The sequence below is a fragment of the Caretta caretta genome, chromosome 1 (genome assembly GCF_965140235.1).
Source record: "Caretta caretta isolate rCarCar2 chromosome 1, rCarCar1.hap1, whole genome shotgun sequence".
Lineage (NCBI taxonomy): Eukaryota > Metazoa > Chordata > Testudines > Cheloniidae > Caretta > Caretta caretta.
In genome coordinates this window covers 97378653-97611411 of record NC_134206.1, presented here as the reverse complement: position 1 = coordinate 97611411, position 232759 = coordinate 97378653, and the positions used below count along the sequence as shown (strand labels likewise).

The 232759-nt window shown below is 43.3% G+C and overlaps 2 protein-coding genes and 1 long non-coding RNA gene across 10 annotated transcripts; 1 reads left to right on the top strand and 2 right to left on the bottom strand.

Moving 5' to 3' along the window:
* Positions 1–21362: 21362 nt before the first annotated feature.
* DZIP1 (DAZ interacting zinc finger protein 1) lies at positions 21363–107622 on the top strand. 6 transcript variants are annotated; one of them, XM_048853407.2, is made up of 19 exons: positions 21363–21603; positions 36196–36819; positions 41582–41666; positions 43922–44049; positions 53180–53341; positions 54142–54279; positions 55782–55844; positions 59025–59165; positions 63055–63103; positions 65632–65688; positions 79320–79379; positions 83257–83402; positions 89483–89681; positions 90046–90175; positions 90414–90467; positions 91428–91624; positions 94921–95051; positions 106507–106684; positions 107473–107622. In XM_048853407.2, exons 2-19 carry the CDS (start codon positions 36358–36360, stop codon positions 107553–107555), a joined length of 2463 nt encoding a protein of 820 aa, XP_048709364.2. In that variant the 5' UTR covers positions 21363–21603; positions 36196–36357; the 3' UTR covers positions 107556–107622. The 6 variants fall into 6 exon arrangements, with proteins under 6 accessions (XP_048709364.2, XP_048709374.2, XP_048709349.2 ...); XM_048853417.2 differs by having other exon boundaries at positions 21364–21603; positions 43925–44049; XM_048853392.2 differs by having other exon boundaries at positions 21364–21603; positions 65623–65688.
* A 3951-nt stretch (positions 107623–111573) lies between these two features.
* CLDN10 (claudin 10) lies at positions 111574–231854 on the bottom strand. Of its 3 annotated transcripts, XM_048853455.2 has the most exons (6): positions 231567–231854; positions 228147–228311; positions 131222–131383; positions 129951–130032; positions 113049–113156; positions 111574–111963 (listed from the first exon to the last, which is right to left on the bottom strand). In XM_048853455.2, exons 1-6 carry the CDS (start codon positions 231793–231795, stop codon positions 111837–111839), a joined length of 873 nt encoding a protein of 290 aa, XP_048709412.1. In that variant the 5' UTR covers positions 231796–231854; the 3' UTR covers positions 111574–111836. The 3 variants fall into 3 exon arrangements, with proteins under 3 accessions (XP_048709412.1, XP_048709432.1, XP_048709423.1); XM_048853475.2 differs by lacking the exon at positions 231567–231854 and having other exon boundaries at positions 228147–228536; XM_048853466.2 differs by lacking the exons at positions 228147–228311; positions 231567–231854 and adding an exon at positions 145649–146020.
* On the bottom strand, positions 153049–159863 carry LOC142072488 (uncharacterized). The gene is made up of 2 exons (XR_012668877.1): positions 159684–159863; positions 153049–153907 (listed from the first exon to the last, which is right to left on the bottom strand). It is a non-coding gene; the product is annotated as an uncharacterized LOC142072488 (long non-coding RNA).
* Positions 231855–232759: the final 905 nt, after the last annotated feature.

Sequence of the window (232759 nt, the reverse complement as noted above, 5' to 3'; positions counted from 1 at the left end):
ATTTGGGTCCTCAGGACAGAGAGCCATGGGAATGCCATTACCAGCTAAAGCAGTATTCCCAGCCCCAAACTCGGAAATCATGAGCCACACACACACACACCACTCCAACTTTCTTTTATAAAAGATATATTGGATTTTTTTTTTTGGGTCTATCTCGTGATTATGAACCCAACCCCATCCCCAAAGTGTGTGTATGTGGGGGGGAGAATTACTGTTGCCATTTGCCAACTCTCCCAATGTATTCAGGTGATTTGGCCCTGCTTCAGGAGCTCTCACTGTCTGATGGTGCAGAGCTTCCCACTTCTCACCAAACCCCCAAATTCTAATTAATTAATTCTGTATCTGCCATCTGTCCATCCCCCACCCCATCAATTAATTATGCAGCCCAAACTAATTAATTATTTACTTCCTGTGACCTCATTAATTCTGCTCCCTCAGCCTCCCCCCCAGATCAATTATGCCCTCCAATCCCCAAATCAATTAATTATGTACTTCCTCTCAGCCTCAGTTCTGCTCCTCTTGCAGCTCTAGGGATTTTGTAACACACACATCCCAGGCCCAGAGAGGCAGCTACAACAGGGTCCCCCTTTTTAGGCTGGTGGGGGTCAACTCCAGGGGTTCTTCTCCCCTTTCTGAGCCTGGAGTTGCAGGGATAGAGAAGGGAGTGGAGCACAATGACCCATTTTGCACATCCCTGAGTTGTGGTGTTAAGGATTTTTGCCATTTTGGGTTTTTTGTTGTTGTCTTTCACCCTCTAAATTTGGTTTACCTTATTGTATTATAGTTTAGCACCCTCTCAGAGGTGCTTGTCTTCAGTTGAATAAGGCTTGAACTATCCTGCGTGGTAACAAGGCAGAGGCAGGAAAGTTTGAAGGAAAAGGGTGAGAAAGGGTCACATGACCATGAGGTAATCTGTCTGGCAACAGGAGATATATACAAGATATATATGCTGACTGCTGTCCGCTCAGAAGGCAGCCTAGATTCAGTCAGGCGATCGTCAAGAGGAAATGTCAACCACTTACCTGTTCCATTGGTGAAGGTGTACCTGTTCCATCCCATCGAATGGTCCTAATCTCTGGTGACATGGTCCTTGAGGACCCAATCCTGATTCCCTTGAATGAGAGGAAATGTGAGCTGGCTCCATCCAGTCTACAGCCCTTTACAGCAACGAACTGAGTAACGTTGAAACTTTATTTAAGTCCATTTTGGTTCTAGTTGAGTCTAGGCTTCAACCCTACTTTTATTCTGTAAACCACTGAGCTATTTTTTCTGTTTGCATTTACCACTCTGTCTATCCTTTATCCTGCTCAGTTAATAAGTCCCTCTTGGTTCATCCCTTTAAGAGAGGGGTTTTGTTGTTGTTTGTTTGTTTTAATTTCCTGTTGCGAGTAATAGGTGATAGACCCTAATTCAGGGGCTTGGGCTTATTTTCTAGGGGGGGGTTCTTATTAAAATATCTTCCCTACTTTCTTCTGGTAACAACGGAGCTCTTTCTGTTCCCTTGTGTCTCCCCTCCTGTGAGAATGGTGTCAATTGCTTCCTCTCCTCAGCCCTCCCTAAAATGCCTTTGGGTTCCTGTCTGGGACCATGGGTCTAGAACCTGGGTCTACAGGGTTCTTAGATGCTCATAAATACCAAACTGCTACCTGGTAACAGTTGCTAGGATAAAAGCTGAAACCCAATAGTGGACTTCAGTCCTGGAACCTGACTGGCAGGATGCGGGGGATCCTGATTGGTCCACAGCTCCTATATAAACCCAGCACAGGAACAGAAAGCTGTCTGTGCAACTAGTATTCACACTGTTGTGGACTGTGTGCCTTCTGCACTCACTCCCATGGCTTGATTTCCTGGTATCCTGACTCTGGTTATCAATCTGTGGATCTGCTCTCAGGTTTGTCTCCTGCCTCTGATCTTTTGGTAACCTGATCCTGCCTGCCTCCTGACACTGGACTCTTGGTTTTCCCTCTGGACTGTCTCGGACTCTGACCTCCTGGTTTGTGACCTGGCCTGACTCCCAGCTCCTGCTTTGACCACTAGTCTGACTGCCTATGTCTTGCTTGTGACAGCTCCTGCGGGGAGTTGGGAGAGCTCTGTCTTCCTCCTGCAGCAGCTCTGATTGGCTGTTTTTCCCTAGAAGGCAGGTGAGTGGGGAAAGTAGCTAATCAGATGGTGTTTTTTCCCCCCAGGCAGGATTGAAATTTGGGAGAGGCCTGGACTTCTGGAGTGGTTCCAGCTCCAGATAAAATCCTGTTACTTGCAAGCAACTTGTGAGAGTTGGCAACACCGTATTTCTGCTGAGGTTTTTTTTAATTTTCTGTCTTCATGGGTATTTGCAACCGTTCACTTTTTAGTATTATCTGCATTAAGTAGTGAGAGCTGTTCAAAGTTGATTCTTTTTCTCCTCTGAGATGTATTTGCCAATCCCAATTATAATACCACATGCGAGGGTCTCTCTGTTGTGATTCAGCTGTTGCTGAAATCTCTCTTACCCACTGTTAGCCCTCAGCCAAACTAAAAACGCCAACCCTTCTGGGGTATATTAAAGCCCAAACAAAACATCACTGAGATTTACACTAGTTCCAATACTAGTACCACACAGCAGGAAGGCTAGATATTTCAAATACAATATACATGTCAAGTTCTGAGCTACAAAGGAATGTGTACATTATACAGGTTACTCACTCTGTATGAGCCACGGAATCTTGTGCATTGCAATTTTTTTTCTTCAGCAAGAGGAATACAAACATCAAGGTCTAGTTAGATCTTCTTGTTAAGAAGAAACAGAAAAGCCACTTTTATGATCAGCCACTAACTCTTTCTGCTAGTATGCTCTATATCAGCATCATAGCTAGGGGTCCTAGGCACTACAGTAACACCGATAATCTAGACTTCTCCCTCCAGGAGGTTACTCACCCTTTCTCTTCTGCCTCATTCTAGACTTCATGCTTAGGGTTGCCAACTCTGACTGAAACTATACCGGGAGAATTTCCCACCCCCACCCTCCCCCAGCATGATGTAATGTCAACTGTACTGTACTTATTAAAATCTCCTGGATTGCTTTCAGTAGTCACCAGGAGATTGAACCCAATTCCAGTAGACTTCCAGCCAATCTGGGAGGTTGGCAACACTAGTCTGGAATAACTAAGGTTCAACCTGTAAAAGTTTAAAGTATGAAACATGGAGTAGGGGGGATCTGGAAACAGGTATTCAATAGGAGGGTGAAACAAGACAGAAAAAATCTCAGGAATCAATAGTATTTGCCCATTGGGGTTCACTCGTATTGCTCTTCCTGTTCTAAATTTCTGTAATTCCCTGTCATTCTTGCAGATGTCAGGAAGAATACCAGCCATGGCACAGGGACCCTCCCAAGTAGGGCTGGTGTCTTCTGAAAATTGCTGCTATTGACCCTCCCCCCCCCCCCCACCACCACCACCAAAATGACTCTTCATTTCCAGAATTCCCAATCAGAGGTGGGTGGGTCATGTGGGGCCATGCCCACCACCTCAGATTTCTGCCTGGAGACACATGACTCCTATCCAGAGTGCAGGACAGAGGTTGGGGCAGAGGCAACACATGGGCAGAGCATGCAGGGTCACTTCATTCTCTTCCCCCACCCCTCCTGATTTCTGCCTGAGTGGTAACAGGTCAGGCCATGGCTCCCTGTCCTGGGGAGGAGAAGAGACCCACAAGGAGGTACTGACTGATGGGCTGGTGCTGCGTCCCAGGTCTGCGCTCGCCACCGTGACAGGGAACATAACTGCCCCTCCACCTTGAGTGTGAGGCTGCAGGTACTCCCTCCAACACCCTCCCAATAACCCCTCCCAATATATGAACACCTTCCAGCACCCACTACTTTGTTTCAATAACTAGGTTGGGTTAGCTTTTAAGAGAAGACACCTGACTTCCCCTCCCCCCTCCCCCCCCAGCTCCAGGGTGCAGGGCAGAGGTTGGGGGCTAGCTGCTGGTGAGACTTGCTGCCAACTTCTCCCCTCCTCACACAGGCCTGGGCTTGGCAAAACCACTGCAGAACTTCCCCGTGGTGGGCAGGGCACCAGACTCTGATGCCAGGGTCCCTCACTTTGCTGCAGAGCAGATGGCGTTTGCACCTGCTCTTGGCAGCATCCATAGTGCTTCTCCCCTGCTCTCTTCCCCCCAGCACACAGCTGGCTCTTGCCCTCAGTATTACAATACAATATTCTTTTGTATTACTACAGTGCATATCTGAAACGTCCAAAATATACAGCTTTGAAAATTACTGTTTTTATTGCCAGAAAACACTGGCCCTGCTACTCCCAGGAAATACAGGCTTCATAACAAATCTTGCTTTCAGATTTTGCTGACTTAGTCCCTGGAAGCAAAACACTTCTAATGGACCTATCGCTAATACCTAGGTATGAAATCCCAAATTAAAACTCTCAAGTCTTCTGCAAGATACTTCTGAAAAATAAATAGAAATTGCCTCCCTCTCTGGCACATCTGAGAGTGAGGGAATACCCAGCAGCTGAGCTTTATTGTTGACTCCGTAAGGTCAGCTGACTTTAACTGAAAACAAGCCTTGAAAAGACACTTGGGCCTTAGAAAAAGAGGATCTAGTTACAGAGAAGTCTAAAGCAGGCCCAGTGCTGGGGGAAAGGGGGAGAAGGGGCATTTCCCCTCAAATTATTGTACAAAGGTATCCAATGTTAAGTAGTGTAGTCTTCATCCTTTCTATAAATTATAAATCACAGCAAAATATTGACACATTACTCAAAGTTTACTTTTCAAAAAATTCTTAAAATCCAGGATTTTTCTGAGGGTTTAACTAGCCCTTGGACTCCTGGGAGGTTTTGTTTACTTACTAGTGACATCCAGAGGGCCTCAAACTATCCACTTGCTCCCCTCTTTCCTAGTAATGGGATTGTAGAACTGGAATCTTCTCTTCAAACTGAAGTTTTGCTTTTTGCACTTGTTTGTGAACTGTATGATGGGGAAAAAGAGCTGGGAGTGTATTGGACTCACTCTGATAACAAAAAGAAAAGGAGTACTTGTGGCACCTTAGAGACTAACCAATTTATTTGAGCATAAGCTTTTGTGAGCTACAGCTCAATGCTCAAATAAATTGGTTAGTCTCTAAGGTGCCACAAGTACTCCTTTTCTTTTTGCGAGTACAGACTAACACGGCTGTTACTCTGAAATCTGATAACAAATAAGCCCTGAGAAACTGAGTCATAGTAGAATTTTTCTAGTGTAAACTGAGTAGCAGTAATTTCCTGAAGTAGAAAAAAATATACTGTAGTTTCTCTCTCCATGCAAGTGAGGGAGAGACTGAAAGAATGAAGTAACTAAAGGTGTTAAAATTGAAAAGGGGAGGGGCATTAATCCAACTGAGAATCTGACTGGACTCTTTTTAATATGTCTTGTGGTGCATGTCTGGCTCAGAACTGCAACAGGAGTTGTTTATTATTACAAGTCACACCTAAAATTATATAAATGAAAGACTACAGTCTATTTTTCAATTTGCTCACGTGCATTCAGTGCAGACACGGCCCAAGATGATTCAATGTTCTCCATTTAACGTAAGAAAAAAATCTTTTATGAGAAAGATAACATCCTCTTTTCCACAGAATGTACAAATAACTTTTATTCAACCCTTTTCAATGTACAAAAACACCCTCCCCCACTACTAGCAAGATAAATTTCCCAAGCCCTAAAAAATTCTCCCAGTCTACACAAGCGCACACCCCAAAACCGCACACAACACTGTTCACTAGCTGAGAATATCCTTCATAAACCTCATAAATAATTTATACATGCAACACACTGATTTTTACCTCGCTGGAGCTAAATTGTCTTGCTCAACACACATTTGTTTCCTCAGTTCTTAGCCGCAAGGCTCATAGCTTTCCTTACAACCATTCATTCCCCTAATAAAATTAACTTCACTACCCTCAACCACACAATCAGTTACTCCACTTCTCTCTTCTGCATTATTGTTGTTAAAATAGTACAAGTGTTCAACACTTCAAGATATTCAAAGAGTGTAGAAAAACCTACAACACCAGCTACCTCAAATTTAACGTACCAGTAATGCTTTTATACTGCCACTAGAGGTCGCCAAATCCACACGATCTAATGAGCTCAGATAAGTAAGTGATGATGACTTTTTTTTTTCTAAAATTACTAAACTGAGGAATGTAACTGTAGTGCTGGGGTGAACTTTAATGCCACTTAATGGGCAGAGTATATTTTAAATGCACTTCTGTAAAGTAGTAAAAGAACAAGGATATTAGAGATTGGGAAATGAGAAGAATGAAGGGCCTGGGGGTCAGAGCTGAGAACTAGAGATCTGAGGTACCTCTGTGGTCACAGCTTATTTACAGAAGCTTTCTGGAAGGCAATGGCCTCCACTTGGCCAAATCACAGCACCAGGTGGTGTATCTGACCCTGCCAGCTCCACCACAGGAATAGTCTCTCAATGAAAGTAATGTATTCCAACTGTTAATGTAATCCAGTGGTCAGTGTTATGCATCTCCCTCTAAGCCTGAGTAACAGAGGATGTGAGTCTGTTATATCTCCCACCTGTAGAGCCTAACTCTTTAACACAAGCTATGGAGATTTATGCTTTTAGTTCTGGACTTCCCCCTTTTGCTACCTGCTGTTAGCCAAGATCAGGGTGTAACATTAAGAGCATTCCATCTTCAGAGTTCTCTGTGCTCCCACACTTTTCTTTATGCCTGCCCCCATGTGCTCTTCTTTTTTATACTGCATTTCAGCTAACAGAGACAAGATTTCAAAAGTGACCAGTGAGAGAACCCGTGTATTGGAACTTAAGAACACTCACTTTCTAAAAATCAGACACCTTCAAGGTGTATCAAGTAGGGCACCCCAAAATTGAAGCACTAAAAATTTCTACTTGCTTTTGAAAATCTTGGCCCTTGTGTTGTGTGCTCATACCAATACTATCTAATGATAGGATATCATGTTAACAAATATCTGTTAAACTTCTGAGTATGCCTAATGAACCAAAATATTTCCAGAAACCTAAATGGAGTGAGTGAGCTTCATGCCTATGCAGTTAGTAGACATGTGTTGTCTCCCCTCCTGTCAAACTGGACTCCTCAGGACTTTGCTAAATACTATTGATGTGAGAAATTATATCCAATGAAAGTGGAGTAGTTACTTTCTCCAAATTCACAGGAAATTCAAATTTTTAGTAAAAGTCATGGACCAGTCACGGGCAGTAAAGAAAAATTAATGGTTCATGACCGGTCCATGACTCTTACTATATACCCCTTACTAAAACTTGGCCCGGGAGTGCTATGGTGGGGGCGGCCCAGGACCCCCATGGGTGCTCTGGGGTGGGGGCAGGCCCCTGCCGGTGCTGGAGGAAGGGGATTGGTGGGGCTCGGAGGCTCTGCATGGTGGGTCCCCGCAGCTCCGGTCAGGAGGGCTCCGCGTGCTGCTCCTGACACAAGTGCTAGCTCCACAGGCATCGCTCCCATTGACCGGGAACCACAGCCAATGGGAGCTTTGGGGACAGTGCCTGCAGGCGCAGGCAGTATGTGGAGCCCCTCCGCCTAGGAGCTGCAGGGACATGTCAGTGGGAGCCGGGGACCCTCCCCAGGTAAGCACCCCCTCTGCACCTCAACCCCCAGCCCTGAGCCCCCTCCCACATCCAAACTGCTGCTGCTGGCCCATGTGCTGCTCCACTTCAGAAGTCACAGACAGTCACAGAATCCGTGACACACGCAGACTTACCTATAAGTGACCAAGACTGCAAACCTGTAGCTTCCTCCATTTGGGCAGAACCCTCTGTCTGCTTGTTTATCAGGGCCTGAATTACAAACTGCTAAGGAAGGTTGACTAAATCTTAGCTCAAGCCAAATAGACATTTTCAGATCCAGTGAAATTAGGGAAATGCAGATATGGGCTCTAAACGGCTCAGTACAGAATGAGTTGCTACTTCATGTGTCGTCTAGGTGTTTATCCCAAACGTTTAGAGGCCCTAACATTTTAAGAGAAACATTTTTAAAGTACCTAATTCATTAGATTACATGCACTATCCTCTGGCATCTGGAGATGTGGTATACCCCAGACATCCAAATTTACTTGGAGAATTGTACCTATCATGCAGTCTGGAGTGGCTCATGACCATGAGTACCATCCTCAGGGAAGACCCACAAAAAAAGAAGGCAGACACTTCTAACTGGCTATGTTCTATAATTAGATTTCACCAACCCAGTAACAAATGTGAACTCCTGGATCACTGTATTAGTCTTACCATGGAGTCAGACAGTCCCTTTGGGCATTCCAATCTATCTGGTCACCCAGGCCAGCTGGACTTAGTGATTGAATGGTCACTTGCTCCAAAAAATCACACACTATTCAGGTTGTTTCCAGTCACTTGTCCCAGATCAATTGGTACCCTAAATCTCACACCAAAGACAATATTGGTAGCCAGTTCTATAGTTAACTAAGGATTTATTAACTTCGCTAATGTTAATGTAATAAATGTGTTATTTACAGGTTAAAGCATCTGACATATCAGCACCAATGAGTTAGTTTATGGTTCCAAAAGGAGACAAATGTAGTAATCTGTCCACTGAATGTCTTTTAGTGGTAACCCAGGTTGACCCTGGGGATCTCTGCTTTTGTTTCTTAGCTCCAGCCCTTGTAAGAGTTGGAACAGCAAAGAAATCCCCATTTCTTCTTGTGAGTATCTTTATGTGCCCATCCCCCAGAGTTCAAACTCTGGGGATGAGCACTCTGCACCAACTTCTTCATGGGTGGATGGGGAAATCAATGAAGTTTTCATCCTACGATGGCCCATTTAGTCTTGATAGTCCTCTTTGGGCAGGGAACACCTTTCTACCTGGTTCACAAGTTCAGAGCAGGTATTTTTACAGTTATAAAACAACTTTCATATTACCTTTATAGCATGGGATACAGACATTACAAGTCAGATTATGCATGCAGCAATTTACAAGCATTTTATAGTCTAAACACGTTCTTAGAAGTCTAACACTTATATTGAACAATACTAATATATAGGTGAACTGGTCTGGTTTCCAGCTATGAATTTGTCAATACTCAGCTGACACACCTATAGCTTTGGCAAGAGCTGGCACCTAGCCTACCAGTGTCACTGTACCCATCAGACAGGTTTCCAAGTAGCAGCCATGTTAGTCTGTATTTGCAAAAAGAAAAGGAGCACTTGTGGCACATTAGAGACCAACAAATCCAATGAAGTGAGCTGTAGCTCGCAAAAGCTTATGCTCGAATAAATTTGTTGGTCTCTGAGGTGCCACAAGTACTACTTTTCTTTTTGTACCTATAAGGTTTCTTGAACGTAAACAGCTATACTACTGTCAATCTTGCTTCTGCCCATAATCAGTCTTCACCTGTAACCCCAGAAAGCCAGTGCTTCCAAGCAAAGTTTCCAGGTCTTTCTAATCCTGCTCCAAAACTTGACCTAGCAATTCTCTGGCCCCAGATTCCAGAGCAGACCACGGCCTATGGTTCCAATCCTTCTGAGGCCTGGGCCCTACAATTCCTAACTCACCCTACAGGCCTACCACCTTTATCACCAACCCTTTATACTTCCAGTTCCACCTTGACATAGGTGCAGGAAAACTAGAGTGGATGAGAAAAGTAGGCTGCCATCACTTATATTGGCTGTTTATAAAATATGATACAGATGAGGAATCAATTTTCTATATTCCCACTGAGCTAGACTCCTCACACTTGATGCACACTGATTATGAGGCACTGAGTACATGTAAAGTTCCAAATGTTAACACTAACCTCTGCATTTTAGATCAACAAAATTTGAGTCTTACTTGATTTCAACCGCTCAAATACCCCCTTTTGAACTAGCATAGTGAAATGTGTTCATTCATTAGGGTCTTTCACCATATCTGCCTGGAAACCTCAGGTGCTGCTTAACAACAAGGGAGAAGGAATTTGTGTGGCTTAAATTAAGGAGACAGATGGTATTTGAGAAGCTCTGGCAGACAAAGTAGGGCAGTAACGGTTTCATGTTGGTCAGGGAGTTAACTGTAACAAGGTAGGAGCTCACAAGAAAAAAGGGGCACAGGGGAGTCCAGGAGGTCACAGTTCTGTTTAGCAAATTTTAGCCAAAAAACATGACGGTGTGGCAGTGCACAATAGGAGCCAGTGTTAGTAACATCCACTCAAAGGACAAATAGTAGTCAATGACACAGTACACATGGGCTGCTGATATTTCTTTTGTAATGCTTCCAAGGAGTATCCAGGGTTGTGAAGCCCCCTTGACTGCCCCTGCGCCAGCAGCTTCCTGGGAGCCAGGTAGGGAGCCTACCAGCCCCACCGAACCACCAGGACTTTTAATGGCCCGGTCAGCAGTGCTGACCAGAGTCGAAAACTGGATGCCTGGCAGCCCTAGGCAACACAAGCATTGCCTTCCAGGCCCCTGCTGGGCTTGCTGTCTCTGTACAGGTAGTGATAGGCACATACCACTCCCTGAGTCTTCTGAACATTCCCTGCAGTGTCCAGCCCCCCAATCCACTTGAACATTCTCCGAATTACTGGGCCTGCTGCTCACAAAGGAATAGTACACACCAGCTTGTAGGAGTCAACTGAGGATCACCACTTCAGTTAACACCACAGCACTTAAATATATTTTAGTGAAAACAAGAATAAGTTTCTAATCAAAGAACAGATTCTGGTGATAGCTTAGACTCTAGAAAGCATGTTATGATTTTGTTTTATATGCAACCCTATGTTTCTAACATTCTTCCTCACTAACAGTTGAACGTCCTCTCTAAAGAGGTTTATCTCACCTAAAGATGTCTCCAGTGTTTTCAACCAGGCCCGGTTGAGATCTTTTTCATGAAGCTAACTCACTATCCTCCAACCTCCTCAGTTAAGGCTGACAGTAGTAGAGTAGCCTTTGAAGTGTGTCCTGAGATATGGTTGTCCTCTCCTGCTATTTTCCTCTTTCTTTCTGAATTCCCTGCCAGTTCTTCATTCACAATGGGTCACCACTCACCAGTTTAAGTCAAATGTTAATGAGACAATATTCAGTTTACATCTAAACAGATAGATGGAGAGATATCTCTTACCTGAAAGAACCTGTTTTTCACCTTTGCTGGGGACCAGTCCATACACACAGACTGTGACAGACTAACAACTTCCTGGACAAACTTTACTGAATTAAGTTTAACATTGCTGGGGTTCATTGTATTAAAATGCAATTATGTATGTGTTATGGTATTGTATGTATATACTTTCTCTGAAGATATTAGGAACTTCAAAGGAATTTTGGGGGCAATACCTGGAGAAAACAAGTGACCCACTTCAAATTCACCCTTTTGAAGCTATGCCCTGGGAAGGAAAACCCATTGTCTACTTGCTCCTGGAAACTTCAGATCAAAGACCCCCCCTGGACTGTATAGAAGGGTGGACTAAACATGTTAGTGTGCTAAGTCTAAATTGAGGCTGTGATTAACTTGAACCACCCCAAGGGGATTCCTTGTGGACACAAGGACTGCTCTTCCAGAATCCATGTTAGGATTGGGGTGAACTCTGGTAAGCTTATTAGCATGCATATGGATTTTTTTGTTAATGTTTTTTCCTGTATTTTTTACCTTAAGAATAACAAAGGCTTATATAGAAAGAGGTGAATAGTACTTATAATCAGAACAATTACACCTGTTAGCCAACTCTGAAAGGAAAGCAAGTAGGTGTCCTTAGGCCCCCTGTCTGTGCTGGGAATAACTCAGTGAAGGCAGGGAACTGTGCAGCCTGGAAATACCCTGGTCTGAAAGGAGACACATGCAGGTCTTCACCCAGCAAGGCGACAGCTGGAGAACTGGAAGCCTGAGTGTGGGTGCTCTTGCTGGACCACTAAGAGGAAATGCAGGAGCAGTTGCCCTGAACTGTGACACAGACTTTAAGAACATTTTCAGTGTATACATACATACATACATACATACATTTCACAATGATATTGATGACCTGTGAGACACGCTTTTATGAGACCTCACGTTCTTTAGTGAACTAGAATGCACATACTGAGTCAGGAGATCCCTGTAACACTCATGCATCCCCTCAGTGCCCCTTGCCCGTTGGTTACAAAGAGGTTCCTGGGTCACATCTTCAAGGAACATTCCTGCATTTTGCTGGATCTCTCACTGTAGTCAATGCTCTCCATTTCCAGGGCCAAATCCTACTCATCAGTGGGGCTGTGCCAGTGTAATGGAAAGCAGACTTGGCCCTCTAGGTTTATCATGCCCCTTTCTCTCTCTAGACATGCATTGCATGTTTGAGTTCTGATTGATGCCAAGTGGAAGAGCTCCCTCATGGGTACAAAGATAATTGGAGACCGTTGATGATATTGTATCAACTTCCTGGTGGTTCCATTTTTACTTGTGCTGACCAGTAAAATTGCTACTTGCACCCACTCTTTCCCCAAGACATTAAGTGGGCTTACCTATCACCAGAACAGTCCTGAATGTCCTGAAATTAGAGAGGTTGTTTGAATTTACAGAGGGTGGGGTTGGAAAATATCTATACTGGGAATGCTGCATGTACAGTAGCACTTCAGTTGTGATCGGGCACCAGAAGAGACCAAAAGAGACAGAAATAAAAAAAAGTTCAGTACTGTGGTAAATGTAAACTACTAAAAAGAGAGATTTGACAAGCTAAGGAAACTGTTTTCTGTGCTTGTTTCATGTCAATTAAGATGATTAAAAGAAGCCCTCTTCTTCTGCATAGTAAAGTTTCAAAGCTATATTAAGTGAATGTTCAGTTGTAAACTTTTGAAAGAACAGCAATAACATTTTGTTCAGAATTACAAACATTTCAGAGTTATGAACTTCGGAATGGAGGTTGTTCATAACTCTGAGATTCTAATGTACCTAGCTGACCACTAGGGAGTACAGAGAAGTTCAGGAGGAGGAGGGTTTGTTACCTGGGGTTCTTTCAACCCAAAGCTCTTGGTAACTTTTACTCTGCAAGGTGGTGTCAGGAAATAAATCAGGGGAGACACAGCCATCTGACCAATAGATGGCTGGCACAAACAAGACAACACAAGAGTGCTTTCACTTAAAGCTAAACTTTACTTAGTCTCACGTACTTACACACACGTCCACAACAGGTTCGTAAAACACCCCCAACCTTTGATAATTACCAAAGCTGAGCGTGGCTCTTGAGTGGCACAGCGGCAGCCTGTCTGCCACTGGGGAACACAAGGTGCATCCAGAGGGAGAGTCCAGTCCTGAAGAGTCCCCCCACCTCAAACTTTCCCCCCTTTATTTATACATTAGTAATAGAATGACATGTCCCCTAAAGAAAACTTGTCAAGGAAGCAGTTTCAATGGTAAAGTAAGAGGCTTTCTTCTGCTTATTGATTAACCAGGTGTGGGTTTTTCCAGAGTTTGCAGCCTTGAGGCCCCAATAGACGTTCCTGGGGCACATCCTGCTCTTCTAAAATGCATGTATTAGCAACTTCAACACAATTCTTATCAGGAAGGACAGGGGTCAAGCTGCCCTCTCTGTGGCAGCCAACCCTCCCACCCCCCCCTTCTGCCTTGGTTAAACTGAGACTGCTGAATGGCCAATTTACAGCCTGCTGACTTGGCTGCTTTTAGCAATAAGCCATAGTGGTTTCAGGCACTTTACTGATTTGCCAAAGTCTCCCCGTACAGGTTTAGGGAAATTCCTGTGCAGCTGAGCCCCCATCAATGGAAAGGGGATCATGCTTTCAAAAGCCTGGTATCCTATTGTGAGGCTCTTTAGAAAAGCACTGCCAAAAAAAAAAAAAAAGTGCCACATCTGTTGCCAGGAACACATCACCATACAGTGTCAAGCCTTCATTATTTTATCCTAAAATCTTGGTTTTAATTGATAACACCTTAAGTCCCATCTATACTCCTCTTCACATCTTGTGGGAGAGAAGTGTAATTTCTCTTCTGACTGTTTAGAGGTATTCACATCAATCCAGTGTAATGAGAGATTTTGCATTTAGCTGTTTTGAAAAACCTTGCAGCATTTTGATAGAGGAAAATTGCAAAGAGAGTTTAATTATCGTAAAAATTTCACACCTCCCCATTGATACAATTAAGGTGGTGACAGTATCAGGACACTTTGACTTGCATAAAACAGCGGTTAGTTTTAAGAATAAGATGTTAGATAAATAGTAATTAGTGATAGTTTAAAGGTAGAAATCCAAAATGACGGATGCAATAATCCTCTATGAAAGACACAGGATTAGTGTATGGAAAGTTCCAGCAACTATTGGGGAGTGACTCAGCATTTCTCCCAAGAGGGCATCGGGGAAGGAGCTCTGACCAATATGGTGTCGGGGGAGGAGCATAGCTATCTAAAAATAAGTATGACATAATGGGGAGGAACTAGACAAAAATAGCAATCATGCTAATATCTGGAAACTGATTGGTTAAGCCAGGCTAATAAATTACGTTAAACAACCAGTGGGTCCACTGGACGATTGAGGTGCTAAAGGAGCACTCAAGGACGATAAGGCCATTGCAGAGAAACTAAATGAATTCTTTGCATTGGTCTTCACGGCTGATGATGTGACGGAGATTCCCAAACCTGAGCCATTATTTTTAGGTGACAGATCTGAGGAACTGTCCTAGATTGAGCTATCATTAGAGGAGGTTTTGGAACAAATTGATAAATTAAACAGCAATAAATCACCAGGCCCAGATGGTATTCACCCAAGAATTCTGAAGGAACTCAGATGTGAAATTACAGAACTACTAATTGTAGTTTGTAACTATCATTTAAATCAGCTTCTGAACCAGATGACTGGAGGATAGCTAATGTGATGCCAATTTTTAAACAGGTCTCCAGAGGTGATCCCAGCAATTAAAGGCATGTAAGCCTGACTTCAGTACCGGGCAAACTGGTTGAAACTATAATAAAGAACAATATTGTAAGACATATATGAACATAATTTGTTGAGGAAGAGTCAACATGGTTTTAGTAAAGGGAAATCATGCCTCACCAATCTACTAGAATTCTTTGAGGGGGTCAACAAGCATGTGGACCAAGGGGATCCAGTGGATATAGTGTACTTAGATTTTCAGAAAGCCTTTGACAAAGTGCCTCACCAAAGGTTCTTACGCAAAGTAAGCTGCCATGGGATAAGAGGGAAGGTGCTCTCATGGATTGGTAACTGGTTAAAATATAGGAAACAAAGGGTAGGTATAAACAGTCAGTTTTCAGAATGGAGAGAGGTAAATAGTGGTATCCCTCAGGGGTCTGTTCTGGGAATAGTCCTATTCACCATATTAATAAATGATCTGGAAAAAAGGGTAAACAGTGAGGTGGCAAAATTTGCAGATGATACAAAATTACTAAAGATAGTTAAGACCCTGGCAGACTGTGAAGAGCTACAAAAGGCTCTCTCAAAACTGGGTGACTGGGCAACAAAGTGGCAGATGAAATATAATGTTGATGCATGCAAAGTAATGCACACTAGAAAGCATAATCTCAACTATACATATAAAATGGAGTCTAAATTAGCTGTTACCACTCAAGAAAGAGATCTTGGAGTCATTGTGGATAATTCTCTGAAAACATCCACTCAATGTGCCGTGGCAGACAAAAAAGTGAACAGAATGTTGGGAGTCAATAGAAAAGGGATAAATAATAGTCAGAAAATATCATACTGCCTCTATATAAATCCATGGTACTCCCACTTCTTGAATACTGTGTGAAGATGTGGTTGCCCCATCTCAAAAAAGATATATTGGAATTGGAAAAGGTTCAGAAAAGGGCAACAAAAATTATTAGGGGTATGGAACGGCTTCTGTATGAGAAGAGATTAATAAGACTGGGACTTTTCAGCTTGGAAAAGAGACGGCTAAGGGGAGATATGATTGACGTCTATAAAATTATGGAAGTCTTGTTTACTACTTCTCATAACTCAAGAACTAGGGGTCACCAGATGAAATTAATAGGCAGCAGGTTTAAAACAAAAGGAAATATTTATTCACACAACGCAGTCAACCTGTGGAACTGCTCAAAAATTATTAGGAGTATGGAAAATTATTAGGGGTATGGAACGGCTTCTGTATGAGAAGAGATTAATAAGACTGTGACTTTTCAGCTTGGAAAAGAGATGGCTAAGGGGAGATATGATTGACGTCTATAAAATTATGGAAGTCTTGTTTACTACTTCTCATAACTCAAGAACTAGGGGTCACCAGATGAAATTAATAGGCAGCAGGTTTACAACAAAAGGAAATATTTATTCACACAACGCAGTCAACCTGTGGAACTCCTTGCCAGACAATGTTGTGAAGGCCAAGAGCATAACAGCGTTCAAAAAAGAACTAGATAAATTAATGGAGGATAGGTTCATCAATGGCTATTAGCCAGGATGGGCAGGAATGGTGTCCCTAGCTTCTGTTTGCCAGAGGCTGGGAATGAGCGACAGGAGATGGATCACTTGATGATTACCTGTTCTGTTCATTGCCTCTGGGGCACCTGGCACTGGCCACTGTCGGATACTGGGCTAGATGGACCTTTGGTCTGACCCAGTAGGGCCATTCTTATGTAATGAACAGACCTTGAGAGAGCTACCAGCATATAAGGTCAACAGCTACCAGGCTGAGTGCACTGGGTTTGAGGCTTTGTGGAAGAACCAAAGCTACCTGAGAAGAACAGAAAATTCCAAAAAGCAGCTACCTGGAAAAGCAGCAGTAGCAGCAGAACTCTAAAGGTCACCACAACAACAGCTTTCATAGCAGCGCAATCAGCAGTCCCTGCCAGCAGCAACAGCCAGCAGCAAATGACACTACACCCGCAGCCTGAAGCAGCAGCAGCAGCAGTTAGGAAAATCGTGGCCTTGACAATCACTATCCTTAACATCATTACTGACAGATCAGAAGGACCATTAAGACGAAACAGAGGGAACTTGGGTACGAGTGTAAGTCTGATTTTTCCATCTATTGTTAAGGAGTGTGTGGGTCTGTCTGTAAATAAAGCTGGATGCCTGTGTTCTGAGTGAAATCTCCCCTACCCATCCTGCGACCACAGGATGTTAAGTTTAAATGTTAGATGTTAAATATTAATATATTAAACCATTAACTACTAAATGTTAGTATTAAGTAAGTAATTATCTCTAAAACAATAATATTGTAATGATTTATAAAGGTAATGTATATTACATTGTATTAAGCATGTTATTGAATTACAACATTTAGGCTAGAGCCTTGGTGTATATAGAGCCTCATACATGCATGTATATATTGTGACAAAGTCCCTCCTCTACCTTGGTGGGTCTTGCGTTTATTGGCAGATTTGCTCACCTTGGAGCTTCACGGCAGCCCTCAGTTTGGCCATTTTTGTGAACCCACAGTCCAGGTCAACTCCTTCTGTGTCTGACCAGGAGTTGGAAGGTTTGGGGGGCTGGGGGAGGGGGCGAATCTGGGCCCGCCCTCTACTCTGGGTTCCAGCCCAGGGCCCTGTGGAATGCAGCTGTCTAGAGTGCCTCCTGGAACAGCTGTGCGACAGCTACAACTACCTGAGCTACTTCCCCATGGCCTCCTCCCAACACCTTCTTTATCCTCATCATAGGACCTTCCTCCTGGTGTCTGATAATGCTTGTACTCCTCAGTCCTCCAACAGTTCGCATTCTCACTCTCAGCTCCTAATGCCTCTTACTCCCAGCTCCTCACACACACACCACAAACTGAAGTGAGCTCCTTTTTAAGCCCAGGTGCCCTGATTAGCCTACCTTAATTGATTCTAGCAGCTTCTTGATTGGCTGCAGGTGTTCTAATCAGCCTGTCTGTCTTAATTGTCTCCAGAAGGTTCCTGATTGTTCTGAAACCTTCCCTGTTACCTTACCCAGGGAAAAAGGACCTACTTAACCTGGGGCTAATATATCTGCCTCTGTTAATCTCCTGTAGCCATCTGGCCCGACCCTGTCACAATATATACACATCTATTACATTGTAACTGTTACATGATCTACATATTCCATGTCTTTTATTTTGCTGCCCCACCTCATTCCTAGATATAATTCTATTGTATTTTATAATGTTTTATGTATTCTTTCTTGCTTTTATTAAAAATACTGTGATTACTTATCTTTTTAAAATAAATAATGCTTATGTTTTTGAAGACTTTCTGCTTGTGTGTGTGTGAGTCCCTGAGCAGAAGGCTGTGTCCCAATGTTCCCTCTAATTTTTTCCATCCTTGCACAGAATAAATTTTATGTGCACTGAAGTATGAGTGGATGTGTGCCACCAGTAGAAACAAAAAGCCTAGATATAATTTTTTTTAAGTTACCATAGGTATAATTACTCCAGCCAAGATAGGTTAGGCATTTTAGAACTCACTATTCAAAGAATTAAATTTAAGTGTAAGAAAAATAAAAATTATGAAATGCATAGATCAGTCAAACTAAAATAACACACTTTGAAAGAAGAAAATTACAGAGAATATATGTGCATTGCAGGAAGTACCAAGTAGTACCAACAGCCATAATACAAGTATGTGCTGGAAGGTGAGTGTGAAAGATTGTGTGTGACACACAGATTGTGTGTGTGCTGGCTGTTGGGGAATTTTCTGAGACAGGCCGAGCACTGTCCCTTTAAGGCACTCACTGAAAGCTCTCCTGCTCCTGAGCCCTGTCTCCCCTCCCCCACTCTGCAGAGCTGGGGTACAAAGGCAGGGTGGAGGGGGAGACAGTGGGTGTGTGTGTGTGTGTGTGTGTGTGTGTGAGAGAGAGAGAGAGAGCGCGTGTGCGCGAGCTGGCTTCTGGGGAAGTCTCAGACACTATGCGCTGTCTCTAAGGCACTCACTCACCGCCTGGAAGGCTCAATCAGACCTCAGACGGCAGCGGCTCTCTTCTGCTGAGTCCTGAGTCCTGTCTCCTCTCCCCTGCTCTGTGGAGATAGGGTACAGGGGTGGGGGGAGTGGGACACCCTGACATCAGCACCCCTTTTCCCGCACACACTCTGCACAGCCAGCAGGAGGGTCCCGGGAACAACTTCTGGGGCAACGTGGCTGCAAAGCAGCGAGGGAAGGGGAAACTGAATACACGCTGCTGGATGTGTGCGGCTCTGCTAATCAAGCGCACAGCACTTGAATTGCTACTGGGTAACCAGGCAGCTTAGAGGGAACACAGCTGTATTGGTGTCCTTTCAGGGGTTAGCAAGACTAGCTTGCTCTGGGGAGCCCTCTGCAGGTTGAAGACAAGCCCCCTGGTAACACCCTGGCAGTTCCTTTAGGGCGGGCCATAACCTTGTTACCCTTTTATTAAATTAGAAGCGCTACTGTAGGCTAATTAATTGGTGTCTATAATTTATGGTAACACCAGGATCAAAGAGTGAAATTGAACTCAAAGCATTTGAATATTTACAGTAGATATGCAGTTTGGCATAAATACAATACAGAGTTTAAGGACTGTGAGTAAGACATGAACTCCACTTTTACTTATTCCCTTGATGATGTAATAGCTAAACAAAGTCTACTAAATCAGTTGAGACTCCCTGCTTTGCTTTCTTGAGAATACAGCAGCTTCTATGGCTTAAGTTAATTTAATATGAACTAAATTGGTCAGACAGCTCAGACAAAAATCTCTGTGTGCGCCTTCCTTTGGGTCAAAATAAATTCAAAGGTGTGTTGAACTCAACTGATGTAAAAAGAAAAGGAGTACTTGTGGCACCTTAGAGACTAACCAATTTATTTGAGCATGAGCTTTCGTGAGCTACAGCTCACTTCATCAGATGTTTACCGTGGAAACTGCAGCAGACTTTATATACACACAGAAATCATGAAACAATACCTCCTCCCACCCCACTGTCCTGCTGGTAATAGCTTATCTAAAGTGATCAACAGGTGGGCCATTTTAAGCTATTACCAGCAGGACAGTGGGGTGGGAGGAGGTATTGTTTCATGATTTCTGTGTGTATATAAAGTCTGCTGCAGTTTCCACGGTAAACATCTGATGAAGTGAGCTGTAGCTCACGAAAGCTCATGCTCAAATAAATTGGTTAGTCTCTAAGGTGCCACAAGTACTCCTTTTCTTTTTGCGAATACAGACTAACAGGGCTGTTCCTCTGAAACCTGTCAACTGATGTAGAAGACCAGTCACCAAACTATTGAGAGAGGTGCTTAGTTACACATCTAATAAACATCTTTTGGCGCTGGTAGGCCCAGTTCCTTAAATAAAATCCTTGTTGATTTCAGTGGGAGTTAAGCACCTAAATATCCTTGAGAGTCTGGGCTCTTTAGTGCCTTTCCTCAAATTTTGTTAGAAACAGCTACTGATTAACTACTCATTTTACCACCAGCAAGGAAAATCTTTACTATTCAGGTAACAAAGCATCTTTTAAGAATAAGGATTGTGGAATTATAGCAGAGATACAAATATCCATTCATTATTAAAGGAGCTAAAAGTCATCTACTATTGACTCCCATCTCAACAGAATGATCTAATTTGCCTTGGTCTGTCCTGAATCTTATAATGCAAAAGACCAGCATGAGTATGTACTAGTGAGACATTACTCAAAGAGGGTAGAGGCGTGGGCAACCTTTTTTCTCCCTCCCCTTTTTGTCCTTTAATAGTGTTAGAAGGAATCCTATGGGTCAGAGTGAACGAGTTGTAAAAGGACTTGTAAATTTCAGCCACCATAGGCTTGGCGGTTAACGGGGCAATTGGGGCACTGCTGAACAAGGGCCAATTTAAGGTTGCACAGGCACACCTCCAAAATGGAGGCTTAGCCTCCCCTAGCCTCTTATACCCACCACCCAAGCAGATCATTCTGGATTCCAAAGCAGCTGCAACCCTTCCCAGCTTGAAATCACCCACAAACTCTGTAAGTGTACTCTCCATGCCATTAAGCATTTGTAGTCATTTGTTGAGTGTCAAGAAAAATATCTTAAACTACAGCTTTTTTTAACAGCGTCTCCTAATTCATAAAACCTTGATCTGTCCCCTTCCGCCCTCGAGTTTGAGGAAAATCAGCAGTCCGCTTTGGGCTAAGTTCCAGAAACCAAACACAACTCTGTGAGACCGCGAAGGCGCGCTGAAAATTAGCGGTTTGGCGAGGAATCTCTGCCGTAACCTTAACGGGGGTGCCACAACCCTCACCCTACGAAGTGAGCTGGGGCACTGAGGGCGCTGGAGACTGAAAGGTGGTGGAGTCGTGCGGGAGGTCGCGGCTGGCGGAGCCACAACGTCTTCGCTCCTTGATATTCAGCCTGTGGTCCCGCTGCCCCCCTCCCGGGGCGGGCTTGCTCCCGCTGCCGCCTCCTCTGCCCTCCCTGACCCATCTCCGCATTCTCCCGGCATCTGAGAGCGGAGGCGTGTCTGCGCCTGAGAGCCTGGGGATAGGCGGGAAGGAAGACGGGAGCGGGGAGGAGGGGGAGCTGCCAGCCCCTCTATGACATGGAGCAGGAGCCGCCGCGGAGGCGGCGGGCAGGCGGTGCTCTGGAGCCGCTGGAGGCGGGCGGGGAGCAGCAGCAGCGCTGTCACCCCCGCGGCCCGCTCCCCTCTCCTGGCGTAGCCGGAGTCGCGCTGCCGGGCTGCAGCTACAGCGGAGCCGGCGGGCGGAGGAGGCGCTGCCCGGGGACCCTGCTGTGTGGCGGCCGCCGCCTGAGGTGAGAGCAGCGAGGCAGGGGCTGGGGTGCCGCCCTCCGTCTTCTCTCTCCTGTTGCGCGCGAGTACGGGTCTGCCCGCAGCTGTAACCAGCCTTTGGGCCGGGCCCGCAAGTGGCGCCCCCGCTGGGCTGGTTTGGGAGCTCTCGGTCCCGCCGGGCGTCCATCGCAGCCAGCGGGGCTTCTCCAGCCTCGCCTCTGCTGGGGCCCCACATTGGGGAGGGCGAGATCGGGCTTCGCAGAGCCCCTGGCTTCGCTGATGGAGGGAGCCCGGTGCAGGAACCTCTCCAGCCAGGCCCAGCTAGACTCGTCTCTCCGCCTCCTCTCCCGAGTCACCCTGCCGCCTGCCTCACGTTGGCTTGGCTCGGCTCCGACTAGCGGGGCGGGTTGTGAATAACTCTCAGGGTTTTATTGGTCATTTAGCCTAAAGCAAGTATTTTGGAATGAGCAGCAGCGCACTACCATGGGGCTCTGATCCGGATTGGGCCTTTGGGTACCACTGCAATGTAAACAAATTTTTGGAGGCACCAGTCAGTGCTACAGTTCAGTTTAAATTTTGCACTTAAAGCAGGTTCCCAACCTCTTTGTTGTGGATTAAAAAATACATTATATTCTTCCAAAACTACTCTTTGGGTGCAAGTGTCAATGTTCAGAGTACTTATAAGGAAATCTGTTAATTTGTTTAGGAACTAAAATTTAAAATGAGTCCTTTTAGAAATGTAGTGCCCAGTGTCACGTTGTTGTTGCTTCCACTGATCTCAGTGACAGAATAGCACAGACTTTTCCCCCAGTTCTGATTGAGTTCCCCACAGTTTCCTTTCAGCAGCTAACTCCCCCCACTTTCTGAACATGTGTAAGAAAGCTCACCCTGGAAAGGTCCCATAGCTACTTCTAATGTCTCCTTTAGTGCCTGTGTTCAAAGTTGCACTGCTTTAAATTTAAAACAGATTTAGGCCATGTCTACACTACAAACATTGACCGTTGCACGTTATGTCAGTGTACAGGCACCAAAGTTTGTATATCACTCGTGCATGTGCAGGCACGGGCGGTGTGTAATGGAGGCTGGGGGAGGCTAAGCCTCCTCAGACCTCATGCCTCGGGGGTGCGGGAGAGTGGCTAACGTGACCAGATGTCCTGATTTTATAGTGACAGTCCCGATATTTGGGGCTTTTTCTTATATAGGTGCCAATTACCCCCCACGCCCTGTCCCAATTTTTCACACTTGCTATCTGGTCACTCTAAGAGTGGCGCATTATCTCAGCCAGTTAGGGGCCCCCAGAAAAGGCCCCTCCCCTCACCACAGCCACGGGTTGCAGGGCTGTGGCAGGGGCACAGAGCTTTTCTGGTCTCGGGGCTGCAGTGGGGGTGTGTGGAAAGGAGTGGGGGTGGAGGCTTGGGGGAAAGAGTTGGAGTGGGGGCTAGGGCCATGGACAGAAGGGGTGGAACTGGGGAGCCCAGAGCCCCACCGCTGCAGCCTCTGGCTGGGGAGGAGGGGCTCCAGGCTCGGAGCTCCGGCCAGGGCCAAGAGCTCCGCTGGCATGCCAGCTGGGTCCCCAATCGAACTCTCAGCCCCAGCCGGGGCGGTGGGAGGTGGTTGAGAGCAGCAAGCAGGGGCAGGGCCTCGGGGCTAGCCTCCCCAAAGGGAAGCTTCACCTGCTGCTTATGTATGCGTACATGCTGCTTGCATTGGCAATGAGAATATTCACCAGGAGCGCTTGTGTAGATGTAAAGTGCACGCATCGCTGTTAGGTGTCCCAGTATGCCAGCTGCTGCCATCCTACACAGTGCCTTCTGGGATATTTCTGCAGTGTTTTGTGGGATAGTACTGCTTTGTCCAGGGATCTCTGGGAGCTAGGGGTCAAGTTCCAGCATGCAACTTTCTCCATCCCATAATGTCATCCATATCCATAATTTTTCATAGAATCATAGAATATCAGGGTTGGAAGGGACCTCAGGAGGTCATCTAGTCCAACCCCCTGCTCAAAGCAGGACCAATCCCCAACTAAATCATCCCAGCCAGGGCTTTGTCAAGCCTGACCTTAAAAACTTCTAAGGAAGGAGATTCCACCACCTCCCTAGGTAATGCATTCCAGTGTTTCACCACCCTCCTAGTGAAAAAGTTTTTCCTAATATCCAACCTAAATCTCCCCCACTGCAACTTGAGAACATTACTCCTTGTTCTGTCATCTGCTATCACTGAGAATAGTCTAGATCCATCCTCTTCGGAACCCCCTTTCAGGTAGTTGAAAGCAGCTATCAAATCCTCCCTCATTCTTCTCTTCTGCAGACTAAACAATCCCAGTTCCCTCAGCCTCTCCTCATAAGTCATGTGTTCCAGTCCCCTAATCATTTTTGTTGCCCTCCGCTGGACTCTTTCCAATTTTTCCACATCCTTCTTGTAGTGTGAGGCCCAAAACTGGACACAGTACTCCAGATGAGGCCTCACCAATGTCGAATAGAGGGAAACGATCACATCCCTCAGTCTGATGGCAATGCCCCTGTTATACATCCCAAAATGCCATTAGCCTTCTTGGCAACAAGGGCACACTGTAGACTCATATCCAGCTTCTCGTCCACTGTAACCCCTAGGTCCTTTTCTGCCGAACTGCTGCCTAGCCATTCGGTCCCTAGTCTGTAGCGGTGCATGGGATTCTTCCTTCCTAAGTGCAGCACTCTGCACTTGTCCTTGTTGAACCTCATCAGATTTCTTTTGGCCCAATCCTCTAATTTGTCTAGGGCCCTCTGTATCCTATCCCTACCCTCCAGCATAGCTACCTCTCCTCCCAGTTTAGTGTCATCTGCAAACTTGCTGAGGGTGCAATCCACACCATCCTCCAGATCGTTAATGAAGATATTGAACAAAACCGGCCCCAGGACCGACCCTTGGGGCACTCCACTTGATACCGGCTGCCAACTAATCATGGAGCCATTGATCACTACCCGTTGAGCCCGACAATCTAGCCAACTTTCTATCAACCTTATAGTTCATTCATCCAGCCCATACTTCTTTAAGTTGCTGGCAAGAATACTGTGGGAGACCGTGTCAAAAGCTTTGCTAAAGTCAAGGAACGTCCACTGCTTTCCCCTCATCCACAGAGCCAGTTTTCTCGTCATAGAAGGCAATTAGATTAGTCAGGCATGACTTGCCCTTGGTGAATCCATGCTGACTGTTCCTGATCACTTTCCTCTCCTCTAAGTGCTTCAGAATTGACTCCTTGAGGACCTGCTCCATGATTTTTCCAGGGACTGAGGTGAGGCTGACTGGCCTTTAGTTCCCAGGATCCTCCTCCTTCCCTTTTTTAAAGATGGGCACTACATTAGCCTTTTTCCAGTCGTCCGGGACTTCCCCCGATCGCCATGAGTTTTCAAAGATAATGGCCAATGGCTCTGCAATCACATCCGCCCACTCCTTTAGCACTCTCGGATGCAGCGCATCTGGCCCCATGGACTTGTGCTCGTCCAGCTTTTCTAAATAGTCCCGAACCACTTCTTTCTCCACAGAGGGCTGGTCACCTCCTCCCCAGGCTGTGCTGCCCAGTGCAGTAGTCTGGGAGCTGACTTTGTTCGTGAAGACAGAGGCAAAAAAAGCATTGCGTACATTAGCTTTTTCCACATCCTCTGTCACTAGGTTGCCTCCCTCATTCAGTCAGGGGCCCACACTTTTCTTGACTTTCTTCTTGTTGCTAATATACCTGAAGTAACCCTTCTTGTTACTCTTAACATCTCTTGCTAGCTGCACCTCCAGGTGTGATTTGGCCTTCCTGATTTCACTCCTGCATGCCCAAGCAATATTTTTATTCTCCTCCCTGGTCATTTGTCCAATCTTCCACTTCTTGTAAGCTTCTTTTTTGTATTTAAGAGCAGCAAAGGATTTCACTGTTAAGCCAAGCTGGTCGCCTGCCATATTTACTATTCTTTCTACACATCGGGATGGTTTGTCCCTGTAACCTCAATAAGGATTCTTTAAAATACAGCCAGCTCTTCTGGACTCCTTTCCCCCTCATGTTATTCTCCCAGGGGATCCTGCCCATCAGTTCCCTGAGGAAGTCAAAGTCTGCTTTTCTGAAGTCCAGGGTCCGTATTCTGCTGCTCTCCTTTCTTCCCCGTGTCAGGATCCTGAACTCGACCATCTCATGGTCACTGCCTCCCAGGTTCCCATCCACTCTAGTTTCCCCTACTAATTTTTCCCGGTTTGTGAGCAGCAGGTCAAGAAGAGCTCTGCCCCTAGTTGGTTCCTCCAGCACTTGCACCAGGAAATTGTCCCCTACATTTTCCAAAAACTTCCTGGATTGTCTGTGCACCGCTGTATTGCTCTCCCAGCAGATATCAGGGTGATTGAAGTTTCCCATGAGAACCAGGGCCTGTGATCTAGTAACTTCCGTGAGTTGCCGGAAGAAAGCCTCGTCCACCTCATCCCCCTGGTCTGGTGGTCTATAGCAGACTCCCACCACGACATCACCCTTGTTGCTCACACTTCTAAACTTAATCCAGAGACACTCAGGTTTTTCTGCAGTTTCATACTTGAGCTCTGAGCAGTCATACTGCTCCCTTACATAGAATGCAACTCCCTCACCTTTTCTGCCCTGCCTGTCCTTCCTGAACAGTTTATATCCATTCATGACAGTATTCCAGTCATGTGAGTTATCCCACCAAGTCTCTGTTATTCCAATAACATCATAATTCCTTGACTGTGCCAGGACTTCCAGGTCTCCCTGCTTGTTTCCCAGGCTTCTTGCAATTGTGTATAGGCACTTGAGATAACTCGTTGATCGTCCCTCTTTCTCAGTATGAGGCAGGAGCCCTGCCCTCTCGCACGCTCCTGCTCGTGCTTCCTCCCAGTATCCCACTTCCCACTTACCTCAGGGCTTTGGTCTCCTTCCCCTAGTGACCCTAGTTTAAAGCCCTCCTCACTAGGTTAGCCAGCCTGTTTGCGAAGATGCTCTTCCCTCTCTTTGTTAGGTGGAGACCGTCTCTGCCTAGCACTCTTCCTTCTTGGAGCACCACCCCATGGTCAAAGAATCCAAAGCCTTCTCTCCAACACCACCTGCGTAGCCATTCGTTGACTTCCATGATTCAACGGTCTCTACCCAGGCCTTTTTCTTCCACGGGGAGGGTGGACGAGAACACCACTTGCGCCTCAAACTCCTTTATCCTTCTTCCCAGAGCCACGTACTCTGCAGCGATCTGCTCAAGGTCATTCTTGGCAGTATCATTGGTGCCCACGTGGAGAAGCAGGAAGGGGTAGCGATCTGAGGGCTTGATGAGTCTCGGCAGTCTCTCCGTCACATCGTGAATCCTAGCTCCTGGCAAGCAGCAGACTTCTCGGTTTTTCCGGTCGGGGCGGCAGGTAGATGACTCAGTCCCCCTGAGGAGAAAGTCCCCGACCACCACCACCCGCCTCCTTCTCTTGGGACGGTGGTCGTGGAACCCCCAACCCTAGGACAGTGCATCTCATGCCTTCCAATCGGCGGAGTCTCCTTCTGTTCCCTTCCCTCAGATGTATCATCTAGTTCACTCTCCGCATTAATACCTGTGGAGAGAACATGAAAACGGTTACTTATCTGTATCTGCATTGCTGGTACATGGATGCTTCCCTTTCTTCTTCTGGAGGTCACATGCTGCCAAATTTCTTCACCATCCTCCTGTCCCCGCAGTGCAGCCTGCTCTGAATCTGCAGAACGTTGTGTCCGTAGAAGCATATCCTGACGTCTGTCCAGGAAATCTTCAGTTTCTCTTATGCAACGCAGGGTCGATACCTGTTGCTCCAGACCTTGAACCTTCTCTTCCAATATGAAGACCAGCATGCACTTTGTACAGACAAAGTCGCTTCTGTCCTGTGGAAGAAAGACAAACATGGCACATCCAGTGCAGGTCACAACAGCTGAACACTCCCCATCCATATTACCTTCCTTCTACGAGCTTCCTCAGGAGTTGTAGTAAGTACTCTTTAAAATAATCCCACAAACCTGCATGGCACTCCTTGGTCTCTGCCATCTCTGACAGAAGTATGGAGTCCGCAGAGCTGTGCGTTTGTAACCTTTGGGTGGACTAGAGTTCATGTCATTGCCCTTCTCCAGTGCCTAAAAAAACCCCAATTCCCATAGAAAAGTAGCTGGAGACCCAGAATTCAATCTCTAAGGATTTTCAACAAGGATCGCAGAGGGCTAACCTCCCCACATTCATATCCCGAAAGAAACTAAAGAAATGAATTTAATTAACTAACAACTTTATAAAAACTTACGATAAAGAAACAGATAACAACAATTTAATTTTTACAACATAACATGGCTATTTTATAATCCACATAGATTATTTTCACAGTTCTACATAAATAAAGAAAACAAATTAAAATCAACAGTTCAGTCCCCACAGAAACACAGTGAGAAGAAGAAGAAGAGCTCCGAAAAGCTTAGGTTGAGTTCACCTGAGTCTCAGAGTCTTTGATCACCAATCTATACAGTTTGCTGAGTCTAAAACATCATCTTCCCTCCATTTGCTTATAGGAATCTTCATGGGATCCATGCGGACTCTTCCTCTGTTAAAATCACTGTTAGCTAGTCAGCTAACTGATTAACCAACCACTCAGTTAAGTGTACAGATTTTAAAAAAACAAACCAACCTGTTACAAGAAAATACAAAACTGAGAATAGCAAAATATAAATGACTCGTTCTCGATTACTACATTTAAAGAAAAGTTGGTGAGTCATACTAGTTGAGACAATTTAACTAAAACAGTTTGGCTAAAATAAAAAAAAACATTCAAAGTATACAGTTAAAATAGAAGAAATTATTTTTCCCTCCCAATTTCTCCTTTGTGTAATTAACATTACCCATGCTTACATGTTAGAGGGTTAACAATATCACTAACCTGCTGCAAAATGCTTCAGGGTTAGAGGAAACAGCTTGCTTTCTGCTCCTGGGCTCAGCTTCTCCCAACTCACACAGGGCACATGGCCTTTTGTAAAGCAGCTACCCTGACTTCTTGTCCTCATGGAGTCTGACCCCAGCAACAGGGAACCTATTGGAGCATACCCCAAACTACCACAACCACACGCAAAATCCAGATGCTTCTGGATGTGGAGGGCTAGAAACAATGAAGTCCCCAGACACAATTCTCTTCTACCTCCACATGGGCCTCTTAAAGAGGTATCTCCCTATTAGGCACATGGGTTACACGCTATTCTCATAAACATTGAAAATACAGGATGCAAGGTTCTCCTGGATTTCCTGTACCCTCAGGACCCACAACAACTGGGGACATGAGGATTTCTTTGAGGACAGTTTGCTGAGGGACATAGCGAAAATAATTCAAGGTTGTTGGTGGCCTTCATGGAACACTGGTTGTGGATCTGAGAAACAAAAGCTGACTGCTGATATTGCATCGTAATGCTGGTGGGGCAATCAGCAATGGCTGCAGAACTTTTGGATGCAGAAGGCCACATTCCTGGATCAGTGTGCCAAGCTTGCAGCAACCCTCCAGCACATGGACACCAGAATGAGAGCTACATTGCCAGTGGAGAAGCAAGTGGTGATTGCACTCTGGAAGCTTGCAATACAAGATTGCAATTGGTGGGTGGGAAATAATTTTGGATTTGGAAAATCCACAATGAGGACTGATGTTGTACAAGTTTGTAGGTCCGTTAATTGTATCCTGCTACAAAGGACAGTGACACTCAACAATGTGCAACAGTGGGGTTCCTGAACTGGTAGGATGATAGAGACATACATATCCCTATTTTGACACCAACCCACCTTGCCACAGAGTACATCAACAGAAAGGGTTATTTTTCTATGGTTATACAACTGTTGGCAGATCTCTGGGGATGCTTCACTAATATGAAAATCTCAGTCTTTAAGAACTCATATCTTTAAGAACACGGGACTGTTCAGAAACCTGCTGGCTTTCCTGACCAAAGAATTACCATTGGCTATACTGAAATGCCGATACTGTTTCTAGGGGGGACAGCCTGCACTTTGCTCCCTTGGCTCATGAAGCTATTCATTGGCCACGGCAAGGTGCAGCTAACAGCTCAGCAGGTGCAGAATGACTGTTGAACGTGCTATTGGCAGATTGAAGAGATGCTGGCAGTGCTTGCTTTAGTCACTAGATTGATTCTCAGTAAGAAAAATATCCCAATGGTTATAGCTTCCTGTTTTGTCCTGCATATCTGTGAGGCAAAGGGAAAAAGCTGATGCCAGATATAGGCTGAAGGTGGAATGGCTGTCTGCTGACTCTGAATAGCCAAACACAAGAACTATTACAAGAGCTCAACATAGAGCTATGCAATTGAGGGAGGCTTTGACAGAGCATTTTAATGGCCAGCCACAGTAGTGTTCTCTGTGCCTGGAGCTCTGGATGTTGCTAAGAACTGTATAGTGCTTACTGTACATTTATAAATATGACTGGGTGTTTTCCTGAAGCTATGAATTATGTGGTGTTTGGTGCGTATTTATAAGTAGTTTGCTTTGCATATCACTATGCATTCTACAATATTTGTTGTGATGCAAGAAAGATGATTTGATAATCCAAAATTAGAACTTTATTGAATGGGGAGGTGGGGGAACAGCATAGAAAATCAGTGTGCAAAAAACCCCACAGGTGATGCTATCCACATTTTTAACATAACTTATTGGGCTGAAAATTTACTATTAAAAAGGAAGTAAACATGTATGTCCACTTCAGTGCACAAATGTAGACAGTTGTGGCTACACATACATGAACCGTAGTCCTCACAGGTCAGTGTATGTGAAGCTGTGGTTTTCCTTGCTGTCCCCAGCTTGGAGTAGCAAGGGTAACAATGTGCCATATAATGCCACATGGTATGTTGGAGCATGGGGGCAGCGACCACGGAGTTCTTCAAGGACTGAAATAGGTGGAGAGTCCAAGATTTTTAAACCTGTGGGTCCATCACAGTCTGCAGCATTTGGGTTTGCAGCCTGAGAAGACTCATTATGTCCTGGTGGGACTTCTGGGTCCGTCTTCTCTGTCTTTTTTCCATGGTATCAGTAATATTGGCCCTCCAAGCCCTTTGTTCACAGTCTGTTGCAGCACTGGCTTGCAGGATCTTGCAGAACATGTCCTCTTTCATCTTTCTCCTCCTCATCAGGGTCAGGAATTCTGCAGATGGGGAGAGGGCTCCCCTTAAGGCCGCCCTGCCAGAAGCTGCTGATAAAAACAGACACATGTACTCCAGGATTTACAATCACAAGGGAAAGATAAATTTCAAAACTCCCTTCCGTTACTCCCAAAAACACTTTTAATAAGAAATGCTTATTAACACTTCAGCTTTAGAACACCTCTGCATAGCACTGCTCTCCAGCCCCAGCCACGATGAATACAGCCCACCAAGGGCAAGGTGGGAAGGATTTTCTGTTCCACGAAGCTATAAAATTTCAGTCCCTATTCCATGGGTATGAGTATAGAGCAATGGCACTGAATATTGGCACTATTTTCCACAGGTTCTGGTGATCTTAGCTGATATCTCACTCCTCAGGGTAACAAAGGCACAGAGAGCACAGTTGCTGACGTTCTGAACCCGCCCAGGCCTGTATGCCATTAGCCTGTTTACTGCAATGGTGCTAGCCAAACTCATCACAGAGTGGCATAAGAAAGTGCCCTATCGTGGAAGAAGAAATAAGGCAGCCATCTCTAGAAATCTTCCGGAGAAGATTGTGGAGTATCTCCCTGAAAGTTTCATCAAGATCTCTCTGGTGGATAAAAGGAACATCCCTATGCACATGAAGTGCTCTACATCCCTCCCTCCCCAGCCTAACCAACAGGGGAATGAAAATCAGATGCAACTCTGCTCTGTTTGTTGTACCCCTACCTCTTCTCCTACAAATAAAACAATGAAAAGTCGATATCTTTCTCTTGTTAACAGACTGAGTGTCATCTTTAAATTTAAACATGTATGCATTTTGCCTTATACACTTACGCAAGTTCCCTTCCCCTTGATCAGGCTCATCTGCATTTTACCTGGTGGGACTGGTTAGATTGTGGCACGGTCTCAAACAGGTACCAGCTCGTGGCATGGCTGGAGTCACCCACTGCATCTTCCCTCCTACTCCTCCTTGGTGTTCACTGCAGAGGTCTCTGTCTCAGGTTCCTCAAAGGTATCCACAGTGGTCTGCTGGGTGCTAGTGGGATCTCCACATAGTATGGCATGCAATTCCTTGTAGAAGTGTCAGGACTGCAGCGCAGTACTGGATCTATTGTGCTCCCCTTGATCCCAGCCCAGAGCACCCTCCTGTACCTCAAACCCCTTCATCCCCAGCCCCACCCCAGAGCCCACACCCCCAACGAGAGCCCTCACCCCCCCCACACACACACTCCAACCCCAATTTTGTGAGCATTCATGGCCTGCCATACAATTTCTATTCCCAGATGTGGCCCTCGGGCCAAAAAGTTTGCCCACCCCTGCTCTATACCATTTGGGGAGGTGGTTTTACTGCATCGCTGGAGTTGGCTGAAGACAAATTTGAGTGTAGATACATGCAGGAATAGGTCAACGCAGGGCAACTTACGTCAGTCTAAGTTTGTAGCATAGACCAGGCCTTATTTAAACCAGTTCAAAACCCTGTGTGAACACTCCTAAACTTGGTTTAATATTGATTGAACAAATGAAGCACTTACATAAACTATCTGGTTTACCTGAATTGGTTTAAAAAAAATCACACCTTTAATTAAACCTGTGCAACTTTGAATAAAAACAAGACCCTAATCTCGTGTGTGCACACATGTGCTCTCTCTGTCCTTCTGTATGGCAGTAGATGTGCATTTTATGTGTATGGGAGTAGATTTTGGTTGTATATGTCCTATATGGGGATGAATTATACAAGGGTGTATATTGGAAATGGGAGATGTGAAACGTATGACTAGTGGGTGAGGTGTACTGGAAGGGGTTGTGTGATGTTCATAGGAAATGGCTGGAGGGGAAGAAATGTAGGATGTGTTTGTGGGTTGAATGCTATGTGGAATGTGTATAGGATACAGGGGTGACTGTGAGGATGAGGAGAGTGTACAGTGGGGTGTGTATACAATATGAGTTGTGTAGGAGTGTCTGGGGAGGGGGTGATATGGAATGTGTTTGGAAATGACTGGAAGAATGAGAAGCTGAGGTGTATATGGGAGGGGTTGTGTATGCAGGGGTGCAAGGTGTTCGGGGGTGAGGAAGGATGGTGTGGGGGGGGACAAAGTGTTTAGGGATAGAGTGGTGAGGATGGGGTGAGGTGTTTGGGGATGGAAGAGTGAGGCAGTGAGGGGTATGGGGATGAGGAGGTGTTTGAAGATGGGAGGATAAGGAGTATAGGGGTGAGGTGGTTACGGATGGGTGAGTGAGGTGGTGAGGTGTTTGGGGACGAGGGGAGTGAGGCGGTGCAGTGTGTATGGATGAGGGAGTGAGGCGGTGTGAACAAGGGTAGGGGTCAGGTGGGTGCGGGTGGGAAGGTGTTTGGGATGGGGGAATGAGGAAGTGAAGGGGGGTCTGGTGGGTGCGGGTGGGAAGGTGTTTGGGATGGGGGAATGAGGAAGTGAAGGGGGGGTGAGGCCGCAGGGGTGGGAAGGTGTTTGGGATGGGGGATGAGGAAGCGAAGGGGGGGTCAGGTGGGTGGGGGTGGGAAGGTGTTTGGGAAGGGGAATGAGGAAGCGAAGGGGGGGTCAGGTGGGGGGGTGGGAAGGTGTTTGGGAAGGGGAATGAGGAAGCGAAGGTGGGGTCAGGTGGGGGGGTGGGAAGGTGTTTGGGATGGGGGAATGAGGAAGTGAAGGGGGGGTGAGGCCGCAGGGGTGGGAAGGTGTTTGGGATGGGGGATGAGGAAGTGAAGGGGGGGTCAGGTGGGTGGGGGTGGGAAGGTGTTTGGGAAGGGGGATGAGGAAGTGAAGGGGGGGTCAGGTGGGTGGGGGTGGGAAGGTGTTTGGGAAGGGGGATGAGGAAGTGAAGGGGGGGTCAGGTGGGTGGGGGTGGGAAGGTGTTTGGGAAGGGGGATGAGGAAGTGAAGGGGGGTCTGGTGGGTGCGGGTGGGAAGGTGTTTGGGATGGGGGAATGAGGAAGTGAAGGGGGGTCTGGTGGGTGCGGGTGGGAAGGTGTTTGGGATGGGGGAATGAGGAAGTGAAGGGGGGGTGAGGCCGCAGGGGTGGGAAGGTGTTTGGGATGGGGGAATGAGGAAGTGAAGGGGGGGTCAGGTGGGTGGGGGTGGGAAGGTGTTTGGGATGGGGGATGAGGAAGTGAAGGGGGGGTCAGGTGGGTGGGGGTGGGAAGGTGTTTGGGAAGGGGGATGAGGAAGCGAAGGGGGGTCAGGTGGGTGCGGGTGGGAAGGTGTTTGGGAAGGGGAATGAGGAAGCGAAGGGGGGGTCAGGTGGGGGGGTGGGAAGGTGTTTGGGATGGGGGATGAGGAAGTGAAGGGGGGTCAGGTGGGTGGGGGTGGGAAGGTGTTTGGGAAGGGGGATGAGGAAGCGAAGGGGGGGTCAGGTGGGGGGGTGGGAAGGTGTTTGGGATGGGGGATGAGGAAGTGAAGGGGGGGTCAGGTGGGTGGGGGTGGGAAGGTGTTTGGGATGGGGGAATGAGGAAGTGAAGGGGGGGGGTGAGGCCGCAGGGGTGGGAAGGTGTTTGGGAAGGGGGATGAGGAAGTGAAGGGGGGGTTAGGTGGGTGGGGGTGGGAAGGTGTTTGGGATGGGGGATGAGGAAGTGAAGGGGGGGTCAGGTGGGTGGGGGTGGGAAGGTGTTTGGGAAGGGGAATGAGGAAGCGAAGGGGGGGTCAGGTGGGGGGGTGGGAAGGTGTTTGGGATGGGAGATGAAGAAGTGAAGGGGGGGTCAGGTGGGTGGGGGTGGGAAGGTGTTTGGGAAGGGGGATGAGGAAGCGAAGGGGGGTCAGGTGGGTGCGGGTGGGAAGGTGTTTGGGAAGGGGAATGAGGAAGCGAAGGGGGGGTCAGGTGGGGGGGTGGGAAGGTGTTTGGGATGGGGGATGAGGAAGTGAAGGGGGGTCAGGTGGGTGGGGGTGGGAAGGTGTTTGGGAAGGGGGATGAGGAAGCGAAGGGGGGGTCAGGTGGGGGGGTGGGAAGGTGTTTGGGATGGGGGATGAGGAAGTGAAGGGGGGGTCAGGTGGGTGGGGGTGGGAAGGTGTTTGGGATGGGGGAATGAGGAAGTGAAGGGGGGGGGTGAGGCCGCAGGGGTGGGAAGGTGTTTGGGAAGGGGGATGAGGAAGTGAAGGGGGGGTTAGGTGGGTGGGGGTGGGAAGGTGTTTGGGATGGGGGATGAGGAAGTGAAGGGGGGGTCAGGTGGGTGGGGGTGGGAAGGTGTTTGGGAAGGGGAATGAGGAAGCGAAGGGGGGGTCAGGTGGGGGGGTGGGAAGGTGTTTGGGATGGGAGATGAAGAAGTGAAGGGGGGGTCAGGTGGGTGGGGGTGGGAAGGTGTTTGGGAAGGGGGATGAGGAAGCGAAGGGGGGTCAGGTGGGTGCGGGTGGGAAGGTGTTTGGGAAGGGGAATGAGGAAGCGAAGGGGGGGTCAGGTGGGGGGGTGGGAAGGTGTTTGGGATGGGGGATGAGGAAGTGAAGGGGGGTCAGGTGGGTGGGGGTGGGAAGGTGTTTGGGAAGGGGGATGAGGAAGCGAAGGCGGGGTCAGGTGGGGGGGTGGGAAGGTGTTTGGGATGGGGGATGAGGAAGTGAAGGGGGGGTCAGGTGGGTGGGGGTGGGAAGGTGTTTGGGATGGGGGATGAGGAAGTGAAGGGGGGGTTAGGTGGGTGGGGGTGGGAAGGTGTTTGGGATGGGGGATGAGGAAGTGAAGGGGGGGTCAGGTGGGGGGGTGGGAAGGTGTTTGGGAAGGGGGATGAGGAAGCGAAGGGGGGGTCAGGTGGGGGGGTGGGAAGGTGTTTGGGATGGGGGAATGAGGAAGTGAAGGGGGGGTGAGGCCGCAGGGGTGGGAAGGTGTTTGGGATGGGGGAATGAGGAAGTGAAGGGGGGGGTGAGGCCGCAGGGGTGGGAAGGTGTTTGGGATGGGGGATGAGGAAGTGAAGGGGGGGTCAGGTGGGTGGGGGTGGGAAGGTGTTTGGGATGGGGGATGAGGAAGTGAAGGGGGGGTCAGGTGGGTGGGGGTGGGAAGGTGTTTGGGAAGGGGGATGAGGAAGCGAAGGGGGGTCAGGTGGGTGCGGGTGGGAAGGTGTTTGGGAAGGGGAATGAGGAAGCGAAGGGGGGGTCAGGTGGGGGGGTGGGAAGGTGTTTGGGATGGGGGATGAGGAAGTGAAGGGGGGTCAGGTGGGTGGGGGTGGGAAGGTGTTTGGGAAGGGGGATGAGGAAGCGAAGGGGGGTCAGGTGGGTGGGGGTGGGAAGGTGTTTGGGAAGGGGGATGAGGAAGCGAAGGGGGGTCAGGTGGGTGCGGGTGGGAAGGTGTTTGGGAAGGGGAATGAGGAAGCGAAGGGGGGGTCAGGTGGGGGGGTGGGAAGGTGTTTGGGATGGGGGATGAGGAAGTGAAGGGGGGTCAGGTGGGTGGGGGTGGGAAGGTGTTTGGGATGGGGGAATGAGGAAGGGAAGGGGAATGAGGAAGTGAAGTGTGTGTGGATGGGGGGCGGGGAAGGTACCAGGCGTCTCACTCTCGCTCTCTCCCCGCAGCTGCCATAGCAACGCGGCAGACGCCGAGCGGCCGGGGCGGGGGCTCCGGGCTCCGCGGCCCGGCGCACGGTCGGAGCCTGAGGCCGGGGCCGGACGCCTGGTGGCAGGACTCGGGGCCCCGCGCCCAGCGGTGCCTCCCGCTCCCCCTGCAGCCCGGCCGGGATGGGCAGCGCCGCCGCGTCGGGCCCCCTACCCGCCTTCCAGTTCCGGCCGCGGCGCGGGAGCCCGGACTGGCGCCGGCTGAGCGCCGTGGACGTGGAGCGGGTGGCGGGCGAGCTGGACGTGGCGGCCCTGCAGGAGCACCTGGGCCACGTCACTTTCTGCAGCGCCGAGCGGCTGCGCTGCCCGCACTGCCAGGGCCCCGCCGACCCGCTGCTGCTCAAGCTGGTGCGCCTGGCGCAGCTCTCCATCGAGTACCTGCTGCACTGCCAGCAGCACCTGGGCGCCCAGCTGCGGGGCCGCGAGCAGGCGCTGCGGGCGGCCGACGCCCAGCTCGGTGAGGTGGGCAAGGAGGCGGCCCGGCGCGCCCAGGAGATGAAGCTGCTGAAGGAGGAGTGCAGGCAGCGGAAGAAGATGATCAGCACCCAGCAGATGATGCTGGAGGCTAGAGCCAGCTATCACCAGGTGAGACCCGCTTCTAGCCGCGGCTCGTGCTCACCCCCTCCCGCGGTGCAACCGCAGGGCGGCCAGGGACCTTCCTTACCTTGGGGATATGCTCTCCCTCCCCTCGCCCCGTCCTTTCCCTATCAAGTTTCAGAGTGGTAGCCCGTGTTCATCTGTATCAGCAAAAAGAAGGAGGAGTCCTTGTGGCACCTCTGCTCAAATAAATTTGTTAGTCTCTAAGGTGCCACAAGTACTCCTTGTTCTTTGTCCCCATCAAAATACCCCAGAGGCTGCGGTTTCATTCCCAGCACTGTGGGGCCAGAATCTCATACAGCTTTAGAGAGGAGGCGTTTGATTTCCAGCTCATCCTATTTACCAATGAGCTTTTTTCAGGCTTGTGTTCATTTCACCATCCTGTGTGATATCCCTAAAGGGACTCTGAAGCAAATGATTAGGTAAGGTGGAAGGCAGACAAGGGAGAATAGGGCACATTAAGTCTTAGAAAGATTAACAGTTTAAGGGTGTATCAGCTTTCTCATTTTTTTTCCCAGCAACTATTTTGGGACTTTATAATTGCCTTAAAAGGTGTTCTGAAATTTAAAGACTATACTGGGCTTAAACTTGGCAAACATGATCTTGGGCCAACTTTGTGTGTTTGTGTGTGTGTATTTAAAGTTGATTTAACTCTACTGAAAGATGCTCTAGCCTGACACTCCTGAAAGTCAAAGTTCTGTTTATCCAAATAATAGGTACAGCATAGGTAGGAGCAATGCAAGCTTTCCCATGCTGTACCAGCAACGTGTTTCAACCCTGATTAGAGGAAACATCAGCATGTCAGTGGGCTAGGAAAAGTTTTGTTTCTCTAAGATGTCTTGACTAAGGAAAAATTCCATCTTACATTCAGTGCTCCAGTAGGAAGATATATATTTTTTGTCCAAAATTCTGTATTTTTAAAAACAAATTATGCTATTTGTTGTATGTTTCCCTCACTTAGGCCCCGGTCTTGTAATGGTATCCATGTGGGCAGAATTCATTAGGACACAGTGCAAATGCAGGGTCCTTGTGGATTCAGCTGCAGGATCAGGGCCTTAAGGAGAAGCTGCTGATGTGATTTGCATTTCAAAAGCTCTAGATTTCTTGTTTGACCAGAGTATCTGACCTGGGTTGAAAATGGAAACAGAGTGAGCCCTTGCATCAGTTGAATTGTAAACTCAACTGAATGTCAAGTAATCCCCTTATTGTATTTGAGAGCACAAATATGTGCATTCTCTTCAAAATACACTTAGGCCCTATCTGGCTGAGTGGAGCCAGAAGAAGAATCAAGCAAAATACTGGGCTTGGAGTATAGTTCATCTTCCTTCTTCTGTTCAGTGGCATTTGTCTCATTTTCCATTTAAGGTCATATAAAATAAAAAGTTCTTTCTCCCCCTTTTATGCTTTGGAGTAAATTATTATCTCTAAGAATTAGACAGATTTAGTGAGGGGTGAGTTCAGAAAATGATATTGAATAATATCTGTAAAATGGTGTGAGCATTTTGGGTCTGAACTTGGAGGACTCCATGTTATCCGTTTCTAGTATTTGTAAGTGCAGGCTGTCTCATAGCCAACAATTACATATCACTTGTCTGTATTAAACATTTGGCTGTCCTGGAGTGCCAAACAATAGGGTTTTTGCTAGTCTTGCGCAGTGGGTAGTTCAGGTTCCATGCCCGTTAAAGCTTTGGCCCCTTTATGAGCAAGGCTGTAAACAGTCACTTGCCTTTCTTAATGCATGTGCACTTTATTTTCAATGTGATGCACAGTAATTGAGTTTTGAGTTTTAAGTTTAATGTCTTTAATACACCTTCAGAACAAGTGAAAACTGTAAAAATAGGAACTGTCAAATGGAATTGCTGTTAAGGTGTGATCATTTTAAGGCTCAAAAACTCAAACAATGTCTTTCTTCATGAAGGAATGTCAGCTTTCTACTATATTTGAATTTCTCATATTGTGATGATTTGCACAAGGTCTTAATGTTACATAAAAGCTTTTTTGTATTTAATACTATGAAAAATAGTTAGAGGAATATTGTCACCAGTAATAGGCACATAGTATAAACATTCCATGTGTTAATTGTTGAATAAGAGCTTGCTTCTACTACATGAGTTTAGTGCTTGAATGGATAATAGTATTTCACAGCCAATTTAATACCATAAATCATGCGCAATCTGTTACAGTGTAAGATCCCCGATGGTTCTTTGCTTTGCTGCCATACTATACCTTCTCTATCTAGGTTTTATGTCAGTACTTCCTTGCATGTATCCAACAAAATGTAACTTAATTATTAATGGTTTTAGTGGTGGTTGCAAGACATGTATATTTAATATCACACTAGCCATCAGTAGTAGAATTTTAAATTCTAGATGAGACCTGGGAATTTGGCTATAATGAACAGATTTTAAATCTGCTGTGCAAGTTTGAAATTGTCTTTTACATTCATATCACATCAGTGTGACTGACTGACTTAAGTGTGCAGTTGTGGCTCCCTCAAGCAGATTTGTATGTTTTAAAACATATACGATAGCCAAGGATAGTTAGCCATCAGACCTTATGAAGAAATGAGGGGTTTTGATTCACAACCTGGTCAATCACTTTCAACAGCTGTACATTTTGTTCATGTACTCTTAAAATGAGCAAAATGTACTTTAAGGATGAATTAAAAAGCTTTAAAATATACCAACAGGATCCAAATTTGATAAAATTCATATCTACATTTATAAAAGATGAGTGTAAACGAATGTGTTAAATACACACCATTAGAGGCAGGACAAATCATAAAGAATGTGTAAATGTTCTGTAGTATATTTTGTATAAAAAAAACGAAGTATGTAATTCGGCACCTTACTACCTCCTCTGCTGTTATATTTGTCCTGAAAGGTTGGGTGGGAGGCAGATTCTTTAAGGTTTGTGCTATATGAATCAGTGAGTTTTTGCTGTATTTTGTTATTACTTTGGATCCTAATAAACGTTGCTTTTATTTATCTGCAACTGTCCCCCTTTCTTGCTCCAGCTCCTCCTCCCTATTATTCTCTCCAGCATGATTCCCCCCACAACTCTACTTTTCCTTATCTCATTCCCTTTCTAAGTGTCCTGAAAAGCAGTAATGCTAAAAATGTCTAAGGATAGTAGGTTTCTTCAAATTTCATCAGAGTTTTCAGTATAATATGGGAAGGAAACAAAAAGTCAATGCAATTTTGGGCTGCAAACGTATTCTGGGATAGGAGCTAATAAATATTTACATAGCTCTGGCACCATCACACCTGGAATTGCTTTTACTTTCTGGGAATTTCATTAATTCAGAGGAGGGTGAATGAGCTACAGAAGACCTTTGAGGGCTGGGGAGATTGATTTATGAGAAAAGGCTAGGGCCCTGATCCTGCATTAGAATCTGCTAAAGTCAATGGAACTCCGCATTAGTGGAACCTGATGCAGGATCAGAGCCATAATAGAGATATGCCTTGACTGTCTCGTGATTAGGGTAGGGTTGCCAGGTGTCCAGTTTTTGACAGGAAAGTCCAGTTACTGCAGGCTGGGGAGGCAGGGAGGCGCTGGATGATTACCCATGCCAGTCCCTATTCAGTCAGGGCCGCCTCCTATCTGCATTGGGCAACTGCAACTCCCAGCCTGGCTCCACTGGTGAGTCCCTTCCGACCTGGGCAAAGGGGAAAAGCAGTGAGTGACGGGGGGAGAGAGGAAGAGAAGTGAATGGGGTGCGGTGTCTTGGGGGCGGGGGTGAAGAGGTGGGGCAGGAGTAGGGTCTGGGGCGGGGGAAGAGGGCAGAGTGGGGGATGTTCTGGCACTCTTGCTGGAGTGTCCAGTTTTAAAACATTATAAAGTTGGCAACCATAGATTAAGGGGTGGGATGTGTCCCGATAACAATATGCAGAATGGAAGAATTTTAGCATAGTAAAAGAAGGTATTCATATATAATAATTTATCAAAAGTAGGGATGGAATCCCCATTTCTTGGCACATTTAAAACTAGACTCTACAAAGCACAAGTAATCTTACACTACCACATTGCCTGGATGACCTATGGTATTTTATGATTCAACCTCCCACTCCCCCCATCCCAACATGGATATATAGTTCAAAGTGTGCACTGTTAAATGCCAAATTTCTCCGTTCAGCTATTGTTGAGTTATATATATTGGAAGGAGAGAAAGTGTGGCAATACAATTTCACAATGGGAAAGTACATGTATTTTTCTTTTCAGTTTTTGTAATCCAAAATAGTGGCATGGATATTCCTCATATTTCACGTTTTTTAAAACCAAACTTGGAGCATTTCAGCCCAAATGGAGATTTTATTTTAAAGTTAAGAGTGAGTGATAATAAGGATAATAATTTAAACTTGTTTTCCACTCTAATTATAACATTAATTAGAAAGTGTGTTTGTGTCTTTTCTCACAATATTCTCAATCATCGCCTTGTCTTGACTAGAATGCCAGACATTCTCAAGTGTCTATGACCTTATCACTTTCTAGTGGCTTAATCTTACAGAAGATATGATTCCTAACATTACTACTCAAGCTTGAATATTTCATCGGTTATCACCAGCATGCTATGTCATTTAAATTGAATAATGTTGGAATTCAAATCAGTATCACAGTGTTGCCATGTACAAGAATGGGCTACTGTACAGAGAAATGTAATAGGCTAATTCAAAAAATGTTAACTGTTATAATTAAAAAAAACAGCACTTAATGTTGTTACCTAAGACAAATATCTATCTGTATTTTGTAGTGTCAGTTTTGTGATAAGGCTTTTATGAACTATTCCTTTCTACAAAGTCATATGCAACGACGCCATAAGGAAGAGTCTCACACTGGTGAGTACTTTCACACTATCAGGAAAGTTAAGGTGATATAGAAATATGTAAAATATATTCAGGATATGCAATTTGGATTTTGTGTGACCCAGAAGGAAGCCATTTGACTTATAAGCCCCAGAGTGAGTTTGTACATTTGACAGACAGATCACGTAAACTGACCAAATGTGATATGGCAGTTATTTCACTGAAAGATTATAAACATGGAATAGCATGCTGCCATGTTTAGAATCATTTTTCAAACTGAGTTCCTGCTGAATACCTTTGCCAGTGGCAGAATTCAGAGCAATGGCTTCCTCTGAGTATTTGAAAACTGTGAAAATGTGGGTGGTATTGCCACTGAACAGGATGTACCATGGAAAAGTACATTTTATAAAAAAAGTTTTGTTATCATTATAGGATCCACTCCACTTCCAGTGAAGTTAGCAAGAGTTGGATCAGGCCCACAATAAATTAATAGTGATAGTACAATGTGATAGTTATAGGGAAACTTATGAATTTGTTTAGATTAGATAGGTGAAACTTCTGTTCCCAGAATTTCATTTTAAGGGTCACTGTTAAAAAATTGTTTAAAATGTACACTCAAAAATGTATCCATCTTTAATCTTGACATGCCACTTTATCAATCTATCTAGGTTTTTATAAGTTTGCCCATCACTGCAGTATCTGAGTACATAGCAGAACAATGGGAGTAACTGTGAATGTGTCTACACAGCAATTAAAAACCCACAGCTGGCTAAGGAGCTCAGTCTAAGGGGATGTTTAATTGCGGTGTAGATGTTCAGGTTTGGGCTGGAGATCGGGCTCTAGGACCCTATGCGGGGGAAGGATCCTAGAGCCCAGATTCCAGCCTGAGCCTGAACATCTATACTACAATTAAACAGCCCCTTAGCCCAAGCCCCACAAGCCCAAGCCAGCTGGCACAGCTGTGGGTGTCTTATTGCAGTGTAGACATACCCTAAGTGTTCAAAGAGTTGGAGCACTCCCCTCACACAGTAATTCTTCTTGCTAATACAGAATGAATCCAGCTCAATTGGCTGCCATTCCTCCCATTACCCTCCTTTTCCAAGCACATCATAGCTGCTTTCCTCTACCAGTTTACCAACATATCTTTCAGTTCCTTCAACTACTGCTATTTTATTGGCCTCTCAGGCTAGTGTTCAAACCCTGTCTCCATCCTATATCATTCCCCCTAGCCCATTTCTCTTGCTCCCTGCTGCTCTTGCTTCCTGACCACCGCTATCCAGCTGCTCCTGCTCCATTGCCAACCTCTCTGGCTCACCATCCCCCACTTTCGTTCCCTAACACCTTTCCCATTGCTAAAGAACACCAGCTCCCAGCAACAATGAATCACACACATGGTGAGAAAAATATATTGGGGTAAAACAAGCAAAAATATGAAGAATGTCTTTCACACTATAAATATTCTTCAGTTGACACAAAGCAGAAGAGGCAAAGAAGAAAATCCCTAAATTCATCATTTATGCTGACAAGAATAAAAATGTAGCAGTACTCTGTACATGCAAATTCCTCTGAAGCAACCTGACAAAGTCTCTTTACCATACACCTCTAACCATGTATACTGAATTGCTAACTCATGCATATTTAATGTTGTGAGTCACAAGACCAAAGGCCACATGCCTTGAACAATTTGAAGTGCAGGTATCCTGATATAATTCCACTTCCTGATCTGCAGTATTGTTTTTAAGAAAATTATTTTACAATAATCTACCAAATAAAGTAGTGTAACAACGATTATTATACTGGATTGCTGAGTTTAGCACCCTGGTTGAATAATCAAAGTTGTATCTCTATATGGACTGATAAAGAAATTGACTAATTAACATCCTTTAATGAATCTTGCAGAATTATATATTTGGGAGTCATGCCTTTCATTCCTCCTTTGACCTTCTGCCCCTTACATTCCTATAAAACATGTTGAAATTAGATTATCTATGTCAAATTAGTTCATTTTTAATATTAAATATTTCATAAGCTTATTTCACATGCTATATTTTCAATAAGACAATGGCTGTCAACCTATGGCCCATGGATCTTATTCTAGTAGTCCAGAGAATGTATTATTTTGAGAAGCAATCTATGAGGAATTGTGATATTGGGAGGAAAGATGATCTGTGAGAGTAGTGGTTCACAGAATGAAAAGGTTGGAGAAGCATAGAAGAAAGACATCTGTAGGAAAAATCTCATTTCCCAAAAATATAATTAACATTTTGCAAATGTATATTTCTTTCAAGCAGAACAAAAGAAGAAAGCAAAGACAGATAAATTACAGGATGAGATCGATAAGTTGAAGGAGCAGTTACAGCTCACCAAGTCCCTCCTAGAAGCTGAACAACAAGCTCACATGGCCAGATTTTCTAAGGTAGTATATATTAAGTATTAGCAACATCCTACAGGAATCAGTATTCTGGACTGTGTTCACTGATCATGTAGCTTGCAAATGAGGTTAACAGAACTAAATGAAAACTTAAATAAGATTTTTCTGTTTAGCAGCATTGTTCCTGTGCCACATCAGCATCACCTCCTGCAATTTTAAAAGCCCTATTTGTTACCTTCCACTGTCCCTTCTTGAATGTATTTTGGAACCAATATGAAAGGCACTGCTACTGTTAGCACCTGTCAGTCATCAGAATGGCAAAAAGCTCTCATTGGAGCAGATAGAATGCAGAATATTATAATACTATTTATTATTTAAAATATCATATAGTGCCTAGACACTGTGGTGATTGGGCACTTGCTAGATACAGCTCTGTAAGTTTAATTGATGGTTTATAAACAGTAAGATGTTCTTTGCCATGAGAACTTCAATCTAACATAGGCAAGACATGAGTTAACAGTTTAAAGCAGGGAGAGTAAGAAGAGGGTAATGGTGAGAAAATGCAAGGAATATCACTTCAACTTGTATGTTAGCCTTTGAACTCTAGGTAAGCAGCCAGCCAAAGGCTTTCAGTAACCTTGAAGCAGTAGGTAGCCTCAGCCATTGTGGAGGGTTGACAAGAGATGAAGCAAAAGTGGAAAGTGAAAAAATTTAAAAGCAGTAATATTGCTTTAGTGGGTAGTTACATGCAAGGGCTTTATTTTATTACTGTTGTTATTAATGTGAATTGCAATAGGATCTACAAGCGGGGAAGAGAGAATAGGTGTAACAAAGAAATAAAGAAATATTGTGGTTATACAGTTAAGCTACTGCACAAGTTGATAATTTCTGATTGTTCCAAATCATCTTGCAATTTTTGCTTCTTTTCAAATAAAATCAGCTATCCTGTCAATATCACAAGAGGGGTGAGTTTTTAGGATGGATTTTAAGGAGGAGAGGATAGAGGCCTAACAGATAACTTCAAGGAGTGCATTCTATGAATAAGGGGCAGTGTGGAGTTGGTTCTTAAATAAGACAGACTTAGTTAAAGACCAATCTTGATCTAAATTTTATAAATGTAATTTAGTTTTAATATTGCATTGTAAATTGTCCCACTTTTCCTACTATTTTGGTAACTTTCTTCTGCATAGCATGGTTATAAAGTTCCCTTTACTTCTGCTGCTGACCTCACAGTAGAAACCATTGTTTCGTACAAGAGGCTATGCAAAGGAAACAAGGGGAGAGCAGCCCTTGATGCTGAAAAAAGTTTAATGCAAATAGAAGAATCAACCAATGATACTGCCAAGAATGACCTTGAGCAGATCGCTGCAGACTACGCGGCTCTGGGAAGAAGGATAAAGGAGTTCGAGGCGCAAGTGGTGTTCTCGTCCATCCTCCCCATGGAAGGAAAAGGCCTGGGTAGAGACCATCGAATCGTGGAAGTCAACGAACGGCTACTCAGGTGGTGTCGGAGAGAAGGCTTTGGATTCTTTGACCATGGGATGGTGCTCCAAGAAGGAGGAGTGCTAGGTAGAGACGGGCTCCACCTAACAAAGAGAGGGAAAAGCATCTTTGCAAGCAGGCTGGCTAACCTAGTGAGGAGGGCTTTAAAGTAGGTTCACCGGGGGAAGGAGACCAAAGCCCTGAGGTAAGTGGGATACCGGGAGGAAGCAGGAGCGCGCGAGAGGGCAGGGCTCCTGCCTCATACTGAGAAAGAGGGACGATCTACGAGTTATCTTAAGTGCCTATACACAAATGCAAGAAGCCTGGGAAACAAGCAGGGAGACCTGGAAGTCCTGGCACAGTCAAGGAATTATGATGTTATTGGAATAACAGAGACTTGGTGGGATAACTCACATGACTGGAATACTGTCATGAATGGATATAAACTGTTCAGGAAGGACAGGCAGGGCAGAAAAGGTGAGGGAGTTGCATTCTATGTAAGGGAGCAGTATGACTGCTCAGAGCTCAAGTATGAAACTGCAGAAAAACCTGAGTGTCTCTGGATTAAGTTTAGAAGTGTGAGCAACAAGGGTGATGTCGTGGTGGGAGTCTGCTATAGACCACCAGACCAGGGGGATGAGGTGGACGAGGCTTTCTTCCGGCAACTCACGGAAGTTACTAGATCACAGGCCCTGGTTCTCATGGGAAACTTCAATCACCCTGATATCTGCTGGGAGAGCAATACAGCGGTGCACAGACAATCCCCAGGAAGTTTTTGGAAAGCGTAGGGGGCAATTTCCTGGTGCAAGTGCTGGAGGAACCAACTAGGGGCGGAGCTCTTCTTGACCTGCTGCTCACAAACCGGGAAGAATTAGTGGGGGAAGCTAAAGTGGATGGGAATCTGGGAGGCAGTGACCATGAGATGGTCAAGTTCAGGATCCTGACACAGGGAAGAAAGGGGAGCAGCAGAATACGGACCCTGGACTTCAGAAAAGCAGACTTTGACTTCCTCAGGGAACTGATGGGCAGGATCCCCTGGGAGAATAACATGAGGGGGAAAGGAGTCCAGAAGAGCTGGCTGTATTTTAAAGAATCCTTATTGAGGTTACAGGGACAAACAATCCCGATGTGTAGAAAGAATAGTAAATATGGCAGGCGACCAGCTTGGCTTCACAGCGAAATCCTTGCTGATCTTAAACACAAAAAAGAAGCTTACAAGAAGTGGAAGATTGGACAAATGACCAGAGAGGAGAATAAAAATATTGCTTGGGCATGCAGGAGTGAAATCAGGAAGGCCAAATCACACCTGGAGGTGCAGCTAGCAAGAGATGTTAAGAGTAACAAGAAGGGTTTCTTCAGGTATGTTACCAACAAGAAGAAAGTCAAGGAAAGTGTGGGCCCCTTACTGAATGAGGGAGGCAACCTAGTGACAGAGGATGTGGAAAAAACTAATGTACTCAATGCTTTTTTTGCCTCTGTCTTCACGAACAAGGTCAGCTCCCAGACTACTGCACTGGGCAGCACAGCCTGGGGAGGAGGTGACCAGCCCTCTGTGAAGAAAGAAGTGGTTCGGGACTATTTAGAAAAGCTGGACGAGCACAAGTCCATGGGGCCGGATGCGCTGCATCCGAGAGTGCTAAAGGAGTTGGTGGATGTGATTGCAGAGCCATTGGCCATTATCTTTGAAAATTCATGGCAATCGGGGGAAGTCCCAGACGACTGGAAAAAGGCTAATGTAGTGCCCATCTTTAAAAAAGGGGAGGAGGATCCTGGGAACTACAGGCCAGTCAGCCTCACCTGAGTCCCGGAAAAATCATGGAGCAGGTCCTCAAGGAGTCAATTCTGCTGAATATGTACCCAGGCTTTCAGGCTGGATTGTGTTCAGGCTGCTATCCCAAGCTGCTGCCGGTTGTACTCCTGCCATCCTGCTATTTTTAGGTGCGAGCCTGAGCAGAGCTAACATGTACATCTAACTGAGCTGGGAATTAAATCTCTCAGCTGCTGAGTAGACATACCCTTTGGCATGTCTACACTACCACTTTTGTCGGTATAGCTTATGTCGCTCAGGGGTGTGAAAAACACACCAGAGCAAGATAAGTTACTCCAATAGAAATGCTGGTGTGAACAGTGCTATGTCGGCAAGAGAGCTCTCTCCCATCAGCATAGAGCAGCTACATGAGCGATCTTACAGCAGCTCAGCTGTATCTGTATAGATGTGCTGCTGTAAGCTCTCTAGCGTAGACATGGCCTTAGTCAGATTCCCTTATAGGAAACTGCAAGATTGTGATCAGAAGGGGAAAGAGAATGGTTCATTTACTGGCAATGAGTAAAAAAGTCAAGGAGAACCAAATATAGGTAACATTAAATTGTAAATAAGGCTTTTTAAATGTAGCTTTAAAAATCAGACTAAATTTGGTCTTTATCTTATTATTAGAATGAAATTTTAAAATATTCAGCTTTAAAGCAGCCTTGATGTGAAACCCTTTTCCCGAGAGAAGTTGCTGCCCAGCTTTTGATATGAATCACCTCCACACAACTTCTTATCTGTACTGGACTGGGTTTGTAAGGTCAGATACTCTTGGAAGTGAGAGGCTATTTCTCAGTCTTGCAGTCATCAGCATGACTGTGAGGAGCTATAGTACAGTAACTCAAAGCCTGTTATCTTTAAATAAATAAATAAAGCATTATGAAAAGCTTGCTTTGGAACATGGTTCTGATTCCCATCAATGTGAATCTTTGATCCTAGATTGCTGAAGAACATTTCTTATGTCAGCATAATGGACCTGAACTAACATGGGCATATGCTAGATATGCTAGCCAGTCTGTCCATATTTGATAGTTCAAGTGCTTGAACAGATGGCTCATGCAGCTAAAGCATTGTCTGCCTTATGGCACAGAACACACAGCAATAGTCCATCCTAGTAGTCCGTCACAGACATCTTGATGCACCCAAAACAGATCCTTTGAAACTATATGAGTCTTAGCTAGGGAGCTGCCTGAGAAGTTCTGAAATTCATGCTTACACTGGCATGAGCCTCTCTCTAGCTCTTTCCCCTGACAATGTTCAGGCTGTCATGGGATGACTTGGGGAGGGAAGTATAGAGACAGGGATGTGGAGGGGCTGGCTGAATACATCCTGCCACTGTGACTGATCCCCATTGTCACCCCAGATATCCCTCTCTTCAGAAGGGGTAACTCTTTCTTATCCTACCAGATGAACCATCATTTTCTTACAGAACTAAATAACCTTACAATAAAAGGGGGAGACCTTTGAAGCCTGCTGCTGGCCTCACTTGCCCTCTGTCCCTATTGTAGTAGGAAGAGAACCTGAGACATAACCCCTTGTCATAAGGCCAGAGGCTTGATATGAGGCCTGAGGGGAAACAGGAGGAATTTGGGGCATTATTGGTGGAAAAAATAGAATGAAGGGGGGGAAATTTACATTTTTTCTTAGGCCCTTTAAATCCTTACTATTGCCTGTTTTTTTTTCCCCGTGAAGGGGACTGTGCTTATATTTCTAAAAATTTAAGCCTACAATTTATCCACAAACTGACAACAGTGTGGAAGGAAAATGGAGGCCAAATAAATTTATGTTGCTAGACTACTAGCAATTATACTAACTCTGATTATGTCTTTGCCTTCGTTGTCCACTTGCAATTGGACTCCTTCAGCAGAGGTTGCCAAATGTCCACCAAAGACTAACAACTTTTAGTCATGACTACTGTTTGCAGAGTCAAGCAAGTGGCTTCAGACTCAGTACTAATTTCCTGAGTCACCCATTTTCCAGTTGTTAATTTGTATATTTATATTTTGCAATTGCATAATTCCTGACATTGTTGGTACTAAATTTATTAATTTATTACTTTTTAAATATAGTACACACATACATCATGAATTTGCAGGTGTAAATTTACCACATAATTTCCTCATGAATTTAAGCTTTCATTTTTTTAAATTAAATTTCTAGCCCTATGGTTGCAGTGAGAATTTTTAAATGAGACTGTGTAAGCATGTTAGGGATACCTGCCTGAGTCTGCAGACAGCCTGAAACAATAGCTCTAGAGACATGAGAATTGCCCCATTTAGCTCTGAAATCCAATGACAATCGTTTAAAATGTCATTGTTGTTAACCATTTCTTCCTATAATGTGCTTATCTTGCAACCCCAAACTATCTGCTATGCCTTCCCAAGTGCCAAAAGCCCCGTCTGTCTTTTACTTAAGCATTCAGGTTCCCCTGAGAACTTCTAGAATGTAGTTTTCTATGTTTGGTATAAAATTCTGCAGTGTACAAAAAAACCGAAAATGTAAGGGGCAGCAATAAAATACCAATTTTTAATACCAAATTAAATAGCACCAGTGATACTGATTGGATAGTCTGATTTGTTTTATTTTAAATTAATAGTAATCCATTAAAAAAATTACTTGAAGCTGCAGTAAAGTTTCCAGTCTGTCATATCAGAATACTTCAGAAACAACAGTTGTGGGTTTTCCTGTATAATTAGGTCAATCCTATTACAAGGTATGTGGGACCTTAATTTAATGATGCTCCCAATATGCATTTAATAACATGTCATTTCTATAGATAAATATTTTAACTTAACCATTAGAAAATCCACTATTCAGCTATTCAGTTCCCTATTTATACCTTTGAAACAAGGACAGTTAGAGTAATACTGAGAAAGCAAAGTTGCATTTGATATGTAAGGCACAAGGATAGTGAGTAGAATAACAGAACATATCTGATTTGTTGAATTATTTTACCCACCTCAGTAAAATTCACCCAACTATACTAACAGAGTAACTAGAAACTTTCCGGTGGAAGGAAGCTACTTCATAAAAAGCAATAAAAATGGCCTAAAATAAGCTTTATCCCCTGAAGGTGGCAGTATAGTTTTCATGGTGCTGGGTGTGTGTCCTCTCTTTCGTCACTCTGCCAGGTGACAACCAATCCAGAATGAAAATTTTTGTCTCCATCCCTGATTCCATCTGTAGGCTCACAAGAATTTGCCCAGGTATCATGCCCCTGCTGGGTAGCTGCAGCTGGCATCTTTTCTGTGAAGTGATATCTTAATTTCTGGGCCTTAGATGGCACCAGAGTTCCCATGGAGCAGAAGAAGCAATATGAAAGCCTAAAAATACCATGGAGGAAAGGGAAGAAATCCCCTTCCTGCTCAGCTCCAGCACTGCCCTAATAGTGAGGCTGTTCTGCTCAGAGTGTGCTGCCCCTCCCCCCACTTCCATGTGGAGTTCTGACAAGCCATATTGAGTGGGAACAGAAGTAACTCTGAACTAGGGGCCTGCATCCCACTCCAGTAGCCGCCCTACAGACACCAGTGGAGTGAGAGGGTCTGCCCAGCACAATCCAGATCTTATGAAAGAAGAGAACCTTATTTCTGAGGAGGAGTTCCAGGATATCAGCAGCATGGAGGTAGGGGACTTCCAGTCCTTCTCAGGGCTTTCCCCACATTAATCATATCTAACAACTGCCTCAAGATGAATGCACCAGCCTTGAAACTGTCCTTGTTAGTACAGAAGAACAGAGAACATCATGGTATGTACAGTACCAGAAGAACACACCTTTCTCATTATGATGTATTTCTGCCATTTCTACTATCTTTGCCGTCATTGCGTTGATATCCCCTAGAAGCATGTGTTGGAGGGCATTTGGCGACTAACAACACTCAGCCCAGTAGTCTGTTTCATATACAGTAAGCACTGAAAAGCTACCAAACAGTGATTGCTTTTTTGGTCACTATTCTCCTAGTACAGTGTTAAAAGTAATGACTTTAAGTTGAAAATCTGTATAAGCCATTATCAAACCCGAGATTTCAAATTCCCCCTTCCTTACAATCTGTATATATGAGTCACAACTATATTTACTGATAGCCAGAATTACCCTGTTTAGCCCAATTGTTTTGTATATTTATTTCAAAATTTTTATTTTTCTCACTTAAAGTTGTGAGGGCACCTTGTGCGAGCTTTTGCTGTAAAAATGTGAATTTCATAGGACTCCACATCAAGGGAATGATGATTACTCACTGCCATTATTTTTGCTCTTATTTTGCTGGTTCTGATGGATTGATTACATGTTTTTCTCTGGTAGTGTGATTCATTAATATTGGGTTATAGTTTGCTTGATAACATAGTAACAGTTGAACCCACAGAGTCATAGAATCACAGAATTCTGGAAGGGACCTCAAGAGGTCATCTAGTCCAGTCCCCTGCATTTATGGCAGGACTAAGTATTAAATAGATCATCCGTGGCATGTGTTTGTCTAACCCGCTCTTAAAAATCTCCAGTGATGGAGATTCCACAACCTCCATAGGCAATTTATTCCAGTGCTTAACCACCCTGACAGTTAGGAAGTTTTTCCTAATGTCCAATCCAAACCTCCTTTGCTGCAATTTAAGCCCACTGCTTCTTGTCCTATCCTCAGAGGTTAAGGAGAACAATTTTTTCCCTCTTCCTTGTAACAACCTTTTATGTACTTGAAAACTGGTATCATGTCCCCTCTGTCTTCTCTTCTCCAGACTAAATAAACCCATTTTTTTCAATCTTCCCTCATAGATCATGTTTTCTAGACCTTTAATAATTTTTGTTGCTCTTCTCTGGACTTTCTCCAGTTTGTCCACATCTTTCCTGGAATGTGATGCCCAGAACTGGACACAGTACTCTACTCTGGGCTGATTAGGCCTCAACTAGAGTGGAAGAATTCCTTCTCGTATGTGGATACAACACTCCTACTAATACATCCCAGAATGATGTTTGCTTTTTTTGCAACCATGTTACTTTGTTGACTCATATTTACCTTACTTTAAGGTCAGAAGGGACCACCAAATTATCTAGTCTGACCTCCTGTATATCACAGGCTACCAGTATCAGCCAGTACCCATATAATAACCCCACCAACTGAAATTAGACCAACTCACTAGAGACCATGGGAGACTAAACTATTATGTGCTATGGGCAGAGAATAGGAGGGGCCAAGGTGCACCAGTGCAAGAGGCCCATGCAGTGACAGGGAATTGACCAAGTGAGATATACCCTGACAACACCAGCAAGTAACTTGCACTCCATGCTGCAGGGGAATGTGAAAACCCCACAAGGTTCCTGCCAGTCGGAACTGGGGGAAAATTCCTTCCCAACCCCACATATCATGATCAGTTAGACTCTGAGCGTGTAAGCAAGAACCAGCCAGATAATATGAATATGTTTTTACAAGTCTGTAAAATACGCAAATTGGTAAGGCTTTGTAGCCTTAAACTTTTGCGGTTGTTTTTGTTTTTTTAACTTGTATTAATTTCAATATATTAGAAGGAAATGGGCCTTAGTTTTTTGGCAGAACTTCCCATTGACTTATTCAGACAAGAGTTAAGGACAGCATAAGTGATAAATGCAAAGCAAAAGCTTACAGGTTGAGACTTAAGAGAGGAATGTGATGCAGTCTTTAGGCAAAATTCTTTACGCAAGTGCCTGTAGGAGCTGCAGTTGTTTATTTAGAGAAGGGAAAAAATACTCGTTCAAATAATTGGTTTCACTCAGAAGTTCTGCTTAAAAATTGATGTCACAATATTGTAACTATTTGATTCATATAACTTAGCTATTACATTTGCCAGTTTTAATGTTTCATTCTTTTGTATGTGAGAACAGAGTGAGAGCATTCTTAGGGTAACATTTTAAAATAATTTCAGGAATATGAACATCAAAGATCAAAAGAAGAAGAAATTCTGCAATCTTTTCATAAATGGAAAGAGGAAGAAAAAGAGAAATTGGCTGATGAAATAGAGAAAGTAAAAGAGATGTTTATGAAGGAGTTTAAAGAATTAGCTGCAAAGAATACTGTATTAGAAAATGTAAGTGATTTAAATATGGAATTTCTGTTAATATTGTCTGTAATGAACTGATCTTGGTTTATTATTTGAAACATATCATAATAATACCTAGCTCTTATATAATGCTTTCCATTAGCAAATCGCAAAGCTCTTTACAAAGGGGGGCAGTATCATGATGTTAACATTATAAGAGCTGTATAAAATTTAAAAAATATTTAGTTAATTAATTAATGGTTATATTCTGGTATTGTCTCCTTAATTCCAAAATATTTTCAGTTATTTTCTGAATTGCACTCATTTGTATGAGGGAATCCTGCCTACAAGTTACATGTTTATTTACTCTTTTCTTAGTCCTGAACCACTGAGTTCTTGTTTTGCAATTGGTTAGTATTTTATCATTACTGTCTGGCGGCACCTACCAAGTGTAGGTGATTATGAGTGACATAGATGAGGAGTAATAGCCTCCGTAGCAAGGTCCTAAGAGAGTAGAACTGCCTGGGGTGTTGTCACAAAGATAGAAAGTTGCATTTCCAAGTTTTCTGACTATGGATACAGCTGTGAGTGTCCAGGCACATCAGAAAAGCAATGTGCATGAATTTAGTAGAATTGCTTTTATTTTGTTGGTGCTAGTTCCTAACCTGCATCCTTGTAATCACAGTAAAACTGATGTTTTACTGCTTAGAAACATTTGTGGGGAGAGTCTGATGCATACACCAACTCTTAAACCAGTTGTAATTTAAACCAAATTGCATATTAAACTGCAGTCCTATAATATTTTCTTGAATATATGCTGGGTTTTTAACAGATATTTTTCCTCTTAGCAATTGTTAGAATTACAGAAGTCCAATATGCAGCTGAAATCCAACTTAGGCACTTTAAAAGACAGCCATGAATTTACAGAAGAGAGAACTCAGAATGATCAGGATTATCAGAATATGATGCAACTTCTTGAAAAACAGGTAGTACTCTGATGTAAAGATGAACATACAATATAGTGATCACTACTGCTAGTCTTTGTGTTTGTACTTCTGTAAATAAGAATGTAAAATTCAGAGTAAATTTCCTGTAATTCTCATTTGCTAAAGTATTTTTTTCTTTTCTGATTCACTGCTATCTACTAAATATCATTAGTAATTTCTGTAATGGAAATTATTCCCAGTGTGACTTGCTGAAGAAGGATTTAGACACATTGACCTGGAATGCTCACCTATGCCATATATGTTCTGGGTGGAGTTCATTGGCAGAAGGAATCATTTGCGCCACCTTCATCCTGGTGTTGCTTTGGAAAAATACATTTAAAAATTGAACAAATGATAAGAAACTCTGAGATGTTAGAAACTTTTAGTAATGGGTTGTTCTCTCCCCGCCTCCCCTTTCTTTTAATCGAAGACAATTCATGGTGGAATTTGTTCAGTTCTTCCCACAAAGGGAAGTGTACTCCATCTTTAACAAGTTAAGGTGTTTTATTTCTTTGGCACTATAAACAACGCTCCATTAACCAGTGTTTGAACTTATGTTATTTAGAAAACAGACTACTCATATGTTTGTTATTAGCGAAATGAAATATATCATGGTAACTTTATATTTTGTCAACTGAGAGACAGTACTTACATGTCCAGGATCCTATGAATACATAATTTCCAGTATGATGAATAACAAATAACAGGTTTCAGAGTAACAGCCGTGTTAGTCTGTATTCGCAAATCCAGGTTTTCTCGCCCTCCACCCCCCCACACAGGTTCGCTCTCCTGCTGGTGATGGCCCATCCAGGGTGACAGCTCTTTGCACAATGTGCATGATGGTCAGGTTGGGCCATTTCCTGCACAGGTCCGGGTTCTCTCGCCCCCTCACCCCCCTCCCAAAAACCACACACACAAACTGTTTGTGTGTGTGGTTTTTGGGGGTGGGGGTGGGGGGGTGGGAGAGCCTGGATTTGTGCAGGAGATGGCCCAACTTGATTGTCATGCACATTGTGTGGAGAGTTGTCACTTTGGATGGGCTATCACCTGCAGGAGAGTGAATTTGTGTGGGGGGGTGGAGGGTGAGAAAACCTGGATTTGTGCTGGAAATGGCCCAACCTGATGATCACTTTAGATAAGCTATTACCAGCAGGACAGTGGGGTGGGAGGAGGTATTGTTTCATATTCTCTGTGTGTATATAAAGTCTGCTGCAGTTTCCACGGTATGCATCCGATGAAGTGAGCTGTAGCTCATGAAAGCTCATGCTCAAATAAATTGGTTAGTCTCTAAGGTGCCACAAGTACTCCTTTTCTTTTAACAAATAACAATTACACTCAAACATATGAGACACTTCAATTACTGTTTAAGTCATAAGGAAGGGGTTACTGAAATGCTCCAGTATTAATAATCTTTTATGCTGTTATAATGTAATTCAGCTTCATGATTAACCAATTTTTAATACAAACAAAATCTTTTCAGTGAACATTTACTTTCATTGTAGGAGGGTAAGTGGACTTCCAGAATACAAGCCCTTCATCAAGAACATGAAAAAGAAAGGTGCCAGGTAAGATTGCATAGCAATGTATTTATACCAACAACCTATTTTTAAGCCAGTGAAATAAAAGCAAGCACCACACTCTGACAATGCTACTAATACAGTTTTCAACAACTGGCAGATTAGAAATCATAGATAATCAGAATTTATGTTCAGAATACATTCTTTTAGTATATAGAATTATTTATTATTTCTCTATTTCTTTTACGGTAGTGCCCAGAGATAGCAGTCAGGATCAGGGTCCTGTTGTTAAAGAACCTGTGGAAACACAGAGACTGAGTCCATGGCCTGAAGAGTTTAACGTTTTTTCAGCTATGTGCAGAATGTGCTATATAGTATTTTTGCATACTAGGTAGTTAATATAATGTACAAAATAAAATGGCAATGTACAGCTCTCATTTATCCTGATGGGCCAATGGGGGCGGATTTCCAACCTTTTCCAGCCGTGAATCTCAAATTCCTCCCTGCATCCTCCCCTTCTTTCCCCCATTGGGTCTCTCTAGTCCTGAATCCTTTGAGCTTTTCTTGTTCCAGGAAAAACATTATAAGGGAATTTGATTTCTGCATTAATTCTCATATTTTACTTTTTCTTTCTCTTCTTCAGTCTTTATCATTTTTTCTTCTAGTTATTTTTTCCTCTCCTTCCTGCTCTAATTTTCTGTCTTTCCTTCCTCCTCCTCCCTTCATGTCTCATTTGACAACATAGCCATGATCCGGAACTGTCCAGATCAAAAATGGGAAGATCAGGGGCTGCATGGCTATTACTACTTCACCCCCAGCAAGCAAGCAGCAGGGAAGAGTCATGCAACATCCTGAAAAGGGATATAGTAAATTACTTACACACACACACTGGGTACAAGAGTAGGGGACAGGTGAAATTGTGTGTATTCCTTATGGGGTTTGTCACTGCATTCTGTCCCATACTCATTGCCCATTTTTGTGTTCATTGCCCAGATTCCCATCTATTCTTTCTAAAATAGCATTATTTGCTACCATGGGTAACTGTAAATAATTTTCTTTATCTAGTCCTATACATTTCCCTGTAGGTCTTACTTTCAGACCATGTCCATAATGTATACGCACATCCCTTACTGCATTCTGTGCTTTTTAATACTCTGTGTAAATGAAAAATGTTATAGGCCCTGATTTAGAAAAAAAGTCTCGTATTCAGGAAAGCACCGCAACACATGTATGAGCCCCGTTGAAATCACACATGCTTAAATACTTTCTTGAATTAGGGTGTGACAGAGTGCTCAAACCCTTCACTGGGGCTAGGGAGGCTGAGTGTTCTAAAGTAGCCCTGACCCTCCTCCCCTGCCAGTCATGCATGATAGGAATGGGGAGCTTTAAAAAGAGGGTGCTGTAGTCAAGCAGGGGGAAGTCCAGAGAAGGGAGTGGCTAGAGTAGAGTAGAAGGGGGCACCCTAGAGAAACTCATTTCCACAGGGCCATGAGGAGAAGGATTTGAACCAAAACCTTGCTTGTGTAAACAACATAATAAAATATTTTATGTAGGACTGTCAAGATTAAAAAAATTAATTGTGATTAATTGCATGATTAATCGCACTGTTAAACAATAATAGAATACCATTTCTTTAAATATTTTGGATGTTTTCTACATTTTCAAATATATTGATTTCAATTACAACACAGAATACAAAGTGTACAATGCTCACTTTATTTTTGATCACAAGTATTTGCACTGTAAAAAAATAAAAGAAACAGTATTTTTCAGTTCACCTAATACAAGTACTGTAGTGCAATCTCTTTTTCATGAAAGTTGAACTTACAAATGTAAAATTATGTACAAAAAAACTGGCATTCAAAAACAAAACTTGAGCCTGCAGGTCCACTCAGTCCCACTTCTTGTTCAGCCAATCACTCGGACAAAAAAGTTTGTTTACATTTGCAGGAGATAATGCTGCCCGCTTCTTGTTTACAGTGTCACCTGAAAGTGAGAACAGGCATTCACATGGCACTGTTGTAGCCAGTGTTGCAAGATATTTATGTGCCAGATGCACTAAAAATTCATATGTCCCTTCATGCTTCAACCACCATTCCAGGGGACAAGTGTCCCTTTCGATGATGGGTTCTGCTCGATAACTATCCAAAGCAGTGCAGACCAATGCCTGTTCATTTTCATTATCTGACTCAGATGCCAGCAGCGGAAGGTTGATGTTCTTTTTCGGTGGTTTGGGTTCTGTAGTTTCTGCATCTGAGTGTGGCTCTTTTAAGACTTCTGAAAGCACCTCGTCTCTATCAGATTTTGAAAGGCACTTCAGATTCTTAAACCTTGGGTCAAGTGCTTTAGCTATCTTTAGAAATCTCATATTAGTACCTTCTTTGTGTTTTGTGAAATCTGCCGAGAAAGTGTTCTTAAAATGAACAACATGTGCTGGGGCATCATCCGAGACTGCTATAACATGAAATATATGGCAGAATGCGGATAAAACAGAGCAGGAGACATATAGTTCTCCCCAAGGAGTTCAGTCACAAACTTAATTAATGCATTATTTTTTTAACAAGCGTCATCAGCGTGGAAGCATGTCCTCTGGAATGGTGGCCGAAACATGAAGAGGCATAGGAATGTTTAGCATATCTGGCATGTAAATACCTTGCAATGCCAGCTACAAAAGTGCCATATAAATGCCTATTCTCACTTTCTGGTGACATTGTAAATAAGAAGAGGGCAGCATTATCTCTCATAAATGTAAACAAACTTGTTTGTCTTAGCGATTGGCTGAATGGACTTGTAGGCTTCTGAAGTTTTACATTGTTTAGTTTTTGAGTGCAGTTACGTAACAAAAAAAAATCCACGTTTGTAAAGTGCACTTTCATGGTAAAGAGATTACACTACAGTACTTGTATAAGGTGAATTGAAAAATACTATTTCTTTTGTTTATCATTTTTACAGTGCAAATATTTGTAATAAAAAATATACACTTTGATTTCAGTTACAACGCAGAATACAATATATATGAAAATGTAGAAGAACATCCAAAATATTTAATATGTTTCAATTGGTACTCTATTATTTAATAGTGCGATTAAAACTGTAATGAATTGAGATTAATTATTTTAATCACAATTAATTTTTTTTAGTTAATTGCGGCAGTTAACTGTGATTAATCAACAACCCTAATTTATGTAATATTAACAATTAGTTACTTTTCACTGGTTTATTTTGTAGCTACTGTCACAGATTGAGAAGCTTAAATCATCAATGACAGAGGACCTAAATGCAAGTAACATCTTCTATAAGAAAAGGATAGAGGAGCTAGGGCAGAGGCTTCAGGAACAGAACGAGCTGATTATTTCTCAAAAACAGCAGGTCTGTTTTATAATGTATTCTTGGGTATCTAAAACCTTGGGGGCATGTGAGAGGAGATTTTTTTTTTTTTTAAATACTGTAATCTGTGGATGAATTTCCAATTTTCATAAATCAGTATTCTCCTAAAACTCAAATTGGTGGTTTTACCTCTGTAAGTGGCATTGGTGAGATCATTACTGGAATACTGTATCCAGTTTTGATGGCCGTACTTCTAAAAGGGTCCGCCTGGGCCATCAAATTCAATCTTCTATTGTTGCAGTCAACCCAGTCAGAAATCCCATTCATAGATTTATCAAATTGGAAAGGGCTCAGGAAAGATCAGCAGTAGTGATTTGAGGTCTGGAAAACATACTTCACAGTGAGAAACTTAACAAGCTCAGTCTATTTAGCTTATCCAAGACAAGATTAAGAGTTGACTTGGTTATGGTCTACAAGTATCTATCTGGGAAGAGATTTCTGAGTGTAGACACTGTTCTAATTTATGAGAAAAGGGCATAACAAGATCTAATGGCTAGAATTGAAGCTAGACAAATTCAGACTAGAAATACGGCACAATTTTTTGACCATGAGGATAATTAATCATTGAAACAGCTAACCTAGGAATGTGATGGATTCTCCATCACGTCAAGTTCTTAAATCAAGACTGAATAGATTTCTAAAAGAGATACTATAGTTCAAACAGTTTATGGGCTTGATTCAGAAATTACTGGGTGAGGTTGTATGGCCTGTGTTATGCAGTAGATCTGTCTAGATCAGGGGTGAGCATACTTTTTGGCCTGAGGGCCGCATCGGGTTTCAGAAATTGTATGGAGGGCTGATTAGGGGAAGTTGTGCCTCCCCAAACAGCCAGGCGTGGCCTAGCCCTCACCCCCTAACGGCCCCTGACTCCTGCCCCATCAAGGCCCCCGTCCCCTGACCACCCCTGGAACCCCCACCCCTGACTGCCCCCACCGCCCCATCCAACCCCTCCTCTCATTCCTGACTGCCCCCCTGGGACCCCAGCCCCCATTCAACCCTCCCATTCCCCGCCCTCTGACTGTCCCGACCCCATCCACCCCCTGACCACCACCCCCACCGAACTTCCCTGCCCTCTATCCAAACCCCGTTCCGTGCCCCCTTACCGCGCTGCCTGGAGCACCGATGGCTGGAGCCAGCCACGCCACTGTGCAGCACAGAGCACTGGGTCAGGCTGGGCTCTGCAGCTGTGCTGCCCCAGGAGCTCACAGCCCCACTGCCCAGAGCATTGAGCTGGCAGCGCAGTGAGCTGAGGCTGCAGGGAAAGGGGAACACTGGGGGAGGGGCTGGGGCTAGCCTCCTGGGCCAGGAGTTCAGGCCAGGCAGGAGGGTCCCACGGGCCACTAGTTAGCCCACCTCTGGTTTAGATCATCATAATGGTCCCTTCCGGCTTTAAAAATCTATTAATGTATCTATGTGTTAAATTGTGTGTGCTTATCAACAAGAGTCTGATTTTGCAGACTTCAGAAAGTGTTTAATTTTAAGCACATGCATAAGTCTTTGCACAATGGGGGGCCAAGATTTGTGTGGCTGGTTAGCAAGTAGCAACTCTTAAGTCATTTTCCATAACAAAAAATTACAGCTGAGAGTCAGAAACCTACTGAGCAATAAATAAAATACAATTAAATAGTATATTCAGAGAAGCAGATGTAGAAGAGTACTTAGTCTCAGACAAACTCCATACAAGAAAAGTGAGATCTCCAAAGGAAAGCAGCATTACCTGGGTTATAAAATGTCTCATAAAGGATCTCAAGGCTCCTTTTCTGAAAGGCAACTATGAAGGTCAAAGTTCCTCAAAGTGGAAGGGCTTGAACAGCAGATGAGATTGCTGAGAGAAACTGAAAGTTAGACTGGATAGATCATGAAAGAAGGTACCATTCAGGTGACACACTATGAGTTGAGACCTTTGATGGGTTGGATGTGCCAAGGATGGAAGAATGTGTCAATAGGGAAATGAATATGGTAGCATATTTTACAGGAAGATATCAAGCAAATTAAAAAGTAGCATTAAGAATTTGGAAATCATCACTGGAAATAGGGTGAGGGACTAAAGAGAACTGAACATGATCTCAATATTTTCCTTGATCCTTTTAAAATATTGGTAAGTTAAAAAGTTCAAGTCTGACCTTTCTACCAGGAAATTTACTAAGGACAAAATAAGAACACTTTTGTAAATACAGATTGATCAAAGTCAGAATGGGTTTATAAAGGAATGTGATGATGAATTTAAATGAATATAACTAACCTTCATGACGACATTAAATGAGATTTGACTAGAAAGAAATAGACATAAGACATACTTCAGAAACATTCATTTATAGCCCTGGTTTGATTAGTAAAAAAATTATGCAGGACACTGTGTTCTACTGTTGTTTAGCAAATAGCTATAAATGATAAAAATTGGTTTCTAAATGCAAAAAATAAATTAAAAATCTAAGAAGTTCCTTGCAAGGAACTGTGATACAAGAACTTCAGGGTTTCATAATGAAGGCCTCAAAAGTCTATAAATGCTAAAGTTATGATTCTTCAAGCAATCTCTGCACATTTCCATGCATGGGGTGCACTAACCACCATCAGCACATCTCAAGAGTGGGAATTTGCAGAGACCATCTTGAAGAACTCTTGCTATATATGATCAACCCTTATGTACCTGAGCAAATTTTGATGTGTCTCTAGTTGCTTATACATTAAATATGAGACAGGCTTAAGTGCTTTGCTCAATTGGGCCCCAGGACACCTTTTAAATTATATGATTATTAAAGGTATGGTTCTGTCATGGAGGTCACAGATTCCTTGATTTTCCAGGACCTCCACAATTGCTTGCGCAGGGCTGGATCAACTGTCAGCCCCAGGGATGTCAGAGCAGGGACCTCTGGAGCAGCGGCCGGCAGTCAGCCATTGGGCCGCCTGATCAGAAGCCCCAGGGCTGAAGCAGCGGCTGGGGTTGGGTCAGCCCTCTGTAGCTGGAGCAGCGGCAGTCAGCCACTGCTGCAGGAGCAGCCATGATGCTGGAGCAGCTCCGAGGCTCAGCCCCCGGCAGTGCTCAACTGTTAGTCCCCCCCACACCAGGATTTTTTTAGTAAAAGTCAGGGACGGGTCTCAGGCTTCTGTGAAATGTTGTTTATTGCCTGCGACCTTCCTTTGACTTTTACTAAAAATACCCATGACCGAATCTTAACCTTAATGATTATCTAAATGTTTTTCTGCAGAACCCCATCTTTGTTCATTGCACAGGCTGAGTGGCAACTGAGGCTGAACTGTGTAGTGAATATGGTTGGAGACCAGAGGAAATCAATGGGACTTTTCACACACTTAAAATTAAGCATGTGCTTAAGTGCTTTGTTGGATTGGAGCTGGACTTCAGGCCCCACTGTAGAAGTTGGAAATACAGCATGTAGTAAACGATACAGGCACCCATAGGACCCCTGCCTATTTCACTGCATAGTTGAATGGCATACGAGGTATGTCTACAGAGCAGAGAGAAACCCCCAGCTGGCCCATGCCAGCTGAATTGGGCTCATGGGGTTAGGGTTATGGGGCTGTTTCATTGCTGTGTAGATTTCTGGGCTCGGGCTGGAGCCCGAGCTCTGAGACCCTCCTGCATTGCAGGGTCCTCCTTCACTGAGCACCATGCAGCTTGAGTGTTGAATGAAGTGGAGTCCAATGAAAACAAAATTTCTTCATCTATGTAGCATTTTAAATAATCATTCCTGTCATCCTGTCTTTTGGCAATAGTGGAAATTTTGTTAGGCTTTATATACTTCAATAATTATTTTCATTTGAGGCTTTGTATTTGAGGACAATTATTTTATTCAGTCTTATGGCATCCATTTCTAACTGTGTCCTCACCTTATTGTAAATTTTTCTGTTTCAGCTAAAACAGTTGTCCACAAAACCACTAATAAGCGTCAAACCACATGATGGTAAGTGCAGGCTATAAGAAAAGGCTATAAATTAGATTTATCATACTTCTGAGTCTAACATTTCGGTTCAGTTATCCTAATACAAAATGCTAAAATACAGTTATCCGAGTGCAAATGGTATAGTACATTACGAATTGATACTTGAACTTCACAAATTTAATTTTAAAAATCAAATCAGCACTTGCAATGTAACTGTACTTCATATTGTGTCAGTGCTGCTGGTTCCTTGCCTCTTTTCTGCTGTGTGTCAAACCTGCACAGATTTGCAACCTTAAGGTTTTACAAGGCACAAAGCTGAACACTTGAAGGGAGGCGACATGAAAGCATGGTATTTAATAATCTTTAAAATGTAAATTATTTTACAACTTTTGGTTTGGGTTTTAAAAATACTTTAGCTTGAATAGTTTTATTGTTGGGTGCCTATTGGCATCTTGGGCAGGTGGAGATTTACTTCACGTGCATACAAAGGACAGATATTGAGAGGGCAGATGAAATTCAATAATTTACAACTATTTTGTAATTATTTTAACAACTATAATAATGCTTTGGACTGATAGCACCTTGTATCTGAGGATCTCAAATAACTTTACAGTTAGTTAAACCTTACAAGCCCTAAAATATAGGCAGATGTTGCAGGGTGGAGTCCCAGAGCATACCTCAGTAGAGTTGGTGCTGCAGTCGCCTCATCTTAGTTCCCCTCTTGGTTCTCCTGTGGCTAAGAGTTTTAACATTGTAGGGCTAACTTGTCTTAAGTTGAGTCTGCTCATGTCCGCTAAGACAGCCCTGAACAAGTAACTGCTAAATAAACCTGAACAAGTAATTGCTGAAGCAACTAACTGTTGTGAATATGTTTATAGAACATAAGGGAGGCAGAAACTAACTAAACTAATGATGGTTGGTATGTTTATAGTGAACAAAGTAGGCAGGAGCAGTCTGAACTGATAAGCTTGCCTTAAGCTATCTGCATAGTGATTGGACCTCACATGTAAGAAGCGTAGATGTTAGTAGCTAGAATGTATATACACAGTGTGAAGTGTGACATGAATTGAAATTATGATATCACCCTGTACCCAAACCCCCTGCGTCTAGGCCTGACCAGTGTGGGCAAAGAGCTGTTACGTGCCTAGTAAAGTAACCTGAGCGATGAGCTGGAGCTGAACTGAGATTTTTGAATCCCAGAGAGCTGGACGAAGTGTTCTTCCAGAACTGGACGAGGTGTTGTGGATAAGCTGAGTAGTAAGGTCTCCAAGGGAATCCCAAGAAACATAACATTCCTCCCTCTTAGGGCCTGATTTATTAAGTCCTCACAAAATAAACACATGATTCCTTTGGCCCGTTCAGGCTTCTACCCTTGCTTAGTCAGGGTTTCCAATTTACCCCTGTTTCAGGGCTTCTGACTCTGGCTCTTTCTTGGATCCCCAGTTCCATCTCTACTTGAGACTATCTGCGAGTCCCACTCTGACTCCTGAGCCTCTCTGGTGAAACCTGTTTCCCCCCCATCTTCCCTCCCAGGTCTTTTCCTAGCCCTGGTCCCTGGACTCAAGTTCTTCCTTCCCTTGGGGCAGAGTCTTCACAGTCCAGCCTTTTTGAATCCTGGTAGGATTTCATAGCCCATCGTCATCGTGGTTCACCACAGGAGATTCTCCCTGCAATCTTCTCCTGACTCCAGGCTTGCTTTTGACTGAGCTAAGACCTTTAATAACGTTCAGCGGCATGACTTCTGGACACTATTTCCATCTTGGTCTGGGGAGCTTTCCCGGAACTACCTGTTCCTAAAGAAGCCATGCATTGGAATCAGCTAGTCCTGGGCCCTCACTGCTGTCACAAGGGACAAACTATGCTATTCCTGGAAGCATTGCACACATTAGAAAACAGAGACAAAAACAGGTTAAGTGACTTGGCCAGGTTTACACCTACAACTCAGTGGCAGAGCAGGATTTCAGGTTTACCTCTTCCATCTCCAGCAACTTGATAATACTGTCACTTCAATTCCTTAGTAAAGCAACCTTTTACTATTTTGGAAACTCTGTTGGTATAAAATGTTGTCTTTCCCTTGAAATATGTTCCATAATTAATTTATAAATGTGCTACAGTAGAACCTCAGAGTTACAAACACCTTGGGCATGTAGGTTGTTCATAATACTGAAATGTTCGTAACTCTGAACAAAACATTATGGTGATTCTTTCAAAAGTTTACAACTGAACATTGACTTAATACAGCTTTGAAACTTTACTATGCAGAAGAAAAATGCTGCTTTCCCTCTATTTTTTTAGTAGTTTATGTTTAACACAATACTGTGCTGTATTTGCTTCCCCTCTCCCCCGCCCCTTTGGTCTCTGCTGCTGCCTGAATGCATACTTCTGGTTCCAAATGAGGTATGTGGTTGACTGGTCAGTTCATAACTCTGGTGTTTGTAACTCTGAGGTTCTACTGTATAAGTAAATATCTGCTATATTTGAATGTATACATCTGTTATTGTGTACTGTAAGACATTTGTTGTTACCTTTTTTCTTTTGAGCTGTTTTAGTGAATGCTCCAGCACAGCATGTTGTAGAATGTAAATCAAGTCTACCAGACGCACATGGTAAGTTCTGTAATAGACTCAGTTTCAGTATATGTAAATCTAATACTCAGTCTTCACAATTTATCATCTGTGGGATCATTTCTATGACAATACTTAAATTCAATGCAGAATACAATTTAATTAACTGTGCTTTAATTCTCACATTAAACATTGTTCTAAAATACATGTAAAGGGACACTATTGAGGTGGGTAGGTATAAAATCTGACTGCTCTGAGAGTGATTCCCACAAGATAGATGATTTTTACCTTCCTGATGTATTCTATGTAATTTGTTTTTCCAACTGATCATTGGAACTAATAGTGGAGGGGAAGCAAAATTGTGACTTTTTTTCACTAACAGTGAACAAACTGGTGTTTGCCTAAAGAGTGCGTGTGAAGTGGTTTCTTTGCTGTGAGTCTTGGAAAAAAATGTTTTTTTCATGTGGTTTCAATCATTAGTTGGATGGAAAATATGACAGAAATAATCACAAAGCTACAACTCTCCTGTTGGGATTATTGTCTTTGCGTACTGTAGGTCAATATTTTGGTTTACTAGTCCACAATATTCTGATGTCTAATACCGGAAAAAATCTACATTGACATTGTATTCAATCATCCTACTTTGAGTGCAGTGATATGTCTAAGAATGTATCATCATACTGTATCATGTCTTATTGCTTTAATTTTTTTCTTTTTAAACAAAAGCAATATTTTGTTGTTGAGAATATCAAAATAGCTTCCAGTGGGTCTCAACTTTCAAAACAATGACTAATACTGTTACCATGGTAGCTGGAAATCTTCAGTGATCAATAAGATTCTTTTCTGAATAACATTTCAAATAGTAAAGTGATAGAGTTGTGGGTGTTGTGTTAGGTTTTTATGTATTATGAATATTACTATGCATGCTGTGTGAATTAATTTTGAAAAAAAAAATCTAAAATTGTTAAATTAAATTTTATTTCTAAACAAACCATTGTAAGAAACACCACAGAGAGAGGAAATTTTAATACTTCTCAGAGAAGCTTCTATAATTTTTCTAGTTTGACAATAAAAGTTTAAGTTCAGAGGTATCCAAAAATAGAGAGTGGAAAAAAGGTTCCACATGTTATGAAAGTCTTAGACAACTTAATCAGGAGTGAGCAACTGAAACTAAAATATTGATTTGAAAAGATATGCTGTGATTGGAAATAATACATTAATTAAAAAGAAAAGGAGTACTTGTGGCACCTTAGAGACGAACCAATTTATTTGAGCATGAGCTTTCGTGAGCTACAGCTCACTTCATCGGATGCATACCGTGGAAACTGCAGCAGACTTTATATACACACAGAGAATATGAAACAATACCTCCTCCCACCCCACTGTCCTGCTGGTAATAGCTTATCTAAAGTGATCATCAGGTTGGGCCATTTCCAGCACAAATCCAGGTTTTCTCACCCTCCACCCCCCCACACAAATTCACTCTCCTGCTGGTGATAGCCCATCCAAAGTGACAACTCTCTACACAATGTGCATGATAATCAAGTTGGGCCATTTCCTGCACAAATTGTCACTTTGGATGGGCTATCACCAGCACAAGAGTGAATTTGTGTGGGGGGGTGGAGGGTGAGAAAACCTGGATTTGTGCTGGAAATGGCCCAACTTGATGATCACTTTAGATAAGCTATTACCAGCAGGACAGTGGGGTGGGAGGAGGTATTGTTTCATATTCTCTGTGTGTATATAAAGTCTGCTGCAGTTTCCACGGTATGCATCCGATGAAGTGAGCTGTAGCTCACGAAAGCTCATGCTCAAATAAATTGGTTAGTCTCTAAGGTGCCACAAGTACTCCTTTTCTTTTTGCGAATACAGACTAACACGGCTGTTACTCTGAAACCTACATTAATTAAGTTTCAAGGGTTTTTTATGTATTACAAAGTAGTAGTATTCAAATTATATTAAAGTAACATTTATTACTAACCTATAGTCGGCAATAGTTTAGTGAAATACGTTTTTTTAAATGGAGTGGAAAAGTAATAATAAAAACATATTTATAAGTTTTCTATCTTTTTACACTCAAGCAACTTCTTATACACCAAGATGGGAAGGGGAAGGAAAGTCTTAAGTAATTTAGATATGGAATCAGAGTTCAAGGATCTGGTGTTGTCAAGAGGGTGTGCTTCTTCAGGTATAACTCCATAGTGTTCATAATTGTAAAATAACATAAAGCATTATTTTAACCAGTCCATTTTTTTCCTTTTTCATCTGCAGTAGGAGAATTTTTTTTTTAATATTAATCACTTTTAGTTCTCTGACTTGCTCATTTACATCACAGTTTCAATGATCATGTTCTCCTCATTTCTCTGCTCTTGTGGATTCTTTTGCATTTTATAACACTTCTCAACATAGAAAAAGATTGCTCTTTGTCAGTATACAGAAGTTTCAATGTTGTTTACTAATGAAACCCCAATGAGCGTGCTGACTTTGCATGATTTTGTTGATGATCGTTTTATTTATCTCTGCAGGTCTCTCTCTGTCTCCCCCTCTACTTTCCTCCCTTCTGCATTTTGTTTTTTTTATCATTAAGATTCCAAATTTCTGCTTATAAAGGTTAGTGGAAACTAGAGCCTTCCCCTAACTTTTCAAAGATTTTCATGGGAACTAGCTGTATAACCAAAGGATGTAACGTAGCTACCTCTAATGCCATTCTGCAAATATCTGCGTTTCCTAGCAAATTTCCAAGCAAAATACTACTGCTTTTTTTTTTATTAGGCCATTTTGAAATCAGAAGCGCTCTCATATTCCAATCAAAGCAGTTGCCCATATCTGTAATACCCAGACTATTACCTTTTTTTGATAGAATTACTTCTGGAAAGTATAATCTTGGATACAATTTTCAAAAGTGCCTAAACCTCATTTAGAAGTCTGAACCTCATTTTCAAAAGTGACTTAGGCAGTTAGGGCTAAATCCACAGAGGAACTTCATTCAGTGTTGCAACACCTAAGCCCTAGATGCACTGTCACCTACTGGAATCCTTAACCCCAAGTACGGCACTCAGACTCCCCATACAATGCATGGAGACAGTTAGGTGCCTACGGAAGGGATTATCAGAAGCCAGCAAGCTGCGTGGGGAGCCATCTAAATTAGACATGAGTGAAATGCAGAGGAAAGGGGTGAGGCTTAGGTCCAGATCCTCAAAGGTGTTTAGGCACCTTACTGCCATTGATCTAGACCTCAAGTGTCTGACAGGCTGGAGGGAGGTGCTACCCTCCACTTGAGCCATGAACCACTTCTTGGAGTTAGGCAAAAGCCAGGTCAGCCCATCCCCTAGCATGCAAAACCCAGACCGTTCTTGTGGAAAAACAAGAGAGAGGGAGAGATCCTATCATAGCTAGGGGTCTACGAAATTCGCAGCCGTGAAAACTGCATCACAGACCGTGAAATCTGGTCTCCCCTGTGAAATCTGCTTATACTATAGGGTAAAAGTGCACAGTGTTTCTCAAACTGGGGACCCCAACCCACAAAGGGGTTACAAGCCTATTGTAGGGGGGTCATGGTATTGACACCCTTACTTCTGCACTGCCTTCAGAGCTGGGCGGTCAGAGAGTGGCAGCTTCTGGCCGGGCACCCAGCTCTGAAGGCTCTGAAAGTAGTGCCTGGCACTACTTTGGGGCACCCAAATTGTGAATTGTATTTAAGAATGTGTTCACTTCTTCATTTGTATAGATGTGTAGTCTGGAAGGATTACCCTGCGCATGCCTCAACAAAGAAAAAAAAAGTGAGATGGCTTCTGAGCAGCCACCTTATGCTTGTCTGGGTATTCAAGTGCGTTGCTAATGCCGTTTCCCCTAGTGAACACCCCTTCATTGATGTTTCTTGTCCAAACCTTTGTACAGCTCTGCAGTAAAGATTTAATAATTAATGTTTCTTGCTACAAGTAATTTCTGTTAAAATATGTTTTTATTGTATGAGGAGGTTTACTGAGAGCTCTGCAAAATAGTCAGCAGCTGGTCTACCCAAAATATTTGTTATATCAGGTGGGAAGGAACCAAAGGCAGAAGACTTTGTGTGGGGAGGTGGGGCAGGATAGGAGACAGGGGGTTGTGGCTGCAGAAGGGGCAGGAAATAAGGATGGACGGTAGGTAAACCTTGGACTGGTTGTTTGAGAAAATCTATATTTTACTAGCCCCTGGTGGGGCAGGCCACAAGTGGCTACATCCTGATCTCAGGACAGATTAATGTGGTGTTCGCAGATACATAGTGCACAGTTTTGGAACTGATAGTGCAGGTACCTTGACTGCTCAGGGAAATATGCTGCCAGGGTTTTCAGTGTGTGGTTTCTGGGTGATTCCTGGGTCACAAAGTTACAGAAATTTGCAGGAGAGCAAGGAATACATCATGACATGGGGATTACTGTCCACAGGCTGATTGGGTGGAGAGAGGTGGCCTGCACTGGCATCATGTTTTGTCCACTCTGCAATATCTTAACTGGTCATGATCTACAAGAGATTGCAATAATTCACTTGGGCAAAAATGGGCTGGGCCTTATTCCTGGTGTATATTTTATACAGGATACCATCTGAACCTACAATTTCATTTAACCATCATTAAAGCTTTAGAATCTTCTTATATTCCACCTCACTGCTGACAATATCCTTTTGTCATAAAAGCACCAAGGCCTGCTACTGATATAACTTACACAATTTATCATAGAAATGATGCATACTGCACCTTAAAGGTACTCAGGCACCTGTTCCCTTTCCTCTCCTTACACATGAGAGGGTGAAAAACAGATCTCCTCCTATCACAATCACAACTCATCACACACCTCAGAGTAATCTACAGATCTCACAAACACACCTCTACCAAGCAGAACTCACTACTTTCTCCACCATTCAGTACAGCTACACCAGACACTGATCACACGCTGTTTACCTGAATTGCATTAAGATAATAAATGCTTTGATTGCTCTCATTTCCCAGCTTCCTACCGATAGTACCCTTTCTAGTATAACCTCTGTGCCCTGCTAATTACATAACATCCTGAAGGTACACATACAGCTCTTTCTTTTGCTTGCTCATATGGAAGGATGTTAAACAGATCTTCTCATTTTATAATCACAGCTCTGTCACACACCTCAAAATAATCCACATATGTCCTCATAACACAAACACACCTTTACCAGCTACTGCCTCCAACATTTAGTGTAGGTCAGTGGTTCTTAACCTGTGGCCCAATCAGCACCCATGGCCCATGTGACATCCTCAGGACCATACAGGTAGTGTGTGTATACATACAGGTAGTGTGTGTATATATGTGTGTGTGTGTGTGTGTATATATATATATATATATATATATATAATAGATTGAGAACAACTGGTGTAAGTACACCTGACACCCTTAGTGCACCTGGAGTGTATTCAGATAATTCCCATTGGCTATTGCCTGTTCTGGGGGAAACAGAGGGAAGGTAGTGTGGGCAACCTTTTTTTCCATTTTTTATCATTTAATAGTGTTAGATGGAGTCTTGTAGGTGAGAGTGAATGGACTGTAAAAGGATATGAAGAGCTTGTTCATGTCCACAGCTGTAGGACTGGCATAGTAAAGGTATGTGTGCTAACGGGACATATTGGGGCATTGCTGAAAGAGGCAGAATTAGGGTTGCATGGGCCCATGCCCCTGCAATCTTAACTATGCTTTCCTTGGTACTTCTTCAAGTAGTGTTCCTATGGTTGCTCCACTCTAGATGTCTTCATGTCCCTGTGCCTCAGACTGGAAATTTTTGGTAGCAGTGTCCATTTGGCCCACACATGCCTTCTCCCTGTCTCGTGCTCTGTTTTGCTGCTATATAGCACTGTGAGGGCAAACCGCCCTCAGTTCCTTCTCCACTGCCCTGGCCTGAGGCGTAACCTTAGCAGAAGCCATTGACAGAGATTCTTCTTACTCATTTTCCATAGTAGTAATAAAACTTTTATTAGTTAATGTTAATAATACCTTCTTCTCTTTTCATTTTGTAACTATTCAACAGGCAAACTATTTTTTTTTATCTCCTGAGTGTAAATTAGCTTCCCCCTAGTTCTTTCCATTTGGGAAGTGAACCCTAAAAAAAGGAAAGCCTGGCTCTCCTGGGCTTAAACGCTGCCTTTCCTGTCGGGAAGCCATTCCTGTCACTGATGGCCGTTCCCGCTGCATTCACCGCCTCGGAGAGGCACACGTGTCTCAGAAGTGCATGTTTTGTCTCAAATTAAAATCCAGAACCAGAAAGAGCCATGTGCTAAAATTAAGACTGCTTATGATGGAAAACTCACTCCCACTAGCCTCCAACCCTAGGCCTGGGACTTCCCATGGACAGCAGTCCCCATTGAGACCGATCCAATGATGTTGATGGGATCAGTCTGAATACTATCCAATGACTTCAAAGAGGAAATCCTTGGATTCATTTTAGGAAATCTTGTAAAAGCAGGCCACAAGTTCCCCAAATAGGGAATCAGCCAAGAGAAAGAGGTCCCCGGCACGGTCCATAACCTTACTAGGCACCAACATAAGCACGGTATGAATATGTCTACATCCCTGGACTTACATTCAGTACTGAGACATTCTACTCCACCATCCATGACTGTGCCACCCCATCAGGCAACTACAGGGAAGATGATGGGGATGACCTATACTCGGTCTCTGTCCCAAGTTCTCCATTACAACACCAGGGAGCTAGCCGTGTAGAAACTTAGGTACCTTCAATCTACCACCAGAGTAGAAGAGACCCACCCAGTTGATATGGATACCCTTCGATGTCCTTTCCATCACCTCAGTGGCCATACTGGGACCCTGGGGTGGCATATAGACAATAATTTTCGAGGACCTCCAGCATCACCCATAAGGATAAAGGAAGGCGATCTCCTTCAACTTCAATAGCCAGATCTCCTGATCCTCAAGAGAAGTCCTTTGAGGAACAGGAGGAGATACTCCAGTGACCAACATTTCTTCATCATCTCCTGATTACACAGGCATGCCTCCCGCACCAGCTACAGCAGACAACTTCAAACAATTTCAAGACCTCTTTAAGAAGGTAGTGGATTCCCTGCAAATCCCTCTTGAAGAAGTCAGAGTCACAGCATAAATTGCTAGACATCCTGTAGATGTCATCATCAACAAAGATTGCACTCCCCATCGACGAAGTGCTGCTTGATCCAGTGAAAACTATATGGCAGACACCAACCACAATACCCCCGATTTGCAAAAAAGTGGACAAAAATATTATGTGCCCTCTAAAGACGGGGACTTACTATTTTCTCACCCTTCCCCAAATTTATTGGTTGTTGACACTGTTAATGAACATGGCAGACAACACCATGTTAAAATGACACCTGTACGATAAGGACTGGAAGTGACTGGATTTATTTGGAAATAAATCCTATTCTTCAGCAGCCCTACAATTTAGGATCGTTAACTATCAAGCCCTCAGGGCAAAATGTGACCCTACGAATTATTCTAAATTAAATGCCTTTATTGAACACCTCCTTTGGCATCAGAAAAAGCAATTCCAGGCAATCGTTGATGAGGGTCAGCTCCTTGCAAGGACAGCATTGCAGGCATTTCTGGATACTGCACATATTGCTGCTGATTCCATCTCCCTGGCAGTTGTCACAAGGACAGCATCTTGGCTTCATTTCTCTGGCTTTCCCTTTTGAGGGATCTAAATTGTTTGCACAAAGAACGGATGAATCCCTCCACACATTAAAAGATTCTAGGGCCACATTACATTCTCTGGGTATTTATACTCCTGCCCAAAGAAGACGACCTAGTAAGTACCAGACAGCACAGAGATCCCAGCCTACTTACTTTCCTCCTCTCCAAAGACATTATGATCCTCAAAGGAAGAAGCAGAGATTACAAAAATGGAGACTGACTGGCCCACAGTAATCGACATCACAAACTTCTACATCCAAACAACAATTTTGATGTGCTGGTCAAGGCCCTGAGTTACCTCAGTCTCATTTGCTACAACAACACAAACATCTCCACCAATTTGGCGACCGCCATACTCCTTTTTATCAAAACTGGGAGTGTATAACCTCAGACAAGTGGGTACTAGAGATCATTACACAGGGATATTCAATCTACTTTACCTCCCTCCTCATACCCCCCTCACCCCCCCTTCCCCCATCCCTCGTCAGGGACCTGTCTCATGAGCACCTTTTATGCGAGGAAACAAACTACCTCCTAAAACTAAGTGCTGTAGAACCAGTTTGCACCCAGCACAGAGGGAAGTGTTTCTATTCCAAATACTTCCTGATACAGAAAAAGAAAGGTGGTTGGAGACCCATTCTGGATCTAAGGGCACTCAACAAATTTGTAAAAATACGATGTTTCAAGATGGTTACCATGGCAGCAGTAAATCCATCTCTTTACCAGGGGGACAGGTTCTCGGCCCTTGATCCACAAGACAATTACTTTCATATCACAATCCACCCATCCCTCAGGAGCTTCCTAAGGTTCACTCTGGGTCAAGATAATTTCCAATACAAAGTGTTCCCATTTGGTCTATCTTTGGTACCGAGGGTGTTCTTGAACGTTCTTTTTATGCTAGTGAGGCACCTTCGCAAACAAGGCATTTTGTTATTTCATAGAATATCAGGGTTGGAAGGGACCTCAGGAGGTTATCTAGTCCAACCCCCTGCTCAAAGCAGGACCAATTCCCAATTTTTGCCCCACATCCCTAAATGGCCCCCTCAAGGATTGAACTCACAACACTGGGTTTAGCAGGCCAATGCTCAAACCACTGAGCTATCCCTCCCCCCCCCCCCAATTTCAGTATCTAGACGATTGTTTGCTCAAAGCACATACCTTCACCGATGCCTTTAGAGACACATGAAAGACTATAGATCAGGGGTCAGCAACCGTTCAGAAGTGGTGTGCCGAGTCTTCATTTATTCACTCTAATTTAAGGTTTCGCATGCCAGTGCTACATTTTAACGTTTTTAGAAGGTCTCTTTCTATAAGTCTATAATACATACAATAATTTAGTTTAGTTATAATAGTTTAGTTATATAAAGTAAATAAGGTTTTTAAAATGTTTAAGTAGCTTCATTTAAAATTAAATTTAAATGCAGAGCCCCCCACCGGATCAGTGGCCAGGACCCGGGCAGTGTGAGTGCCACTGAAAATCAGCTTGCTTGCCACCTTTAGCACATGTGCCATAGGTTGCCTACCCCTGCTATAGATCTATTCCTATAACTAGGTTTACAACTAAATACCCATAAGTCCACTTTGACCCCATGCAACAGCTGGAATTCATAGGAGTCTTGAAGCAAGTCAGGTTTTTTTCCCCCCCACTGCTCCCCTTGCAAGGCTGTTCCAGAACTTCACTCCTCTGATGGTTAGAAACCTTCGCCTAATTTTGAGCCTAAACTTGTTGATGGCCAGTTTATATCCATTTGTTCGTGTCTGCATTGGTGCTTAACTTAAATAACCCCTCTCTCTCCCTGGTATTTATCCCTCTGAAACATGATTCTATTTTTTTTCTTTTAGTGGTAACTGTCCAGTGAAGAAACTTAGGCATCCTTTATATCTGGTAACTCCCACAAAAAATAAAATAAAATAAAATTAAAAAAAAAAGTTGCAAAGGAGAACAGTTGGGAGGACACAAAAGAATACAGTTACATAGTTCTAGAAGTCATCAAGAGCAGGTATACTCTTGCATTTTGATATAATCACAGAACACCATCTACTACTGATCACACTGCTCACTTATTATGGAGGTTAGTTTGTACAAATTGCAATTAGTAACAATTATAGTTAGTTTACAGTTAGTTTGTGCAAGTTGTTATGAGCTACAGTTAGTTTCTGCAAAACTGCAATATCCTGCATATGAGGAATCCTTTGAGTCTAAAAATAGACCTTTCAGGTTTTTTTCTAATAGTCCCTGATAATCTGTACGAAGTTTCAAAAAATTTTCAAAGCCAATATGTGCTAAAGGCAGGAGTCTTTAGTTCTGCATTCAGCTGGAGAGAAAGACATTTTCAAAAGTTAGCATTTGAATTGTGACTGCTAACTTTTCATTCCCACGTTTGATTTTCTTCTGGAAATGATCAGTTTTCAATAACTGGCTATTCAGCAGACTACTCAGAATTTCCATCTGAATTTTTGTTCTAAGTTTTTCTTTAGTAGAATAATGGGCTTTATTTTTTCTTTTTTGTTCAACTGGCAGAATTTTCCGGAGGTTAAGTTCACCTCTTTCTAAGCTAATTGTATCCCTAAAGCTTGATTTTATTTTATTTTGGTCAGTCTTGAGGTGTTATTTAGAAAAAGTCCATTGTGGGATTTACCTGCACTTCTGGATGCTGAATCAGAAAGCTCATTCTAATCTGTGAAGTGTAGATCTTTCAAAGAATCATATTGGAAACTTTTTTTTTATGCTGCTTATATTTTTCAGCTTTGATTTTCTTCTCCCTCAGTGGAGGAAGTTATGTTAACACAGTTCGCAGTGTAGAAGCCCTGTTGGATCCCAGCTGGTTTCTGGATTTCCAAGAAGAAACAGCCAAGTGTCCTTTTATGTTCTTTACTTGGGAGAAATTATAATCTTATTTTTAGATGCAAACCTCACTACAGTTATCCATACATTTGTGATCAACACCCACACATTTGGATTACTGAAATATAACTCAATTGGGAGACCAATCAGAAACCTCAGCTAGTGCAGAATATGGCTGAATGAAGAGATGCTTCTCTCCGGGCGCATATTATGTCAACTGAACTGACTTCCAGTTTTGTTTTCTGGTGCAATTCAAGGTGATCTGCAAAGCTCAGCATGGTGTAAGTTCTTGTTCTCTGAGACTGCCTCTCTATGTTCCATCTTGCGCACTGAAATTATCTTGGAATGCACTTCCTGATAGGCTACAGATTTAAAATCAGGGGTAGGGTTTTAACGACAGGATGTTTTCAGTGGTGGGGAGGGTCTTTGACTCTGTAACTTGATTTACCCATGGTTCCAGGGAATATTGCAAAATCCTCCTCCTTTTTGCCTAGGTGATATGGTGGAGTTAGACTTTTTTATTTTGGTGCAGGAAAGGTTTTTTTTAGTTTTTTAACTAAACTTATAACAATCAAAACTGCATTTAATTAAGGGGCATATTTATTGTGATGGGGTGAAGATGGGGACGCTGAATTAATTCAAGTGCTTCTCCAACAAATATTTATAATTTTTGAGGGAAAAAGTTTGTGCCAGTGTCTGAGACTTGGTTTAGAGACATTACCTTATTCCCAGCAAACATACAGTTAGCCCTTTCTTTAGATTTCACACAGATGTACTGGGTCTCGGTGAGTAAATATGTGGAGCTGAGGGGCCCAATCAGGCACTCAAAAGGGACCCAGATAACTTTGTTTCTCTTTGGTAATCAGAGAGGAAACATTTGTGAGCAGGCTGATCTCACACCCATTTGTTAGAAGGCTGAGTTGCAGATCAACTCAGATAAATCTGTTAGTCTTTAAGGTGCCTCCGGACTCCTTTTTGTTTTTGTGGATACACACTAACACGGCTACCCCCAGTACAGATCAACTCGTGTTTTCTTATATTGGATTCTATGTTTATGTAATAGAGTTTGCTTTTTTTTCTTAAAACTTGTGCACACCGGTGTCCAAAGGAGAGCTTATCTCAAAGAGAAATACTTTTTGTTTTGTTTTGTTTTTTTTGTTTGTTTCTTCCTCCCCTCCCCACCCCAACTCCCCTCTCTACCACCATGCAGGGTTTGATCTCTGGTGTCAGCAATGAATGACCAAAGATGCTATGGATAGCACAGTTAGGTTTATGGCTTTCACCACTGTTACTATTGCATATATTGTTGATTTTAACTTCAAAGCTATTCTAGTATACTGAGAGGGAGAAACAGGTAGCCATAAAGTAGAGTGGCAGATTATTTTAAACCCTGGATGCTGGGAATTGGGATTTCCTGTTACAGTCTAACTACCTGACAAGGCATTGTGTCATGATGACATGAAACACTTAAGCAGATTGCATTTAGGAAAGTATAGACATTATGAGGACATTTTAATCCAATTACACAGTAACTAGCTCAGTAGCAGATTCCAACAAGTGCTAGCCAGCAAAGTAGGCTTCTGGCCAAGCAATCTCTCAGCAGAGTTTTGCTTTTAAGTGGTCTTGTGAAGTATACTGTCTGTGGAATCACGTTCTCATCCTGTGGCAGTACAGTAGGTAAGAAGCTTTCTCAGTGATTGTGATTTGTTGCAGATTATATGGGAGCCAAATTAAGGGGTAAATCTCAAATCTAGTTCTCTGTGTGAGTAACCAGGTCAGGGGCTGGACACATCCTTAGAGTTAGGGAGCAGGGGAAGAGTAGCTACCTTATTGAAGCATCTTCAGAAGCCTGTACAGCACCTCACCCAACCCCTCCCCAGAGAGAGGTTTGGAGGGTTTGTGTAATAGATGTGTCTTTTATGACCCCAGTCACACCCTTCCCCTTGCCCACCTGTGGCCTAGCATATCTCCATCTGCCTTCTGCTCCCTGATATGCAGGAACCATGAGGGAACGGGGATATTTGCCTTAAAGTGAAGTTCTCCTCCTCCACTCCCCCTATTTATGCAGTGGAACAACCAGTTCTGGTGCTAGGGGACCTTTTGTGGAGGCAGGGGCAGATTTGCCCCTAAATTAATACCTATTAAAAAAATCCATGCACTGATACCAAAATATAAGCAAATACAGCAAAACCTGTTAAGATAAATACCTAATTACTTTATCTTTTGACTATTAAGAATGGGAGAACAGAGGTTCCCATTTGTGTTTAAGTAAGAACTTAGTTAATGCAGTGTGAATACTCATATTTTACAGAATATATTTCCATGCCCTCCTACTTCTCTTATTAAATTAGATAATGTAATATTTTTAAATCTATCATATTAAAAAAAATACTGTGACCTGGCCTAATTTGTGTAAAACTTTTCATAGGCAGGAGGATGCAAGTGAAATCTGTCCATCTTTGGAAGAATCACTTCAGTTTGTTGTGGGAGCACCATGTTCATCAGACGAAATGAGGACACTTTATAAACTCCTTTAGGCAGGGACCCTGGGTGAGATCCTGGCTACACTGAGGTCAATGTGAATTTTGTCACTGATTCCAATGGGGCCATGATTTCAACCCTTGTCTTTTTGCATTTGTCTATAAAACTTCTTCCCCTGTTTGGATGTACACATTGGGAAATTAATATTTCTCCAATTTAATTAACTATACTCATTTATACATTTTTTTTGCATTATGTTTTTGAGGACTTCTGTGTTTGGACTAATGCATCTTGCTATTTACATTTTCTTTTTGTAAACCCTTACTAGCATATCGACTGCAAATAAACTTTGTTACATTGTTGCAGTGCATTTTATACTTGGCAATTGTAACATCTAAATTAAGAAGCAGCTCAATCAGAAATTAAGTAATTATTGTATTAGGTCCCTATCCTACCAAATGTAATGTTTGCTACTATGAACAGTCACATTGAATAGGGCCAACAGTTTTTGGATCTGTGAGGTAGGTTATCAGCAGTCGGGGGGGGGGAGCAAAAATGACATCTCCATGTATTCTTTTGCATAACTTCCCCTTTTGGACCTCGATCTTGACCATTTTCTATCCTGTTTGTCTGCTATTCCTATTTTTCCTCATTATTAGAAAAGGCACTCTTGGTGCATATGCTGGAGCCCATAGAGGAGCTTTCAGAAGAGGAAAAAGGTAATGATGGGATCAGTCAAAAATGTAGTAGGCATTACTTGTAAACATTTTATTTGAAAATAAAAATGGATAACATTGTTTGATACCTACAATATTTATCCGTAGTTTCAAACATGCTTTATGTAATTTGAGCAAGATGTATGACTATCCCATTTGTTGTGGATGCTTGTAAAATATAATTTCTCTATCCGGATTCAGTATAGTCTGATGGGGATCGAAAAAATTATGCAATAAGCATATTCCATACATCTCTCTAGGTATCTGGATGTTTTAGTTTTACACAAATGAATACATTCTTATGAAGCTCTTTGTATATTTGTAAAACAGCAATACTAACTAACCAAAATAACCTAGTATCAGATTAATTAATAATAGATCATAAGGCAATGTTCTCTGGTTTGCTAAGATCACTTTGCATAAGCTTAAAGTTGCCAGTGATGGTTCATGGAGGGGAACTCTCCAGAGGTTTAAATCTGGTGAGGGCAGTGCTGCTGCCTTCTATATTAATAACTTGTCTACCCTCTGCGTAAGGTAATGGGGGGTGAGGAGTGAGCAGGATGGGAAATGGGAGATTGGTGGTGGAGTTGAGCTCTGAGGTGCCCCATCCTCTACTGTCCTAAGACCCCAGAGACTTTTTGCAATTAGTGAAGTGAGGGCTGCTCCTGTGGAGCACTAACTTGAGCCAGGCCTAGGCAACTCTGAATTATCGTACCAAACCACACTGTCTGTGGCAGCTCCTCCACTCCATCTGAGTGCAGCTTGGATAAGTGGAGAATCAGGGCCCTAGGATTTACCATGCTAGAACAAACACCTAGTATGGTATCCTGCCCCTGGCACTGGCCAGTACCTGATATTTCAGAGGAAGGCAACACCTTCTCTCTCATGTCATATTGCATATTTAATACACAGACAGTTTTGCAGAACTGTACATTAAAGGAAAAATCCTTCTTGACCCTCACAAGCAATCAGTTTAAATCCTGAAGGAAAAGATATGATGTGAAAAATGTTAATACTTCTGTACAATGCTTCAGTGAGAGATTTTCCAAGGAAACCAGCTGCCCTCACCCATTTTTAGTAGAGCTCGCTTGCATTTTCTCCTTCCTTTCTCTGAGTCCATCTGCTGCTCCTGTCTGCTATCTTCTATCTTATATGCTGTGGTGTTGTAGTCATGTCAATCCCAGGATATTAGAGAGACAAGGTGGGTGAAGTAATATCTTTTATTGGACTAACTTCTGCTGGTCAGAGAGACAAGCTTTCGAGCTTACACAGAGCTCTTCTTCAGGTCTGGACTTCTGTGAAAGCTTGAAAGTTTTTCTCTCTCACGAATAGAAGTTGGTCCAACAAAAGATCTTCTATCTTGACCAATTATTCTTGATTCCTTTGATCTGCCCAAAAGCACATCTTGCAATACTAAAAACGAAGAAAGAGGACAGTCTGAAAAGACAGAAAGGTCAGTATGTTCTTGTTTTCAGTCACAGACATCTGTGTGGGAGAGTATGAAAATTGCTGGGCATAAAGATTACTTTTCGAGAGGAACATAGAAATTGCCTGACAGTATCAGACTCAAGGTTCATCTAGTCCAGTATCCTCTCTGACAATTGTTAACACCAGATATTTCAGAGGAAAGTGTGAGAACCCCACAGTGAGAAGATGTGGGGAAATCTGCCATCCACAATAAATATAATCCTCATCTCAGTTAGAGATTGGTTTAATTGTTGAACCGTGATGTTAGTATCCCTTCCAATTTTTTTAATTATTTACAACAATTGTGGATACTCTAACTCCCCTATAAACGTCCAGTCCCTTTTTGAATCGTTCTGAGTTCTTGGCTTCAGCAAGTTCCTGTGACAATGAGTCCACAGAAAATACCAGAAGAGCTGAAAATTGAAGCAAACAAGAAGTTTAAACAAGGATTTGAAATAATTTACAATTTGCAGACTTTTTGTGGTTTTCCATTCCCTGATTATGCAGTGTACCTAAAAGATTTTTGTTTTTTATGGCTTACAAAGTTTCCATTCAGGCATAAGAAAGGAACAAATAGCTCTAAGCCACAGTAACAGCAAGTTAATGAATACTTTTAAGAAACAATATTAATACAGAAACAAAGGGATTCAGAATAAATTATTGAGGACAAGATCAAATATAAAATTATTAAATAAGATTGAATAACAAGCAAGGTGAGTATAAAATACTGTTCTCTAAATTATCAAAAGTAGCGTTTTGTAAATTAATTTTTCTACTAGCTGCAGTTTCACATGCATTTAGGGCAAGATTTTCAGAAGTAACTAATGATTTTAAGTGCCTCAACTTTTGATTGCCAAGCCTGAGCCACCTTAAAGGAACCCGAGTTGCAGAAAGTGCTCAGCAACCACCACTGAAAATCAGGCCCCTTAAGATGTCTCATGTTGGGCAGCCAAAGTCACTGCTCACCTTTGAAAATCTTGCATTTAGTTTATAGTCCAAATTGATTCCTTTGCACATTTAAACCAAATTATGTATTTTGTATTTTACCAGTACTGTCATCTATGGGAAAACGCCTGACCCACAAATTATAACGCTGACACCAAGCATCACTGTATTGTTACATCGTAATTTTAAAGGTTTGCTGATAGTTGTATGGCTCTTTTAAAAATCAGTATTTTCAGTGGAGAAAATGTGAAAGCTAAATTGAATCAAATGTTTTTAATAAATAAGGTTCAAAAATGACCGTAATGACAAGTCTATTTTAAAATAAAACATATGAAAAATCAGAAAGGGCTGAATTGCTCCTTGAGGCATGGTCCTTTCTATGGGGTAGTACATAGCTATGCTATTATATCCCTTCCTGGGGTGTTATATGCTCCACTCGAATGCCCTATCAGCATTGTTGGCCAGTGCAGGATGGAGGTAGGTGCCATGGTCCCCTCCCACTCGGTCACAGGGAAGGTCACAGGTTTCCAGTTATGTTCCTGTTGTGCCAAAGCCACAATCCAGGCAGGTTTTACATTTCTGGCAGGTGGGGGAGCTTTGCTTCCTTTAACTCCTTTGTGTGGCCATGTAGGACCTTGGAAAATCTAGCCCTTAATCTTTTACTTATCTGCCAGGGTCTGATTTGAGGATGTTTGTATTTCTCCTGCAAGAGTCTCAATGACATCTAGTGCAAGAATGAAAAATATAACTACCTTTCCTACTTTAAGTGTGTATGATGCCATCAGCCCTCAAAGGAAAAAAAAAATCCTGTATTCAGGTCTGGGGGATTTTAAGACATGCAATATTTATCATGTGTGTTCTGTTAATTTGATAATTCAGACCATATTTTTGTACTTACTAACATATTTAAATTCACCTTTTCACTTCCAAAGGTTAAGAAAGAGCTATTACCTGATGCCTTATTGGAGAATGTTTTAATGTTTGGGGAGCTCCGAAGGAGATGAGAAAAATTTCTGATTGGAAATATGACAAGCTAGTAGACATGACACAGAGTTTGGCTTTGTCCTCAAATATTACTTTCAGAGAACTTAATTATCACAAAATAATTTTCCTTTCCCAGAAGTGCACACACTACTCTCCATAGTTCCATATTCATGCTTCTATCTTTACAACATAGATATAGTATGAAAAAGCATTGTCAATCAAGAGAGAGTGACTGCTTAAAGTTTATATAAGTAATGGATTCTAAGTAGATCTATGTTTCTGTAAATTAGTTCCAGATTCTGTTAAAAGAAAAAGGCAGCATTGAGCAGACAAAATACCACTACACAAAGAAAATATCATACACATATGTATATTGTTATAAAAAATGCATGGTTCAGTTTTGTCTTTTTGTCTCATCCTGTGTTTTGATACTTTGCATTTTAAAAATATACCTTTTGAATGTAATTTTCCTATCATATTACAGAAATAGAAAAAAATGAACGCAAAATAGGCAGAAGTAAGCAACATTTAATAAATGCTTTGAAGACTAATCCTTCATTAACTAAGGAATTACGAACAGTTTTGGAGCAGACCCTGGTGGAGAAGTTGGAATCCTTGGGAATTAAAGCAGTAAGGTTATTTTAAATGATTATTTTTCATTAAGTGGTGGAGAAGGTCCTTTGTCCCACCTTTTTTCACTTCCCTACCACAACCGTCAATGACCATTATGTCCAAATATCACCCCTGAGAGGAAGGACACTCTCCCTGTTAGCCAGAGGTGGTTGCTAGAAACCAGTGTGAAATGTCCCCTCATCTTCAAGATCATGTATTTTATCTTTAATGCCCACTAATTGAAGGTTGGATGTTTTCGTAGTTCCTATAGGGAAGTTATAGTGGGTGTTTTTATGATGTTCTGATATGTACTCCCCACAATAATGCTTATGACAGGGTGTACTCACCTCTTGTAAGTGCGTCCTGTTGGCTGGGTGTGATCCTGCACTCTTTCCTCTCATTGGTCAGGCTCTGGGAGGGAGTTTGGGTGCAGGAGGCAAACTGTCGGCTGTGCTCTGATTAGCTGCTTCCTTGCAGCCTTTGTAGGTGGGCCTGGAGGACCCACCTTCATTGCTCCTTTCTTGCGGCAGGGTGTGGTAGGACTGCAAGGCCTCCAGCAGGGGGCCTCAAAGCGCCTGATACACCCTGTCACAATGCTTTTAATCTTTTTTCCCTGTGATAAAGAAAAATCAGAACCAGTATGTATGTATTGGTAGTTTAACATGTATATTCCAGGGCTAACTTCTCTCCAGTTGTCTAAACTTCACTAATACTACTATAATACTCATAAATAACTTATTTTTATCATAAGGTTAAGTGATATGGGGTTCTCAAATAAAACCTTAGATCTAGTACTTGCCACAATGCAAGTGCTCCTTGACTACAATTCAGGCAGCCACATCCAAGGCAGTGTGTCTGCTTGGATTCAAGATTCCTTCAAGGATCAATCTGGAGCTGCCTTGGTGCAGTTGTGCCTTGGGTGACAAGATGCCTTCATATTCTTGGGACTGTCCTGATACTATGGGGTTTATCTTATATAGGATCCTATTACCCCTCTCTCATAGGACCCTGTTACTTATACACACACACACACACACACACACACACAAGTCCCAATTTTTCACACTTGCTATCTGATCACCCTAGTTGTGCCTCACAATTGAGGGTCTCCCCTTTCTTCAAGTTAGATCTTATAAATTGAAGATTTCACATATGGCTTAGTCTTCTTCCTCTTTGTCCCTGGGGCTGCTTTGAGAATTGGCCCTTACTTTATATCCACTTTGTTCTCCTTGTGCTCCTCTGTCACTGAATGCTTTAGCAGAAAGTCTAAGGACCACGCATCCGTCCTCAAGTACAAAATCTTTCTCTTCTCTTGGGACCTCAGTTTCACTTTTGTCTCTGGGAAAGGGGATTGGATTTAAATTTGTGTAGGTGGAAGGAGTTTCAAAAATTTTAGGCATTTTGTTTCTGACTTTCTTTTGGCTGCCAGCATTGTTTAATTGATTGAGGATTACAGTGACTGCCAGTGCAATCTGAATTGCAGACAGTTAACTTCTCTCTCTTCCCCTGCATGCCTCTGCCATCCTGGGATTTTTCAGGGTCCCCAGCATTTTGATGTATCTCCTCACCTCATATTTTTTTAACCTACCATTCTTGGTCCCCACCTAGAATGAGTTCATCTGATTCCTGGAGTAGGTTCCCCTTTGTTGCTCCCCTGCTTATCTCAATCAGCTCACACTTCATTGCTAGATAGTAACTTATGTCTAGCACCCCTGAGGAAGAACAGGTTCTCAGTTTCCCACAATCTTCTAGCACTTCGGCCTTGCCTACACACACAAATTGTACCACTTTAACGATACCAGTATAGTTATAAATGTGCTTATACCAGTATAGCTTGCTCTTGTACAGAAAAGGGAATAAGCTACACTAGTATAAGACATCTTTATTCCAGTATAACTGTTTGCACTAGTAACTATCAGTATTAAAAAAAAGTCATACCCCTATCATAGTTATATCAGTACTAAAACTGTGTAACCCAGGCCTCATCCTCACTGGCCAAAGAACTAAGCTGGTTAGAGCCCTTCCTTGTCCTGCTTCAGGCAGTCACAAAGAGGCATAGTCTGAGCTCTGAAGGCATTTTCCCCGCTCTCCTCCCAACGTGTAGAGGCTATTGTAGTACAGTGAAGAAGAAACTGAATCTTCTGCCTCCTTCCAGTGCCAATGATTAGCCAAGCACTGATTGGGGCCAAGCTAAAGCTCTCACTGAGCACTGGATTCTTCATCTTGGTAGGTGTGACACTTGTGGTGGCCTTTTAAGAGAAACTAAACTGAATGATCCTTGAAATCCTACAACAAACTTAATGCCAGCCCAGTTTTATTCCCTACTCATTTCTCTCCCAAGTCAGCTCCTCTCCCTTCTTTCTCCATTACTCTATCCTTTCCATAACCTCAGCAGTATATTCAGTTTCTCTCTCCACCCCTGTCACCTTCCCTTGCATCCGGGTTGGTGCCAAACCATGATGCTTCTTCCTGTGCAGTATCTCAGAAATCTGTCCTTTGTACTCTACCCATTCCACTAAACCCTTGCAACCATGGGCGGCGAGTTCTATGGGCCCGTGTTGCTCAGGCACCAGGAATATTCCTGTCCCAGGGGCCCAGCTCCAGCAAAGTTTCCCACCTCCTCCTCTCCCCCCCCACACTGCCCCCGGCCCCACCTGCTGCCCCTGGGCGATTTAAAATAGCCCGGGGACTCCCGCCGCCACCCAGCAGTGCAGCAGGGCTGAGCAGCTTCCTGCGCGCTCGTTCCACATGGCTGCCAGCAGGTCCTTGCAGCCTGTGTGAGAGGGTTGTACCGCTGCGCACTGCTCCCGCCCCAAACGCCCCTGTGGCCAGTGGGAAGCTGCAGGGGCGGTGTCTGGAGACAGCAGGGTGAGGAGACCCCCTTGGCCTGCCCCGCCTAGGAGCCGCTGCTGGAGCAGGTGCCCCAGGTAAGCATCGAACCCCCCAATCCACTTCCAGAGCCTGCACCCACACCCCCTCTGCAAACACACCCTTTGGCCCCCAAATTTCCTCCTGTACCCCTGCACCCCTTCTTACCCCCAAACTCCCTCCCAGAGCCTGCATCCCACACCCCCTCCCCCAAATCCCTCTTGCACTCCCACCCCTCCCCTGCACCTACTTTTGTCTCCAAACTCCCTCCCAGAGCCTGCACACTCACCCCCTCCTACACCCCTGTCCAGAGCCTTCACCCAGCACCCAAACTCGTTCCCAGAGCCTGCACTCCAGACCCCTCCCCCACTCAAACTCACTCCCAGAGCTCGACCTCTCACCTCTTCTGCACCCAAATTCCCTTCCAGAGTCTGCACCCCTTCTGCACCCCAATCCCCAGCCCAGAGCCTGCACCCAAACTCCCTCCCAGAGCCTGCACACCAGACCCCGTCCACCACCAAACTCCCTCCCAGAGCCCGACCTCTCACACCTCCTGCACCCAAACTCCCTCTCAGAACCTGCATCCCCACCCCCTCGTGCACCCCAATCGCCTGACACCCAGACCCGCTCCCCCACCCAAACTCCCTCCCAGAGCCTTAGGCAGGTGTGGGGGGGGAGTTTGCTCGGGGCGGGCGGTGTTCTGGGCACCACCAAAATTTCTACAAACCTGCTTGCAAGCATCTTGGTAATCACTAAACTAAACAAATACAGCCTCCTCCTACCAGTCCCACATCTCATCTCATCCCTCCTCCAACCAGTCTTATCAAAATTCTGCGGCTGAAATAATGAATCTCTCCCTTCACAGAGGGTCCGCTTCTTTCTTTGAATCCCTTTGCTGACTTCCTTGCTCATTCAGAATCAATTTAGTGACTCCAGGGATGGATCCCCAGCTGGTCTAAGGCGTCATAGCTCCATTGACTTCAGTGGAACTACACCGGTTTACTCGGCAAAGGATCTGGCCCTCTTGGCCAGTTGAACTCTTGTGATTTCATTGCAAGTCTCATGATATTTGGAGTGTCTGTCAATGCTGCAGCTGCTGGAATCAAGACATTGTGTGATAATCTCATTTAAAAAAAGAATTTCTAGCCCTAATGTTTCTGAAGAGTGCTTGAAAAAGTGAAATGAGTGCACCCAGAAACTACAGTAACTCCTCACTTACCGTCCTCCCGCTTAACGTTGTTTCAAAGTTACGTCGCTGCTGAATTAGGGAACATGCTCGTTTATAGTTGTGCAATGTTCCCTTATAATGTCGTTTGGCTGCCTGGTCTGTACACTGCTTGTAAAATTTCTGTGGAAGAGCAGCGACTTTACAAGGGAGCATTGCACAAGTTCCTCTTCTCCGCCTCCTCCCCCTCCCTCCCAGCGCTTCCCCCACCTGGCACTTAGGACTTTCTGGGAGGGCGGGGGAGGAGTGGGGAAGTGCCACATATCCACTCCTCTCCCTCCCTCCCAGAAAGTCCTAAGCCCGCCTAACAGCTGTTTGGCAGCGCTTAGGACTTTCTGGGGGTGGGGAAGGAGTGGGGATGCAGCGTGCTCCGGGGAGGAGGTGGAGTGGGGGTGGGAAAAGGTGGGCCTGGAGTGGAGCGAGGACGGGAAGAGGCGGGCCTGGAGCATCCCCCAGCAAAGTCAGCGCCTGTTCTTCTCCGGGTAAGCTGCCCCTGCTGCTGTGAAGATGCTTCCTAGCGTCCTGTACCTGTGTGGGGTAAGCCAGGGGCACTTCCCAACCACAGTACAGTACTGAACAGTATATAATGCCTTTTATCTGCCCCAAAAAAATTTCCTTGGAACCTAACCCCCCACATTTACATTAAATCTTTTGGGAAAACTGGATTAGTTTAACATCATTTCACTTAAAGTTGCATTTTTCAGGAACATAACTACAACGTTAAGTGAGGAGTCACTGTAGAAAGCAAAGAAAAAGAATCCAAAATTTATTATTTTGAAAAAACTCATGATATTGGGGGTCCAACTCATGGTTTTTAATTCTTTGAGTTGGCAGTACTATATAAAAGGCCTTGTGTCGCTTTGCCTCCACCTGTGTTCTTTATTCTCATTACCTCCCTTCTTCCTAGCACCCCTTTTGTATCCTCTTCTCACTTTTGTCTTTCATTTTCTTCTGTGGGGGAACTTATCTTTGGCCCTCCCTCACTCTTCTCACCTGCTAAATGATCTTCCTCTTTTCTTTCAAATCCTCCTTAAAATGCACTTCTACAAAACCATTCAACAGTGTTTTCTAAACGGGATCTGATTCTCTTACAGTTTGAGCAGTCACCGAGTGCATTTTATGTGTGTAAATTCCCCTGTCTGTGTATGAATTGGATTGTGGTTAATCCTTGGATCATGGACTGTATCATGTTATATGTTCATACAGTGCCAAGTATACTGTTGGTATTCAAGAAATAAGTAGTTGTAGCAATATACACATGTAGGGACCGTCCTTTCTATAAGGTTCATTACGTTTTAGACTGTGGAATCAAGAACTGTTTTTGACTTCCATTTCCGTACAATATATGAGACCTGTTGTGTCTCAGCAATTGTCAAATGTCTTTTTCTGAAAGGTTTCTGTGTCTTCCACTTGGGAGATATGAGATATCCCAGAGTTCACATATGCATTAGCATTCTGTTCTGAATGACAACAGAATATGCCCTAGTAATGCATTGTTTATAAAACAGCTGTGAAGCCTTTACAAAAAGTATTTTACAATATATATATTTAGAAAAATATTGTTTTCTGTTTGTTACATAAAAGGTAATCAGAAGCTGACAAATAGGCATTGAGGATGGCATCGTTGGTGGAGTAAGAGTGTAGAAGGCGATATGGTAAAAGCTGAAGGAGAAAAGGAGATATAGATTCATAGAAATTAAAGCCAGAAGGGACCATTATGATCATCTCGTCTGACCTCCTGCACAACGCAGGCCACAGAATCTCACCCACCCACTCCTGCGATAAACCTCTCACCTATGTCTGAGCTATTGAAGTCCTCAAATCATGGCTTAAAGACTTCAAGGTGCAGAGAATCCTCCAGGGATTATACAGGGCCTTGAAGGTGTGAAGACAAAAGGTTTAAACTAGATGCAGTCAAAAAGGCTAAGCTAATGGTTTATAAAATGTAAGTGTTTTTATGTTAGTTATGCTGTCCATCAAACAGTAACTTGAAGTATTTCTTCAGGGTGTTCGTGGTATCCCAAGTGACCACTTTAACAAAGTCTTAGTTTCTGTCGAATCTGCCAGAGAAGAGAAAGAGAAACAAGTGCCTGACATTCAACTAATTCGAGAGCATCTTGAATGCCAAGTCAGCTTCAGGATTGAGGAGAGATCATCATCGTCTTGTGATAGGCTTGTTTCCAGCTCTCATCTTGCTTCAGAAGGTTGGATAAATTTCAGAATTATTTTATTTTTTACTGGTACCAAGTTTTTTGAAATAATTCTGTTTGTGTACGTTAGTCCCTAAAGTAAAAGTTTTGTGTGTACATTTATTTATGGTTGTGTTTGTAATCTTTTACATAATAGCTGTTTTAGCTGCCAACTACACTACACTTAAAAAGCACTCTACTTTTTATTTGATTACAGAAGCAGTGTCTCTGTCTAATAATGGAGAAAATCAATGGCTGCTTTGGGCAGCATTCAGAGGTTGTTTTTTTTATAGCCACAAGTTCACTTAAGATTTCTAATGAGCAACAACATCTACATTTCTTTTTAATATTCAGATTGATAACATAACTTCTTTTCTAGATAAACAGAAGATGGTTCACATGGCAACTTCCTCATCAACAGTGCAGCCAAAACCAGCAAAGCAGACTTCTACAGCTGAATGCCCAGCTGGACAAAGAATGACTTCTGCTGAGAATACATCTACACCAAAGTAAGAGACAGCACTTTCCTAGCACTTATGCCATAAATAACTCATTAGTGTTCTGCTAATAGAGTTATAGGTTTATTCCTCCTTTCATGTACAAGAGAGTTGATGTGAACATTTCTGGCTAGTATTTAGTGGGAATTAGCCACAGAATTACTATTTTTATATATGAAGGAATAGATTTTTCACTGTATATGTAGTTAGCAGTCGGATTCTAGAAAAAAACTTGTTTTGTTTGTTATAGACCCAGGAAGCATATTTTTCGAGAGGGGGTTTCCAGAAAAACATCTAGTATTGGGTAAGTTTTGCTCATTTCTGGTCTTGAAGAAATTGTTTTCTAGTGAACTGCCCTTGAATGGACATTGAAATTGCTTATACACAAAAAACATTAAGCTGAAATCAGAAGCTCTATATTAATCATATGTTTTTTTCTTAAAATGTAATACCTATTGAGTCCATTGTTATAATCCCTAACAGAGGCCATGCTCTGACTTGAGCATGTGTATTCTTAATAATTGAGCAGGCAGAGCATAGAGTACCATGAGGTGATGTCACTTTTTTTGTCTGTCTCATATTATGTCTTGGCCTGTTGAGACCTTAATTTTTAAAGACTTTGTTGCTAATATTTTTGTTCCATTTTGTCAATATGTACATAGTTGAACACAGTATTCTGGGTGCTTTTCATGTCATGCATATTGCACCCGTACTCTGTAAATTGCTCGAGCTGCCAATTTGTCTCTGAATACCATTCAAGATATTAAGCTTGATTTGTAATTTCCTAAATAGATTGGAGACCCATTATCTCAGAATTCACTTTTTCTGTGGGTGCCCGCTGACCAATTGAGATAAACTAGGAAGCTGCTGCTAACAGTCCCTAAATTTTTTAACTGGGAGGAACCAGGAGCAGAATTTTCTTAGTGGAAAATCTTTGACCCTGAACTTTGTTTTCTCTGTTGATCCATGAAAGCATACATTTGTTGGTCTTGCAAGATTGACTATATACTCTGGCTTTTGTTTTTGGGAGGATGTTTGCATTTGAGGTTATAAGTACATTCATTTTGGGTTGTCAGTTTGTTATTTAATAACTTCACATTTTTTTAAAATAATTGTATATGCACTCCAGGTTACTGTAGGTGATTTTTTTCAAATAGAAAAATGCATAAATTTATTGGAAAAAACACAGGAAGCTCAAAGTTGTGCACATCTGTTTAATGCTGAAACCCATTAAATCCTCATCTGATACTCTTTTTTGTTTTAGCACTCCACCATTCAGCTCAGAGGAGGAAGTGGATGATGATGATATTATGCACTCTTACATATCACCAGAATTATTGCAGCTAAAAACATCCAGCAACAGCATGAGTAATTGTGGTATGGTTACAGGCAAAAGTGATATGGACTGGACTGAAGAAAGTGAAATGGAGGAGATTGTAACACCTTCCAAGCCTTCAAAAGGTTTATCATTTTTTTTGTGTACATGAGTAATAATTTAAGATAACATGTATAAATGATTTTAAAATAGGTGCTAAAATCAATGTGTTACAAAACACTTTAAAGCTAGAATATACATTATTGTGTGTATATTCCTCTCTATGCAAGTTCATAATATATTGTTATTTTACTCTTATTAATATTACTAAAGTACTCAGAGGCCCCAATTGAGATCAGACCCCACGTGTGCTGTGCACTATCTGAATGCAGATGTAACGCTTCTGCCAGGTTGTACTGGCAGCAACAAGGGCCAGATTCAGTATCTAGGGGTTCCACTTAACATTACAAAACAGAATGGGCTTTTGAGCCCACACCCAGAAATCTTGGAAAACTAAACACCACTCCTGGGTGCGTGTAAGAGGCAATACTTATTCATAGATTCATAGATATTTAGGTCAGAAGGGACCATTACGATCATCTAGTCTGACCTCCTGCACAATGCAGGCCACAGAATTTCACCCACCACTCCTTCAAAAAACCTCACTCATATATCTGTGCTATTGAAGTCCTCAAATCGTAGTTTAAAGACTTCAAGGAGCAGAGAATCCTCCAGCAAGTGACCCGTGCCCCATGCTACAGAGGAAGGCGAAAAACCTCCAGGGCCTCTTCCAATCTGCCCTGGAGGAAAATTCCTTCCCGACCCCAAATACGGCGATCAGCTAAACCCTGAGCATATGGGCAAGATTCATCAGCAAGATACTACAGAAAATTCTTTCCTGGGTAACTCGGATCCCACCCCATCTAATATCCTATCACAGGCCATTGGGCCTATTTACCATGAATATTTAATTACTTCCACACTCACAAACTCTGAGTCTGTGACTAACAAAAGGAAACTTCTATGAAAACACCACAACAGTGATTCAAGAGGATGCAAACCATAAGTAAACAACCACCTCATGGTATCTTGGGCAGTAGCACTTTGCCTCAGTTCCCCACCTTGTGGTGTGACAGTCCAGTGGATGAATGTCCCTTTAACACACCGCTCCCCTTCCCTCTGCTGCACCCAACTCGCAGCTGATTGTCCAAAGTCAGCAAAGTCCCAGAATACAGGGGTCCATTCAGGTGGGTTCACCTCCCACCCCTTCAGAGGGGAAATGTGGGGTCAAACAATGCCGCTGCTGCAGCTGTCCACCACTGTCATTTGTGCCACTGCTTGCCACTTGCACCTTCGCTACTGCTCGTTACTGTCTCTGCCACCACTTGCTGCTCTGCTCTGCTCACTGCCACAACTCTGTCTCTCACTGCAATGCTGTGTTGTGAGGTTCTACCACTTAGCCCAGTTCTTAGTGATTTCACTGGGTAGTGGGAGTACTCTCTGCCGCATCCTCTGCATTGACTTTCATCACACCATTGTCTCCATACCAAGTCTAAGATTCATCCCCTTGATGTGTTCATCAGTGATTACTGCTCTAGCGATTACTGAGCAGAAACAAGGACTCTCAACTGAGTGTGAACATCTGTCTTAAACACTGGAGGGGAAGGGTCAAATGGTATATAGGACTCTTTAAACAGAGGCCACATCAATAGGTTGGAACCCCTGTCTCCATCTCCTCAGACTTCCATGTGGCATTGGCATTGCTACCCCACACTCAGCAAGTTAGGTTGAAGTTAGGGTGACTTTAAGGACTGTTCTGCTGCCTTTTAGTCATACAATAAGAACATTACTCCTGTGTCCAAGACTAAAGTGAATTTTAACACAAAATAGCTAAACTTGATTACTTGGGCAAAGCAGGTCTGTCTGCTGATCACCTCGGCAAAATAGGTGTGTCTATGCAAATACAATCTGCTTCTGTGGTCTTTTTGCCCATTTCATCAATAGAGAGCAGGGGAGGGCTCACTCAGACCCTACTTACACCGATAGAGAGACAGTCCCAGCCTCGAACGGCCTACAGTTGAAAAGACACAAACAAACAAAAAGTTGGGGATGAGGTCGTAACTAGAGCCCTGTAAAATTCTTTTTTGTAATTGTTTTGTTTTTTGAGAATTCTGTTTTACTGTGGGAGGCTCTGGGGAGAGGGATTGGCCCTGGTGGTTGGGGTGAGTTGGGCAACCTGGGGCACAGGGTCACAGCACCACTCACCCAAATTTGGTCATCCTCCCCTCCATCATAATTGGGGCCTGGCTCAGCTAAACCTGAGTGGGCGCTGCAACCTCATGTACCAGGTTGCAACTCCTAGAGTGGGGAGCCAGGCCAGACCCTCAGGACAGGAGCTGCAGAAGGTGCTGTCATGGTGCAATTTTTTCATTTTTATAGGTTGCTTTTTGTTTTATTTTGTATTATTTTGCATTTGCAAAAAACACACTGCTGTAGTCATAATATACAACCAAACCAAGATGGGGATTAATTGACAGAGTTTACTTTGTTACATGTATTGTTGTTTGGGGTTTTTTGCTTTGGTTTTTAGTTTGTAGTGTTTAAAATTACATTCTTATACCGATGTTTAGGCACCTACATACATAACCTTATTCTCAAGAGCCATGAAAAAGCTCAGTCTATTTAGCATAACAAAGAAAAGGTTAAGGCATAACTTGATTATGGTTTATATGTATTTACATGAGGAACAAATATAATAATGGGCTCTTCAATCTAGCAGAAAAAAGCACAACACAATCTACTGGCTGGAAGTTGAAGTGACAAAAATAAATTTTTACTGCTTTACTCCTGTTAGCCTTTCAGAGTTAATACAGCTATAGGTGAGGGGGCTGGTGTGTGTTACTCCTTTTGTGTCATCAACACAATTGTTTACTAAATTCCAATTAAAGAAGCAATCATTTAATTACAGGACCAATCATTTACACCTATGCAATCCCATAAAAAGCAATAAGATTACAGCAATATCACTGAGCATAATTTGGCTTCCAGAATTTTTGTTATTGCTTCCATTAAGGAAGGAACCCAACTTGACTTAGATGTCCTGGACTGAATTTGCATGCCAGCAGGTAGAAAACTACATTTTTATTTGTAAAGTGAGCGTATTATATGTCCTAATGATTGAGAAACAATAAACATGGAACCTCACTACCATCTTTTGTCGCCTTTCTGAACAGAACTGCTGGTTTTGTTGTTGTTTTTTTAAAATCTGCAGTACTGTAGAAATTAAAAAAAATAATAATAAATGATGAAAAGTAAATTCATGTTTTTAATATCTTTCATTCATTAATCTAAGACTTGCTCAGTGACACAGAAGGGGGATATTTTTAAAATACCCTACTTTTAAACTGACAGTATCCCTGTAATTTTTTTAATGATTGTTTAGGTGCACTTATCCAAAAACTGACTGAACAAGTTGAAAAGACTCTTTCTAGCCATGGAAATAAGAATAAGCCAGCTGGAGGAATTAATGTCACACAGGCATTTATTAAAAAAGAAGATGCACAAGAACTGAAGGTATTACATTATTTGTTAATTAAATTTATCTATACCAAGACACACTTCAGTTATTATTATTGTTATTTTTGCTACTGTTTGTATTACATGTTAGGAAAAGTAAGATTAATCTGATGCAGTAAAAATTTCATCCCCGATGCGCTTGCAGAGTTTTACCTAAGTTGGGTCTCTTTCTTTACTTGTTTTTCCACAAAGTCACATTTGGTTTTAGAAATGAGAGCTTGGAAAGACCTGTTTGATTACGTCATAGGCTAAAGTATTTTTGTTTCTAGAACTTTGTCGGGTACAGAGGTGTCAAACTCATTCTCTGAAGAGGACTGAATTCCTTTTCTAATTATTATCTATATGTTGGTATAGATATTTAGAACTACATGCCATACTCAAACTCCAGCAGATCTCTCACTGATATCAGTGTGCTGTCTCTGCAGTTTGTCCAAGCTCCAGATCATTATCAGTGCTGCTCTTTGCCCTTCGGGCTTTCATCAATTCCAAGTCTTCACAGTCATGCTTTGTAGTGGAATGAAAGCTCTGATACACAATGGTCTTTATCCGAAAAACTGTTTAGTGAGATCCCAAGGTACTCTAAGGAAAAAATCAGCAGTAGATATTGGAACGTCACTTATTTCAAGCTTGGGATTTGTGATCAACTTGGAGAAGACACCAAGACAATAGTTCTGGCAGCTCAAATAACAGTGTTTTCTAAGCTTTGGCAAGGGAGATTTACCCTCTCTACTCCCCTAGTGCTGCACTTGCAGGGAGTTCTCTGGGGCAGTTTCTCCCTGGCAGAGGGCTGGTTCTTCTTCCTCCCTTCCCCTTCAAGAGAGGAGAGTCTGGCTGGAACAGGGGTCAGCCTCTCAGACAGCCCTTGATAGGGCTTTACGGACTCAGTTTCTGAAGTCTGTTGCCCCTTTGCAGGGTTTACGTCCTACCCCTCTTCCTTGGGTGTGCTGCTTGGCTGTCAGCTGAGGCAGCTCTGGAAGTGGCGTGTTCTATGGCTGTCTCCTCCTTGACTGGCCTGCCTCTGTTACTACCAGTCTCTGCGTGGAGCAGCCTATTTCGTGGTCACTGCCCTTTCCTATTGTAAGCTTCCCCTTTTAAGCCCCTTCTCCTCCTTCAGGAGGAACAAGCTGTGCAGCTGGGCTTCATTAGTGTAGCACAGGCCCAGAGGAGCTCATGAGCCTCCTCCTGGTTAGTGGGTGGGCATGTCCCTTCACAGAGATACATATGCAGGGGATCATGTTATTCATCATTAAACTAGTGCCATGGAGCTTAGTAACACTTCCTTCCTAGCTCAGTGGAGTCTGAAAGGAGGAAGTTTAAGATCCAACATTTTCTTTGGACACTGTATCACTCCTCCCTGAAATGAATGGGAATTCCATTTCCTGAAGTGGTTACTGTTAATGAACTCTTGTTCCACATGTTTTCCTTCTGGCTTTAATTGCAGTTATTGTGTAACAACAGTACAATCAGAATCAGCTTAAGAGACCTTGACCAAGTGGGAGGGATCATATATGAGGGATCATGTATGCACTCTTTCTGTCTTGATGCGAGCAGACAGCGTGGCATATCAATAAGCTCTGGGGAGCTGAGGGGTCATCAGAATTCAGGCTATGGGCAGAATCCCATATCCAAGCTTTGTGGGTATCTCACTTAGTGGGGAAGCAAGTAGGAGAGTGATCATTAAAAATTATTGTTTTATCAGATATGCCAAGTTGAAGAGCAATACTCAGTAGCATGAGTTTTGCAACAGATTCAAAGATGGCAGCCTGGGCATTGAAAGCATTTTTCATCCAGAGTCTGTGGACTTTGTTCCCATTCACTGACCTTGCTAAGCCAAAGACCACATCAATCCAGGCCTTCTTGTCACAGTTCCTGAGGTAATTGCACCTCTGACTCCTTTGTGACCTATTAAGGATACCCACACTTCCCCGAGTCATGAATTGCTTCTGTTTCCTGAAAGAACATAACCCTTTCACACCCAATTGCTAACAATAAAAAGGGAAAGGGAAAACTGAGTGACACCTTTTCATAAAAATAAATCAGAAGTTTCCCAGTCCTCCAAACTTCTATCCTGCTTCTTTATAGTGCCCCACAAAAACTCATCCTGAAAATCTGGTTCTTGAAAAGGTCTCTGTAGCTCACCTAAACTTAACAGCTGGGGTAATCCAAATTCTGTTCACTTACTGAAAGTCAGTAATGTGAAGGTAAGTTCTTCTTTGAGTGCTTGCACATATCAATTCCAGTGTAGGTGTGTGTGCATCCCAAGCACAGTTGCTAGAATTTTTTCTCTTTGTGTATCTGTTGGGTCAACTGTAGCGCCCCCTGATGTCGTGCATTCATAGCGTTGGTATAAAGGGCCCTGCTGACCCCACTCCCCTTCAGTTCCTTCTTGCTGCCCATGATGGTTGTTGGAACCCTCATTGCTGAGGCAATCTTCCTCTTAGTGGTTTTCATCTCAGTTTTTAGTGTAAATAGTTGTTGTTGTTTTTAGCAGTTAGCGTAGTGTTAGTAGTTTCTAGATAGTTTGGGCTTCTCTGCTCTTAGATAGCAGGGTTGTCCACTGTCCCAATGCTGAGTCTTGCCATGATCACAGAGTTCAAGCCTTGCGCTTTGTGCAGTAAGTCTGTGCCTTTGAGTGACCCACACTTGAGCTGTCTCAAGTGCTATGGGGAAGCTCATAAGAAAGACCGCTGCCAAATTTGCAAGGAGTTTAAGCCCCAGATTCAGAACAACCAAGCTGTTTGACTGAAGGTCCTCCTCATGGAGGCGGCCCTAAAACCAGCCTTGGAGTTGCACTGGGACTCAGCACCGAGTACCTCGGCCTCAGTGCAGAGTATTCTCCATCAATCCTGGTCTCCTGGCACCAATCATCTTCCTTGGTGCGCAAGAAGAAACACTACAAGCACCAGAAGACGAGCAGATTTAGGATGCCGAAGGACTAGGGAGAAAGCGCGACCCCATGGCGGGCCACTCTTCATCCTCGGAGCCTCACCATCAGGTACCCACACCCAAACCACTGCAGCACTCTGACGCTTACTCTGGGTCAGCGCACCAGCCAGTTTATGGTGCCATTGACTCCTGAAGCCTTCACTGCGACAAGGGACCTTCTAACTCTGCCAGTACCAGACTCACCAGAGAGTCAGGACCCAACACCACTGGTGCCCCCAGTTGTAAAGGAATCACCACCAGCTCCTCACCTGGTACCGTGACAGCTTTCCAAGGGAAAACCCTCACTGCATGATCTCCTGCGGCAACCCTCTCCGGCACTGAGTGGCACGGAACCGCCCTGGTCTCTGTAGTGCAGCTCATAATCATTGGACTTCGAAGAGGGATCGTATTCCCCCCATAGACGCAGCCAGCCTAGCTGCTCCCCGGGCCATTCTTACCCCACTTTGGCACTGAGTTCTTCAGTACCACTGGGCGCCCGGCCATCATATCCATGGGGTCTGCCTACCATGAAGTGGCTCTTCTGGAACCCGTGAGGAGGAACATGCCAATTCCTTCCCATTATTCCTCGACAGGCCCAATGCAGTTGGCCCCCAAACACTTCAGGTCATCCAACCACTTGTTTTGATGAGACACTTGTGGTTGAAATCACAATTCCCTATGTTTTGGATGCGACTTACCTCCTTGTTCTCCAACTGCCTTTCCTATTTCCTGGATGCTTTGAACAGGGGGTTAAACTGGATCCAAAACATAGGGGATTGCAATGTCACCAGTTGAGACCACACCCGTCATTCATTCCAAAAGTGGCCTCACAATTCCATTGCAATCAAGCTATTTTTCTGCCAATGTTCTATCCTAAGCCACATGTGAATAGAGAAGAACAGCGTCTCCATTCACTGGATGTTCAGCATGCCCTGTCTTTTTACATACAAAGAACCTAACTGTTCTGCAGATCCACTCAGCTATTCATAGCAATCGCAGAAAGAATGAAAGATCTCCCCATTTCTGCACAGAAACTCTGGTCGTGAATTACCTCATGTATCAGAGCATGTTATGAGCTCGCGCATATTATGCCCCCAGCTAACCTAATGGCACGTTCTACAAGGTCTAAAGCCTCCTCTGTCGCTTTTTTGGCACAAGTTCCAATTCAGGAGATCTTCAGGGTGGCAACTTGGTTGTCAGTTCACATGTTCAAGACATACTACCCCATTATGCAACAGGCCAGAGATGATGCTGGCTTCGGCCAAGCTGCGTTACAGTCGGCATGTCTTTAATCTCCGAACCCACCTCCAGCGCAGCTGCTTGTGAGTTACCTACATTGAATGGACATGGGCAAGTACTCAAAGAAGAAAAACTGCTACTAACCTTTCTGTAACTGTTGTTCTTTGAGATGTGTTGCACATGACCATTCCAAAACCCTCCCTCCATCCCCTCTCTCGGAGATGGTCAGCAAGAAGAAACTGAAGAGGAGTAGGGTCGGCATTGCTCTTTATACCAACGCGATGATCACACGATGCCGGAGACACTAGAGCTGACCCAACAGATACCATGAAGGGAAAAAATGCCAGCAACTGTGCTCGGCGCATGCACACACCTATATTGGAGTGGACGTGTGCAACACATCTCAAAGAACAACAGTTACAGAAAGGTTAGTAACCGTTTTTCTACCATTCCTGGAGGATGTTCTCCAAATGGTGCTTCTCAAAAGTGTATGAGACTAGGTCTTTCTGACATCTCAGATCCTAAAATTAATTGGGTAGATTGGGCGGAAAATGAATTGGCTTAGAGTATCCCTAAAGGGCAGACTTCAGCATTCTGAGCCATTCAGGAGAAAATTGAGTCTCAGTCTATAGGTTCCCATTCCTTTGTTATGTAGATTCTTCATGGTGATATGGAAATGTATGGTCTAGACCAAGAATAGACTTCCCTCCTAATATTTAAAATTGATACTGAGGCAACTTTACCTCTTCATTCCAAACCATTATGCTTAGTTCCCTTATTATGATAGACCATCAAGATGGTCTTTTATTCAATTGTCTCTGCCTGTAGGTTGGAGAATTTGCAGTCTGTCATCTATTCCCCTTCACTACCATCTGTCTGGATGAGGTAATGTTGAAGAAAGTGCCCAATGTTATTTCCAAAGTGTGTTTCCAGTTTAATAGGGCTAGTCCTGCAAGGGCCCAATATATTAGAGCATAAAATTGTCACAGCTGGGGTACTGAAAAGGTAAATTAGGGTATATTTAAAGATTTTTAAGTCCTTGTACAGAGCCCTGTACCATTAGACGTAGTCCTAGGGGAGTTTGGCTTTAGAAGCAAAGGGATGTAGAAAAATAATTCCTGTAACAAATATTTAAAACACTCTAGAGCTTTTGGAAATTAGTTTTTCTGTAACATATTTGGCATATACTGAACACCTGTTGGTGAATTGTGGTGTAAAGGTTTTAGTGGCACAAGTTTACAATGAGCTGCCTGACTTACACAGGGCTTTGTCACTTTTGTAGTTGTTCCAGACTCTTTATATATTCCATACTCCTGTGTGGTTATGTGTGTTCATGCATGTGTGTTTTTCTCTGTCTAGCTGTATTTGTATGAATACACATGATGTATTGCATGATTTAAATTTTGGCTGCGGTTTTCAAAGAAGGCTGTGAGAGTTAGGCACTCAGGGGCATACTGAAATGGGAGGGGAGGGATAGCTCAGTGGTTTGAGCATTGGCCAGCTAAACCCAGGGTTGTGAGTTCAATCCTTGAGGGGGCCATTTAGGGATCTGGGGCAAAAATTGGGGATTGGTCCTGCTTTGAGCAGGGCGTTGGACTAGATGACCTCCTGAGGTCCCTTCCAACCCTGAGATTCTATGATTCTGAAAATCCTACCTTAATCAACATAAGTTTGGGGTGGCTGCACTAATGAATGGTGTATTTCAGAGTAACAGCCGTGTTAGTCTGTATTCACAAAAAGAAAAGGAGTACTTGTGGCACCTTAGAGACGAACCAATTTATTTGAGCATGAGCTTTCGTGAGCTACAGCTCACTTCATCGGATGCATACCATGGAAACTGCAGAAGACATTATATACACACAGAGACCATGAAACAATACCTCCTCCCACCCCACTGTCCTGCTGGTAATAGGTTATCTAAAGTGATCATCAAGTTGGGCCATTTCCAGCACAAATCCAGGTTTTCTCACCCTCCACCTTCCCCCCCACAAACTCACTCTCCTGCTGGTAATAGCCCATCCAAAGTGACCACTCTCTTCACAATGTGTATGATAATCAAGGTGGGCCATTTCCTGCACAAATCCAGGTTCTCTCACTCCCTCACCCCCCTCCAAAAACCACACACACAAACTCACTCTCCTGCTGGTAATAGCTTATCCAAAGTGGTCACTTTGGATGGGCTATTACCAGCAGGAGAGTGAGTTTGTGGGGGGGGGGGGCGGAGGGTGAGAAAACCTGGATTTGTGCTGGAAATGGCCCAACTTGATGATCACTTTAGATAAGCTATTACCAGCAGGAGAGTGAGTTTGTGTGTGTATGGGGGTGGGGGGGGGTGAGAAAACCTGGATTTGTGCTGGAAATGGCCCACCTTGATTATCATGCACATTGTAGGGAGAGTGGTCACTTTGGATGGGCTATTACCAGCAGGAGAGTGAGTTTGTGGGGCGGGGGGGGGGGGGGGGGCGGAGGGTGAGAAAACCTGGATTTGTGCTGGAAATGGCCCAACTTGATGATCACTTTAGATAAGCTATTACCAGCAGGACAGTGGGGTGGGAGGAGGTATTGTTTCATGGTCTCTGTGTGTATATAATGTCTTCTGCAGTTTCCATGGTATGCATCCAATGAAGTGAGCTGTAGCTCACGAAAGCTCATGCTCAAATAAATTGGTTCGTCTCTAAGGTGCCACAAGTACTCCTTTTCTTTTTAATGAATGGTGTAGTTCATCCCAAATGAGTACTGGTAGGCCTTTATACTACACCACACTATTATGTATTCTGTACGTATCATTTTGCAGAAACTATTTTAGAAATGTTTTACAGTTAAAATGATCCTATTTTACATCTCCTTTTGCCTCTAGCCAGACTTCCTGAATACCATGAATGTAATTGTATGGGGTTTAAGGGAATGAATATTTGAGGAAAATCTACTCCGCCAGTTTTGAATTTGTCTGAATACACCTTTCCCATTATTACCACACCATTTTCACACACACTGAAATTTGGTATGTTAATACAGCACAGTGAGCAGATCTGTCACACTGAAAACTATTGGCTTGAAAGTAATGAAGTTATGAATGTTAAAAGTTGCTTGGCTGACATGTTACAAAAAAGTGGCACTACATCAGACTTTTTGCATTTCAAGAGAGGTGCACTGCATGTGGGTTTTATTATTTTTATCATTATTATTATTATAATTATCATTTATTATTATCATCTTTTATTATTGGCTAATAGCTTCTAACTCTTGCTTCTTAACAAAATGGGCACTGGCCTAACTAAGCCACTGAATTCATTTTCTGTGGGGGGACATTCAGAGTCCCTCATGGGATTGGTGCTATGTGAGAAATCACCTCTCTCCCCCACAGCTGTGTCCTCCAATGACAGCTACATTTCACTAGAACCACAAGACTGTTGATAAATAGGGGAATATTTGTTGCCCTCCAATGACAGCTACATTTCACTAGAACCACAAGACTGTTGATAAATAGGGGAATAATAAATAGGGGAATGCACAAGAGACAGAATTTTTTTTAGGAGCTGGTCGTAGACTGTGTAACTCCCTAGCCAAAGTGATAAGAATGATCACGAACCTTACTACATCCAGAATGAAGTACAGTCTCATCTTTTTGACTTGGCTTTTTCTCAGTAAGTTCCTCTTATAGAAATATAGGACTGGAAAAGATCTTGAGAAGTCATGAACCCCAGCCCACTGCACTGAAGCAGGACCAAGTAAACCTGCACCATCACTTACAGATGTTTGTCCAACCTGTTCGTAAAAACCTCCAATGATGGGGACTTCACAACCTCCATTGGAAACCTATTCCAGAGCTTAACTACCCTTGTAGTTTGAAATTTTTGCAACTCTCTAACCTAAATTTCCCTTGCTGCTGATAAAGCCCATTGCTTCTTTTCTTACCTTCAGTGGTCACAGAGAAGAATTGATCACAGTCCTCTTTATAACAGATCTTAATATATTTGAAAACTGTTATCAAGTCTCCCTCTCAGTCTTCTTTTCTCAAGACTAAACATTTCCAATTTTTTAAACTTTTTCTCATAGGTCAGAGTTGCTAAACCTTTTATCATATTTTTTGCTCTCATCCGGACTCTCTCCAGTTTGTCCACATCTTTCCCAAAGTACGGTGCCCAGAACTGGACACATCAGTGCCGAGTAGAGAGGGACTTTTATCTCCCATGTCTTACATACAGCACTCCTGTTAATACACCCCAGAATGATATTAGCAAGTGCATCACATTGAGGACTCTCATTCAATTTGTGATGCACTGTAACCCCCGATCCTTTCCAGCTATACTGCCACCTAGCAAGTTATTCCCCATTTTCTAGTTATGCATTTTATTTTTCCTTCCCAAGTGAAGTACTTTGCACTTGTCTTTATTGAATTTCACATTGCTGAATTCAGACCAGTTGTCCAATTTGTCAAGGTTATTTTGAATTCTAGTTCTGTTCTCCAAAATGCTTGCCACCCCTCCCAGCTTGGTGTCGTCTGCATTATTGATTCCATTATTCAAGTAATTAATGAAAATATTGAATAGTTCTGGACCCAGGACTGACCTCTGCGGGACCCCACTAGATACAACCTCCCAATTTCACAGCAAACTATTGATAACTAGTCTTTGAATACGGTCTTTCAGCCAGTTGTGCACCCACCATATAGTAATTTCATCTAGACCACATTTCCCTTGTTTGCTTATGAGAATGTCATGTGGGACTGCAATGAAAGCCTTACGAAAATTAAGATATATCACATCTACTGCTTCCCAACTATCCACTAGACAAGTAACCCTGTCAAAGAAGAAAATTAGATTGGTTTGGCATAATTTGTTCTTGACAAATCCATGCTAGCTATTCCTTATTATCCTGTTGTGCTCGAGGTGCTTAGAAATCGATAGTTTAATAATTTGTTCCAGTAGCTTTCCAGGTATCAGAGTTAGGCTGATGGGTCAGTAATTCCCCAGGTCCTCTGTGTTCCCCTTTTTAAAAATAGATACTATGTTTGCCCTTCTCCAGTCCAGTGGGACCTTACCCATCTTCCAGGAGTTCTCAAAGATAATCACTAATGGTTCCGAGATTGCTTCAGCTAGTTCCTTAATTTCTTAAATTCCTTACAATTCATCCTAGGGTATGAATTTATCAGGCTCTGCTGACTTAATACAGCTATTTACTCCTCCTCATAACACAAGAACTAGGGGTCACCAAAGGAATTTAATAGGCAGCAGGTTTAAAACAAAAGGAAGTATTTCTTCACACAATTCACAGTCAACCTTTGGAACTCTTTGTGAGAGGATGTTGTGAAGGTCAAGACAATAACAGGGTTCAAAATAGAACTAGATAAATTCATGGCGGATAGGTCCATCAATGGCTGTCAGCCAGGATGGGCAGGGATGGTGTCTCTACCCTCTGTTTGCCAGAAGCTGGGAATGCGTGACAGGGAATGGATCACTTGATGACTACCTGTTCCATTCATTACCTCTGGGTCACCTGGCATTGGACATTAGACAGGATACTGGGCTAGCTGGACATTTGGTGTGACCCAGTATGTCCGTTCTTATGTTCTTAAGTTAACTTATCTCAAGACTCTTTAACCTGTTCTTTCCCGATTTTGACTTATTGTTAATATTAATTATGTTGAGTATCTGATCACCATTAACCTTTTTAGTGAAGCTAAATAGGCATTAAACATTTCCTCCTTCTTGATTTCATTAGTTATTAGCTCTTCTTCCCTGATAAATAGCGGACATACATTTTCCTTAGACTTTCTGTTGCTCCAAATGTTGCAACCTCTTCTTATTGCCTTTTATGTCTCTTGCTAGGTTTAACTCATTTTGTCCCTTAACCTTTCTGATTTTGTCCGTGTTTCCACTTTTCATAGGATTTCTTTTTGATTTTCAAGGCACTAAAGAGCTCCCCATGGAGCCATTTGCCCCCTTACTATTCTTCCTATATTTCCTTCGCAATGGGATAGTTTGCAGTTGTGCCTTTAATATTATCTCCTTGAGAAACTGCCAGCTCTCCTCAACTCCTTTTTCCCTTTGATTTTCTTCCTGTGGGACCTTACCTACCAGTTTTCTGGGTTTGTTAGTCTGCTTTTTTTAAATCATTCTTCTTATTCTGCTGCTCTCACTTTTTTTTTCCTTTTCTTACAGTCATTAAATCTATCATATCATGATCACTTTCAACCACATTGCTTTCCACCTTTAGATTTACAACCAATTCCTCCCTATTTGTCAAGCCCAGCATTCTAATAAAAAACCCCGAACTCTTACCTGCTAGGAAGCAAGGGAGAAATTGATATTGTGTGTGTTTTTAATTCTTAGGGAGGGAAGATTCTACAAAGATAGGTATCGTGCCAAAATTTAGATATAGAGAAGTCCTGTGACTATTTAACCCAGTTATCTTTAATTCTTCCCCCCCTTTTTTCCTCAACACTCTTTTCCACCCTACTTCCCTTTAAATAAAGGAATTTAAATGTTAAAAAGCCCTTAATACATTGTTAAGGTTGCATAATTGAAAAACAAGAAGTCAAGAAGAGCAAATAAGTTTCTGCAGGAATCTAAACTCTGCCAAGTTGCATGTATAGCATATAATGTGTTCATTTGTTTTTCTTAAGTAATATAATCTAATATTGAAATTAATATGCTATTTATTAATAATGAAGTATTTATATTATGGTAGTGCCTAGGAATCCCAGTCAAGGATCAGGGTCCCATTATATTAGGCCTGGTATACCATAAAACACACTTGATGTGCATTGTTGTCAAGCTAACATTGTAGTGTGATCTTTGCATTAAGTCCTCAGCTGGTGTAAATCAATGTAGCTTCATACAATGGAACTGTGCTGATTTCCACTAGTTTAGCATTTGGCCCTTTAACTTTTGCAGTTCTTTTCACTTTTTATTATTTTTAATTGTGCAACTCTTAACAGTGAAGTAACATAACTTTCTGCATTCAGAATATTCATAGGTTAAAAGTGTGTGTGTGTGTGTGTGTGTGTGTAGGCTTAAAAAGAAAGGAAACATAAAAGTAAGGTGCTATGACACAGGACTATACAGCACTTGATGCATGTGCACTAGGGGACCTTTTAGAAGGGTTTCACTTCCACACAGTGGTTACCCTTCCCTTTGTATTTATGACAGTCCCCCTTCCTAATCTCCTCCCAAATCTGCATAAGTAGATTTATGAACAATTCTACCTTTAGAAGAACTCCAGAAAATAAAAATAAAAAACCCTTCTTTCACAAAAAAACCCCTCACGTTTTTTCTTTTCCTATTAGTTCACAGAAGTTGATGATGATGACTGGGATATATCATCTGTAGAAGAAGAAAATTGCTTATTAGCAAAAGATGAGAGAGGGCAGAAGGGAACTGCAGTTCAAAAGAATAATGAATCAAATACTGCATCAATGGTACATGCCTGGGGTGTTCCTAAGGCAAATATTCCTAAAGAGGAAGGTAACATATTCAAACATTTACAGTATTTGAGGGGAAAATTGGATTTAAGCACCTGATATAGTTAAAGAAAAACTTAAGTGTAGTATAAAAATGTTTTAGTCACAATATCTAATTACAATGGAATGTAAATAACTTTTAAAAAAATTATTTTGTCATAAGTATATATAAAATATACAAAATTGACTCTTAAGATTCCAAGACTCTGAGCACCTTCAGGCTGCTGTCATCTTCTTTTAAAATAACCTGTCTGGGGAAAAAAAAGTCTCCTTCCCCTCCCAAAAGTGGAATTTCCCCCCTAAAGTACCTGGTTTGAGAATAATATTAAATCTTTGACCTCTGGCAGTTTAAGATTTATATCTTGTGACTCAGGCTGAAAAGGGAGCTTTATACTACTGGAAAGGAGAGATTCTTATATTTCCTGTGGGGGATACATACAATTGCTTCTAGCCCTGGACAGTTCCAAGATGTTGGACTTTAAAATAATCATTTTTATGTGTAGAAAAGATATTTAAGTCATTTTCAGAAAGGCCTGCAATATTAGCACTGACAGCTAGTATCATGGTCCCTATTGTAATGAGGGAAGCAGTCTTCATATATAGCTGTTCATAATTTTCCTCCTGTGGGTGAAGTCCTGGCCCCGCTGAAGTCAATAGAAGTTTTGTAATTGATTTCAGTGGGGCCGTATTTCACCCTGTGTGTCAGTTGGAAGGAAAATAATGCTGAATTATGATTGATTGTAGTTTAGTTTTATCATCTAATTCATTTTTTTTCATTTATTTTGTTAACAGGATTTCATGATGCTGATACAACAAGCACATTAAAAAGCAGCTTAGTCACTGTAACTGATTGGAGTGACTCTTCAGATATATAACTGTTCAATTCAAAATGGCAGACATTTCTGTTAGATCATAATACAGATTTAAAGACCTTGTCTAAAAGATTCTGACTCCTATTCATTTTTTTTCAATTGTACATTAATAATAAGGAAGGTTGTTTACAAAATGTTTGTGTCTTTTAACCTTGAACAGTTTACAAGGGGATTTACATACATGTAACCAGCCCTTCAGTATTTAGAAACTTGGAGTGAAATCCTGGCTGAATTGAAGTCAATGGCAGAACTCCCACGAACTTCACTAGGGCCAGGATTTCACCCTATTGTTTCTTTGTAAGACTGAAACCAGTTTCTAGAAAAGCCCAGAAGCATTAACTAATAAACCGTTTCCTGCAGAATGTTACTTATCAGTATTTTTAAAGCCTTTTAAAAAAAATGTGTAATTTTTTAATATTTTATCCTGAACTTTATATAAAAATGTGAACATTTTAAATAAACTTTTTCTTTGTATTAAAATATTAACATTTCCCAGCATGATTTAAAGCACTGGTTCCCAAACTTGTTCCGCCGCTTGTGCAGGGAAAGCCCCTGGCGGGCCGGGCCGGTTGGTTTACCTGCCGCGTCCGCAGGTTTGGCCGATCGCGGCTCCCAGTGGCCGCGGTTCACTGCTCCAGGCCAATGGGAGCTGCTGGATGCGGCGCAGGCCGAGGGACATACTGGCTGCCGCTTCCAGCGGCTCCCATTGTCCTGGAGCAGCGAACCATGGCCACTGGGAGCCGCGATCGGCCGAACCTGCAGACACGGCAGGTAAACAAACCGGCCCGGCCCGCCAGGGTCTTTCCTTACACAAGCGGCCGAACAAGTTTGGGAACCACTGATTTAAAGTAAGTGTCAAAGGCTGAAAAATGGTATAGTTTACAGATTTGTTGTGTATGCCTTGAAACTTAATACTGGGAAAGTGTTTCTGCTTTACTTATTAGAATAGGTTTTAATGTATATTCATATAAAACTACAAATTATAAAAATATAGCTAGATAACTTGAACGGGTACAAGAAAGGTACAGATGTGGCATTGAACACTTAATTGTATTTTTTTGTTTTTATATTCAATAAACTTTTGCTCTTGCAGTTGCATTAATTTCCCAAGGTAGCTGCCTTCGTAAAAAAAGACTTAGCTGCTTTTGAATTTAAATAGTAATAAACCACTAAATTTAAAAAAGCTTGAATGATTAGTACTGTATTTTTAGATGTCCTATTTTTTATTTAATTACAATGTAATACAAGCTATTCCTTTTCTATAATGTTGAGTTTTTAAAAGCTAGGATTGTTGAGGATATATTTTATATATTTATCCTCTTGCCTCCCAAAATAGGTTCACCGAAACTCTGAAGGTCTTCATTTTTTGTTATTGTTGGTGACTTAATCTTTGAGAATCAGTACAACTCAATAAGTCAGTGGTCCCCAAACTGTGGGACGCACCCCCTAAGGCGGTGCGGTGGAACGTTCAAGGGAGCAGAGCAGGGCCCGGGCCAGCTCCCACGGAGGGCAGGGAAGGAGCACCACCCGAGTCCCGCCCTCCTCTGCCCCCAACCCCGCCCTTAGCTGCGGCTCCACTCCTGGCCCCAGACCCATCCCCAGCCTCAGTCACCTTTCCCGCATCTCCCCCTTCCCCCAGGTCACAGACCGGCTCCCCGGAGGTGGCGCAGACAGGGGCAAGGGGGCACAATATGAAAAGTTGGGGGACCACTGCAATAAGTAATGACTGATTTATCCTACACCCAGTCCTGCTCCTATTTAATTCAATGGGAACTTTGCTATTGACTTCAGGGCAGTAGGTTGGGGTTCCATCTTTCTTGGGGTTGAACGGGGAGCAAATCAGGACAGACTTTGGCCCCATTGCTGGCATAATCATTTAAAGGCACTTCTAAATGTGCACCTAACACTGCAGACACTTACTTATGAGTCACCCATACTCTGTAGTCATGTCAGTTCCATTTGCTTCAGTAGAGCTGTTAATGAGAATAAGCCCTAACCTGAATAAAGGATTGCAGGAGTGGCCCCGGTGTCAGGAAGAACATCTTATAGGTAAGCTTAACATGAAACGAGATCAGTGTGGATTGAATGTGAACCACAGAGCTGAAACTAATGCCTACCTACTTTGATATGAAAAAAACCTTGGAGAAAAAAGGAAAATACAGATGGCTGCAACTGATTTAGATCAAAATTAGCCATTCTGCCTGTCCAAACCTCAAGAAGGGTATGGGTTTGATTTTTTAAGAAGAAACTATAATTCATTATAGGTAAGGCTACGTTTTAGTCACGGGTATTTTTAGTAAAAGTCATGCACAGGTCACGGGCAATAAACAAAAATTCATGGCCCATGACCTGTCCATGACTTTTACTATATACCCCTGACTAAAACTTGGGAGGGAGTTGTGGCCCGGGGGGCATCACAGGTGCTGGAGGGAGCTGCGGGTGCTCGGGGCAGGAGGAGTGACAGTCGGCAGGGGGGGCTGGGGCAGGCTCCCTACCAGCCTCCTGGGAAGCAGCGACCCTAGCTCCTAGCTCCACATGCTGCCTCTGTTCTGCCCAAAGCCCTGGTTCTGCAAGCTCCCTTGGCTGGGAACCGCAGCCAATGGGAGCTGCAGGGGCGGTGCCTGCAGACGGACGCAGCATGTGGAGCTAGGAGCTGAGGGATGGGGAGTTTCTGTTGCCCTTCTGGGGAGCCCCCCCACATAAGCACTGCCTCACACACCAACCCTGAGCTGCCCCCCACACCCAAACTCCTGCTGCTGGAGGGTGAGGGGGGCCCAAGACTGCCTCGGCAGCGGCCGGTGCACCTGGCCAGGGGCTGCCCAAGCTGCTCAGGTGGCCTTCTGGCCAGGTGCACCGGCCACTGCAGAAGTCAGGGAATCCATAACTTCCGTGACCTCCGTGACAAACATGGAGCCTTAATTATAGGGCATATGTCCAAAAGGTGTGCTGTGGTCATTCATAATCTCTTAAATAAATCTGACTCATTGAATCATCATACAAATAACTGTTTTTGAAAATTGTCACAGTTCCAAGTGGAAAGAAAAACAGTGCTGCTCACTCTCCCCCTCTTAACTGAGATCTTAGAAATGTTTGCCTAACTAATTCAAGATCATCCAGCAGGGTTACCACGCGTCACATAATTTACATGTGACATTCATGCATTTGGCAGCCCTCTCATGCATTCCCACAGCCATCCTGGAATCTCCTGCAAAGTCGTCTGCAGGCACTGGCAGATTTTTCCTGTAATCACTTCTTGTGGCTGCTGGGGGCCATTCTGGTACCTGGAACCTAGCCAGTCTGCAGGAGGAGTAAGCAAATGGAAGAACAAATGGCTTGCTAGCAGCTGCAGTAAGGAACAAAAGGGGAACAGAGGGAGGGACAGCTGGGGTAGTGGTAGACTGGAGGAGGGATGGCAGCAGGCTCAAAGGATACAAGCTGAAGTGGGGAGGAGCAGAATGGAGGAGCTTGCCCCATCCCTCCACACAAATCCCCAAGACTTCAGGTGCTGTTACTCTGTCCCCCAAAATTTCCTTTCAAGTTGCCTTAGACTCAACACACCATTCTCCCACAGTCTGCCCCGACTCCCTCCAATATCCTGGTCACAACTCTCTTCTCTAGGCTCCCTCGTCAGCCCTGGTTCCCCCAGCCCCTAAACTCTTGCTAACTGTCTCTCTCTTGCTTCTGTGGGATGTGAATGATTGGCTCTTGCCTCCCTCCACACCTGTTCCTCTGTTCACTGGCACCCTAAGGGAGAAATAAGGACCTGATTTTAAGAGCTGCTGATCACCTTAGCCCCTGTTGACTTCAACTGGACTTGCAAGGTGCTTAGCACTTCTGAAAATCAGGCTCTACATGACTGTTTCTCACTGGTGAAAAATTTCACATAGGGAGCTGCACAAAACTTGACTTCTGTCTCCAAATACTAAACCTATTTTGGAACCTGCTCCTATGCTGCTGCTGTGATGTACTGCATTAGATACTGTGCATTTGATATCATACAAATAAAGTAGGTGACATACTGTTATCTGTAAATAACCTATTTATTTTTTTGTAGAAAGCAAAAACAGCAAGTGATTTACAGATATATAATTTATGTATAATACCAACATAAATTTCAAAATATTGTATAAGAAAATTTACATCAATATGTAAAATGCTGCAAGTTAATATTTTAAAAATTCATTGTCCTGGTGGTGATTATGCTGGTACTCTTCTGGAAATCACTCTGTGACTGAACTGTACAAACTGATTTGAAAACTGGCTTTGTATCATAGAACAGTACAATTAAACATAAGCATTCTTGTCAAAGTGCTTTGGAGGGCCTTTTGGTGATTTAAAATCTGCTGCACTATTGTGGACCTTTGTCCTAGAAGACATCACAGATGTGGCTCCATTGTATGTGTACCCCATTCTGAAAGACAAAAAGCTATCCATTTACAGCTCATTCTATGAACAGGTAACAATTATATGTGAGTGTGTAAAAAAATATTCAAACTAGGAAAATAATGCGTGCTTTCTCCCAGCAAAAAACAGACCTATTATCAATTTCACTTTGCCACCTCTCACCAGTAGAGGAGGAGCAAACAAGACCAACACCTCAGTGGCTATGCATTAAAACATTCTGTTTAGGGCAGCAGAGACTCCTGCTCTCTAACGTAAACCTCATCTGTTTCAATCTAATCTACTACCTTTCATAGTTTCCCCTCCAACATCTTCCTCTTCTTCAGTCCACCTCCTTATTAATGTGTACATCAGGGATCAGCAACCTTCAGCACACAGCCCATCAGGGTAATCTGATTGCGGACTGCAAGACATTTCGCTGATGTTGACCGTCCACAGGCCCGACCCCCCACAGCTCCCAGTGGCACGGTTTACCGTTCCTGGCCAATGGGAGCTGCGGGAAGCAGCAGCCAGCACGTCCCTGCAGCCCACGCTACTTCCCGCAGCTCCCATTGGCTGGGAACGGTGAACTGAGGCCAGTGGGAACTGCAGGGGGCTGTGCCTGCAGACGGTCAACGTACACAAAATGTCTCGCAGCCCGCCAGTGGATTACACTGATAGGCCGTGTGCCAAAGGTTGCAGAATCCTGGTGTACATCGTCTAACAGTCAAGCAACTTTGGGTTACTTCTGTTATGAAGGGGCAACATGTATCTGTTCAGAATGCACATATGGTATGTTGGCTGTACTATGCAACTGATTGCTTTTCCATTAGTTTCTGACACATGGCAGCAACTTTATAAGTACATGTAATCTGAAACAATGGTTTTCCTGAATGTTGGTAGTGACTTCTTAAAAGAAAAACATTAACTTTAAATTCTATTCTTTTCTTTTTTTTTTTTTTTTGCACAATCTTTTTCAAAAGCTGGTTGTAGAATTGTTTTGAAAGCATAATCAAACTCCAGCTGTATAGCTTACCTTTCTATACATTTAATCACAAATTTGCTAATATATTGATTTATTTCAATAAAATAAGTGCAACCACTTGGGTTCTGTACCTTGGGGATTTACTGTTTTCAGCTATTGAGAAGCAGAATATACTTCCACCAATTATGCAAAGTGATGCTCCGGCCCATCCAATGAATAAAGCTGCTCCTAATTCATACCTGCAGGAAAGTCATAAATATGTTAATAAATTGTTTTCTCAGGATATAGACTAAATTTAACTGTGTGTGAGACATACAAACAAGCTAAATAAATTAACATATTTTGCTAAATAACTTTCAATACATGACACAGATATAACTGCAAGATGAACAACAAAAACTAACCACAAATACCGAGTCTCTTGTCATGTATTTTCCTTTTATTCAGTGAATGAGTGCTCAGCCTAAGGCTCTGATGTGCGTCTCTGCAACACTTTTCAGCCTGCACAGCCAGCCCGAGAATGCCTCGCTCAGATAGGGACTGGCACCAGTCCATGGACCTGTCATTGAGCAATGCTGGTCTAGAAAAACCTAAGACGTTCCTGACACAGTTTAGGAAAGCAGCAAGCCAGTTCCTGGTATCAAAAAAGTTAAGAGACATTGCTTTAGACTACATGGGTCTGAGTGACAAGAGTTCTGCTCCACACCATAGTCACCAATGTAAGCCCCAAGCCCAGGCTTCTCTCTGATTTCAGATGCTCTGTGCTTCCCTAGCTTTGGCCCATATATCTAGTGTAACTTCTGTCCCTCCCCTACTAATGTGGATTTGTCCCCTGCTGTGAGGAAGGCTGCTGCCCCATAGCGGGATGTGGCTTTCAGTGAGGTCAGGAAGAAAGGGATTGCCAAATAGACCATCCTGGTGTGGATCAATGGAGTGCCCATGACAACGCTAATTGACTCGAGGTGCAGCTGGACCATGGTTGGAGACAGCTGGTAGACAAGGGAAATGTTGTGGATATGATTTACCCCACATCCAGGGTGATGTGCACCTGTATCCCGTGAGGGCCGCAGAACTTGAGATAAGGGGGCATGTCCGGATAGTACGGGTTTGGGGCAGGGTGAATAAAAATCAATGATTTATTTTAAAAAATCAAAAAAATCAGTTTTATTTAAATTGGATTTTTTTGATAAGATGATACATTATAGCTCAAAGATATCTCATCATGGAATAGGGATTATAAATTCTAATTCTATAGTGTGAGACAATATATTTAGGTAATGTTGAAGAAAAGTTTTGTAAATGAGTTCCAATAGTTCGTGGATTAGGGACCCAATCTTATGGGATTCCATGGGCTTCTGCATAGATTTCAAAAAGTTCAGTGAATAGAAGATTGTTGGGGGCGGAATACATCTGGACAAGGAGAAGTCGTCTGGAGATAAATGTGAGAAGGGAGGGACAGGCAGTAGAAACAAAAGTGAAACTGTTTGAGCAGCATATTTCAGCATATTCCAGAAGTCTTGAGGTCTTTTTGAGTGTAGCCTTCATTGATTTGAGATCTACCATACCATTCTCTCACTAGAAGGGAAAACCTATAATGGCAGCAGGCCGTAAAAGAGACCCAGTTAGGGAATAAGAACTATTCAAGAAATATACGTTTGCTGATGATGTTTTAAAGAAAGTCACACCAATGAACTGGTGGTAGTCACTTAAGCACTTGGATTCAGAGACTGTTGAAGTGATAATCTCACTTTTAACAGCAGTAGCTTCTTCTGCCAGTGTAACAAGAATATTTTCTTCCTTTGGACTAATTCATTCCAACTTGAGAAATGGTTTGGGACCTGAAAAAGCAGGAAAGCTTGTTTTTCTTTTCCAGATTATGAACAAACAGGAAAATGAAGGTGAAGACGACTGCGTTAGCTGCAGAAGCCAATATTTTAAGTTTCTCATGTTGACCTGGCTGACCTAGTTGATTTAATTTTTTTTAGTATTTCATTTAACTATTTTAGTTAAAAACAATTTTAACAAAAACAAACCTGAAGTTAAAAAACTTGAATGTTTAACTAAATTCAAAAATTCATATGCTTGTTTTGTTAAAATATTATGTTTGCTGTAGAAGAAAAAAATCCAGAATACATAACGTTGTTGTTTTAGTTAAATAAAACAATTTAAATGTCTGTCTGGTGATGTTCTCCTAATACAGCATGGCAAGAAAATCCTCCAAATATTAACCTGTTGAATTGGAGATATTTATGAAATCATTGGGAGGTGAACTAGCTGCTTCAATTACCTTTGGTAAATGGAATAACCAAACAATCATTCATTTTCTGATATTGCTGTAAAACTAATCTGAAAAGTTTTCAAAATCAATCACTTTAAAAATGTATAGTGTGTACCTTCTAAAAATGAAACCTACATCTATCTGAGTTGTGAAGACTATGTATTAAGGTTATAACAAGCAACAAGAATGCACTTTATGTAGAAATCCATGATTTAATCGAGTCTTCCTGACTAGTGACTTAAATCAAATCCACCCTAGTTGGCGGTCTCACAGACCTGCATGTACCCAGCTATCCTGGGGCAGGATCTGGAGGAATTCAGGGAGATTGAAAAATTCAGAGAAGAAGAAGGTCACCAGGGAAAGGACCCAGACCCTCCAGAGGCAGGGAACCTGGATCAAGGAAGGGATGATGATGACCCTGGAGAAGGCCACTTGGCCCTAGAGCCACCAAAAGGGAGGCAGAGGCTCACAAACCCCAAAACTGGGAGGAACTGACTACGGAGATGGACTTTATCAGTGCCCAGAAGGAGGATCCAACGCTGACCCAGGCCTATGAACAGCACACCAAAGTATATGGGGAGGTAGTTAATCCCCAGTAGGCGTGGTGGTTATGGTCCTATTTTGAATTGCAGGAGGAACGGTTATAGCAGATGACTCAACATGCACAAACAGGCAAGACCCAAGCTCAACTACTGGCCCCCAAGAGGTTCTGGGGGCAGGTGCTGCATGTGGCCAATACGATACTCTTTGGGGTGGCACCTTGGGCATGAGAAGACCCTGGATTGAGTGGGGCTCAGGTTTTACTGGTTGGGGGGGGGTGCATGTGGAGGTCAAAGGTTATTGCACCTCCTGCCCTGAGTGTCAACTGGTCAGGGTTCATGTAGTACAGCACCACATAGCCTCTGAGCTGGGAAGGAAGGTTCAGGAGAACCCACACTCAGTACTGCAGAAGATGTGGGAAATGGTCTGCCAGGAGCTGTAGGCTATGTTGGAAATCAGGGTAGTTGAAGAATCCAAGAGCGAATGGTGGAGTTCCATCATGTTGGTGCCAAAACCTGACAGGTTACCCTGTTTTTGTATTGACTTTCGGAAGGTGGATGCCATTTCAAAATTTGATGCCTATCTGATGCCCTGGGTAGACAAGCTGCTGAATAGACTGGAGCCGCCAAGTATCTTTTGACCCTTGATCTCCCAAGGGCTGCTAGCTGATCCTACTGATGGCTGAATCTAGGGAGAAAACCGCCTTCTCTACCCCTCTGGGGGCTTTACCAGTTTAAAACCATATTGAACTGTGAGGATGAGCAGTAGATTAGAGTTGCTAACCCCGGTTGCTCATCCTCCCCTTCCCTATTTCTCAGTTCAAGGCTGGTCTCTTCATTAAGATGATCTGGCTCAGAAAGGCTACAGGCTCAGTGGTCTCCTCATCCCTTCCCAGTTGATACTTCCGCTTCCCCACCAGGCTCAGGGCAAACGTTATAACTTCCAAATCTTCCATGGAGAGCCCTAAAACCTACATCCCAACCTCAGGGCTCAGTACAGGGAATAGGGACCCTCCCCATCCACAACCTACCTTCCCCCCCTCCCCTCTTGACAATAGTGCTGTGGTATCCGGATTGTATGTTCGAGAAGTCCATGTGAGCCACTTATAGTAAATCTGCATTGATGAATAGGGCAGTTCAATAGAAACCCCTGTTTGATGTGAAGCAGAGGAAAGTTTAGAAACAGCATACTTTTGCCTTAATTCTGAACACTATTTCCATGTCAACAATGCCTACTTTAATATGAAGTGAAACATACTGCTGAGAACACCCTTAAACTGTTCTGTGAAGCTCCTGAATGTTTTTATAAATGTGTTATTATTACAATAGTGTAACCCACCTACCTCCTGGGTGTGGTGTTCTGGCCCCTCTCCTGGCACTGAGACCACTTAGAGATTAATGAGTCTGCTATAGCTTTAGCTAAGGTCCATGTGGCTTTCCGCTCATGCAGTAGAGGCTTATGCATTTAGCTCCATAGGGCCCAGGTTCAATCCTGCCTGCTGACAACTAGGGTCTGTCAGTCTTACACTGGCACTTAAGAATGCTAATCAAAACTCAGATTATATAAGGTATAGCACAGATATTTAACACAGAAGAATGTCAGCATTAATGTTCTTACCAGATATATTGAAATGTGTAAGTTGTTACGAAAAAAAACTACAGCAGTAGTAGTTCCAAACGGAAAGTGGCCAGGCGGCATATCTAAATTCACCCACCTTTTTGTTTGGTTTTTGTACCACATGGAATTGTTCCTCTTTAAGTTATTGTCTACTGCTTTGCTGGTTTCATATTTGTGGGTTTTAGTGCTGCATTTGGTAATCCCTTCCCTTGTTTGTGAAGATGTTTTTCTTAAGACTCCCTTGTGTGGGAATGGAAATGTGTAAATAGCACTGTGCACTCAAGGGCATCTGAGCCTCTGCATGCTTTAAAGTTAAAGGGACCATAGCAGGACCCAGAGGAACATTTCTGAGTTTCAGTGCTGAAAACCGAGAACTGGGAAAGAAAAGTTATCCAGATCCTAAAATACCACCTAGGGCACGGTGGTACTTCCTTGTCTTTCCCCCTGCAAAAATGGTGGAGGAAGAGCCAACGTTCCCTTGAAGAGCTGGGAAGCAAGAGCAGGCCATCAACAGGTAAGACTGAGGATGAAGGAATGGTTAGACTTTTGACATCTCCCTTTCATCATCCTTATATTATTGCTTCTCTCCTTCCTCCCATTAAGCATCAAGCTGATTGTAGAAATGTCACATTATATCCAAATTTCAGCTCCAATAGCGCAACCCAGAATTGACACCTATAGTAAGAACTTGTTTACTTGATAAAATATTCTGTATGATGGAAAAGACACTTGAAACCAATATAATATGCACCAGTGCAATTATACTCCACATCTTATGGCACTCATGATAAAAAGCCAAACACACTTTCTGTCATATCAATATCATTAACCATCCACTAAAAACAGAAAACTAATTTATGCAAGACATTAAGTTTATTTTGTTTCAAGATAGTTAAATACATTCCTTGATATCTTGCGCTTAAATATTTCTAAACAATGAAAAAATCTTAATAAAAATCTAAAATGGGGTTTAAAACTAAATCAGTACTTTAAAATTCAGACACATATTGCTTCAGTTGTTTTGTGCAATTAACATGCTGACTACAGACCCCCACAATCCAACAACGTATCAGGTCTAGAATTGGAAATGTGTGCTTTAATAAATCTGACACCACCACTTTGGGGGTTTAATGTCTTTGGTCTGTCTCATCACCATTAAAAGAGCTGATAGATGCTAAACGTTTTATGGGTGATGTCCTAAGTTTTGAACCCAGGGCTGGTAGTCGCCAGACAGCTGTCCCATCCTGGCCTCTACCCAGTGGCTACTGAAAGCATTTGGGCTAAGAAGCTACCGGGATAATAGGCCCTGCAAAGGCACCTCCCACAGGAGCTCTGATTGGAGGATTGCCCAGCTCCACTGGTCCAACTACACTATTTAACGAGAAGGAGGCACAGGAAGTCTGTCTGAGGCTGCAACAAGGTGGTTTCTGATTGTGGCTATATTGGACCGTGCTTCTTACATCCAACCCTGTTCCTGATTCCTGCTCTGCTCCTGCCTTTGCTCTGGTTTCCACCATGCTTCTGCTCTGTGCTTGATCCTTGCCTGTCCTCCTACCTCAATTGACCCTTGGTGCTGGTATTTGACATCTGACCTCTGCTCTGATCCTCCACTTCAATTCCCGGTTCTGTCTCTGGCTTGACCCCTGGCTCTGGTAACTAGCGGTTGATTATGGTGCTGACCCTTAGCTTCATTCCTCAACCTGGATGCCTGCTCCGCCCACTAGACCTGACTCCTGCCCTGACTTCTTGGCAAAACTGCCTACATTCCAGTCCATAACTTTATGATTGTGCATCACTTTAAGTTCAGGGATACAGCAGTTGCTTTTCCGGCTTTCCTCTAAGATTTCAATCCATATAGTTTGTCTGTATGTGGTAATTTCTTTTACTGATATCTTCCTCCACTTTTGCCCAAAAGAGGAATAGAACTTTTTCTCCCCCGCAATGAACTAATAGATAGTTTCTTTTCTGTCCAAAGGGTGGCACAATAGTGCAATGTGGCTTTATACAAATGATTTTAGTCTCCTCACTAATGTTCTTTGATATTTCCATTTAATCCCTCATCTCTAGTTACAAAATGCATTTTCGCAAAACTCTTTCGCTACTTCTCTACAAAAGTAGAGTTCTTTTGACTTACACCAGTATTTGGTATTAAGTCATTCCTACCTAATTTTCAATGCCATTTACCTTCCTCCTATTTGAAATTAGTTGGAAAAGAAAAATCTATCCTCTCAACCTCTATACAGTACAATGAATTTTATCTAATCCAATTTTTTCAGTGCTTAAGTAACCAACCTCAAAGCTTGCCATCCAAACTCCACTATGTACCATATTAAAACCCATTACGTACCTTGTTGCCTCTTGAACATTTTTGAAAGCACTTTCTTTACAAACAGCTCTCAATATTTTGGGTTTTTCTTCCTTTTGTTTTGTTGTTAAGAATATTTAAATGAAGAAGGATCTTTATTCTTTAGAAGTTAAACTAGCTGGCTTCGTAAGGGCCCAATCCAACTTCCACTGAAATCAATGGCAGTCTTTCAAGTGACTTCAATGAGAGCTCGATCAGGCCCTAATACCATATAACCTTGATACAGTTTGCTGAGAAATTGGTGAAGAACAATTCAGAGAAGAGCAATAAAGTGTTTAAGGGGCTGGAAGAATTGACTTTTTGCAGAAAAATTAAAAGAATGACTAAAAAACTACAGGAAATAGTGTCATGAACTGAAAACCATCCACAACTGTTCAAAACGAGAGATTTAATGTAATCAAGAAGGTAGGACTAGGTAATATAGGATTAAATTAAGCAAAGAAAAATGTACCCAGATGAGGCATGCTCTGCAGTGAGCAAGCCAGAATCTTTAGCCAGTTTCTTTGAATGATAATCTGGTCCTGAATAAGTAATAAATGTTCGGCATAGTAGGTTAATGTTTTATTATCTTTGCCTTAAGCAGTTTCAAAGAAAAACGCGGAGGGGAAAAAACGTAATACTCTCACCTTTTTAATAAAATCATTTTAATTAAAAAAGAAATTGAGAAATAGATTCAAATCAGTAAACTAAGGTTCAGTTAAAGGCAAATGCAAATATGATTGGTACAGAAAGAAATTATTAAATTCAGAACTATATAATGGGGAATGATTCTTGGAACAGTAGGACTTCAAAGAAAGATCTGAATTATGTAACCTGAGAGAATCAACAACGCAGTGCTGTTGGGAAAAAGGCAAAAGCTGTGCTGGGCTGTAATAGGGACGTGCAAACAAACAGGCTAATTATTCTGCTCACTCATTACTGACTACTACTCTTGGAATATTCCATTGAAGCTGAGCACCACATTTAAAAAAAAAACAGGTAAATTGGAGCAAGCTCAGAGGAGAGCATCAAACATGACACAAGGTTTGAAAAAGAAGACCTGTGAGGAAAGTTAAGAGTATGGTGCATAATCAGTATAGAGAAAAGAAGGCTAAGGGGAGACAACTCTATAAATATGAAAAGTGAAGTTGTACTGAGGATTCAGATGAACTATTCTCCTCAGTCAATAAGAACAGCTAAAGATATAGAACTTAAACTACAGAAAGGAATATTTGGTGTAAACATTAGAAAAATCAGCTCTGGAAACATCGTTATTACAGATATAGAGGGAGATCCATCTATTGGAGATGGCTTAGAAAAAGTTCAATCAACCTTGCCCGTGCGCAGGTTGCTGTCCCATTCTGCTCCAAACAGTCTACACGTGCCCTAGAAGGTCAGACTTTTAGCCTCTTCTAGAGTTTGACTTCACTGGTAATGCAAATAATCACATGATCAGAACATAACTCAGCATGAGGTTTCTCCCTAAGCAAGGCTGTTCCTGGGGCTTCCTGCAGGACCTTGGTGTCTCTGCAGCTAATTCTCTCTGACCAGAGATTTGTGCCCACCTCTCTATGCTGCTGGAAGTAACAAGCTGTATCTACCACAGTAAGTCAGCAGAAGGTACCCAGCAGCTTTACGCAGGTTTCTGTTTCCTACTATCAAGATGGGACAACACAGTCCCTGCATCTCTGTATGCAATTGTTATGAACCCTGCTACCCTATTACACTGCTGAAGTGCAGAAGAATAGAGTGAGGCTCTTCCAGTTCAAATGATGTTGCTTATTCCTCACCCGGTGTCGTAATTTTTAGTTAATAGTATCACAGTCCTCCCCCCAGCACCAACTGTGTTGTCACAAACAGAACTGTACAATTTCAGGGGAGGAATATGTAGCAGGAGTTGAGTGAATTCCTAAGCAACAGAGTTCTTCTTTGAGTGCTTGCCCATGTCAATTCCAATCTGGTGTGCGCGCCCCATGCCCAGCAGCCGGAAAAGTTCTCCCCTAGCAGTATCTGTCGGGTTGGCCTGGGCACTCCTTGGGGTCACACCTTCATGGTGCTCAATAAAAAGCCCTGCTGACCCACCACCCCCTTAGTTCTGTCTTACTGCCAGTGACGGTTAGCTGGAATGTTTGTTCTCTTGCTTCGGCAAGCTTCCCCACTTTAGCAGTGAACTTTTTCCTGTTCTGCATATAGTTAGCAGTTAGTATTAGTTTGTTGTCTATAGATTTAGTTCGGGGTACCCCCCCTTCCCCTTTCTCTCCCGGCACCAGGGCATGCCTTGGTCCCCCCAGGTTTTAAAGCCTGTGAGAACTGTGGCAAGTCTATGCCCAAGAGCGACCCACACACTTCGTGTTTGAAGTGGCTGGGAGAGAGTCATCTCAAGAACTGTTAGGCTGCAACCTCTGCCGTGATTTTACACGCCCCATAACAGGCAAGATGGCTCCCGGTGGAGGAACAGGAACTCCAGAAAGAGACCTCATCCTTCTTCAGGCCAGGGTTCTTGCCAGTTGAAGCCATCTTCAGGCCAAAACCAGGCCTTTTGAAGGCACGTTCAAGGATGGCGCACCAGTACGAACACTGGATCCTCCCCATGTTACCTTCTTGTGTCGAATATCCCCTTTCTACCCTGCATGGGCCCATATTACATTGGACCATTTGGTGCTTGGCACAGTAGAAAGGGGATACTCCCTCCAATTCTCGTCCCTCCCACCCCCCTTCCCTGTCTCTCTTCAGGGACCCTTCTCACGAGCAACTCCGCATACAGAAGGTGCACTCACTCCTATCGCTGGGGGCAGTGGAAGAGGTTCCTCGGGAGCTAAGGGCCCAGTATTTCCTAATACTGAAAGCTTAGGGCAGGCTCAGGCCCATCCTAGACCTGAGAGATCTCAACAAGTTCATGAAGAAACTGAAGTTTCACGTGATCTCCTTAGCCTCCATCAGCCCTTCCATGGAGGGGACTGGTATGCTGCCCTCGATCTAAAAGACACTTATTTTCAACCGCAATCACTGTCCCACAGGAGGTACCTCAGGTTTGTGGTAAACCACATTCATTACCAGTTCACAGTCATCCCGTTCAGCCTCTCAGTGGCGTCTCAAGTGTTTACCAAATGCATGGCGGTCATGGCCACTTTCCTGTGTAGGCGACAGGTTCAGGAGTTTCCATACCTCGATGACTGGCTGATCAAGGGCTGCTCCAGAGAGCAAGTGGAGGTGTAAGTACAGTTCTGCTAGCCTTTACTCATACAATAAGGATAACAAATTTCATTACCCACCCACCCCCACAATACTTAAGTGATTTGAAACCCAACACGAGCCAAAAGTGATCATTTTGGCAAAGCAGCTCTGTTATGCTGAGCACCCAGGCAGAGTAGGTGTGTCTATCTAAACATGGTCTGCTCCTGAAGTCTTTTCCCCCAGTTCATCAGTAGACGTCAGGAGAAAGCAAACTCAAGCCCGGCTTACATCAGCAAGGCATCTGACACAACCAGGACATGGGCAGTCAGACTTAATGGTCAGAGCAGGCAGCAGGAGGCAGGCAGGGTCAGTTTACCAGGAGCTTGGGGTCAGGCACTAGGTTACAGAAAGCAATCAAAGAGCAAAGTCAAGGACAAGCCAGCGCCTAGGGTCTAATCACAAACAGGGTCTGGAGCAAAGACAGATAGGCAATCTGTGCTATTGCTCAGACAGCTCCCCTTCATGACTTCCTGGTTTAAGTATTGACACAGGCTAATCAGTGGGCTCTGTGAGCCCACCACTCAGCTCGTGCTGGGAAGTACATCCTGCTGAGCCCAGCCTCATAGGGTCCTCCTGTGGAAGCCAAGCCTAAGCCTCCACTAGTGCTGCAGAGGTGTTAGCAGCCCAGAGTCTTTATGGTCCTAGGTTCCACCCCTGCAGGTTCTTACAGCCTTAAAGTATGGTCCAACATCACTAAACCTTTCTAGCCCGGTAATCAATACACAGCTTAAAGAGAAATGGGAAAAGCTTGTATGCCAAGTAAATTCAGATAAATATATTTTAAATGGTTTAGGGTGTGCATCATGCTAAGAAGGTGAATAAAAAACAAAACCACTTTAAAGGCAGAAAAATAGTAGGACAGCAATAAATACACCAAAATAAAAACTTGATAGGTTGAATGCTGTCCATTAGGAGACAGATAAGCATGATACGACAGACATTAATGGGATAGACTTTAGGCACTGGAATGAAGAGTAGGAAGTCACACAGGCATCCTGTAACAGCAGAATAATAATTACTGAGGCCCAGGTATGCAAGTATATACAGAGGAAAGAATGTTTAAGGAAAGAATACCAAAACCTGTTGCAAAGGGAGAGAGAGCAGTCAACTGACATACTAGTCATACTCTAAAACAAGTTCATCCCTTGAACTACCCCTACTGGCTTTATCCTGGTATCCGTCAGCCTTCCCCTTTGCATGTGATGATTTGTGTGCTGACTCTTCACTTAACACCACCTTTTCATCTTTCGGGCAATTGCTGCCAGTGGTCATGGAGCAAAATGTGCTTCAAGCTTTTTTAGAGTTTTAGCCTCAGCTGTCTTTGATCACATGGGCTAGTGGAGACCAACAACGAACAGTCTACAGAAGGCGCAGTAGAATTTTTGGAAAGATTGGTGGTAGGTCTTTCAAGAAGAACTAGAGATGTCTGTTAGTTATCTTGACAGGCGTGTCCAGCTAACATAAATGACTCCTACCAAACTTTCCATGAATTAGGATATCAATCCTTAGAGGCTATTGCCAACAGGATTTTCCTGGGTGGTCACAAGAGGAAACAGGAATTCACATCTGCTGGTTATGAACAGGAGGCCATTAATAAGAGAGAGGAACTCATTCAATGGCTGATCAAATCAGGTGTGCTCAATGAAGAGAGTCCATCACACAGATCTTTACTCATTCTAGTCAGAGAGCCTGGCAGTCTATCTGGAGATTCCAGCCTTGTCAAAAATGAGTTTCTAGTCACTGAAAATGCTGTTGCATCCTAGCTAGTGGCTGTACGTAGAACTTGGATAAGTCATTCAATCGTATAGTCAAAACTGAGATCACAGAGAGGTGGTAGGCTTCTAGTGCATATTCAAACCTGAAAGCTCCCTTTTCAGATAAAGAGCTGTACCTGACCATGAAGCTTATGAGAACATAAGCTTATGAGAATGGCTCAGCAGCAGTTGAGCAGAAAAGGACCTGGGGTTACAGTGGACAAGAAGCTGGATATGAGTCAACAGTGTGCCCTTGTTGCTAAGAAGGCCAATGGCATTTTGGGATGTATATGTAGGGGCATTGCCAGCAGATCGAGGGACGTGATCGTTCCTCTCTATTCGACATTGGTGAGGCCTCATCTGGAGTACTGTGTCCAATTTTGGGCCTCACACTACAAGAAGGATGTGGAAAAATTGGAAAGAGTCCAGCGGAGGGCAACAAAAATGATTAGGGGACTGGAACACATGCCTTATGAGGAGAGGCTGAGGGAACTGGGATTGTTTAGTCTGCGGAAGAGAAGAATGAGGGGGGATTTGATAGCTGCTTTCAACTACCTGAAAGGGGGTTCCAAAGAGGATGGATCTAGACTGTTCTCAGTGGTAGCTGATGACAGAACAAGGAGTAATGGTCTCAAGATGCTGTGGGGGAGGTTTAGGTTGGATATTAGGAAAAACTTTTTCACTAGGAGGGTGGTGAAACACTGGAATGCGTTACCTAGGGAGGTGGTGGAATCTCCTTCCTTAGAAGTTTTTAAGGTCAGGCTTGACAAAGCCCTGGCTCGGATGATTTAGTTGGGGATTGGTCCTGCTTTGAGCAGGGGGATGGACTAGATGACCTCCTGAGGTCCCTTCCAACCCTGATATTCTATGAACAGGAGCCAGACCTGGATAACATTCACTTAGGCCCAAAAGAGAAAAGCTGTCTGCTTCAGTTACTCAGATCGATGTTTTCAGGACAACTGAATCCCAAAAATCTGGTGCAGGCAAAGGTTGTAGCCATTGTGAAACCAGAAAAACTGCTGGAAGATCCTAAGGGCTGTCAACCCAGCTCTCTCCTTTGTGTTACATATAAGTTTATGGATAGATTGAGTCTGATGTGCATCAGCAAAATTATCAAACCACAACTGCCCTTTGTTCAGGTTGGCCCAAGATCAAGTCATTTGCCTAACACAAGACATTGATGATAGCTTTGAGAAGAGCAAGAAGGTTGGTGCTGTTCTGGTGTACTTATCAGCTGCATATGACACTGTCTGGCATGTGGCTGACCGCCACATTGCTGCAGACTATTCCTTGGAGGCCCCTGGTTTGGTTCATCATGAAAGTCATCATGAATCATAACTTCATCTTGCAAACTGGAGACAAAGTCAGCTAGCCCAGGTGTCTTTGTAATGGATTCCTGCAAGGATCCATTCTAGCTCCTCCCCTTTTTAACATATATCATTATGACCTACCGACAACTAAGGCCAGTAAGTATGTATTTACAGATGAGATTGGTCTTGCTCATGTGTGTAATGACCTACATGATATCAAAGGCTCACTCAGCCAGGACATGGCTACTTACCTTTGTCAGTGGAGATTTATACTAAGAAAGTCTAAGATGATGGCCACAACTTTCCATCTGAACAATCACCTGGTAATCAACCCCTTACAGCCTATGCTGAGGATCATCCACTCCCTTGCCAGACAGTTGTCACTTACTAAGAAGTCAAACTGGACCACAGCCTAACATACTGGCCTTATCTAGAAAATATAAAGAAAAAAATTGCTTCCTGCACTGCCTTGATCCAGAAGCTAGCAGGAACCTCCTGGGAAGGAGAGGCAAATGTGCTATGAACCTCAGTACTGGAGCTGGCATTTGCTCCACTGAAATATTGTACAGCACTTTGGGGGCAGGAGTTGGCACCCACATCTCGTTGATGTGGAGCTGAATACAGTCTCCATGTCATTAGTGGCTGTCTTACCCACACATTAGCATCTAATTTATGTGTGTTGGCTCTTATAGCTCATCCAAAACTTTGACAGGATGCCATCACCCTTAAAACTTCATGGAAAGCTATGAATGATGAAAACAACCTGCTGCACACAAGGGTGACAATGGTTTTGACAGGTGCAAATATGCAGTGCCTACTTCCCACAAGAAAATCTGCCTGTCTCTAGAAGAAAACACCTACACAGGCAGTTCCTGTTGACTTGCCAGGATTGCCTTTGCAACATTCTTTTATGGGAATTCTGGCAATAAGGAGGATGTTTCTCCTTAGTATGTGTGAGCCTGACGGGTAATTATCACAGGGCTATCCAGCCAGCACTCCATCGCACTGCCAGTGGCATAGGTTCCCACTGATTTCAGCAGTTTTTGAATGAGGCTCTCAATGAGTGAGACGGGCAGAGCTTGTGGCAGAAATTTGAAAATACCAATATTAACTCATCAAGAAAAAAGGAACAATGAGTGGAAATCCTAGCACTGACAGAGATCTCATTAAAGATTTTAAGTAAGTTAGCTAAAATAAGGAAGAGGTATTTACCAAGACGACAGAGAATGTTCAGCATTCCTTTTGCAAAATGGAATTTAGGCTGGGAAGTAGGAAGATTTCTGGTGAGTTGCTTGAAAAATCAGTGACTGCTCATGGAACTAAACTGGAAACACTGCAGAGGGTTTTTGAAATTCTTGTTTTTAAGTATAAAGTTACATTACAAAGGAAAATGAAAATTATGAAAAATCTATAAGACATAATTTAAGGTCAACATTTTCAAATCTGAGTGTCTAAAATTTGGCTGCTTAATACATACTTAGATATCTAACTATAAATCACTGATTTTCAAAGGTGCTGAGCACATGCAGTGCCCATTGTCTTAAATGGGAATTTTTAGATCACTTATGATAATCAGGTCACTTATATTTAGGTGCCTTATGTCCTACTCCTACAAAAACCCACTTGTGTAACTTTAAGACCACAAAGAGTCCCACTGATTTAAAATTAAATATTACAGCTGTCAAGCGATTAAAAAAATTAATCACAATTGTGTTATTAAAAAAATTAATAGTGATTAATCATGCAATTAATCCCACTGTTAAACAATAATAGAATACAATTTATTTAAATATTTTTGGATGTTTTCTACATTTTCAAATATATTGATTTCAATTACAACACAGAATACAAACTGTACAGTGCTCACTTTATATTTATTTTTATTACAAGTATTTGCACTGTAAAAAAACAGAAATAGTATTTTTCAATTAATCTAATACAAGTACTATAGTTCAATCTCTTTATCATGAAAGTTGATCTTACAAACATAGAATTATGTACAAAAACAACTGCATTCAAAAATAAAACAATGTAAAAATTTAGAACCTGCAAGTCCACTCAGTCCCACTTCTTGTTCAGCCAATTGCTCAGACAAACAAGTTTGTTTATATTTGCAGGAGATAATGCTGCCTGCTTCTTATTTACAATGTCACCTGAAAGTGAGAACAGGCATTCTCATGGCACTGTTGTAGCCAGCATTGCAAGATATTTTTGTGCCAAATGCACTAAAGATTCATATGTCCTTTCATGCTTCAACCACCATTCCAGGGGTCATGCTGATGACGGAGTCTGCTTGATAACAATCAAAGCAGTGCAGACCGAGGCATGTTCATTTTCATTTTCATAGTCAGATACCACCAGCAGAAGATTGATTTTCTTTTTTGGTGGTTTGGGTTCTGTAATTTCCTCATTGTAGTGTTGCTCTTTTAAGACTTCTGAAAGCATGCCTCATCCCTGAGATTTTGGAAGGCACTTCAGATTCTTAAACGTTGGATTGACCTTAAACCTTCTTTGTGTTTTGTCAGATCTGCAGTGAAAGTGTTCTTAAAATGAACAACATGTGCTGGGTCATCATCCGAGACTGCTATAACATGAAATATATGGCAGAATGCGTGTAAAACAGAGCAGGAGACGTACAGTTCTCCCCAAGGAGTTCAGTCACAAATTTAATTAACACATTATTTTTGAACGAGCATCACCAGCATGGAAGCATATCCTCTGGAATGTTGGCCAAAGCATGATAGGGCATACAATTGTTTAGCATATCTAGCATGTAAATACCTTACAATGCCAGCTACAAAAGTGCCATGCAAATGTCTGTTCTCACTTTCTAGTGACATTATAAATAAGAAGAGGGCAGCATTATCTCCTGTAAATGTAAACAAACTTGTTTGTCTTAGCAATTGGCTGAATAAGTAATAGGACTGACTGGACTTGTAGTCTCTGAAGTTTTACATTGTTTTGTTTTTGAATGCAATTATGTAACAAAAAAAAATCTACATTTGTAAGTTGCACTTTCATGACAAAGAGATTGCACTTGTATGAGGTGAGTTGAAAAATACTATTTCTTTTATCATTTTCACAGTGCAAATATTTGTAATCAAAAATACAATAAACTTTGATTTCAATTACAACACAGAATAAAATATATATGAAAATGTAGAAGAACATCCAAAGTATTTAATACATTTCAATTGGAATTCTATTTTAACAGTGCGATTAAAACTGCAATTAATTGCAATTACTTTTTTTAATCACAATTAATTTTTTTGAGTTAATCGCATGAGTTAATTGTGATTAATCAACAGCCCTATTAAATATATAAGTTAGTGATTATAGGATCATGGCCTAAATAAGGATTTATAAGCCAAATTTTAGGCACTCAGGATTGAAAAAATTTGCCCTGGAGAATACTTTTAGAAAATATTTGCAAGATGATTTAGAATTTATGGTAAGGTTTTATCCCTTTGTGAAAATCATACTTTCTATGAAATGTTCATGAAAGAGCATTTCTGTTCCATCTGTTGATGAATATTGAATTATCTGCTCAATGGGCATCTCTGTCTTCTGATAAATCTTCTAAAATTTTTCTTCTGAATTAGTGACAAATATAAACATATGAATCAGTTCAGCTAAATTGAATCAGTCCTCTGCACCTGCTGTAGAACATAGTTATGCCTTTAGGCAGAGAAATATGGTTGCTTTACTAGTGATATGGGAAGGCTTGACATAAGTAATTGTTTTTGTTAGTTCATTAAATTCACCAATAAGTTGCTATGTACAATTTCATATTTTTGATTTGAGTAATAAGAGGAAAGAAAGTTACAGACCCAACCTTTCTCTTGTGTCTGGGACTGGGAACATCTGCTTTCTTTACAAACATACTTTGGTATGTGTTTTAAACAATCTAAGGCCTAATTTGTTTGAAAAATTCACAGGCATAAAAAAGTACTTACTTTTGTGCAATAAAAGTAGGATCAAAGAATTCAGATGTAATTCTGTTCGCATACAGGGAGCAACCAGTCATAGAGCACAACCCTAAAATGCACCAGATGAATAAATAATTCAGTGGCATCAGTATAATAATTATGGGCCTGACTGTAGTGCCCAGGGGTGGTGAGTTATATGGGCCCGTGGTGCCCGTGCTCAAGTAATATTCAGGGCCCAGGGGCCCAGTTCCACCAATGGTCGGGGCTGGGTTTCTCCCCCGGCCCCACCGCCCGCCCCTGCGTGCCTCCCCGCTGCGCCCTGGGCAGCTGCCTCCTGCAGCTGGTGCTGTGCTGCACTCTGCCAGCTCCCGGGATCAACTGCCGCCGCAGGGTCCTAGTGCCCCCTAACCACTAGTGCCAGGGCAGGCTGACCCAGGCTGACCCCGCCCCTGCCCTTCCGCCTTGGATGGACAGACCCTTCCCTTTTCCGGCGGGACCCTTCACCAGCACAGGTCCGTGTCCCCCCACCCACAGTCACTGCTCCTGCCCCACACTGGGCAAGGGCAGCCCCATCCCCCACCCACAGTGAGGCTACAGTGAGGGGCAGCAGCAGGGAAGGAGGTGCACACATGATGGCAGCCCCCCCCCCACCCCCCGGCACCCACCACAGGGAAGGTGAGGGGGCTTCCTGGACCTGAGAGGGCCCTAGGGACACATGCAGTGACAATGGTGTGAGGTGAGTGTGCTGCCGTGGGGGGAGAGGGCTGTGGGGGAGTCCTCCTCTCTGGCCCCTTCCCTGGGGTAGCCTGCCTGCACCCCAAACTCCTCATCCCTGGCCCCACCCCACCCCAGAGTCCGCGCCCCCCACAGCCCAACCATCTGCCCCAGCCCTGAGCCACCTCCTGCACCATGAACCCCTCATCCCCAACCCCACCCCAGAGCCCGCACCCCCAGCCAAAGCCCTCACCCCTCCGCAACCCAACCCTCTGCCTCAGCCCTGAGCCCCTTCCTGCACCATGATCCCCTCATCCCCGGCCTCAGCCCTCACCTCCACACCCCAACCCTCTGCCCGAGCCCCTCCCTGACCCCAAATGCCTCACCCCCAACCCCACCCCAGAGCCCTCACATTTTTACATTATTTTAAAAAATATATATCAGCTTACAAAGCAGGTGTGTGGGGGCAGGACTTGGACCCGTTCTGGGCACCACCAAAAATTATACAAACCTGCCGCCCCTGCTGTAGGATGAGGTCTTATGTGACTTCAAATATATATTTAAAGGTAGAATTGCATATTTACCAGAAAGTATGAAAATCATCCCAGCTAAACAAGCGACTTTAGCTTTAGTCTGATCTGAACCTCCAACTTTCGTACACTTCATCCCAACCATTGCAAATATGGAGCCAAAGAATCCAAGACTGACAGCAGCAATCATGAGTCCTCTGCAGGCTTGGATATAACCTGTAATCACAATGTTATTAGAATAGCATTAACTATTTTAATTAATTAATTAATTAAATTAATGCTAGAATAGCATTAACTGATATTAGAATAGCATTAACTAATGATTTTCATTATAGTCCCTTTGGTTGACTCTGCCCATGGTTGCGCAGGAATAACTGCAAGCAGAATTAGGGCCTGGCTTGTCTTGTGATTTAATCTCATTTTTGAGCACAGCCATACAGGGTACTGTATACCACCTACAAGATGATCAGTCCCTTCATCTTCATTAAAGTTTCATCCAAATCCCATTGAAATCAATCGAAATACTCCCATTGAGTGCAATGGGCTTTGGATCAAGCACTAAGGCCCAGATCCACAAAGGTATTTAGGTTCCTAACTTCCACTGATTTCAGCGGAAATTAGGAGTCTACCTACCTGCGAGAAGCAGGGCTGAAGGCCCTGATTTAGCAAAATATTGAAGTATGTGCCTATCTTTAAGCACATGAGTATTGATTTCAGTTGAACTACTAGTATGCTTTAAGTTAGGCATATGCTTAAGTACCTTGCTGAATGAGGGCCTTTCTTCAGTGGCAGTTGAGGACGCCCAGTACCTCACAGAGGTAAGGCCCTTGAACTGGATAGACTGAATACTATTTTCTACCTTCTGAAAATTAATTATAGTTGAAATATTGTGATAAACAGTACTGTAATTATGGGGGGGGCAATGCAATATTGTACAGTTAAGTAATCACCATAAGAGATTATTCCTCATAACATATTATGGCGTTCATTTAAAATGAATATACACTTGCATTAGTATTGTTTATTCATTTCATCTTGATACCGGGGGGCGGTGTGTGTGTGTGAAACATTTCTGGTTCTATTACTATTCAAACATGCTATACTTTACCCATTCCCTCACAGCCTTAATAGATTTCTTAATGATAGATACCAAATAAACAGGAAACCTGTGTAAAAGTACATAATTAATGGAACGTGCATTCATCAAAATATTTTAAAAGACTACTGGTTAGAGCTCCATGTAAAAAGTAACACACAAGAAGCCATTTGCAGTGTACACCAAGTTTTATTGATCCTACAGAACTCAGGAACTATCCTATGTATTCTTGAACACCAGCTAATGGCAATTATCTATTAACTATTTATGTACCTTGCACATGAAAAAACTATATTAAAAGAACATTAGTAAGATTGCAAAGTCACACACTCAAAAGTTAGGAAATGGCAGAAGTTAAGTTGCCTGGGAAAACTTAATTGGACCTTTCTGTGTGTATGCATTAGGACACAGTCTATAATGATGAGATCACATATTTTTTTCACAAGACCCTGCCTCATTTGGTGCACAAGAGAGAGACAGTGCTCATTTAATGAACAACTATTAAATACTTTATTTTCTCCTCATTGTTCAGTGTGTGGGCCCTGGCCTTATTTACTGCACACTTTTCAAATCCTTCTCTAAAGACAGAATTATTAATTTCCTTCATAGGGTTTTCTATGGTGGTCATCACTACAGTATCCGAGCACTTCACAAACATTAATGGATTTACTTGCACAACACCGCTGTGAGATGAGGGGATATTATTAATCCATTTTACAGCTGGGGAACTGAGGCACAGTGAGATTAATATCCAAAATATCCACTAATTTTTGGTGCCCAATTTGAGACACTTAAGCCCTGATTTTTCAGAGTACGTAGCATTTATATAGCACTCAGTATGTTCAACGTGTATCTCCCATTGACTTCAGTGGCATCTGTGAGTCCTTAGCCCTCCTGCTAATCAGACCCTAGAGACTCGTATTGGGCACCAAGAAAACGAGGCACCCACAATTAGTGACAACCTGTGAAAAGTCTGGGTTAAATGACTTCCTTAGCATTCCATAGGAACTGCGTGACAGAGTCAGAGATAGCATCCAATGCTCTAGAGTAGCAGGCAGCTGCCTTGATAGGGTTGCCAACCCTCCAGGATTGTCCTGGAGTCTCCAGGAATTAAAGATTAATCTTTAATTAAAGATTATGCCATCTGAGAAAACTTCTAGGAATATGTCCAACCAAAATTGGCAACCCTACTTGATTATGAAGTGAGCTGTAGCTCACGAAAGCTTATGCTCAAATAAATTTGTTAGTCTCTAAGGTGCCACAAGTACTCCTTTTCTACTTGACTATGACATCATCCTTTCTCTTTCTGCAGTCCACTGACTAACTCACTACAGACTTTCCAACTTCTGAAACAAATGAGGTGGGGTCCTCAAGACACCTTTCAATATACTACTATGATTGAGCCCCAGAATAGGGTAGAAAAAAGATGTGATCATGTCAATAATGATCATGTAATCATGTATCATAATGCATATGCACAAAGGGGCCAAGTTAAGGTTGCATAGACAACTTTACTTCTGATATTTCCTATCTTTTGAGTGCTTGACTTTGCAATCTTAATAATGTAGTTTTAAGGCATTTTTTAAAAAAAAAGTAAACTGAAAAAACAAATTCCGTCATGTGGTATCATATTGACACCTACATGGATCATTAGCAGGGTTGGAATCTTTAGATCCACTGCACAGATCTCTGCCTCTTGAGCTAAAGGAGTGAACAGTAGCAGTTGGGAGTTATAATTCTCGAATTGGCCCAGCAGTAGAAAGGGCTGGGATATCTTGCCAGTAGGTTTCACATCTATTTGTTGTTCCTGCCCCCACTCTGCCTCTTCCTGTCCCCTCCCCTTCCTGCCCCCACTCCTCCCCCCGCCCCCCCCCCCCAGTGTCTCCTGCATGCTGCTGAACAGCTGATCACAGCAGGCGGGAGGCATTGGGAGGGAGGGGGAAGAGTTGACTGGCAGAGCCCACTGGCAGGTGGGAGGGCTGGGAGGAGGAGGAGGAACTGATCCGTGGAGCTGACGATGGGTGCTGAGCACCCACTATTGGAGAACGCACAGAGTCGGCACCTATGCCTTCTGAATTCAAATCAGGTGGCTTCCTCCTCCAGTGTGGCTGAGCACCAGCAGGGTGGTCACTGAGAGCACAGGAGAGACAATTTCCCTGTTCTCAGTTCTAGTGTCTGGCCCCACCCCGGCCCCAAGCAGCCAAAAGCAGGGGAAGTCTGGCTTTGCCACTGTAGCCTTAGGATGGAGGGAACCTGCTCTGTAGGACTGATGCATGCAGTCATGTCAGCACTAGCTTAGGAGCTGTGAGATGCTGGAGCATGATCAACGAGGGAAGAGTCTTCAGTGATTTTACTTTTACTTTTACTTAACTATAAGAAGTCTCGACTGAGCATGTGTGAACTGTGATTTTTTCAATCACAGTGTGGGCTGGTTTTTACAGGGATAACAAAATGCACATCCCTGAAACAAAGGGCACTCCCCTGCCACCTTTCAAGTCCGTGCTCCAATGCATGGGAGCGCTAAAACTTCTTAAAGAAAAAATTCCCAGAATTTTTTTAATGTTGCAAAACAATGTATTTTTCCCTAGCCTCAGTCTAAGAAATATTTGAATTGTTCTGGCTGAAATTCTCCACCTTTTAGCCCCCTCTGCCTCCCCCAAAAAGTAGCTTGAGGTAGACACAGTTAAAGTTTGGCAAAATTATATTTGAAAACAGGATTTTATAATGGGAACGGCCAGGCAAATAAATTGTGCTATATCAGCCCTGCCTATAATATAGTTATCTCTTATTTATATAGCATTCCTGTGACAAATGTCTGCTGAAGGAAAACAGTATTAATCTGAATAAATTTGAACTATTTACAAACATCCGATATATGATAAGTCATGTATACACATGTATAAATGTGGCAAAGTAAATGTAGAAAAAAAAGTCAGTGCATAAAAAAAACATACCCCAGACATTTTAGCTTGCTACCAGAGTTGTTACACCAACATTGCTGTGAAATAGCTGTGAGCTGGAAAAGTATTCTGGATACTCACGTATCGTTTTTCTAGTTTGCTTCTGGAATTCCTATGTGCAGAACACGTTGCATTTTAAGATGGAGCAGAGGTTTTTTTTAAAGTAAGGTCTATTTTCTCCCCTTTCCCCTATCTGCAGAAAAGTGGCAGATACTAAAAAGTGGCCAGAAGACCTAAGAGATAGTCTCCTCTGGGGATAGAGTTAATGGCCATCCAGGGAGGACAAGGGATGTTCCCTGAAACCTTTAGAGCCTGAGGAAAGTGGAAAAACTGGTTCCAGCTCTGCAGCTCCTGTAGGATGTTCTGAGAGAGCCACTCTGTAGAGCCCTGCAAATCTGTGGCTATCCATGGACCATTTTTGTGGATCGGATGTGGATACAAATTTTGTATCTGTGCAGGGCTCTACCCCTCTCTTATCTCCTCAGCCCCACCCTCCTGGCAACACAGCTCACTCAGGAGCCAGAGTGCCATTGCCTCGCATCTCTCCCGTCAGCTCCACATACACACATTTGGCTCAAAGTAACTATAGGAGGTGTTTAGTATTGATGGGGTTCATCAGCAAAATGTAGGTAGAGCTAAGAATGCAATCAAATTCCCACACATAGTTCTATTGAGCCTTAGAGGAGAAATTCTTTCAGTATGATCAGTGCTAAACCACTCTTGAATAGAGCATAGGAGCACCTCCAAATGTTTAGGGTTGTTCCCAAAACCCAGAAAGAAGTTAGTGACTAAAAGTTATGAGAACAAACCAAACTATTTGGGTATGCCTAACAGTGAATAATTTGAATTACTTTCTAGACTGCGCGGGCACATATTGTAAAAGGCTTGCCCACTTGTGGGAAGGTTTATGTAGGAAAAGTCACATATACTTGACTTAGACAGAGTGAAATTTTATTAGTAGTAGAATGCCAGGAGAAACGGAGAATGAGAGTCTAAAATTGTTTCAATTCCTATTCCACTGATAATGAACCTCCTGTTTTCATGCCAAATCCTGCACTCTTATTCACTCTTTACTCAAGCAAAGCTGACAATGATATCAGTAGCAGTGAAGTTTTAACAGGAACTTCAAAATCTGGACCTTTAAAAAAATACATAATTATGTACATATGTAGCTAAAAAGCTGCTTCATTTTTAACTGTAGCAATATAAATATTCATAATCTCTCATCACCTTATTTTCCTTGTTTTGGAAATGTTTTTGTGGTAACACCATTTAGTAAAGCAGTAGATGAAAACTGGCCAAGGAAGCCATTATTTTTGACAGGTACAATTTACTGCCACTGTTAGTTGCTAATTAACATATTAAGGTGCTGAAGCATGAATTTATTTACCCAGAGGTACTCTAAAGCTTAATTTGTGGCTAAATCTCCAAGGAGAAATATTAAACATTTACCAAAAATAACTAGCATATGCAAAAAACAACATGGCTGAGATTCATTCCTTAGTAAATGTCAAAGCACACTTTGGAAATAATAGAGGGTAGTGAGACTGCAAGAAATAATTAACTCACTCAAACAAGGAAGCAGTTTCAATTAGCAGAAATACCATGACTTGGAATATCACTGGAATCTGTTGCCCAAAAATTCTCAGTTTTGTAGGCCGACCAGAGTCTGAGTTCAGTTCAGCTCAACCAAAGAAATCATCCAATTAGGGTGGTTTTTAATGCAGAATTTAGAAAATAAAATTTTGACAATGTAAACGAAATAAGGGAGCCGGGGAGAAGATTCCATGAGTTCCACTTGGGGACCTCATTATACAGCTCTAATTTACCTGGGAGTTACCTAGTTACTATGGTGCTGGATGATATAGAAAACTGCGGACGTATAGCTAGCTGCAGAAGATGTGTTAGAGATTGACTTGGAAATGAGAACCAGGGTAATGATCTTTTTATCAGGTCCAACTTCTGCTTGCTTGGACCAGGGTTAAACGTATTGCGTATGAATGTGTTTGGTTACAGCAGTGACACATCTTTTGCTTTGTTGATTTTTTCTTAGACACAAACTAGCTGATAAGACCATGACATTGCTCAATAAAATGTAGAAAGGCCAAACAAGTCAAAGGGGAGATTGCCAAGATGTACTTCTTCAGTATCTTCTAGTGAAGACCAGAAATCCACTGTTTCCACACACATATTGTCACCATGAATTATTTGGAACTGGGGTATAATTATATACATCTGTTGGGCATCCAAATAAACAACAGCCAAAACAGACTGAAAGTGACACATTTTAAACAGAGTAGAAACAAAATAGTTATTAGGAGTATCTGACAAGTTTTCACCACATTGTGCATGGTCAGCAACATTCCAATAGAAAACTATTTCAGGGTTTTTTTTTTAAACAAATATGTTTTGTCTCACATTCCAAAGAATCTTGTTAGGTAATGGTCTTTAGTGTCTCATTGCCGTCATGTGTGACAAAAAGTTATGTGGAGCTCACACATCTATTAAGTATAATACACGGAAAAATGTACAATGCTCTGGGGATGCGTGCTTTCAATAAATAAAATAAATACTTGCTATGCTATCATTAAGACTGCATCATGGGAAACGGTGAGATTGCTTTATGGATATTGCACAGATTCCCTTTTCAAACACACACCTATAGCATTTGTGGTTCTAAGCTCTAATGCCCCTTTTATTTCATAAGTACATATTTGTTCAGCTACGTTATTTTAACTTGTCATTTGATCCACTGGTGTGGAATGCTGTAAATGATATGCTGATGTTGTTTAGTTGTTTTATTATTGTTTATGTCTCTGACCAGCAACACACAAAATTAAAAGGGTGGTAAATTAAAGGCCTGTTTGTGCCCTCCTTACTCAGGCAATCCTCCACCCCACACCACACGATGATTTTGCCCGTGTAAGAAGTGTCAGATTGGGCCCTTAAACACGATGGACTATATTGTGCCCATTATACACAGGGCCTAGCAAGAGGCATTACGGAGCTACATTGTCCTAAAGGAAAGCAAAGGTGTTCTTCCCAGACTCCCCCAACGCTAATCCCTTCTTTACACACATGCACACACACACTGTTAGTGCATGGGGAGCATGGACACTGCTACCCACCTTCATGGAGAGTGCAGCACATTCTCTCTGCATGGGGCTGGGTAGCTCCGCTTGCTAGAGCCTGGCAATGGTGATGGAGCAATTGATCCACCTCCTTTCTTCCTCACTCCTTCATGCTTCCCTACCCAGGGGAATAGGGAGGATGCAGTTCCTACATTGCCTTGATCATAGGAACTGGAATTCAGTTTAGTCCTAGGAAGGCCGTGCAGGGGGAGATGGGGGGAAGCTCTCTAAGCGTATGCCTACACTGCAATGGAAGTCCAGGGTTTGAACTCAGGCTCAAGCCTAACTCCCCTCCCATCTACACACAAATTGCACTAACTCACAGCTCAAACCCTGGGTCCCAGGGCTCCATGGGAGTGGAGGGCCCAAGCCTGAGTCAAGACAGGACCCAGGGCTGAAGACCTATTGCTTTGCAGTATAGACACAACCTCATGCTCTGGGAGTCCATCAATCCCACAGACACTCCTGTTCTTTCGATAATTTTAGTTATCAGAACAGTCTTAAAATTAAATAACATTTAGGAAGTCCTTAGCCTAAGCTGTTGACTCTGTGGGTTTGTCTATGCTGCAATGTAAGCCAAGGGTTAGTAGAACTTGAATTAGAAGATCCTGGGTTTGTTAACTTAGGGCTTGAAAGTCTACAGGTTGGTTTGCACACTGCACCATGAACATAAGGTCTCAGTGGCCACATTTTGGGAACTAGGAAGTCTGGAATATGTGTTGTTGGACTCTGGCATGCATAATGCAGTGTAGACTCTGGGACCCAGGGTTCAACAATTCCTAACTTGAGTTACAAATAAGTGTAGATACTCAAGGCCTAGCGTCACAAACAGTACTAACTCGAGTTCTACTAACTCTGGGCTAACAGTGCAGGGTAGACATATCCTAAGAGCTAGGCAGAATTTGACTTTATGTTGAGGCAGAAACCTTCCTGGCCCATGGGATATGCAAAGTGCAGTACAGCCTGTGTACTTCTGCTTTGCTGGGAGGGGGAACGCATACCCCTGCCACTGTGGAACACAGATCCTTCTCCAGCCCCCCACAGAAGGGGAATGTGGGCATAGGTTTGGCTGCTACATTCATTGCTACTCAGATCCACCTGCTGAATCTTAGACTGATGTAGTTGCTCCTCAGCGACGCCACATCCTGCCCTGGCTTTGAGGGATGATGCCACTCCTAACACTCCCTGTCATTCACTCACGTTATGTCCTGGAACCAGGATTTGACCCTACATTGTTTATTATTAGAGCTATTAACTGCATTCCTGCTCCTCTCTAAGTTATTAATTTTGTCACGGTGACCAGATCAGGCCTTGTAAGTTTTTCATTTCAAACTAGTTTGTGCCCAAGTGAGCTGTAGCTACATAATAAAAAACTAAACGTTCAGCTGCTGATCAGCTAACTTGAACTGCGCTTGCTAGGGAGAGTGAAGCAAACTACCTGATAGTCCATGTTTTCTTGATCTTGTATTTTAAATTTTTCTTTCTGTCCTATCTTTTCTTCTCTTTGGTATTCTGATTGACCAAATATTCCTGATCCCACAAGATTTATTGTTGATTTTACATACCTTAATAAAAAGTGAGCTTGGAACTAAATACCCAGTTAGAAAGGAGGATTTAGTAATCTTTAGGGCTGTTGATTAATTGCAGTTAACTCACGCAATTAACTGAAAGAAGTTAATCGCAATCAAAAAAATGAATCACAATTAATCAAAGTTTTAATTGCACTATTAAACAATAGAATACCAATTGGAATTTATTAAATATTTTTGGATATTTTTCTACATTTTAAAATATATTGATTTCAATTACAACACAGAAAACAAAGTGTACAGTGCTCACTTTATTATTATTATTTTTATTACAAATATTTGCACTGTAAAAATGATAAATAAAAGAAATAGTATTTTTCAATTCACTGCATACAAGTACTGTAGTGCAATCTCTCTGTCATGAAAGTGCAATTTACAAATGTAGATTTTTTTGTTACATAACTTCACTCAAAAACAAAACAATGGAAAACTGTAGAGCCTACAGATCTGCTCAGTCCTATTACTTGTTCAGCCAAACGCTAAAAAAAACAAGTTTGTCTACATTTACAGGAGATAATGCTGCCCACTTATTTTTTACAATGTCACCTGAAAGTGAGAACAGACATTCGCATGGCACTTTTGTAGCCAGCATTGCAAGGTATTTACGCACCAGATGTGCTGAACATTCACATATCCCCATATGCTTTGTCCACCATTCCAGAGGACATGTTTCCATGCTGATGACGCTCGTTTAAAAAAACATGTGTTAATTAAATTTGTGACTGAACTCCTTGGGGGGAGAATTGTATGTCTCCTGTTCTGTTTTACCCGCATTTTGCCAGATATTTCATGTTATAGTCCTCTTGGATGATGACCCAGCACATGTTGTTCATTTGAAGAACATTGTCACTGGAGATTTAACAAAATGCAAAGCAGATACCATTGTGAGATTATTAAAGATAACTATAGCGCTTGGCCCAAGGTTTAAGAATCTGAAGTGCCTTTCAAAATCTGAGAGGGACGAGGTGTGGAGCATGCTTTCAGAAGTCTTAAAAGAGCAACACTTTGACGCGGAAACTACAGAATCCGAACCACCAAAAAAGAAAATAAGCCTTCCGCTGGTGGCATCTGACTCAGATGATGAAAATGAATATGCGTCGGTCCACACTTCTGTGGATCATTATCGAGCAGAATCCATCATCAGCAAGGACGCATGTCCTCTGGAATGGTGGTTGAAGCATGAAGGGACATATGAATCTTTAGTGCATCTGGCATGTAAATATCTTGCAACATTGGCTACAACAGTGCCATGAGAACGCCTGTTCTCACTTTCAGGTGACATTGTAAACAAGAAGCAGGCACCATTATCTCCTGCAAATGTAAACAAACTTGTTTGTCTGAGTGATTGGCTGAACAAGAAGTAGGACTGAGTGGACTTGTAGGCTCTAAAGTTTTACATTGTTTTATTTTTGAATGCAGGTTTTTTTACGTACTTCTATATTTGTAAATTCAACTTTCATGATAAAGAAATTCCACTACAGTACTTGCATTACGTGAATTGAAAACAAAAATTTCTTTTGTTTTTTCCAATGGTGGCAAATTGCCGGCACTACTATGATGGATCTCGTGCTTTCTCTTCTTGGGGGGGTGGGGGTGGTTCAGGGCACCATTTCTTGCCCCTGAACTAGGGTATTAACTGTCCCACTAATGTCCTAGAAGAGGGGAGTGGAGAGGGAGGGACCTGGGCCCGCCCTCTACTCCGGGTCCCAGCCCAGGGGCCCTAGGGATAGCGGTAAACCACTAGAACTAGCAGTTCCTTCCTCGGGCTACTTCCCTCTCCTGCTCTTCAGCTTGTGGAGCTTCCTGCCCTTCCTCCCTGCCAGGAGTCCCTTTACCTAGGGTCTTGGTCTTCTTAGCCCACCACAGCACTTCTCCAAACTCTCCTCTGCTTCCCTCCAAACTGCTCTCTGCTCCAACACCAATCCACTCTGTTTCAACTCCTCCAAACTGCTCTTTACTCCAATGCCAATCCACTCTGCTTCAACTCCTCCAAACTGCTCTCTACTCCCACATCAATCCACTCTGCTTCAACTCCTCCAAACTGCTCTCTGCTCCAACACCAATCCACTCTGCTTCAACTCCTCCTGTCTGATTGAAGCAGGGGGTTTTTATCAGGAGACTGGCTTCAGGTGCTCTAACTGGCTTCAGGTGCTTTAATTAATTTATAGCAAACTTTCTTCCCTGTATAGGGAATCAGTCTCCCTTCTAACACTCTCCTGCTCTGCTCGGTGACCCCGGCTGGTTCCCTCCATCTGACCCTTTGATTGAGGGGAAGAGTGATAGACCCCAGCCCCAGCCGTTGCCGCTGTGGATACCATCATCACTGTCACCTAGGAGGGGTCCTATCAAACGTGGTGTATGTCCCCCCCACCCCCAAACTGCCCACTCCGCAGCCGTGCCCATCTTGTCAGGCACTCTCAGGAGAGGAATAATCGGTTACACTGGGCGTGGCACTAGGTAACTCAAGGGGGTGGAAGACCATGAGTGTCGAGGAAGCCCCCCCGCTCTAGGCCACCAGGTAACTCAGGAGGGTGGAAGACCATGAGTGTCGAGGAAGCCCCCCCCGCTCTGGGCCTAGGCTAGCCTGAACACTTCTCCCTCCTGAAGGCTGCTGTGTTATACCTTGTGTTTGCTTTTGTTTTGTTGCTTAGTTTTGCTTTATTCTCTTTGGTGATTCTTTGTAAGTGTTACACAAATAAAATTCTTTCCTGCTTTAAAAAAAAAAAAACACTCTCCTGCTCTGCTTGGTGACCCCGTCCGGTTCCCTCCGTCTGACCCTTTGATTGAGGGGAAGAGCGATAGACCCCAGCCCCAGCCGTTGCCGCTGTGGATACCATCATCACTGTCACCTAGGAGGGGTCCTATGGAACGTGGTGTACGTCCCCCCACCCCCAAACTGCCCACCCCGCAGCCATGCCCATCTTGTCGGGCACTCTCAGGAGAGGAATAATCGGTTACACTGGGCGTGGCACTAGGTAACTCGAGGGGGTGGAAGACCATGAGTGTTGAGGAAGCCCCACCGCTCTGGGCCCAGGCTAGCCTGAACACTTCTCCCTTCTGAAGGCTGCTGTGTTATACCTTGTGTTTGCTTTTGTTTTGTTGCATAGTTTTGCTTTATCCTTTTTGGTGATTCTTTGTAAGTGTTACACAAATAAAATTCTTTTCTGCTTCAAAAAAAAAAACCCACTCTCCTGCTGCTCTCTGGCCATGCAATATCACATAATGCAAATATTTGTAATAAAAAATAAATCTAAAGTGAGCACTGTGTACTGTGTATTCTGTGTTGTAATTGAAATCAATATATTTGAAAATGTAGAAAACATCCCCAAATATTTAAATGAATGGTATTCTATTATTGTTAAACAGTGCTATTAATTTTTTAATTGTGCGATTAATCACGATTAACTTTTTAAATCTCTTGACAGCCCTAGTAATTTTTAAAGATGACCGAATGGCTGCAGCCTTTGAATATGATCCTCCAACTGACTCCAAGGAGGAGGATCGCAGCACCAGTGCCAAACCCGACTGAAGTCAGTGAGCCATATCCACAACTGATGTAATTTATCATGGCATCATTTAAATCAATGGAGCCAAGACAAATTACAGTATCTGAGGATCTGGCCCACTGACTCTATGCAGTGCCGTGGTCTGCTCGCATGGAACAACTGGCAGGATTCGAGTGTGAACTCCTCTATTTATCCATAAATGAGGAACAGCATAAGCAAGAGTAGTTCAAGGTGACCTACATTAACCTGGCACTGCATCTCTGATCAGCTCTAGAGGGACCTTCTATAGGAGACATAAGTTAAAGGTTTTATATCTCATTATTAATCCCCTATAGCCATTCAGCTCCCAACCATTTTTAAAAGGCAGTTTCCACATCAGAAATATTATTGCCCTCTCTCACAGCCACATGTCAAAAGGGGGAGTGCTAATATACCAAATACTGTAGATCCTAATTTGTTTTACAGAAATTATCATGCCTGTTTTCACACTTTCTGTTTTTTGAATATCAGCAGGTTATCTCAGAGATTATCTGTAGTGTTGGTGGGATACGTTGTCTGACCATTGCACTGTGATAATAATCATGTCATTAGAACTTCAGAAATTGCCTAAATTTCCTGCATCATTTTCAACCCTTCAAATGAAAAGTTGAGCAACAGTTAAATATAATCCAGGCAATAGATTAAGCACTGAAACAAGTAACGTAGCAACCAACATATTGTCTATATAGTTTACTCAAAATGGTGTAAAGGTTTTTTAAGAAAAATCATTCCTGCCTAAAGAGTGTATATGATTCCTCTTAAATTACACAAAAGTAGAGATTTGCAGCAATAAAGTAATATTTAGCTTTAAACACTGTGTTCAAATTGAAAGTTTTGATTCTGTATTGCTGATCCCTTCAAAACTAAGCAATGCATATTTGTGCCTACCTACCTGTTGCAAGCTTTTAAACTAATATATATCAGTGAAGTAATTACATCTGAGTTTAAAACCACTTGATAAAAAGGAAAAGAACATTAATTACAGAAGAATCACATTCTTTCCCTCCAATCACTGCAAAAACATAAGAGAATAAAAATAATAGCTCCCGTTCTTTTCTTATCTTTTCTTATCAACTCCAGATGCACTGTTGAGCTTCCAAGTGGAAAATAAATAATTCTTGATAACAGGAGAAAGCTGGATGTAGAATTCTATTAATGTAAACTGTATCTAGTGAAATACCTTTCTGTTAATTTAAAAAGCTGCTGGAGGAAAGTTACAAGTTCATCAAGTAATATTTAAAATTTGCATTTAAGGTCTTTGATTTCCAGCAAAATAATAATAGAAGGGAAACAATTCATACTGGGGGCTATTTAAAAAAATTTTCCAATGTGTGTATAAAACTTGCTTCCCTACTGTCCTGGGAAACAAGTGCATTCTTTATGGTTGATAAACAGGTATTTTTACATGCAATGTTTGAAACCATATTTTATTCAACTGTAAATTGGCAAGGATTGTTTCTCTCTCTATAGATATTATGTTGATGCATTGAATTAAAATACAGACTATGCTGATATACCAAGAAAAAGAATGCTTCCTATGGCAGGTAAGTAAGATTTGCTGAAGGGCTAAAAACAGAGTCGAAGTGCACCAAATAGAAATTAAACTGCTGAGAATATTCTGAGAAATCCCTCCATTAACCATGGCTGCTACTGTCATCCCCCCAAACTCTCCCATTCAGAAGCTGAAGAGGCCAAAATATGGTTTCTGAAAGGGTTTCTTCTGGCCTTTTTCATTGTTATAAAGAGCACTCTCCCGACCCCAGCAAACAAACGCTCGTAATCTCGCCCACCAAATCATTAACCTCTTGCCTCCCGAACTGTAGCAGATCACTAGAAAGGCTGGCTAGAGAGGGTCACCTCAGTGCCAGCTCTTCTCATCTGCAACCCCTCTAGGACGCCTCGCCAGCTGTGTTGCAGCAGGCCCGTTGCTCTGGGGACGTGTGTGTGTGTATAGTTCACACAATGAGCCTAGCCCCTTCTCGCTGGAGGCCAGTAGCTCGGGGGAGGGGCGGGGGGGGGGCTGCTTACTAGCCTGGGGATGGGGGGGGGGGCTCTGGACGCCTACCCCAGCCCCGCGGCTGGCCGGCGGGCGGACAGACAGACAGACAGACACGGAGAAGCAAAGAGGTATAAGAAGCCCCAGCAGGGGCTGGTGCAGACCGTCCAGTGCCAGCATGGAGGGGAAGTCCTTGCAGTTGGACACGCCGGTGGAGTCGGTCACGCAGGTCTTCCAGAGGTTGGCCCAGAAGGTGGCGGTGGTGATGACGGTGCCGTCGATGGAGGAGACCTTCCAGTAGTCCGTGGGCAGCGTGGAGGAGACCAGCACCCAGCCCGAGATGGCCAGCAGGAAGGCGATGATCTCCGCAGCCAGGCTGGCCATGGGGGATGCTGGGCGAGCGGAGCCCGGGGCGCCGGCGGCAGGCGGAGGCGGCGGGGAGCGGTCCCGAAGCAGCAGGCGCCGGCTGGAGGAACTGCACAGAGCACCTGGCCCGGCAGCCGCCCCGCTCGCCAGCCGCATCAGCAGAGGGAGCTGCAGCCCCAGAGACCCCACCCCTGCAGCCCGCGGAGCATCCTCCCCCCGCCTGCGAAACCCTAGCCGGGGCGAGACGAGCGACCTCCTCCCGCCGCGCCGGGCAGCCGGCGCCCCTTCCCGCCCCCAGCCCCAGCCCCAGCCCCAGCCCAGGCGCGCAGCTACTCTTCTCCCGCTCTCGTAGCCGCTCGCACCGACCTTATTCCCGGACCTCCCTTCCCCCTCAGCAGCCGCGGCTGTGCTGGGCGTGTTGCTTTTAAACCACAAAGGGACCAGGCTGCGAGCCCGACCGCGCCGGATCCCTGCCAGCGTTTGTACCCCCCCCCCCCTACACAGTGCGAATAGAGGACACGGGGAGACGCTCCGATTGCACCCGTGCACACTGGACCGTGACCCCGCCCGGCATGACAGCCCCGCGAAACCCCAGGTCTGGCCGCTGGAGCTGATGCGGGCTGTTGGATCCCACCGATCCCACGGCCTCGATGGAGAACAGAACATGTTTAGCCTGTGTTTAAATCTGGGCCCGGCTGCACCCCAGTGCAACCGTGCTGCAAAAACTTGGATGTGGCATCTGGATCCTGCCAGATCGTGGCCACAAACCCAGTAATGGTTGTTTCTACTATTCCACCAAACAATGTGCACCCAGCATATTCTGGAGTCAACGCCCTACTTTGCCATCTGTGTCCTATAGGATCTGGATATCTGTTGGCCACTTACCCTCCTTTCTTACCATCTAAAATGTAGTACATAGACAGTTTCTGCTAGTCCACCAGAATAATCCAGATCCCAAAGCACCAGAATATTGTTGTATCAGGAGGCATCATGGTCTGCCTCAGCTTCTGGGGCTCCTTATACCTTATGCTCTTTGTCTGCCTGCCTGCCCACATAGGTTAGCCAGAGCTATGGTCTTCCTTTGATTAGTAAGGGGAAACACTAATGTGGTATTGAGCTGCTAGCCTATAGATAGCGAGAAGGCGCTAGGATTGGTGACAGTGCAATGTATATACACTCATCTCTCCTATGGAGAGCAATTTGTTTGTGGGATGTGTTTATATCTTATTTCGCAGTAGCTATTCCCCTCAATTTTGGCTAGTCGACAAGGCTTTAGAGGAGGGGTTGTAGATCCATTGAAACATTCCTGTCTATGATTTAACTGGGAATTGGTCCTGCTTCGAGCAGGGGGTTGGACTAGATGACCTTCTGGGGTCCCTTCCAACCCTTATATTCTATGATTCTATCCAGCATTTCTAATCAAGCCTTTGTAATGCTCTGTAGTTTGGATAGGCAAAGTTTAATTGTTGGATGGAAACGATTATAAGAGGGTGTTTTGTTGATTTGTTTGGAGGGGTTTTTTTGGGTGGGGGGAGGTGGAAGGGGGTTGTTCTTTATAACAATGAAAAAGACCAGGAGAAACACTTTCGGAAATTGCATTTTGTATTCTCTTGTGCATGTGAGAGTTTTGGGGGCTCTCACTAGCAGACATAGGGGGGCTGTCACTAACAGGGGGAGGGATAGCTCAGTGGTTTGAGCATTGGCCTGCTAAACCCAGGGTTGTGGGTTCAATCATTGAGGGAGCCATTTAGGGACCTGGGGCAAAAATTGGGGATTGGTCCTGCTTTGAGCAAGGAGTTGGGGTAGCTGACCTCCTGAGGTCCCTTCCAACCCTGAGATTCTATGATAGTAGGTGGGGGGATTTCTTAATATTTTCTAGCTTTGTTTGTCGCAGTAGTGCTAGTTGGGGGGTGGGGCATGGTGCAAGTGCCACCCCCAAGCTTTTTGCATCGGCTGTGGAGCCACTGTTAAGCAGAGGTCCTGTACTAAGTCTGTGCAGCTGCTGCCGGAGCAGTCTGAAGTGACACTCCAAATGCGTGGTCAGAATGCCACAGAACTCTGACCCAGCTGCCCCTTCGTACTGATGGAAGAGCAGCTGGATCAAACAGTGTTGGGACACTCTGTTCCTGTACTGTACAGTCGAGCACAGGGGAATCCACAGAGAATTTGGCTCCTGGTAGCACTGGCTCATGCATTGTGTGTGGTTAATAAAGATGGGAGACTCCCTGGCCAAAGGATACCTGGGGTCCCTGAAGGAGTGGGGAAGTCAAGTGGGTGCCCAGGATCCCTGCCAAGGGAAGGAGGGGGAACCAGAATTTGCCCTCCCCACAAGAAATATCTGAATTGGAGCCAAAGGTTTTTTGCCCTTTGACAAGCCTTATTTATCAGCTCTGGGAAACAAGAGCATTCCTATCTCCATATAGCAACCTAATCTATATTTTAATTAAATATATGGATATGTATTTCTCCATATAATCGTACACACAACACACAGAGAAAAATCCTTGCCAGTGTATATTGAATAAAATATGGTTTCAAACATTGCACGTAAAAATATGTGTTTATCAAGCATAGAGAATAAACTTGTTTTCCAGGGCAGTGCTAAGGCAACCTGTATAAACTCATATAAACATTTTAAAAATAGCCCCCAATTTGAATTGTTTCCCTTCTATTACTGATTTTTCTGAAAACGAGCTTAGATGCCAGCCATTTTAATATTGTTGCCCCAACTTTTTAATTATGTGTTGACTTGTAACTTTCTACCTGCAACTTTTTTAATTAACAGACTGATATTCCACAAGACAGAGTTTGCATTAATATAATTCTACATCCTGGTTTCTCCTATGGTCAATAGTTATTTATTTTCCAATTGAAAGCTCAACAATGCCTTTGGAGTTGACATGAAAAGAACACAAGTTAATTTGTCTTTTCTCTTATTTGTTTTGAAACAATTGTTACATTATCTTTTATGTTTTTGCCAAACAGGCAGTGGTTGAAGGGGAAGAACAAGCCTTTACGTCTTTCTTTTATAATGAATGTTCTTTTGCTTTTTATCAAGTGGTTATTAACATTAACTTAATTACTTCATTGATATATAGCAGTTTAAAAAGCCTGCAACGGTTAGGTAGGCAGACATGTTTCAGAAAGTCTCTGAGGGAGTGTACTCTGTTGCCAGTTTCCCACTCTATTGATGGGCTGGGGATATTATCAAGATCTATGTCCACAGCTACTGATACAGTGGTTCCTGAATGCCCTTGCTCTGACTTTGCCCTTCCAGGTCACTGTGGTTCACAGATGACTTGCAGAGGATGAAAGGAGAGGGAAGAAGGTTATAATACCAGTGGACAAAGTCCCAGACGAAGTCTGATCTATATGACATAAATCATTTTAAAAAAATCTTATTTGGAAGCTGTGCAGGAGAGGGTAAGTTTTATCTCCATCATAGTTCGGTAGCGTTATGCACATTTGAATTGTTTTGGGTAGTGGATAGCTTGGTTAATCCAATCTACCCACACTTGGAAACTGAATTGAGTCTTTTTTCTTGTTGTGAGGAATTTGCTGATTACTATGTTGATAAAATTGTTGGTTGTAGATGCAGCTTGTTGAATTCATGGGTGCAGGATAAGGTTTGGGGAAGACAAATGCAGATCACTCTTTGTGTTTTGGTCAGTGTTTCTCCCTGAAGGTGTGGAAGTGTTCAGGGTCCTTTGGGCCTCCTCCTGGGCATTGGGAACTATGTCACTCCAGGCTGGTAAAGGCCAGTAGTGAGAGAGTGGGTCCTTTGTTGGTGGAAGTTATCATTGCTTTGTTGTGTGAGGGTTGGATGCTAGGCATGTTCAAAGATGCGTCAGTGAGGCTTTTACTCAAGAAATCAACTCATGTTTCTGATGCTCTCACCAACACATTATTAGTATTGAGTCTCCTGCTTTGTGGGGGTTGATCATTAAGAAGATGGCGATGAAGCAGCTATGGCAATGTTACCAGTATTGAGATTTTCTTGTTGCTAGTAAATCTGGATTTAGACTTGGGTATGGGACAAAAACTGCAGGCACTGGTCAATGATCTCCGGCTTATAGATGAACATAATAGATCTGATTCTTCTGTATACTAGATCTGATTCTTTTTTATACATTACATCAATGTGGCAGAGTAAATAGGCCTCAAAGTGAGTATAAATGTAAATTAGCCATATTTTAAGGTCTGTTTTACAACGACAGTGAAATGAGAACCAGGCCCACAATGTCCACGGTGACTTTATTGGGTCTATCCCTTGTCTTTGATGTGGTTGATCATGAGATGCTGATGACAATGCCATGGTCCTTAGTAGAAATAGATGGAACTGCTCTGAAGTAGCTTTGTTTCTTAATATCAGAGAGGAACCGGAAAGTGATTATTCATCCATCCCAAAGACTCTCTCATGCTAGGAACTGCAGGGTTCTGCTGTATTGCCCACCCATTTTTTCAATATGTGTATTAGACCTTTAGGAAGGTTAATAAAGAGATTGTGGGCTACAATGTCTGCACTAGGTGAATGTTACTCAGCTGTATTTCTCCTTACAGCTGATTCCTTTGGTGCAGGGTAATGGATGACCAGGAGACTTAGTCCTGAATGAGGACCAGCTGGTTGAGGCTCAGTCTGGATAAGGCTGAGATAACATTAGTAGGTTTGGGAAAGCAACACAAGAATTGACTAGAATTATATCAGCATGGCAAACTGACTGTGCAGCCATTGATTGTGAATTAATTTCACAACTTAGTGGTCTTATTTGACCCAAAGCTATTACTGTGTGCCCTGATACCGGCCCTGAAGAATACATTTTCCCATCTTTGCTTGCTGAGTTGTATAACTTTGTGGCAGGGACATGCTCCACTCTTGCCTCTTTCAAGACAAGCAAACTATTCGGAGACCTTCTTCAAGTCAAACACCCAGTTATTTATTTACAAAGTTCATTCCCACCACCTTTATAGATCGTGCAGCAGCTTTAATAGTATCCTGGGGCTGTAAGGCAGAGCCCTTCTGTGGCCCTAGCTCTACCAGCCTACAGCTCTTTCACTTTCTCTCTCCCTTTTGTGCTTCCTTCCTGTGCCTTTGTACCCTCTGAGTTAATGAGGTAATTAGCTTTTTACTCTTTTCAGCCTATTGCCAATTGATCAGTTTGGTACAGTTCCCATATTCAGGTGAGCACTGGGAAACTAATTGAAGTTGCAGTGATCAGAGTGCTGAATCAGTTGCTGTTGTCCAGCACTCTGTCATAGATGTCTTGTTTCAGATGTGGACCTGGTGACATTTTTCTGTGTCTTTGTATCTTGAGATTAAACTACTGTGATGCACTCCACTTGAGGCTACAATTCAAGACCTTTCAGAAGCCAAAGCTAGTCCAGAATGTGGCAGGACAATTATTAAAGGCAATTTGCATTCTTTGGTATAGGTAGTTACTTTTCCCCCAGATGTTTGTAAGAAACAATTTTCTTCTGTTCAACTGAATATTCTGTTCCACAAAAAAAAATTTCTTCTGAAAAATATTTGGAGATAATAATAAGAACTTTATTATTTTGTCTTTTTAAAAAATATAGATAGAGACAATGGGTGAGACTATCTCAATTACACTGGTGTAAATCCAGAATAAAATCACTGAGACTGGCAACCAGTTAACAGCAACCAGTTCTCCTTTGTGTTCCCCCTGTCCCTGAACTGAGGAGGAGGGTGGCAGTTACAACAGGTATTCCTCCCATTGGTGTTTGTATTTTTCATACATTACTTGGTTAATATAAATATTAAATATTTCATGATACTATTCATCCTATTCTTTTAAGGGGTGATTCCTTTACACATTTCTTTTTATCTCCTTACCAGCTATTCATCACATCTTCTCTGGGCTACTAAAACTTCCTCAGTTATGGCCTTTTTAAGTCACAAATCTTCCAACTTCAATCTTTCCACATTGCACTGGCTCATCCCTTCCCTCCTGGTTTTTCCTAGGTAAAATGTGGAATGGATTGGAATCAGTGGTCTACAATTCCGGAATTCTTTTCTCCTCTACATCCTTCCATCATGGTTCAGGCGTTTGTTTCCTTATTAGTACTACTGTTTATTGTTTATTATTAAATATATTTATTAGTACTACTGTTTATTGTTTATTATTAAATATATTTATTGTATATAGTATGGGATGTTTGGGATTTACTTTGCTTCTACTCTTAGGCCTGGTTTGTACTGTAAAATTTTACTGGCATGCATCCACCCTGAATTTTCAGTCCTGCCAACAAAACTCTGAATTCTTGCCAGCGAAAGTTAAACCAGTTTCCCAAGTGACATAAGGCTTCTAGCAGTAGTGTTTGACCAGCACAGTGCCTGTGTGAACGCGGACATATCGGTATCAGTACAAGCAGTCCTCCAGCAACAAGTTTACAATGTCATTGTTCCCATGGGAGTGACTGCTCTGGTTGAATTTTTGCTGCCAAGGGTTCACAAAGACCAGTAGCCCATGCCTGCCCCCCAGCTTAAAATCCCCAGAGTGTTTTGGCAATGTCTCTTTTCCTACTAGCCCCCACCTTTGCTAGCACACAGGTATGGCTACATGGAAAACTCCAGCTAAGCCTCGTGCTGCTGACTGGTCCAGAAACAAGGTCTTGAATGTCCTGGGTTTGTGGGAGAAGGAGCATGCAGGCACAGCTGCGGAATTTCCACCGGAATAAAGATGTTTATGCAGATATTGTATAGAGGTTGCAGAAACTGAGGTATGACAGAGATAATTTCCAATGGCGGGCAAAGGTGAATGAGCTGTGGCAATCCTACCAAAAGACAAAGGAGAGCAACAAAAAATCTAGTGCTGTCTCTCACAGCTTCCGCTATTATGTAGAGCTCTACGCCATATTGAGAGGGAATCCCACCATCTACCTGCTATGGGCAGGGGACATCTCATGACATCCAGAAGAAGGAACCCTTGAACTGCACACAAATGATAAACTCTTTGAAGAGGGGGATATGGATGATGCAGTGCTGATGGAGAGCGAAGACTTCCTCAAGACCCAGCTGAACTCCATTGAGGAAGGAGAAAGGAATTCAGGTGGGTATAAGTCACTGGTCTCATTAGTGAATGCCATTTGTTTTACTTTTTCCAGGGCCTCCCAAATTTCTCCTCTTCCCCTCTCAAAATGGCAGCTGACCACGTGTGAACAGGGAACAAAGGAATTCTGCTTTAAAGTAGCTGGTTTATTTTAAGAGCATGCACTGGCCTTCCTAGGCAAAACTGACAAAAGAAAACAGGGAAAAGCAGCCAGAAACATTCACAAATACATAATGCTGGAAAATAATTTTGCTTTCGAAGTATATAGTTTTGCAGGGAAGGTAACCAAATAAAATTCTATACATTGCGAACAGGCAAAAAAAAAAAAAAAAAAAAAAAAGCTTCCAGCACTTGTAAGCTATGTGCAAACTAATACCTGAGCATTCAGATACATATGGAGACAGTGCTTGCCTGCTAACCAATAAAATTAAATATACTAAAAATAGAAAATAGTAGCAACTGGGTATTCTGACTATGCTTTTTCAGAAAATGCACTGTAAACTTGTAGTGTGCAGATTTTCAAGTGTAAAGCACATTACACATGCTGTTCAAACTTGTGGTTTTCAAGTCCAAAACTCATCACTTGTATGTTGTGGTTAGCTTCAGGAAAGAGATAGAAACAGTGTGTAGTTAGATCTTGGCTTGGACAGATTCACAACTCTATTCAGCAGTCATAATCTTCTGCTGCATATGGAGCCGCTGGTTTATCTTGGCCCCAACAGCTTCCTGGTCCTCTGGGACAATTTCACAGAACTTTTTGAGCAGGTTGTGTTTGATCTTTGCCCAGACATTCCTAGGCAGAGCAGCCTTCTTTCTACCACCGTGGTAGGACATCTTCCGAACCCACACTGCAGAGGTGCTCTGGGTGACCATTGCTGTGAAAAACCCAGCAGCATATGGCTCCGGGTAACCGCAAATCCTCTTGAGCAGCTGCCTTCTCTGGGCCTTTGGTATCCTCATGAGTGATATATCCGCTAGCATCACCATTGCCTGTAACAAGTTAATCAATGTTTACTACACTGTCCCTAAAGTTCCCCAGGTCCTGCCCACTCCTCACATAGGGGGATTGAAAAGTGACCCCATGTACTCACCATGCTGGGTATTGATAAGTGGTAGTGACTGTGGGCCTGTACATACTTTTTATGCAGCTTTATATGAGAAAAAATTTAGGGAGTTAATTATCTTGTGCTGCCAGCTAACCCCTTACATCTAACAGTGGCTCTCTGCCTGGTAGTTTTCAGTGACCTCGGTTGTGGAATCCTTGAGGGCTGCCCCTTCTACACCCACTGAGAGACTCACTATGATAGGGAGGAAAGAGAAACAGACAAGAGAAGACAGGTTCTCAGGACTGCTCCAGACTGCTGAGACTGGAGCCCAGGAGACTGCTGGGACTGAATGCCGGAGAAAGGACAGGTGCACCCACACATCATGCAGTTCCTCAGATATCAAATTCGGATGCTCTGAAGCATTAGGAGTAGAGCACTCCAGCAGCCAATACACTGCATGGACAACAATTCCTTCTTCCTGGGGCCAAGGCCACCCTCACCTCCCCTACACCTTTCTCCTCAAGGCACCAGCATTCCCTGAAGCAGTATGCCTTAGCTCAGCCCCAGCGGACAATAAGGAGGATTGCTGTGAATACACTTACTCTGATCTGTGATGCGCCCTTGAGCTGTTAGCATCTTGCGCATTCTTTTTTAGTAGTTTATGTGTTGTTTATTGTTGCATAATAAAATTCTATTTTGTGAAAACCAGGATTTATTCTCTTTGTCTTACAATACAGAGATGCAAACCCCACAAATCAATAGCTCCCCTAAGCAAAGAAATAATTCATGCACCGGCTAATTACTCTGTATTGCAGCAAAACAAAGCGTCACACTGTCTGACTTCAGCAAACTGGCCATCCACATCTGAAAATTCTGCAGAACTCCTGGTTGTCCCAGGTTTGCATCATGAGCTAATTCCACCACTCAGTGCTCATTTCATGAGCCCAATACTGTCTATCCCCAATGTACAGCAATACCTGCCACAGCTGGCCAGTTTCATTCACTGTCCATATCATCTATTCCTCCTCAGTATTCTCAGTTTCCTGCTGCATGGCCTTGGTAGTTGTTGCAGTTCCACAAATACAAAAGAATCACTTGCCCTGTCTCTGAAACAGACCAGAGAGCTCTGCTGATCTGTTCAGCGTCCATGTTTTTGATGGCAAGATGGTGGAGAGATTGAAAACCGGTGCAAAAAGGTAGATTATGGGATGGAACAGAGGGAATTGTAGGACTTTCCCACCACAGTGCTGGTATTGTGTAACATACTGCAAATCTTTGTCACTAGCTTGTGTGCTGGATGGTGGTTTGGGGGACACTGGCATGCACTATACAGTGCTGCACATCTTCTGCCAAGACAACCTGGTGTTGTGTGGACACACTGCACTAGCAAAGGCAATCAAACATGAATGCACTCTTCCAAAACAGCTATGTCAGTAGCAGTATACTGGCAGAAGTTTTGCTGGTAAAACTTTCTATTGTAGATAAGCTACCACTGTTTTGAGGGTAAATTGCAATTGCTATGACAAATTATGGGCCAATTTTTTTTAAAAGTTAGGTATATAGTTTGTGTCTGATTTGCACAAAAATTGCGTTAGTACATTTCCACAGTCATTTACATATATATATTTATTCCATTTACATACACAGTTGTAAAAACTGTATCTGTAGATTACACATATATTGCGTACGCAGTTGTGCAGCCTCCTTTTTAAATAATCAGGCACTGTTACTGATTTCTTGTTAAAGGTGTCATAGACAATATATGATTATTGTTACACATAGATTGCAAATGACGGAAACAGTTTGATAGTTTTGCATGATATACAAAAGGATATTATATTACCTTGCATGGAGGAGTCTGTCAGAAACACTTTTGTTGCTAAGTCTGAAGTACAGTTACATTTAAACTTTTGCAGAGTAAAATCACAAGCAACTATTATTGAGTCATAAATTAAATAGTGGATGATAGCATTATTTGTTCTTTAGCCAGTACAAACAGATTAAGGTCGTCATGCCTGTGTACCAGATAAGTTTTTCATTTAGTTTTACAGTCTTTAAGCTGGGCCACTTCAAACTGTTTCCTGTGACATGGTTTTCAAGGTGCATGTGGAGCACCTGATCAAAGAAAACAGAAAAATATTATTTGTGCAGTATGGGGGAGTAAGCCCTCTTGTATCCTGGAATGCTTCTGAATAATTGAGTATTGAAAAGGGAAATCAGAAATGCAGGAAATGAAACCTGACTCATTAGTGTAGTCTGCTGGTTAAGGGCAGAGTGAAAGATCTACAGGATGTCTTGGAGCTAGCGATTCCACCCTTAACAGTCCAAGAGCTCGGGTTAGAGACTATGCTGTGTATGCAGAAATTCTATTCTGCTATGCAGGTTTTCCAGTGGAAGCTATTCTGTAAAGTGAAAACATCCCCCCTTCCCAAAATGAAGGAGATATAAGCAGAGCTCTCTAAAAGAATCATAGAATCATAGAACCATAGAATATCAGGGTTGGAAGGGACCCCAGAAGGTCATCTAGTCCAACCCCCTGCTCGAAGCAGGACCAATTCCCAGTTAAACCATCCCAGCCAGGGCTTTGTCAAGCCTGACCTTAAAAACCTCTAAGGAAGGAGATTCTACCACCTCCCTAGGTAACGCATTCCAGTGTTTCACCACCCTCTTAGTGAAAAAGTTTTTCCTAATATCCAATCTAAACCTCCCCCACTGCAACTTGAGACCATTACTCCTCGTTCTGTCATCTGCTACCATTGAGAACAGTCTAGAGCCATCCTCTTTGGAACCCCCTTTCAGGTAGTTGAAAGCAGCTATCAAATCCCCCCTCATTCTTCTCTTCTGCAGGCTAAACAATCCCAGCTCCCTCAGCCTCTCCTCATAACTCATGTGTTCCAGACCCCTAATCATTTTTGTTGCCCTTCGCTGGACTCTCTCTAATTTATCCACATCCTTCTTGAAGTGTGGGGCCCCAAACTGGACACAGTACTCCAGATGAGGCCTCACCAATGTCGAATAGAGGGGAACGATCACGTCCCTCGATCTGCTCGCTATGCCCCTACTTATACATCCCAAAATGCCATTGGCCTTCTTGGCAACAAGGGCACACTGCTGACTCATATCCAGCTTCTCGTCCACTGTCACCCCTAGGTCCTTTTCCGCAGAACTGCTGCCTAGCCATTCGGTCCCTAGTCTGTAGCTGTGCATTGGGTTCTTCCGTCCTAAGTGCAGGACCCTGCACTTATCCTTATTGAACCTCATCAGATTTCTTTTGGCCCAATCCTCCAATTTGTCTAGGTCCTTCTGTATCCTATCCCTGCCCTCCAGCGTATCTACCACTCCTCCCAGTTTAGTATCATCCGCAAATTTGCTGAGAGTGCAAACCACACCATCCTCCAGATCATTTATGAAGATATTGAACAAAACCGGCCCCAGGACCGACCCTTGGGGCACTCCACTTGATACCGGCTGCCAACTAGACATGGAGCCATTGATAACTACCCGTTGAGCCCGACAATCTAGCCAGCTTTCTACCCACCTTATAGTGCATTCATCCAGCCCATACTTCCTTAACTTGCTGACAAGAATACTGTGGGAGACCGTGTCAAAAGCTTTGCTAAAGTCAAGAAACAATACATCCACTGCTTTCCCTTCATCCACAGAACCAGTAATCTCATCATAAAAGGCGATTAGATTAGTCAGGCATGACCTTCCCTTGGTGAATCCATGCTGGCTGTTCCTGATCACTTTCCTCTCATGCAAGTGCTTCAGGATTGATTCTTTGAGGACCTGCTCCATGATTTTTCCAGGGACTGAGGTGAGGCTGACTGACCTGTAGTTCCCAGGATCCTCCTTCTTCCCTTTTTTAAAGATTGGCACTACATTAGCCTTTTTCCAGTCATCCGGGACTTCCCCCGTTCGCCACAAGTTTTCAAAGATAATGGCCAATGGCTCTGCAATCACAGCCGCCAATTCCTTCAGCACTCTCGGATGCAACTCGTCCGGCCCCATGGACTTGTGCACGTCCAGCTTTTCTAAATAGTCCCTAACCACCTCTATCTCCACAGAGGGCTGGCCATCTCTTCCCCATTTTGTGATGCCCAGCGCAGCAGTCTGGGAGCTGACCTTGTTAGTGAAAACAGAGGCAAAAGAAGCATTGAGTACATTAGCTTTTTCCACATCCTCTGTCACTTGGTTGCCTCCCTCATTCAGTAAGGGGCCCACACTTTCCTTGGCTTTCTTCTTGTTGCCAACATACCTGAAGAAACCCTTCTTGTTACTCTTGACATCTCTGGCTAGCTGCAGCTCCAGGTGCGATTTGGCCCTCCTGATATCATTCCTACATGCCCGAGCAATATTTTTATACTCTTCCCTGGTCATATGTCCAACCTTCCACTTCTTGTAAGCTTCTTTTTTATGTTTAAGATCCGCTAGGATTTCACCATTAAGCCAAGCTGGTCGCCTGCCATATTTACTATTCTTTCAACTCATCGGGATGGTTTGTCCCTGTAACCTCAACAGGGATTCCTTGAAATACAGCCAGCTCTCCTGGACTCCTTTCCCCTTCAAGTTAGTCCCCCAGGGGATCCTGGCCATCCGTTCCCTGAGGGAGTCGAAGTCTGCTTTCCTGAAGTCCAGGGTCCGTATCCTGCTGCTTACCTTTCTTCCCTGCGTCAGGATCCTGAACTCATGGTCACTGCCTCCCAGATTCCCATCCACTTTTGCTTCCCCCACTAATTCTACCCGGTTTGTGAGCAGCAGGTCAAGAAAAGCGCCCCCCCTAGTTGGCTCCTCTAGCACTTGCGCCAGGAAATTGTCCCCTACGCTTTCCAAAAACTTCCTGGATTGTCTATGCACCGCTGTATTGCTCTCCCAGCAGATATCAGGAAAATTATCTTGTCAAATTAGTGACTTTCCTATTTTAATCTTTGTTGTGTGGCTTCGAGGAGATCCTTCATAGTGGGAGCAAACTGAAATATAGTATTTTAACCATCAGCTAACAGTCAACAACTCTTGTTTGTATAGGCCACTTCTATTGGTTTTTTACACTATCAGAAGATAAATTATCCTAAAACATATGTTAAAGTAGACATTCTTATTTTATAAACTATTAGGACAAGAATAATTACAGTTACATTGTCCGTATATTACATAACAAAGATTAAACTTCACTGAAAATGATAACAAAAGATTTAAAAACAGTTAAAAATGAGATTTCATAAAAGTTGCTAAATTTCCTACCATCCCATTTTGCATGCTGTACAGTCTATTTTGAAGTGAAAGACTTCAGTCCTTGACACTGGGATTAATGCATTAATTTTTTTACAGCTTGCCTGACTTGGTTCAAAAGAGCATGGGTTTCACTCAGAACTTTTTAAATACAATGCTTTTAAAAATAGATAACCTGTTCAACAAACTGAACAGGAAATCTGCAGAAATATATCTCTTGCTTTAAGTGATGTGCATTCCACCTGGCAAACAACACAAATATAGTTTTCAGTGGTTCAGAAGTTTTCTGACCATAAAATTTGGTCTTGCTACACACAAGCAGATCACAATCTATAAGCCCAGATGAAATATTTTATCTATTGACTGACTGATTTATAAAATACATCCTATGTAACATGGGTTAGAATGCATGTACAAAATGCCTCATAAAAGAAAATAGGGTATTTCACTCCTGCAAAAAACCCCACAGTTGCCCATATGAAGTTACCAACCTCCAGAAACATGAGATGATCCTTATAATGTGTCCTAAAGGTCAATTGATTTTGATGCTGATCAGTGGGGGAGTTGAATTCCAGAGCTGAGGAGCTTCTCCTGAGAATACCCTGCCACCAACCCCAGGCCTGTTGTTTCATATGCAATTACTAACCTCAATTCCCATGGCAGCACATAGATAAATGGGCAGGGCTAGCAATCTGGTATCTCTCCTGAGCACTACATTAACTTTAAAAACAGAAATGACTTTAAAATAGAAATGACTTACAAGGTAATAACTGGTAAATATCACTGGAGGCACAACTCAGAGGCAGAGAATTCAGGGTGTCTTTGCTAAGAGCCAAGTTTGTGCAAATAACTCCTCTTATAAATAACTCCTGTATGGAGCAGTAGAATAAAATAACTGGGGTTGCATCAGTTACAAAGTGTTCTTCCTTACAAATATCCCCCAATACAGTAGACTTAAGGAAAAGTCTGAATTTAGATCTGGTTGGCTCATTGTTATGCCTTGTAACATAATTTAAAAAGTGACATGACTATACGAACAATTTCTTTGGTAGGTAGCCATTCTAATTTCTAATTAAATAAATAATAATTAAATTAAATAAAATAAATAAATTCTAAACCTTGCTTACTGCTTATTTTACACTTACTGACAGCCTGTCATTGCTTCTAATATAGGGACCTGTGAGTAAAAAGCTGGTTTTTACAGAAATGTGGTTGGTCAGAACCAAACAGTGAGCGTTTTGAGCAAAAGGTCACCCAGAGAAAGAGACTGGGCCAAATTCATCCCTAAGATTACTTCATTGAAGTCAGTGGAGTTACACAGAGAATGAATTTGGACTATTGTATTTCTATTTTAAGAGTGAACACACTTTGCACTAATGATAACAACAATAAAATCTTGTCTTGCAAAACACTGGATGTGATTGCATATAGGAAAAGATAATTCCAGTTTTCAAACTGTTTCACCCATATTTAAAATGTTTCTATTTATAGCTGACTATGCCAATTCATAATTGTTTTAAAAGGAGCATTTTGTTTTCTCACATGGAGCTATTGCTTGTTTCTTTGTGATCAACCATTTTTGACAGTATTTTTTATATGTTAAAAAAATGAAAGGAGGAGGGAGCATATAGGCCTTTTATCCAGCAAAGGAGCTGTTTCTGAATGTCTCAGGTGAGCAACGAAGTATATCAAAAGGATAGCCTTCTTTCTGCCATGAATGCGTGGAGGTGGAATGTGCAGGTGGTTGCTCCAGAGGAGACTTCACACCTTCTGTCTGTGCCTCCACAGGAATCCTGCTGGGGTAGGCTGCCTGGGAAAGAGATTGAATCAGTACTTTTCCTGATGGGCCTGGCTCTGACCCTTCCTGGGTTGTCCTCTCCACTGTCAGTGCTGAGGCGGGGGATTCAGGGGCTCATGGCACTGTTCCCCTTCTCCAGGTGGATTTAATGCTGTTGGGTCCTAGAATCTGAATTGCGGCATTGGGACAGGGGAAACCTAGAACTTAAACCTAAGTTAATTGAGTGTAATATATTTAAGAAGTAAATGCTCCTAGTGTCAATGGAGAATTAATAACAGATCCGGAGAGTCAAAGCATGAGAAGCGTAGCTTTTACCTGAGGTTACCGCACCCTTAGGATTCCTGGCACCAGGAACCTTTCTAAGAATATAAGGCTGTACGGATATTAGCCAGTCAAGTAATCTCCCCTGAACTGATTATACTGTAGATGTTCTTCACTGGAGATCTAATCAATATATTAGTTTTCTAAAGGAAACAGAGCACCATTAGAAAATAATGAGAGATTTGTATGACATTGCAAGAACAATCACTAAATGCTGGTTCAAGCTAGTTGAAAGCTGCACAGATTTATAACCTGTTGCCTTTTCTTTGAAGAACAGGAAAAGGCTGATATACAGTTGATTAAACAAAATCAAATGTCAGTTTATAAGCCGACAAAACTACTTCTAAAAGGCACCTTTAAGTAATTATTGTATTTCCTATGAATCCCCTCCCCCACACCTTTTGGCTGGTTGCTACATATTTGACCAAACTCTGGAGGATGCTACCATAGAAAGTACCAGAATAACTAGGAAATTAAAAATAAATCTAAGTGAAGTCAGTGTAAAAAATTACAATGAAACGTAATCAAATAGCTTCCCAATGGACTGCACAAATAGGGCCAAATTTGGAAGTTGTTACTGAAGGATCGATCATCGTTTTTTAGACTTTGCCCTGTATGGTCAGGCATGGCTGGCCATTAGGGGCTAAGTAGGTTAAGATTCACCACTAGCGTCACTAGCATTTAGAGTGGCCAATGTACTGCAGGGTGCAGTACCACTTGCTGCCACTGGGAGCTCCTGGTAGGATTATGCCTCCTTCAGGCCCTGGAGGCTATAACCGGCTACTTCAAGAGTGCTTCTGGCCTGTGTGTTTGTGGTGGGGGTGGGCAGAGTAGGAGGCTTCTGAGTGAGGTAGTGGGTGGGGGCTCAGGTAGTAGTGGGAAAGGCTCTGAGCTTGGAGTGCTGGGTCTGTATGGTGGGGGGTGGTTCTGAGCCTAGGGATGTTGGGTGACATAGGGTTCAGCACTAAAGGGGGTGGATCCAAGCTGTAGAGGGGTGGGTTCTCAGCCTTGTGAGATAGATAGTAGAAGTTTCTGTGTAACTGTGGCTTGAGTTAGAGGGAGCCAAGGTGGTTTGGGGAGGTTTCGAGTTGGGAGGGAGATGGCTTGGGTTGAGCGCAAGTGGGGAGGGTCAATTACTGAATAAGGTTGTGGGTAAGGGTGAATTGATGGGGTGTGTGGTGAGGGGATGGTAGGGCAGAGGCTAGATTGACAAGGGAGAGGTAAGAAATAGGAGAGATTGGTGAAGGGATGGCAGAGATTAATATTGTTTTCTCACAACCTGCCCTTTACTACGTGTCCAGTTTTTCATTCTGAAAAGGGGAGGGGATAGTACCTCCCATATGCCCAAACAAAGTGCTTCCCTGTGACCTCCCATCCACCACCCTCACAACCACAATGTGCCCATTTTTCACTTTGAAAATGATCAGTCAGGGGAGGCGGGGGTTATCGACTGATACCTTCAGCCCCACTGCTGATGTTGGGCATCAGCTGCCACTGTTAATGGTACAGAACATGATCCTTCCAGCACATTATAACAAAAACCTTGAGCAGAGTGACTTAATTTGAATTTGGTCTGGCTGGGCTCAGAATAGTTACGGCGACTGACGCCAGCAGACCAGGTGCCAGCTTATGCCAAGGTCCCCATGTCTCAACTGAACACTGACTAATACACAGCTGGAATCAGTCTGGCTCACTTGTGTGTTAAAATAGGTATTAGAATTATAAGAATGTGTTTAGACTTTATTGAAGGTTTGTGATTTGCTGCATGCATTAATCTCACTTATAATATCTGTATCCCATATTGTAAGGTAATATTTGAGCAGTTGTATTATGAGCCTCTGTGACTGTGTAAATCACCAGACAGGAGAGAGACTTTAACTAGTGTGAAGTGCCGATCTCCAACAGAAGGTGTTACCGTCCTGCCCAACAGGAAAGGTCCATTGACACCAGACGGACTATTGTGGGATGATAAAGAGGACAAAAGATGTTGGTTGTTTTCCCCTCCCCACGCCATAAGGATGAATCATGCAAGGGGATTCCTCCCATCAGCTGAATTTGATGATCAGAGCACAAGGGAAGAGAGGGATAAAAACCCCTAACAAGAAGGAACTGTATCTCTATGCTGCTTGGATTCTGATGGACAAGGTATACTAGGCATAAGCAAGACAGCCGCAGTGTCTTAGCCTAGGTTAGTCCTAAAGGACAATAAAACTTGTTTATTATAGAAGCGTCTATTACTTTTTGAAACTTAAGTTTGTAACTCATTTGTGCATATATTTTTGGAGGCTTTAACCTTGTAAGTAACTCTCTAATTTCTTTTTGCTATTTTATAAATCTTTATATAGTTTATTATATGATTGGCTACAAGCGTTGTCTTTGGTGTGATATCTAAGGTGCAATGGACCTGGGGTAAGTGACTGGTCTTTTGAAACAGGAAGTAACCTGAATAATGTTGTGATCCTTGGTGTAAGGGACCATCTATCACAAAGGTATGCTCAGCTGGGTGGCAAAATAGAGCAGAGTACCAAAGGGGACTGTCAGTAACTCCATGTTTAGGCCTGAGGAGTTTACACCTGATAATTGGTTGATGAAATCTAAATACAGAACTCACAACCAATTTGGGGTTTGTGCGCTGGTTCCTAACAGTCTGCCCTGAGGTTGGTACTCATACTCTCAGTCACTGCACGCAGCTTTACAGTGACAAAGGAGAGTTAACATTTGACTTAGAATCACATTCTCAGATTGGAAACAAGAGAAATTACGAAAAACAATTGTTTAAATGTGTGAGTCCAGTGCAGACCTTTTAAGCATGTGGCAAACTAAGGTTCATCTGAAAATTAATGTACGTTTGACCCTTCAGCAATAATACTTCTTTTGATTCTTGTGTTTGGTGCCTAGATTTTACAGTGATGGGCATATTAGAAATATAAACAGTAGAGAGAGTAGGTGTACAGAGGTGACAATGTGGGGAATCTGTCTGTACAACTTATGAATTCTGTGTGATGTTTATGAAGTTGTTTTAATGAAATGCTGTATTTGTGAATGTGGAATGGTCAAACTTCATGACATAGGTCTATATTTGTAATAGAAACCTTGAAATGGAACACACAAAGATAGGGAAAGTTCTACTTCAGAATCTTTATCCAAACTTCTTGCGTATGCCCCTCTATAATTATAATTTAAATCATTAGCACTTTGTGGCATATGTTGGTTTTCATTAGGGCTCTGATCCAGCAAGGACATATGCACATGCTTAATTTACATATTGTGAGTAATCCAATTGATCTTTACTTAAAAAGTTACAATTTCAGTATGATTTTCATGTACTGCTTATAATGTTCCTCCATTATTACAGTAGTTTCATTTTGTTCTTGTCCATGAGAAAGAGAAACAGTTTTGCCAATGACCATATATTTTCAGAATCATGCTGTATTTTTTTCCTCTTTTCTTTCTGATTCCTGATTATTCACATTTCATTCCCTAGATGAAAAATATTTTGAATTAGGATTATCACTCTGGAATCAGTTCTGGCTTCCTGAATTTAACTCTGGATTTCGGTGAGATTGACTGACCCTCACGTTAAGAGGTTTTGCATTAAATCCAATTAAAACTTAAAATATTTTCCATGAATCACAAAAAGGGAGATTCTCAAATAGATTTGGCTCAATTTCAGTTTTTTAAAAATGGAAAGGAAAGTTTTACAAAACCTAATGTACATTTTCTTTTTATCATAACAGTCATTTGTTTGAATGTAAACCTTTCCCTGCAGTTTTTGCAGTGAGCATTATTGTAGCATTGTGTAGAAGAATGAGAAAGTAAAACAATCATTCTTCTCAACAGTAGGAATTTCTGCATATCCTTTTTAGTTGGGCCATCATATGTGTCACATGGAAGTAGAATCAGAAATGATCCTGGCAATAAATTCATGTATTTCAGGAGTCTCATGGTGAACCAGCAATGTGGTCTGTAGATTGAACAATAACAATAAGACAACAAAATGCCAACAGCTATTTGAGATAGCACTGTTTCCACTATGCTTGCCATAGCGATTGTTTTTGGTGTCTGACAGCACTTTATGGTAACTGTTGGTAAAAATTATTTTAATGATGACTGGTGTAATTACTAGCTAGATATTGAAATATTAATTTTGTGCTCACAAGTAATGGTGGCTGCTAAAGTGGAACTTGGATTGAAAGCTCTTTTAAAAAGGTGTTCCTTAGGATGTACAGCGTAACAAGCTATTTTTGCTGTACCATGGAGAGTATTTACTTTTTAATGTATATATGGGGAAAATCCCCTAATTTTTAGGGCTAAAAATGTGATACACTAGTACTTTACCCCATCATTCTCATAAGACCCAGTCAGATGCCCATTGAAGTCAATGGAAAGACTCTGTACTTATGGTCTCTTTAAGACTGAATGGGTTCAGTTCACCTGTGATTAGTTAGTTGCCTCCTGATGGGGCTAGATTGAGGCCATCTGGCCCCTATTAAGATCCAGTCAGCAGTTGAGAAAGGTGAGAAGGAAGGAAATGGTGGGAGTTGTTTTAAGAGCCCTGCATGAGACCAGTGACTGCAGTACTTGAGAGATGGTGGTGAAAGAGAGATGCTATAGAGAGAGAACTGATGAATTGGCCAGACCTAGGGAACCCTGCTGAGTAGAAGGCTCATACAGAGGTTTCTAGGCAAAGGAGGAGAACAACCGTTGAGTCTGAGCCCAGGAAAAAGAGGGTTGATTCTGGAAAATGGCTCCTATGAGAAGGAGCCCAGTAGGGTTAGGATTCCACATGGGGGGTAGAACACTATAGGAGCCTGCTTGCAGAAGCCCTGAGGTGAGGGCTGTGGAAGAAGAGTTGTAAGAAGCATAGATAATTGCCAGATGTCTGGAGGCCCTGAAGTAGGGGTGCAGGAATTGAAGAAGAATGACTGCTGAGGCAGGCTGATCACCTGGAGAGTGTGGCCCTGGAATATGGGCAGAGGAACTGAAGAACAGAGTGGATGTTGGGTGAGTAGCCTGCGGAAGGTGACCCTTGAGGGGTATGAAGAACTGCTGAATTTTAATCTGTTTTATTTTAGGGTTTTGAGAAGGGTCTTACTTTGAGGAATCTGCCAGAAGCAGGGATTAAATTGGATTCTGAGAAGGACAACATTCCTTTCCTGGGGGAGGTGGCCATTGGTTTGATAAATAGTGGTGAAGATGGGCAACTTGATTGACTGTGGGGACTAAAGGGGAAACTGTACTTGCCTGTATCACTACAATCCACCACAAAAGGATGCAGCTCCTCTGGGACTTCAGTACGAGGTGGATCAGGCACATAAACAGCAGCAGCCACAGTTGTGTTACCAAATATGTTTTAAAGTCCAATGCAAATTTAAAAACACAGATTCAAATGTATTTTTATGTATTCATTACTAATGTAAAATGCTTCACATATTTCACTGATAAATACAAAATGTAAAAGAGACCATGGATAAAATTCATTTCACCAGCATAAAGCCAAAATAACTGGTTTCACATTTACACAGACGCACTACATATAGTGTATCTCTGGAAGGTGCACAAGCTGAGAAGGTTGAGCGAAATGCAGGTAAACATCCATCCTCTCAATGGAGGACAGCCTTTCAAGGTCAATTGTGATATGTGCTGGGATCACTATTCTTTGTATGTTCCTGTACTGTGGCTATGAGTGCGCTATCTGGGCACCTTCCAGAGATGCAGTAGATACACTAGGTCTGTGTAAATGTAGAATCTGTGACCACTTTTCTTGGACATCTCTCCTCCCTACCCCCCACCCCAAGAAAAACCCTTCCTCAAGCAGACTTCTCTGTAACCAGCAGGGAGAAGAGCTTGAGGATGGAGTCTGTTAGGAATTTCATCATTCCAATCTAATAAATACAGGAGGTGTTCAGATACTATGATGATAGTCACCACTACAAAACGGTAAGACAGACAGGGATCATACTTTCTCCTTGACAGAGGAGTCAGCACAGCCATCTGGGAGGAAGTCCACGGCAACCTTAGAATCATCAACAGTACCTGGGGAATGGCAACACTGTAAAATCTCCCCATAGCTGCAAACTTTCCTCTTAAAAATAAAGCTGCAGGCTGCTCTAAGGGAAACCCTGAGCAAACTGTCATCTTTAGGAAAAATCAAGTCTAGTAGTGGAGTTTTGGGATCCCAAAGGTGTTCTTTGTGAACATAACTAGATGATTCACACACCAGTGATGTAGGTAAGACACAGGCCAGATCCATAGTAATGGAAAATTGTTGACATCTGATGACTGGTGGCTGCATGAAATAAGTTGTTGATTTTAGCCCCTTTCCCAATGGACCAGGTATCCATCGATATCAGGAAGACTACCACTTGTGTGTGGTGTGTGTGTGAGAGAGATGCAGATTGCTTTCTATAGCTCTAAAGTAGGTCTCTACCAAGGCCAGTATCACAAATGATCTTTTTACCCTCCACCAGCAGCAGGGTTCTGAAATTCCAAATGAGATTAAAAATTATTCTAATTTTTGATAATTTGGCTAATATGTTGTTGTATAATTTACACTTGCACTAACAAAGTCTGTTAAATTAAACGTTTTGCATATAAGTACCTGTTTGCATGCAACTGTCCATTTTATGCTCATAAATATGAATGTTGTGTGTGCAATGGGTACACTAGCAAGTTTTTCAGGCACCGTTTAGGTGGGGTTTTTTTGTATGTTTTCAAATTTCACAGGTAACTTCTGGTGAGAAGTGTGTCTGAACTTCAGAACTATAAGTTTAGTGTACTAAGCAAACTGTGTGGAGACTTCCTTCAAGTACACCAGAAATGATAGCTATGCTTAATGGGATGATTCATGCCACATACTGATCATTCTACGAAATCATCCTTATCCCTTTATGTGGGACATGTATCATTCAATATATGGAGACAAATTCTGCTGGTACATACATGCAAACTTACTAAAGTCATTAGGTTAGCATGAGCATCACTGAGAGCAGAATTTTGCCCCCTAACTTTAAAGCAGACTGAAAAGCAAACCACCAATCCATTAAGAAAAAAATCTCTAAAAGAGCCTGAGAACAAAATACTAAAGTGTCAACCTATGTTGTAATAAAGGTTGTGACACACAGAAGGGCTGGTGAGACACAGGTCTTTATTTTCTGGTCCCAGGCACATGATATGAGTCCAAATTACAAGAAGTTTATATCATTGACACATGAGAGGTCATCATCCACTAATTCTGGTTGCTACTGTTACATCTTCCCTCTTTAAAAAACGAAAATCAAACAGAAAAACCCAAGAACAATGACCACAAATGGACACAGCCAATTAGTGAAACAGAACGAAGGAAACACACATATGTTTAGGATGCAGGTGAGGGTGGACAACTCAAATTCTCTGGACAGATGAAAGGATTCTTCTCTCTTGTTAGACATATCTGTGACTATTATGGGTTAGATTTGCAAGAGGGACTTAAGCCCCTGACTGCCACTTTAGGTGTCTCAAACTATCATTTAGGTACGACTGGCATTTATAAAACCACCATTCAGTTGGCCACCTAATCCTGTAGGAACCTAAGTACCACGTACAAAGCCACTGAAGTCCAGACACTGCTGAGCTGCTCGGTGCCTTAGTCATATTTAAGACGCAGCAGGATTCACAAACTAGACCAGGGGTCTCAAACGCCCGGCCCATGGGCCATCTGTGGCCTAAGAACCTCCCCACTGCGGAGGAGAGACGCAGGCAGACACCATGCCGGCAATGTCTGCTGCAGGTGCCGCCCTCCGCAGCTCCCATTGGCTGGGGGAGAGGGACAGAGATGCCATCACTAGTCACCAGGCAGAGTCAGCTGTGGAGGCAGCATCACTTTTTCCCACAATGAATATAAACAAGTCAAAATACGAACACAACTACCTGATGCCCACCTTGCTGCAATCCTGCAGGTTTCAACTGCTCAGTCACTGAGGCCAAACATCAACAAACTGACAGAACTGAAGCGTTGCCAGGTGTCTGGCAAACACTAAAAACTCTCTGACAGGTGAAGAATTGTATAAAGTTGTATGACAGTTTTATTATGTCTAAGAAATTTGAAATAAAAAATACAATATAAACATTTTCCTTTCTGAACACCGTCTTCAGTGACATTATTGGCCCGCTGGGAGAATTTGAAGACTGGCACTAAGGTAAATTGAGTTTGAAACCCTTGAAGTAGATGTTCCCCTGTCCAAGGGGGTGTGACTTGGTAGGTGTGCCCTAAGCATGCTTAAGCCGCATAATACTCAGCAATGGTCCCTTATACTCCATAGCTCTGTGGTTAGATCATTCACCTGGGAGATAAGAAATCTCTGTTCAAATCCCGACTCTACCCTACTCTACTCAAGCCTCCCATGACCCAAGTGAATACCCTTACCACCAAGCTATTGGGTTATTCTTACTTGCTTTCTGGCACAATTAATATTATTGTGGAACAGTCTCAATAGTGGAGATTGAGAGAGACGCACCCCAGAATACTTCTGCAATGGCCTGTTCATCAGCTGAGGTAGATCTGGCATCTAGAGCCTGTGTTTGCTGCTCCTGGTTTCTTTGTCTGTCTGTGATTGGTTGAACATATCACTTCTGCTGGTGCATGAGCTCTCTCAGTAGCATTTTGGATGACCTAAAGAAACAGACAGTGGCATCATCATTTTTGTTTGGATGTCTCTTGTTCTTCCTGCTGGTCTGACTTGCAGGTGTCATTACAGTGCAAGATCTTGATGTGGAGGTATAGCTGTAATCTTGGCTGGGGGGCATACACTTTGAAATCTAGCACTTGCAAGGGGAGAGCAGGAAGCAATTGGTTGGCATTCTTATCAGCATTTCTTCTGTTTTAGTATCCTGGCATATTCTTTATCACTGCTTCAGGGTGAATTGTCTATACTTCAAGTGTGTTGTGATACTCTAAGAATGCTAAATACAGATCCCATCAACGTACCAAGGCTTTGATTTTATCAAGTTCTTTGCTATTTACCTTGACATTTCTGCTAACCTATTTGACTGTACATAGTGGGAGCTTGATATAGCAAAGAGAAGTGCCCAAATCAGCCACCTGTGAATTGTGGGCTATTGTCTGTTAACTCCTGTAAACTGCAGTTTCAAGGTTCCACAATGTGTTGTTTGTATTGCTACTTGGACAGCTTGATTTTTTAAAAAATATTGAGTAATAGTCCACTGAGAGGTGTTTCTCCCCGTTTGTTTCTAATTGACCTTTGGCCAATGAGGTATTTCATGTGATTTCACTGAGCCTCTTATCTTCTTTCCAATGTTTATTGCAGAATTTACATTTGGATTGCTTCTCTGTAATGGTAGCATTCGTGCCAGGCCCGAATGGGACTTCTTACCGTTAATACATACATCTTAATGTTCTCACACTTCTTAACACCTAGATGGGCACTATGGATTATGTTTTGCATTTCTGATTTCATGCTGTGATCTAATGTTCTGTGTACAGAATCCACCATATGCAATGCGGGGTTTTTATCGCTGTCATCCCAATATCCTTTTATGCTTAGAGATGCCTAAGCTTTTTCTGTCAGCCACCTAAAATTAATCTTTTATGCTTTTGTAAGGTTAGGCCATTTTGTGGTTCTTACTTGAAGTTGTCAGAGTTTGTTTCAGAAATGGTCATAGTGTTGTTAACTCTTGGGATTTTATTGTGAGTCTTATGATATCTAGTGTTTTTTCTTAAAGCCTCAGCTCCTGGAGTCATGTTATTTCATGAGAATCCTTTCTTTCTTTCTAGCCCAGAAGGTTGTGGGGGGAAAAAATTAAAAATTGGACCCAAGTTTTATCCTAAAAAGTAAAAAAAAAAAAAAAACCCAGAAGGCAAATAAAAAGAACCTAAAATATATTATTTTTGAAATGTCATGATTCTTTTTTTTTGCCAGACCCTTGATTTTTTGAGCACATGAGGTTGACAATATTGTGGGGACTACCTGGGTCATATTAACTTCAAATTAATATTTCTGCAAGTCCTTGCTTTCACTGTGTACTGTTACTCTTGAAATCACATTTGCTATAAGAAGCTCCTTAGCAGGCCTTAATTTCATACTTGATTTATAATTTTCCAATTTGATTATCATCTTCTGAAGTGTAGATTGTGGTTTTAACAGTGATTTCTGTAATATAGCTTCCAGTGATTGATGGTCTACCTTGTTTGATTTCTGCCCATAAACCTATTAATTAAACCATTCACTATCAAAACTAATTACCAGCATTTCTTTATAAGTCTGTGTACGGTTCTAGTGGGGTGGCACAGTGCTTTGGAACCGAATGCCAGTGAGTAATCACCTTGAAGGGCAATCCCAACCCACATGTGAATCTCCATCAACAGATATTTCAGTGCAGATGCTTCTGTGACAACTTTTTGCCTCCCAAACATACCAATGCTGGACTGTACTGTCGTCAAGCAGTATTCTGAGTGAAGCATTAAATTGTGACAAATTAGGGATGAATTTGCTATATACATACAGATATTCCTGGACATGTTTTTGTATATGTATGTAAGTCTTCATTGTTTATAATTTTATTTTAAAAGCTCCATTACTAAATAGTTGCCGATAATGCCTACTTCCCAGGAGTGTTTTGAGGCCAAACTCATTCATGTCTTTGGATGGGAGACACTATAGAAATGCAAAGTATTCCCCCCTCCCCCAATATCGCAAAAGGAGGGTACAACTATGTAACCTGCTCACTTTACTTGAATGTGGCCAAAAATGTGCAGCATATTCTGCACACCAGTCTTGTGTAACTTGCATGGGAGAGCCACATTATAGAAGCATTTTTGGTGGATGACTATTGTATAGCCCCTTAGGGTATACAGTACATTTGTTTAAAGGTCAGGGTTATAACTTCAAGTTGAAAGCCATGTGCGGATATAAATCATAAAGCTACTGTAGGAGCTGAAGATTACATTGCCTAAAACTGAGATGATACTCTCTGCACAGCACATACACTTCTTTGAAAATGAATCACTCTTCTGAATAATCACCCATGAATGATCATTCTTTTGTGAATAGTCATGAGGAAACATTAATTAGGAGGTGAATCGAATGCAAATGTCAGACTCTTCCTCAAGATCCACTTGTACCATGAAGTCTAAAAGAAAGTGCCTACTGATAATAGCTAAGTAAAGGGGTAATGGTGTGTGTGTGTGTGTGTGTCCTTTTATACACACACACACACACACACACACACAATGTCATAATGATTTGAACCCACCGGGTTATGCAATAGCAGACCATGTCACAGGACATTCCAATCACTGTTATTCTCATACTCTCTCCCCCTTCCCTTCCTATTGTTTGTTACAATCCCTAGTATCTTCTTGTAAAATGTGTCGCACAAAGGGACACTTCATCCTGACTAGGACTGCTGGGCACTATTAATAACCATGAAGTAATTAGGACATTCAAAAAGTTTATTCTAATTTATATTTTTTAACAAGTGGATAATTACTTTTTCGCTTGCAGCATACCACACTCCCAGGGGCAAATGCTGCTCCCATCTGTGTTGCACAAGGCATGCGTGTGCGTGTGTAGGAGGCCCTGTTGCTTCAATGAGGTGGTATAGAAGGAGCATTGTCTTCCATCTTCCCAGAGCATTTGCCCCCTGCCCTGCAGAGCTACTCAGGCTCGACATTGGCATAAAGATTTTTGCCTTAAAGAACAGTATCTATGTGGATAAGTTGAAATCTGAACCTTGTGTAGGAACTTGGACTTACTAATGACACAGAAGGCAAGGCCTCAGCCATGGCTATTATGTAAACACATGCTAGATTATCCTTTTACACTGGAGTCTGAAATACTCTTCTGTACCTTGATTTGCACACCAAAACAGGCTGAATTTTGAAATAGTCTCATCACAGTGATTCTCCAGTGAAAGAACAATAAAATCAGAAGGGCCGGTATCTGCAGTTGGGGCCAAATGTTCAAAAGAGCTCAGCTCTTATTTAGGTACCTAAAGAAAGTGGTCAGTCTTCTTAGAACAGCTTACCCAAGTGCCCTGAGCATGTCATTTAGATTCCTGAATGAGAGCTGAGCGCTCTTGAAAATCTAACCCTAAAATTATAGTAACTGTTCAGCTATACTTAGTTTAACCACAGTTAAACTACTCCTTAGCGGCAGTAAATAAAATGGGCTTGAATCTGACAAAAGGCAACGAGACACACCATGTTCCACTGCTGTTCCAGTGCTGAAAAACCAAATCAAACCATTCTTATTGCTGTTTGCTAAATGTAAACATCTGCCGGTAGCAACACACTTAATATTAATATATATGAAATTTGCGCCCTCTTCTGGAAAAATCAGTTAGAACATATAAATTACCTCATTCTCTCCCTCTTAATGAGTATTCCCCTGTGGATAGAAACTTGGGCAAGAGAGAGCGAGAGAATGAGATGACTCTGTAGCTCAGTGGGCAGGGCACCCATGTGTGAGACCCTGGGTCCAGTCTCCCTGCTCTAACCACTCTTTCATTATTTATCCAGAGTGCAACAGCTTCAACAGAGAACTTGAGGGAGGCCCCTCTGAAACTATCCCATGGTTCAGTGGTTGGAGAACTTTTGTGAGAGGTAGGAGATCCCTGTTCAAATCCTTTTTCCCCCTCAGGCAGAGAGTGGGGGCGGGAATTGAACCGGGCTTTCCCACGTCCCAGGCAAGTACTCTAACAACAGGGCTAAAAATTACTGAAGGGGTGAGAGATGCAGCAGCAGCAATGGATGTGGTCTGGGGCTTAGGTGGGAGCTAGGCACATGGATGCCTAGAGTGAGGCAGCAGGGTGCATGCCCAGAATCAGGAACACGGGTAGCTAGGGAACTTTTACTTTGAAAAATTTAGGCACCAAGTGAGTTTAGAAGCTTACAGAGTTTGGCATTTTATGGATTGCAGTGGAGCCAAAACTGGGAATTAGACACCTAAACCTGAGACTTTGATGCCTAAGTACCTTCATGGATCCCACCCCTCATTTATTTCCTGCACTTTGATGTTCTATGAATACTAGTATTTTATGCTTCCAGATCATTAGCAGCTAACTCCCCAGATGTTTATAATTTGTCTAGGATCTCAATGAATGTGGCCCTGAAGTGAATCATCTTAGGGACAATTAATGCATAATGAAGAAAAAAGAACCATCACCTGCTTGCTTAGCTGAGAGAGCAAGTGATCTAATGGGTTTGAATATGATCTCGCTTATGTTAGTTTTATGGTGGCATAATTCAGCTGGCTTCCATGGACCTAGTTTTGAATTACGTAGTTCTGAGTTCATAATCAGAGGTGATATGCAATGGCAAGTAAAAAGGCACTGGTTTGTCCCTTCAGTTGTAGGAAGAACTGTCATCTGCTAGGGCCACATCACATATTTACTTCAGAAAACAGGCTCAAATATGTCAGGTAGGGCCTTTTTCAGTAAAGCAATGCCAGGCAAATAGATGGTGATAATTTCAGCTTTTAAAATGTTAAACTAGTTATCAATAAATAAGCAATTATCCCTTTCCATACTGAAGCCTCTGTACTTTTGCAGCAGGAAGCAATGTTATTTCAGTCCCAACATCGACGACTGTCCCAAACTTCAACAGGTGCAGAACAGATACGTGGGACAACATTTTAGGTACCTTGTACCCCATGTATGCTACATTAAGAATCACCTAATACATCCCCGGAGTCCCCAAACTTTTGTGCAAGAAGGGGGAATTTTATCCTCTGGCTGTAGTCTAAATCCTGTTCTCAAAATTGACCTTGTCTGAATTATAATCATGTGATGTTGCTTAGTTAGCATCCTTATTTACACAGTAAAAAAATCAAAGGAAGTAATTAGCCCTCCAAGCTCTTGGTTCCCATGATCTCAATATAGGTTTTTATAATGTCTTTTGTTTTCCCTTGTACTACATGGCCACCTGTTGACTATGTTTGATCACTCAAATGCTACATGTTGGCTAACCACATATGTCAACAAAAGACCTTATTGTATTTGAAAAAAGAAGAGATGCCAAACTACTGTTTGTACCTCTTATAGGCCAACAATATATATTAACATTGACACTAACATGTTGGCCCAAATCTTGACTAGTGACCTGAAAAAGGTCACTGAAATAATCAGTCCATTCCAGTCAATTTAGTTTCAGTATAAAGACAAACTTTTCCAGTAAAAACAAGTGAGATCTGTTTTGTGAAGTTAATTGTCACTGTTGCACTTGTTCAGTACCTTTGTCTCAATGTCTGCCTCTTTCTTTCTACTAGCTGATAGAGTTTTTAATGACGTAGTTTGGAAGTTAGGGTTAGGGTTAGGGTTCATATTCTTTACTCTGAAGCATCTGAATGAGAAATTCATCAGTTGGATATGGCAAGCATCAATGGCTAGTGCTGCATGATGGGCTTCCCTGGGTAAGAGAAGTCTGTTTGGTTTGCTTGCTAATTAAACTATTTTAGGATTCTCATGTTTTAAAGCCACGTGCTTTCCATAGTGGTGTAGCCAGACTTTCCATTGACAAGAGGTACACTTTCATGGGGAAATGAATCCTCTATAGCAGCGTTGCATCGGAAAGCCCTGCCCTATTTAGCAATGAAAGCGAATTAGGAATTTTTTCAGATCTCATTGTTCTGCATGGAAGGTGTGTGCGTGTGTATGCGCAGCGGTTCTAATGGGGAGAGGGGGAATGCAGCGGGGAGTGAAAAGAGGCCTGTGGGAAAGAGATTGCAAGGGAGGAAGCATTGGTCCATTGGAAAAGCTGTGTGAGTGGCTTTCTATTGTGCAACACCACTGTGGGGTGGCATTAAGCACCAGCAGAAACACCATAAACATGATGCATAGGAGTAGGCACAAAGGAAGTGATGATCTCTGCCTGGGTGTTCACAAGGTTGTTCACACCAGCTTGGCTTAATGGTGAAATCCTAGCGGATCTTAAACATAAAAAAGAAGCTTACAAGAAGTGGAAGGTTGGACATATGACCAGGGAAGAGTATAAAAATATTGCTCGGGCATGTAGGAATGATATCAGGAGGGCCAAATCGCACCTGGAGCTGCAGCTAGCCAGAGATGTTAAGAGTAACAAGAAGGGTTTCTTCAGGTATGTTGGCAACAAGAAGAAAGCCAAGGAAAGTGTGGGCCCCTTACTGAATGAGGGAGGCAACCTAGTGACAGAGGATGTGGAAAAAGCTAATGTACTCAATGCTTCTTTTGCCTCTGTTTTCACTAACAAGGTCAGCTCCCAGACTGCTGCGCTGGGCATCACAAAATGGGGAAGAGATGGCCAGCCCTCTGTGGAGATAGAGGTGGTTAGGGACTATTTAGAAAAGCTGGACGTGCACAAGTCCATGGGGCCGGACGAGTTGCATCCGAGAGTGCTGAAGGAATTGGCGGCTGTGATTGCAGAGCCATTGGCCATTATCTTTGAAAACTTGTGGCGAACGGGGGAAGTCCCGGATGACTGGAAAAAGGCTAATGTAGTGCCAATCTTTAAAAAAGGGAAGAAGGAGGATCCTGGGAACTACAGGCCAGTCAGCCTCACCTCAGTCCCTGGAAAAATCATGGAGCAGGTCCTCAAAGAATCAATCCTGAAGCACTTGCATGAGAGGAAAGTGATCAGGAACAGCCAGCATGGATTCACCAAGGGAAGGTCATGCCTGACTAATCTAATCGCCTTTTATGATGAGATTACTGGTTCTGTGGATGAAGGGAAAGCAGTGGATGTATTGTTTCTTGACTTTAGCAAAGCTTTTGACACGGTCTCCCACAGTATTCTTGTCAGCAAGTTAAGGAAGTATGGGCTGGATGAATGCACTATAAGGTGGGTAGAAAGCTGGCTAGATTGTCGGGCTCAACGGGTAGTTATCAATGGCTCCATGTCTAGTTGGCAGCCGGTATCAAGTGGAGTGCCCCAAGGGTCGGTCCTGGGGCCGGTTTTGTTCAATATCTTCATAAATGATCTGGAGGATGGTGTGGATTGCACTCTCAGCAAATTTGCGGATGATACTAAACTGGGAGGAGTGGTAGATACGCTGGAGGGGAGGGATAGGATACAGAAGGACCTAGACAAATTGGAGGATTGGGCCAAAAGAAATCTGATGAGGTTCAATAAGGATAAGTGCAGGGTCCTGCACTTAGGACGGAAGAACCCAATGCACAGCTACAGACTAGGGACCGAATGGCTAGGCAGCAGTTCTGCGGAAAAGGACCTAGGGGTGACAGTGGACGAGAAGCTGGATATGAGTCAGCAGTGTGCCCTTGTTGCCAAGAAGGCCAATGGCATTTTGGGATGTATAAGTAGGGGCATAGCGAGCAGATCGAGGGACGTGATCGTTCCCCTCTATTCAACACTGGTGAGGCCTCATCTGGAGTATTGTGTCCAGTTTTGGGCCCCACACTACAAGAAGGATGTGGATAAATTGGAGAGAGTCCAGCGAAGGGCAACAAAAATGATTAGGGGTCTGGAACACATGAGTTATGAGGAGAGGCTGAGGGAGCTGGGATTGTTTAGCCTGCAGAAGAGAAGAATGAGGGGGGATTTGATAGCTGCTTTCAACTACCTGAAAGGGGGTTCCAAAGAGGATGGCTCTAGACTGTTCTCAATGGTAGCAGATGACAGAACGAGGAGTAATGGTCTCAAGTTGCAGTGGGGGAGGTTTAGATTGGATATTAGGAAAAACTTTTTCACTAAGAGGGTGGTGAAACACTGGAATGCGTTACCTAGGGAGGTGGTAGAATCTCCTTCCTTAGAGGTTTTTAAGGTCAGGCTTGACAAAGCCCTGGCTGGGATGATTTAACTGGGAATTGGTCCTGCTTCAAGCAGGGGGTTGGACTAGATGACCTTCTGGGGTCCCTTCCAACCCTGATATTCTATGATTCTATGATTCTAAGAAAAAAGAAAAGGAGTACTTGTGGCACCTTAGAGACTAACCAATTTATTTGAGCATGAGCTTTCGTGAGCTACAGCTCACTTCATCAGATCTGCAGTTTCCACGGTAAACATCTGATGAAGTGAGCTGTAGCTCACGAAAGCTCATGCTCAAATAAATTGGTTAGTCTCTAAGGTGCCACAAGTACTCCTTTTCTTTTTGCGAATACAGACTAACACGGCTGTTCCTCTGAAACCTATGATTCTAAGAGTAGTGGTGCACTGTGCCACAGTAGACCGCTCGTGTCAGGGACACTCATGAGGGCAGGACAGTAAGTGAGTAGTTTAGTAGCAATGACAGTGTTTTCAGCACATACGTAGAGAGGAATAGTGACTCTTATATTGGCATGTTAGCTTCTTGCTGCACTGTATTGTGTCACTGCCAGCAATTATACACTGCCATATCTTTCTCATTTAGTGATATTATTATTTCATTTATAGTGTGGTGCCAAATTGACACGTTTGGGGACTGTTGCTGACCATGCAGCACCTCCGCCTCTTGTGGTGTGTAGCCAGGGAGGCACAATGGAAATGAGATAGTTGGTCATTTTGTAGCAAGGAACTATGCATGACATAAGATCTGAAACCTGTGACATATGTGCCAGAGGCCTAAACACCTCACCCGCTTATGGTATGTCCACACTGCAATTGGGAGGGGCAATGGCCACATAGGTAGCTCAGACCTGAGCTAGCTTTCATCAAGCCAGCTTACTAAAAATAGCAGGGCAGCTGCAGCAGCATAGGCTACTTGCCTGAGTATAATCTTGCCCAGGAATCTGGACACATACTTTTGACGACTGGCCTGTGCCACTGTGACTACACTATTTTTAGCAGCTGCCTTGATCAAAGATACCTCTGATATGCCTACACATGCTACAGAGACACCTCCCAGTTGTCATATAGACATACCCTTAGGATCATGTTCTGCCAATCTCATTCACATTGAGTAATACTTTATTCCAGAAGGAGTGCTATTGAACTCAATGGGACTACTTGCAGAGTTAGGTATTATTCAACCTGAATAAGGATGGCAGGATTTGGCTGTTAGTAATTCTGGTATCCCACAGTACTACCCACATCTCCCTGCACTTCAGAGCTAGATAAGTTTTAATGCATCAGTCATACCATCAGGACAGATAGAACAGGTGTATGCAAAAAACAAATATATCACCGTTTACTGCTCGTGGTTTATGAAAGTTATCTGTGCTGGGCATACATATGCTTTCTGCAAAACCACATGCCTTTTTACATATCTTTCTTGTCCCATGCAGATGGCACATGGAACAACAGATAATCCTTTTATCCTTTAAGGTAGAAATCCTGCAGATTGCGCATCAGTGCTAAGGAGCATCTGTGTTTGTGTTTTTTTTATTTCTTCTCCAGTTTCCTGAGAGGCTCACAATGCTGTCTGGGGCAAAGAATGTGTTTTACTGCATATTTGTAAGGTGCCAGGCAAATATATGATGCTCTATGATATTTGATAGGAATGAACAGTGTGCATCTAATGGTTACATTTCACTCTGTTGCAAACCATACTGAGTATGTTTACCATGGCACCTCTCCCACCTGCCATCTGATGTAGCTCTAGCTGCTCTCCTCCCATTAAGTGAGGGGTAATGGGAGGCTCATGCTCCTGGGGCTGGTTCTCCTAACTCTTCCGTGCCACCCTTGTGGAGAGGTAGAGGGGATGATGAAAGGTGCTCTGGGAGGTAGTTAAACCCCATTAAGCATCACACCTGAAGTAGCTCCATTATCAGATTACTGTACTGTAGCTTTGACACCCCTGCCCCCACAACTTATTAATACACTGCCATATCTTTCTCATTTAAACAGCAGGATTAAATACTAGAGTTTCTAAAGCAGACTTATTCAATGCACTTAGTCATGCTTGTGGAAGCATCCATTTTGTGTATTTGTTTGACATGCAGCTATTGTGGGAGTCCCAATGCATACAGTCTTGTCCAAAACAAGAATAATTTTTTTTCACTTCTGTCTTTCTGTTCCTGCAAACCTTACTCATGTGAGTTATTCTCATTTATGTAGAGAGTCCCAGGAAGTTAATGGATGGTGCACCTTTGCTGATCAGGCCTAGACAGCACTCTTCAATTAAGTTACCTCATTGTGTTTTATGAACGTTCACTAAGTAAGCCTCACAGCATCTCTGTGGGGTTGGTAGATACTAGGTTGCTGGATATCTTTTAAGATTCCTCACTGCATTTCACCTGATATCCCTTGCTCCTTTCCAGCCTACTTTTCATCTTCTTGTAGGCTTGCGCTAACTCAATACGCTATTACTCAAATCCCCACCTGTCCACACTAATTGAACTCTGGCTGAAAGACAGGCAGTTGGCACAGGAGGCCAGTTAACTGAGTGGGGATACATCTGACGGTCAAAACTGGTGGAAGTAACCCCAGCAGCTAGGTCCATATAAGCGGACTGGAAGGAAGTATAGGAGGAAGAGTTGGGAGCCTGAAGGTAGGTTGGCCTGGTTGCTGCTAGTACTGTTGCCTTCCCGAGAAGAAAGTGGGGAAGCTGGCTCTGGCCTGTAAATAACACTGAAGGCTGTAGCCTGCTGAAAGAATACAGTAAAACACAGTGGTGGTGAAAGAGACCTGGAGTGGTTATGGTCTCTGATTAAGGCCTGAAATGACTTTCGGGGACCATCCCATGACAAGGCCATTTTGTTTTTCCTGTATATTTAGTACATCATTCTCTCCTACTATAAAGCTGATTCCTTAATCAAGGATCTGTATCAGGTCTCCTCTTAATACTAGCTTGCCCAACTTTGGTTTCACCATTTCAAAATTTTCTTTGAATCAGTTTCTCTACCCCAAACCACACAGTTTTCTTGACTGTACTACAATTTTTTCAAATGTTGTCCATTACAAGGAAAATTGTTTTCTACCCCTGAGGTTTCATCAGTCTCAGATGCATTCTATTTGTTAGAGGATTGTGAGAGTTTGCTACAGGTGGAGATTCAGTCTCCTTTTGATGAGGGTAGCTGACATTAGCCTAAAATGGCTATTTGATTAGTTTTCTTAAGTTCTTCTACTGCCACCCATCACTGTAGTATCTGAGAACCTCCATGTAAAATTGACAGCCAGAACAAATTCCCTAGTGGACTACCCCCATAAGTCTGTGGAACTCCTCCTTCTGGGAGGTAAATTCTCTGCTTGAGTTTGTCACCAGCCATGGTGAAATGCTTAACATGGGTCTCTGTACAATATATTACCAATTTGTTACATCCACTCAATTTTTTCCAAGCAGTGGTATTGTAGCTGTTGCTCCCAGGATATTAGAGGTGGGTGAGGTCCAATAAAAGATATTACCAAATTCTGTTTTTGAGACAGAAAAGCTTTTGAGCTTACACAGAGCTCTTCTTCTTCAAAGAGAAACCTTGTATTTAGCTGTGACACTGAGTATGTTCAAAAGTTTGTCTCTCTAACCAATAGAAGTTGGTTCAATAAAAGATATTACTTCACATACCTTGTCTCTCCAATTTTTCCAGCTAGACAATTAGTCTAACTCTCTTGCTAATTTTTAGAGGCTTATATGAGTCTTAATGTTGTGAACAGGGATATAACTCCACTCTAGATCTCCAGTGTTCAACCTTCCAAGCAGCACCTCTCCAGTGGTGGTGGTTGTTTTTTCTAGCCTATCAACACAATTCAAAAATATTTCCTACTTGGAAACATTTTCTTTCCCTAATTCTATATTATCCTGTCCCCCTTTTCACACATCTGAGCCATATGCCATTTAGAATGCACTGCTCAACATTTTTTTTCAGCTCTTTTAAAATTAATTTCAGATGAATCTTTTCCCTGTCAGTACATCTCTCTCAATGGCCACAATATCACTGACTTCCCAAACTTTGAAGAATGACACCCCAACACTCCTCCATAAACACACACCCCATGGCTGTCTATGGACCAATCAGTGCTTTAGTTCTGAAATCTGTGTTCTTTATAGGCACTGATAAGAACAAAAGACACCTGCAGAACAATATGAGTTAAAACATCCCATTCCTGAACTGCGCTGAACTTTTTGCCACTCCACTTTTGCAAAGTGGCCCCAAATCCCATGGGAGGGGGATCCTGGAGTGGCATAGTTACGGAAGCAACTTTTATTACACTCTTCTTCTTATCCCTATACCAGCTGCCAAGGAGGGGGCATGCTTGTGGGAAGGTTCTGTGGCCAGGGCTCCCCTCTGCCCCAGCAGTTCCCAGTTGCCAAGGCCATTGGCAGATGGTGTAAATTACTCTAATGCGCTGGGGAACTGGCCTAGTATAGGGTAACCCCAGGATTCGGGAGAAACAAGGTGCCCCTCTGTCCTCAGCTTTGTCAAGTAGTCAGCTATGATCATGGACTCTCAGGCCACTTAACTAGCTGGAAAGGCTTACAAAAATTAGGCATCCCAATTCCTTCGTCCTAACTAATGCTCCAGACTTAACAACCCAGCCACTCTCATGGTACCACAGAAAGGGAGCAGAACATCTAGGCCATAGAATTAGTCCTTTCAGATCAGACATACAGTTATTTGAACTGGATCAACAACACACATGACCAGCTATCCCTAACCATCACTGTAAAAAGCACTCATTGATATTCTGGTGACATGGCCTGTTATGAGCAAGCAGAGCCATGGGGTTCAAGATTAGGGGCTGAGGCTGTGTGGCTGGTGGGTGTTGCCGATGCACTTGGTCAGAGATTAGTTGGACCTTGCCAAGAGATCAAGGAGGGGTGGTAGTTTGAAGAGTGAGCCAGATTTCTTAGTCCAGGGTGTAGGCATGTTCAACAGCCAGGATATCAGTCATGGGAGGATGGCTGAACAGGCAAAATGCAGGGGCAGGCTGGTCAGGATGGGGTACAGCCAGGTCAAAAGACTGGCTTGGATGGCAGCAGTTTTTGGTCTCAAAGGGTCTGGGCAGCAACAGGTCAAAAGACGAGTTGCTCAGAAAAGAGGCGGGGCAAGAAAAGAAAGCTTTATATTAAGTGATGTCCAATCAGCAAACTGCTGATTGTCATGTGATCCTCCTGAATCGGTGGATGTAGCCTCTGGTTGCGAACTATTAGTCGCAGTTCTCTGGTCTGACCTTGTGGTGGAGAGGGTAAGACTCTTACTTGACAATCCCACTGACCTGTATTTGAGATCCACAGCACCTGACTACCAGTCTTGCTGGGCAGGGAAACTTAGCTAACTTCTCCCTTCCAGAGGTGGTCTAGATAGAGCAGGACTGAAGCACAGTGGCATGACTGTCTCCCCAGAAGACAGAAGTTCCCTATTTATCCACAAAAGAGACACAGAGACCAGCTTTCCAACCAATCTGGTACCTTCCAATCATACAAAATTTACTTAGAAAGAAAGAATTCTCTTTCATATTTGTAGAACAATGGCCTATCTGATGAGGAACAGAAGGGAAATATCTAGTTGCAATCTATTTACATTCATTCAGTCAAACAAGAAAATCACTGAACAGTTAACGGTTAGTAATCAGAATAAAATCTAATGCACATCTTTGAGAACAGAGTCTAAAATTCTTGTTAAAAACAGTGTGTTTCAAATAAGCCAGTTTCTAAACTGTTTTTTCAGTGCAGGATCCTGCTCCTACAGAAATTAGTGGCAAGATCTGGTTGGAAATATTTCCTTGTTTCTGTGGTGGTTTTTTTCTTTGAAATACTTTCCCTTCTTGGAAAAGAATCTTATCTGGTTGTACATTCCCACCTTTAATGTAAATTTTACTCATTACTTACAGAAAGCACATAATGCTTTTTGTAAAATAATACTTACTTTAAATAAGGATATCTCACTTTACTTTACATTGTGTTCTCCTCTTACTGGTGACGAGGCTATTTGTCTCTGTTAATAGCTTGGACAGAATTCTTGCAAAACTGGTTTGTAGCTGTTCCAAAATGCCTTTGGTAAAAAATTCTGTCTCACCAATACTGGAAAATTTTCCTATATTTATGATGTTTTGTTGCTTGTCTTGGCTTTACATCTATGGGCTAGATCCAGAGGTGAGGTGCATGAAGCAACATCCTCTGTAACAGAGGCAGTAGGTGCAGAAAGTTGCAATGCAGCTGGCGAGCTGTGTGTAACAAAACAGAAACACGTTTAAGAGGGCTTACACTGGGAGTGGTTTAAGGGAGAGAGGTAGAGTAACTGACTAAAAAGGTATATCTTCAAGAAAAAGGGGCTAATATTCAGACATAACCAACTAGGGCAAATTCAGAACTGGTGCAATGAGGCATTATAACTTCCACGAGGTGGTTTAACACTCAGCTGTTTCTGTCTGCCTTAGGAGACTCTACAGGGTGACAAAGGACTCATTCACAGAGTGAAGAAATAATATCTTTTTAAAGCCTATTTCCTTTTAATAGATGTGTAACTCCTATTGTGTTCATGGAAATAATGTGTGTACACGAAGGGAGGAATGAGACCCCATACTGTAGGTGGAGCGGTGTAGGGAGCCAGGATGGCTTCCCTCTGAACCAGAGGGTAAAAAGCCACCATCTCAGCCTGAGTGGGCGGGGTCAGACCAGGCGTACTCCAGTTTGCCTATGAGCAGCTGGCCCGGGTGGATGGGGAGGTCGTGGAGGCCTGGTGCACCACCCAATGGCCTAGGTTTGAACTCAATCACGAGCGGCTCTACCGTGTTGATTGAGACCCCCAGACCCAAGAGGTCTGGACCCAACTCGTGGTCCCCCGCATTCATCGTCGGGCTTTTCCTGAAGCTTGCACATGACATCCCGGCTGCCGGCCATTTAGGGCAGGAAAAAACTGTGGCTAGGGTCCTGGCCAGGTTCTTCTGGCCCGGCGTCCACTGTGAGGTGAAGGATTACTGTGTGTTGTGCCCGGACTGCCAACATGCAGCCCCGGCAGGGGTACAGAAGGCCCTGCTGGTCCCTTTACCAGTCATAGGTGTACTATTTGAGTGGGTAGCGATGGACCTGGTGAGACCTTTCCCAAAAAGTAAGGCGGGCCATCAATACATCCTTGTCCTGATGGACTACACCACCCGCTTCCCCGAGGCCATCCCCTTAAGAAGTATCACCACCCACACTACCGCTGCGGAGCTCGTGAAGCTCTTCGCAAGGGTGGGCCTCCCACGGGAGATACTCACTGATCAAGGGACCAACTCCACTTCACTTCTGTTCCATCAGGTATGTGCCCTATTGGGGATTAAGAAATTGCAGACCTCAGTCTACCATCCCCAGACCAACGGATTGGTCGAACGTTTTAACCAGACCCTGAAGGGAATGTTGCAGCGTTTCCCCACCCAGGACCTCCACCAGTGGGACCAGCTGTTCCCTCCTTTACTACTGGCAATTCGAGAAGTCCCACAGCCATCCACGAAGTTCTCCCCGTTCGAGTTCCCCTATGGGCGGCGACCCTGCGGGGTGTTGGACCTCTTGAGGGAGACTTGGGAACACAACCTGTCCGCAATGCAGGGTCTCTTACAATACGTCTTACAGCTGCAGGGGCGGCTGGCGTGGGCTGGCGAGCTCGCGAAGGAGAACTTAAACACAGCCCAAAGAGCCCAGGAGCAGCACTACAATAGGGGCACCCAGGGTCGATCATTTGTGCCAGGGGACTGAGTACTCCTCCTGCTCCCCTCGGAGGAATCAAAGCTTTTGCCCGCTAGCAGGGTCCGTATGAGGTCCTCTGCCGGGTAGGGCCTGTCACCTATGAAATTCAGCAACCTGGTCACCGTAAGGAAAAACAGATTTATCATGTAAACCTCTTAAAACTCTGGCGGGAACGGGAAGGAATACTAGTTGCCCCGTACCCCCCCGAACTGGACCTGGGGCCCCAATCGCCCAAGGAGTCGGATAATGGTGAGCCCCAGCTAGCAGAGACACTCACAGTTGAGCAGCAAGAACAGGCCCTCTGCTTAGTAAAGGCATTCCCCAAGACATTCACCATGAAACCTGGGTGGACTATACTCACCTACCATGTGATCCAGACTGAACCCGGGGTGGTGGTCAGAGAGACAACCCGGCCATTGCCTAGGCGAATGTGGGAGGCCGTAGAGGAGGAAGTCCAGGCAATGTTGGATCTGGGTGTTATTGAGCGCTCCCAGAGAGAGTGGCAGAGCCCCGTTGTCCTCATACCAAAGCCGGATGGGAGCCGGCGGTTTTGCATTGACTTCCGGAGGGTAAACACCATTTCAAAATTTGACGCCTATCCGATGCCCCGCATCGATGAGCTCCTCGACTGGCTCGGGGAGGCCTGTTATATCACCACTTTAGATCTCACAAAGGGCTACTGGCACATCCCCTTGGATCCCAAGGAGAAGACAGCGTTTGCCACCCCTTCAGGGTTCTACCATTTCACCTGGATGCCTTTCGGCCTCTATGGGGCTGCGGCAACCTTCCAGTGTTTGATGGACCGGGTGTTGCAACCACACACAAAGTATGCGGCGGCTTACTTGGACGATGTGGTCATCTATGATGGCAATAACTGGGAGGAACATCTTAACCAAGTAGCGGCGGTCCTCTGGGACCTCCGCACAGCCGGGCTTACGGCCAATCCAAAAAAATGTCGAATCGGGCGGGAGGAAACCACTTACCTGGGGTACAACTTGGGCCGGGGACAGGTCCATCCCCTCATTGGGAAAGTCCAAGCACTCCAAGAATATCCGGCGCTGACCACGAAGAGGCAGGTGCATCAATTCTTGGGCTTAGCTGGTGGTTACTGGCGGTTTGTACCCCACTTCGCAAGCGTTACAGCCCCGCTGACGGAGCTCTTGACCAAGGACAGCCCCCGTCAGGTGCATTGGTCCGACGAATGCGAGATGGCCTTTCGAACTATCAAAGAATGGCTGTGTAGCGATTCAGTACTCTTCAGCCCTGACTTTCATCGCGACTTTATCGTTCAGACTGATGCCTCAGGAGTAGGGCTTGGGGAAGTCCTCTCCCAGGAGATGGACAGGGAGGAACACCCTATTGTTTACCTCAGTCGGAAGCTGTTCCCCAGAGAACGGAACTACTCCATCGTGGAGAAAGAGGCCCTAGCGGTTAAGTGGGCGGTCGATGCCCTCCGCTACTACGTCCTCGGAGCCCCCTTTATACTGGTTACGGACTATGCACCCCTGAAGTGGCTTAATAAGATGAAGGACAATAATGTCAGGCTGATGCGGTGGTATCTGGCTCTGCAGCCCTATGCCTTCATGATTCACCATCGGGCGGGAAGGGACAACGCCAATGTGGACTTTCTATCCTGCCTCAGAGAGGGTGAGGACGCTAGCTCCGATGGTCGGGAGCTAGATTTGAGGGGTGGGGTATGTAGGGAGCCAGGGTGGCTTCCCTCCAAACCAGAGGGTAAAAAGTCACCTTCTCAGCTTGAGTGGGCGGGGCCAGACCAAGCTTACGCCAATCCCGGAAGGGGAGGAATGGAACAGGAAGTACAAAGGGCGGGGCCCTTTGCCCAGTGAGGGCAGCACCAGGGAGGGAGACAGACACAGGCTGCTGTCTGTTCCCTCCAGACCCTGCTGCCGACCCAGGGAAGGCCCTGGGCCCGGAGGAACCTGACCTGGAGGAAGGACTGAGGTGACCAGGACTGCCAGCCGCTGAGTACCCGGAGGACCTGGAGGGGCCAGGCTGTAGCCCGGGCCAGCGTGAGCCTGACACAGAGGGAGAGCTGGAGCTGCCAGCAGCTGAATACCTGGACGAGCTGGAGGGACCAGAGAGGCCCGCTTGAGAAACCGGGTAGGAAGTAGCCCAGGGGCAGAACTGCACCATATGGTGGGCGCATTTGGTCAGCAGGGTGCAGATGGTTCTCCGCTGACCCAGCGGCGGGCCCCTCTCCTCCCGCCGCTGTCAGGGCTCTGGGCTGGAACGCAGTGGAGTTGGGTGGGCCTGCGTTCCCCTACCCCGGCCAACCCGCCTTGGGTAGCGGAATCCCGAATGCTGCAGACCTGTGCCGGCGCTCCCCTGCCTGGGGGGGCGCGCTGCAGACCCGTGCCGGCGCTCCCCTGCCTGAGGGGCGCGCTGCAAACCCGTGCCGGCGTGCCCCTGCCTGAGGGGGCGCGCTGCAGACTCTCTGGCCGGCGCTCCCCTGCCTGGGGGGGCGCGCTGCAGACTCTCTGGCCGGCGCTCCCCTGCCTGGGGGGGCGCGCTGCAGACTCTCTGGCCGGCGCTCCCCTGCCTGAGGGGGCGCGCTGCAGTCTCTCTGGCCGGCGCTCCCCTGCCTGAGGGGGCGCGCTGCAGTCTCTCTGGCCGGCGCTCCCCTGCCTGAGGGGGCGCGCTGCAGACTCTCTGGCCGGCGCTCCCCTGCCTGGGGGGGCGCGCTGCAGACTCTCTGGCCGGCGCTCCCCTGCCTGGGGGGGCGCGCTGCAGACTCTCTGGCCGGCGCTCCCCTGCCTGAGGGGGCGCGCTGCAGACTCTCTGGCCAGCGCTCCCCTGCCTGGGGGGGCGCGCTGCAGACTCTCTGGCCGGCACACCTTCTCCGCTAATTCCCCAGTGCCCGAAAGGTGTGACTAAGGCCTGCCAGTGGGACAGTAGCTCTCCATCGCCCCCCAGAGGCTCGGTGGACTGATTGAAACCTGTCACAAGCGGTTTCAGAGTTCTGGTCCTCCACAGTTACCAGAGAGGACCCTGTTGTAGCAGGGAACTTAATCGATGGGGGTACTGCCTGGTTAAGGAGTTCTGTAGACACTGCTTAAAGCACAGCTCTTTGTGTCTACGTCTTCACATGACATGGTCAGAAGTGAGTGACTCCCTCTCTCTAAAAAAAGGAGTTAAGAAAAGACCACACACGTCAGATCACCAGAGCAGTTACTGAGTGAGGAAAGTAGAAAATGAGGGAGGAGATATGTGAAAGCTGCAGCCTGAAGGAGGAAGGGCCCTGTCTCAGTGACCAATGGCACCCACAGCACAAATGGCTTTGTTAGAGAACTGTGGTGTGTGGGGTGGTTTTTTTTTTTTTTTTGCAACTCAGGCAGCTGGCCTTGCTGCATCTGTAGATTTGAGCAATTCCAGATGGCTTCTGGTTTAACAGAGAAAGCATGGGAATACCAGAAAAATGCCCTAATATTTGCCAAGGGTAATGCTGCTGCTGCTCTCCTATGTGCCCTCCCCCACACTCAGGATGAAAAGCGAGAATGCTCCAGAGTGGAAGAGGTTTGTGATACCCATTTCATAGGCAGACAGAATCTTGTATATGAAAGAGTCAGCTTTAAAAGGAGATGCCAGGAACAAGGGGAAATAGCTGAGACTTATTACTGATCTTCATGGTCTTGCTGAACATTGCAAACATGGAATGTGAAAAGAAGTATGAATAAGAGACAGGATAGCTGTTAGTATAAGAGATGCTGTATGACAGAGTGCTGAGACCTGACAGGTGAGATCTCTGATCACTGTAGCCTCAATTAGTTTCCCCAGTGACAGCTGATGGAGCAATTAGCTAATCAGGAGAGACTGGGGAGGTAAGGAACTCATTAGCTCTCAGCTGGCTAACCTGATAAAAGCCAGGAAGGAAGTGTTACAAGGGTGGGGGAGGCTGAGGCCGGCTGAGTACAGACCCCAACAGCTCCCAAAACAGGGCAATCTCTCCCGCTAAGGCCCTGATAAAGAAGGGCTGAAAGACATGGGGATTAAAAAACGTGCTGTTGCCCACTATTGGAATACAGGGAGAAAGGGTTTGGAATAAAATACAGACTGAATACTGAAAGAAAGTGGGTCTGAGTAATTATTGGGGCATCAGAGGATGGGAACAGAGTATTGCCCTGTAACACACCAATTTATCATCACCACTTCGGTTAGATCCAGATTTCACTCTAGCAAAAGCTATAGCAGAAATGGGAATGCAAGAAACCATAAAGAGTTGGCATTGTGCCTTACGTGCTAGCAGCATAGGGGAAAATGAATCGGACAATATTGATCAGTAAAGAGAAATCACAAAGAGAGTAAAAAGAGCAGTCAGACCAAACTTACAATTTAAGAACAGTGCTCAGTTAGAAAGTGGGAGACCAATGAAACTTAATAGGAGGGAAGATTGGAAAATCTGTGGTAGATGTGGTAAGACACCCAACCACAGCTAGTAAGTTTGTGCAGCTAAAGAGGCAGAATATAGGAGATGCCCCAAAATGTGACAGTAATATGCAGGTCACTAAGAGTAGTGGAAACAATCCAAGAGGACATGTTATCAGATGGTGAGTCCACAGTTCTAGGGACTATATTCTCAATAGAAAGACTGGCTGGGAAGATTTAGTTGCTGTTGGTTCTGCCTTGAGCAGGGGGTTGGACTAGATGACCTCCTGAGGTCTCTTCCAACCCTAATCTTCTATGATCACCTTAATACACAAGCATGAATCTAAATGGTGAAAACATTAAATTTAAAAGTGATGCTGGGACAGAAGTCACTGGAACTGCCAAAAAAAAAAAAAAGAAAAAAAGATTAAAGTTGTTCCTGTGATAGAGATCTGCAAAGACCAAATAAGATTCTATGGGGGAGTTGCAACACTACGTTGGATGTTTGTGGCCAGTTCCTTGGGAAACTGGAGAAAGGATGGAAAGTTCTTCACCAAACAGGATATCTAATGCAAGGACTGACAACTCCCCCTCTAGGTTCCAGCAATAGAAGGACTACACCTAGCAGAGAAACTATAATGTGTTAATGGCAAAAAGCAAACTAAAGAGATGTCTTCACATGGCTAGGAAAGTGACTAGGGGAATATAAAATAAAACTGGTGCCATCAATGACATTGTGACAGGTTCGATCACAGAGACCCCCTTGAGACTGTCACCTGATGTGCTGAGACTACCTCTGAGCCCGTTTTCTCTGATGGCTTGGGACTTCAGAACCCTGCCTTGTTGAGCCAGACACGCTAGCCTGCTGCAACACAGACCCAGGTCTGTTCCATGCCCCCAAAGCTGCAGACTTTAACCAAAAACTGCTCAGCAAGTCACCCATCTCCAGCATCCAGCTCCCAATGGGATCCAAACCCCAAATAAATCTGTTTTACTCTGTATAAAGCTTATACAGGGTAAACTCATAAATTGTCCACCCTCTACAACACTGATAGAGACATATGCACACAGCTGTTTGTTTCCCCAGGTATTAATCTGGGTTTACTAATAAACAAAAGTGATTTTATTAAGTATTAAAAGTAGGATGTACGTGGCTTCAAGTAATAACAGACAGAACAACGTAAGTTACCAAGGAAAATAAAACAAAGCACGAAAGTCTAAGCCTAATACATCTAAGAAACTGAATACAGGTAAATCTCACCCTCAGAGATTTTCCAGTAACCTTCTTTCACAGACTAGACTCCTTCTTAGTCTGGGCCCAATCCCTTTCCCCTGGTACAGTTCTTGTTAGTTTCAGCTCAGATGGTAACTAGGGGATTTCTCATGACTGGCAGCCCACTTTGTTCTGTTCCACCCCCTTTTATATCTTTGTCTCTCTCTGGGTTCTCACCCTTCCTTCTAAATGGAAAAGCACCAGGTTTAAGAGGGATTTCAGTATCATGTGACATGTTCACATGTCCTGTGAGACTTCATTACTCACTGGCTGGCACCCTTGTATACAGGAAGGCTTGCAAGTAAAAAGACAGGTTTCAGAGGAACAGCCGTGTTAGTCTGTATTTGCAAAAAGAAAAGGAGTACTTGTGGCACCTTAGAGACTAACCAATTTATTTGAGCATGAGCTTTCGTGAGCTACAGCTCACTTCATCAGATGTATACCGTGGAAACTTCATCACATCTGATGAAGTGAGCTGTAGCTCACGAAAGCTCATGCTCAAATAAATTGGTTAGTCTCTAAGGTGCCACAAGTACTCCTTTTCTTTTTGCAAGTAAAAAGAGCCATTTACAACCAATTGTCCTAGTTAATGGGAACCATCAAGATTTCAGGCCACCATTAATGGCTCACACTTTGCATAGTTACAATAGGACTTCAGAGTACTACTTCATATTTCTTGCTTCATATACAAGAATGATACATTCATACAAATAGGATGAACACACTCAGTAGATTATAAGCTTTGTAATGATACCTTACAAGAGACCTTTTGCATGAAGCACATTCCAGTTACATCATATTCACACTTATAAACATATTTCCATAAAACATATGGAGTGCAATGTCTCTGCTAGGGAAAGTCAAAGAAGAATTAAAGAAAATGGAAGATATGAGGGTTATTTCCCGTAACAGAAGGACCCACTGACTGGTGTGTGGGGGACCACAGTCACCCAATGGCAGAATCTGGATTTGTGTGGACTGTACACAACTTAATAAAAAGAGAAAGATGCCAGCTTTCTGCAATTGATAAGTCATTAGTTCAGTTATCAGCAGCTAAAGACTTAAAGTTTGGTGCTATAGCAGGCTTCTGGCAAATTCCCCCTTGCTAAAGAATCTGTACTATTAACTACATTCATCACCCCATTTGGACAGTACTATTTCAACCATCTTCCATTTGGCATATCTTCAGCATCAGATCATCTTCAACTGAGAATCTCTCAGATCTTGTCAGGTTTGTCTGGCATCTTTTGTTATACAGATGATGTGTTTGGTATATGGCAGAGATAAAAATGAACATGATGAGTGACTGCATGCTGTTTTGTGATGCTTCCAGCAAGCTGGCCTCACTCAGAATGAGAAATGTGAATTTGGAAAGGAGCAGATAAAATATGTAGAACAAATAATTAGCAAACAAGGAATTCAGCCAGTTTCAGACAAATTGGAGGTATTAATTACCTTACCTGAATCCAAAGATGTTTTTGCTGTAAGAAGATTTCTGGGCATGACAAATCATTTTGGGAAAGTCTTACCAAATTTAGCTCATCTAACAAAACCCTTAAGTGATCTTCTAAATGGTCACAATATGATGTAGGGAGCACACAATAAAACACACAATAAAATAAAAGGACTACTGACATCTCCACATGTTCAGGCACAATATTCAGTAAATTATCCGACAACCGTACTAGCAGATGCATCTTTATGTGGTTCAGAGCAGTGTTCACACAAAAGCATCCAGGAGGAGACCAGAACCTTTTGCATTCATAGCAAGAAGCCTCATAGAAACCAAGCAGTGGTAAACTCAAGTAGAAGAGGAAACGCTAGCAGTCACTTGGGCCTGTGAACAGCTCTGTGCATATCTATTCGGCTTGAATTTTGACATAGAAACCAATCACCAGCCCTTAGTGGCATTATGCAGGGCCGTCACTAGGAGGGTGCAGGGCCCGGGACCTAAGCACCGACTTTCTAATCTGCTGGGGGGTGCTCCCCCTTGGCTCCACCCAGGCCATGTGCCCACCCCTGCCCCTTCAGCCCCTGCCCTGCCTCTTCCCTCCCCGCCTCTTCCCTGCCCAGTTCTGCCCCCTTCCCCCATCACACTGCACCCTCACTCTTCTCCCCTCCCCACCAGTGTCTCCTGATGCCATGAAACAGCTGATCCGTGGCAGGCGCTGAGAGGGAGGAGGAGGCGCTGATCGGTGGGGCCCACCAATGGGCAGGAGGCGCTGGTGGGAGGGGGAGGCGCTGGTCGGCGGGGCCCATCAATGGGCAGGAGGCGCTGGGGGGAGTGGGAGGTTCTGGTAGGGGATATCCTCCTCACCCCCCCATGCACCTGCCACTTGCCTCCCCATTCGCCTCTTTACCTCGCCCTCCCATCTCACCTCCCCACCTGCCTCCTCACAATTTTATCAAAGTGTGGGGCCCGGGGCAGTTGCCCTGATTTGCTGTAAGGGACAGTTCTGGCATTATGGGTTGAAAACCACTGGATAACCTTCAATCTAGGATTAAAAGATTTTTGACTATGGCTGATGTGATTTTTCTTTCACCACTGAACACATACCAGGAAAAGCACTCTGTCTTGAGCCCCAGTTGAGCACCCACCAATGGAAGAAGAAAAAGCTTTAGAGAGAGATGTCAAAGCCTTGTTCTGGCATCAATTCTAGCATATGCCAACTTCAGCAAATTAGAGATGAACAACTAAAAGATGAGACTTGCCAGAAACTGACTCAGCTCTGCCAAAAAGGGTGTGCTCGAAGGAGTGAACTTCCAACAGACCACCTACCAAAATAAACTTTGCATGGCTGAAGGCCTGTTTCTGAAAGGACAATGCATTCTTATCCCTGTGATACCTCAAAAAGAGAGGGTATAAACAATGTGGCATGAGCACAGCAATCCATATGGTGGGCTGGTCTGAGTCGGCAAATTCAGACCATGGTAAGGGGTGCAAGATATGTAACAAGGGAGAAAACCCCCAAAACAATTGCCATCCATTACTCTCTCTAAGCTACCTGACACACCTTTGCAGCAGGTAGCCACAAACTTGTTTTTCGGGAACGACCACACATACATTATTGTAGTTGATTACTTCTCCAGATCTATTGACTTACACGGAAGTCTTCCTACATTTACCCATCTGATAATGGGCCTCATTTTACCTCTGTAACATTCCTAGCATTTGTACAGGACTTTGATTTTAAACATTGCACTAGTAATCCACATTACCCTCAGAGCAACAGGGAGGCAAAGAAAGCAGTGCAGACTTTAAAGGGACTTCTTCCAAAATCAGTGGACCAATATAAAGCACTCCTGCATATCAGTCAACACTGCTTGTGTCTGGACTGTCTAAGACAACTAAGGATTCCTTCAGCTGTGGCACTGATACAGCTTAAACCCGAAATAATTTCAAAAATGGAAAATAAAAATTCGGCAACAAGAAAACTTTTTTGTTTGGCACAGAACAAAGCACTACCTGAGCTGAGACCATGGGACAAAGTTTGGCTCAAAGGCTCCCAGACATCTGGAACTGTTAAACTCCCATATCCTACCTAGTGGAGACTCTAAAAGGACTTCTCTGGAGGAATCAGGTTCATCTTCAATATTTCCAAATACAATGAGGGTAGGATCTGGGACCTGCAAGTACTCTGTCAGGAAGTAAGCCCCCTCCACAGGGAACTTGATGCACAAACTCAACAGAAGTGAGTTCATGGTCTGGAAAATTGATCAGAGACCTTCAAAGACCTGATCTTTAGGATACTGCTCAGGCCTATGGAAATAGATTTGATAAGGGAACATAGTGTAAATAGCTTTAAGGAATTAGAAGTTTTTATTTTGAACTCGTCTGTGTACGTACATTGGTTTATACTTTACATCTCCCTTTCTTTGTAATAAAAGATTAAAACTTAGAGTCGTTATAGAGTTCCTGGACCTCCACAGTTACAAGAGAGGACCAGGATGTGTTGCAGCGGAGAGCTTAACAAATGTAGGAACATCCTGGTTAGGGAGTTTTCTAATTGCTGCTTAAAGCATGGCTCTTTGTGTTTATGTCCTCACCATTACACTGTATTGGTGCTGTCAGGTATGGCAAGGATTTGAGATGGTGGTGGTGAAGACTGAAGCTTATAACAATAACAATAGGCAATAACAATAGTCAGCAAGATCCTCTGGTGCACTATGGCTCCTTTGGAGTGACTAAGACCATAAGAACAACCATACTGGGTAAGACCAATGGTCTGTCTATCTCAGTATCCTGTCTTCTGAAAGTGGTCAATACCAAATGTTTCAGAGGGAATGAACAGAACAGGACAATTATTGGGTAACCCATCCCTTGTAGTCCAGGCCCAGATTCTGGCAGTTGGAGGTTTAGGGACACTCAGAGCATCGGGTTGCATCTCTGAGCATCTTGGCTAATAGCCATTGGTGGATGTGTCCTCCATGAACTTATCTCATTCTTTTTTAACCCAGTTATCCTTTTGGCCTTTACTTCATACCCTCGCAACGAGTTCCACAGGCTGACCATGCATTGTGTGAAGCAGTACTTCCTTATCTTTGTTTTAAATCTTCTGCCTATTAATTTCATTGGGGACCCCTGGTTCTTGTGTTCTATGAAGGAGTAAATAACATTTCCCTATTCACTTTCCCCATACCATTCATGGTTTTATAGACCGGGGGTGGCCAAACTGTGGCTCGTGACTAAGTGACTTAGGTGCTTTTGAAAATCCCATTCTATATTTCTCCATCATTGATGCCGTAGTGGTGGTATAACTTATCAGTTTCCCTGTGTCGTTATATTATGCTATTATTATAGTGAGCTATCTTGGTTGCCAGGCACTTTCCAGTAGAAAAATGTTTTTCAGCTTATTGCATCTGTTTCTGATATTTTTGCCCTAACTTAACATCCTGGGTATAGTTCTATTTAACATCTGTGACAGAAAACCCTTCTTTTTCTGACATCTGAGGTCAGGTACACTCCTCCCAAAGTCTATACAAAAAACTTCCTTACTTAAAATGACACACACAAACTGGAATAGTATTAATGCTATGTACTTCCCAGCCAAACACTATGAAGACAGAAAAGTATATAGAATGATATTACCTAATGGTTTGAGCACAAGACTTAGAATCAGGAACACCTTAATTTTAAGTCTGGTGATGTTAATGACTTCTTCCACCTGGGACAAATATGTCACCTTTTGACTCAGTTTCCCTTTCTATAAAATAGGGATACTGCTTCATAAGGAGTGTGAATTAATTAAATCATGTTTTTTTGAAGTATTTTCATGATAAAAGGTGCTACTCACTATTAAACTCTACTTAAATCTGGTACTTGATGTAAATTCTTTTCCTTAGTTTTTCTTATAAAAGACTAACTTTAATAGGATAACCAGACAGCAAGCGTGAAAAATTGGGACGGGGTGTGGGTAATAGGCACCTATATAAGACAAAGCCCCAAATATCGGGTCTGTCCCTATAAAATCAGGTCACCCTAAACTTTAAACACTTGCTTCTGTATTTCTTAGAAACCCCCGCCCCCCAAGTACCCAAATAATGCACACAAATATTGACTTGTTTATTATTGAGACCTGAATGTTATTACTAGTAGCCGTACGTATTATAGTAACTTACATGGCCATTAGGGGGAAGCAGATCCAAAGGATGCCTTTATGTAGGAGATGGAAGGAATGTTATGTCAAGAGAACTTAAGATCTTCAGCCAACCAACCAAATTCCTGAACCAGACCTGACTTCCTTGCCCCTTCGCTATTTTGGACCACAGCATTCCAAATATGAGCATCTTCTTCATTTATTCTAGAATGAGAGCCCTCACACAACAAAAGTCAGAAGCAAGTTATCATAAGTTGCCAGTGTAGGAAAAGCTTTCTGCATTATCTTTCAGGGATTCATAGATTCCAAGGCCAGAAGGGACTGTTATGTTCATCTTGTCTGACTTCCTGTATAACACAGGCCATAGAACTTCCCCAAAATAATTCTTCCTCCACAGATAGAAACCCCTCTAAGAGAAGGGTTTTGGAGTGGCAGAGAGCCATGGGAGCATGGCTTTGGAGGAAGGTGTGATTGAGGGTGGTAGGGTGCAGTGGAGCTGTTGATACTCTAAGATCCATAGATTTCAGAGCAGCAGCCATGTTAGTCTGTATTCACAAAAAGAAAAGGAGTACTAGTGGCACCTTAGAGACTAACCAATTTATTTGAGGATAAGCTTTCGTGAGCTACAGCTCATAGAGCTCAAATAAATTGGCTAGTCTCTAAAGTGCCACTAGTACGCCTTTTCTTTTTAAGATCCCACAGGGTCTACATTCCCCCTCCCTGCTTAGATAGAACAGTTTGAAGGAAAATCTGTGAGTTGAAACTTCCTGGGTCCTGCATGACTTTTACCTGTAAAGGGGATGATCTGGTCCTATCTTTAAAAGTCAAATAGAAAGATTAAGGCCAGGTTCTTTCCTTGGAAAAACACAAAAGTCTTATTGGGCAGGTAGCTTTTTAGATTTTACATAGTTCAAAGAAAATCATATGGAAAATAATCGTTTGAAGCAATCTTGTAGAATGGAGAACAATTTCAAAATGTATTAATACATGGTAACTTTCCAAAGTAGCAAGTGCTTTTACTTTTATTTTTAATTCTAACACACACAATAAAGTTGTTCAAAGAATTTTACTATTTTTATTTAGTTTGTATTGTTTGAAATTACTACAGTTTCTCCCTGTGTTCTCACAGCAAAAACCTCCTGGACAAGATTCTCTGCCCTCCTCTGTATGGAAAGTGACTAACGCCCCAGAGGCACACAACCAGGGTAGTGAGCTTCTATACCACACTCCCTGCAGCCCCAGGTATACGGACCATGTAGTCGGCAGGGAACGGCACATCAGTGATGAAGAGGAAGAGTGATTGGAGAGTGGTGCTGTCTGGTAGACAGTCCCTTGGGTGCCATTACCAGTTCATGTAGGCAGCATGTGGTTAAGTCCATCCCGATTTGGCAAAGCACTAAAGTATGTGCTTGAGCCCATTTAAATCATTGCTCAATTGCTTTGTAGAATAGGGACCAGCTTAAGCACATGCTTAAAGTGCTTTGCTGAATCAGAGCCATAGAGTGCTGTCAGCACTTATTATCAGTAATGGATTAGTGGGGGTGGGGAGGTGAACAGAAATGAAAGCAGGAATCTCCAGTTCAGTTAACTAGGAAAGCTGACAGGATGTCTTATTATTATGGCCTGGTGATCATTTCTAGAGCTGCCAGGGTTTCAAAACAGCCTTCCCCCACCAAAAGTGCACATACAGTCAAGAAAAGTTATTTGTTATCCTGTCCCCACATTGTTGCACCAGTAAGAGCATATTAAATAGCCCTAATTCCACAGTGGCTAACTTTAACCCAAAAGATGCATAATACTGCCACTGAGAGGTCAGAAATCCTTTGGCACGGGACATTGGGAGTGATAGATTAAGACCGGATCCAATAGATCAGCCAAGCAGGCCTCAAATTCCAGAGGGTACCTTTTCATTGATATTTGTGTGTGAATGTAATGGAGAGATGAGCCAGGGTTGATGATAGTGCAACAGGATGAGCCTGTTGGTAGCATTAGTGTTGAAATAGCATCCCTAGCACTCAACACTGCAGAGGGCATCAGAAAAAAGGGGAGATGGCCTTTCATAAAGGTCCCCTATTCTGATGTGGTAATTTAACCAAACCACAAGGAGCAATATTAGAGCCAGAGGCCTTTGGCTTGCCAAGTGCCCTCGTGCATCTGCCATGACCATTAAATACATTCTCACATTCTTTATATGGAAAATGGGATAAAAGATGCAGGGAAGGATTGAAAAAGCAGGAAAGATGACAGTGAGGCCTAGATTCGAGAAAGCACTTAAGCATGTGCTTAACTTCATGCATGCACTTAAGTCCATAAAAATTAATGAGACTTAAGCGTATGCTGAAAGTTAAACATGTTCTTTTCTGGTTTCCTGAGTTGGGGCTTAAGTTATGGATCAAATGAGAGTGATGTGGAAAAAATGGGAGTTTGCACACTCCCTTTTGCGGCCGCTAGCATAGTGAGTTATCTGTCGCTGTAACGATATCTCGAAAAATAACCTTGTGGACTCTCTGAGATTTGACAGCCAGCACCATAGCTACTACTTGTATAGTGCCACAAATGTGCATTAAGTGGAAGTGAAAAGCTTTTAAAAATTAAGGTTGTAATGAACAACTGCTGGCTTTTTAATTAGTAAAAAAACCATGTTAATCTGTATTCTCTATCTAGCATTAGAAAACCGTTTAAATTGCTCTGTGAATGTTTGCTGTGCTCCACTCCCAAGGTAGCTGCATTTCAGCAGTGGGTGAAGTGATTCCTTTGTGTGTTTGTCCCATCTATTCTATCTATAAGGCCTGGTCCTGCAGTATTTCTCATGAGAAACTCTCATTCAATGGACATATCCCAATTCACTGAGAATTCTGTGGCAGTAAAGATAGCAGGATCATCCCTAAGTGCTCCAAAGGCATTAGGTTCCTTTGGGATAGAAAACCATTGGGTTCTTTTGGGATAGCATAAATATAAGCTATTACGGCGTGTTTAGCTCTGATATTACAGGCAATTTATTACAGGGAGGCCCCAAATGTATCACAAATGAACATAAGAGAGACAAGGTGGGTGAGATAATATTCTATTGGTGAGAGAGACAAGCTTTTGAGTTTATAAAGAGCTCTTTTTCACTGCTGCAACTACACTGCATATCACAAATGAACATGTTAGTTATTCTTCTAGCCCTGGGTTATCGACACTCTCCTGTTCTCTTTAGCACGTACAAGGACACTTCAAATTTCTCTAAACAATTTTAAGTCATTCATTTCAGGTTGTAGAACTAAGTAGCAAATAGAAACTACTTTGTTGCTGATAGGTCTATAAAACAGGTATTGTAATTACGCAGGTTTTTTTTAAAAGCATTTCTAACTCTGCTCTTATTTACAAGTGAAGGCTGTTGTCCGTTTAGAATGCAAATCTGGCCCTTATAGCTCGCTGATTCATGTTGCTGTAAATTTGCTCTACCTTAGGGCTGTTAGTTTTATAAAATAATTGCTATTTATCAAGAAACATTTTGAATGAGAGGCCCTTCTCCAGGATTACATAAGAATGGGTTCTTTGCATCATCTTTGCATCATCTTGGATCTTGAAATGGTGTTTGAAGAGAGGGGGACACTCTGCAATTCTAGTTAGTGATTTTTTTTTTTAAACTGGGCTTAACATCTCATGCAAATTAACTTTTCTCTACAGCCACCATTGTCACTGACTCAGAATTAATGAACTCTTCTTTAACAATAAGCTGCTGAATGTCTCAGAGACCTACTAGCCTTTTTATCTTGATTACTCTAAGAATAAGAAATGACATAGCATTATTACATTGGATTTGGAATGTTGCTGACACCTCCCTGCATGGATTCCCCTTTCACTGATGTTTGTTTGAATGACCTTTTTCTAGCAGTGGACACAAATAGAAAAAAGAACAATGGACATTAAGTAGGGACACCGGGTTAAATCTATACTGCGGTAAAATAAACATGGTTGGATCGTGTCATCTGAGGTGGGCTCATGGGGCTAGGGCTGGGGGCTATAAAATTGCAGCCCAAGCCCTGTCTACACTGCAATTTTATAGCCTCACAGCCCTACTGACATGGACCAACTGAGGGTGTTTTTGTGTAGTATAGACATCCCCTGACTGACTGATTGGTGGTTACTTCTAGAGGCTAAAATCAAATGTAACTCTGCCACCAAAGCAAACCTCTAATTCTTCTGGGTGAAGTATTGCAGACTATCTATCTGTTTAGGTGCAACCAGCTGTATCAAGAGCTTCTATCCCTGCTCAAACTAATGTTCCTTATAACTACATATGCGAGTCATCAGGCGAAGGAAATGAAGATGTGTATTCTTCATACTAACATTTAAGATTATGGGCTATGTGGGCAAAGTTCAACCCTGCACAGAAGGCTAGGACAAAATCTATGCCTCAGTTCAGGCCCTTACTGAAATGCCTCAAGATTGTGTGCACCAGGTAGAAACACATAGTTAAGTAAGAAGAGGACTTGGAATGAAATCCAGGTTTTCTACATGGCTGTTTAAACCGCTAACGCTACACCACCAAAGCCTTCAAGGCTAATGATAGACCTGGGGAGCACACCCTGAACTCCTATGTGATGCTACAGAGCACGGCTATTGTACATACTGTGTCCTATCTGAACATAGGCGCTGATTCCCTGAGTGCTGCAGAGCTGGAGCACCCATGGGAAAAAAATAGTGGGTGCTCAGCACCCACAAGCCACAGCTATTCAGCGCTGCCACCGATCAGCTGATCGGGGGCACCACCAACAAGCTGGCTCACAGAGAGGCTTGGGGGAGGGTGGAGAGCAGCCGGTGAGGGCCTCAGGGAGAGAGCAGAACATGGGTGGGAAGAGGCGGAGCGAGGGTGGGTCTTTGGGGGAAGGGGCAGAGTAGGGGCAGGAAGAGGCAGACCGAGGCAGGACCTTGGGGGAAGAGGCGGAATGGGGGCAGGGTCTCGGGGTGGAGCACCCCCAGGGAAAAATAAAAGTCAGCACCTATAGTACTGAATGTTGCAAATAGCTCTCTTACCTCTTAGCTTTTGGGTGCAGCCTGACTTGTCATTCTAACTCATTTTTTCTAGACACAGGATATCCAAGCAATGTAAAATATCTTTAAAAAGGAAGGGCTAGGTATTGTATTTGCATAAGAAGATACTAGACCAAAATAATTAAAAGTTGGGTGGGGTGGAGGGGGAAAGCAGTGGAGCCAGATGAAGTACATCCCAAAAGTTTGAAGCAACAGCTTCCCAAAGATCTGAGTAGGTTTAGGAGACCTTAAGATGGCTGAAGTAGCTTGCATACAGTGTTGGAAGGAATTCTGTCAATGGGTTAGAGCATCTTTAAATAGTATATCCTGACTCTTTTTAAAAATAGAGGATTTCTCTCCTCTGCCGATGTTTAGAGCAACATCACCTAACATGCTTGGATCTGCTTTTCCTTCCCTTTCCCCCATTCTCTATGTATATGCCTGCCTGCCATTTCTTAAGTTTATTACTTAGATTGTAAGCACCTTGGGGAAGGGACTAACTTTTTGTTCCGTGTTTGTACAGTGCCTAGCACAATGGGGTCCTCCTCCATAACAGGGACACCTGGGTGCTACAAGGATACACATAATAAATGACATGCCAGTCTCAGTGTCACTGCCGCAGTTCCTATTAAATGCCCTCTTGCAGAATGTGGTGAAGAGCATGAATGTCAGTTCCCCTACAGAGCAGTGCATGAAAACATCATCCTTCCAGCCTATGACACATTGCAGAACAGTGAAAATAATTACACAAAATGATGCCAAATACACAAAGAAAACAAACTGAAATAACAAAAATATTTCCTCTAACCTTTTTCAAAGACTTAGTGGTTACTCGTAATCATGAGGTATTGCACAACACTTTCAGATGGAAATAGGATTTCAAGTTGACTCTCTCCCTTCCAGGAAGGATACTGGCACTTAGTGCTGGAATGAAAATATATGGAAGATACAGGAGACTGTAAAAGGGGGAAGATAACAAACCATCAGAAGTGATTTGTAATAGAAGTTTACTTTCGGACACTTTATTTGCCAGTTTTTCAATATGGTCTCATCCAGGCCTCTGTCTGCATGACCACATATGCGGGAGCTTATGCATACTGTACTTTTTAAAAAGTATTTATTTAGGGCTAGATTCTACTGTCCTTACTAATGACTTGACTGGGACTACCTGTGGGTGTAAGGCACCACTCAACATGAGTGTACTGTAGGTCACAGAATCTGACCCTTATTCTTGGGCTATGAGGTGTCCTACACACATTTCTTAGTTACATAAGAACTCCTATTTGACTTCAGTGGGACAATTCATGTGAGCAACTGCTCAGCAGTGTAAGGGAGGAGGAATCATAATCTGGCTCTTAAAAAGTAATAGCCATTGTATCCATCAGGAACTCACCTTCAATGATCAGTACAAACTGACACAAAAAAGTAAAATGCATAGAGATCTAACTGCCTGATGTATGTGCACAAGTCACATCCAAGTATGTGGGTGTAGTAATTTGAGAGGTCTGTCGGCTAGCTTGCCAAATTTGAATATGAAAATCATATTCCCTGTGGCCTTCTAAGCTGAAAGGGTACTCTATCCCCAACCTCTTTTATACACCTGTTTTTGCAAAGGCACGTGCCTTACTGTTTTTTTTTTTAAAGAGTTACTTGTCTTTCATTTACAGAGTCACTAAGCCTAGTAAATTTGAAGTCCAGGTAGACTTTAACAACATAACGTTTACTAATTGTACAAAGTAATTAGTACAATAACATTTCTCAATATTTTGGATGAGTCTCTTACTTCAGGTAGGTTATTGGTTAGCCAACAAGTGTGACTCTGTTGAGGGCGAACGCTGTCATCCAGTATGTTCTGACATTTAATTAATTTGGGGGTATTTATTGTTGTCAATTCTTCTGACCAGTTTGTTGCTAAATATTTTCTCTCTTCCTGTGGCTGCTGGGGAAATAAAAGATGTAATTGGAACTCAGCTTCCTGAAAGTCTAAAGTTTGCTTTTGTTTTCCAACATCCCCTCCACCAGTCAGTCAGAAGACAGAGCTCATTTTCAAAGAGACATTTGAGGCCTGACTATGTATCCCTTTCTCACCGTGGTGAGCAGTAGTCCTAAATTGAACCAGATTTGTTGTTCATTCACAGCTGGATTTCAGTATGGATGACGAAAGCAGTACAGCTGAGTCTACACCAGACTTTTCCCCTTACAGTTTACCATCTTTGCTACTACAAGTGGATCTTCATTGGTGGTAGCAATTATGAGAGTGCTCTTGTGAGTAGGCATGCAAACAGCCGCCAATGGTTTAATCACTTTATTATCTAACTCTGCTCAGAGCAAATATAGATGAGATGTAGGTTAAAATGCAGATGTCTGCAAGCACTTTGTCTACACTACTCCCATCACTGCTATCTCTGAGGAAGCTGCAAGTCCTGGAATGTGCTGCTGTCACTGTGGGGGTTAATAGCAACCAATTGGAAGTGCTTTAAAACATTGTACCTACCTGCGCAGGACAGAGGCATGCAGAACACCTCTAGGAGCTGTACTGGTGAAAAGTGCAATGTGAACCTTTCCTAATCTCTGCTGTCAAATTTTATTCCAATGAGAAATACGCTAAAAGGTGTGTAAGGTGGCATTGATTCCACTCCCTCTCCACATGGCTCATTGCCAGAATTAGGTGTGCTAACCAGCCTCTTCCACTGCCTAGGCTTTAGGGTGAATTGGTATCTGCATTCTGCCTGGGCCTGTGTGGATTCCTTGGGTGGGCGAAGCTTACTGCACCTCCTTGGGTACGCCAGTGCAGAGAAGCCACAATTCAACCCAGACAGCGAGACCCTAGGCCAAAGTTTAAAACTTGGGTGCCTGAAATTATGTAATGAGAACTTGATTCTTATTTATGCTAAAGCCACTTTACACCACTCTGGCAGTGTCAAAGGAGTCTTTATGTGGGAGTAAAGTATATTTACACTGCTCTGAAAGCACAAAAGGGCCTTAAAATAGCCCCAGTCTAAATGTGATTTAGGTCCCCGAATTCATATTTAAGCATCAGTATAAAGTGGCCTGATTTCAGAGATGCTGCTCTCTCCCACAAATGACAGTGGAAGCTATGAATGCTCAGCACCCCAGAAACCAGGCCACTTGTTCTGGTGCCTAAATATGGATTTAAATGCCCAACTTTGAGCACCCAACCTTGAAAATGTTGGCCTTAGATTATTGACCAGGAGAAGTAAATAACTAATGAATGAAGTTTTCTAGTACCATTTATAACTTGCTCAACTCTTGAAAAGTTTCCTGTATCTCTCTTATGAACTGCAGCTTGATAGTTTGGTCAGACATTCCACCCTTTGGCAACATTCCCTTCCCCTACTACTCCCCTCTTTGAACCTTCCCCTTTGACCATTCACTAGTTATCAAAAAGTGTGGGGAAATATAATATTCACATTGGGTAGATTTAAGTAATGTTAAAAGAATATCCCCCCTCGCCCCTCCCTCCCACATCACTTACATAGGGTGTGACTGGGATAATCAGAAAGAAGTAGCAAATAATGTGTCATATTATCAGATGGCAATTAGTACTCTTTTTCTGTACTTCAAAGCTAGGAAAATGATAAAGGTAGATTGAAGTTATTTTTAATTTAGAAATTTATCTTATTTTGGGAAGTACATGTGGTAACTGGAATAAAGCAATCAAGCAGGGACTAGTTGCTGACAGTCTGTCCTAAGTGAAAGAGTATGATTAGATCACCTTGTTAAGAATGTTTATTCTTCTATAAACAGATCCCAAACCCCTCTTCTAAAATATTTGGCAACGCTACTGTTTCAAATAGCAGTTAAGTAGTTCTGTAGTCTGAGGCTGGAATGCTTTTTATAGTGGCGGTGCTGAAAGCCAGCAAAACTATCCCCGAACGTTTTACCTCATTGTCCCCCGTTCTCCCCCCTTCCCTGCCCTCCCTGCAGATGAGGCCAGGAGCAGGGCCATGTCTCCAGGTGCGGGGGTTGAGGGACACGGACAGGGATAAGGGGGCCGAGGCTGGGGGCAAGTGTGAGACCAGTAGCGGACCCCACGTGTGCAGCCGGCAGCAGGGAGCTGCATAAAACCTGGGGGTGCTGCAGCACCCCATGCACTCCTACTTCCCGAGCCTATAAGGGCCTGATTTACCAGTTCTTTACTTCCGCTGTAGGCTGGTTTGACTCTATCAAAACTGGAGTTTCCCTGGCATAAAACTGGAGCAATTCAGTGACTAATCAGGCTCAGAATCTCTAGAGTTTTGCCATTGGGTTCTTGGAACCAGCAATTCAAAAATAATTTTTAATTACACCCAGAAATCCCTTTTTCTTTACACAGTGTAACTTATTCATCACCTATAACTGAATTGCTCACTCACAGTCAGATTAGAAATGTAATTATGCCTCAGTTACACTGAGGGATTTTAAATGAGGCTTCCTGATGGTTTAGTTGCAGACTTGACCGAAAAATTCTGTTTATCTTGTTATCATTATTCTTAGCTACTATGAATAATTTATTTGATGCTAACCAGGCAAATGCTGCCAAAATCTGAACAATGCACTCCTTCAAAAATGTTCTGTCAGCCTGTGACATTCTGAAAGTTAAACACTCCCCGCAAAAGTCCATCTATTCTGTGCTCCATCACTCCCCACCCCAATCTATACATTCTTTCATCCCCAGCCTCTCCATCAATTAATCTTCCCCCTACTCACTACCTCACTACAGAGACCTTGCCATGGAACTCCCCTACTTGTCAGCTGCTCCGCACTGGAGCGGTGGGGCTGGCAGCTGTGGTATCAGAGGGGTTTCCCTGCGGCCTCTGGCTGTGGGAGAATTGGTCAAGTACAGCGCAGGCTCCCTTTGTTTTTTGTAGAATGGGTGGAGCTTTTCAGACTGTAGGTGATTGCCCTTGGTGATGGAGGAGGCCCTGTGGAGTGTGTATCTCATGGATGATGGTGCTTAAGGGATAGTAGGGTTTCAGGCTCACTCCCAGTAACAGTGCTTCAAAGTCCAGGCTGGAGCTGAGTAGGCAGGCAGGCACTGACAGAGAAGAGAGGAGGCTGGAGCCTCTACATGGCTACCTTTCAGCATTATAGCAACTTTGTCCTTCTACCACTTCTTCCTCCTCCACATGTGCTGTTGGAATGCATGGTAGTGGAAGGAGCATCCAGTGGCTGTGTGGTGGTGTGTCCCATCCCCATATTATTGGAGTACCTTTCAAGAATAGAAATAAAAATAAGAATTTTCTTCCTTCCTAGCCTGTAGGAGAAACTTGATCCGTTTGTAGAGCTTTTGTTTGTGTATGTAGTGAATGTACCACAGAAAAGTTGTGTAAGAGAAATGAGTTACACATTCAGTTCTGGGAATAGGCAGTGCCCTCTTGCAGAAGTGAATTCTCTAGTCTATGTTCAGTTTCCATCAAAGGTCTGTCTCCTGCACTCATGGGCCTTCCCTTCTTGGCTGCAAGTATCAGAGGGGTGCCGTGTTAGTCTGTATCCACGAAAACAAAGAGGAGTCCGGTGGAACCTTAAAGACTAACAGATTTATTTGGGCATAAGCTTTCGTGGGTAAAAAACCCCACTTCTTCAGATGCATGGAGTGAAAATTACAGATACAGGTATAGATATACTGACCCATGAAGAGAAGGGAGTTATCTTACAAGTGGAGAACCAATGCTGACAAGGCCAATTCAGTCAGGGTGGATGTGATCCAGTCCTAATAATTGATGAGAGGTGTCAATACCAAGAGAGGGAAAATTGCTTTTGTAGTGAGCCAACCACTCCCAGTCCCTATTCAAGCCCAAATTAATGGTGTTAAGTTTGCAAATAAATTGTAGCTCTGCCGTTTCTCTTTGAAATCTGTTTTTGAAGTTCTTTTTGTTGTTGAAGGATGGCTACTTTTAAATCTGTTATTGAATGTCCAGGGAGATTGAAGTGTTCTCCTACTGGCTTTTGTATGTTACCATTCCTGATGTCTCATTTGTGTCCATTTATTCTTTTACATAGAGACTGTCCGGTTTGGCCAATGTACATGGCAGAGGGGCATTGCTGGCACATATCACATTAGTAGACGTGCAGGTGAATGAGCCCCTGATGGTGTAGCTAATGTTGTGTCCTCTGATGGTGTCGCTAGGGTAGATATGGGGACAAAGTAGGCAATGCGGTTTGCCACAGAGATTGATTCCTGGGTTAGTGTTTCTGTGGTGTGGTGTAGTTGCTGGTGAATATTTCCTTCAGGTGGGCTGTCTGTAAGCGAGGACTGGCCTGTCTCCCAAGGTCTGTGAGAGTGAGGGATCATTTTCCAGGATAGGTTGTAGATCACTGATGATGTGCAGGAGCTGTTTTAGCTGGGGGCCGTACGTGAGGGCCATTGGTGTTCTGTTATTTTCCTTGTTGGGCCTGTCCTGCAGTAGGTGACTTCTAGGTACCCATCTCGCTCTGTCAATCTGTTTCCTCACTTCCCTTATTGTAGTTTTAAGAATTCTTGATAAAGATCTTGTAGGTGTTTGTCTCTGTCTGAGGGTTACCAGCATCACTTTAATTATGTCTGACTTCAGGTTTAACCAGCTGCTCATCATCCAGGAGCTGACTTTAGTTAAACCCTGATAGAGCAGGGAGATGGTGCTGTTTATGGTTGATATAAATAGGCTTGGTAGAATTAGATTTGTATTTTTGACAGATAATATTGATCTTTGTTTTTAAGGTTTTTTCCCCCCAATTTTTATATATTTAAATTTTTACAGTTGTGGGAAATCATGGAGGGTCAGACAATGGGGAGGGATGAGACAATAATTAGTTAATGAGAACAGATGCTGAGATTCAACAACTTAAAGCTTGATAACAGTTACAAGAAACTGTCAACATCATATGTCAAAATTTTAGCCTTAAATCAAACTCTAACTAAAGTTCTTAAGCAGACCTTTTTCTTACTTTGCTTATCTGTAGATTTCTATTGTTATCAATGGAAATATTTTTTTCATTGGTTTGTGTGTGTGAATGGTGGAATCGACATTTACCGATACCAATCTAATCCTTCTAAGCCTAGACATAAAGAAGACGTCTGCTGGCACTTCTGCTCACGCTGCCTCACCAGCTCTCCCAATTACTTCATATAGATGCTGATTATGTGAGGGAGAGGACAGTGTCCTGTGGGATGCTGGAGATGAGCGCTTTGGAGGTGGAGGAACTAGAATACCAGTTCAGGGTACCTCTGTTTACTCCTGCAGGTTCCTGGGGATGGGTCGGGAGAATATAGTGATCAGCACTGCATTATCAAATGGCACAGAGAGGTCCAGCAGGATGAACAAGGATGTACTTCCCTTGTCTATGGACAGGAAGAGATCATCCACCAGAGCAACAAGTGCTGTCTTTGTATCATGCCCTGACCTGAAGCCTGCCTCAAAGAATCCATAATGCTGACAGATGGCGCTGAAAGGTGGTTTTGCTGGCTTCTTGACTAGCTTACTTAGAAAAAGGAGGTTAAATGTTCGGTGGTAGCTTGTGCGGTTTTTGGCATGGATAGTAAAATTACACAGTTGCTTAACAATGACTAGTACACAGCTTCATGGAACAAAGAAAATGAAAGAAAACTATAAAGCTATATAGAAAATCGGCTAATTGGTAAAATTAAAATAAAAGCAAACAAGAGCCAAAACACTTAAGACCTAAAAGAGCATATTTTGTTTCCTTATGGTGAACAATACTATTGTTTTTCCTTAGTGGAGAGAAGTGAAGTTTGCCAATAAAGTTTCTGTCTCAGGAAGTAACTCTCTATGACTCACTCACAGCAACAACTATTCTTGGTTAGAAACAGACTTTTCATCTTCACAGAAAGTTCATCATACATGGAGTTCTGTTGTTGAAAATTCATAGATTATAAAGCCAGAAGGGACCATTGTGATAATCTAGTCTGACCTCCTGTATAACATAGGCCATAGAACTTGCCTGAATTAATTCCTGTTTTAATGAGAGCATATATTTTAGAAAAACATACAATTTTGATTTTAAAATTTTCCCAACCCCTGGTAAATTGTTCCAATGGTTAACTGTTAAAAATGTGCACATTATTTCCAGTTTGAATTTGCCTAGCATCAACTTCCAGCCATTGGATCATGTTAGACCTTTCTCTGCTAAGTTCAAGAGACCTCTGTTATCAGATTTGTTCTCCCCACATATGTACTTATAGACTGATCAAGACACCCCTGAACCTTGTCTTTGTTAAGCAAAATAAACTCAAGGAGCTCACTCTATCACAATAAGGCATGTTTTCCGAAATTGCAAACATTCTCCTGGCTCTTCTCTGAACTGTCGCCAGTTTATAAACATCCTTCTTGAACTGTGGACACCAAAACATGGTGTTTTAGCAGCGATTGTCCCAGTGCCAAATACAGAGGTAATCTAAACTCCCTACTCCAACTCAAGATTCTGCAGTTTATAAATCCAAAGGTCAGATTAGCCTATGTGATCTCAGTACTGGAAACTCCTGGTCAGCTGATGATTCGTTATGACCCCAAATCCTATTTCAGAGTCACTGCTTTGCAGATAGTCCCCCATTGTATAAGTATGGGCTACATTTTTTGTTCCTACAGATTTTTGTTTCAAACTCCCTGAGGACATAAAGTTTAAACAATAAAGATAAAGTATTGAAAATACCTTGACCATGTTCTCTCGGTTATTTTAGACTTTTCTGCTTTTCATTAACAAAAATGTCCACAATTCTTTTAAATGGTCTAATTTTTGCTGTTTTAATATTTAGCCTTTGCTAAGATTGTAGACAGAACTTTGATTTCAACAGGAACAGGAGTGAGCCTACTGGCAAAACAAGGTCATTTCAGTGAGAGCAGCACTGAGACAATAGTCACAATTTGAAATGGCTGTTGCTGGCTGGCTTGCACTTTAAAGCACTTAAAGGTGACCTGGCTGGAGAGCCAGGCCATGGAAGACTTGGAGAGAGACAGGCCACTCCAGGGTCAAAAGTGGTCAAAGGAAGCGAAGTTCCTTGTAACAGGTATTAGGGGCGCCCTAGAGGTGAGAGGTCTCAGAGTAGCAGCCGTGTTAGTCTGTATCCGCAAAAAGAAAAGGAGGACTTGTGGCACCTTAGAGACTAACAAATTTATTTGAGCATAAGCTTTCGTGTGCTACAGCTCACTTCATCGGATGCATCTGATGAAGTGAGCTGTAGCTCATGAAATCTTATGCTCAAATAAATTTGTTAGTCTCTAAGGTGCCACAAGTCCTCCTTTTCTTTTTTCTAGAGGTGAGAGTGCACAAAACACTAATACTAACACATGAGTTGCTTCCCAGATCTCCTCTACTTCCTTTTACCAGCTACAAACATTTGTGAACAGAGCACCAGGGGCTGGACACATTACTGGGGTAATACTCCTCTGGACCGTGCCTGCCTTCCAGTGCTGCCTCTGCTCCGACTCCAGGCTAGTTACCACTGCTCTGCTTGGACAGCTTTTCTAACCACTGAGTCCCAGTTCTGATTCCATCCATAGACCTGCAGCTGCCTTGTCTGGGCCTGCTCTACTCCCTGCTTCTTTTCCACCCCCACATTTTTCTCAGGCTCCATGTGACTCAGCCTTTTAATTTCCCCAGTCTCTTAATTTCACACTGCCGTAAGGCTGCCCAATTTGCTCTCAAGTAGCTGCTGCTGTGTACATTCTCCGCTAGCTCAGTCTCATGATCTCTTGCCCAAGGTGTTCCACATTGGAACTACTTGTTGCCACATATTCCACCAGACCATGACCTATTAAATTCCAGGTAAATAGGGGAAGGGAAGGAAGTTGATCCTACCTTCTTCCTGGCTCTGCTTCCATTAAGGCTAATCACCACTGACCCTGGCTCCTTAAGGTCTTAGAATGGGTGTGAATCTGAGCTGATGGCCCAGGCCACTGACCTACATCTTTCTCCTGCTCCCCATTGTCGTTCTTAAGATCATTTGGGAGCGGGAAGGGTCTCCATAGTGACCCTGCAGTGGATATATTAATCCGTGATCCTAAAGGCGATAGTTGAACATTTTCTTATTTTAAGCTACATGATAGACAGGAAAGTGGACGATAAGCAAGTGATGTACTGCCAGCATTTTACCAACAGGATCACATGATTTTCTCCCATATCTTACAATGCTTATGATATAATGATAGCTCATCTTAAGTGATCACTCTCCTTACAATGTATATTTTTTCATGGTCTATGTGTATATATAAAATCTGCTCACTGTACTTTCCACTTTACGCATCTGATGAAGTGAGCTGTAGCTCACAAAAGCTTATGCTCAAATAAATCGGTTAGTCTCTAAGGTGCCACAAGTACTCCTTTTCTTTTTGCGAATACAGACTAACATGGCTGCTACTCTGAAATTTACAATGATTGTGTACCAAGGAAGCAAGTATTTGCAGACAGGAAGGGTGAGGGAATAGGAAACCTTTCCACTTGGTTTCTCATTTAAACAAAAACACCTCTCCAAATCATAACCAAAGAAGGCTGCAGAGTCACTTGGCAAACACACTTGTATTAAGTACATTTGCTGGAAATGTTTCTACTTTGTTCCTGTAAAGTACAGTGACTGTATTGATACGATAGCACACAGAGTTCAGCATGCACAGACTGAAGTGCGGGAGGAGAATGAAGATCTCTGGAAGTTTTTTTGGAAAATACCTGCCATATGATGCATTCCTAAAGCAAAAAATTACTCTTTAGAAATATTTTATGAGCCCTTGGTCAACTGCAGGGATAAGATGTCGTTCTCTAGGGAGGGAGCTGAGCAGGGGAGTAGAGCCCTGCGGCGGGATTGGAATCCTGTGGGTCCTGCAGGATCCACTGCTATAATAGTGGGAATGGATAAAATGTACTTTGTTGTGGGCAGGCAGAGGTGACTAGTGGGAGGGACACAAAGAGGGGCACCAGCTAAGGGGGAGGGACAGGTGACACCCCCATGTGACTCTTCCCCGCACTGCCCCCAGGTGAGGGCCCCCACACTCTCCCCATCCCGTCCTCCCTATCCCACTTTACCTGGGCTGTCCTCCTGCTGTGCCGGCCTGGCTTCCCCTGGCTGTTCGGCTGCTCTTCTGGCAGCCAGGCTGTGGAGCCATGCCCTAAACCTAACTCTAACCCTAACCCGCAGGCCACCTGCCCCCCCAGGCTCACTTTCTGGTGACAGTGGCCAAGCGAGCCAGAGTCCCCCACCCTCCCCGGCACGCTCAGAGTTGGCTCCTGTCCCGGGCAGGGAGAGGACTGCCACTGTTGCCCAGACTCAGCTTCTGGGGACAGGAGCTGTCTCTGAGCATGCCGGGGAGGGCTCCGGCTCGCTCGGCCACTGCCCCTAGAGAAGCTGAGCCCCAGGGCAGCCACTGCGCTGCACCGCGCAGCATGGCTGGAAGAGGAGAGGCTCTGGCCCCGCCCCTTCCTCTCCCCAGCCGGGGCTGGCTACTGAGTCAAGTGCCCCTAGCAGGCTTCTGGGGAGGGCAGGCGGCCAACCCTTCCCACCTCCCCTGCCCCCAGCGTCGCCTCTTTGGGCGTGATGGGATGTGCAAAAAACAAGACAGCGGTAATTTTGTGGGAAACCACAACATCGCTCATCAGTTTGTCATAAATAGACTTTCAGCAATGTAAAGCAAGTTTTTCTTTTTTGTTTTTAAATAAAGTTTTTAATACTTAAATTATAGTGAGGGATAGAAAGACTAGATGTCTGTTATAACAGGAGTTGAAGTATCTTTTTACATGGTTTAAGCAAGATTTGTTTTATTCTTTTATTGGTAAAAGTTGATTCTGAATTCTGTTTATATATCTAATATATTAACCAACCTGTTTGTTTGGTTTTAGTTTTTAGTAGCATGGGGAAATTTGTCTCTCATGCGGGATTTGTGGGATCTAAGGTTTTTGCAGGTGGGAGCGGGGAAAAAATGCAAGAAACAATGCAGGTGGGAGTGGGTATTGCGGGGTGGGATGGGACGGGAGCGGGATTAAAAAAATAGTCCCACGCAGGGCTCTATAGGGGAGCAGTTACTCTTTCCAGTCTGCTTTCCTGCAACCCACCTAGATATCTGAGTGGGTGATTGGGAGTTAATGCTGTTCCAGACAGCGTTAGCTGCCTCTTCATGCTCTTTGAAGCTGCTGCTGCACAGATAGGAAAGAAGGCAGTCAATGGAAGAATAACAATGTTACCAAGAAGGATAACAGGGCAGCATTGTGCAGTTGCTGGGCTCTGTGGCCCTCCAAACCACACTGAGGGGAGCCCAGTAGTAGAGTTGAGCAAATAATTGATTATTCTGTCCAAATCCAAATGGAAATTTTTTGTTTTTTCTTGCTGAAATGAAAAAAAATTCATTTTGGGTCAAATGAAACATTTGTTTGACCCAAAACAACTCTTTTGGTGCTTTATTTCAGGTTGTTTTCGAGTGGCTTTCACTTCTTCTTAGCTAACTTTTGAAAACAAATATCATTTCAAGAATGAAAAGTCAAAACATTTCCTTTTGAAATGGCTAAAACAAACTGTTTCAACATTTTTGCATGTTTTGTTTTTCAGCTGAAACTGTTTGCAGAAAAATGCAGTTGGGGGGGTGAATTTACTTTTTGCTGATTTTTTTTTTTTTTTGCCCAAGTCTACCCACTGGAGTGCACAGAATCATATTCTGAACATCTGCACTATCTGCTGGGAATGGTGTCTCATTTTGGCTTCTTGAATAGATGAAGTTTATTTTGTAGGCAGAGTTTGGAATACCACTACCTTTTACCCCTCAGGTAGAACCCCTTCTTGTAGATGAGTATCCATATCATAGAATATCAGGATTGGAAGGGACCTCAGGAGGTCATCTAATCCAACCCCCTGCTCAAAGCAGGACCAATCCCCAAGTTTTGCCCCAGATCCCAAATGGCCCCCTCAAGGATTGAACTCACAACCCCGGGTTTAGTAGGCCAATGCACAAATCACATATCCTTGTGGCTGTGAGTAATTCAGACTTTACGTTGTAGAGGAGGTGTGTTACACTGCTGTTGCATTGTTAGCAGATCCAGAACACAGTCCTTGAATTGTTGTCAAATTACAAAGGAGGATGCGTAACTGTAAAATCATGAATGTTTGTATAGATTAAATGCAAGCAACTGGGGCATTAGCGAAAATATTATGTAACCAGGATATGAGAGGCTATTTCATAGCAACAGAGCAGGGCTGGCCTTAGGTTTTGTGAAGCCCAAAGATGCTGGAAGGAGGTAAAATCAGACCATAAATTGTGTCTCCCTCTGAACCCGCTCTCAATAATGGTGTTACCTCCTTTGTAATGTACTTTGAGATCTCTGGATGAAAAGCACTATATAAGAGCTAGGTGGTGGTGGCAGTGTGTGTTGTTCTTTTAATTAATTAAACTGTTTCCTCCCCTACCTTGTGCCGCTTCTGGAATTGAAAATAGAGCTGACCTGTGCATTGCAAGGCTTGCCCTGGAGGCTGAGCTCCGAACAGCTCTTTGTTTTGTTTGTTTTTTTGGCCAGCCTTGTAGCTGAGAAGGTGCTTATGTCCCTGTGAAGGATGAATCTCGCTGGTAGGTCAATTAAATAACATGATAAAATGGGGTCAGTGAGTCACTTTTCACTATTTTTGGTGTGGCTTGTTCTCCTATTTCTGCTATATACAGGGTATTGATGTCAGTAGAAGTAGTTTTCATTCTGTCTTATCATAATGTCACTTTTGGAGAAAGGAAAAGCAGTCTACAAATAAGAGAGCATTTTGGAACATCTCCATCTGGGAAAGGAAATACAGAACTCCTAAGTTCACATTTCCTTTGGAAATATGAATCAGTGTTCATCACTTTGAACAAATGTACTGTGTAACCAAATATAAATCTTAGACATGTCTTGTATCTGATTGTCAGCGGTAGAAGAAGAGCCTCATGTTAAATAAGATACCACATTTTAGTTGATTTCCTTTGAATATGAAAATATCAACAGTTATGCATGTTGGTGTCACTGATTTCTGTAGAACAACATGGAATATTTTAAAAAATTGAAAGCATGTGGGGAAAACCTCATAGAAGGCCTTCCAGTTGAGAAGAATAACTGCACTTAACTGTAAGGTGTGGGTGGATTTAGCTTTTGAAATCCGTTGGTTTGAACGAGCTAAATCTTCACAATTTATCTTTTCAAAAATAAGGAGCTAGAAGTTAAAACTCCAACAGAAGACTTTCTGGGTCTTCAAGGAAAATGTTGCTACATAAGATTAATAAAATATCTACTTTATGGTATAAAATAGTACACCCTAATGAACAAAAGCAAGGATTTCTCAGGAGACTTTCAGAGTAACAGCCGTGTTAGTCTGTATTCGCAAAAAGAAAAGGAGTACTTGTGGCACCTTAGAGACTAACCAATTTATTTGAGCATGAGCTTTCGTGAGCTACAGCTCACTTCATCGGATGCATACCGTGGAAACTGCAGAAGACACTATATACACACAGAGACCATGAAACAATACCTCCTCCCACCCCACTGTCCTGCTGGTAATAGCTTATCTAAAGTGATAAGTTGGGCCCAACTTGATGATCACTTTAGATAAGCTATTACCATCAGGACAGTGGGGTGTGAGGAGGTATTGTTTCATGGTCTCTGTGTGTATATAATGTCTGCTGCAGTTTCCACGGTATGCATCCGATGAAGTGAGCTATAGCTCACGAAAGCTCATGCTCAAATAAATTGGTTAGTCTCTAAGGTGCCACAAGTACTCCTTTTCTTTTTTCAGAAGACTTTAACACAGCAGAAGAATCAATAATACAGAATGTGGAGCTTAGCGTGCTATTAAAAGAAAACCAATCCCCACCTGCCCCCCAAAAAACCAAAACACCTTTGTTATGAACAAATTAAAGCTGCAAGAATGTTTCAGTGGTATCCAGCTAATACCTCAGACCAATATTACGTTTTCTTTACAAAAATTCTACACACTTAATTTTACTTCTTTGCCTATATTTTAACTTGTTTCTAGAAGATTATTGGAAATGGTACTTAGTAATCTCATAGTGGTTTGTTATTTTTGACCATTGCATATGCTAAGGGGCAAACATACATTTAGGCAAGCAGTGTAAGTTGGGGACAGTGAGAATTGCATTAAATTATTTCAGCGCTTAAGTGCTCTGCTGGATCAGGGCCTTCTCTGTTAAGTTCTAGACTTTCTAATATTTGGGTATGATAGAGTGTTGCCCAACCTCATATACAGTACAATGATGTGATAGAGCCAGGAAAAGTACCCAGCTCTCGTCTTCTATTCCAGTGCCTTAACCACAAGAGAACATCCCTGTCCTTCTTGCAACCCTGTGCCCCATTCACTGTCCATCTTGTGCACTGGGTGAAGCAGGAATCCAGTAGATCAGAAAGCATGTGATTGTGTAATTAGACAAACCCATACTCATAATGGGGCTGGATTAAGGTTTTCAGTGCTTGACTTTGCAACCTTAATGTTTTTTAAACATATGTTTTTTAAATAACTAATATTTAAACCAAAATGAGTTCAAGTTATGAACCCAGAACCTTTACATGAGTTACACAGACCTTTACCACTTGATCTAATGGAGTACCTGGTAGTAGTATTACGCTATTATCCTCTAGGTAAACCAGTCACAAGAAGGAGATGTGACATACTATACCAGTGGTTTAAACAACTATTTGCTAGTCAGTACTTAAGAACGGCCATACTGGGTCAGACAAAAGGTCCATCCAGCCCAGTATCCTGTCTTCTGAAAGTGGCCAATGCCAGGTGCCCCAGAGGGAATAAACAGAGCAGGTAATCATCAAGTGATGCATCCCCTGTCGCCCATTCCCAGATTCTGGCACCATCCCTCCTCATCTTGGCTAATAGCCATTGATGGACCCATGTATTTATCTAGTTCTTTTTTTAACCCTGTTATAGTCTTGGCCTTCACAACATCCACTGGCAAGGAGTTCCACAGGTTGACTGTGTATTGTGTGAAAAATACTTCCTTTTGTTTGCTTTAAACCTGTTGCCTATTAATTTCATTTGGTGACCCCTAGTGGAACACTGGCAGTCAGGATTCCTGCGTACTATTCCTGGCTGCAGAGATGATGGTAGTATAATGGTTACAGACATCTCTGCCATACACATAAGTTTGGCAATTCCATTCTGAAAGACAGTATAGCTGTGAATGAGAACTGGGTCTGCTATGCGACAGATAGGATTCAGTTTCCGGTTCTGGAACTTCTCAGCTATACCATTTGTAAAATGCGGAAAAGAGACTTTCCTGCCTTTTAATTTAGAAAGATACCTTGCTAAATGATAAGGCCATGAAGTTTATTAACACCAGTAAGTGGAAGAGCTTGGACTAGAACGCATTGTTTCTTCCTGGCCCCCCATCCAGCTGTCTAAAGATTACTAAAGAAACGAAGAGCTTGCATAGCCAGTTTAGTATTTTATGCTATAACAAACTGCAAATAAGTGCTATAAAATAAGTGAGCAATAATAAAGTTATTTCTTAGTCCCTGCCCACAGTCACTATGTAAACAATTATGATGATATCTAGAGGCTCTGGCATAGGTGCTGGAACTAAGGGTATGGCACACCGTCTGGTTTGAAGTAGTTGTAATAACCCAGATACATGGTTTCCACCTTCAGCACCCCAACTATAAAAACTGTTCCACCACCACTGGGCTCTGGAAGACACATTAGCAGTTTTTGTTACTTTTGGAATAATAGTGGATTAATATTTTACAATATAGCACTAAGTGCAAAGCTCTTCCAGCAGATTTCTTGTTTTCTTCAGAGTATCATGATGTTAAGTAATTTTACAAAACAAAATGCTTCATTATTTTTGCATATCTATTTTTCTCTGCATGTAATATGACACCTTGGAGGTGCTTGCACTGGCTGATTAAAACTAGTTTTCCTAAATGTCAATTCAAATTATTGCTGCCATCTCATTTTAATAAGAACATGTTGCTCAAAGCTGTTAATTTCATATTTGTATTATTATAAACTACTAATAAGCAAAAGCTTATTGGGATTTGCACATACATTGTTTAAAAAATTCATACATATTCATATCATATTTATTATGCCAGTTATAGTCAGTCAATGATAAAATGATTCAAAGCAGTAAAATTTTAAGTCACAAATGTGATTGATTATATTGAAAATAACTTTCCTAACAATTATTATAATAATGAGAGTTTATAGTCACTGAAGTACTTAAAGGACAAATTTAACTTATACTCTTGAACGGAAAGTGTTCTTCTTTTAAAAAAACTTAAAGAAAAAATAAGCATTACAATCCATAAACAACTATTCAAAAAGAAGAGAACAGATTTTTAAATAGTACACTTGAGTTTTTATAGCTTTTTTCCATTTTTGATTAATTTTAGCTATATTGTAACATAAGTAAAAGGCTTCTCACTGATTCAGATAATTAGCACATGATTTTTTGCCGTTCTGAGGACTGTCTGATAAAATATGTAGAAAGAGACATAAATGTTCCATTGATCTTACTGGGAGCTTTGCCTATACCAAGACTGCAACTTTAAGCCCATAATTGCATCATCATCATAATGTCATTTTGACAATCAACTTTACCTTTATGGATTTCTAGTATTCAAAGCAGGTAAATGCTCTGAAGGCAGTGTAGATGTATAAACTCATAGCTACTCATGATGGGCCAAATTTTGGTTCGACTGAGGTCTAGAACAAAACTTCTGACTTCAATAGGTCCAGGAATTGGCCTATATGACCCACAGGCCACGAGTGACTCCCACTAGTGATTCTTGTAGCTCTCATTGAGGAATTTGCAAGGTTGCCTCCGGCCTGGATTTCTTCCCTGATTCCATGAAATTACTAGCGGTGTTGTCAAGGTTCCTCCCCCACTCTGAACTCTAGGGTACAGATGTGGGGACCTGCATGAAAAACCTCCTAAGCTTATCTTTACCAGCTTAGGTCAAAACTTCCCCAAGGTACAAAATATTCCACCCGTCGTCCTTGGATTGGCCGCTACCACCACCAAACTAATACTGGTTACTGGGGAAGAGCTGTTTGGACACGTCTTTCCCCCCAAAATACTTCCCAAAACCTTGCACCCCACTTCCTGGACAAGGTTTGGTAAAAAGCCTCACCAATTTGCCTAGGTGACTACAGACCCAGACCCTTGGATCTTAAGAACAATGAACAATCCTCCTAACACTTGCATCCCCCCTTTCCTGGGAAATGTTGGATAAAAAGCCTCACCAATTTGCATAGGTGACCACAGACCCAAACCCTTGGATCTGAGAACAATGAAAAAGCATTCAGTTTCTTACAAGAAGACTTTTAATAAAAATAGAAGTAAACAGAAATAAAGAAATCCCCCCTGCAAAATCAGGATGGTAGATATCTTACAGGGTAATTAGATTCAAAAACATAGAGAACCCCTCTAGGCAAAACCTTAAGTTACAAAAAAGATACACAGACAGAAATAGTTATTCTATTCAGCACAATTCTTTTCTCAGCCATTTAAAGAAATCATAATCTAACACATACCTAGCTAGATTACTTACTAAAAGTTCTAAGACTCCATTCCCGGTCTATCCCCGGTAAAGACCAGCATATAGACAGACTATAGACAGACACACAGACCCTTTGTTTCTCTCCCTCCTCCCAGCTTTTGAAAGTATCTTGTCTCCTCATTGGTCATTTTGGTCAGGTGCCAGCGAGTTTACCTTTAGCTTCTTAACCCTTTACAGGTGAGAGGAGCTTTCCCCTGGCCAGGAGGGATTTCAAAGGGGTTTACCCTTCCCTTTATATTTATGACACGCCCCCCAAATCTCAGCTAGGATGAAACACTGGCTGGGATTTCTTCCTGGAGCTCTAGGAAAACAGAGTTAATAAGACACATGCATCTCTAAATATACTACCAAGTACATAAAGACTAACAATATTTTCCACATCTCAAGGACGATTTTAACCTGTTGATTCTGGGAAACTTTCACGGCAGAGTGCATCAGCCACTTTGTTAGAAGCTCCTGAGATGTGTTGGATGTCGAAATCAAAATCTTGGAGAGCTAAACTCCACCGAAGAAGTTTTTTGTTAGTTTCTTTGACGGTGTGAAGCCACTTCAGTGCAGCATGGTCGGTTTGCAGGTGGAAACGCCGTCCCCAAACACATGGGCGTAGCTTTTCCAGAGCGTAGACAATGGCGTAACATTCTTTTTCTGTGACTGACCAGTTGCTTTCCCTCTCAGACAGTTTTTTCCTGAGAAACACTACAGGGTGGAATTCTTGATCAGGTCCTTTCTGCATTAAAACTGCTCCCACACCACGCTCGGATGCATCTGTGGTTACTAGGAACGGTTTGTCAAAGTCTGGGGCCCTTAGTACAGGGTCAGACATGAGTGTCGCTTTAAGCTTGTTAAAGGCCTTCTGACACTTTCTGGTCCACTGAACAGCATTTGGCTGTTTCTTTTTGGTTAGGTCTGTCAGTGGGGCAGCGATTTGGCTGTAGTGCGGTACAAATCGTCTGTAATAACCGGCCAAGCCTAAGAAGGATTGAACCTGTTTCTTTGACTTTGGGACAGGCCACTTTTGGATAGCATCCACTTTGGCCTGTGGGGGGCTGATAGTTCCTTGACCCACCTGGTGTCCAAGGTAAGTCACTCAGTTTAGGCCTATTTGACACTTCTTAGCCTTAACAGTTAGTCCTGCCTCCCTTATGTGCGCAAAGACTTTTTGTAGATGTTCCAGGTGGTCTGTCCAGGAATCCGAAAATATGGCCACATCGTCAAGGTAGGCGACTGCATATTCTCCTAATCCCGCTAGGAGACCATCTACAAGTCTTTGGAAAGTGGCGGGTGCATTTCGCAGTCCGAAAGGGAGTACATTAAATTCATACAGCTCGAGATGTGTGATGAAGGCTGACCTTTCCTTGGCAGATTCATCTAGCGGTACCTGCCAGTACCCCTTGGTTAAGTCCAAGGTAGAGATGAACTGGGCCTGTCCCAGTTTCTCTAATAGTTCATCTGTGCGTGGCATTGGATAGTTGTCTGGGTGAGTTACAGCATTTAGCTTACGGTAGTCCACGCAAAAACGTATTTCCCCATCTGGTTTGGGAACTAGAACCACTGGAGATGCCCATGCACTTTCAGAGGGGCGGATTACACCCATCTGTAACATATCCTGGATCTCCCGTTCTATAGCAGTTTTAGCTTGAGGAGACACCCGGTAAGGTTGGACTCTAATTGGGTGAGCATTACCTGTGTCAATGAAGTGGTATGCCCGTTCAGTCAGTCCTGGGGTGGCTGAGAACGTTGGCGCGTAGCTAGTGCACAGCTCCTGGATCTGCTGTCGCTGCATACGCCCAAGGGTCATGGAGAGGTTCACCTCTTCCACACCACCACCACATTTCCCTTCGTAGTAGACACCTTCGGGCCACTCAGCGTTGTCTCCTCCCTGGGCTGTAAACTGACAAACCTTTAATTCTCTGGAATAAAAGGGCTTAAGAGAATTAATATGGTACACCTTAGGCTTTCGGTTGGAGGTGGGGAATGCTATGAGATAATTAACAGCTCCCAGGCGCTCCTGGACCGTGAATGGCCCTTCCCACGATGCTTCCATTTTATGGGCCTGGAGCGCCTTTAAGACCATGACCTGGTCTCCTACTTTGAAGGAAAGCTCTCTGGCATGTTTATCATAACAGGCTTTTTGCTCTTTTTGAGCATCCTGTAAGTTTTCTCTAGCAAGGGCTAAAGAGGTTCGGAGGGTGTTTTGTAGGTTGGTTATGAAGTCCAGAATGTTAGTTCCTGGAGACGGTGTAAATCCCTCCCATTGCTGCTTCACCAACTGCAATGGCCCCTTAACCTCACAGCCATATACGAGTTCAAATGGGGAAAACCCTAAACTGGGGTGTGGTACAGCTCTGTAGGCAAAGAGCAACTGCTGCAACACTAGGTCCCAATCATTGGAGTGCTCATTTACAAATTTACGTATCATGGCCCCCAAAGTTCCATTAAACTTCTCCACCATGCCATTTGTTTGATGGTGGTAAGGAGTGGCAACCAAGTGATTTACCCCATGAGCTTCCCAAAGGTTTTCCATAGTTCCTGCCAGGAAATTAGTCCCTGCATCTGTGAGGATGTCGGAGGGCCAACCTACTCTGGCAAAAATGTCTGCTAGTGCCTGGCACACACTTTTAGCCCTGGTGTTGCTTAGAGCTACTGCTTCCGGCCATCGGGTGGCAAAATCCATGAAAGTCAGTATGTACTGCTTTCCTCTGGCTGTCTTTTTCGGAAAAGGACCCAGAATATCCACAGCTACTTGCTGAAATGGAACTTCAATGATGGGGAGTGGCTGGAGAGGGGCTTTGACCTGGTCTTGGGGTTTTCCCACTCTTTGGCACACCTCACAAGACTGGACATAGGTAGAAACATCCTTGCCCATTCCCTCCCAGTGGAATGACCCCCCCCAAATGGTCTTTGGTCCTGTTCACCCCAGCATGGCCACTAGGGTGATCATGGGCTAAGCTCAAGAGCTTGGCCCGGTATTTAGTTGGAACTACCAACTGTCTCTGAGGATGCCAGTCTTCCTGGTGTCCACCAGAAAGAGTTTCCTTGTATAAAAGTCCTCTTTCTACAACAAACCTGGATCAATTAGAAGAGCTGAGAGGCGGTGGGTTGCTCCGTGCCGCCGTCCAAGCTCTCTGGAGGCTTTCATCTGCTTCCTGTTCGGTCTGGAACTGTTCCCTTGATGCTGGAGACATCAGTCCCTCATGGGATTGTGGACCTAGGCTTGGTCCCTCTGGAAGCGATATAGGGGATGGAGCTGTTTCTGTTGACTGTGAACCGCTCTCCGCAGGTGCACTATGTTGGGATTCAGGCTCCGGCTGAGCCTCTTGTGTAGGGTTATCGGCTGCTGCCAGTTCAGGTTCGGTGGGGCCCTCTGGTGTTGAGGTTGCAAGTACTGGATTCAGTGCTGACACGGGGTCTGGTGTTGGTTGTTCGGCTGGTTCCGGTTCTGGGACTGGTTCCGTCTGGGTCTCTGGGACTGGATCCACTACTGCTGTTGCAGACATTGGCCTGGGGTCTGGGTCCATCACCTCTGACCGGGTCCTGATAGAAGTTTCCGGAACAGAGCTAGGCCTCACGGCTTGTTTAGCCTGGCTGCGGGTGACTGTTCCCACCCTCTTGGCCTGCTTCACATGATTGGCCAAGTCTTCTCCCAACAGCATGGGGATGGGATAATCATCATAGACTGCAAAAGTCCATGTTCCTGACCAGCCCTTGTACTGGACAGGCAACTTGGCTGTAGGCAAATTGAAAGAGTTGGACTTGAAGGGTTGAATCGTCACTTGGATCTCTGGGTTGATTAAATTGGGGTCCACTAAGGAAGCATGGATAGCTGACACTTGTGCTCCGGTGTCCCTCCACGCGGTGACCTTCTTCCCGCCCACACTCACAGTTTCCCTCCGCTCCAAGGGTATCTGGGAGGTATCTGGGCCTGTGGACCTCTGGTGTGATTCCGGTGCAATGAACTGTAATCTGTTGGGGTTCTTGGGGCAGTTGGCCTTTACATGCCCCAGCTCGTTACATTTAAAACATCGTCCAGCTGACGGGTCACTGGGGCGAGGAGGGTTGCTGGAGAACGGGGTGGTGGGACGATAAGGGGTCTGGAGGGTTCTTTGGGAGGTAGGTGGGGCTTTGGGCGGCCCCCGGTAATAGGGTGTGGTCTGGGGTGGTCCCTTCTGGTCTCCGCTCCAACTGCGACCAGTTTTCTTCTTCTCTGCCACCTCCACCCATCTGGCTCCAATCTCTCCTGCCTCGATTACAGTTTTGGGTTTCCCATCTAGGATGTATCTTTCTATTTCCTCAGGAACACCCTCTAAGAATTGTTCCATTTGCATTAGGAAGGGCAAATTTACTGGAGATTCAACACTTGCTCCTGATATCCAGGCATCCCAATGTTTCACAATGTGGTAGGCATGTCGGGTAAATGACACGTCTGGTTTCCACCTTAGGGCTCTGAACCTCCGACGAGACTGCTCGGGTGTTATCCCCATTCTGACTCTCGCCTTGGATTTAAACAGTTCATACTTGTTCATGTGTTCTTTAGGCATTTCAGCTGCCACCTCAGCTAAGGGTCCACTGAGCTGCGGCCTCAGCTCTACCATGTATTGGTCAGTAGAGATGTCGTACCCAAGGCAGGCCCTTTCGAAGTTTTCTAAGAAGGCCTCAGTATCATCACCTGCCTTGTAGGTGGGGAACTTTCTGGGATGGGAAGTGGTACCTGGAGAAGGATTGCTAGGGTTTGTTGGTATATTCTGCCGGGCCTTTATCCTCTCCACCTCCTCCACATGCTTCCTCTCTTTTTCCTTCTCCTCCTCCACATGCTTCCTCTCTTTTTCCCTCTCCTCCTCCACATGCTTCCTCTCTTTTTCCCTCTCCTCCTCCACATGCTTCCTTGCCTCCATTTCCCTCTTGTGGGCAGCCTCCTGTACCTCCTTCACTAGCCGCATGAGTTCTATCTGTCTTTCATGTTCCCTTTGTTTTTCCTCAGCCTGAAATTTGGCTAATTCCAGCTGTAGTCGAGCTGTGGATTTGGTCATTCTAACCTCTCTGTTTTTAACTAACTTTACACCCGAGGTTTAGAAATAAACAAACAAAACTTGGCTGTAAAATTTTGCTGTGCTGGAATAGAATACCTATTCTCTGATAGTGACTGTCAGCCTACAGAAAAAGACAATTCCCTTGTCTCTGCTCTGGGCCCAAATTAAAGCAAAAAACTTCCAACTACTTGGAAACCTGCTTATCCAGCCCAAAGAAAAAGCAAATGGGTAGAACACACACCCCCTATTTACTTTTAGGAAGAAAAGAAAAAAAAACTCTGGGTTGGAAGACTGTGAATTTCCCTGCAGGAGTTAAGTACCCTGTCTCCAGGCAAAGAAAACCTGCAATTCACAAAGATAATCCCCTTTTGTCTCTGCTTGGCCACAAAGCAGAGAAAAAACAAGCTGCTCTCAGTTTCAGCTGCTTTCTGGACTTCCTTTCCAAAGGAAAAAAACTTTCCTTTTTAAAATCTGTATTTCTAGTTCAAAAAAATCTCAACTGGATCTCAAAATGATTTCAGGTTAATCCCACCACTATGCCACCATGTCAAGGTTCCTCCCCCACTCTGAACTCTAGGGTACAGATGTGGGGACCTGCATGAAAAACCTCCTAAGCTTATCTTTACCAGCTTAGGTCAAAACTTCCCCAAGGTACAAAATATTCCACCCGTCGTCCTTGGATTGGCCGCTACCACCACCAAACTAATACTGGTTACTGGGGGAGAGCTGTTTGGACGCATCTTTCCCCCCAAAATACTTCCCAAAACCTTGCACCCCACTTCCTGGACAAGGTTTGGTAAAAGCCTCACCAATTTGCCTAGGTGACTACAGACCCAGACCCTTGGATCTTAAGAACAATGAACAATCCTCCCAACACTTGCATCCCCCCTTTCCTGGGAAATGTTGGATAAAAAGCCTCACCAATTTGCATAGGTGACCACAGACCCAAACCCTTGGATCTGAGAACAATGAAAAAGCATTCAGTTTTCTTACAAGAAGACTTTTAATAAAAATAGAAGTAAATAGAAATAAAGAAATCCCCCCTGTAAAATCAGGACGGTAGATATCTTACAGGGTAATTAGATTCAAAAACATAGAGAACCCCTCTAGGCAAAACCTTAAGTTACAAAAAAGATACACAGACAGAAATAGTTATTCTATTCAGCACAATTCTTTTCTCAGCCATTTAAAGAAATCATAATCTAACACATACCTAGCTAGATTACTTACTAAAAGTTCTAAGACTCCATTCCCGGTCTATCCCCGGTAAAGACCAGCATATAGACAGACTATAGACAGACACACACACCCTTTGTTTCTCTCCCTCCTCCCAGCTTTTGAAAGTATCTTGTCTCCTCATTGGTCATTTTGGTCAGGTGCCAGCGAGGTTACCTTTAGCTTCTTAACCCTTTACAGGTGAGAGGAGCTTTCCTCTGGCCAGGAGGGATTTCAAAGGGGTTTACCCTTCCCTTTATATTTATGACAGGTGTCTTCTTTTAGTACCGTCCCCCACCACGCACTGGATTATGGTGGACCTACTCCACCTTGTTCATTTGCCCCAGTCATCCAGGAGAGCCCAGCTTCAGCAAATTCCTTTGCCCTTGTCCTCAAGGGAAAGAAGGAGCATGACTGCTGGTAGCTGAGTAGTTCTACTATGCAAATTCTAGAAAGGACTTTATGGTTTAGTGTCTCAAAGTTTAACTAGTACTACATATATTTTAAACCAAATGCTTCTCCATATGCTGTTCTATACAGAGAACCCCCCCCCTCTTCACTCAGTAGTTGAGCAGCCGACATTTACTTTTTTACAAATCAATAGATGATGTACAATACATCTGTCTCTCTCTCTCTCTCTCTCTCTCTAACTCACCTTCGACAATATCCTGCTTTATAACTTAAAATGTAAAATGTCATCCCCAATCCTGGAAACACGTACATAGGTGCTTAGCTCTAAGCATGTCCGTAGTTCCATTACACTCATGTGCTTATAGTGAAGAATATATACAAATGCACCATTGGACCAGGCCCCTAATTATTGTAAGAAGTTCTGATTCGTGTCAGAGATCCTGTCATAACTTACCCTCTCCTGTCAGCAGTATATTTAGTTTCACATAGACATTTATCATCTCCAATTTCTACAAGGGAGTCTAGTCCACCTCTGCCAAGAGAAGTTTGTTACCAAAAGTATATTTGCCAGAATTCTGTCCAGTATGGAGTGTTTTGTTTTTTTTTATAATGTCTTACATAGTGGAATTACGTCTTTCCTCAGGAGAGGAATGCATGTTACTGTCAGGAAATTATTTCCAATATTAATTTTATATTTTCCTTTTGTTAAATTTATACCCTTGTTTCTAGTTATACCCTGTTGTACAAACCAAAATCATTATCTTCCTCCTGAGGCTCACATCTTGAAATTCTCAGAGTTATTTGTAAATGTTACTTAATCACCCTGTACTGATGTAGTTCTTCATGCACTGTCATAGTTCGAGTAAAATTACCTCTACTTACCTTCTAGTCTGAAGATGGTAAAATGAGGTCTGCAATGAAAAGCACCCAGTGCATTTCCTGCGCAGTTCATCCAAAGACCCTGGAAAACCCAAGTTGCAGTGATAACTGATGTTGCTCTGCTGGTTACTTTCCACTCATTTGACGCAGTGGCAGCAATAACAGCTCCTATTCCACCAAAACAAAATATCAAAGCTAAAATCTGTATCCCTAACATGCTTCTTGACTTTCACTATATCCTGGACAATTAGCAATGTCACTGTGTGGTATGTGGAGAGTACTTCAGTCATCTGGGTAAGCAATAGGTACAACACAAGCAAATTACACTTGAACAAGTGTTGCAGAAAGTTAATATGGGGACAAGACATTTTTCATGTTTGCTTGCCTTAAAGACCCAGGCACCATAGACATTTAGAGAGAAACAAAAAGTGTGATTTTTTTTCTTTTAGATAATTAGTGATGGATGTTACAAATCAATAAATTAATTTTTAATTTTAAAAATGAACTTCATTTTTTTATATTTTTTCTCATTTCTGGTATTCTAGTTAATGCTTAATTTTTAGTTAATTGGAAACTTAACAACCCTAGAAAAAAGTGCAGAGTCCAAATTGTTCAGTACCCGTTAGCAGATGTAGCAAAACACTTTTAAAGGGATCAACTATTATTTGAAAAATACATTTTAAAAGAGTCTAAAATAAATTCACTTGTCAGCAGTAGTTGAACTGGTAGCTCTGTCTTTAAGATTGTAAAGTCTTTGGGGCAGGCATTGTGTTTGCACCTTTGTATTTTGGAAGATAAAAAATCTGTACACAGAATTAAACTGTGAGAATGGATTGCTTCTTGACTTATGAATAGATTAACCTGCCAGACTCCAAGTACAAATGGAAAGTATTTATTAATATACCTACTTTTAAAGAGATGACAGACAGCATTGCCACTGAATACTAAATGACATCCTGTAACAGATTGTTCTAACAATGAGGATGAGTAAATTTAGACAGGAAGAATCCAATTCCGCCTCACTGTCAGATAATACAGTAATCGGCTATGTGCCATAAGATAAGTATACCTTTAAAAATTATGCATATTCTTCCGCATTAGAATGCTAATGGAATAGAGGAGACTATTTAAATATGCCATCACTGAATAGATCCCCAGGGATAAATATTATGTTACTGATCTACCTAGGCCATACAAAACTATTAGGTTTTCACCTTTTCTTAGGGACTATATTGATTCTTGCAGGGGCTTGAGAGAACGAATGAAGATGTATCTTCAGGACCTGAGCTGTCTTTTTTCCCCAAAGCAACAAGCTATTCTACATTAATGGTTGTCCATTCTCTAGTGAAGTAGTCAGTATAGACGCTGAAGGCACGGGTGCTGCCTCACTAGTTTCCATACTTATCTAACCAGTTATCATGAACAAGAGATGTTGCATTTACTGTTTATAACTAAGCTGAACTTAAAACAACTAGAAATGCCTTACTACCCCTTTCCACAGCCAGATGACAACTTACTGGAGCCCAGTCCTGTAAACACTTAGGGCCAGATCCACAAAGGTATTATGTGTCTAACTGCTCCTTTAGGTGCCTAAATCAACCATTTATGCAATTCTGACATTCTCAAAATCACTGCTCAGCTGCCACCTAACCCCAGAGATGCCCAAGTCCCATAGGTGTAAAAGTTTCGGCCAGTAGGCATGTGCAAAGCCACCTAAGTGCTGATACTGCCCCACATGTAACAAGGGCTTAGAAAGATGAAGATGAAGCCCCTGCCGTCCAAAGAGGGATTCTTAAACGAGGTGTTCCCTCGCCTCTCTCTCTCCAGTGGGGCCCAATCCCATAGGCATTCTCAAAGCCTACCTAAAATATTATATTTGTCACAAAACCGAGGTGGGGGCAATTGTGCGCATCTGGTGGCCTACTGGGTAAGGCACTCACTTGGGATGTATATATAGGTAACTACATGGAGAACAAATATTTAATAATGTGCTCTTCAATCTAGCAGAGAAAGGTATAGCACGATCCACTGGCTGGAAGTTGAAGCTAGACAAATTCAGACTGGAAATAAGGTGTACATTTTTAACCATGAGGATACTTAACGATTAGAACAATTTACCAAGGGTTGTGGTGGATTCTCCATCACTGACCATTTTAAAATCAAGACTGGACATTTTTCTAAAACGTCTGCTCTAGTTCAAACAAGAATTATTTTGGGGAAGTCCTATGGCCTGTCTTATACAGGAGGTCAGAGCAGGAGATGACAATGGGCCCTTCTGTCCTTGTAATCTATGAATGTAGGTGGCCCAAATTCAAATCCCTGCTCTGCCTGATTTGGAGCAGGGACTTTTATTCACGTCTTCGACCTCCCAGTCAGTGCCCTAGCCCACTAGACTATTGAGTGTTTTGGGGTTAGGTCTCTCTGTCTCTCCCACATCCCACCTGAATGCCCTAACCACTGGACTAGAGTCATTTTCTCTCTCTCTGGCCTAATGAATATTTAATTATTTATACGAAGTAGAACAGCTCCAACAAGAGAGAGTGACCTCCCACCCTACAATACCCCGTAGTCTGGTGGCTTGGACACTTACCTGGGTGATGGTAGATGTGAATTCAAGTCTCTGCTCCAAAGCAGGCAGATCAGGGATTTGAAACCACATCTCCCACCCTTCAGGGGAGTGCCCTGGCCACCAGGGCCAGACTAACTTTTTGTGGGCCCGGCGCCAAACATATTTGTGGGCCCCTCTGGGGAATGATTGTAAAAGGGGCTGGGGTCAAAAGCACAGTGGGGTGGCAGCTTGGGTTGCTCCCTGGAGCAAGGGAGGGGCCAGGGGTAAACTGCAAGCACAGCAGGGCTGGGGAGGGGATAAACAGAATCCCCCCCGCCCCTGCCCACATAGAGCGGGTACCTACCTGGTTCTAGCCCATTCTCTTTGTCTCTCTCTGCACGGAGCTGCCCCTCCTCCCACAGGGCCATATCTGCTGTACTGCCCAGGTAGGTTGGAGACTGTGGGGATCAGTCGACACAGTATCCCCAGCCCAGGTGATGTGACAGCCAGTGGTGGATTTAGAGTTAGTGGTGCCCCCCGTCCCTGTGCTCAGCTTCATTTTTGGGGCCTCTCCTTGGGACCCAGCCAAGAAAAAGAACATTTTCTCTTATCTCCTCCCGCCCCCGTTTTTCATTCTTTTTTTTCTTCATTCTCCTCCTATAAGTAATAGCAAGTAAATGAAAATAAAGTGAGGTACCTTGATTGTTTTTGTAATCTAACTTATTTTTCCACAGACTACTTGAAAATCGCAGAGGGTCTCGACGGACCACATAATGATCTTTCCAAATATTGTAAAAAAAACATTGCGGTGCGGGGTCTGGCCAGGAGCTAGGGTGAGGGAGGGGTCTCAGGAGGTTGGGGTGTGGATCGCTTACCTGGGGCAGCTCCTGTTTGGTGAGACGAGGGGGGGTGCAGGAGCTCCCGTTTGGTGCTCAGGATGGGGATGGGGATGTGGAGGGGTGCAGGAGTCAGGACACAGGGAGGGCTGGTTATGTGCGGGGGGTTGCAGGAGTCAGGGCAGGGGGCTGGGGAGGCGTGAGGGGGTGCAAGGGTCAGGATGGGCAGAGGGCTGGGGGTGTTGGCTGGGGTCATGGGGGTGCTCATGGAAGGGGGCTGGAGGGGGTATGCCCCGATTCCAGTCCCTTCCGCAAGTCCCCACCCCTGCCTCTTCTCCACCTCCTCCCTGGAGCAGCGAGCATGCTGAGGCTCCGCTCTTCCCCTCGGCAAACAGCTGATCGGCAGCAGGGAGAGGAGGAGGGGAGGGAACGTAGCACGCTGTGGGAAGAGGCAGGGGAGGAGCTTGGCTGCTGGTGGAGCCTGCCCTGCTCTGGCAAGCTTCTGCCCCCACAGGAGAGAGCGGGGGGCGGAGAAGAGTGGGTCATGCCCCCTTTGGACCTTGGGCCTGGCACCATGGTAAATCCGGTACTGCTGACCATTGGATTATTGGCTATAATTGGGGCTTTCTCTAGCTTTTCATGAGAGCCCATGCCCTAGCAGGCCTCTGTCTCGGCAGCTGACCTGGCTTTGGTGCCTAACTCTCAGCCATGAACCTTCTCCTGGAATTCTGAGCAGAGGGAAGTGCCTCCCTCTGGCATGTCAGTCAGGCGCCTAGAGGACCAGACCAGTGGGAGCTAGATCTAAATACATCCTGCCCCTTTTCTCTGTATTTCACTCCTGGCGAGGTTAGGCAGCTCCCTGCTCAGCTAACTGGCTTCTGAGGACCCTTCCTTAGGTGCCTAACTCCCCCCAAGCATCCTGGGTGCCTAATTCAAGGCTGTGGATTCTTTTTGGTGGCAGGGTGCCTGGGGGTTAGGTGTTACCTAAATAAATCTTTGTGCATCTAGCCCTTTCTGCTGAGTGCAGAATATACTGTCATCTGACTGATATTCACTGCAGGCCTGCACAAGTCTTATGCTCCATTTAAATCCCAAACTGCATTCTAAGGCCTTAAGTGGAACTTAATTGGCTCATAAGCTTTGATGCTGATCCTCTATTTAACGGCGATTTTTACCTGTTGTAAGTAATTTCACTGAGTTCATGGTAACAAGAACTGTGTCCTGTATTAAGT

Bases quoted from the DNA above. Each gene is read 5' to 3' on its own strand.
- DZIP1 (XM_048853392.2), top strand. From the start codon at position 36,358: ATGGGCAGCGCCGCCGCGTCGGGCCCCCTACCCGCCTTCCAGTTCCGG. The intron at 44,050-53,179 runs GTAGTATATATT...AAATAATTTCAG, and splicing joins ACATGGCCAGATTTTCTAAG to GAATATGAACATCAAAGATC. The intron at 106,685-107,472 runs GTAACATATTCA...TTTTGTTAACAG, and splicing joins AAATATTCCTAAAGAGGAAG to GATTTCATGATGCTGATACA.
- CLDN10 (XM_048853455.2), bottom strand. From the start codon at position 231,795: ATGAGCACCCCCATGACCCCAGCCAACACCCCCAGCCCTCTGCCCATC. The intron at 228,312-231,566 runs GTAAGCGATCCA...TTGGTGGAATAG, and splicing joins CCAAACAGGAGCTGCCCCAG to GAGCTGTTATTGCTGCCACT. The intron at 130,033-131,221 runs GTAAATATGCAA...GGTGCATTTTAG, and splicing joins GATGATTTTCATACTTTCTG to GGTTGTGCTCTATGACTGGT.